The sequence below is a fragment of the Rutilus rutilus genome, assembly GCF_951802725.1.
Source record: "Rutilus rutilus genome assembly, chromosome: 21".
NCBI classification, from domain to species: Eukaryota; Metazoa; Chordata; class Actinopteri; order Cypriniformes; family Leuciscidae; genus Rutilus; species Rutilus rutilus.
In genome coordinates this window covers 25,724,977-25,998,850 of record NC_140226.1, presented here as the reverse complement: position 1 = coordinate 25,998,850, position 273,874 = coordinate 25,724,977, and the positions used below count along the sequence as shown (strand labels likewise).

General features: G+C 38.2%; 4 protein-coding genes across 18 annotated transcripts in view; all 4 read right to left on the bottom strand.

Moving 5' to 3' along the window:
• Positions 1-54,066: 54,066 nt before the first annotated feature.
• Positions 54,067-58,381, bottom strand: eif2s1a (eukaryotic translation initiation factor 2, subunit 1 alpha a). Its single transcript, XM_084393793.1, has 7 exons — positions 58,205-58,381; positions 57,704-57,951; positions 57,532-57,611; positions 55,494-55,645; positions 55,174-55,378; positions 54,771-54,914; positions 54,067-54,645 (listed from the first exon to the last, which is right to left on the bottom strand). The coding sequence occupies exons 2-7, from the start codon at positions 57,942-57,944 to the stop codon at positions 54,520-54,522; spliced, it is 948 nt and encodes a 315-aa protein (XP_084249919.1). The 5' UTR covers positions 57,945-57,951; positions 58,205-58,381; the 3' UTR covers positions 54,067-54,519.
• A 1,416-nt stretch (positions 58,382-59,797) lies between these two features.
• Positions 59,798-91,302, bottom strand: pals1a (protein associated with LIN7 1, MAGUK p55 family member a). Of its 2 annotated transcripts, XM_084393523.1 has the most exons (15): positions 91,040-91,302; positions 74,093-74,217; positions 70,400-70,889; positions 67,657-67,865; positions 65,385-65,462; positions 64,799-64,948; positions 64,542-64,703; positions 64,254-64,331; positions 63,975-64,158; positions 63,792-63,863; positions 63,645-63,716; positions 63,081-63,248; positions 62,781-62,983; positions 62,377-62,487; positions 59,798-61,960 (listed from the first exon to the last, which is right to left on the bottom strand). In XM_084393523.1, exons 3-15 carry the CDS (start codon positions 70,824-70,826, stop codon positions 61,784-61,786), a joined length of 2,091 nt encoding a protein of 696 aa, XP_084249649.1. In that variant the 5' UTR covers positions 70,827-70,889; positions 74,093-74,217; positions 91,040-91,302; the 3' UTR covers positions 59,798-61,783. The 2 variants fall into 2 exon arrangements, with proteins under 2 accessions (XP_084249649.1, XP_084249650.1); XM_084393524.1 differs by lacking the exon at positions 74,093-74,217 and having other exon boundaries at positions 91,040-91,191.
• Positions 91,303-91,766: 464 nt separating this feature from the next.
• On the bottom strand, positions 91,767-173,700 carry gphna (gephyrin a). 14 transcript variants are annotated; one of them, XM_084394338.1, is made up of 27 exons: positions 173,585-173,700; positions 147,858-147,936; positions 141,562-141,619; positions 140,849-140,941; positions 137,827-137,921; positions 137,629-137,695; positions 134,056-134,328; positions 133,488-133,604; positions 130,409-130,540; positions 119,090-119,131; positions 117,818-117,892; positions 112,899-112,961; positions 111,045-111,087; positions 110,825-110,962; positions 104,655-104,747; positions 103,938-103,993; positions 103,287-103,406; positions 102,978-103,036; positions 100,263-100,416; positions 100,059-100,180; positions 98,124-98,211; positions 96,757-96,830; positions 95,594-95,658; positions 95,080-95,181; positions 93,456-93,559; positions 93,273-93,369; positions 91,767-93,180 (listed from the first exon to the last, which is right to left on the bottom strand). In XM_084394338.1, exons 1-27 carry the CDS (start codon positions 173,646-173,648, stop codon positions 93,047-93,049), a joined length of 2,607 nt encoding a protein of 868 aa, XP_084250464.1. In that variant the 5' UTR covers positions 173,649-173,700; the 3' UTR covers positions 91,767-93,046. The 14 variants fall into 14 exon arrangements, with proteins under 14 accessions (XP_084250464.1, XP_084250473.1, XP_084250472.1 ...); XM_084394347.1 differs by lacking the exon at positions 95,080-95,181; XM_084394346.1 differs by lacking the exon at positions 112,899-112,961.
• Positions 173,701-207,769: 34,069 nt separating this feature from the next.
• The window catches only part of fut8a (fucosyltransferase 8a (alpha (1,6) fucosyltransferase)), a 92,278-nt gene continuing 26,173 nt past the window's right edge, over positions 207,770-273,874 (bottom strand). The window contains exons 2-11 of the mRNA XM_084393522.1: positions 272,895-272,951; positions 249,610-250,116; positions 232,044-232,162; positions 228,543-228,705; positions 226,215-226,329; positions 218,756-218,993; positions 214,143-214,389; positions 213,223-213,399; positions 211,661-211,811; positions 207,770-209,502 (exon numbers count right to left, since the gene is read on the bottom strand). Coding sequence (XP_084249648.1) covers positions 209,170-209,502; positions 211,661-211,811; positions 213,223-213,399; positions 214,143-214,389; positions 218,756-218,993; positions 226,215-226,329; positions 228,543-228,705; positions 232,044-232,162; positions 249,610-249,812 — 1,746 coding nt within the window. The 5' untranslated portion in view covers positions 249,813-250,116; positions 272,895-272,951 and the 3' untranslated portion in view covers positions 207,770-209,169. The remainder of the gene's footprint in view (positions 209,503-211,660; positions 211,812-213,222; positions 213,400-214,142; positions 214,390-218,755; positions 218,994-226,214; positions 226,330-228,542; positions 228,706-232,043; positions 232,163-249,609; positions 250,117-272,894; positions 272,952-273,874) is intronic.

The window sequence follows — 273,874 nt, the reverse complement described above, 5'->3', positions numbered from 1 at the left end:
TCCCCCTCGCGGCTGACCACCGCAGAGGAGTCGAGCGCGGGCAATCTGCCCGCTGTTATCAGCGCGCCCCATGCCTCAAATGTCACGAGCGCGATGCTTGTGTTGCAGCACGCCGAAGCCTCTCCATCGCTGAGCGAGCGGAGCGCGCTTCGTATTCAACCCCTAGCTATCCATGCAGACGCATGGGCAAAGCTGCCCGGGGTTTCGAAGTGGGTGCTGAACATTATAAAAAGAGGCTATTCGCTGCAGTTTCGCCGACGCCCTCGCCGCTATGTGGCGCGCGTCGAGACCACGGTAAAAACAGAAGTAGCACATTTACTTCGAGCCGAAGTGACGAAACTATTGAGCAAAGGGGCCATAGAGCCTCTCTCTCAAGTTCAGAGCGAAGGAGGGCTATACAGCAGATACTTCCTGGTACCGAAAAAAGACGGGGGTCTCAGACCCATACTAGATCTAAGGCAACTGAACAAAGTGCTTGTGAAGCGACAGTTCAGGATGCTCACGACCAGACAAATCCTTGTGCAGATTCGCCAAGGAGATTGGTTTATGTCAATAGATCTGAAAGACGCGTATTTTCAAATACAGATAGCGTCACGTCACAGGCGATATTTGAGATTCGCCTTCGAGGGCCAGGCATATCAGTACACAGTCCTGCCATTCGGTTTGTCCCTGGCACCCCGTACATTTACGAAGTGCATGGACGCGGCGCTCGCACCCCTCAGAATGAGAGGCATACGAGTGCTGAACTATTTGGACGATTGGCTGATTCTAGCGCAATCTCGCGCAGTGCTCATGGAACACACGACCATTTTACTCGATCACCTCGAGGATTTGGGTCTCAGTGTCAATTGGGCGAAGAGCTCTCTGTTACCCAGTCAGAAGATATCTTTCCTGGGCACAGAATTGGACTCGCTGTCCATGATAGCGCGACTATCACCACAGCGCGCGGTAGACATTCAGCGCACAGCGAACGCGTTTCGCTGCGGCGCGTCTGTCCCGCTCAAGAAATTTCAGAAGATGCTAGGTCTCATGGCCTCAGCATCGTCAGTGCTCCAGCTGGGCCTGCTCCGCATGCGCCCGCTGCAGTTTTGGCTGAAAGCGCGAGTCCCACGCAGAGCGTGGGCATCCGGTTCGCTTCGCCTCAGGGTCAATCAGAAGTGCGTCACAGCTCTGAAACCTTGGAGAGCGAACGACTGGTACAAATTAGGTGTAAGCCTGGGGACTTCCTCGAGGGTGAAAGTGGTGTCCACGGACGCGTCCACCTCGGGATGGGGAGCGCTGCTCGAGGGCAGACCGTTCTTCGGCCAGTGGTCGGAACGGGAGAAGCTCCTGCACATAAACTGCCTCGAAATGCTGGCAGTAGACAACGCGCTGACGCGTTTTTGTCCCCAGATAAAAGGACGCCACGTCTTGGTCCGTTCGGACAACATGTCTGTGGTGTCCTACATAAATCGCCAGGGCGGCCTCAGGTCCAAGAACCTGTACAGGCTGGCAGAACGCCTCCTGGTATGGGCTCAGTGCAACCTGCGCTCGCTCAGAGCAGCGCACGTGCCAGGGCTCCTGAACATAGGACCGGACAGACTGTCCAGGAACAATGTTCCGGCAGGCGAGTGGTCCCTACACCCACAGACAGTCCAACTGCTGTGGAAGAAATTCGGCAGAGCGGAAGTAGACCTGTTTGCGTCTCAAGAAATCGCTCACTGTCAGGAATTTTTCTCAAAGAGCAGGAGCGCGCTGGCCCATGTGTGGCCCCGCCGCCCGCTCTATGCTTTTCCCCCCGTCTCTCTCCTGCCTCAGGTGATAGAACGGATCAGGGAAGAAGGATGCTCAGTACTGCTGGTGGCACCGTTCTGGAAAAACCAACCTTGGTTCCCAGTCGTGATGCAGTTAGCAAGTACTGCCCCGTGGCCAGTACCAGTGAGGAGAGACCTCCTCTCACAGGCCCACGGTTCGATCTGGCATCCTCACCCGGAACTGTGGTCCCTTCATGTCTGGGCCATCAACGGGTACATGTTGGACTCCCTGAAGGAGTATTAAACACGATCACGCAGGCTAGAGCTCCGTCTACGAGACGATTCTATTCCTCAAAATGGTCAGTGTTTTCGGGCTGGTGCACAGCCCGTGGTGTGTCACCCACAGACTATGGTGTGGCGGAGGTGCTTTCCTTCCTACAAGAGCTGTTGGATGGGGGCAGGGCCCCCTCCACGCTCAAAGTTTATGTGGCGGCTATAGCAGCGTTCTCAGAAACAACGCTTGGTCAGTCAATAGGAAGGAACGATTTAGTCATCCGCTTCCTTAGAGGGGCTAAGAGACTGAATCCTCCCAGACCTCCCTCAGTCCCCGTATGGGACCTTTCTACGGTTCTGGAAGCCATGAAAGGTGCGCCATTTGAGCCTTTACAGTCAATCGATTTGAAACACCTGTCTTTCAAGACGGTGTTTTTGCTGGCTCTCGCTTCGGTGAAGCGCATAGGGGATCTGCACGCGCTCTCTGTGAGCGCGGCGTGCATGGAGTTTGGGCCTAATGACTCAAAAGTTATACTCAAACCTAAGCACGGTTATGTTCCGAAATCCCTCAACACACCGTTTAGGGCGCAGGTTATTTCCCTGTCAGCCCTACCGGTCCCTGATGAGGAAAGAGACGCGAGCCTCCTCTGCCCAGTCAGGGCATTACGAGCTTATGTGTCTCGCTCGTCTGGTTTCAGACAGACGGAGCAGCTCTTTGTTTCGTTTAGCGGACGTTCTAAGGGACTAGCCGCGTCGAAACAGAGCCTATCCAGATGGATAGTTGATGCTATAGCGCTGGCATACGCCTCCAAGGGCATGCAGTGCCCGTTGGGTGTCAGAGCGCACTCCACGAGAGGCATGGCCTCTTCGTGGGCCTGGTCAAGTGGGATTGCCTTGCAAGATATTTGTATGGCGGCAGGCTGGGCCTCCCCGTCTACATTTATAAGGTTTTATAACCTAGAGGTTCCCGCCCTGCAGGCCAGGCTGCTGTCGGTCTAAGTTTACCAGTATTATCTGACCTGATGCGTCAGCTCAGAATGCTGCGTCTACTGAGCACAGCTCAATGTTCGACAGTAAAAAAGTAGCAGCACGAGATGTGCCTGGGCAAACTGTGTAAGACCCACATTCCCCCATCAGTTCAGGCCGTACCCCGCCCTGTCTGTATGATGAAATTCGCGTCTCAGCGACGCTACCATATGTGGAAGAGTGCGGCTTCGCCCCTCCCTCTTCCTGGACTCCCTGTGAGTTCCCTGAGTGATTGTGCACTATATGTACCCCGGGCTTTCGCCCTTGGGTCTTTGGTGTCAGATCTCAGCATGCACGGCGTTTTGCATTGGGTCCCCTAGCGTAAGATATCTTACGCAGTACGAGAGACCTCTCGTAAGAGAACGTACTCGGTTACTAACGTAACCTCGGTTCTCTCTAGAAGAGGGAACGAGTACTGCGTATCTTGCCGTGCATGCACACGCTCTGGTTGCTTCGATGATGAAAAACCAGATAATAGCTGCCTGCGAGCGGTATTTATAGGCCTAGACCACGCCCATTTCGGCGGGACGTGACGCAGCGGGCACGAAGTGCCCTGATTGGGTCTGGCGTCACGCCAGGCCTCGCTCGATAGGCTGCTGCAGTTGCCGCAGAGCAGCCAATAGGCGCGCTAGCTGTCTCGCCTATGTCTGCATGCTGCCGCAACGCGTTTTGCATTATTACAAAATTAAGGATAATTTTTGGCTTCAATATCTCGCGGAAAAAGGATTTTCCCCTAGCGTAAGATATCTTACGCAGTACTCGTTCCCTCTTCTAGAGAGAACCGAGGTTACGTTAGTAACCGAGTACGTTTTCAACAGTTTATTTTTTACACAAACTGGGTTTTAACACAAAGTGTGTGTGTGTGTGTGTGTGTGTGTCAGCCTTTTGAAAATTGAAAAATGCAGTGTAGGGGGATAGAAATATACAGTTTGTACATTATAAAAACCATTACGTCTATGGAAAGTCCCCATAAAACATTAAAACCTGTGTGTGTCAATAAAAAGAACACAGAAATACAAAATTTAAAACATCATCTTGATTTTATGTTTTTTTTTTTTTTTTTTTTTTTTTACCATTTTAATTTAGATTATAGTTAGATTATTTTAAAATATTAATAATAATTTATTTAAATATTTTAAGTCATTCTGTGGCCTCCTTGGAACTTTTTTATTATTTGTACCCTTTTTAATTAAATTGTATCCTTTTGAAGTTCACTTAGTCCTGTGGTGATTTTGAAACTTACAAATATTAATGTAGTCTTTTAATTAATATGATGCATGTATAATAATAATAATAAAAAAACCTCCCTTAAAATACCTGGATGAACACAACATGTTACACTGCAGTCTGCTTCTGAACCAGCAATCAATTCTCAACTTCCATTTTTACTCTGAATGAATTCACAAAAAATCCTACAAGTTATTGTGTTAAAGCTATACTGTGTAGGATTTTCTCCCATCTAGCGGTGAAATTGTTTACGACTACCAAATGAGTATTACTTTCTAGCCCCTCCCATTCTGAGGGCGTTTTAACTCCTACGGAGGCCGTAATCTCCCCCTCGCATTCGTCACGGTGCCACTGAGTGTAAAAACGCGAAAGGCGAAGCTTGAATTTCCAGGTATGTCCCTCTTTTGGCTAATGTATTTTCAAGATGGAGGCGCAACATGGCTGCCGCCATTCGAGCGACTCGCTCGTATGTATTCTAAATGGCAGATTATATGCTTACGAGAATACTTGATTAGTTGGTGGAAGTAATTACACATTAATGAGCACATATCATTTTGAAAGAACAAAGTGTTTTTTGCTAAGAATCAACTTAAAAAAATTACACAGTGTAGCTTTAAGCAGTAGTGGCTCTGTAGCAACTGTCACACTGCCTAAGCCTGCATTTCTACATCAATTCAGCACTCGAGAATTAGTTAGGCTTATCTACTTGAACTTTCAAACACTATAAACATTTTCACACAAATACTTACACTGGCAAGACAAATAACGACGCAAACCCTGAAGTCTTGTTCTCAGCTAAGGTAGATTATGTGCTGCTGCTGTGTGGAGTGTCTCCTGGGATACTTTGGATGCAGAGTAATAAAACTCTTAGCGTGCCTGTGCCAAGTTGGGACATCTGCTCACCTTATCACAGATAAGTGGGGGTTTGTCCCAGCATCTGTTAGAATTAATCCATTTTGCAAACACAGTTATCCTAATCTCCTAAATATGCCCCTTGCACATCAGCGATGCACAAATATTGCTCTTTTTTGGTGTTTTTTTGTCCTATTTCATGTTAGGCTAAAAGGCTAAAAACGACCGAAACGGTAAGCCTCAAAATGTCCAAAATGGCTCAAGTGCGCGGAGGCCTCTCAGCGTACCTACAATCTCTGTATACATATTTATGAGGCGCCCTCTTCCTTTTGTTGCCTGCCTAGTCAGCAGTCACAAAACACATGGTGAGGGTTGGCAGTGCCTTGCCTAGGTAGAGAGGGGCGGTGGACGGAGGCAATGGCAGGAACCAAGACCTGTGAGGGCTGACTGACGTTTCCATCTGTGGCGAAGGCTGGTAATTATCAGGAAGAGGAGCGCCCGCAGCAGCGCGCCATCTGCTAAGGGGGAAACGGCTCAATGAGGTATGATCGGGCTCCGCAGCGCCGCCGTGCCATTGCCTGATTCTGACATGAGGGCCTCGCATCTGCTGCAGACGGGCCGCGGCCATGCCACACACACACACACACGTCTGGGTGCGAGCATCTGAGGAGAGCAGCCAAATGCCCTCTGTGACCCAAATCTCTATCTCCTTTTCACCTCTCAATGCCTACCCAGCCTGTGCACCACACCACTTAAACACACTGAAGTTTCCACACAGCTGTGGGATTTTGTTTGTGTGGTTGGTTCGTCTCCAAGTGCTGTTAGCAAGTGCATCAAAAAGTACCCAAAAAATCTAAACAAATCTTGTTCATTTCAACCTGGTGTGTTCATAATGCACTTTCAATTGCATGCAAACAAAGAAGTTTACTTTTAGGCATTTGGCAGACTCTTTTACCTTAAACAACTATCATTGCATGCAATGCATATATTCTATCAGTTAATGCATTCCCTGGGAATCACACTCATGACATTGGCATTCAAACGCACATACCTATAGACAGAACACATAATATGAATGTGCACGCAATCAGCGTTTTTTAAGTTTACGCTGAGATGAAATTTTCACCGCTTGCACCATGCAACCTATTTCAAGGTTTGCGTTCTTGAGCAACCAGGCACTGTTGTTGTGCAAATGAGCGGGCCGTAGCGCATTAAGGGTTTTCTGTTAGAACGGTGTAATGTAAGCGGCCCCAAAATAACTAATGATCTTTGCAACGGAAGTGAATCAATCAAAAACTTACTTTAGCTGGATAATAACTTTATTCTAGAGCTGCTGTAAAGCCAAAACAATCTATGTTACTTTAATTTCCTATTATCACTGTAAAGCTGCTTTGAAACAATCTATATTGTGAAAAGCGTTATATAAATGAAGGGACTTGACTTGGGTTTGTACATTCTACTTTTTTAGCTACAGAAAATGAATACAACCAGGTCAGTTAATGCAATAACAGTCAGTATGTAAGTTCTTATTTTGTGGGATATTCCTCACCAAAAAATTCTGAATGGCTTTAGACACTGTGTCAAAAGTCTACATATTGCCACAGGTGTAACAGAGGCTAGCTAGTAAGAACTGTACAGGTAAACCTCACTCCCCTGACTTCAAGATGTGGGTTGGCGCTGGTTCAAATCCAGTACGAGTAGGTCCAGTCACATTGGTGCCATGACCAGAATTGAAGTGAGGTTAAGGGGGGTGAGTGTAATGGAAGCCAGCCAGTAAGGGTTGTGCAGGTAAACATCAAGAGGAATGCACACTTGCCACTAACACTAGAGGTTGCGGTCATTAGTGTTCTTATTAGATTACTTCTCATGCAGGTTGATGCTGGTTTCAATCTCTCTCAGACCAGTGCAAGTAGGACCAGAGACATTGTTGTCGTGACCCGGATGGGGTGAAGTTTAGGGGGTGAGTGTGACAGTGGCCAGTTTGCAAGAGTTGTGCAGGTAAACCTCACTACCTTGGCCTCAAGAGCACTATTAATTGATGCAAGAGGTTGTGGTCTTTAGCGTCCTTGTAAGCATGCCCACTTCCCATACGGGTTGACGCTGATTTGATTCCCGCACAGAGTGGTGTGAGTAGGGCCAGTTACACAGCCAAAGAATGCATAGTGCCTGTAATGAGGGCACTTGTGAACACCTTAAAATGACATGGGCAACTCTGTGGTCTTCAGGACTACACTAATGCACCAAAACAACACATGCATTGTTCCTGGAACAGTGCACATTTTGTATTCATTATCTGACCCTTCCATTTCAGGAATTGGATTCTCTACTAAAGAGTTGAATCAGGTGTGTTTGATAAAGAAGACTTCAAAAATGTGTACTGTTGACATTCTTCCAGGAACAGGGTTGGGGAAAACTGCCATAGACTTCTTTTATGGTATTTTCTTGCACTTTTTGTCCATTTTACAGCTTGACGCCCCAGTCCCTATTCACTTTCATTGCATGGAAATTAGCAGCCTGGATATTTTTCTAGCTAACTCTTTTTTTTTTGTTCAACAGAAAAAGAAGGTTAAATGATTTTCAAATCACACGAGGGTGAGAAAACAGTCCCTTTATAGTCTGAAACATGCATGAAATTGGTTATGAATAAGTAGAAGAGCAGAGATGAAGATGTGGATGTATGTCTGATCCTTCAGTAATACAATGCAGATTGCTAGAAGCACAGCATTGTGGGGCTCATGGATCCTGGTGATGGAGCTTTACAACACTTCTCCACCTGGCAGGTGCAAACTCCCCCCTTCTCTGTCCAACTCTGATCGCTTTCCCCACACTGCCTGCAGACACACTAACATCCCCATTAACAATGAGCATGCTGTACCGGCCTCCTCAGGGGGCCGCAAACCCATGATGAGGATCCATGATGTCCCAATGCTATTATCTATAAAAACAGCTGCATGTGTGCGTAAAACCCAGCATTTTCTATGATTTTATAGAACTTGCATAACACAGTAAAGGTTTTCAGTGTTAAAATACAATTTAATAAGCAGAGAAATTGTAAGTTATTTGTATGTTAATTTCGCCACAAAAGTATAAACACTGTGTTACTATTAAAACATTGCTCTGTTTGTTTGGATAGCCAAATACAATATTATTGGCTCAACCAATGGTGTGATTTTGGGGGGGTGGCTATCTGTTTGACTGACCAATAGTAAAGATTCCTGGCGAATCCTGTTTGATAATATTTTACAATTCAAATGTGTTGCCACTAATGGTTCATAAATAACACACTTCAGCTTGAAATTTTTTATATCCTTGTCGCTTAGATTATATTGTACGTTTCGATGTCTTTCCTGGGGACGGGGACGGATGTTTGTGTTAAGTTCAAGAAAATATTTTTCTTAATACATACTTTTGTCTTGGTTTCCAGTCAAAATATCTAAACATCTTTTCTAAATATTTTAAACTTAAAACTTATGAGTTAAATTTATGATTAAAATTATGATTTTTCAATGTGGTAACAACAATAAACTCTTATTTTAAGGATGACTACAAGACTAAAATCCTAATTTTTTATGGAAAATACTAAAGCTAACTTCAAAATGACACTATGCATATTTCTTTAAAACATTATTCGTGTCAAATGCACACCGGTCTCATGTCTCTCTTTTTCAGAAATCTCTTTTATTGTGTCTTGTTAAAGTATAACTTTTCTAAACTTACACCATATTTTCTCTCTTTCTTCCAAGCTGCTACTTCCCTCTGAAATCTCTCAATATTGCAGGAGCTCTTTTCACCTTTGTGGGTCTGTGTTTTCACGCTGCACTTTAGTACTTCTGGTCCCATCTGTGGCTGAATAAAAGAGGAGGAAATAACCTAACTCTCTATCACAGGAATTTGTCAGACTGTTTGGACAGATTGGTAGAATACAAAATGCAGTGGGGAGCTCTGATGTGGTGATAAAGCGCTCCCCTTTGATCGTGCTTTGCCTCCCCCCTCCGCAACGCACATGTGCATGTCAAAGTCAGTTACATCATATACCGAGAGACAGGAAGCTAACCACCAAATTGACAGGATTTTTGTCCTGGTGTAGCTTTGAAATCGTTTCCCCTCTTTTTTTGTCATTGTGAGAAAAGACAAGTTTTGCTTCTGATCAATGCAGAGAGTTATTTTTTTGTGTGCCTGCCTGTACGTCAAAGTGGAGAGAGAGAGAGAGACAACACATGTAGTGCGGTGAGCAATACAAAACTACCGTTGAAAAACTATTTCCACATGTAACATTATTTCATAATTAACGTCTAAAACATTTGCTTACGAGAAAAAATTGGAAATGTGACTTTTCTCTTTTTGTTGGAGTGGCTTTTTAGATGTTGCCAGCACTTAGGAGAAATTCACGACAGCATCAACAACGGCCGTCTCCCCATTCAAAAGCATTAACTCTGTGCCATGTGTCTAACAAACAGAGGCCATTCTACAGCCCTTAATGACAAGGCAGGCGCTCCTCTTGCCTCCCTCTCCGCTGTTCAAATTGCTCTCCAAATGAAGTACAGCTGTGCCGACCAGGTGCTGCCATGCCTTTCAGAGAACAGGAAATTATCAAATCCCCAAATTCCTCAAACACAGCAAATGCCGGCTGCCTCTTCGTATCTGTGGGCTCTTATTTGAGGCGGGTTGCACGCCTCGTGTTGCCATGCGTGCACTATGCATAGATTACTGCAGCTCTTGTTGTGAGTGCTTTTGGTTCAGATTAGGAAGACTTTCCTTGGAAACCGTAGAGCGGGGGGTTGGCAACCTTTTTCAACATGAAATACCATTGTTTTAGTTTTCTTGTTTATTGATCTCGTTAATTAGGGGCCAAGTACTGAAGGTGCGTAGGCACCTGTTGTATCTGTTAGTGTTCTTATTAGGGGCCAAGCACCAAAGTTGCGTAGGCACCTATTGTAATCATTAGTGTTCTTCTTCTTCTTCTTTTTCCACTCTTGGATGCCCATAGAAACAAAAGAAACAAAATTCAGTTTTCCTCTAATTTCTTGGCTCAAAACAATTGGCTCAGAAATTTTTCCAATTTTCCCCCAAAAAACTACTTTTTCGAACTCCTCCTAGACCGTTTCTCAGATTTCCATGAAAATTGAAGCAGATCTTTTTCAGACCAGACAAAAAACAAACAAAAACAAACAAACATGGAATTCAAGTTGATTAGCCAAACCATTTTCAAATTACTCACAAACAAATTCTACTCTACGAATTCTAGAGCACACCAAAATGGAAATGAGGCCATATCTCTGAACTAACTGTATTCAGACCAAACTTGGTGTGTGTTATGACAACCATGACCTGAGGATATGTGCACAGTTTCGGCACAGTGCCACCTAATGGTCAGGAGAAATGAAAAATTCATCAATTATTTTTGCTTATAACTTATGATCGTTTTGGCCAAAAATCACAAAACGGGTCTCTTTAGATTCGGTGTGGCAAAGCCAATTTTCCCATGTCGGCCATTTTGGGTGACTGCCATTTAGAATTTGTCGTAAAATGCTATATTTTATGAATGCATTGGCATAACATTACTAAACTCGTTTCCAAAGTGTCATCGCTACCATGCCCTGAAGGTACTCAAAAAGCTTCGAGACAGTGCCACCTTGTCAAAATTGGTCAAAAATAATAATGAAAGTTGATTTAATTTGCCTATTTTAATAAACTGGTCTTAATAGATTTCTTGGGTTATACTGAGAACATAGATGGCCAGCAGCCATATCACCCTCTAGCCCAAGACTGGTTGCCCACTGAAGCTAAGCAGGGTTGAGCCTGGTTAGTGCCTGGATGGGAGACCTCCTGGGAAAACTTGTTTGCTGCTGGAAGAGGTGTTAGTGAGACAAGCAGGGGGTGCTCACCCTGTGGTCTGTGTGGGTCCTAACGCGATGTTGACACTATACTGTAACAAGCCCCGTCTCTCGGATGAGACTTTAAACCGAGACCCTGACTCTCTGTGGTCATTAAAAATCCCTGGATGTCCTTCAAAAAAAAGAGTAGGGGTTTAACCCGGCATCCTGGCCAAATTTGCCCATTGGCCTCTGTCTATCATCATGGCCTCCTAATCATCCCAATATACTGACTGGCTTCATCGCTTTGTCTCCTCTCCACCAATAAGCTGGTGTGTGGTGGGCGTTCTGGCGCAATATGGCTGCCGTCGCATTGTCCAGGTGGGTGCTGTACATTGGTGGTGGTTGAGGAGATTACCCCTTCCATGTAAAGCACTTTGAGAGAAAAGCGCTATATAAATGTAACAAATTATTATTATTATTATTATTATTATTATTAGATAGCAGTTTTGCCATAGTCGGCCAAACTTTCTTTCCGCCATTTTGTTTTTCTTTCATTTCGAACTCCTCCTAGACTGTTTGTCCGATTTTCACCAAATTCGAGTCAGATCATCGTCAGACCATTTTTTGGACTGTTTTCGTATTCCGCATCACCGAATCTGATGGCATAATGCCAAACTGCTTGAGGCTTTATCTCTGAAAAGATTTGACATATTGACACCAAACTTTATTTGTGTAATTGACTTTTCCCTCGACAGACGCACATCGGTAAATTAGGGAATGAACTTGCGCTCCCGGGGGCGGTTCAGCGAGAAGAGGAGGCGTGTTCCGGCGCAAACGTTCCCTGGTGCTATTTTGCAGTTCCAGAAAACAATTCCGCCACAGACCAGGAAAAACCTAGTCTAAAGTCAGTGGCACGTTTTCAGTGGCGCGTTCAAATGCTATTTTAATTGCCATTTTTGCAAACCACACATAATTACAAGGAAAAATATTCCACAAGAGGGAAATCATTGTGGTGTCCATGGAGATGTGAAAAAATAGGCATAAATCTAGCTTACACATTTACCAAAATTGTTATACGCCTGTTTAACCTAAGCTTATTTTGGTGGGTTTCTCCCATCCCCATACAATGTCACTTCTCTGTCTTTTACGGCCCTGACGAGAACGTTGGTCTTCTCGGCTGTGAACCGCTCCTGGCGTGCGCCTGGCAAATCCGCCATTATAATAGCAATCCGCCATGGAACAAGCACGCCTGCTCTTAAAGGAAATGTGAGATGACGTTCTGGGGTGCGTTTCCCGAAAGCATCGTTGGCCAACTATGGTCGCAAGTTCATCGCAATGTCCATTGAACTCTATTGGTAACGACGGAACTTGCGACCATAGTTGGCCAACGATGCTTTCGGGAAACGCACCCCTGATTGGTTTATTTCACGTTACGCCCAAACCACACCTATGAGTAACGTAGCTATACTTCAGATCAACCCATTTTAGATTTGCGGGATCCACCCACAAAGTTACTTGCGTTTCGTGTTTGATAGTTGCGTTTCAGATCGTTAATATAGGGCCCCAGATCAGTTTGGTGTCAGTGCCACCTATTGGTCAAAAGTAATAAGCAATTATGTCACGTTGCAAGTGATTGGCTGTCCGAAATCGCATACTCTCTTGAGTAGGTAATTATTTTGAATAAGTAATTACTGAACGACCACTAAAAAAAAGTATATCCAGACGTACAACATTCGCCATGTTGTCATTATTATGTGACCTACCAGCATCAGTTACGTAGCTTCAGTGCCATTAATAAAAACTCTCCCGTGGCCCCAAGGGAAAGTAAAGTATCCAATGTATGCTCACTTCAGCATCTCGCCAGTAAAAGTAGGTCATCCATGTACCTTTTGCCTACTCTTTTACGAGTACTGTGAATTCAGACAAATTTATTTTGTCACATACTGTTTTTTGCCTACCATATAGTATGCGATTTCGGATGCAGCCATTGTACTTATGGGCTTTCAACTATTTTGCTTAAAATTGTCTCCAAATGCAGTTGGTCCGATGCTCGCTGCCTTGATTTTTAGCTCCTCATTCTGCCTATGTGGTGCTTATCCCCTTAATTGCTGCTTTCAGATATATTTAATATTTGGTTCATTATTTGTATTTGCTATTTCTTAAATTTTTTCGTTCTGTGGTAATAACTTTAAGTGCATGTCTTCCCTAAATTATGCAATTTTGATCATCATTGTATTTTGCATGTAGAAATATTCTTTATTATATTCATCATATTTATTCTGCATTTTGAAACACCGTTCATGGTAATATCTCACTTATAAAAAGTATTATTTTGAGAGCACAAAGCACCAAAAATGCAGACTAAGCTACAACACTGGCGTGTGACCATCCTGCAGTTTACTTTTCCATTGTGTTGTGCAGATAGTTTATCTGTGCTGCACAGTTCAGTAGAAGCATTTAAGCTCATAACTGTATAAAACAGACTGTGTTACTGAGGGAGGACCAATTAATCTAATATTAACTTTTAGTGCTTATTTGCCAGTGATGACCCTAAGGTTGCTGACCCCTTTCCTTCAACAGAGGTTTACAAACTAGGGTCAGGGGACATCCAGGGGTGCCACAAGGGGGTGCTAGGGTATTCACAGTCAAAAAAAAAAATATTTTACACATGTATAGGCTTTTCAAAGTTAATGTGTGCACTTAATATTATTAGTGAAATGGCTCTATTTATATCTGATTATGAACAAATAATTTTGATGTCTTTATAATATCACAATTAATATTTTTCTCACATAGTATAAATGGGTTTACATGAAAACAGCAAGGGGGTTTTGACATCAAAAAGTTTGAATAGCCTACTCCTGTTCTTAGAATACAGAATCTCAGATTCTACAGTGACTGAATATGAATAAAAAAAAAGCTAAATAAAGTTCATTAGCTATCAAATCTACACAATAACCAAAGTGGCATTGACAAGTTTCATACACACTGCAACAGATTATCTATTATAAACTGTATTTTTGATTATCACATCACTCAAAAACACATCTGCATATGTGTTAAAAGTTTTTATCCCATTATCTTGTGGTTTACTGGTTGGACCAGCTTTTTCAAGTGCGCACTGCACTTTTCACTACGCCTGTGCTTGAAATGTCGAGAGCAAACATCACTTCCCCCTTTTCATCCATCCGATGTGTATGCTCAGCTGTTCCAAAGGTAGAAAAAGTGCATGGCCTTGTGCGCAGGAGAAGTACAGCTGTCAGTGTCTCCATTAAAGTCCTTATTCATAATACACAAAGCATTTCCACAGCCTGGCTTCATATGTGCACCCCCAGCTGGTCTCCCACCTCAGGCAAATCCCATTCAGGCATTGTTCCAGCCAGATGTGCACTGCACATCATGGCTTCTGGGTCAACAGATGTTAAAGGTATACAGGGAGACTATCATATGCAATAGAAAGATGGAAAGCAGGGTGTTACAACTGTCCTGATATCATAAAGCAGAAAATAAACTCATAAACTCTTTCCATGCCATTGACACAATTTTCCATCATTTTTTCCCCCCGACATTGACGGAATTGCATGGTAATCAATGTAGGGGGCACTATTACGATTCATCTGAAAGAGTACAGAATCTCCGTCCGGATCAAACCACAGGAGGAGAAGCAGAAACAAAAATAACACCATCACCAAACATTAAACAGAATATAAATCAAAACTGCGTAGTGTTACTTAATCATATGTCGAACCAGGAAGAGGTATAGGGCTGTGCAAGCTTGATGGTGTTGAGGGACATGATCTACTCGGTCTGTTTTGATTAGAGTTTTGAATACAATCCAGACATAGTCTTTGACAAAAATGCGATTCTCTCAGCTTATAGTTCAAAATGTAGTTTTATTTTTAATTTTATGAAACTTTATGAAGGCATAATGCTATTATTATTATTATTATTAATTTTTTTTAAGCAGATGCTCTTCTTTTGATTTATACTAATAACAGCATTACCACTTCGGAAAATGTCAGCTAATATGACCTTTTTAGGATACGCCAAGGTTAGTTCAGGATGCTAAATGTCACGAGGTGTGACTGGCAAAAATAATTCTGAATTAATAATTAATTACATTTGTAAAAAATACTTTTTACTTTGGTAATATTTAAAAATATATTTCATGTTTTTAATAATGAAGATGTGTAGATTAACATTCAAGTATACACCGCATGAGATTTCACATGACGAGTCATTAATTAAATTAAATAATCACAATGTTATAATTTTTTTTCCAAAACCATCATGTTCTCCGAGTACATTTCTAGGAGCTTGGCACATGTGTTTTAAAATATATATTTAAAATATTCTTCCTTAACTGTACCATAGACAGACATTTTGTCAGATCTTGCGCTTTTTCTGCTCTCAAGTGCTGAGCTCATGCACATGTTTTCTACTCATGTTTCCTTCTCTGGCATTTATATGCCTCTCTGGCACTCGTGCCAGGGTCAGACAATCCAGGTGGATGCCCGACTGATCAAGCTTTTTAACAGCCAGGCTTACTGGGATCACAAGATGCGCCCATGCTGGCTTTTATGTCCCCTTGTGCAGTTGAGGACGACCTGAATTGGAGATGAGCAAACCCCTGCTGAAACCAGATAACCTCAGATGGGCAGTCTCATTCGAAGACTTGGCCTGCGCTGTGCCTCTGAAAAAGAACGCAAACTCTTTGAAATGCAGAGCTCCATAAAGAATTGAGAAGTAGGAGAAGAATCAAAGGATTGCGATTGGAAAGCAGGGAGCGAAAGTGATTCCTGAATTAAAGATGAGGAGGAAATGTGTCAGGTTTTAAATGCCAGATGAGAAAGAGGAAATCAATATGTTTTCACACAAACAGAGACCATAATTTCTCTGGACGTAATATTAGATTTATGAGCAGGAGTGTATGATGCATGTAGAATCTGATATGGAGAATCTCGTATTCAAAATCGTTCGGCTGTTTCGCGAGTAATCAAACTTTCAGAAACGCGTCTTGCTTATCGGAAGTCTTTCTCTCTTCTCTTTCATCCCAGCCAGAAAAGGACAGACAATGGCAGCAGTCCTTGTGAGATAAATAAAGGGGGGGAATATTGTAATGCAGTGCCGACAAAGCGTTCTGGTGATGGTGGCAGCTGATGGCTATTATGTCCAGGTGGCCAGGGTTGCGCCAAGGCTCACAGAAAAAGCCTCCCAGCTGCTGGGATTCTTCGCATGTCAATTAGGGGAAAAGGGAATGTGTGTTTGCAGGTTTCACAAGGACACGCGGCACTCCATGTGTCATATTTGGCGAAAATGCAGAAAATCGCCATTGTGATCCTCAAACTACGGAAGGGGTTTTAAAGTAATGCAGGTGCTGCAAGATATTTTTTTAATGGAATGCACTCAGAAAATATCGCTATTACCTGACGGATCATTGGATTAGTGATTTAGAGGGCTGTGGTCAGATGTTTGTTGAGCTAGTCAGATGACTTTGACGTACTTTCAGCCTGTCAATTATTTAGCTTGTTGGCAGGAAAGCCTATATGGGAAGCAGGAAATTTAAGGCCATAAGTAACTTCATAAGCAGGTGTCTATAATAAGTTGGTCATTTGAACACCGTTTTGACAACTTTGAACATACTGAGAAGACGTGCTGTAGCTCTCGCTCCATCTTCGGTATCTTTGTTGGGTGGGATTTTGGAAAGAGGGTCGAATTCAGTGGTTAGATCTGGTGGAAACTATTTTATGTTCTATAGCTCTTTTATGTTCATCAAGGACATTATGAGCATTATGAGTATGAGTTTGTATGTCATAGCAAAATATTGCAACTTGCATTAATAAGTTGAACAATTCAATCTCAACTGACCTTCAATAAGCTTTGCCCCCCTTGGTTACTGCTGCTAATATTTACAGATCATCCTATATCAATCTGAAATGTTCATGAATAGCATTATTTTCAGTAAGATATGCTCATAAAAATTGGATAGTATTCTTTTTGTTCCTTAAATTAATTGAAAGATTTTTTTTTTTTTAAGAAATCAGTCAATTATGCAGTGACCTGATTAAAAACCTACTAGAGAAAGAGACAATGACTGTTCATGTTTGTGTCCACCCTTAGTAGTTGTATAAAAAAAAGAAAAAAGGAATGTATACATTTATTAATATTGCTGTACCCTTTGTATATTCCAAAAAAAAAAAAATATATATATATATACAAGAAAACTGCAGAGACTATAAATCAGGCAACTGAAAAGTAAGAAGCATTATTTTAAAGCAAACGTAAGTCAACAGAACTGTTCCTAATGTTCTTAATGAGTAAAGGCTCAATTACAGTAAGCTACTGTTCTATAGATCAAACTTATCTTTGTTGAGGAAGGAAAGCGGTCAATCCAGTGTTTCTTACAGAATCCTCTTTACGCAGCAAGGGAGCAAGATTCATTTGACTGCTTCAAATTAATCACTATGAGCGATTCATTAAGTGATCTGGCTCACAAAAGTGTGATTTATAAAGACACAATTACAAGAAACAAAGTCACAGTTTGGAGATATAAATTCTGTGAAATAAAGGGGCAATCATCATCAGTAAAGTCACAGTAATTATTTTTTCTCACATACAGACTACATACAGTACAAACCAAGCCATGAAATGAGTTTAATGCAGTAAGAATGTGAGCAGGAATTTGCTATGCATTTGTTTTTGCATGCGGATAAAATAAAATGTCTTTCCTTATGGCACTGTAGATTCAGCTGTAGGAAATGATGGGAAAATCACAGAATCCTGCGCACTATCTTACAACATCAAACTCATTTCAATGGCTTGCTTTCCCAAAGACCGTACAATGCAAGTTCTCTTTCACCCTTGGATATCTGGTAAAGGTCGAAGTGTGCGTGGATGTTAGCCGTTACCCTGCTATGCCTGCCATTTTAATAGCATGCGATGGGGTCAGAGGGCAGCGAGCGTGATTCAGTTTTCATACTCCGTATCGCACAGCCGGGTCTGTCGGTGTCTGTACGCGAGCTGCTCTTCGCATTCAGCCCTGACAGGCCTGGTGTAATTGGCTCAGGGAGGTGAATCCATAATCTCGTGAGTGGCACGTTCCTCGCTACATTTTGACATCAAAGGTGAGGGAGAGGGTGTGTGTCACAAGTTGCCATAAGGAGTAACCTTGCTAGAGGCCAGAAGCTCACATGCGAGGTGTTTCTATTTTTGCCTTCAAATTGCGTTGCACTATAAAACAAGAATATTTGGGGGACTTAAATTTCTGGCTGCATCTGTTAATTTGTTGTATGAAAACACAAGCCGTTGACATGGGAAGTGAGCGGGTAGTTTTGCATATAGAAAAGCCCACACAGAAAGCGTATAGTTCCATATGGCAAAGCTGGACTTGTCTTTCTTCTGGCCAAGACATTTGAAAAGAAACGCGTCATTCCTCGGAAATTCAGACTCCACTGCAGCACACAGATGGTTATTATGGAGCTCCACATAAATTGATTATGTTGGAAATTAACTGTTGCTGTCAAAGTCAGCCGCCAAACCTGTCCCAGTGTGTCCCTCTGCCCGCTGATGCATAGGATCCAGCTGATGAACCAGATGTTGCGTCGAGCTCTTCATTTTAAGGTCAGCGCAGACGTGCTATGGCGGTCCTTACTCCTCATCTTGCTTTGTTTGGTAGGCTTGTTAGCCTTGTGTATTTGTCAGAAATAGCTATATGTTTCACTGTCAAGATTGAAGAGCAATCTGATGTCTATTCTAGCAGATGTGAATCTATAGTGCATATTAAGAGTATGCAAACATATCATCCCATCACTACTGTCTGTCATTAATTGCTCTTTATACCATAAATGATTGTCATGCACATTTGAAATGGATTTACACCAATCACTCAGAGGCTTCTTTAAGTTGAGTAGGCATGCTGTTTTTAGTCTAGCTTGTGGACCAACTAACTATGCGGTTTACAAGCAAAGAATTCTGGTCAACCTGCATCATTTTTGTGGAAGGTAGTTGACCAAATATCTCTTGCTGTTTAAGCTAGTTGAGAAGTTTGTTGGGGGACATCAGCACACTAGGGTCACTGTGATTTTGTCTAAGACATGTTCTTGGATCAACATATTTTGTTGATATACACACACACACACACACACACGATTGTACCATGTCATAGAATCTGTGCTAACTTATAATTTTAACTACAAATATTTTTTACATTTCAGTCAAAGCTTCATTTCTGTAAGTTTATATTTGCCAGAACAAAAATTGAGTGCTGCTTGGTTCAGTTAGAACAGGGATTCCCAAACTTTTTTGTCAGGTGACAAAAAAGTACCCTCTAAGATTTCAAGTTAATATTTCAATTATATATGAACGTTGACATTACTGCCATAAAAAATAAAAATAAAAAAAGTATAACAAGTGTGGGATTTGACGTTAACGGTCACTGCTGAGAATGCAGATAAAAATCACTGAATAAAGGTTTGAATTTGGGTGTGTTCCTTGCAGTCGAATGGATTCTGTAGATTTAGATCACAGTGCACAAATAAAATTGATTACTTTTGTGAATTTATGTTGCATTTTTTGGTGTATTTCATGGTTCTATTGTCAGTCATAGCATCGGACTATACTGAGAAAACGCCATTTGTGTCCCACAGCAAACAAAATAAATATTACATGATAAATAATGATTTAATTAATTTTAAAGTGTATCTTATTCAACATTATGTAATCCTTCAAAACGAGTCTGCAGCAGAAGTCACACAGAACAGAGCGAAATGTTGTAGTTTCATATTAAGTAGACGAGTATACTGCGTTTTTAACAAATGCGACTGAAAACAATGTCATTGATATGACACTTGAATACAATAGAATCAAGATATTAATGTCACAATTTTAATATTCACAAAAAAGGATTCATACATATTGAACACATTTGTACATCTGTAAAGTTTTACGTTTTAGTGCTGTCAATACGTCAATTTTGTTTGTTTCCATGTGTATGAAAACGTAAGTAAATGTATGTGTGATAGAACCACACTTTACATAAAAATACATACGAATACTCATGAGATCACGTAGGGTTTGGACACACTGGCAGTCCTACCCTAACCTCATGGAATTGGTTTAGCTAATAATGACATGTTGGACCACTCAAAGAAACAAGTTAATGTTTGAAAGCGCCACAGTGTTTAACTTATGAATTAGAAAGGAGAAAGTATTTAACATTGAAAACATTACACACAGCAGCTGTAAAATGCAAGATCTCTGCAGTCCACCCATCTATTCATACATCAGTGGAGGAAAATACCTTTAAAACACTGAGTCTGTCATGAAAAGAAAACGTTTCTTGTCAGTGTTTCTCCTCCAAACACCTAAAATATCATAGCAAAGCAGCCATCTGCAGAACGCATTCCAGCCTTTTAGTGAGCATGCCTTTATCTCTGATTGGGGAGCGCAGGCTACACTCGCCACGTCTGGCAAAAGATGGAGTTTGGGCGCATGAATATGGATGCTGTCAGGTGTAAAAGAGTGGGGCTCTGTGATGCAGTGCTGTCTGTGACACATCCTCTGCTCAGCTCCCTGCTCCAATCACACCCCAGATGTACCAGGACTGCTGCTGCTGTCACTCAATCTGCGGCCCACAGAGTCTGCCAGCAGCAGGAACCTCGGTCCATACAGCACAGCTCTGATAGAAGAAGACACAAAAGAGCCGTCCTCAGTTTGGGCTTCCAAGAGCTACAGGGGTCCCCTTTTAAATTAATTAGAGGGAGATGTTGATAAAATTAAGCTTTAGTCATCATGGAAAATCATACCGTGTTTGTTGTCGCAATACATTTAATATAAAAGATCTTTTTTCTGTAGTTTGTAGTTAGGAAATGATTGGGAGTAATTTCATTAGTATTTACTCAGTGTTAGCTTCATAAATAAGAATGATGTACAGATGAAATGAATACAGTATAAGCCTGTTTCTCCCTCAAAGTAAAGAAAACAAGAATGTAATTGCAACATTATTTATTGTAATGGCAGCGGATTCTGACCTATTTTGCTCGATCTGAGTGCAGCCTTTGATACAATCTCACATAACATCCTTCTAGGCAGACTGGCCTCCCTAAGAGTTATGGGTAGGTTTAGGCCTGTCTTGGTTTAGATCCAGATATCTTTCTGGTCACACTCAGTTTTTTACAACTCAAAAACTTCAGATCTAAGCCATTGCAAGTTACCACTGGTGTTCACCAAGGCTCAGTGTTGGGCCCTATTTTATTTATTATTTATTTACTGCCCCTTGGACACATTTTCATAAAGGACGGTATTCATTTCCACTGCTATGCTGACAACACCCAGCTTTACCTACGTGCTATACAGTCTTCCATGCCTACTTTTGTTTTTCCTCCAATTTCTCTGTCCAGCTGCTTAGCTGAAATTAAAAACTGGTTTTCATCAAATTTCCTTAAACTCAATAGTGGTAAAACTGAAATTCTCCTAGGTACAAAATCTACTCTGTAAATCTGATAGCTTCTCTGTGACTATTGACCAGTCTATAGTTTTTCCATCCATGCAGGTTAAAAGCCTGAGTGTTGTCCTTGATAGCACCCTATGTTTTGAAGCCCACGTTAATAATATATTCTTTCTGCATATTTTCATTTATGAAACCGTCTTCATCCTTCTTTGACAATGAACAGCACTGCTGTACATGCCTTAGTTACATCACATATAGATTATTGCAATTCTCTTCTCTTTGGTCTTCCTTCTAAATTTCTACATAAACTGCTGCTGGTCCAGAATTCAGCTCCACAAATTATTTCTAGTACCCCACTCATAGAGCACATTTCGCCTGTTCTTCAAGCAGAACCTGATTTTGCCAAGTGCAACGTGTTCCTGGATCAACATCTTCGTTGATCCTGGAACAACATTCCAATTAACCAATCAGATTTGAGGGATAAGTTTACCGTTTATGTCAAGTTTAGGCTTTCAACCAGGGTTAGGTGCTTCTACATCGGTGTTATTCACCTGAAATTTCCCTCTGATTTTTAGGGATAACTTATGGGTAGGGATATGGTTAGGATAACATTTTCGGACAGGAATGTTGTTCCAGGATCAACAAAATATGTTGACCCAGGAACACGTCTCTGCAAAATCAGGACGTGCGTTCTTCAATGCTTGCATTGGCTTCCAGTAAAATATCAAATGAATTTCAAAATTTTGAAACAATCTATCTCCTTCATATCTTCTTCAAATTTATATTACTGCCCGTACCCTCAGATCTTCTTCATCAATCTTTTAGTCTAACCATGCATTCGCCTTAACAGTATGGGGTCTAGGGCTTTTGGTTATGCTGCCCCTCATTTGTGGAATTCCCTTCCCCTGGACGTCGTAACAGCGACAGTTTTAAATCTTGTCTTAAAACGTATTTATTTAAACAGGCTTGTTTATAATTGCACATGTATTGAGCAATATATTATTCTTAAGTGTCTAATGTATATTATAATATGCTTTGTCTATTGTTGTTATACTGATGTTTTTAAAAAGATTTTTGAGGTGACCTTGAGTGTTGTGAAAGGCGCCTTTAAATAAAATGTATTATTATTATTAATTAAACTTATTATTAAACCTTTGTTTCTTTTAATTGCGACTTTATACTTTATATTTTGCAAGACTCTGTTTCCTTATAACATGACAATTGTCAAAATTTAGATTTTATACTTGCAACTGTGATTTTATACCTCTTAGTGTGACTTTATCAAACTTTTTTCACATAACTGCGACTTTATTTCTTATTTTAAACTTTATCTCATAACCTTTTTTTATTTTACCCTGAGGTGGAAATGGGCTTTGATACCAACAGTCACCAAGCATATTGAAAGAACACTTTTCTTTTACTGCTAACCCTACTCCTCTGCTGTGACTTTTCACATAAAAAAAAAAAGAATTTATGAACTCAAGTTTCTTTCACTTTTGCCCGCAGAGATCTCAAAATATGCCTTTCTTCTTAGTGTGCAAGTAATATAATTTTCACTCAACATCTACTGAAGTCACCTTGTTTTGATATTGTCATTATTATTTCTTTGTCTTAGCGTGTATCCCATATTTGTACAGGGTCCGCTTGTTCGCATGCTTTTCGCCACCTGGCTCGATCCAGGGCATCATCAGTGGTGATATTGTCTGCGCGCATGTCCTCCACCAGACGATCGAGCCACCGCTTCTTTGGCCGGCCGCGCGGTCATCATCCAGGTGGTGATAGACTTCTGATGACGTGGCCTTACCAACGGAGTTGGGCTTCACGCATCTTATCAACTATGGGCGCCACGCCCATGCACCTTCGGACATTTTCGCTCATGACGCGGTCGAATCGCGTGAGGCCGAGGGACCAGCGGAGCATCTTCATCTCCATAACGTGGAGGGCCTGCTCAGGTTTGGTGGTGGCTGGCCAACACTCGGAACCATTCAACGCGACAGGGCGTACAACGGTTTTATAAATCTTCCCCTTGAGTGGTATGGGCATTCGGCGGTCGCAGAGGATGCCCGTGACTTGTCGCCATTTGAGCCATGCCGTGTTGACTCGGGCTCGTGCATCAGGGTGAATGAGCGAACCGACATATTTGAATTCGGTGACTTTGTTTAATGGCTTCCCTCTAACTCTGATTGTCCCATCGGTCTGGGGTCCGCACTCCATATACTCAGTCTTTATGATGTTGAGGCGCAATCCGTGCGCGTCCAACTGCTCATTCCAGTCTTGCACTTGACGTTCAAGCCCACGATGGGCTTCATCAGCTTGGAAGATGTCGTCGGCGAATAGAAGAGACCAGGGCTGAGACGCCTGAATATCCCCCATGGCAGTGTCCATGCAAAGGATGAAAAGGAGAGGGGAGAGGGCGGATCCCTGGTGCATGCCGACGGTGGTCGGAAACGGTTTGGACAGGCCTGCGGGGCATCAAACGACGCTAGTGGTGTTGGTGTAGAGGAGCTGGATCCACCGTATGTACTCTTCGGGGGCACTGTGAGAGCGGAGGAAATGCCAGATGAGATCCCGGGGCACACGGTCAAATGGCTTCTCGAGGTTGAGAAAGGCCATGTGTACTTGCTGGTTCTTCTCCCGGTGCCTCTCCAGCAGCAGCCTAACGGCGTGGATTGCATCAGGAGTGCCGCTTCCTCTAACAAATTTGCACTGATTGGGACTGATGGAGATGATCTTTCGGAGACGAGCATCAATTACGCACTCAAATATCTTCATGGCATGGCAGAGCAGGCGAATCGGGTGGTAGGTGTTGCATTCGCGATGGTGGGCGTTCGCGAGTTTGTAGATTCGGTTGGCTCCTTCAGGCATGTCGAGCTGGGCATAAAGGCCGGCGTGGTGCCGGGCCTTCGCGGTAGCCATTGTCATTATTTAGTCTTATGAAAACTTCTCTGTTTGCAGTTTTTGTCCATTTTTGCAACATCCTTAATCATGTAAGTGTATTTCTTATTTTAAACGTTGCCATAATAATGTTTTTAATTTTTTACTCTGAGGTGAAAATACCCTTCAATAACATCAGCCACCAAGACACATATTAAAAGTACACTTTTCACTTACCACCAACACATTAACATTTAAATACCTCTGCTGTGAATCTTCACATCAAAACCAATTTATGAACTCAAGTTATTTTACTTTTGATTGCAGAGATCTCAAAAGATGCCCTTCTTCTTTGAGCGCAAGTAATATAATTTTAACTTGACAGAGAACTTATCTTGACCCTGATTAAGACTTATGAAAGCAACTTCTCTTCTTACAGTTTTTCTTCTTTTTTTTTTTTTTTGCCTAACATCCTTGACAACAATTCTGGAATAAGTTAAGTCTAATTTGTGGCTTTCTCAAAAGTTTGAAAAGCCATTTTAACACAGTTTACAGAAGTTGATCTCACCCATAATCCCTTTGGGTTTTTTTTCTTCACATTGCTTTGTGAATCACCGCCGAGGATACGGACGTCTATTTATTGTGTGAATAAAAAGATTAGAAAAAGAAGCTTTCTTTTCTTTTTTTAATGCGATGTTAATGGGATGCGACACAAAATATGAAACATAAGTAGATGATGCTCTGCAAACCCAGATGGGGCCATTTAGCCTCTTTAAAATATATGAGAAATTAAACATGCTTGTAGGGGAAAGAAATGTGCTTATCTCATTTTACAAAGCACTCCTGTAGAATATCTGCTAGTATCCAGACGAAAGGAAACAGAAGTGAAACAATGTCGAGATTTTGGAGCAATGTGCACTCATTGTTGCCTGAGTTAGATTAAAAATGAGAGGGGGATGAGGGCCGTGGGGGGAGGGGGGCGTGTGCTTTTTTTCCGTGATTCATACCCCGCTGTAAAAGGCAAAACTCTCAATTCCAGTATATCAGAACCAAACACCTTGGCTGATAGACGCTGTGAGGTGGAAAATAACGAAATGAAATTTTCTGTGCTTAAACGGCGAGAAAAGAGGAAAAAATAGAAGAGGGGATATTCTCCAATCACTGCACCGCCATCCCTCTTTGTCCTGAGAGGCCTGTTTGCCATTCTGCACGATTAACAATATTATCTGTACCTGCCCGCGTCTGCCGGCAGGCTGCATGCCATTGTGTTCTCGTCAGGGGTGAGCGACTCGGGCCTGGCGTGACACTGACGCTGGCCCGTCAGGTGCCACAGGGTTGGCTTCTCCCAGGTGGGACCGAGCTGGCATTTTAACCGACTCCTCGCAGGGAGGGGGTGTAGAGACCCCCGGCAGGACAGACTACAGGGGCAGCAACTCCTTCACCACCTGCCCAAAAAAAGGTGTATGTGTTTGGGCAGTGGTCCCAAAGGGTGTAGCATTTGTACAGTGTGTACAGAGCTCCATCTGGCTCTTCTGTCTGGAACAGAAAAGTGTGCAATGAGCCACTCCTTTTGTGTTTGATAAGCATTCGGATTCATTTATAGGTATTTCTGTTGAACATAGTTTCAGCCTTGGATGCCTGACAGTCCGTTCACTGATGGTCAGATGCATATCACACACAAACACATCGCAAGTTCCAAGCTTGGCTGCCAGCTATGCATTTTCCGCCAGTCAGGTAGATTTATATCAATGTGCCAGGAAAAAAACTAAAAGTACTGAGCTGATGTAATCAGCGCTTCTGATGAGGAACATCTGCTTCAAATTTCAACGTCAAATTTCTTAACATTTAACATTTTAAGTGTATAGTAGCCAGAATATGTGACATGCTCCATCAGATTGTCGCTTTGAGTGATTTTGTGTTTTATGCAATGATATCTTTATTCTGTATTGCTTAGATATCAATATTGGCTCTCATAAACCATTGTTCACAAAGATCGTTCTAAAGATTCTCAGATAATCATTCAAAATGATGTGACAGAAATAGGAGATTTAAGATATCACTTACAGGTTAAGTAATGTACTACCATTCAAAAGTTTGAAATTGGTAAGACTTTTTAAGGTTTTGAAAGTCTCTTATTCTCATAAACTGCATTTAATTGATAAAAAAAATGTTAATATTGTGAAATATTACTATTTTAAAATGTAATTTATTTCTTCAATGGCAAAGCTGAATTTTCAGTATCATTACTCCAGTCTTCTGTGTCACATGATCCTTCAGAAATCATTCTAATATGCTGATTTAATGCTTAAGAAACATTTCTTATATATATATATAAAACAATTTAATATAAAAAAAGAATTGTGTGTGGCCTATGATACTTTTTTCAGGATTCTGCAGCTCCAATGCAACACTGCGAGATAAAATGTGCTGTTAAAACAAATCTCAAGCTCTCTCTTTTAAAACTTGGGCAACACGGATCCCTCTAAAAGTACTTTGATCAATTTAAAAAACAATACTCTTTCTCTGTTTCTACCTTTCCACTCTCTTTCTTTGCCCACTCTTCTATTCACACAGAATAATTGACTCAGCTGCAGTCTTTGTGATATAATAACCAGTTCACCTCACTGAATAACATTTCAGAAGCTCAGCCCCAGCATAAAGCTAATTGTTCCTGAAAGAAAAAGAGAGAGCCGTGTGTGTGCGTGTGTGTGTGTGTAAGCAGTGATAAGAGTAGACGCGACACACTCTCACTGCAGGCCTGTGTGTGTGCTGAAAATGACATTTATCTTCACAGTGAGGCCTGGCCCTCCCTGTATGCCCATATAAAAGGAATAGACTCCAAGCCACACTGTGTTTTTTCTTTTTATTATTACTTTTCAATAACTACAAGGTTTCTTTTTCTCTCCCTGCAGGCCCAGTCTGGGATCCTGCTGAGCTCAGATAGGCAGTGTAATATTCACAAAACCTCCATTTTCTTTCTTCCCCATGAGCACTAGGGTTATTTCACCAGACAACTTTTCATTGTCTTTCTGAACTGGATTTAATTTTTTCAAAGCATGCTTGATGGATATACAGTTAAAAGGCCTTTATAAGCCCTTGATCATTAAACCATTCTGGAACATATATGTTGTGCCTACATGGTCTTCAATAACCCATATTTTTAAACTACATTTATTTTTCATGGGTTTAAATGGTCTTAAAACAGTTGAGTTACTGACTATAAATGAAAGAGTAGATGCATGATAAAGGACGTTTTACAGCAACCATATTTAGGACATATTATTATATTATATTATATTATATTATATTATATTATATTATATTATATTATATTATATTATATTATATTATATTATATTATATTATAAAAAATGTATGCATTGGGAAATGTCCTTCCCTATTTTCAATTAATGACAAAGACAGGAAGTGTATTGTGCTTTTGGAACTTTATACAGCAAAATGAAGGTCAAAGAATATACATTCAATCTGTAACTGATGCTATCTATTCAAAAATGAATCTTATTTATTGTTATTGTCAATTACTGCTTAATATGGGAACACTGATCATTTTTTTCAGAATTCTTTGATGAATAGGATGTCTAAAAATAGCATAATTTATTTGAAACAGAACTTTTTATATATATTTATATATATAAACACATAAATGTTTTACTGTCTTTTTTTAAATGAGTTTAACGCATCCTTGCTTAATAAAAGTACTGTATATATTTCTTTCTTTTTTACTTTCTGACCCCAAACTTTTGAACAGTAGGTATTTTAGACTGATTTCCATTCTCAGACAGTGATTGGAAATGTGCTTTTGGCTTACAAATATGTAGCCTCATAAACCTGCTTAATGAGAAGCATTTTATGGCACGTTTAACAGTACCCAAAGATGAGTACAGACTCAATTTTAGTCAACTTTAACAATTAAAACTTAATTATGGCCCATGCCAATTGGCTTCTGCAATTATTTTTTTTATTGGCACGCCCCCAACTCAAATAAAATCGTATAATTTGATAATTACGACATTGTGATGGCGTTCATATTTGCTCATCTCGTAAATACTGTCCTTCCAATATTATTGTGTCACAAGTTACATGAGTCCTTTATTGGGCATACGTCCAAAAATAAATAAATAAATTACATTCACAGCTTTATCACAGAATAAGTTACCTAAGAATATTTAACAAGATGTAGACTTCAATAACTCTGAGTGATTCTTTTTAACCTGTCTTTTAATCTGACAAATAAGAGGATAATTAATGTAAAGTCTCTACTTTTGTTTTCCCAGTATAATACCATCCACATGGACAAGAACAAATGGTTAGTGTTGCACTTTATTAATGTTGCCTGAATTAAAGTATTTGTTTGAACATTTGATAATACTACAGTTGGCTCATCCAGTTTTTTTCTTCTTCTTCTTTTGATGGGAAATATCTCTGGACTACTTCATTTCAGATATTGGAAGCTCTATTCAAGCCTATGGGGGATTTGGGAAGATGTCCCTGGAGGTGTCATGCTTCAGTTGATTTCCTAATTTTTTTTATTTTTTTATTTTATTTTATTGCTTATCTACTGTATCACACAACAAAACATGTCCAGTTGGAAGGGGCCGTAAGTGTTTTCTTCTTCGGCAGTAGGTCTCTTTTGGCTCAACGATATGCATTTCTTACTGTTCTTAGTTATTAGAGAAAAATCCTTCGCTCCATTTCTTTTGCCCTCTTGTCTTTGTATCTCGCATCCGTTTCAGTCTTCGGATTTTACCTTGTGGGATGTTCCCAGTTTCAGAATGGATGAAAAAAAAAATCCTCTGGGAAAGTTTTTTTTTTTTCTTATCCCACATTTTGAAGTTTAAGATGTTATAGTTAGCTGTAAAGTAGGCTATCATTGCCTGGAGGAAGATCTGATATTGGAAAAAGATGTAATGTACTAAATTAACTCTAACTAAAGGGGGCAAGATTTCTGGTCTCAAGTCTAAAAACTGTGCAAATACGTCCGTCATTTTGTGATGATGATTATTATTATTATTATTATATTCTACAGATAATTCCCATTCATAGACGCTAAATGTGTACATTTAATTGTTATTAAAAATGACAAATTATTTTAAAGTCAAAAACGCAGCCCTAGTTAGTAGGTGTGGTTTCTGCAGCATATAAGTAATGAATCCATTTTATATGACCAGGTACACCCCATGATATAAAAACATTTGCCATATTCCAGAATCTTATTACTCCCATTATCGTCCTTACATAGCCTCTTCACACATGCATCTACAGGAGAATATTATGCAGTCGCCTTGCAGTCTGTGCTGAGATTACAGGTTTATTACATTTGCAAGAACATCAGTCTCTGTCTGTCTTTGAATATTTGAGGTGTGAGTTGAGCACCTGTGTGTGTGTGTGTGTGTGTGTGTGTGTGTGTGTGTGTGTGTGTGTGTGTGTGTGTGTGTGTGTGTGTGTGTGTGTGTGTGTGTGTGTGTGTGTGTGTGTGTGTGTGTGTGTGTGTGTGTGTGCGTGTGGTGTGTGTGTGTGTGTGTGTGTGTGTGTGTGTGTGTGTGTGTGTAGACAGCTGTGAGTGGGGGAGGGGGTGCTGACACTCCTGAGCTCGCTCACAGCAGAGTGGGAGGTGTGAACAGGAAGTACCGCCCAACCTGCTCTCCGCCCAGCAGTCCAACCCCCTCACGTCCCAAACTGGATACCATTGGGGAGAGAGTTTCACCGGCGGCAAGGTACCAGTTTTGTCTAAACTTCAGGTTCAAGTGAGGACTGCTTATAGGATAAGCTTCAAAGATAATATAATTGGCAAAACCTCCCTTGTTGACATTTTTAATTTTTAATATCTTTGGCGGAGATGGCATTTGTTAGACTTTAAACCTCACAACTGCAACTTTATTTTAAGCAATTGTGACTTTATATCTCACAATGTAACTATTTAATAATTGCGACGGTGTTTCTCATAAATGTGACTTCTCATAACTTTATATCTTACAATTGCATCTTAGAACTTTACATCTTACAATTACAACTTTGCATCTCACAATATGATTGTATTCAATAGTTGAATCCTATTTCTCAATGACATCTCAATGTGATGTTCTAATGCACAATTGCAATTTTAATTCTCGTAACTGCGACTTTACAATTTCGACTTCAGTTCAATAATTGTGACTTTGTATCCAACAATTTTGACTTTATAACACACAATTAGGTATTTATAACTCAATGTTACTATATATAAGGGTGAAGTATGTACAGTTTTTTATGTTCAAATACATTGTTTATTGTTCATTGACTACTATTAGTATGCCACTCATGCGTCTATCTCCCCCAAAAGCGTAAACATTGAACCTCCCAGGCACCGTCAGAACATTAGCCGCGTTTCCACTGTCGGGCCAGGGCCGGGCCAAGGCTTTAAACGGGCCGTGCCGGGCTAATAGCCTCGGGCCAATAGCACCGGGCCTGCGTTTCCACTGTCGGGCCAGAAGCTCCACAGCGCTTCACTAAAACACGCCCGTAACACGCCTCTCTGGAACAACGTCACACTAACCCATCATCTCACCAACAAATGGAAGTTTTATCAGAAAACTATTCAGAAATCACTGGAAACAGTGTTGAAAACAAACACGATAAAAGCGGCCGTTTGCTAGAATTTTTTTTGTTTGTTTACTTGAATTTAAAACCCAAGCATCTATGTTTTACCACAGATTTACAATAAAAAGTGATACATTGATCATAATGAATTAATTGATGTCAAAATTGCACATTAGTCACTCAGAAATAAATTACCGTTAGGTCTATTTCACAAAAGAAAGAGGACACACTTACTTTTTCAGTCGCGTCTGTTTCTTTATCATATTTACATCACATTTAGAAAAAAATGATGCCACGACCTGAGGAGCTTTAGCAATCTCTCCACTCCCATACAGATATTTTCAGTCAGAGAAACAGAGGAAGCTCCCGAAAAAAAAGTTACTTTATTTTATGATAGTCCGGTTTAAAGAGACGAGACGTAGGCTATAAAATAAAAACATGACTGATAGCCTTTAAGATTGGTCTGATTTCTTCAAGCGTTCGCTATGTTTTTTTTTTGTACTATGCGTATCTTCAAGCGTTTACTATGTTTACTATGGTAAGGGTTAGCGCGCATCGGTCGCATCGGTGCGCAACGGTTGCATCACAAACAGAAGGCATTCAAACATGAACGCGAGTTAAATTATTTTATTTTTAAGTCTTTAATGCTGACAGAATCATCCGGCGCTGCCGTCTCCCAACTGTAAACTCCTCCTCTGTTGGTAACCACTCCTCAAGCCCGAGCTGGCCCGCTTTGGCCCAAGGTATTCGATGGGCCAGAAATCCTGGCCGTTGGCCCCGAGTAAGCCCCGATCCAGCCCCGGAAGTGACAGTGGAAACGCGACTGGCCCTGGCACGCACTAGCACGGCCCGGCCCTGGCCCGACAGTGGAAACGCGGCTATTGACAGCGGTCCGATCACATCCGCCAATCACTTTCCAAGCTATAGCAATAGTTTGGGGCGTGGCTTCTGTAGCAGGTTAAACCAGAGGGTGTTTAGCTGGTGTGGGACCAACATTTGCTGCATTTAAACCTTTAAGGATTAAACCGGTCATTAACACGTCAAAACGAATGGGGCATTGAGATGTTACAAAGACTAATGTACCAGTTTATAATGTTCGCTTAGCCTCAAACAGTTGAGGCACGTCATTTAAAAAAAATGCACCCGGTGCAGATACCGTTAGATGGGTTTAATATAAGCGAGATGGTCGTGATCAGTGTTAGCCTACTCAGTTGCTTACTCATGACACACAGAAACATAGCTAAAAGTATTCCTAATATGTTGTACTTTTATTGAAAGTAGCCTACTTTTACCAGTTTAAACATGGGGGGAGGAGCGACGCGCGAAATGAGCATTTGCAAGGTTGTTTGAAAATACACTTTTTGTAATTCCGCTGGCTGCCTCTAGTGTCGCAGAAACTACATACTGCACCTTTAATAACTGCGACAGTGTTTCTCATAACTGACTTTATATCTCACAATTACGACTATTTCTCGGAAAATGCGATTTGAAATATCACAATTGCAGCACTATTTAACAATTGCGGTTCTTTTTCCAGTTAAATCCACTTAATGTCATTCCAAAGAACACTGTGGTGATATTGGATATTTTATTTATTGGATGGGCCTAGTATGACTGCTATGTGTAAAATAGCATCACATTTTTTCATAGCATTGTATAATATCTAACTTTTATGAGCAGGTTTATGGGGTTCTTGGCCTTTACCGATGTGGCATTTTTTGACCATGGAGGTCTGGTGACAGTTCAGAGCAGCGATCTTCCCCTCTGTTTTCCTCTCTTCTTTCTCCTTATCTTTCCACACGCCAGAGCTTTCAGGGGCTGCTGGATCTACATGGCAGATGGGTGCCTTGCTTTTACATCTCACTTGAGGGATGGAAAAAACAGCGCAATCTGCGACCCACAATGCAGCATCAGCGGAGCCACGCAAACGAAACAGGGAATCGATGCAAGGGCACAGCCCAGATTCTTAACAATCCCTTTGAATCCCCATTTCCCCTTGCCCGGCCCTTCAAAGTGTGCCCAATGTTTTATTTATCCGATGGAGGGAGGAAATAAAGAGCCCGGCACAACAGAGTACCCCTTCTGTTTCCTGAAAAAGTCGGCCGTTATCGAGAACGAGGGGAGGGACAGTGGGGATTCGCACATGTCTTTGAGAAAGAACTACAAATCCCAACAGGCTCAGTGGTGGAAACGGACCAGCTGTCCACAGTTTTGCAGATCAGATCCCGTTGTCTTGATTATGAAATCACAAAATAATGAGGAGTAAAGTGCAGGCATGAGTGTTTTCTCCTTTGTTCTTGCTTTTGACAGAAGTTATTTTTCTCCCGTTGCCTCCAAGCTGTGGTCTGCGGTTGCCAATGTTTGGTGCAGGACTGCATTTGTTCCCGCAGACAGAAGAGAAGACTCGTGGCCTGCCCTGTTTAAAGCTGTCATCCAACTCCCGCCTTGTGTTTTATTCAATTTTGACTGCGGCCCATACGCCTCCCATACCAACTGTCATCATCAAAATTGCAAAAGTCCAAAGCAATTAGACTTTTAGGAGACTCTCGGTTAACTTCTGTTGTGTTCTCGCATAATATGAGATAGATAGATGGGTTACTTTATGAAAACAAAGACAAAACTTCTTAAAAAAAAAAAAAGGAATTTGAGTATTGTTCTTGCAAAGATTCATAGTTGACACTTCCAATTCTGTCTAGTCTTAATATGGTATGTTAGTCATACTTTGCAAAACTGAACTGGTACAATTTCAGTCTGGCTAAAGCTAATTATTGCTTCAGTCTGACAGAAGTCGAACTTTTACAGTCGGTTTAAACACACTTACTGATGCTCTCACAAGCAGCAACCATGACTTCCAAAAAGCATTCCGAGTTGACTTCCATAATGACTGGCTAATTTTCTAGTTTCTAGACAAATTTTAACTTTTTACGACACAGCAAATGAGCAAATCACAGCAGGCACCGAAAGCAGGCAGCATTGTCAAAAAAGATTTAGATATGAACAAAAAAGCTGACAGTGTTAATATGGAACCAAAAAGAGGAGCGCAACCTGGCATTCACTCAAATTTTGCACCTGCACCTTAACAAATGGAGCTCTCCTGTGTGCCTCTCTGGCTTTCTCTGACTCCATCTCTCATTTCTATTCAGCAAAAACTCTCATTCTGCCCTACACCCAGGCTCTGGGCGACATTTTTGGGGTGTTTCTTCTGCTCGGTGTACTGAGTGTGCGTTAATTTGGGCCCATCCCTGAGGAAGCGCAACAATGAAGTGGACCTGTTTGGGAACGTGGTGCCAAGATTGGGGGATGACACAGCGAGGAGTTAGAGACACCTGGTCTGCCTGAAGGGCAAGCGGAAAACTTCTTCCCCTTTCCCTCGCTCTGAGAAAACAGCTGCTGATCAGCATCTCGCAGCCATCTTACCATACTGGCTCAACCTAGGCCATCAATCAGCCAACACCTCCTGGGTGAAAGAGAGAGAGAGAGAGAGAGAGTGAGAAATGAGCAATACCTCATTTACTTTGGCATAGGTGTTCAGTATTCTTTCACACAAGTCTCACATCAGTTTTGATGGTCTGAGTTTGTTGACAGCTATTCAAGAACTCTTGAAATCGTTTGATAAGTACAGTTCCATCCTGTGTTGACGCAGGATCAGTTATATATATATATATATATATATATATATATATATATATACAGCATATAAAGTGCTGGTCAGATGAAAAAAAAAAAAAACGAGCTTTTTTGCAGCTAACACTTAATATGGGTTTGGTTCATACAGGGATAAAAAGTACCCCACGTGTAAAATGAAATACTCTGCTGTATCTTTAATGCTGTGGGCCTAATTTTGTGCCAGAGGTCCTGAACATCTTGTTCAGATGGCGTCATGGATTCGATCAAATACCAACAGATAAAAAATCAAAACCGCCTGTGCTAGAAATCTTATAATGGGCCATTTTTGGATCTTCCAACAAGATAGTGATCCAAAAACAACATCAAAATCAAAACAAAAATGGGTGACTGAGCACAAAACCAAGCATCTGCAATGGCCATCCCAGTCCCCAGACCTGAACCCTACAGAAAATGAGTGGGCTGAACTGAAGAGAAGAAGCGCCAACATGGATCTGGGAATCTAAAGGATCTGGAGAGATTCTGTATGGAGGAATGGTCTCTGGATGGTCTCTCAAACTCATCAGGCATTGTTGGAGAAGACTCAGAGCTGTTATCTTGGAAAAAGGAGGTTGCAAAAAGTATTTAATAAAAGGGGGCAAATAATTGTTCCCAATGTGTTTTGGAGAAAAACATTTATTTCATAATGTGAAGTAGGCTACCACTTTGAATTATTTTACTTCAATAAAAATTTAGATTTTTGCATTTTGTTTAATAAAATATCAAAAGGATAAACAATGCAGATTTATTTTTTATAGCCATATTTGATCATATTTACCAAGGGGGCAAATAATATATAAAATATATACCTTTACATTTTTATAGTTTTAGTTTCAGTTTTAATAATTTTGTTATACTTTTGACATTTTTATTCATTTTCTTTTTATATTACTATTTGGGTTTAATTACGTTTTTATTTGTTTTTAATTTTAGCACTTTAACTTAAACTTATTCCGGTTAAACATTTCAAGTTTAGGTTTTTCATTTAATATTAATATTTTATTTTATTTCAGCTTTATTTAAATTAAGAAAAATGAGGGACTTGGGTTTCAGTTTAGTTTTAGTTAATTATATTAATAATAAATAAGTAATAAATAATAATAATAAAAAAAAGATTTGTTATCAACTTGATTAATAAGCACAAAAACACAGCAAACTAAAATATTGGGTGAAACATCTTAGGGTTACGCATGTAACCCTCGGTCCCTGTGAAAGGAACGAGACACTGTGTCGTGTTGCCAAATTCCAGGCATACCTGCGTGTCTTCCTACAAATCAAAGTTGATGACGTCTAATGCAGGCACACTTTCATAGTCACTGCCTCGGCCAATAGAATTGCCTTGTTTTTACACGTGCTTCAGACACCGGCGCACACTAAAATATTTCCCATAGCATCAGCAACTGGTTGAGTTCCCTCGAAAGGGAACAGTTAATTGTTAATTACATTAACAATAACTAACTTTTTTTTTTTTTTTTTTAAACACTCAATGCTTAAAAGTGTGATGAACAACAAAACTCCTCTGTCCTACTAACACAGCAACTCAAACATACACAGCAGACACAGTGCGAAACCACTTTCTGTACACTTATTGACACTTGTGCGAATATCTCAATTCACATTCTATCCATACTGCAAAGTATCTTAAATCACATTATGTCAAAAATATTATGCCAAAAGTCCCAGGATGGTGGATTATTTCTGGTGGATTTTCAAAGTAAGCATGCTATTGGGCTATTTTCAGGCTAAATGAGCTAATGCATGGCACACAACCCCAAATGCGAGGCCAAAGTTGGCACAGGAGTTCAAATCATGAAATTTTAGGTAATGAAATTAGCACGGAAAGACTTAAAGGGGTGGTAAAACACCTTTTTTCGAAGGCTTGATTGTGTTTGTGGGGTGCACTGTAACATGTGTTCATGCTTCGTTTTTAAAAATTCTCATTATATTTCACATATTTAACCATTATTCTACACTGCTCTGTCCCTCCTTGTAAAAATGGTCGGATAATTTCCGGGTTCCACTCTACTACCACAACAACTCTTCTCCAAAGCAACATAAAATGGCCTCGCCCCCTTTATTGTGTTTCCAGAGGAGAGTTTTATGTAAATGTTGGGGTTAGTGATGTCACTAACCCTGGAGGAATGTCTTGTAGTCCCTACTGGCCGTTTGCTGTAGTCCTTAGAAATTGATTTCTTTAAAAGCAAATATCTCCCTTTGTATTGAACTTTGAGCGTTGTAACTTTGCAGATGTTGTTTATGCTCAAACAGCAACATTACACACTAGCTAAAGTTAAAAAAGTGAAATCACATTCAACCACCCCTTTAACATGCAAATGCAAACAGTACGTGATAAAAGTGGTTGATACTTTCAGTGTGTGGTAGGTATGTGAATTGCAATCACAGTCCGACTCCTCAACTTCTTTTCATCTGTATGTGCTTTAGAACTTTCAGTCCTCGATGCAAGTGTGCTAAAAGAGGGAATCCTCTAAACGTCTGTCCGTCTTTCTTCTCCTCTGACGTGTTGAATAATGGAAAGTTGCAGGAGGAGCGCTTCTAGGCAGAGCCGGTGACATACGGACCCAGACACGTACTCCGGCACACAACTTGGTCAGCACAGATGAGTTGTGGGAAAACAAGCAGCTGCGGGAGGAAGAATGGACCATAAGGCTCGACCGCTTGCCAAATTTCATCATCTATTATGGATTGCCTGAGAAGCATTCTCCACTGCGACCGGGGGCATGTCTGAATCACATGCAATCGCAAATCCGCACCGAGCACAGAGATATTGGTGATGTGCTCTGAGCCTGCCTAGGTTTATGGAATTTAACATGTTACTACAGAATTAAAAGATTTAGATGGTTGAAATGTCTTGTATTGAAATACCCCTGCAATTTCAAATCAGATATAACACAGATTTACTGACTTACTGAGAGATTTATTGCCTGTTTGCTCAGAATGATAAGTAGAGGATAAATCTGATCAATTTATTAAACCATAATAAAAAGCATCAGAGCAAATCCAAATTGATCTGAGCTCTTCGAAAAGATACAATGCTACACGATTTGGCGCTGTCCTTTTTTGTTGTATAATCCTGAAAGAAATATGTTTGTCTTTGTCTTTTCCCCCCTAATAAAAACAAATAGGCTAATGCATCCGTACCATGGTACAATGATAATATCAGACAGTTATCAGTCATGGTACTTTCATATACATGACTAATATATAATACTGATATATATATAGTTGTTGCACCATTTGACTTTGATTTGGCAAATGTTATTTATATTATTATATTAAACGGTTTTGTTCTCAAGAAATAATAGAACATTATGCCAAACTATTTAATAAGGTTTCCTTTTCAAGATTTTCAATCTTTTAATGAGCTTTTTTCATTCATTCAGGAAAGTTATATCATGACACTTTACTCCCCCCAAGAAATCAAGTCAATAAATGTAAGAATTTACAATATACCATGGTGCCAAATGAACACAATCATATTCATGTGGAACCCTAATTAACTTCAAAGAATCAGTTCAAAGAATGATGATATAACCATAGTACACGTTCAAAAAAATACCATACCACTTTTTTTTTTGTTAGTGCCATTCCAAAGAATCATTACATGAAAAGTCTATATCTCTAAAATAAAATGCCACTCCATCAAGGCAGATATATCCCTACCGTTCATTATCTACAGCACGCGAGCTCTCTCATAAGAAGCTGAACTAAAGCAGTGTCGAGAGTTTCTATATCTTTTCTGAGGGACCACTTTGGCAGGCACCATCTCCGCACAGCAGTCAATTGCCTTGTAAATTACGGGGCTGGGGTAATAAAAACTGATTTGTATATCATCAGGAGTGGAGAGTGTGTCTGTCTTGTAAATTTAATTAAACAGCAGGTGCAAAATCAGGTCATATGGCTTTGATGTGCCCCATGTGAGAATGACAACCAGACAAAGATTCTAATATGGGCAGCATTTACATATTTTTGCATGGGCGCTTCTACATTGGAACAGCCATCACCTTGTAGTGCATCGAATCCCCCCACCCAAAAAAAATCAAACAGGATTCAAATGAACCGTCACCTCCAATTTTAATAGATCTGCACCGACGTTTAAGCTCTTCTCAACAGCTTTAATGTTGCATAAATGCCCCTATTATAGTCAGCTCACCCGTACTGAGACGCTTTAGCTGATACAAGGCAAATGATCAGCTCATCGAATACACAAAATATGTAAATAAACTCGAAAATATTTAGGTACCTGCTATCTGCGCACATAGGCTTCCTCTCAGGCTTGCAAAGCAGTGAAGCTAGAAATCATCCTCTTATTGGACGGTGTGACCTGCGACTTCAGTCCCGCCTCTGTCCCCACAGGACTCCGTTGATTTGATTTGACTTGCAAGAGGTGTCAGAGTCTGACCTGATGGCAACACCCATCTTGTGCTTTTACTTTCTACTTTCTTTTCTTTTTTTCTAGAGGAGGTGCTGGATAATTACCACCTAGGATGTTGCCATCTGTGCCGCCTTTTCACGGTCTGTTAACTTGCCTCTCAAAAACTTTTCTGGTGGCAAGGGCCACACATGTAAGAGAGTGCGCATTCAAGCATCATTAAATCCTATGCTAAAGAGGATAGACTCTACTTATAGATCAGAGCAGTATGTCACGCCGCCACAAAATAGGCCGTTGGAAAATCATATCCCAAAAATGTAATGAATTCAATGTGTTTTTGAACATCGAGGTCATGTTAGCGCGATCCGGTCCAGATCGTGCTGGCATGCGCTGTCTTTCCAAAGTCAGTCTGACCTTATCCACCTTATGTCCAGTTAGCCACAAATGTGTGGAATAAATGTTGATATCCGAGAGCCGTAACTTTATTGTTCTGTCTTCTAGACCGGCGGAGATCAAGTCTGACCCGACCGCCAACAAAAGCAGCGTTTTGTTGTGGTGGAAATCTGTTATTAACAAGCTGTCGGGTATTTGTACTGACAGATTCTTTGTGAAAGCCTCACTTAGGAAACCACGGTGTCAAGCTGAGCAAGTTTTTAATGAGAAATGCCAAGCAAAACACGGCACGCTGCTGCAGGAGCGAGGATGGGTACAGGTGCATGGCTGGAAGCGGTAGATGGCTCAATAGCCAAGAGAGAACATATCTGTGTTCAGGATCTCCTCTGATTATTGCCACACATCATCAGAGAAATGAAGCAACATCAACACAGGTGCGTGGCAGAGGGTTATGGGAGCCGGTTTGACACGTTTTGTGAAAGCTCGTGCTGTTTTATTGCTCGGGATGCTTGCTGCGCCACGCAAAAAAATCCAGCAGCGGTACATTATTTGATATGAAGCAGTTCATCAAAGAAAATATTACACCAGAGAAATAATGATTGTTTTTCTGCTTTGAAGGAAGTATTTAGTTTTCTTTTAGATCACGTGATGTAGTTGATAAAAGCAAACAATCACAATTAACCCTTCGCTAAGCTCCACCCCCTCTGGTTACTCTTACAATTGCAGACTTGCGAGTTTATAAAACATCCCATTGGAATGAACTGGAAATTAAAATCGATTGTATATTATTATTTCATGGGCTGGAGTGATTTATGGCATTGCAAAGCATTTTTATCTGCTGCTGCTTTTCTTAAAGTGAAAGTTGCAATGAAATGAAAGTAGCGGCAGATCGTTTATTCTGTATTGTGACTTACATCCGAAGTGAAATGGATTACAAAACATCTTAGGATGTCCTGTTACTTTATCCTAGTCTACAGTAAAAGACCTGGGTGTTATACTCGATTGCAACCTGTCTTTCGAAAATCATATTTCGTATGTTACAAAAACAGCCTTTTTCCACCTTAGAAACATTGCTAAGCTACGTAATATGCTATCAGTTTCTGATGCAGAAAAGTTAGTTCATGCATTCATGACCTCGAGACTAGATTACTGTAATGCTTTATTAGCTGGTTGTCCTGCATTCTCAATAAACAAGCTACAGTTAGTCCAAAATGCAGCTGCTAGAGTTCTTACTAGATCAAGAAAATATGATCATATAACACCGATTTTATCATCACTGCATTGGTTACCTATAAAGTTCCGTATTAATTACAAGGTATTGCTACTGACTTATAAAGCCCTAAACGGCCTAGCTCCAGTCTATTTAACGGATCTTCTATCGCCTTCTATTGCTACAATCTGTATTGTGAAAAGCGCTATACAAATATACTTGACTTGACTTGACAAAAATAAAATAAAATGCAGGGCAGGGACTTGGTTTTATGCATCTGTTGTTGATTGAATGTTGAGATGTGGGCGTGGCACTCAAAAGTAGAGGCAGATGAATGCAAATTAAGGCGGGGTTTAAGCAGACTAAATGATTGGAGAAGTTGTCACCAGAAAGAAGTTTATTGTTTCACTGGAAGATCCAGTTATGACATTTTGATAAAGATTCAAATTTTTTTTAAATAAAAATGAACCATGAATCATTCATTTTTTTCATGACGACTTAGTAATTGTACGCAATATTTATAATTATTACGCAATAATACGATGAAAAACTGTGGATACTTCAAAACAGAATCAAGTCAGTCACCTGGCAAGAGAAAAGAATTGTGAACAGTGAACAGAACTGTTCCAACCATTCCTATGACACATTCACTATGGTACTGCAAACTCTTTAGTTACTAACTCACTACAATGACCTGAATCAACACATACAATTCAATTATGTTAAATATGTCCCATTAATTGACCTTGGAGCAATTTTAAAGTTCTTGCATGTTCATTTAGGAATGACGAGTGACACATATAACAAACACAAACTTCTCAAGACTTGTTTAAAGAGAAAAGAGAAAATCACTTATATTCTCTCTGGTTACATTTTCTAAGCAATTTTGCAATATTTTTTAGATAATTCCATAAAACTGTGTACAAAACTATCAAAAAGAGCAAACCCTGCTAAATAACCTGATTACATCAGCTTGAACTGTTTTACTGGTCTTTGCTGGTTTAAGCTGGTCTTTCAGCATGGTTAAGCAAGATGTTTAGCTGGAAAATTACCCAAACCCCTTTAAAACCAATTGCCAATCAGCTAAGAGCTTGAAAATGGCGAAACGGCAATAGTTGTTAACTCTTATGATTGGTCTGTAACGTTTGAATGTGTGGCTTTGTGAAGGCTCAGTTCACAAGTGTGAAGGCTCGAAAATAAAGATGAGCTCACATTGATTACTTTTTGTCCTTTAAAAAAGATCCAGCTCTAGCATATGCAATAAATTCCTCACCTACGCTCCAGTCCCAGGGTGTGTCCACTGATTTATATGGATACGCCTAAACAGTTCTAACCCAAAACACCTACGAGTCCAATAGAAATGTCATGAGCGCAGCTGAAAAATCTCATAAACTCAGGTGAAACACTCCAGGCATCAGCCGTGCAGAGCACCAGAGTCCTGGATGCAGACCTTTACTATTGACAAACATGACAGTTCCTCTTCATAATGAATATTTTCTTGCTGCAGCTGTTGTAGATAACATACAAGAGGGCTTGATGTGTTGGCAGATTTGTACAAACAAGTGAGTGAAAGCTACATTTGGAATGCCAGACTATAAGCAACATGAGGACAACGACTCAAACCTGGATTGTGGTTTAGCAGCGTTGAATCGGGCCAACAGCATTAGTGCTGGCAGCACGTTTGCTTGCGTAAGCTGAAGGCTGGAGGGGCAGGTCAGGGGAATGTGTTGTGTCATCTGTAGGCCTGAACGCGTCTACACTGCACTACAGACCTCAATCCATCATCGACCTCATCATCTTCCTAATTAACTTTACTCCCCTGTGGAGAGAACCCAGCAGCAACATGCCCTCATCCAATCAATCCCGTCATAGACAAACCCACAGCAATCTATGCACAGGTATGAATGAACAAATCAAAGGCTTACTGAACTTATTATGTTTAACACATTCCCAAAAGTGGTTTTGTGAAGCAGCCAACATGGTTCTACAAAGGTTCTTGCTTTAAAAGATGATCAGAATTGACTTTGTGGTGTTTATGTTACTGTGTCGTTCAATGAGTAATTCTAGCGAATGTATTAAATTATTGTAACTATTTTGTGGTGACAAAAAACTGAGGGATTATTTTATTTATTTCACTTTCCATACAAGAAAATATTTACAAATATTTAAACATGGTAACAAAATCTTCCAAACGTTTCATGAGTCTCAGGATTATTCAGCCCCTTCATGGCAAGCATCTTTAAAACTTAATAGAACACCCTTTTACTGTTGCAAATGAGACGTATAACCAGACACCAGCTTCTGGCACCGTTTCTGAGGAATCTTTGCCCATTCCTCATGTGCAATGGCCTCCAGTTCAGTAATATTCTTGGGCTTGCGTGCTGCAACCGCCACCTTCAAATCCCACCAGAGATTTTCTGTGGGGTTCAAGTCAGGTGACTGTGATGGCCACTGCAGAATCTTCCAGAACTTCATCTGCAACCAAACCTTGGTTGAATTTGAGGTATATTGGGATCATTGTTCTGTAGGAAGGTCCAATGATGCCCAAGTTTCAGCTTCCTCACTGACGGCATGACGTTTTCTCCTAGGATTTCCTGATACTTCAATGAATCCATCTTGCCTTCCACATGCTGCAGGTTTCCAGTGCCACACGATGCAAAGCAGCCCGAAAGCATCACCGAGCACCACCATGCTTAACTGTAGGCAGAGTGTTTTTTTTCAGAATATGCTACATTCTTCTTCCTCCAGACATACCACTGATCCATAAGGCCCAAAAGCTCCACAGAACGGAATCCCAAAACTTCTGTGGCTTATTTATATGATTTTGAGCACTTTTGGGTCAGTAGTGGTGTACGTCTTGGAGTTCTGGCATGGAAACCACGTGCGTTTAGTACTCGCCTTACTCTGCAAGCTGAAACCTCAGTGCTTGTTGCCACCAAGTCTTGCTGCAGGTCTTTTGCAGTCACTCTAGGGTTTTTCTGAACCTGCCTTCTCAGTAATCTGGTTGCAGCCGTTGATAGCTTCTTTATTCTGCCCCTTCCAGGTAATGTTTCCACTGTTCTTTTAACTTTGATCTTGCAAACTATGCTTCCAACGGTGTCTCTAGGAAGATTTAGTGCCTTTGCTATCTTTTTGTATCCTGTTCCTTGTTTGTGAAGGGCGATGTTATCTTCTCTTAACTTTTTGGACCATTCTTTTGACCTAGCCATATTTCTAACATGCAGTCAAACATAAGACTCAACAAACCTAGCCAGTTCAGATATTTCATGTGTTCTAGCTCAAGCACACCTGGTGCAACTAATGAAGCCCTTGATTAGTTGCATCAGGTGTGCTTGAGATAACACCTGTTTTGCAGATTTATGCTGTTGTGAGGGATTCTATTCAGAGGGTTGAATAATTTTGAGACTGCAGAAGTCATTAAAAGTTGCATTTTCAATTGAATTTGGGAAAACCACTTGAAATATTTATTGTGTTGAGCTATTTCAATTACTTTTGTTTGATTTGTTAATTGCAAACAGCTGAAAGTCTGTAAATTTTGCCAATTAACTTTGCAGTGGGGTTTGAATAATTTTGATTACAACTGTATTTCTTTACCACAGAGCCCAGCACATGATATGCAGAAGAAGAAAAAAATAGATTTTCCTTTGCCACAATTTAAATAAAATGAGGGAGTGAATTAGTATCACAGTTAGGGTCACAGTGGTGTAAAGTATTTGAGTAAATGTAATTAGTTACTTACCTTAAGCATTTTTTGACTACTTTGTAGTATCATATTAGCAACCTTTTCTCTCTATTTGAATACATTTTTAAATAAGCTTATGTACTCTTAACTCCAATACATTTGTGATGAGTAATGCAATTACTTGTTACATTTTGCATGGCACATAACTTTTTCTGCAGCAGTTTATTTCTGTTATAAACAAACAATATCACAATGTACAGGGCATTGAAGGTACTGTATCTTGTGTGTTTTGTCCTTAACCAAATAGTTAAGGTCCTGCCAACAAAGCTACTTTACATGAATGTGAGTACATTAGCAGGTAGTTGCTGAATCACAGGTGTTTGGTTTATAAGATGAGGTCATGACTGTAGCCGGTGCTGAGGCAGAAACCAGCAAATCCAGTGCAAGTAGACTTTGACTAGTTAATTTTACTTAACATTATTTAATTTTTTCCATTATACTGAAGATAACTTTTTGAAGGATATTGGTTTACTTATGGCCTTTTTGAGCACTAGAGCTTAACTGAGACTTCAGTGTTTGTAGACTTTTAAGAGGCTGCTGTGTCGACCTTGATTTATTGCAACTTGATTTATTAACTGTTTCTTATTTTCACTGGCATTTCTCTTAGGTGTTGAGGAGTATTGCATCTATGAGCCTACATTCAGTACAAGTAAAATATAAGTACTCTTAAAATCAGATACTCTATGACTTTTACTCAAGTGGTAATTCAGAAATTCAGAAGTGGTAAATCATTGTTTTTCAGTAAATAATTACCATAGAAAAAATAGTTTAGCTCTACTTTCAATTCATCATACAGTGGTATACTTAAAACAGCATGAGCTTATCAGATGATTATTACACTATATTAAACAGATTAGGCTCTTGTTACAAACAGAAAGTCAGACACTGCAAAAGCAAAAGAGTGGAATTGATCTGTTGATTCTGGGAACATGACAAGCGATATTTATTATGAATTGAAATAATTTAGTTGTTTATTTACAATGTCAAATATTAAGATAATAAATATAAAATAAAATATTACAGTACTATAAAATATTAATAAAAAAACAGAAATATTAGGAAGATTTGGTCTTTTTCTTAGAAATCATCTGACAGGGAAGGCTAGAATCTTTCTTATAATGTTATTTATTTCATATTTTTTTAGCCCATTTTGCAGCCAAAGGCCATCTGAAACTGCTTGAAGACACGTCTTAGAGCTTCTTTTTTAAACTTTTATCTCAGCAAGTATATTAATTTGTGCAATGTATAGCTGTTACATTGTTTTGTTGAGTTTCAGGTGTAGAGGCAATAACAGTATAAATAGGTTAAGCAAATCCCATGGTTTTCCGTGGTCACTGATACTTTGGTTCCCTCACTTGGTAGACTCGTGCACTGCAAACATCCCATAAACAGGGAACATTACTTAGTGTTGTGGGTGACATATTTACGCTTTATGTTTTTCTAATCCATCAAAAAAAAAAAAAAAAAAATTATAAAAATCAATGAACCCTGAATGAGACAGAATCCACATTTAAAAAAATGTGATGACCTAAAACAATCTTTTATCATAAGAAGTGATAATCTTACAGAAGGGAGCAAACCCAATGGCTAATTAATATTAAAGGTGATAATGGAGGGATTATTTTTCCAAGACTATAAGCAATTGGCTCTTAATTACAGGTGCTCTTTTTCTCTCACACACACTTTACGCAGCCTTTGACGCAGCAGTGACAGAAATAACCCCTCATTAGCAGTTAATCATGTTAACCTGACTGAGTGTGCAGTGATGGGGAGCTAACTCGATTTTGCAACAAGAGATTGATTTCTTAGAATTAAATGAACAGGTGCGACGCATGTAGAGTTTCAAAATTAAGAGTTCGGAACAATCTCTCAAGTTTATTTCAAACAGACATCGCTAAATAGCCATATTTTCCTTCTTTACAAAGAAGATGTGAAATCTCAGTGACTGCACATTTTTTTAATTCAAGTGCGTGAGAACTTTGAGTATAAACTTTAGGAGTTCAGCATCCAAATAAAGTTTCTTTTTAATGTCCTATTAGAGCGTAGCACATGACACACAAAATATGAGATCATAAAAGGCTCTGCTACACTCCTCAAATATACTACCGTTCAAAAAAAGAAAATTTAAAACTACAATAATATAGTGAAATATTATTACAATTTAAAATGTTTTCTATTTCTAGATTCATTCCTGTGATAGCAAAGCTGATCCAGTCTTCAATGTCACACAATCCTTCAGAAATCCTTCTGATATGCTGATTTGGTTCTCAAGAAACATTTCTTTTTTTAACCACATCATGATACCACTCCATAGATGATAGAAATTCATAGGTGTTAGTTTAGAGACCATTAGCATTAGCAGTTAGTCATTAGGCCAAATGAAAACCACCTAAGGGTTAGGTGAATCACCATAAATCACAATCATCAGTCCAGATTCCTAATGACCCTAACATCAGATGAAATATGCAGAAGTTTGGATACATTTGACTGAATTTAGGTTTCTAATGATCTTAAAAACCTTAACATCCCCTTTATACTTAAATGTAAATAAAAACACAATACAAAATGATATAATAAAATACATAATTCATTAAAATGATTCAACATGCTTCCAAAAGAGCAAAGAAAAATACTAAGCACGCTACCACATAAAGCAGGTAAAAATATACAGCACACTTTTACGAAAAGGTCGGAGCACATTAAATTAATGACTACACTAAAATAATCATAAAATACATTTAGCTTAGAGCTCTGATGGTAGCTGAGTGATTGGAGTGCAGGTTCCAATAAGTATTCTCATGTGGGCACAAAACAAGCTCCTCTCATGGTCTCATTTAGCCAGACAAACTTGTGTACACCCGCACCAATACAATGTACAGAGTCAGGGCTCTCGGGTGGAAATTATGGCAAAGGTAGGCTACTAAAACAGCTTTATATATAAACATAAAACTACAACTACACAGATCTGTAATTTTGCCTTACAAATGCTCAGAGGTTTATATGTGCATCTTAAAATAAAAATAAAACATTCAGGCTGACCTGAGTTTATGAAATACATGTTGGATCATCTAAGCTACATGTGCAGCTGCTCTTTCCTTCAGAAACAGACATGTTTGATGGTGGCACCTTGTCTAACGACATCCACACTTTTTTTGTCATTTAAAAACACAAGCCAAATGTCTGTTTAATATCGTTGAAGAAGAATTAAAACGCCCTTATTCTGACTGTATAACTATACAGGTAAGCTTTCTTACTACCCAGGTTTAGCCTTCTTACAGACTAAAATGTGATACAACAGCGCCATCTTTCGGCTGGAGCTACACATCGTGAGTCTGAGCGTGACATTTACTGTGATGACCCTCAACATCACAGGTGTAAAAGAAAAAAGCTGTTTCCACTGAGTTTTTGTTGCAACTTGCCGCTTTTCTCTGCAGTGGGGTATTAAACAGTAAAATAAACCAGTATGACAGTGACACATCAGGCATAATGCAAACTGGTCCTTCCTGCAAACTGTAGGCTATATCAACCTTGTAGCCTAAAACACAAAAATTGCCAAAGGAAATATGATTGTGATTTTTAACAGCGTTATTTAATGTTAAAAATAAATTAGATAAAGTATGCCCCATCCATGATGTTTCACCATTTTCACTATTTGATAGAAAATTAAAGAAATTAAAATAACTTTCTGGATAAAAAAAAAAAAAAAAGTATGCTACATTTTCTATTATTGCCTGCACGAAATCCCATATTACCCATGGGTACAAATTATGCCTTATTACCATGGTTACATCAATGTTACTGGCTTCTTCAAAAGCACACTGTGTAATATTTGGCCCTATAGTGGTAAAAAAAAAAAAAACTATGCATTCTGCGGAAGAACATTGGTTGTGCTTCGGCTCTGCGTGACTGCGGACGAACATGGTTATCCTTACATTTACATTTAATCATTTAGCAGAAGCTTCTATCAAAAGCGACTTCCAAATAAGGAGAGCAATAGAAGCAGTTGAACTGATGCATCTTTCTTGAAAATGGCTACTGACTCAGCAGCTCGGGTTGAGTTAGGCAGGTATTCCACCAGCAGGGAAAAGTCAAGGTAAAGCACATAAACCACTCACTTGGCTTAATAGATATAACCAGTTTAGATGGAAAGGATTTTAAACTGACTAGAAGTGGTTACAGGGGCACGGGAAGTGGATGTGCTATAGCACCTCGAAGAAAAGTAAAAAAAAAATGTTCTACATTTATTTATTTTTTCATTCACTGCAAAAAAAAATCAGTCAAATTTACAGTAAAATACCGGCAGCTGTGGTTGCCAGAAATTTACCGTAAAAAATACGGTAGCAACATTTTAGATTTTACAGACTTTACTTAAATTTACAGTAATAAACCGTATTTAATTATCTGATATAATGTTAATTTACTGACCTATTGAAGTATTTATATCTGTTTTGTACCATAGTAATACACTGACAACCACCAATCACAGTGGAGATGAAAATCACATGATGAATTAAAGATCATCACAAGCAGCTTTTCCACAAGAAAGTTAATTCTAATATATAGAAGCTACACAGTGTCATTCATACAAACACTAAACACCATCATGGTAACACACGTGAAATTTTAAAAATGCAATAAACATTAATTTATACATAAAACCCTAATTTCATAACTGATTAGAAAAAATAAGAAAACTATGAAGAAACATAGTTATTTCAACAAAAATACATCAAATGTGAAGCGTCACGCATGGAATTGTGGGAATGTCAATTTACGTTTTTTCACTTTAAATTATACAATGACTTCCAAAAACTGTAAATTTAACGGTATTTTACAGTAAAATGACATTAAATGTACCGTTAGATCTATCACAGTTGTTTACCGTATATAGTAAGGAAACTTTCTCTTAACCAATTAACAGTTTTTCACCGTAGCATTTTTACAGTCTTTGACCGTTAAAATCACAATAATTTTTTACAGTGTTTATTTATTTATGCATTTATTTATTTCCAATTTCATTTATTTTCACATTTATTTATATGTATTTATTTCTACATTTATTTATTTCTACATTTCTTCCTCTGTATGCTAATGAGGGAGGCGTGTTTTACCTCGAACATAGCATTTTGAGCTCAATGTCTGAAAATTTAGCTTATTACAAGCATCATCAGATTTGCTACTTTTTCAAAAATGAATCGAAAAATGAATCGCTACTTTTTCAAAAAGAATAGCTACATTTTCCAAAATGAATCGCTACTTTTTCAAAAAGAATCGCTACTTTTTCAAAAAGAATAGCTACATTTTCCAAAATGAATCACTACTTTTTCAAAAAGAATAGCTACATTTTCAAAAATGAATCACTACTTTTTCAAAAAGAATAGCTACATTTTCCAAAATGAATCGCTACTTTTTCCAAAATGAATCGCTACTTTTTCAAAAAGAATCGCTACTTTTCGTAAAAAGAATCGCTACTTTTTCCAAAAATCGCTACTTTTTCAAAAAGAATCGCTACTTTTTCCAAAATGAATCGCTACTTTTTCAAAATGAATCGATACTTTCAAAATGAATTGCTACTTTTTTCCAAAAAGAATAGTTACCTTTTTAAAAGTGAATCGCTACTTTTTCAAAAAGAATAGCTACATTTTCCAAAATGAATCACTACTTTTCCAAAAAGAATCGCTACTTTTTCCAAAATGAATCGCTACTTTTTCCAAAAAGAATCGATACTTTTTCAAAAGTGAATCGCTACTTTTTTCAAAAGTGAATCGATACTTTTCGTAAAAAGAATCGCTACTTTTTCCAAAAGTGAATCGCTACTTTTTCAAAAAGAATCGCTACTTTTTCCAAAATTAATCGCTACTTTTTCAAAAAGAATCGCTACTTTTTCAAAAGTGAATCGCTACTTTTTCAAAAAGAATCGCTACTTTTTCAAAAAGAATCGCTACTTTTTCCAATATGAATCGCTACTATTTCAAAAAGAATAGTTACCTTTTTAAAAGTGAATCGCTACTTTTTCAAAAAGAATAGCTACATTTTCCAAAAGAATCGCTACTTTTTCCAATATGAATCGCTACTTTTTCAAAAAGAATCGCTACTTTTTTCCAAAATGAATCGCTACTTTTTCCAATATGAATCGCTACTTTTTCAAAAAGAATCGCTACTTTTTCCAAAATGAATCGCTACTTTTTCAAAAAGAATCGCTACTTTTCCCAAAAAGAATCGATACTTTTTTCAAAAGTGAATCGATACTTTTCGTAAATAGAATTGCTACCTTTTCAAAAAGAATCGCTACTTTTTCCAATATGAATCGCTACTATTTCAAAAAGAATAGTTACCTTTTTAAAAGTGAATCGCTACTTTTTCAAAAAGAATAGCTACATTTTCCAAAATGAATCACTACTTTTTCAAAAAGAATCGCTACTTTTTCCAAAATGAATCGCTACTTTTTCCAAAAAGAATCGATACTTTTTTCCAAAAAGAATCGCTACTTTTTCCAAAATGAATCGCTACTTTTTTCAAAAGTGAATCGATACTTTTCGTAAAAAGAATCGCTACTTTTTCAAAATGAATCGATACTTTCAAAATGAATCGATACTTTTTTCAAAAGTGAATCGATACTTTTCGTAAAAAGAATCGCTACTTTTTCCAAAATGAATCGCTACTTTTTTCAAAAGTGAATCGATACTTTTCGTAAAAAGAATCACTACTTTTTCCAAAAAAAAGAATTAAAAAAAGATTTTAAAAAACAGTCGCGACTTTTTCAAAAGTGAATCGATAGTTTTTGTAAGAAGAATCGCTACTTTTTAAAAAAGAATCACCACTTTTTCCTCAAAAAAGAATTTAAAAAAAATGTGCTACTTTTCCCTGGTCACTTTGAACAGATCTAGGGTCTAGGGTGGTATTACGGGTCATGGTAGATCCAAGATAAGTGAACTTTCCCACATCATCAAGTGCTATATTATTTAACTGAAAGCAAAGCATTTTGGCAGCTTGTGAGCTCACATGATCTTGAGAAACAGTCAATCAGAGTTTGCAGCTGCTCTGGTGAAGATGTCCATAATGCAGCATCATCTGCCTGGGACCCAGGGAGGAATAGACTTTTGTCCACTGTAGTGGACATTATATTTTAGTGAATTTCTCTGACACCATACATGTCACATGTCACAACCTGGGTGTCCTGTAAAGAGCACATTCAGGACTTTTCAGAGATACCACATTTTTGGAGGTTTCACCATGAAAACAACTTATCCTTGGTCTTTAAAAATGTCTGACATTAATTTAGTGATCAAATCTAGCACTCTTATGGAAATATGATACTATATTGTAATTATAATTTAAATCGGACTACTTTTCAAATTGTATTTCATAAACCAACATCTCAGGAAAACGTTATGGGGTTTCAAATCAAAAAATTACTTTATGTTACAGAAAAGGACATTGATTTCATACATGTCCACTGTAGAGGACATCAGGACTTAAATCATGTTTATCAGGCATTTTGGGAGACACAACAAGTGAATATGGAAATAAGTTATACATCAATATTCCTATGAAATATTAGATATTATTATTAAAATGTTGCTAATTATTACTCCAATTATTACACTTCTTTTTTCATTAAATGTTGCTCCAAGAACACATTATTGTGCACATTAGATACAGTGTATAGATACATTGCAATGAATGGGAATATTAATTTATGGTCATTTTACCCACATATTGCATAAAGTAAAATGCTGCATCAATTCATTCCGTTATATATCTTTCATAACATAGTTGAGAATCATCTTTATACAAATTTTTGTTAAAATAAATCCCGAAACCCCAACATTTATTCGTGATTGAAAAAAAAATCCCATTGTTTTTGCCTGTACGTATAATTTCATGTCATTTTATTTTTTAAACAACTGAGTCCTGGTGTCCACTACAGAGGACATAGTCAGAGGACATATGAATAAAATATCATTTTTCAAAAATGTTTTTTTTACCATTTGTTTCTTATGCTCTAAACAATGTGATGACATGAAAAGAAACTAAATTAAAAAAATATTTTCTCTCTGGGTCTCAGGAGGGTATAGCAGTTCTCTGATGACAAACCCTTGTGTTTTAGTTCTTGCTCTGAAACGGGATAGACTGATGGATTTCCATCATCCCTAGTCAAAAGAGTGACTCTGGTGTGATTATCCAATTTTTCAAAGGCAGTCTTTAAAGGAACACGCCGACTTTAGCTTACAGTGCTTCGCCTTCTGAGAATATAGTTCCCAGTATGTATATGGTTAGAAGATGGCTGTGTCTCATGTGACCTTGTTATTCGTACACGCTGTGACTATACAAATCACAACATGTAAATAGGAAAATGTTGGTGTTATTTTGTCACTAATTGGGAGCAGTATGCTAGCTGGAGCCGTTTACCTCCAGTCTTTGTGCTAAGCTAGGCTAGCGGTGGGTGCGTCAGACAGAGTTACAGCACGCACGGAGATGAAAAGGGTATGTATGGACTTATCTAACTCTGGGGGATACGGTGAATAAGCTAAAGTCCCAAGAAGTTGGCGTGTTCCTTTAATACATGTGTGAAATAAATGCAGAAGGGGGTTGGAGCAAGGGCACAGCCTTGTTTCACACCTCGATTTATAGAGAATTCATCTGATAGGTCACCATTAAATTTAATTCGGGCTATGAGTGATAGAAGGGTGGGAGGACAGCCAGCCTTTTGCAGAACCATAAAAAGAGCTTCTCTGTTGACTAAGTCAAAAGCTTTGGTCAGATCTACAAAAGCAAGGTAGAGCGGTTGATTCTGTTCTCTTGATTTTTCTTATATTTGCCTCACAGCAAATATCATGTCTGTTGTGGAGCGGTTGAGCCGAAAGCCACATTGAGACTCAGGATATATGACTTCAGCTAGCTGTTGAAGGCGAGTCAAAAAGATGCGGGCCAGGGCTTTCCCTTTCACACACAACAGTGAAATGCCACGGTAATTATCACAATCTCCACGGTCCCCTTTGTTCTTGTAGAGTGTGGTGATCTTTGCATCCTTGAAATCTTGGGGAACATGCTTAGAGCTCCAGCACTTTAAAATGAGTTGATGATGGAGATGGTGGGCTAGGGGTTCAATTCCAGCTTGGAGAAGCTCACCTGGTATTGCATCAGCCCCAGCAGTTTTACCTCAGCCCAGTCCTTATACTATGGTAATTACCTCAACTAGATCTGGTTCTGCATCTAAGCAATTTTGAAGTGTAAGTGGACAGCCTTGAAGGTTAGCTAAAGTTTTGACAGCACGATATGAGACTGTTGCTTGTCCTGTGGGTCTTGATTTGAGCTTGCCGCTTTTCCTCAAGGCATTGCACAAATCAGGGTCCTCTTTTCTTTCCAAAAGTTTGTAGAGTGGTGTCATAGATCACATTTCTGATGGTTTCCCAGTTAGTATCAGGGTTTGGGGTGTCAGGAATGAGATTTGGAAGCTTTGTTTTGAATGCCTATCATTTGGGACTGTTTCACATGACAGTGGAAATGCTTTGGTTCAATGTAAATGGATGACACAACTAGACTGTGATCAGTGTCACAGTTAGCACTGTGGGACGTATGAGTGTTCATGACTTCTTTTCTATGTTTCTGCTTCACAATGACAAAGTCCCCATAGAAATAAATGTAGAAACAAATAAATGTTGGAATAAATAAATGTAGACACACACAAGCAAGTGACGTATATATGCAATTTCCCTCAAAAAACATTCTGACAGGTCTAAAACAAATTTAGTCAGGACAGTTATCCTTTGTAAGATATCTAATGTTCATATTACATACAGCAAAATAACAGGACAAACGCTTTGGGAAAAAGAAAATGCTTGTTTTTATTAGTTCTGCATCCACAACAGAGGGCTCTGATAAAGAGAAGTAAACTGGTTGGTTGTCTATATTTTGTCAAGAATTACAGAGATCACAAACAGCATCTTTCTTGAATAAGGCTGGCGACAGAAAGGTCACTTAAAACAACCACAATGTTGAAATAGTATCTATATTAATACATCCAAAGCAAACTCTAGTGTTCATGGAAGGAATTCCTGCAACAACTCATAAGATAAGCAAATGTCCATGAAAATAATCCACTTCCACTGCCTGCTACAAGTGGAACATAAAATTCACCCTTAATCTGCTAGTTATCATGGAAGCAGTGCTTTCCATCAATGCCTTTTCAGTCCTTTTGGTGCGATAAACAATTCACTGTAACTCAAGTCTCCTGAATGATATTGGAAATGCTCGTTTATTGTCTATCTTCAAGCTAGTCATCGGTCTTGGCCTCCATCTCCTCTGCATCATCGTCTCCGTCCACCTCGGCATTCTCTCTCTCCAGCCGCTCTAACTGTCGAGCCAGTTCCGTCTCATCTGTGTCCGTTACGACTTTTGGCTGTGGGGATATTGAAACGGGTCAAATGCTACATTCAAGACGGCAAGATATCTTGCTCTATATCTTCAGTTAGCAAAGTCTCTGTGTCAGAATAATGAGAAATCATGACCCGTAGAATTTCTCACCTCCATCTGAATGTTGAAGACGCCTCTCTTCTCTTCGATCTTCTCTTTAATGACAGCCATGGCTTGATTGAGCACAGAAAGGCCCTCTGTGCGCTCCAGTGTGGTTGTGGTCATAACGTAACGCGGAGGGGCAATCAAGTTGATCTGTGATCAATAGTGAGCAAGTCTGGATTACTAGGTGTTCACTTGGTTTAATATGTACTTTTTACCTGATTTTTAAAGACCTGTGTCTTCAATAATAAAATATTTTGCTAAACTACTTTTTATTCTTTTAATGAGCCATTTTTCCTAAAAATATCTAAATAAATGTAGAAATTAAAAACATGTTCATCAATAACATGGTGTACTCAAGTCTCTGTATGTATGAATTGCATTTTTAATAAATGAATATCTCAGTTTTTACCTTGATTGGCATGCATTCTGTTGAACACGTCAGTCCAGCCCTCAAAGCTTCTTTCACTGCATCTATGCCCTCATAGCCATAGCAGGCCACCTCAATGTCCGCTCTTATTTTGACAGCCTGCGGAGTGAGTCGTCTGTTGATGTTGTCAATCAGGACGGCCCTTTCCTCCTCCGTCAATTCCAGGCAATCTAAAATGGATGGGTCCCTATACACAGAACAATAAACCACATCTTTATACAGACGTTGTGAAGTTAAAAAAACATCTTTACAGAAACAAGGTCGTTTCATAGCCAGTGGCTGATAGACGAATGCATACTTACGACACAGCCTGCTTAAAGATGTCATAGGCTCCGTATCCAGGCCGCTTGTACTTCTCATCGAACACCCAAGCAGTTCGCTGGTACAGACTCTCGAGCTGCTCATCTTTGGTGTACTCTAGGACTTCAGCTACGTGCCTCAAAATGCTGTAAACCTATAACAAACATACACACAGCATCTATGAAACCACTTTCTCAAGTGAGCAGCTGGACAAGGTAAGCCGCCTTTGATTACGTAGCGCTTTATACAATATAGATTGTTTCAAAACAGGATAATAATGATGCAAACTTCAAATATAAGACAAATATAAAACTGCTGCAAGATAGAATTACAGAAGACAATAGTGTTATTATTCAGTTCAAGCCAGTGTTGATTCAATTCAGTTCAATATTTATGTAAAGTTAATCAATAATGAAACTAGTTCAGTTCAGATATAAAGCAGCTCTACAGTAGGGTGGTCCTTATTTTTAAAGTCTCCAATTGTCATGCTCTTAACCCTTCAAATTGTTCCTTTATATAAGAAAATACAGCATGCCAATTTGTATGGCAGTAACATAATAATTACTGGTAGCTCAATAGCTTTAAACTTTCTGAGATTTTGATGATTTTCGTAAAAACAGATCATTTGAATTGATATTATACCTGGCTAGTAAATTTCCAAAAGAATCTCCATAAAAAACATCTAATGCACCATATATTCCTAAATATGTATTTTAGATGCATATCTCAGTTTACTTATTGTAGAAACTAAATCCAAATGAATCCATCCATGACCCGTTTTAGCAGATTTACCTTTCCTGGTGGAATCAATACATATTTCTATTGATGATCACCTTGGTTATTGTTTGGGTTTAGAGCACATTTTTTGGTCAAAAAAATTACATTACGTTCCTTGAAATTGACCCGGAACTTTGGCCGAATCAAGCAGATTATCAGGAGGCACAGGCAATTATACATGCAATGAAAGTAGTCGAGAGAGGAGTGGCTCTGACTCAAGAATACAATGGCTATCTCACACACTCTGAAGAACAATTGCAGTTTCTCCTTCATGTGGTGGAAGATCACCGACGGATCTATCCAGACTGCAAAAAGTCAACACTGGCTGCTGAGCATCAGAAATGAGGGATTGTTGAAAACTTTGTGTTTTTTTGAGATTGTTGTCATGTCAGTGTTGCTCTGATTTCAATCAAATGTAGTTCATTTGCAGCAACTTTTAATATTACTTGCATATCACAATAACGCCGCACAGCTTAACATAGGCAATCTTCCACAAGATTGAGCTACCTCTAAATATAATTTTTTTGTCTACATTTTTGCATATTTCTAATTTTGAAGTTAAAAGGAACAGTTTAAGAGGTTAAGACACTAAAATTTTGCAAACAAAAATAAAATAAATTGGACTTGATAAGGACCACTCTACTCTACAGAAGACAAGAATCATTATGCTGCTCAAGTCAATTCAGTGTGGATTCAATTCAGTTCAATAACATTGCCAATGTAGCAAAATTAGTCAGTTATGAAACAAAGTTATAATGCAGCTCTGCAGAAAACAGCTCAAACAGTCATTATTAGGGGTGTAACAATATATCGTGTCACAATATATCACAATAAAAAAAAAAAAAAAAAAAAGTATTGTATATAGTTAACCCAAAATAAAAATTGCTGTGTGAGTATATAATGTATAGCCTAATAATGCAATGGGGGAATATTTGTGGGTCCTGATAATGCCAAATGTCTCATGTTACCAGTGAAAAGTGGCCTATATTATTTGAAATATATCTAGTCAGTGACCGAGTGCAAGCATATTCGTCTGAAATATTTCTGTAGATTTACAGCTTCAGAATCATATATTATTATTGTATGATGAGTTCAGTATCGTGATATGTATCGAATCGTGACATGAGGGTATCATTACACCCCTAGTCATTATCCATCTCAATTCAGTTCAAGATCGACAATATTACTAAATATTAAGAATCTTTTAAACCTGGTCAAGGTGATCAAAGCATATTCACCATTAAACAGGCAAGGCATACTCACGGTTTTAGATTTTGTGAACTTGTCTTCGCATTTAATGGCCTCTTCAGGTGACACTCTTCTTTTGGATAAATCAATGTAGCCTGTGGAAATGTGGATATCACAGGTTAAAAATGAAAGAATGGATGGGGGGAGAAAAAAAAGCAAGAAACTTACATTTCAAACACAGTCCCACCTTTCTCCTTATCCACACGAATGACCACCACGCATTCATTGCGTCCGATCCGGATGAGTTTGTTGATGGATCTGATTCGTCTTCTGGAGAGCTCGCTGAGCAGGATCATGCCCTCGATGTTGTTGTACTCCAGCAGGCTCACATAAGCGCCCATCTCTGCTATTGACCTGACATTGACCATCACCACATCTTCCACCTCTGGAAACCTGTGCTGGTAGAATCTACAGCTGAGTCCTGGCATCTTGAACCTGGAGGAGCGAAAAGGTCTCATGTGAGAATGCTGTCTATGTAGAAATCTCACTAGGTTTTGAGACTTCTAGAATGAGAAAAGCTTCTCAGTTAAACGGCTTTTTATATGGAAGTGAAGTGTGAAGACTGGAGGCACAAAAATCCACCATTATTTTAAACATACGGTAAACTATAACATATAACTGACAGACTAACTGATATGAGAACAATTTAGCACAAACCACACTACTTTCTGCCACAACAACCACTTACCGATATACAGGAGAAATGAGTACAGGAATTTAGTCAACGTCCTTTATTTGATGATGGAAATCCAAGTGCATAAATACAAAATAAGAAGTAAGAGAAACGGAAAAGCGGTGTCTCTGCTCCCTATTTCATCAGCATGTTGAAAAGCAGGCGGAAGAGGAAGTCATTATTTTTGTTCGCGGCTTGTTAAGTTGCTCTGTACCGCCATCCAGTGATTCGGAGGCGCACTTGCAGACCGGAAGATTCGGTGAAAACGCTTCAGAAAATATATTTCTTTTATAAAATTCCATTACATTTCCCACAGTAAATATTTACATTATGTAAACACCTGTTATTCATAACGAAACTATTCATGACATCACACAATGGTACTTACTTAATATCTTGGTACTTACTGAGAGTGGTTTATGGGTGATTTCCAGGTCACATTGTTTTGATTTGGCTACTTATCAAAGCCAGATTTTTTATCAAAATAGCAAAACAGTTTTGAAACATTATTACAATTTAAAATAACAGTAATATGGAGGCTTCTTTATTTCTGTGATGACTGAGCTGAATGACTCCAGTCTTTAGTGTCACATGATCGTTCAGAAATTATTATAATATGCTGATTTGGTGCTTAAGAAACATTTCTGATTATCAATGTTGAAAACAGTTGTGGAACCTGTGATTGCCTATTCAGGATTCTTCGGTGAATATAAAGTACTAAAGAACAGCATTGGTTTGAAATAGATCTTTTTTTGTAAATATGTAAACATCTTTATTGTCACTTTTGATTGATTTAATGTTTCCTTTCTGAACAAATGTATTAATTCTCTTTCAAGAACACTTTATTTTAAAATGTCCTTGTTACAGTGTAATTGTACGCCCAGTGCTGAGTAATATTTATTTTATTAACATGCACAATTTCCTCACCAGTCTCATAACCTGTAATGCATGTGGATGTTTTACTATTGAGTTTATAATTCTCATTACTGTAGCCTAATAAGCACATAACCCATGACAATCATCTTCCCAGAACAGTACAAAAATGTGAAATACAGTATAGAACCTTGGAAAACTCACAATTGATTTCCCCCCAGGATAAGGAGAACGGGTCCAAAACATTTAGATTAGGGTACAATTCTCACTATTAACTATGACATTTGCCTCAATAAAAGAATTACTGCTTATTATTAATAGTAAGTAAGGTAGTTGTTAAGTTTATGTATTGGGTAGGATTAGGGATGTAGAATATGGTCATGCAGAATAAGGCATTAATATGTGCTTTGTGTACTAATAAACAGCTCATATCCTAATAAAATGCATGCTAATAAGCAACTAGTTAATAGTGAGGATTGGACCATAAACTAAAGTGTTACTGTACTTTTATTTAACTCCAAATCAGGTCCTATATTTTACGTGGTATTTTAATTCATAGTTTGTTTTCCAACACTGTCCTCCTCTAGGAATGAACAGGTTGAGGCATAACACCTTCTAATTTTTTTTTTTACTTAACTGGAAAGCTGATGTTCTGAATTTAAATAAAATGTTTGCACTGAATCTCCATGCACTAATACAGCTACCATCACACATCCATAAACAACAAGAGACCAACACTATTAATCTGGGCTTTAATTCACTTGTATAATTCATACAAAAACAGTTGAGAAGGAAAGGTGATTCTTCTTTTACATTCATTAATTCTACTTCCAGTTGACTGGCATGTAACTAGATCACATGAGACACAGCGGGTTACCGGCTTCGTCCACACTCAGAACACAAACCAAACTGTAGTGCACAAGAGTAAAAACCTCAACGGTGTGTTTTCCTAGTGTCTGAGCTATTCTGTACATTAAAAAAATATTTAGGTTGTTTTCTAAATACACATTGATTATCTCAAGAAAAACAAACAGTAAAAACAGTTCTGCAGAACAAATCTCAGTAAAGCTGCTTCCAGTGTGTGCTTGAATCAGCTATGGAGATAATACTTGCCTGCAATAACTGACAGTTGTTACCAATCATACACACACACAAACAGCTTTCTGTCCATCAAGATCAAGAGTTCTCTACTTCCAGCATTTGCACTCACACACCCCAAAACCATGCATTCACAAGCATTCCATCAACACACACACACACCTCACCTCAACACAGAGCTGATGTTTCATACTTTTGATCAAGTCTAATGGGAGAATCTCATGAAACTCATCCAGGTGAGATTACACCCCAAAAAAAAAAAAAAAAAGAGCCTATTTTTTAACCATATTATTGTCACAAAAATTAAGCAATGTTTATTACTGTAAAATCTGATCATTTTATTCATTATTCTTTGACCATTACAATACACACCATACGATTTTATAAGCGCAAACTAAGGGCAGTACAAGAAATATTTCATGAGAATTTGGAGGAAAAAGCTTAATTGTTAATATCACAACCTAAAAAGATTTTAATGATTTTCTTAAAAAGAATGAAGCCTGTTTTTCTTTCTTTCTTTCTGATTTAGGGTGAAATATGACCAGGACGTGTTCTTCACAAGTTTCATGAGACCCTAATAATGTAGAGCATCACCACAAGTTAAAACACAAGCCCTTTGCTCATGTTGAAATGGGTAAAACACAACACAGAACCTTCAAATCCAATCAAAAACAAATCACAAAGGAAACATTTTAAATTGTGCAGAAGCATTGACTAAGACTAGGCCGTGCTGACGCTCAGATGGTGAACCTCACTGTATTGCTGTCAAATACTGTTTACAATACTGGTTACACTTCTGAGTGCTGGAAGTGCATGTGAATACTGAGACAGAGAGCATAGACTTAAATGTAGCCGCTTACATATTGCAGCTATGTTCAGATGTGGCCTGGCAAACTCTCGAAAAACCTGAAGTTTACTATTAAACTCTGTCATAATCACAGTGTTGCTTGCCATAGGAACATTGAGGCAGCACCACAGGGACAGAAGGCATGAGTCGCTTCAAGAGTTATCCCTTTTGGTGTCTTGTAAGCTTGGAAAGAGTTGTTCAGACACAATGGGCACTGAACTCACTGCTGGAAGTTCTGGTCACATCGAACATCAAAGGTTAAAAGAGGAGAAAACAGAGTGCACAAATGTCATTGTCCACTAATAATGTTCTGGAGTCTGAATATCTCACTGGACTTTTTAAAATGGTGACTTTTAGTACAGTTGCTTTCCCACAACGCAAACCCATCTCCACATTTGTCCAAAAACTTCTTTAAAAATACATATAGAATATTTACAATCATAAATAGTTATCAAAAGCAGTATAGAAGCCCTAATTCTACTGCTGCACCAAGTGCTGGTAACTCTCTCACTGGAATGTGGCTAAACGGACTCAAAAACACACCATGATCAAACAAATTATGACATAAAAACTCATTCCCCCAGCCTGCCGACAGCGCAGTGCAGACAGACACTTCTGTCCAGGTCTGAGGGGGCGTGGTGTCCTTATCTAGTGTCCAATCCTGGGGTGTAAAAACAGCGGTATTCAGTCAACTCTATGAAACCCGAGAGTGTGTGATTCTATCTGCTCTTCATTTACATCCGTCGGTGGAGGGGTCGCTGTGAGTGGGGTTCATCTCAGCGCAGCCAGGATGAGGGGACCCACTGAGGTTCAGTGTCTAGTTTATTGATGAGACGCAGCAGCTCCTGGTAGGCCTTGTCCAGGTCAGTGTTAACAATGGCGGCGTCAAACAGGTGGCCGTAGTTCTGCTCCATCTCCCGGGCCTTCTCGATAATGTCTCTCAGCTCCTCAGGCTAAAACGAGAGAGAACAACAACAAAAGTGTGAAACCAAGAGTATGTGGGTGGATTTGTGGTCTAAAGGTGGGTTCACATAGAACACGTTTTTGTGTTTAAGCTTTGGGGCGAATATTTAATCACTACAATACTAATTTCTTTATTTTTCAAGCTCAACCGTCATCAAATGGATGAATCGATCAGATGAAGGTATCTCGGTTGACAGAATGTGACGTGATCATTGGATTCAGACATGCCTTGTTGCCTTCCTACCTTTGTATGCAGCATTTTGCTCAGCCAAGGTCTCAAGATGACGTGAGCACAATGGTCAAAAGCATTTGACTAGCGCATGTTTACATTGAAGCACGGTGGAATGCTATAACACATTCTGTGTGAATGGCCTCTAAGAGCTGATCCTTCTGTGTCGATGTTTACCTTTGGGTTTTTGTTGTCTTTAGCTAGGAGGGCTCTCAATCGCTCCTGGGATGGAGGAGCAATGAAGATGATGTAGGGCTTGAGGTCCGAGCTGCGCAACACTTTTAAAGACTAAAAAGAGAGAAGAAAATAGTGAGTAACAAGATTTCTAAAGGAAATTCATGTGGTACTTGCTTTGCAAAAATGGCTAAATACGGAAAGGGTGCTCCTGGAGGGCCATCTCCCAGCAGAGTTTACCTCCAATCTTAATTAAACACAACCTGAGCCAGCTAATCAAGGTCTTCAAGATCACTAGAAACATCCAGGCAGTTGTGCTGTAGCTAAACTCTGCAGGATTGAACGTTTTAGGAGATCACCAGGCATTGTTGCACTGTTTCTAAAGTGTTCTGAGTGGTCCATCTCACCTGAGTGTGTACACACAGTAGGCAGATTTTGCCCGTGTTGATGACTTGTCGGACCGAGTCTGTGCTGGTACCGTAGAGGTTCTTTTCAAACTCTCCAGACTCTATGAACTTCCCTGCTGCAGAGTCCATCTCAAAAACCTGACGGGACACAAAGTGGTAGTCGCGACCATTCACCTCAATATCACGGCGGCTTCGTGTAGTGTCTGTGGCAAAGAGAGTTTCTTGTTCAGGACATTAAAATAAAATAGGCTGATAAACAACAATGAAGAAAAAAACAATAAAATGTTTTCAGACACTTACGAGGAACAGCGCCAGCAAACCTGTCCGGCTCACTGGAGAGGAGTCTTTGTCTGAGCTCATTTTGCCCACAGTTCGGTGGGCCGATTAGAGCGATGGGCCGTTTGCGATTGGCTGGCTGATGGTATAGTGCCATCTCTTCATATGTGAGAATCTCCTCATTATCAAAATCTGCAAAGCGAGAGGAAACACATTAAGCCCAAAGTATACTTTGGTTTTTATGTGTATGCTAGGGGATGCATGAAGTGTGCAACGTAAATTTCCCCATCAGCACAATAGACGCATACTGTACGTGCACATCGCACTTCCACAAACTCTGTACACTCAGCTCGCACATACACCATGGTTTTTTGCACTAATTGTATATGTCAACACGGACAGTTGTTACACAGTCAAAAAAGAAAAGGATGCGACAGAACAGCAACAACAAACTACTGGAGAGGGTACCAACAACATACTGAATTATGTAGGAGCACCTGATAAAAAAAATACCTTTTCATACTTTTCATGTCTAGAGACCCCTCAGCACGTACACTTTCATTCCAATATTTGTCTGAAAAGACTCACCATCATTTTTGTTAGCATTGTATTGCATCTTCTTTCGCTTCTTCTTGTTCTTTTTAGCACACCAAAGTTTTCCTGACAACAGAAGATGAGTGTTAATGAGAATTAAGAGCTGTGCACGTATGCGTTTAGGAGTGTTACGACCCTAACCTGATTTCTCAGGCTCTTTATCCTCCTCTATGGTTTGCTTCATTGCCTCTCTCTGCTGCTGGAAACTTTTGCCTGGACGATCAAATGAGAAGACATGCAAATATTAAAGTTAATGTAAAAAAACTAGGTCAAAATATTTAAACACAGATTTGGATCCACAGAATAGTATGTGATATAGGGTACCAGGGACCAGGCCAGCAAGAGGCTGGTTGTCTTCGTCCCCGTCTCTGTAGGCCTGCCACCAGTTGGGGTCGTCTTGGCTGATTATGTGGAGGATGTCTCCCTTCTGAAAGCACAGGCCGAGCTCTCGGCACGGCACATAGGGGTCATCTGAGGGGTCGTAGTCAAAATGCGCCTTCACATGCGTCTGGGTGAATATGGAGATATGGGTTTAATCATTGATTCGTTTTTGCACTGCTTCATTTAAGCAGCAATTCATTTAGTTCTGACCGAAGGCCTCACCACAGTCTCTTTAATGGGAGGTGGTTTGATCTGCGCGCTGGGGATGAGAACGAAACTGAGAACGCCATGCATGTCCGCCTGTGAACACAGCAAAAACAACCTAAAACATTCAGAAAACCTTTATTTTGTAAGCAAGGGTATAACAAAAATGTTCCGTAGCCAAAAAAATTTATTTGGATACTCAAGTAATATTTAAAAAATGATTTTAGAACTTGTTTTATAATAAAAAACCTAACAGACTTTTATGTATTTTTGTTCATCCTGCCATCTTTCTTTAAAATTAATTACCAGGATATCGAAGACCTCGTTGACGTCTTTGCCACGGATTTCCACACCGTTGATCTCCAGGACCTCGTCTCCTTCGTGCAGGAGGCCACTGCGTTCTGCAGCCCCTCCTTTTACAATGCGGCTGATGACCACGCTGTCCATATCGTTTCTAACTGTCGCTCCCTGTATAAATACGCATGTGCACATTAAGTCAAAATGTGTCAAGAGTCAAGAAGTGCATAATATGGTGAGAAGAGGCAGTGAAAGAACGTCCTCACCAATGGGACGTCCTTAGCTTTCTCAATCCGCACGATTTTGACAGTCTCCCCGCCCCACTGGGTGAGAGTCTCACTTGCATTGACAGAAGGAACAAGAGGTTCCAGCTGCATCTCTTGTTCAGCCACACTGTCATGGGCCACCATAAGCGCCTGTAGGATATAGACAGAGCCAGAGATGATGGGTTATATTCAGGATGAAAGCCACTGAGTTCTGCAGAGTAGACATGAGCTTGACCTTAATGTCATGTTATAGTTCAAAGAGCTCAGGCTCTCAGACAGGGATTGTGATTACAGCTGTGAGCATCTGGACAGCAGCATAAAGCAGTGGTTCTCAAACCTGTCCTGGAGTACCACCAGCCCTGCACATTATGTATGTCTCCCTTCTCTATCACACCCGATTCAACTCATGAGCACATTAGTAGAGACTGCACGACCTGAAATGGGTGTGTCAGAAATAGGGAGACATACAAAATGGGCTGGTGGTACTCAAAGGGCTGGTGGTACTCCAGGACAGGTTTGAGAACCACTGGCATAGAGGATGCATGGGGGAATGTGAGGGATGTGAGTACATGTGATGGTGACAGACCTGCATGTGAGGAGTCGTGAGCAGGGTGCTCAGCTCAAGTCCATCCTTCTGTGAGCTGTTGTGCATCATGACCTCGACCTGTGAGGACAGATTCATTAGATCATCAAATAAATATAACACAACTACTACATTAATCATGCTTTAAAGTACCCTTTACAGTGATGTTGTTAACAGCAAAGTACCAGATATTAGGGCTCCTGATTTCAGAAGGTTTTCTTTAGGTTTTTGTAAACACAGTACAGCTTTGTATCATGGGTTCAGAGAAACCGGGGTCTCTGAGAGGTTTTTGAAATGATCCCAGATACAAGTCATTGTAGTCTACCATGTTCAAATTTTCAGATGTAGAACATACAAGTATTAAGGGATATTTTAGGAGAACTTCGAGAAACACAGTATTTATGAGAAGACGAGATGAAAATGAGCTCTGGATGAGATGTGCCCACATTTGAATAGACAGTCCACACTGCCTCTGTCCCATGAGAGAGAGTATTACTGTGAGAGAAGAGCACAGGTCAGTGGATCTGGGTCTTAATGACCATGAAGGACAGAGCAGCTCTGTCCTTGTTATTGTCCCGAGAGAACCAAAAACAACAACCATGAGTTTTTCAGGCTCTCATTAGCACTTTCCACAACAGTGATTCCAACTAAAGAGCCTTTTTACCAAACATCAGCTTCATTTGTGCACATCCTCAATCATTTGGGTAACAATTAATGTCAGATCTTCTGAACAGTCCTTTAATCAGGGTTATGAATTATGCGTGGTGCCATCAGGAAATCATACTGTCATCACGTTATTTTCCTATGCTTAATCAATGCCATTGACACAACTTGATTATACCTTTATTATACCAATGAACAGACAAAACAAAAGTTGCCAATGTGCAAGTTTTAATTTTTGTACACTGGTTACAGGTATTTTGGTAATATGGCATAGGGGCGGTTAACCAGGAGCCTGAGAATGGTGTAATCATTTTATTTTTTAGAGAAAAGAGATGGGTGCGGTGTGTTAAGTAATCACTTTAGTAAAGTTCCATCCGCTTTACTAACCACTTGTTGACACCAACAACATACATGCATACAGAAATGCACTGACAGCTTGTGACTGTATGATTATAATACTGAGATGAATCTGACCGTGTTGATCCTTCAATACAACAGGAAAAAATTATCCGAAATTGTTCTTTGATGCTAACTGATTTCCAGGCTGTGTTCAATCAATGTAACAGAAGCATCAACAAATGAATAGTTAACAATAGAACACACATTTTGCAATGTGTCATTTCACCTCTCTCTTTGTAAAAGTGCTTGTAAAAAGTTCTGAAGCTGTTGTGCTTCACAGATACAGAGAGTTTCTGTGGGTCAAAATACACTATAGTTCAAAAGTTTGGGGTCGGTAAAAGTTTTGTGCAAAGTGGAATTATCAATTTAATGCATCCTTGCTGAATAAAAGTATTACTTTCTGTATGTGAAATATTTGTCCAGTGAAAATATTCTGGATTTGTATGTTTTATGATGGAACTTTGAACCTTTTATGGACTTGAAAAGACCATTACAAATATTCTCCTGATAATTTTTTTCTTCTTCTCTCTTCTCCTCTCTGTAACCCCTGATATGACATTAACAGTATATGAATATAATTGTATGTGATACCCCTAGTGACCTGTTTGTTCTGTTCTTTTGAATGTGTTCAACTAAAAGCATATATAAAACAATAATAATAATACAAAAAAAAGTATTACTTTCTTTAAAAAAAATCTTGCTGACCCCAAATTTTTGAATGGTAATGTAATTCTCCATCTACATCCTGTTCATCTCAGTCAAAACACAAGACCTACATTAGAGTTATAGGTTTGGTTTTCATGGGGTCCCTAATTGCAATAATGAATCGACTAATCCACAAACCCTTTTTCAAAAGCTCCTTCACCAGGTGGAGGGTGGTCACAATCATGTGGCTCTCTGCACAAATTATGACATTATGTCCACAGACTAAAGGATTTAACCAAGAGTAACTTGACGAAGCAGATGCAGGCCTTGTCTTTTACGTTTTCAAGCATCTATCCTTCTTGGCCTTCAGAAAGGAAAAACCCTCAATTTTTTTGTTTGTCTGGGTGCTTTTTATAAGTAGTAGGCAAATTCTAAAGCCATAAGTGTCAGAGCACTTCTTATGATTGCAGCATCCGTATTTACAATTCATGCATGTTTCCTGCTCATCCTAACACTTGGACTTTGCAAGGCACTCCTCGATCCATGCATGTAACAAAGTGGCGCTCACCTCTTGTGCGAGGCTTTGTGCGTGATCCGTCAGGGGGTAGGGAGGGCTGGGCCGGTTCATATTGTGGGCCACGGCGTTGTGAATGTTGAAGGCTTTCTGGAAGTCAGGCTTCTGGACCAGCTGTAGAACCAGCTCCACGTCCTCTTGACTCTGAGAGTCATTTAAACTATGCTGCACCTGCTTGAGGGACATCAACAGGTCCTCCAGCTCTGAAAGTATAAAACCAACCATAGATTCAGTCTCAGGTATGCTTACAGATCACTCTTGTACTTGAAAACACCCTGCCATTAAAAACAGAAGAAACAGTGACTTGACCCAGGAACAACAATACATACCTCTGAATCATTCACCCGGAAAAATGGTGACATGGCCTCTCACAAAGACTCCCCCATTGAGCATTTTTACTGTTCGTCACCCACACTGCACAACGTTTGAGTAAATCACAGATGTAATTCAGCTATTCTAGTGTTGTCCTTGACGAACCGAGTTGCAGCTATGCTGTAATTCTCCTTTATAGTGTCTAATGCCATAATGAGAGAATGGCAAGACACAATAGGAGTGAGAAGTGGGTGTGTTTTCTTTGTGTGGTGTGTAATGTCTAAGTGGGTGGCTAATAGAGGTGTTAGTGGACAAATCAAATATTTTAAGTGATGACTTTGCTTTGTCCTCGACGGGATGTATTTTACGGACAATTTAGTGCCACAAAGAGTTTTGGAAAGTCCCAAAAACGCATAGAGAGAGCGTGACAAACAATGCAGAGAGATGAACTGGAACACAAACAAAAAGGAAAACTGAAGAAAAGCAGTACAGCAAGAGCGGTCTGGGTCAGAATGTTTCATAAAAGGCTTTTTAATTAACCTCCCCCTCTGAGGGTCCTCTTCTCCCTCCCTGAGGAATTCCACTCACACACATCCCTCGGCCATGACTTTCAGCAGCAGCTCCAAGTGCCCCTCTCATTTGCACAGTAACTCATTTCATTCTTCCTTGCCATGCATGCTGGACTTCCCCTAATGGAGATCTATTCAAAACCAAGAATTCACTGGAGGAGCTGAACATGTGTGTCTGTCCAATCTAAAGAATGAAACTCCAGTGAGAGGCTTCATGCAGAGAGGAGCTAAAGAGAAGGAATATGAGCTTGTCTTGTGAGGAAAGCAAAGAATGGTGAAAAACGGATTTAGAAAAATCATCTAAAAAGGATATTAAAATAATGGGGCATATAAATGGTCTTTTGTCTTCATTTAGTTTCAAGTCCAGTGGCTCTTTGGCTCTTGAACACTCTTAGTCATCAGAAACACGGCTCTTTGCCTCCTCTGAGAATGACTTCACTCATGCATGCTGATTTTAGCAGTCAAGGGCCCTTCAGTAACTCAGATTCAGATTCAACCTCACATTACCATAAATGTTACTTGCTTTTTGTCACTTTTTTTGATGAGATTGTGGAGGGCAATGGATGACTGTTATCTTTCCTGGACACTGTTTGACTTTTATAAAAAGAGTTTTTTTAGTATTATTTACAGACTATTATAGTATTTAATAATATTTTGAATGAACTTTTATTATTACACCTTCAATTTTGATTTTAGTTTAAATTTTAGTAATTTAATTTTTTTAGTAATACTTTTTTATTTTTTTTGCTTTGTTTTGGTTTTAGCATTTCTAATCTAATATCGATATTTTATTTTATTTTATTTCAATTAATGAAAATGACTGGTGATTTTGAATTGGTTTAGTTAACATTAACAACAATGATATTGTCTGATTTGTCAGTCTGATCACTAATGGACGGTAGGGATGTGATGGTGAGAAAATTTTCCCACTGGTTAATTGATGTGTGACAACACCGGTAATACCAGTCTCACCGGAGGGTGGGGGATGGGGGCGGACATTGAAGTTCTTCCCTCTTCCCCAGTTTGCTTTTAAAACACTTATGGTGCATGTCCACTGGCGCGGAGCAGAGCGAGTGTTTTCAGTTAATTTCTATGGAAGTTGAGCTTCACACTCACGCACGAGCGTGAACTTCAACTTCCATGTGAATGAACTGAAAACACTCGCTCTGCTCCACGCCAGAGGACATGCACCATTATGAATGGCGGCAATTATGAAATCGAATTAGCGGCAATTCGGGGGCGGCAATTACTTGAATGGTAGGTTCTTTATTATTCATAATAATGAAAAACACAACAACAAAACAGTACAATGACAAACTCGCTTATATTAAACTTAGAACGTTTATTAACAAAACGAATAAGCACAGTATAAAACATGCTGATAATGAAATCTGACTCCTGCTGCTTATCTGTGCTGCGACTCTTGTTCGGGTCACGCTGCATTGAGCAGACGCGTTCAGTTTTTAATTGTAGTGTCCGTTCTCTAACTGAACTAATTTATTTTTATTACTATAAAAGAATTTAAACAATGGTAGGGAAGGTGCCACGGTGGACAAGTGATGTAACAGGTATTGCAGCTGAAAACCGGTAACACCAACTATCGCAGCAAGCCAAATGGACAGATGACAGAAACAATGAGGAGAACAAAGGGGATTGAAAACTGGAAATGTTGCAAGCCAGATTCGAACTTGTATCACCCACATAGGCACCATGACTCAGTATGTAGACTTAGTACACTTAACGTTAGGCCACGGCTCAACCCACAAACAATACCGCTGCTTGCTCTCCATGTCATGGGTGGGTTTATAGTAGCAATCTTTGGAAACAAATGCTTATTAGCAGTTTATTACACCCACCTAGTAAAGCTGGTGGTGCGGTGAGGCTCTGCAGACCACCTATGGAGCCACCGGGACCTTCCATTTGCTCAAAGGTGGGGTTATCGATGCCCACCTTGGGATTCTGGGAAAGTTTCTTGAGGCGCATGGACGAGTTAAGGTCGAGTTCCTGCCGGTTGCGGCCCTCTTCCTCTCGTCTCCTGCGGTCCTCCTGCTGCTGGCGAATCCTTTCCAGCTGGGCGCTGCGTCTGACGGGCAGTGTGCGAGCACCCAGCTCACTGGGACAGTCCACCGCCATCTCCCTGTGCATGTCAGTGCCTCCCCCGCCGTCTGACTCTGTCACATATCCGTTCATGTGGGAGGTGGTCATCATGGCTGTGCGTGTGTGTGGTGAAGTGTGGTGTGAGTGTGTTTGAGGAATGAGGGTTAGGAGGGGTGCTTTCTGCATGGTGTGAGGGCTGATGCCATGACAGCAGGGCTGAGGTCAGTAGCTCCAGACAGAGAGCCACACCTGGAAGAAAGGGAACTGCGGTTAGAGGAGTCTTCCACAACCAAGGATATTTTATGTATATTTAAAAATATTTGTATTCACAACATGTATTTATATGCATCATCTATTCATTTAAAATACCAGCCAACATTTCTATGGACAAACTAAGTATTAAACCTAATTCATAATTTCTTTCAGAACTGTTTGTGCTACAGACATGAATGATTCATCAAATCATGTGGCTTGAGGAGAGAGCTTCTATTACTAAGGGATCAGAATTATGATTTTCTTTTGGCATACAATGAAACAAAACAAAACAAAAAAAATCCCATACACTTGCATAGATGTAGGGACTGATGTAATATCTAGAGATTAGACACATATCTGATGATTAATTGAAATAAAATCAAAATGGCAATATGGATTAGTGCAATTATCAAATGACAAAGTCAGTGATTTAATTAGATAAATATATGTGCAGTATATTTTAAAGCGAAGCACGGCACTGCTCATTTACCCGCGAACAGCTCGTAATACAGTGTTTTTAGTATCTTAGAGCAGGTTGCAGTTAATGTGGCTTCACACAAACTCCATCTCTATATCTGCTCTTAGTTTGGGTCACTTATAGCATGCATTTTGGAATGTAATGTGCACCACCCATTTCTCTAGATTTGTAATGAGAAGCATTTAAACCTGTTAACAGAAGAAGTAGGAGAAGCTTTAAGGGCTCCCAACAGTTTTATGCCAAAAAAGCTCAATGGATCAACGTTATGAAATTAAGGAAATATTTGTTCAAATATTGATTCATTGTTTTTGCCTCTTCATGATGACTCGCTTTATTTAGTCCTAATTTGTAAGTCGCTTTGGATAAAAGCGTCTGCTAAATGACTAAATGTAAATGTAAATTTGTATTGTAATTTTAGAGCTGTACTATAACATAACATTTATATTTTTCTTAAATACTTTTTACAGTGAAATAGTATTTTTTATAATGGCAATATTTCTTATTTAATAATAATAATAATTTATAATAAAACAACAAAAGTTTTAAAATAATATTGATATGCAATCTTTTTTTTTTTGCCAAATTGTGCATTCCTACAAAACTGCACAACAAACTAGGAGCTCTCATAAAAATTGCAAACACAACTTTTTGTGCAGCTAGATTCTTTCCCGCAAATCATGTAGCCATAGTTGCACTCTTTACACCAGTGACCACCCAAAAAAGCACTTAAAAACCTCATAACATCATGCTATAGAACAACCTTAGCAACAGCGTAACAATGCTCTGCTAAATACCAATAATGCATTAGCATCATGGTGACAAGTTTAGCCCAGACACCACTTTTCTTTTTTTTTTCTTTTTTCAGAAATTGTAAAAATCAATCAATGAATCTATCAATGGATCTATCAATCAATCAATCTATCAATCTATCAATCTATCTATCTATCTATCTATCTATCTATCTATCTATCTATCTATCTAGTTGTTTTGTCATTTAATTTAGTTTTTTCTGGACAGTGGAGATTTGACAGGAAGTGGAGGAAGAGAAAGGGGGAATGGGTTTGGGACAAGACACAAACACGGGTCCCATGAGCAAAACAGCCATGATGAGCAAAACAATTATGATTAGGAGTACTTGATTATCCAATAAAACACAAAAACCTCTATGCGGTCACAACAGAAAGTTGTCTTATTACTGTACCCTCATTCAACACAGCTGATTAATTACAGTGCTATTTATGGCATTCAGTCGAGTATGAGTGTACAGTTATTTAAAGAGATGTGTCAAAAACTGCACAATACGATGACGAAACAAACAAGCTGTCCTCACGTTAAAGGCTCAGAGCGATAAACAAACCGCCACACGGTCCTCTTCTCCACTGTGGTGGCCTTGTGGTTGTGAGTGCTGTGTCAGCTGTCTGAGACAGGCCAGATCACTGTGTTATCTGCCCCTTTATCATCCCCATTTCTGACAGCTGACACTTTTCAGAAAACCCCAACTCGCTTTTTCACCCCCCAACAAGACCTTGCAGATGTGAGCGGCCCTGACCCTTGACCCCTCAAGCCTTTCCTTCCATCTTCTCAGACAGTTTTCAGTAACAAACAGCCCTGAGTCACGGCTCAGTCACTCAGTGAGTCAGGTGATGAGGCGTGCATTTGAGAGAGATGCTAGGAGAAGCTCTTGCAACGAGAGTATTCATGGAAGAAGGATTCTGAAGTGTTTGCAATTGACTAGATACCAATGTTCTACCGCTGAATTATGCATGAGACAGTGATACCACGTAAAATGGGAGTCTTCTTCCAGGAAAACCCATCCCATAGGATAAAGAAAAGACTGCACAGTGAGGATAATGGATAACCTTTGTCCCTTCATCTACCCCTCCTCCATTCCACTTTCCTCATTCCTCACTTCTCTATCTACTCCCACTATGGGCACACAATATGAGAACCAGCCCATGCTGTGATGAAATATCATAAACATAATATGTATCTGACCTCCTGACAGGTAAGGGTCTTATATGGGTAAGAATATCTGGATACTAGTGACCCACATGAATATTGTATGTTTTGTTAATGAATAACAGTTTTGACCAGCATTTCCACGACTTATTCTAAAATGATTTTTTTTTTTTTTACAACAGTGTTCTTGAAGGTTAGTTTTTAATATTCTTGAAGGCCCACACACCTCACATGAGCCTGAAAAGCTGCAAGCTAATTTTGGGAGTGCTAAGGGCAATTTAATAACTTTTCAAAGTCCAGCCTGCCCAAACGTATTATCTTAGCTCCCATCTTGTTGGAGTCAGTAAATAAAGCAGTGCTGATTACAGAAGTTGTTACAGCATAAGTGATGATAGCTGAGATGAAATCACTGGAGTTTCTGGGAAACTCTTGATTCACTCTGCCTCTCAGTCTGACCTCAGCGGAGCCTTCTGTCTGATACAGAACCTCTGTTATCTTTAACACCATCCCTCATTTAGTCTAGCTTCACTCCTCACTAATGGACTGCTCCCCTCACTTCTGCCATGCCCTACCTCAGTTTCCCCTCCTCCCGTTAAGACTGCTCTGAGATTTCTGTGCCGCACGACTGACTAACGCATTGCCATGACAACAGCTTTGTCTGTGGGCGGGAGGGTCCCAAGGCCTGAGAACCAAAGGAGGAAAACACAAAGAGGACACACACACACACACACAGGGGGAGAAGCTACACGGGGGTCCTCACCCGTGTTTGCCAGTCAGCCCAGGATAAGCCCTCCAGATTGCACAGGGTCTTCTCTCTCGTCAGTTCTGACCCGTCTGCCTCCTCTCTTGCCCTGAATGCTAAAAGTCTGTTTCTGTTGACCCCTCCTGAAATAGAGAAAAATTGTGAGTGCAGGTGACAGCATGACCTCATTTACACAAGGCACTGAGATCCGTATCTGTGATCCGATCACAAGCTGATGACACTTAAAAGCAGGTGACCACAGTGCATTTGTAGAGTAAATGCTAATCTGTCCTGATTTGTCACGGACACGGACAAGAGTAAACGACAGCATAATCTACAATAAATGCTAATAATAAATATAAACATGCACAGACTACCAGTCAAAAGTTTGAAATGTCTTATGCTCAGCAAGGCTACATTTATTTGATCAAAAATAGTAAAAAAAAAAACAACAACAAAAAAAAAACAGTAATATTGTGAAATATTACATTTTAACAAACTGTTTTCTATCTTAATATATTTTAAAATGTAATTTATTACCCTGATTGCAAAGCTTAATTTTCAGCATCATTACTCCAGTCTTCAGTATCACGATACTTCAGAAATCATTCTAATATGCTGATTTAAAGCTCAAGAAATATTCCTTATTTAGTTGAAAATAAATATTTTGTACCATTATAAATGTCTTTACTGTAACGTTATCAATTTAACGTGTCATTGCCGAATAAATGCATTCATTTATTTTTTCCCCAGTTTCAATTTCCCAAAAAATACAGTTGATAATAAGAAATGTTTCTTGAGCACTAAATCAGCATATTCACATGATGTCTGAAGGATCGTGTGACACTAAAGAGTGGAGTAATGACTGCTGAAAAAGCAGCTTTGCCAATATAGATATTTTTGTTTATAGTTCCTGCGTGCCTCCATTATAATTCACACAGCCATCTCTGAGGTCATCGTTGTGCAGTGATGGAGCAACAATCCCATAATGCACACGGAAGGAATGCAAAACAGCCTGGGAATGACATTCCTCCGCAGACCAGACCAATATAAGGGCTTGTGAACGTCTGCATGCAAACGCTTTCACATGCAATCTTAATACCTGATTACTAGTGTAAACCGAAGTAAAGGTTACATTAAGACAAAAGAACAAGAGCTGAAAAACAGGCCTGTTATGAACAGATTTATTTCATTAAGAACTCTAAGCCACTGTTGTTTGTTTGGATGCAGGTGTGCAGATATCGACAGGAGAAAATCCAATTAATCTTTCCTATAAAAAGATAAGAGGATTGTAGCCTTACACCTACACACAGATGTAGCTTGAATGTAGCAAACATCCACGTGAGCACCACACACACTCCCTACATTCAGGTACTCATGCTGACGTCATTATGGTGGCTCTCCACCCTGCTGGCCACAGATAAGAACGATCTTAAGGCCGCCTACTACACCGCACCAGAGACAATAAGCAATACTGAGCCAAACCAAACAATCCCCCTGACGATGCCAAAAAGCCCCGTATATTTACATAACAGACATCTACCTTTCATGAGAGTGGCTCAGATGGATGACTGAGGTATAGGCAGTGCTGTACAGGGTCCAAAATGAACACTCAACAACAGCCAACTGAAAGGAAAAATTGCCTTTGGCAAGTAAACGGAGTTACTGGAAAGTTGGCCACAATTATTGTTTAGGAAATGCAACATGGTTTTAAAGGGGTGGTAAAATGCCCTTTTCACAAGATGTAAAATATATCTCTGATGTCCCCAGAGTGTGTGTGTGTGTGAAGTTTTAGCACAAAATACCCCACAGATATTTTTATATAGCATGTTAAAGTTGTCACTTTTTGAGGGTTTGCAAAAACACACCGTTTTGTGCCTTGCCCTTTAAATGCAAATGAGCTGCTGCAGAGGGCGGGGTTTCAAGAGCTCCTGTGTGTTAGCAGCTCACGCAGACACACTAAAATGACAGAAACTGTTCTGCCTTTAAAGTTAAAACGGAGTCAGACAAAGATGGAGAGACTCAAGAAGAAGTGACAACGTGACGTCTCTGAATGGTTAGTTGATGAACTTATGTTGCTGATGTGGCGTTAACTATCTTCAATTAGCATATTCTGTCATGGTAATCTATAAATCGCTCGTATAGGAACTGTTGTGAGATGCACACAGAGTGACTTTCTATTGCATGTGAAAAGATGGATGCTAAAGTTTGAGCTGACTCACAAATGTATTCTTATACAACAACTTTTCCTCTTCTCAACATGGACTGTGTGTTCTGGGGGGTGGGGTTTATGTACATTTTAGGGTTAGTGATGTCACTAACCCGGGAGGAATGTCGTGTAGTCCCTACCAGCCGTTTGTTGTAGTCCTTTTCTTTAAAAGCAAATATCTTCCTTTGCTTTGAACTTTGAGCGTTGTAACTTTGCAGATGTTGTTTATGACAGCAACATTACACATTAACTGAAGTTAGAAAAGTGAAATCATACTCAACCACCCCTTTAAATGGAAATACAAAAATGATTGTCTGACCTTTGCCATTTTTTTAATCTGCCATCAGTGAAGTGAGCAAATCAGGTCTGATCATATCAGAGAGATAATTAACATGCATAACTATGTTATCGTAGACACACAGTTGTCCTATTAGCCAATTTTTTTAGAATCTCTGTTTTTTCTACGTTTCTTTTCATATGGCACACAATGGGTAAATGAAGCTTGCAAGGTACTGTGTTTCAGGGCAAAAGACTTTTGAGTCAAAATCTGCTAAAAATATCATGTATAAATGTATCATCTTTTATTGGAATTTTTTTTTTAAATCACCTGCCAAGTTTATAATATATATAACATCAGCATTTGAGAGTCAAATTGGACAACTATACAGGGACTCATTTATTTAAAAGTTCATCTATTTCCAAAATTATGAAAAAAAGATCACAAATTGGTGAAAATATTCAAATCAGGAATATCAGAATCAGAATGCATAATTTGTGCATAAAACGTCCGTCAAAATCAAGGTTTATTCTTTTTAGCATGCAGTGTGAAGTATTTCACTCGGTGCCCTGATCATTTAGATTCAATTTCAGCGAGTGAAGAAATTTATACTCACGTGGCAAATTTTATTTTATATTATGCAAGTTATTGTCTCTGACAGATAGCATGTAGAAGCCGCTCCATAAGCGGCGACACATTCAAAACATCCGGTAATGTGGGTTTTCCAGGAAACGCATGTACTCGCTGGACCTCTGCTTCTCGTAAATACTACTGTGAATTGTGCACATTATTTTTTGACAGACATCGATGTCATGATATTCAAATGATGATAATTTGAAAACAGATGGATCGTAAAGTAATAATTATTTATTTCTTAGCCGCCAAGTATTCAGTGAAGTGATTGAGTATTAAAGCTGCAGTCGACAAGTCTGGCTGATTGAGGGGACTTAGCCAAAATTTTGAATGTTTACAACTCTCATGTCCCTCCCCCACTACCACCAAGCACCCTCCCATCGGGTTTGTGCTCGTCAGTGCGTGTGCACCAGATTTTCTGTGAACGCAACCGTCTCTTCAGCATCGAAGCATCATATTCTTTTCCTTGGTTGTTTTGGACCTCCTTGCTCTAGTTGTTAACCGAGGAATTGGAAGCTTGTAAGTAGATTTTCTCTCCGCCATCACGCTTCGTACAATCCAACACCTTCGAACTTCAGGCGTGTGCATGTGATGTTGTAACCTGCGCGAGAGGGGAGGGGGGATCTGTGCCGTGTGCACGAACTGTGATTGACAGTCAGATCTCACACAGCCCTGCGCTGATTGGACCAGAAGAACCGGGAGCGGCGGATTTTTGCAAAACAAATAACAGGCTCCAGGCTCGGGTTTTTTTCTAAAACCGGCTGATTTATGTTGTTCTGTCAGATCATAGTGTCGATTTCAGCGAATATGATAAAAAAAAAAATCTTGCCGACGGCAGCTTTAAGTCGATGTTTTAATTCTAATATTCAAAAAGACAGCCAGCCTAAGTTTTTCACATATGTGATAACATGCATAAGGGGTGAACTATGTTTGATTTTGTGGTAATTATAAAATGTGCTACTTTTTGCATAGGTCTTTATGCTTATTTTACGGAATGTTTATTTTTACATTAAACGTTTATTTCGTGGCTTAAATAAATGACATGTTACACACAAACGGACATGTTTGGCTTTTTACAGTTACATATTTCACACTCAGCTGTCGCAAATTCATTTGGTATTCCATTATTACCCCTTAACAGATTTGGACTTTTCTCAAACACCACAGTATCGGTTTACATAGTCAATGCACCACCCAGCCCTAACAGGTTCTTTATACTGTAAGGAGAAGGGCAGCACTTATTCATTGTTGTCCCAGCCTTGCAGCAAACCACTCTTCTTACAAGCACATAATTATTTATGGTTTTAATTATTTAATTTTTTTATTGTATTTTTTTGTCTATATTTATTTAAATGTTCAAGGTTCATTTCAAAGTGACTTAATTTGAAATATTTTTTAATTAAAAGGCAAAACTTTTTCTTTTTTTTTTATTGAACCAACAGACGCTGACCAACGGCAACAAACACTTTGTCCGGTTTTGTTAGATCTGTGGTCGGCGCTTGTTTTCGCCCATTGAACATGTTCGATCGACGTTTGCTGGGTCGTGGAGTGTCTGAGAATCGACATGCTGTAATTTGGTGATTGTCTGCATTGGTCACCACCTGTGTGTGAATTCACCTTAAAAAGTAACTTGCAGACTAAAACTAATAAAACAACAATAATGTTTGTTTATCGCTAAACATCTTTTGCAGTGTTTTGATAATACCAGGTTAATAATTTTCACAATTATCAGGATATAAAAATTCAATACTTGTATCAGGCATTTGCAGGTGAGCCAATACGAGGTCATTCTGTACACTGGGGTTGTGTAAGGCGGCTTAATTAATGCTGTTTTACAGATCGTGCACACGTATGTACACAAACACACTCACACCAATACCGACTGTCTTAACGATGTTTTCCCTTCCCCCCTACTTTATGACACAACACACAGTGGAGAGCCTTAAGACTGAAAAACATATAAATAAAGCCTCAAACCATCTGCTGTTCAAGAGCTTAAGTAGCCTACTTCAAACCCTCCTGCTCCATTCAGCTACTGGCTGGCCACGACTCAACTGCAGCTCGGCCAAGCACACTAAGCCTCTGGCCTCTTACACAGGGAATAGGGACATCTGGGCTCTAACTAATAGAATCTGCCCTTTACACTGATGTAGTAAACCAACCCAAATCCAAACATTAGCCTTTATCGGCTAAATAATCAGGCTGATCTTTGATAAATGCCAAAGGGAAGGCTAATATTTCCCAGTGTGGAAGACCAGGGATGAGGCGAGGTAGATTAGGAAGAGCACTTTGTGGTGAATGCAGGTGTTTCTAGCCAGAGCAGGTGCAGCACGGCTGGCCCAAAGGCAGCCAATGAGACGTGAGCATTAGTGGGCGCTGTGTCAACAACCCTGTTGTTTTTCATTCCACCTGGGAAACAGTCCTCACAGATACTGCGACTGTGAACACACTACGCAATACACATTAAGGCCTCTCACCGGTCACATTCCTGGCAAGATTTTGTGATAGAGTAGTTTCGCTGATGTAAACGAAAAGAAAACGTAAACAAGAATTGTTAAAGTAATCAGATGATACTGATCAAAAACAAACAAATTCCTTTTCCACTTTACAGATGAGCAGTTTATGCGACTAGTTCTAATGGCTATCATTTGAGATAATCAGCCACTAATTATAAAAGATTAAAAGATGTCCAATGCCTTATGATTTCCGCAATGCAAAAAACCCAAACAAAAATGACCGAATGCGGTCATAAAAATGGCTATTAAGACATAGTACACTCAAAAATTTGAATTGTCATTATTTAGCTTCATGTCATTTGAAACCCACAATACTTTTTATTTATTTATTCTAAACACAAATAAAGATATTTTTAATGAAACCTGATACATTTTTGTTTCTCCATTTAAAGTCCATTCAACCAAAACCAAAACTTTGATGCTTCAAGAACTCCATATGAATCGAGGGGTTTAATCCAAGCTAAACACAAGTTAAACAAAAATAGTCGATCTCCGAATGCAACGTAACAGGGAGGAGAGTAAAGATGGAAAGCTAGTTAGTTCTATATAAATTCACGGATAATTTGTTGTTTTGTCGTTAGTGAAAATCAATATTGACCTTGTATTTGAAAAAGGATCCTCATATAAGAAACAATACTAAAATTCAGAGTCAGTTCATTCGCATTCGGAGATCGACTATTTTTGACTGACAAAATGCCAGCGGACACAGCTACAGTGAGTTGTTCAAAACCTTTCTTTTTAGTAAACTCTGTGTACACAAACAATGTTCTCAAAGCTCGAGTTCATGTGTAGAGCCCCTGGTGATACTTCGAGGAAGTTTCATGTTGTGTCGAGCCTTCTTAGTGTTTTAAAAATAGTGATTTTGATGCTATCATAGAAATAGCACTCCCATTCAAACGGCAATTTGACCGAAACCGAAAATACGGTCAAACTTAAATGTGGCGCTTCCATTCTAATTATGCTTTTAAACAAAAGTTTGCCTCGGGTAGATTCACAAATAGACCCTAGGTTGCATTTTGGCGAGAGTTACGCTTTAATGTCGAGCCCTGCATTTAGAAAGCAACAGAGGGCACTCTCAGCCAAGCAACGGTGTGTAAAGCTCAGCACAGCAGGCAATGATATTATATCTGCGCTAAACTTTTTTTGGGCTCTAGTCTAATTCAATAACATGCGAGTGAAATTGTACAATTTACTAGCCATTGGCTAATTAAAGACATTTTTAGTCACCTAGTATGAAATATAGGGATGCACCGAATATTCGGCCACCGAAAATTTTCGGCCGAAAATGGCCCAAAAGTGCATTTTCGGTTTTCGGCCGACTTTTATCACCGAAACAATACGGCCGAAATGTTGTGATGACGCAAACAGCAGACACCGCGACCTGCACGTGCTTGTCTGAAGCAACATTACATATCTGCGGTGTGGACGTATTTAAATATATCTAAGAGTGACCCACGGACAACGATTTTCAAAACACAGACATCCCAAGTCTTCCGGAAGTTCCGGGAGTCTCCCGCGTATTGATACCGGCTCCCTAATGCCCGCAAATTAGTTTAAATCTCCCGGAATCGCGAGCGAGCATGAGCGCGCATACGTAGCGCGCGCGGCAGAGAGGGAGCGAGAGACCTTTGCGTGTGTGTGCAGAGCAGCCGTCATTTCTCAGAGGTTTACCTGAGCTGTTTATGGTTTTTGCAACTCACGTCCATGAGCATATAACTGCAGATATTATTTTGGGCTATGGCAGTATTGACCTAAATGCACTGTTTTTATGAGAGAACATTTCATTTTTAAACCTTTCTCCAGGCCAGTAGGCTTTTACATTATTATTTTATGTACACATGAGTGGGGTCAAGTTAAACATTTAATTTTATACTTTGCAAATGCTAAATAAATATTTGCATAAAATTTTAATGGATTTATTCTTTGAAACTTTAATATTAATTTATGCAATTGCAATGCCTTGATTTTAGTAAACTTAGTACACAGTCATAGCCATAAATGCAATGGTACTAACAATAATTGGCATAATTTCTTTCGGTGTTTCGGTTTTCGGCCTTGGTTTCCTCTTTTTCGGTTTTCGGTTTCGGCCAAGAATTTTCATTTCGGTGCATCCCTAATGAAATATGCGAGTGATTTACTTGCATTGTAGAGGGCTGAAGATGGATGAAAGTGTTATGGGTTTGGAACAGCATGAAGGCGAGTAAACAATGACAGAATTTTCATTTTTGGGTGAACTATCCCTTTGATCAAATTCAAATTTCAATACTGTCTATTGTGACTATACTGTGTAATTTTTAAATATATAATCTGCACATGCTGCTTTCTTCAAAGATGATGAGTGGCAATTCAATCTGTCTGTAAGAGTATGATGGCTTACTAAATGAGTTAGGCTATATAAAGCTCTTATGGCCTGTTAGCTTAAACAAACAGCTCATTTAACGCACTAAATAACATGCATTATTCACATGAAGGAAGTTTTCTTCCTTGGCCTGGCAGACTCTGCCCTGCACAGGATGAACCTGTTACTCTGACAGACATGAAACAGCTCGTCCTGAGGAGTGGCAAGTATGGAAAACAGTCCCTGAATTCTGTGACAGGGAGGGACCGGAGCTCCTTTCCCTACTTCATCACCCTTCAATAGGTTTTATAACTATCTGACAATATAACAAAGCTCTGGGGTCCACCACACCTTTACACTGAAATAAAAATAATAAACTAACTGACAACTCACAGATATGAATCTTTCTCATCAGAGAACTGGAAAATGCACAAGAGAAAAGCTGATGTCTGCAAAGACATGCAGGAGATAGGGAAGCTGGACAGGCCGACACTTCCATGGCTGTCACCGTAGAAGAGAAACAGACCAGGATCGTTATCTTCTCCAAAGCTCCAGCTCAACATTCCAACACCCAGTGTTTGCGTACAAAAAAAATTCCAGATTCCAGGCTCCTAAGAATCGAACACGTACCACTTAGTACCAGGAGGGAGAGCAATGCTGGAGAGAAAGTGGAAAAGAGAGGGAAAGAGACAAACAGAGGGAAAATATGTGGATACAGCATGGTATGTAAAGGACAACACCAGCATGCAGGGATGAATCACTTTTGGCCTTTTTAGTGCAGGAACAGAAAATAAAACCGGCACATGACCTTAATAAGTAAACCATTCAACTCGCCTTCAGTCGACAACTTCCATGTTGTGCATGGAAATGTTTGGAGAATACATTACCCAATAGACCGACAGGTGGAAACAAGACTGCAAGGCTCCACCTCTCAAACCATGAGAAAAATCAACAACATACACCACATTCTGAATACTAGGGATAGGTACCGAAACCTGCTATTAAATGGGCCCCGGGGCTAAATTATGAAAGACCACAGTACCGATAAGCACCGGCCTTACAGGTTCTGCTGTCGGTGGAGAAATTAAGAAAACACACATACTATTTATTATTGCTATATAGATGTTATATTACAAGATAATATTAAACCATTTGTCTGTGATGCATTTTTTCGCAGTCTAGAAGAGAGAGATCTCTCTCACCCAGAGCTACAGCGCGCACAATTCAAAAGTCCCTGCTTAATTAGCGACGATGGCCGAGAGAACTAAACATTCTGGTTACACTTTAGGCCTGTGATATTAATTTTATTTTTCGATTTTGGCTTCCAAGGATTATAAAAAGAAGATATTTGACGTAAAACCATTAAGAACTAGAAGAGTTCTGTCTCTGGCTTTCTGTGTGCGCTCCGATACGGACCACAACTACACAAGCAAATTATACTTTAGGCTTTATGTGCGTGTCTAAACTATCAAATACACACAAAATATAACCAAAAAAAAATAAAAATGACCTGCTTGGAGAGTATTCACTTTTATTACCAGTTTGTGTCTTAAATGGGCATAAATAGTTGGGAGAATATATGATGTGTATTAGGGATGCAACGGTACACGGTAAAATCCCGGACCGTTCGGTCAGTCCTGCACGGGACAATCTACCCTCGTGTCCCGCGGGACTTCGGTTTTGCCATTGAGTTCGCGCTGATTCTTTTAGTTTTTGCTTTAGGCGCCGTTCACATATCGCGCCTAAAAACGCGTAGAAAACGCTAGGCGCGCCGCGTTCTCCTTTTTCCAAAGCGCTAGGGCGGTTGCGCTCCGGAGGCGTCTGTCGTTGCTAAAGCAACCATCAGCTGCGCTCTGGTTGGTTCTTGTCACGTGACCTACGGTGCGCATTCTGAAAAGTTGAGAATTTTCTCCACTGCTGGGGACATCGTTAGTGCCAACCGGTCTCGCCTTGCACCAGACAGTGTTGATAGACTCATCTTTTTGCACAAGAATCTCTCAATAGTGGATGAGTAAATAACATTGCACTTTGTATCCTGAATGCAGTATTTTTTATTATATTATTTTGCTTTGCTTTTTTTTATTCAAAGCACAAGCTAATTTATGTTTGTTAAAGGTAAAAGTGCACTTTTTCTTTCACATTGATCACTTCATATACCAGTTATCAAGGTTTGGAATTGGGTTCCACTTGAATATTTTGAAGTGTGTTTGTTTACATTTTGTATTTCATATAAGTGATAGTTGAAGAGGTTGTATTACTTAGTGTTGTTCAGTACAGACTAGAGTGTTAATTTATTCCATACATTGATGTTCTTCCTACTGTGACATTCTGTTTATGCTCATAAGAAAAATAAAACATATTTTTGGGATGAAATAGCAGTCTCTTTCTGCACAAAACATGTACCGAAACCGAACCGAGACCCAAAAACCGAGGTACGGACCGTACCGTGGGCTATCTGTACCGTTGCACCCCTAATGTGTATTATTAGATCTGCATTCTATCTTAAAGTGGCAGCAGTCTAAACATGCTGACGACTGCGACATTAATGTGAATCAAACAACAAAAGGCAAAGAGAACATTACTCACAGCTCTTGAATAACTTAAGCTTTAATAAGCATTAATCTAACAATTCTTGTTCTTATTGTGTTATCTTGTGTATTTAAAACACAAAAAATGCCTGCACACCGGTCCATTTAAAAATTGTCCATTGTTGTTTCTTTTGCTATAGATATTTATTTTACATTTCAGAATATAAAGCGATGTTAATTATGTTCTTAATTTGTTTCTTTTTTCTTTATTTTAATAAAAAAATACATAAAAATAAATAACCGATAAGAATACCTTTAAAGTACCGGATCGATAACCATTATCAGTAAGAATAGTAATACTGTTAAAACCTTAAAGATACCCATCCCTACTGACTCCTGTGCTCAACTGTCTATACCGGCATGAATGTCCACATGTGAAGCGAATGTTTGTGTTATTCTGAACAAATGTATTAGGTAGAGATGCACCGGTCGACTGGCCATAAATCTGAACCGCACAAACTCTGCAATGCAATCATTTCCCAAAATGCAATTTGTGTGGAAAATTACAAAGAGAAGCGCAAAGAGAAGAAGCTCCCTGTTAACAATGCCCGAAATAGTGGAAGAAGAAAATAAATATTGAATTGGGGGTGGGAGTTTATATGAATGTATCTCTAAAGGGAACTGACAGTCTTCAGAAAAGTGTCATTAGCAATTTATTTTCCTTTTACCTCTGTATAATGCCTGTCTATAAGCGCAGCACTGCTTTGTGTACAGTGGTAACAAAGGAAACACCATTTTGCTGCCGTTCCATAAGCGCCACTGTCAATTTGCATTGTCTGTCAATTTCCTTGTAAAACAAAATCGGCAATGAAAGATGGTGATTAGAGCATTCCAAGTATTAGGAGTCATATATTTTTAATCACAACACATTTTTGCACCAAACATTTGTGCAGACCTTAAGGCTGGATTCATGCAACTTTTAACAGGATTTTTGATTGTTTGTAGGGTCATGGCATTGCAACTTTAAAAGATATGAAAGAATTCTGTTTAAGGTGGTCTTACATAGCCAGACCTTCAGCTTACAGCAGAAGTGGACAGTCCATTGATGTTCTGATGGTGACAGAGTACCCGCCCCTAAACTAGCCTGGGTTTCCCCATGCTGCCTTGCGCTCAGCGCGATTTTATTCACGCTGCTAAGCAGCCTGGACACCATGGACCAGATTTTCCCCTCAAAAAAGGAACCAATCACAGAACGGGGAGGGAGCAGCAAGACGATGACGACGTCTATGCGACACACCGACGCAGTTTGTTTATATCTATGGATCCAACATGGCATCAGACGCGAAGTTACCTTTCGATGCAGCCTTAGATAGTGTTCTAAGTAGTTTAGAACGCAAGTTTATTTCGTCTTCTTCCTCGTTGGAATTTCTGTCGCTCTACATACGTCATCTGTTATAATTGAAACGATTGGCTATGAGCTTCGTACAGGCGCATTTGATAGACATTCGTAGCACCCAATAAACGGCTCTGGGCATTCGTAAACCACGCCTCAAATACGAGAACACATTTCCACAACATCGGGGTGTGGAATTCCTTACCTACAAACATTCGAAGCCTCAATAGCGTCTCATTTTTTAAAAATAAGCTTAAGTACTGGCTCCTATCACAACAGATCTGCAACCACTAATGACTGTGTTGTACATTATCTGATTTATATTCTGGTTTTAAATGTTATATTCCTGGACCTGTATGTATTGTGATGTTTTATGTGGTGTATATGTAATGTATGTTATTTTATTTGTTTACCTGCCCAGCGACAGCAGATGTAAACTAGCTATTAGCTAATTCTGGTGCAATTACTTTTAATTGTGCATTGTCCCTGTAAAAATAAACAATAAAATGAAATGAAATGAATGAGAAAATGAACATGTGGTTCCCAGACCACGTCTCAATGAGACGAGGTCTGACGTTAGCCAGGCTACCCCTAAACTACACTTTAAGTGAAATAATGTAGAAATAAGTGTATTGTGTATAGGTCATTTTACTTGTCAACCAGATGGTGTCTTCCTGTCCAAGTAGGCAGTTCTTGACAAGAATAAGCTGTGAAGAGGTCCAGACATTCTGCCGAGAGTCTGGCTACACAATACTAACATGATCCTATACAGCCTAATAATACAAAGCTTCATTAAGTTCACCAGTCAATCAGACAGCCAACTGACTTGGCGGTATTTAGCCTAAATTATATGTTATTTTGGAATCCGTAGTGAGAAAATATCTGCATGCTTTAAAGTGTGCTGATGTGTTGCAATTTATAACATTGAAAGCCTATTAGACACAGTGCTGGTGATCTGTGGCTCATCCACTCTTGACTGGTTGCTGCACCTGGACCAGCCTGCAATAACTGAGATCTGACAGATCCCAAACGGAATCAAGAGATTAATGAGGATTCCTCACAGCTATAGCACAAGCCAGGTGACAAACAGTCAAAACAAACATTTCACACAACTGATGAGTTTTCAAGTCAATAATTTGAGAGCCATATGCTTTCTTTTCAGGGGTCATTCGTTAAAACACTCAGGGACCAACATGTTGTTATTGTTCTTCACAGGCCCCCTGAAAAGTAGTGGGAAAATCCAGGTCTAGACAGAACAGTAGCCCCGCGGCATTTTGTATGGGCTCTCTAGGAGAATTTGTGGTTTGTTTATTCTTAACCGTGGCAGTCCATCAGGACAGCAGAGTCGGTGCATATTGAGAATTCCTCAGGGGACACAGACGGGTTACAGCAGTTCTGTACACTGCTGCCACAGGTACCAGCCTCTTCCCATACCACAGTCCGTCAGATACAAAAAGTCCTGTCTAAAGCGACTCAAACTCGCAGTGCTTTCAGATGGAGCAGCATTTACTACTGATCACAGAGACGCTCTTCACTAAGACGCTGTGTATATATTTACTAAATCGTGATTTCAGTTTAATTTTGATTAATCGTGCAGCCCTTCTGTCTACACCTTTATACGTCTCTCTTCCCACATCAATGCATCACACATATCTGAGGCCCTGTTTACACCTGGTATTAAGATGCATTTTGGTCGATGGGATCACAAGTAGACGGGGGAGACAAGTACCTGTCTCTTTTGTCCACTTTCAACCACTTCTGTCCTGATTTCTTTGAGAGGAGAGTCTATGTGCGGTTAAATGTATGGGCTTTTTCAGATCTTTTGATCTAATGGATGAAATAAGCTCATGCAATTTACATATGGAGAGCAGCAGCTTTCGTTTCTGCTCTGATATCCATTAGGGATGTGCGAGACTATTCGACTATTAAACGATACTGCTGCTGCTAGTCAACTTGGAAACACTAGTCGTTTACATTTTTTTTCCTTTGCACATTTAATGTTTTGCTTTATATTGTGGACAAGTGGACAAGCTCAAAACGTTTTAGACCCTGTTTACACCTGTAGCGTTGTCCACTTAGCACATTAATACCAGGGGCCAGTTGCACAAACTTAGCCACTATGTTAAGACGGTATCTTAAGAACTAGTTTAACCAACTAGAAGTTGAATAAGAGTTAATCAGTCTTACTTTTCCAGGTCAAATTAGACCGACCGAAAAAGTTAAACCAGTCTTGAAGGAAAAAGCAGTTTATGTAACCAGGCCACAGATGTAACAGAACCTGAGAATGAGGCTGAAACACTTGAGACTATCAGCCTACTTGCTAGTTCCACACATAACTTTAAAACATTTGCTGATAACATTTGATGCTGGTGTTTGTCACTAGCGTGGATATGAACTAAATGCTTGACCAGCACAGGTATTTCAATGGTTAATGCAATGCAACAAAATAATATCTAGAGCAGGGAGGCTGAACACATACAATACCATTCAAAGGTTTGAGGTCAGTAAGCTTATTTTACTTTTATTCTGCAGGATGCATTAAATTAAATAAAAATTGAGAGTAAAAACATTTATAATATTACAAGTTTCACATTTTAAAAAAATGCTGTTCTTTTGAACATTCTATCCAAAGAAAAAGAAATCCTGGGAAAAAAAAAAGTATCACAGTTTCCACAAACATATTAAGCAGCACAACTGTTTTCAATATTGATAATTATACTTTTTTTTAAAGCACCAAATCAGCATATTAGAATGATTTCTGAAGGATCTTGTGACACTGAAGACTGGAGTTGGCTGCTGAAAGTTCACCGTTGCCATTACAGGAATAAATTATAGAAAAATAATTTAAAAAATGTAAAAATTAAAAAAAGTTATTTTTAAATTGTACAACAAACAAATGCAACAACAACAAATGAAAAAGTTATTTTACACTATAATAATAAGAACAGAAATGATTACATTTAATAATTATTTGGATATTCTGTCATTATTCTGGATAATAAATATTTAAATCCACTGATAATATCAAACCGTCTCTGAAGAGTCGCACTGTTCTCTCTATATTCTATTCTATATATCCAACAGGCCATCAGATTTCATCAGTCTGACAGGCCAGACTCACTGAAGGAACGTGGCAGTGAGGTAATATGATTCTAGAGCGTGCTGGCATTAACACCTCTCGCTCTACTCTGAAAACAGATACCGTCTCCTTGAAAGAAAGCCCATCTGATCCAGAGCCAAAATCCTCCATCATCCGTTATAACATCATTTATTTGTGCAGTAACTCCACACCTGTACCAAGACTGCCATAATAACCTACTATTATTTATTGCCATCAACAGCACTGAATAATGTTATGGAACAATTGATCTTCGACTTAAGCACGCACATCAAGTGCAGGGAAGGTTATCTCTGTGACTGTGCTGCTGATACAGGTTACCTACGGCCACCTCTGAGCTGAATTATATCACAGCATGCAGTGAACACTTATCTTTAAACAACACAGAGCAGCCAGCTGACTCGCAGCTTGTGATCTGAGGAAATGATAAGATTGTCAATTGTGCTCCTAATAATGGAATGAAGACATGGATCACATCCAGCCCCGGGAGGGATTGTACTTTTGGTGACTTGGCAACATAAAAAGGTAGGCTACATCTAAACAAACAAAGCCAAGCCAAAATGTGTTGACACAGTGAAGCACTTACAAAGTCTATGGGTCAACTGTCACACCCCCATAGACTTTCACATTATGTAGCCTATATTTATCAATACTGTAGTAGGGTTCTCAAATTTTCTGGCCAATGATTTGATATGACTTTTCCAGTTAAAAAAAAGAAGAAAAAAAATTATATATCTCTCTACAATGACAATATATATTTGTCACAAATACTGTCAAGAGCGTATTTAATCCAGATTATTCATTGAAACTCACTCCATAAGCAAGTAATTAAGGTGATATGATGCTCTAAAAGTGAGGTAAAATGATTTTGGAGTCTATAATAAAAAATAAACATCTAAAGTGTAGCCTACTACAAGACTTACACATACTAGTCACTTTGTGTAAACTTTTGTAGCTAGGAACACAAGAATAGATCAATAATGGATAACTCGCGCTTTATTTCATCTCCTTTACTAGCTCATTAAACTGTCAGAGTCCATTGAATATTCAAAAAGGAGGTTGATAAAATAAACCAGAACACTTAACAGTCAATTTTACTAGCACATAAACACTTTTAATATGCCTAGTAAACAGCTCAGTGTGTCTAGAGTCCGAGACCATTTTCATGAATGACACAGATTCACAAATTATCAACATAAACTATAGATGTCTGTAATATGACTGGTGAAATACATCATTCCCCTTCACCTCCCTTAGGGCAATTCACTCATAAAATAAAACGATAACGCCCTTTCCATGTCAGCTTTGATCCATGGTATCCCAGTAATCACACCAGAGAGAATATGACGGGTTCGCGCTATCAGATTTCTGAACCTTCCCGAAGGAACAATGCGACATTTGTGCCCTTAATGGCTGTAATGAAGGTAGATGAACAATGGCAGTCCGTGTATATCGATCGAAGAAACTTCCAGGCAGTTTCAACAACAAGTTGTTTAAATCCCTAGTTTTGCCTTTTTAAACATGTAGCTTCATAATCACCATTAAGTTACTTAATCCAAACAACAGGGCATCTATCTCAAGACCTAGTGAACTGCCACTTTTTGGGCGTAGAAAGCGCTTATGATGCCTACAAATGCTGTCTAGGTAGGCAGCTCATTAGGTTTTGAGAGACAGCCGTTGTATGAGCTTGGCGTGCCCTCAGAACTAAACAAACAGTGAAACATATAACTTTTAAATCTTCTAAACTGTCTCTTGAATGTCTATAGAGCTTTATTTGATACAAATGAGAGTGTGTTTTAGGGTTATGCTGAATATTTGCATAGCTAACACAGCTAGCTGGCCACTTCCCGAAGTGCAGCGCTGCTTTCTTTCCCAGGCAACCTGTTGCAAACAACACTTAACTTACGCCGCGTTTTAACGGCCAAAACAACTTGAAAGTGTCGCTTAGCTTACCTCTTCAGTAAGATGTGCCGTTCTTTTAGTCCAATTAATGTAAAAATACTCCAAGAAAAGCGGTTTTGTTCACAGAATATCACATTAGATTGTTGTCATGTTGTGTGACGGGTCGCTGTGGCTAGAGACTCGAGTCTCGGTATTGTGTGTCTGTCTGCGAGACTGACGGAGAGAGGCTCAACAGCGCCTCCGGCAACTGCATGAGACGACGCTTCTGATTGGACAGATCCACCATGCTTAAACTCCACCGTCCAATCAGGTGTGGTTTTCCTTGAGCACGTAGAGTCGATTACAAACCGGTCGGTTTCAATTGAACCGAGTTAAAGGATTGGAATTTTTTAAGGCTTGTTCAGTTTTTAGATTGTAACCACGTTTAATATTGTAGATCCAAACGTTAAGTAAAAAAAAAAAAAGCATAGGCTTATGGTATAGCAAATTGTCCACTGTGAATAGTATACATTCAGGTATTCACCAATTTTTATTTATTTATTTTTTACAGTCTATGGTATTCACCTAACTTCACAAACAGCTTTTTGCCTGCTATATAGCCTAGTATGTCGATCTTTAATAATGCTAAATGTAAAAAGCTTATATTTCAAGAGAGTATCAAAAAATATATTCTTGAATATTTATTAAGTAAAAAAAAAGATGTTAAAACAAATATTCAGTAAATAATAAACATACATCACACATGCATGAAAATAAATGACAGATATGGAGAACTCAATCAGCTTTCAGAGTTTATTTAAAAAAAGAAACTGAACCACGTCTTTACATAATGATCAAGAATTTTAATTCTCGCATTAGATCAGTATTACAGAAAATGATATTATAGTACAGAGTTTTTCAATATCTTTTCAATACCATAGTATGTTCCTTAGGAGTGCTGGTCACTTGTCTGTACAATATCACTCTTGCATTTTTTTGACTGTACATTTTATGCAATTTGTTTAAAAAGGCTGTCAGCACTTAAATAAGCTGTCTTCATCTTCGAAGTTAACAAATAAAAGTTTCCAGGGAGCTCAGCCTCTAGGATTGGGCCGGGCGAGTTTAAATGTAAGGGTAGTGGGTAAAATAGAGAGTAATAAGGGCAGAGCTATGAGGGCCAGTTTATTATGAAGTATGTTTCAGACTGAGGTAGCCTGTAGCACAGGACATGCCTCTGTGTGCGCTGAAGTAGCACAGACTTTACACAGACCCTCACCCGTCATCGTTTTGCGAAAACAATCCGTACAAAGTCTGTGATACCGGCGACACTCGCTGCTTTTCGGCGTCATGACCACAAGACCTCCCCCCCCCCACAGCCCTGGCTTTTGGCACTGCGCACATAAACACGACTCACAAGATAAACAACAAGCAAAGCGGTTTTGTAAACCCTTTATGAAGCATAATGAAGTCTTTATGGAGCATATAATACTAAAGGGAAAGAAGCTGGGTCACCTTGGTGCACTTTGAGGAGAGATGAAAAGAACCAGCTCCCGTTGGGGATCCAAAGGGGTCCCCGCTGTCATTTTGAAGAGCTTTTCATTCCTCAGTGACACATTTTCTACCGATGAGAAAATAAGCTTTCTGATGTATGTGTGACAGGCGCCAACAGCTGTCTATTAAAATGCTACGGCTATCTATAAGTTCTAGCATTGAACACACAAAGCAATTGCAATGAAAGAGAACAGAGTTGCTTAATATGATAATATTCATCATTATATTAATAATCATAATAATTATAACAATATATTACAGAATAAATCTCTTATATTTCATATATATATATATATATTATCAATTTAAAAGGTATAATATTTTCTGTCTTTGAAATACTATGATGTCTTCGAAGTCATATTTTCATAAATTTCACATATTCGTCTGTTCGAAATGTTGATTATACTGGATCAACTTCTCCCAAATCAATAAAAACTAGCTGTGCCGTTGCATATTACAGAATAGTAATGATATGTGGACATGCACCACTTTCTTGCTCTATACTTGGTCTGTCCCCTTAAGATGACATCATAGCCGTCCTATGACCATGACGTCCACGACTTCACCCTTGTGCAACTCCACGTATTGCTCTGTTTTCGGAGGCAACATCAGAAGGCCGTTGGCACTTCGCATGCTCATTAGCCGACTACTCATTTGGTTTCCTGAGAAACAGAGCAGGAAATTGCTATTTAGCATACAGATAAGTTACTTATAGCATGTGTCTGTGAATATACGCATAACTAATTATGTATACCTGTGCTCTGTGCCCAGGGAAGTGGTTCCTGGTGGTGCCATGTCAGTATACAGCGATGATATTCTGGACGTGGATCCAACTTTACATCACATGAAAGCTGCAAAGAAAAGGACACACACTGATGACATCGCAGAAGTACAGAAACACAATGCAAGTCACAAAAGCTTTTGTGGCTGCGCTCACCCTGGCTTTGATGATGGTGGGCCGTGGGTCCAGTATCCCCTGCATCTTTCTTAATGCAGGAATGACAAAGAGGTTACAGGTTACAACAGCTGACACTGGGTTACCTGAGAGAGAAAGGAGAGATGACTGTTGAGGTGAAGACTATGGCTGTGACTGTGGGGTGCAGAATCTAAACTGTGGATCAGTATTAGATAGGAAATCAGTTCTGTCTCCTGATAAAGCACCACTGATGTCTATAAAGCAACAGTTCACCCCCAAAATTTTAATTCTGTCATTTATTTACCCTCATTGTCGTTCCAAACTAGCAGAATGTTTGTGCTGCTCTTTTCCATTCATTTCATGTATACAATGATCAGTGGCTGTCAAGCTCCACAAACAACAAAACAGCATAAAAGTAGCACAAAAAGTTGTCAAGTCAAGCAATAGTTTTGCAATTTGAATCATTATTTGTATATATATATAGCGATTTTTGATCATATTTACCAGGGGTGCCATTAATTCTGACCACAACTGTATATTAATAATATTATATTAATATATTATTATTAATAATATATAATATATGAATATATTTCTTTTTCAGGATTCTTTGATTATTAGAAAGTTCAAAATAACAGCATTTATTTGAAATAGAAATCTTTTGTAACACTTAATATATCCTTGCTGAATAAAAGGATGATTATTTTTTCATTCTGTATGTACATTAATTCAAATTAAAAAGAAGAATAAAGATTTTACTAAGCTTCTTTTGTGTTCTTTGGACAAACTGGAAAGTCATACGAGTTTGTAACGAGACGAGGGTGAGTAGATGATAACAAAATCTTCATTTCTGGGTCAACTGCCCATTTAAAGAGTCTTTTTGATGTCAGAGTTCAGTTTGTCAGGTTGGTGTGAAAGCTACACTCATGTTGATGATGCAAATGTACATTTGTGTTCATGTAGATTTCGGAGCCCAATAATACTGGGGCTGGGGGAATGAATTGTACTCTGGTTCGGACCAAACCAATCAAATAAAGTTTGAAAACAACCCAAGACTCTCTGATAAGACAAATGTGTAGCACACTACTGAAATCAGTCAAGGAAGAAGAGTGTGTCGAGTGCAGAGGTGCTGCACCACATCGACAGCAAGGGAAGAGGGGCATTGAAAGCAAAAGGAGGACAGGACTATTTCAGACAAATAGCAATTTCAAGACACTAAGCCACATCACGGTACACAAACGGAAGGGCTTTGAGAGGTTGCAACAGAACTAATAACTACAAGGAGTGCCATGGACGCAAAAAGAAAAAGCAAAAACACAAAGCTTCTCTCAGAAAACAGAACAGAAAGCGTCACATTGGAAAATCAGAACAAAAATATTGTTTCCTATGTTTCATTTCATTGTGTTTTGGAGGTTGTTCGATTAGACAAGGCTTTTTCATGTTTTATTAATATCTTGTGTCCGTAATAATTATATCATACTGGTCCCAAATGAGCCCAAGTGCACTAAAAAGAGATTTCGGGTTAAATCCTGGTCTGATTTCGAAAACCAGTTCATTAGGATTTTGTGTCAAAATTTCAAGTCCATTTCCGTTTTCTGAGCGCGGGCTGAAGACAGGGCTTATTTCCTGAATTAAGAGCACCTACTTCCTCGTGGGGGAGGAGGCACAGGCAGTCTGCTGGCCTCGCTGTCACTCAGGGGCACAGTCTCCAGAAGAGTCGCCCCTGTGTCTCTGTAGGTGAAATTACCTTTAAAGGGGAATATAGAAATCGCCACTGTCACCACTGCCTCGACCACCTGGTTTCTGAAGGCACAAGGTGGGAGCACAGTGGGCTCGGGATGGGGGCAAGCCTGGGGAAGCTGATCGGGCCAGTGGGCAAGAAGGGAAATGTAGGTTTGCAGAAGGGTACATAAGTGGGTAACCGTGGGCTGATTATATTGAATGGAGAAGGGACCATTCAGTTTGGAGATGGTACTATATAGAGATGTAGGTTTATGTATATACTTAGAATAAGGGAAATGGTTCTAATTGGTACAATACATACATGGGGAAAACAGGAAACTCAGTCACCTGGGTTTGTGTATGTACGTGTTCTCATTGAGAACATTTTTCCTGTCAATACTTCTCTGTTCGCATGTCAAATAGATGGCGTATTGTACCTGGAAGGGCGAAGATCAGTTTTCGTGTACCGTCAATGTCTAAGGTGGCAAACGTAGTAGGCAAACTGAAACAGAAATAGAATAAAGCGTTAATATTCTGAATTCCAGGAAAAACCAAAATCATAAAAAATAAATAAAAAAATTACAGTATATATAGATTCCCTAATCAGACTTCATGAGAAAATGTACAGTCAGTGGGTTATTATCGCAAATTATTACACGGCTCTCTAAAACACTTAATTCTGATTGGTCAATCAGTGCATTCGCCGATCAGATGTTTCCTAATATTTTCTGTTGTCTTCTCATGTGGTTCTCTATATCACACTATAGACTCAAGCTCTTTTGTTTTTTACTAACGCCACTGGCATCATCTTGTATCAAACTCAAATGAGCTGAATGCCACAAATGACCAATCAGAATCAAGTATTCTAGAGAGCCATGTAATCAAAACTGGTGTTATTTTAAGTACACAAGTCAACAAAATATACAACATTGTTCAAGTGGTTTTGGGATATTTGAATCCAAAAATCTTAAATATTGTGCCTTTATGCTGAAATAAAATAAAATATAACTGTAACAATAAAATATAAATATGAGATGAAAAACAAACAAAAATTAGAAACGTTGACTATTTTATTTAACTGAAATAAAAATACATTACTATAAATAAATTACTAAATAAATGTATTACTAAAAATACAACTGAAATAAAAATATATTTTTTAAAACTAATAAAATGACAAAAGCACATTTACAAATTACTAAAACAAACTAAAATAAAAACTGAAAAAACAAACAAAAATAAAAGCAAATGTAACATAAATAAAAACTATAGAACTATATAAATAATACTAAAAGAACACTGATATAAACAACATGTAGCTCTTTTTCTGTTTACTTTGTCTTTGAATCAGATTACATGCCAATGTTCAAAAACCATATGATACATATTGCACACAAAAATAGCAAGAGCTGAAGAAAAATGATTGGCAGGGTACTTTGCAACTTTTGGGAGTCAGGGTGTAGTGGTTCTTATCAATATTTTAGCTTTGCCAAAATTTTGGAGGTCATGGGCAGTTAGTTTTGTCCCAGGCTCAGTGCCGCCCCATCAAGACTTTACGCAAGTCTAGCTCTGTATGACTAACCCTGCTTCTCTTACTCACCCTGGCTTCATAAACACTCGACCGAAATGGATCTGGGCATGGAGGTCTATATCCAGCACTTGCTTCAGGTAGTCCTGAGAAAAAAAAGAAAACAGATGTTAGTGGTGTGTGTGTGTGTGTGTGTGTGTTTGCGTTTCTCCTCTTATGTAGTACAACACATCTATCCCTGCCTGGTGAAGTGAAACATTGGGTAATTAAAGAGCTCTAATTAATAGGGCGGAAAATCAAGAGCAAGAGGCGGTCAGTGCACTGCTGCCTGGGCAAAGACCCAAAATAAAAGGTCAGATTAACAAGTGTTGCCTTGTGACAAAAAACAAGCAGTAACACTAGATGGCAGTAAAACACACGTTGACCTGTGGCATAAGCTCTTTAAGTGTTTTGATCTGAGATCTCATGGCCTTTGGGTAAACCAATGGAGTCCTCTCCTTGACATTAAAGGGATACTCCACTTTTTTCGGAAATATGCTCATTTTACATCTCCCCCAGAGTTAAACAGTTGAGTTTTACCGTTTTAGAATCCATTCAGCCGAACTCCGGGTCTGACGGTACCACTTTTAGCATAGCTTAGCACAGATCATTGATTCTGATGAGTCCAGTAGCATTTCTTTCAAAATGACCAAAGAGTTTCAATATTTTTCCTATTTAAAACTTGACTCTTCTGTAGTTAAACCGTGTACTAAGATCGACGGAAAATGAAAAGTTGCGATTTTCTAAGCCTATATGGCTAGGAACTACTCTCATTCCGGCGTAATAATCAAGGAACTGTGCGGCTGTACCATGAGTGCAGCAGGCGTAATGATATGACGCAGCGCCTGAAAATAGGTCTAATAGGTTATACAAACTTAGTCCCGGTCACGTTGGAAGAAGTTACCGAGCTGGGGACTATTTTCAGGCGCTGCGTCATATCATTACGCCTGCTGCACCCATGGTACAGCCGCACAGTTCCTTGATTATTACGCCGGAATGAGAGTAGTTCCTAGCCATATAGGCTTAGAAAATCGCAACTTTTCATTTTCCCTCGATCTTAGTACACGGTTTAACTACAGAAGAGTCAAGTTTTAAATAGGAAAAATATTGAAACTCTTTGGTCATTTTGAAAGAAATGCTACTGGACTCATCAGAATCAATGATCTGTGCTAAGCTATGCTAAAAGTGGTACCGTCAGACCCGGAGTTCGGCTGAATGGATTCTAAAACGGTAAAACTCAACTGTTTAACTCTGGGGGAGATGTAAAATGAGCTTATTTCCGAAAAAAGTGGAGTATCCCTTTAAGCAGATTGTGAGGCCGCATTCCTTTATTGAAAAGCTCAGACATTTAAAGCATATGTGACCTTGCATACACTTCCAGACAACTCCAATCAACTGACCTTTTCACCCATGGACACGCCCCCGGAGGTGATGATGACATCAGCACGACTAATGCCCTCGTTTAGGGCGTTCAGCAGGTCGTCCGGGCTGCAGGGAGAGTTAGAAAACATGTTCATGCCAAATGACTTCCATTTTCTCTTTGCCACATCCATTACTGGCATATTGGTTAAAAGTGTCAAATGTTTGCTTACGCCAGGTTCACACATACTTTATTTCCCGTGCCCTTGTTAACAGATTATAGCATTCACACCGCACACGGATGCGGTCCGGCAATGTGTTCCAGGAGTAGAGCGTATTGTTTCCGCACTGTCTATTAAAGTGACAGTGTATTGTTCGCATAAAAAAATAAACACATGGCTTTTTGCCCAGAGTAAAGCAAGGGAAACTACACCTTACCTCATATTTAGATAAACAAGGCGACATAATGGATGACAGTCGTCTCTTCGTGGAGGTGGAAAAACAAAGTTCTTTATGACCCGCATTTCTTGTATGTAGATTTAAATCCAAAAATAAAAAAGGCATGAGAGTCGGCTGTTTTGTCAATGTGTAAGTTTTACTTTAAAATGTTACCTTAAAAGAAAAGTATGTTTAAATGTTATCCCACTTTCTTGAGCAACCTAATATATAAAACTAGAAGTAATGAATTGAATAATACATTGTTTAAATTGAGTGTACTTAAACGTGAAACATTGCATAACTGTTGTGTACAAAGAGATTTTCAGGAACAACTTCTTGATTTGAAATAAAAATGACTAATAAATGTTGTGTTTGTGGTATACAGCATCAGTTGCACACTGCAAACGGGTCATATGTGAAAGCACACGAAGCCGTGCTGCTTCTGCACTGCGTACTGCAAACGGAGTATGTGTGAACCCGGCGTTACACTGTTGCTAGTGCAAATTGAATGCAAGAAATAACCTGAATTTAATATTTTTATTCATCAAGGACACATTTAATTGATCAAAAGTGACAGTAAAGACTTTTACATAGTTGCAAAAGATTTATTTGAATCTTTTTTACATCGTTACAAAAGATTCAAATAAATGTTGTTCTTTTCAAATGTATATTCATATAAGAATCCTGAAAAAAAGCATGTATTACAGTTTCCACAAAGCAGCACAACTGTTTTTAGTATTGATGATAAGAAATGTTTCTTAAAAACAAATCAGCATAATAAAATGATTTCTGAAGGATCATGTGACACTGAAAATAGGAGCAATGGCTGCTTTGTCATCACAGGAATAAATTACTTTTTAAATTATATCAAAAGAGTAAAGTTATTTTTAAATTGCAATAACATTTCACAATATTACAGTTTTTACTGTATTTTTGATCAAATAAATGCAGCCTTGGTGAGCATAAATCTTACTGACCCCAAACCTTTGAACTTTTTTTTTTTTTTTCAATATTTAACCTGCGATACTTCAACTGAAAAAATAAAAATAAAACACCTGTTCTTTTACTGTCCTTACTTTTCGTGATTTTTTTTTTTTTTTTGATAGATTTCATTGGATATGTCAGCAGAATTACATAAAGCAATAAATAATACATTTCAAAATACACAATATCTTGTTATATTTTATATTTATACTAAATGCATTAAATACTTCAGTCAAACTCGTTTTTCATCACTGATACGTTCAATGTAAACCTATTTGTAGTTGCTCCTTATACATGTTTTTGTAAACATCCTTACAGTATATGTATGTGAAGACAAATAATGGTGGAAAAATACTTCAGAGGACTGCAGGAAGTGCTGTCGTCCGGTAAATTCTGCTGAGACGTTGTATGATCCTGTATCGATTCTAATATATGAGCTGGAGTTTCAGAGGAGTGCTGAGGTTGGAAAGATTTAGATATGTGCAAAGCTGACTGTGTGAGTGTGTGTGCGTGTGCGTATGCTTGTGTGTGGGCGGTAAAGGAGGGATGCTGACTTGTCTCCGACGATGCCGAGGTTGATGGTGGGGTAGCCGTGCTCCTGAATGGTGGCCAACAGTGTGGATCGGTTACTGTCCCTGATCTTGCCTGGGTGGAGGTCATCCTCAGGGTTCAACAACTGCACACATAAGCATATATAAACACGTTCAAACTCGTTTTAAATGACCATGAGCAAAAGAGAGTAACAAAGCAAGCCCTACCTCATTGCCAGTGGACATGACTGCTACAACTGGGAATTTCTGCACCTCCACCTCTGTGACTCCTACAGTGGCCAAGAGGCCGATCTCAGATGGACCCATGTGAGTGCCCTTAGCCAACACACACTCTCCACGCTTGATATCATGACCTATAGGCCTGTGTGTGACACAAGCAAGTGACTAGACTTTAACATCAGCATTTAAAATACCAGTTTATATTATTCTAAACAAATGAGCCTGATTAAGAATTTTCACATCAAGCATCAAACATGATATATATTATGTACACATACATTACCGTTTTTTTTTTTAAAGAAAATAAATGAATACTTTTATTCAGCATGGATGCATTAAATTGAATAGAAGTAATAGTAAAGACATTTATAATGTTAAAAAAATTCTTATTTAAATAAATGCTGATTTTAAAATGTATCCAAATAGAAAACAGTTATTAGTGGCCAAGCACCGAAGGTTAAAAGGTTAAAATTACCAATAAAAGGTAAAACCTTTTATTGGTAATTTTAAACCCAATAAAAACCCCACAGTTCTCAAACGAATTCGGCAAAATAAAAATGGATGTGAGGCTATATCTCCGCAACACTTGAGCATATAGAGACTTGAGACTTGGCACATGTCATCACAAGCATGAACTGAGGCTATATGCAGCGTTTTGGCACAGCGCCTCTAACTGGTCAAGAGATATAAAAAAAATAGCTATTTTTGCTTATAACTTCCGAATGGTTTGCCAAAAATCAACAACGTTTGATTCAGTTGAGTAAACAGAGTCAAACAATACCCAATTTTCCCATATTGCCTATTTTGGCATATTTTTCAATTTTGACGTAAAATGCTCTATTTTATAAACGCATTGTCGTATCGATACTAAAGGCTTATTCATACTTTTGCGTCGGACCTATGCCGGAGCCTCTATGCTATAGACTACGCGCTGGTTTTCATTTATACTTCTGCGTCGTTGTCCGCGTTGATGAGCAATTACACATGCAGAGGGAGCATGTGAAACCCGAGGGAGGGGTTCTAGGTCCGCGCAGAACGTCCGCGTAGAATTGACGCGTTGTTACATTTTTGGAGAGGTGCACGTCAGCGTACACCGAAGGGCCGTTACATAGTCAACGCATCAGTACGCATACGCGTCCGCAAGGCCACGCATCGGCCGCCATTATGCGTCCATGCGTAGCCAAATGTGTCGTCGTAGTTTTTGATACGGGACGCGCCGATGCACGCAATACTATGCGTTGTCGGTGGGGGCGACAGCGCAAGTATTGTACATTAATTCAAGTATATTATGTTTACAGAAGAAGGTTTGAATACAATGGCGGGCGAAGAGGAAAAATTATGCGAGCTTATACGTATACATCTCCTCTACAATGTGTGTGTGTGTGTGATTTTGGTTGGGTTGTAGGTTACAATTTGACAAGAGTTTACAGTTTGACAAAAGCACAATGTTGTGTTTTACACAAATATAAGTAGGCTAAACACTTTGCAGTTGTAATGATGTCCTGTATGAACAAAATGACGGAGTATGTTTTTATGTTTCCACTGTTCGATCGCGCCCGTGCCTCTCTCTCTCTGACACACACACACACACACATTCCAGAATTGCAATCTTGACATCGCAGCCTGTTATTATGCTGCGTTCACACCAAACGCGAATAGAGCGTCAAATTCGCGTCTATCGCATCTAGTTCGACGCTTGAACATTTTGAATCCATTCGCACGTCCAAAGCGAATAGGACGCGCGTATAAAGCGAGTGTTTGAAGCGAAATAGACGGGCGTTCAGAGCTATGAGTCTACTATGACTCTACTACCCCCTATTGCGTGAGTGGTGTATTGCATATCACGCATCGCCCGTGACGCTTGCATCTACTGTTTAGACTATGAAAGGGAGCGCGTCGCTCACGTCGTTTGCATTGCTCGCGTTGACTATGTAACGGCCCGAAGGGTACACCGAAGGGTACGTGCGCTACACACAGCCTACGATGTAGCTACGACGCGAGTTCGACGCAGAAGTATAAATTTGGCTTAACATGGCAAGTATCATCGCCACTGTGCCTTGAAGGTACTCAAAAAGTTGAGACAGAGCCACCTTGTGGTCAAAAGTAAAAAAAAAAAAAAAAAAAGCTAATAGCTTTTGATTAATTTTAATGCATTTAATGCGTTTTGATTCATTTTATTGCGTTTTGAAGATTTTTTTATCAATTTTGACTTGATAGATTGATTCCTTGAGTCATTGCGAGAACAAAGATACCAGTTATGCCAAAAAGTTATTAAATGCTTTTTGATAGACAAAACCTTTATCAAATAACGCATCAATGAAATTGTTGGCATGCATGAGGCTGTAACTGCGCAATACGTAGACACCAAACTTTGTATGTGTCATTGTCACCTCACACTGACCACACAATATTAATTTGGTGACAGCACCACCTATTGGTCAAAAATGAAAAGCAATTCAATCCATTTTTCATGTTGTTGTTGTTTAAATGTTCAAATATTCATACAACAAAATGTTCTGGGGGCATGACATTTTTTTTGATGAAAATGATCAAAAACTCTGGAGGTGGCTGGCAACTTTAAAAAAAATGCTGGCGGGGAAAGAGCTAAGATGGGAAAATACAGTAAAAATCTAATTAAAAAGTAATTATGAGGTTTTTAAAAAAGTCTCTTTTTCTTGAGGAGCAAACTACAGTCCAACTCACCTGATATCCTGTCCTGGACGGGCCTGAACCAGGATCCTCACTTCAAGCTCCTCTGTACCCTGTAATTCATAACCAACCATGGGTTGGTAATTCATAACCAACCCATAACCAGACACCTGTACACTAATGAACGACACTGGACTTTCATTTATATGCAAAGTTCCTACACACTTTTTAGAAGGTTTTATGTGTTTCTTGTTTTATCCTTATTAAAACCATAACACAAAACATTTTTCCTTAAAAAATCCTTCTGTATAATTTATTGTAATTAAATAGTTGTCGATTAACTATTTAATGTGATATACTTACGTCTTCAGACTCTCGTAGCAGTTCTGTGTCTTCTACTTGCACTACAGCGTCTGCACCACATGGGATAGGAGCACCTGTCGTCACCCTCATCACTTGGCCTGGCATAACTGTGAGAGTGGGCTACACAGAGAAAAAGACCCTTCACCACTGTACCAAAAAAAAAACATACATGTGTACGCCTTTGGTATAGAAGCAATACACTGATGTTTTGTCCTTCTGATACTGGGTTAAATTGCGTTTATTCACATAAAATAACATATACATACATATAGTACATTGTTATCTGTATGGCATCAGCTGAGAAAGCAACAGTACAACAGAATGACCCAAGACACAAATGCAAACACACACTTTGCATGTTCATTTTAATGTGGACGTCAGCCATGAGCACTGGAGTGCTGGCCTGTACTCTGCTGCACACAGCCCACAGGGATCTCCCCCTCTCTCTCTCTCTCTGTTTAATGCACTCATTAAACACGCTCACTGATTCTGAGTTTTCTTGCCATCTGAGCACACAAGTCTCCTGCAGATGCAAGGTGCCAGTGCAAAAGCAGGCATTTCCATGTGTAAGGAAGAGAAACTCAGCATGTTCACATCAGGTTTTCATGGCATAACAGCGTAAGAAGACTAGTGAGTGTTAGCTTAACTCACCTGCTCCCCAGCCTGAGACTCCCCGATGATGAAGCGATCACCAGGGCCATCAGCAGCTGAAAAACAGTAAAAAGTATAACTCATAGAGTTATTTTCAGCAGGTTTACAGGTTTGGTGAATGAGATTCTAATGGTAATAAGGTTAAGAATCAGGTTGTTATATCTTATTAAGCTCATTATGATAAAGTATTATGGGTAAAAGGGAAATAATCATAAGTTCTAATGAAGATATCAATTACTCCTTTTTTATCGGCACAGTGCAGGTGCCAATTTGGCCCTGTTCCAAAAGGTGGCGGACCACAAAATCTGCCCTTTAAACTTGGGTCAACTTGCAAACATAATATGTGTGAAATGATGTATATAGATTTGATTTGTTGATGTATCTACCTCCTACATATATACATTTAATGGTGGCATAAAATGACCTTGGATGTTAAAACTTTCTCAAAATGTTTGTTTGTGTTTGCAGGCATTTGTTTGGACAATGTGAAATACCCTGAACACTAAATGTACAAATGTATGTTTATGGGCAGGTTACATAATCAGTTATGTGATCGCTCTGCTCTTAAGTCAATATAAATGCGGTACAGACTGAGAGAGGTTGGAAAATCTCCAGACCGAGCACGGTTCCAGCAAGTAAAAAGCATAATTTGGGTGGAAAAGGGGTAAACGAGACTTATTGTGTGTTTGTGTGAATTTGGCAGAAACGAGTAATCACCTCGAACAGCATAGCCATCTTTAACTGACGCAGGGAAAGGAGGCAGGTTGTCTTTGGCGTAGACGTCCTGAGCCAGAACTCGACCCATTCCATCTACAAACAAAAAAAAATTCTGATGAACTCATACAATCATGAATACAACAACAAAGAAAGATAACTTCCTTGTAAAAGTCAGAGAGGGAAAATGTGCCTAGATCAGAGGCCAGCAAAAGAATGCAAATGCATGAGAAAGCAAATGCACACATGCAGCCAAGACAACAGACATGAACAGAGGGACGTAAAAACAAGGACAGTGCATTTTATGGTGTACACCTCTCTTAACTATTTTAATAAAACAAAGAATGTATGTTATTAATTACCAGTTAAACATTTCATGTTCTATGTTTATTCTGGTAGCCTGCAAGCTAACAGGTTAGCATATTAGCTTAGCATACTGCTAATTGACAAACATGCTGCTAATTGACAAGCCTGCTAGTCTTGCACACAAACTCGCATAAATTATACACCATTATTTGTAGTAGCTAGCACTGCTACAAAACGATAACCCATAATAGTGAAATTGAACACTCTTAAATAGTGAAATAACATCCCTAACCCTTGAAAATGTAAGGAAAAGAATTTTAATCTATCTTTTATAAAGTAGAATTGTTATTTTTTTCCTCTTCAAATCATCTTAAATGACTGAAAAGTTCCTCTAATTGACGAATCAGCCATCATTTCAGTGAATCAAGCTATCCAGTTAGCATACTAGCATAGCATACCGCCAGTCAGAAGGTGAGGAACTTTGTATTCAGCTAGTCAATAAGCTAGCTAGCTTAGCGTACTGCTAACTCATAAAACTGATAACCTTGCACATTTGTAGCTAGCATAACCCACAAAAGTTATTTTGAGTATTTAAAATAATATCTTTAATTTGAAAAAGTTATTTTCATTATCTAGAAGAATTTTTTTTTTATAACGGGCATTACAAGAGGGGTGCATCTCAATCAGCTCCCTAGTTCTATAGTCAGGGCACTGATAAGGAAGCCAGCCATTTTAAGCACTGTGTAATAGTAGCTGTAATATGTGCAATTATGTATTTATACTATTTATAAAGAACTTTGGCAGTGGTCGAATTTCACACATTTCATACTCTCACGTAAAAGCACAAATATTCACACATAGCCAAAATGAAGTTGTAGGAAAGGTGGATGAGCGTGTGCCCTGAAACACAGATGTGCCATTTCCTCTGAACACCAAACATACACACTTACACTCACACACAAATCCTGAGATCTCTTGGGGGAGCAACAAGCGCCCTCCCACACATGAAAAGAAGAAGAGAAAGGAGAGATGACAGACAGAGAGGAAGAAAAAGGGGAAGGAATAAAGAATCGGGGAGAGCCAGAAGGAAAGAGAGAGAGAGAGAGAGAGAGAGAGAGAGAGAGAGAGAGAGAGAGAATAAAGAGAGTGCAAAGGTGCTCTTGTAGAGATAAAGCAGGAGAATGAGAGAGGGAGAGCGAGCTGATGCTAATGAGGCCTCTCCTCGGTTGGAGGCTGATTAGAAAAGACTTATTTCTCTAAAACAGCACATCTGACGAGGCTCTAAATATAGCGCGTGTCTGGATTGGGAGATCAAACAGATGGGGTCGGTGTTATCTACACACAGAGATGAGTACTCAAGCGCACATCACAGAGCCCTGACAACCCAGTCACCGTGAAACTGCAATGATTCCCCGCAGCTACAATACAACAAGCCCAGATCAACTCAACACAGCCGAGCACAGGCCCATAAACAGACCACATGTAAGCCTGGAGTCCGTACCAAATGCTGTCGTCTTGAAATGAACACTAAAACAGTGCTCCTAAAACTGAGCTAAAGTTATCTTTGACTCAATTAACTTTAAACTTATGAAAAAAAAAAAGGTGTATAATACTAATAAGCTTGGTAAAGACACTTAATAAACTTCTAACCAAATGAAAAATTTGGGGGAAAAACTTGTTTGTTCTCTAAAGAGCAGTATTGAGGATATTTATAATAAATTGTACACATAAATTCCATATATTATAAATAGAATTGAAAACATTATTGTGAAAAATATGATACAAGAATTTGACTATATATATATATATATATATATATATATATATATATATATATATATATATATATATATATATATATATATATATATATATATATATATATATATATATATATAGAGAGAGAGAGAGAGAGAGAAAGAAAGACAGAGAGAGAGTTAAAGAAGTTAAAAAGAGAGAGAAAGAGAGAAAAAGTATTTTAATCTATCCTTTAAAACTAGAATGATTAGTTGCTTTTTCTAATTATTATTATTTTTTCCTCTTTAAAATCATCCTATGGGATAAAAAAAGAATCAGCCATAATATCAGCCAATTATACACTACAGTTCAAAGATTTGGGGTCAGTGAGATTTATTTTTATTTATTTTTTAAAGAAATTAATACATTTATTCAGCAATTTATTTATAAATGTTGCTCTTTTGAACTTTCTATTTATCAAAGAATTCTGAAAACATGCGTCACAGTTTCCACAAAAAATATATATTAAGGAACACAACTGTTTCCAATTGATAACTACAAGAAATGTTTCTTGAGCACCAAATCACTGAAAACTGGAATAATTCAGCTTTGCCATCACAGGAATGAATTACTTTGAAAAAAATATTAAAAAAGACATTTTAAATTGTAATAATATTTCGCAATATTAATGTTTTTTCTGTATCTTGATCAAATCAATTTAGCCTTGTTGAGTTTCAATATTTTTCAAATCTTAACAACATCAAACTTTTAAACAGTGGTGTATGTAGACATAGATGTATACAGCAATATCTGCAAACCTATTGGTTATTGGTAATTTATATCGGTGCATCAGAAACTCTTATACATCAAAATCCATCAGAACAGGCTCTCACCTCAGCATACTCTAAATGGCCAATCTTCTCCAAGGCTGAGACCATTTATACATTTTAAATTCATTTTATTAACCAAGGTGACAGAAAGAGGTTTTAAAACAGACAGCCGCTCATAACTTACACCCATCTTGTTGTATGAACAACGCATTTCAAAAATTTATGAGTGACATTACTTGGCTGGGTGAGGATATTTCCTCTATTTACGCTGATCTGGACCTGCCCTCCTTGTGCTCGCACTGAGCTGAAAATCAATCACTTTTATCTGTCAGGAAACAGTGAAGCTCTACACACAGTTACTGATAGATTGAAGGCACAATGTTTGAGGTGCTGGTGGGGTTTTGTGAAAAGAGGTGATGTCGGAAAAGCTTGTGTATTGAATGTTTGCTTTAAAATGTTATTTTTACTGTTGGATTTGTACGCAAGCACATTGACATATCTAAGCGTTCACTGGCTTCAATAGCAGCAGTCATGGACAAATGATTTAGAACGCAAAATGACAACAAAGCTCTTTAAAACTAGGCCATTCTTCATGGATAAAACAAACAGATACAGCCAAACATGGAACATGATTCCGTTGACTATGTATGACAACCATGCCATGTCCAAATCAGTGGAACAAGCTAAAGGAAAGCCAGTGAATCACTAGCCTCTTACGAGTTGAATCCCAATTCGATATACTATCCGTAATAGTGTCACATTAAAGTAGTATGTCAAAAGGTACTCAAATGGCATACTATTTCTGATTGGATGGATCATTCCATGCAATGCAAGTGGATTTGTTTGCAATGATTCACTGATGTAACATCAAGACACGATTTTTGTCACAATTTTGTACTGGCTTACTTCATACTTAAAAGTATACAATCAATGGCTAAAATGTTTGTATTATACTTTGCATACAAGTACACAAAATTATGCAAATAGTGATTCAGCGACACTCAACTCAGTCCTTGACATGACTTTCTTTTTCCACCCTCTCATCAATGGCAGCAAACAACTCTCAACCGCCCCCTGCTGGTCTGGAGGTGAAATGGCACTGAGGCATGGATGACTATTCCACATACTGGGGCCGGATGAGCATCAAGCATGCTCGAAGGTGTGCGCCGGACATGAAGGTGCTGGGTAAGGTGCTCACTGACCTGTGTCAAACTTTTGGGCTTGGGCGGAACTGGCCAGGGCTATACTCTCTGCCTCTGCTTCGGCGCCAGTGCAGAGAGGAATTTTCCGCCAACTTGAGCCACTCTGGCGCCAGATGCCTTTTCGTGCTGGAGGGGCCAAGTCATCTGCATTGGGCCCTGCCAGACGCATTGGGCACATTACACTACCACATGGGCAATCCCACTATCCCCCACCACATGGACCGACATTAACGCCCAGCACACAGACCTGTGTCTTGGTGGCACAATTCACATCCACATGCAAGGGTGGCTGCTCTGTGTTAGTGATGGCCATGAAAAATCAAAAAAGAGCCATAAAAAAAAGAATAGCATGGGCTAAACTAAACAGCTTTTGGTGCACTGGCCATAAAGTACATCCCATAGTTTTTTGTTTTGTTTTGTTTAATCTAACCATTGGGACTGGACCGCTCCGGATGTTCATGTGAATTGAGTCACTTTGATTTGAGAGATTGAAAATCTTCCATAGTTTTCCTGAAATTCAGAAAGAAGGCCTTTACGGTTGGATTTGTGTGTAAACTGATCACAGGATCTGTCTTCAGATGAACACAATGGCATCAAAGCTTCAGAGAAGGTCAGCGAGTTAAAAAACAACAGAGGACGGCGGATGGAACGAGCGACAAGATTAAAGCTGGAAAGATGGAGAGATGATGGGGTGAAAGAAAGAACGAACAGATGTGTGACAGATGAGGAGCTACAGGCAGGAAAGATGAAAAAGCTAAAGCTGAAAGCCTGCAAAGCAAAAAGCTTGGTGACTATATGCCTTCAGCACTTACTGGCCTATATACACCACAGTCCAACAGCCAATGAGAACACAGTTTGGTATCATAAGAGGGACAGTACTACATGTTAAAAGGATAGCCCACAAACAATGAAAATTCTTTCATCGTTCATTCATCCTTGCGTCTTTCAAAATCCATTTGACTTTCCTTCTTCCGTGGAGAAGAAAATAACTTATTCATGACAGCATGTCTCTATAACAAAATGCTCTTCACAATAATGAAAGTAGTCATATGGAGTATTTTTAAGATGTTTTATGGCTCTTCAAATTACATTGTATGAAAAAGAGTAGCAAGAACATTCTTCAAAACTTACTGTGTGTTCCATGGAAGAAAGAAAGTCATATGGATTTGTAACAACATAAGGGTGAATAAATGATGACAATAATGCTGGTTTTTGGGTGAACTATCCCTTTAAGGCTTATTCACAACATTTTTTTTTTTGAATGAGTCTGAATTTTAAATACTAAAATATGCATGACAACATTTTTTTAAATGAAACGATTCAACCTTGTGAACTCCATGCAGAGTCTAAAACACCATACTGCAATGATCCATTGTTGTTTTTTAATTCTGTTCTGTTCATTTTTACTGGTTGTTGAACAAATTATAAGACAATCAACAACAAAAAAAATCAGAGAATGACGTAAAGTTTGTAAAATGCCAGTAGGTTATAATAATACTAGTAAAATATCATGTTTCTCAATACCAATTTCAATGCAACACCATCCCTTTATTTTAAGGTAAACACATATATATATATATATATATATATATACACACACACACACACACACACACACACACACACACACACACACACACACACACACACACACACACACACACACTCATAACAGCTACTAAAGTTATTCAGCCAAGAGCAGACTCTTTATTGTTAATATTGTTGTTTGATTAATATTAATGACAGTTGCGGGTTTAAAAGGCTGAATTTACACTGCAAATCCTAAAGCACAGATTTCATATTTGATTTGATCACATTTTTGTCCCACATCTTCGCGTTCACCAAAATCTCACCAAGATTGATCAATGACAGTTGCGGGTCTAATATGTTGAATTTACACTGCAAGTCCTAATGCACAGATTTCATATTTGATTTGATCACATTTTTATCCCACTTGTTCGCGTTCACCAATATCTCACCAAGATTGATCATTTTGAAATACTTATGACATCCCTAGTTTGCGAATATATTCTCTCATCTGGTTTAACTTTGTGCGATCAGGCATTTTAGGGTTGGTATGCGCAAACAAAGAGCTTACCTCTGTAGTTGATGATTTCAGTACCCAGGACAGGAGTCATCTCTAGCACAGTGATGAAGGCCTTGTCCATAGAAGTGAGGGGAAACGGGGACATGCGGTGTCTCCGAGCTACCTTGGTGATGTCCACTGCACTGTGACCTGATACAAAGAGTGAAAATTTACACATGCTCTCAAACGCACTTGCACAAACATCACTGATAATGCACAATCGGTCACCCACTTGCTCTCAGGATGTTCTCCTTGCTGCTGCATCGTGACTGCACCTACAGATATAGAGAGAGAGACGGAATGAGAGGGAATGAAGAAGAGAGAGAGAGAGGAATTGGGAAAAGAAAGACAGAAAGACATGAAGAGAGTTAGCGCACAAAAGGAGCCCCATCCTCCGTCCAGGAGAGTTAGCATTCCACTGACAGGGTTCATATAGATCAGAATGATCATCTACACATTCAGACAAAACAACCAAAAGAAACTAGCTTGAAAACAAACAAACAAACTGAAAATAACATTTTCAGTCCTACTGCCATTATTATCATTATCATCATGGACTTAATGCTGTAGCAAGGCTGAACATTTAAGTGTTATGTCATGTTAGCACTCTAGTGCCCAAACCAACCCGGCTCCAGAATCGTATCTGATATAACAGACAATTAAAGTCAACATGAAACTTTTTAATCCTGTAATCTGATGTATTTTAGAGATGCAGTTGTAGGCATTTCCTATCAAAACACTGAAGTGGAAATTTTGATTGGATCCACACAAAACACTATTGTACAGCTTCGGAAGACATAAAATACTACTTTTATGGTACCTTTATAGTGTTTATTGAGTCATTTTACAGCTCAAGTAACGCCACATGAACAAAAAAAAAAGTAGAACTTGCTTTTATCCATCACAAATTGATTGGATCGTGAAAATTGTGTGTAAAAAAAACAAAATGGGGTTTCTGTCTGCTTTTTGACTGGAACTTGAGGTTGAAGGTCAAGTTTAGCCTTAAAAGCATTTTGACTTATCCCATTGATAATTCTCCTTTTTTTTTTTAATCCAATGCTATTTGATATTGTTAATGTAATATTTTTGAAAAGTTTAGTTTCCTACAACAGTAGCCTAGATGTGGCCTACTTGATGTCAGATAAGAACAGTCAGTTCAGAGGCCATTCATTATTATTATTTACATATCTATTAAAATATACATTTATTTAAAAAATACGCTCAATTTCAAGTTGACTTTAACAGCTAGGAAGCTCCATAAAACAGAACACTTCAAACACTCCCTCCTCCCATTCAGTTTAATTTTAGACCCCTTTTAAGCTGAATTTCTCTCAAAATTAGCCATGAATGTTTTAAGATAATAATAATAATAGCAAATTTGATTATACATTCAGCTGTAACTGTGGAATCTACCAATACAAAGTATCATAAAGTATGGAGTTCCCTTAGGCCAAGAGTAATGGTATGAGAGGGCAATCAAATTCCATGCAAAAATACACATTGACTTGAGGCTATAGTGGCTGAAGTCTATAGATATTACGTTTTTGATTTACTGCATGAAAGCGTTAAAACAGCCCTTTATGTGTCCTTCGTGCTGAGACGCAATGCCCCTGGCCTATAGGGGGAGACACACAAGCAAGTCCCAAATCCTTTCTACTCACGATCCAGTTACAACAGACTAGCACCAACACGACAAATCAATGATCGACACAGAGCAGAGAGAGAGAGTTAAAGAAAGACAGGAAGAGGAAGAAAACAATGAGGCGCAGCTCACATACAGCAAACAGCAATAAAACACTGCATCTAAATGGAGATAAAACTTAAAAGGAACAGAAAAACAGGAGAAAAAAGATCTAAGAAACAGAACTCAATGTCCACAAGAGACTCCAACACACCAAACGGCTAATAAAACAAAGAGAGCATTAGAAAGAGCAACGTCTATAGACAAGATAATGAGAGAGAGAGGAAAGAAACAAGACAAGGAGAGAGAAGAAGAGTGTAAAGCAAGGAGTTTGGACTCCTGACGCAAAGCAGAGTTTGCGGATGGAAACAGCTCCTTTTTTTTGCGTGGGTTGGGAATAGTTACTCGCGAGTCGAAGGTCCTATGGTTCCTGCGATCATCTTTGAGCCCCTCCAGCCTAGAGTGGAGCTTTGGCAATGAACAGAAACAAAAGGGTTTACAACAGACAGAGCAAAGGAGAAGCTTTGGGAGACCAAAAAAGAAAACCGAATGAGTTTTAAAGGCTCTCTGAGACAGCGCTCGCTCAGTTTACACACAACAAGCTGAGATGACAACGAATGAGCACTGAGAGGTGAAGAGAGATCTGACTGGACGTCATTCGCTCCTGTTGCTAATGTTTAGGTGGGCATTATGCCGGCCAGCCAGGCGGTTTTTGAGGTGAGGCACAATGTCACTCGGCACGCACAGTTAGCGAAATCACACGGCACATACTGCACTTTTGTTCCAGTGAGATTTCAGAGGACACCAGAAAAAGACAGTGGTGTTGATTATCAGTGTGCTAATGGCCACCAGAACAGGTCAGAGTTTGTATAATACATTGGATGGATGGATGGATGGATGGATCTTTAGTTTCACTTGAGTTTGTATAATACATTGGATGGATGGATGGATGGATGGATGGATGGATGGATGGATGGATGGATGGATGGATGGATGGATGGATGGATGGATGGATGGATGGATGGATGGATGGATGGATGGATGGATGGATGGATGGATGGATGGATGGATGGATGGATGGATGGATGGATGGATGGATGGATGGATGGATCTTTAGTTTCACTTGTTTTCTTTCTTTTCGTGAAGTACTGAATGCACTAAAACAAAATTTGTCAACTAAAATACATGCAAGTTTAAGATAATTTGTCATAATTCAAGATACATTTAATTTACTGATAGCTCTGTTTAAACTTTGTGTAATAATACATTATGATGATAATTTCATAGATCCTAGAAAACCATACACCTAGAGTTACTGCAAATGAATGAATGAAATTTAATGCACAAACTGTTTCAATTTCTTTTCTTTTTTTTCTTTCTGTAATTCTGTAATCCCATTACTTGATGAATATATTATAATTGAATGCAATACACAACAAAAAAAAGCAGTTCAAACTTAAGTTTGAGGTTAATCATGGTAACTAAATAAAAAAAAATTATTAATTTGAATCAACTAATAGTCCTGTTTATACTTTAGGTATAATAATACATTATGATTATTATTTATTAGATTACAAATTATTGTTTAGGTTATTTAGATTCTAGAGAGTCTAGATTTAGTTTTACCATACTAAGTACAAGGATCATAATGAAAACACAAAAACTGCTTCTAAAATGCAGATTAAAATATCAGGCCATAACTCAATGAATTATAAGATTAATAAAATAAAATAATTATTTAAAACAGTTAATGCACTAAAATAACATTAAAATGGTTCAATCAATTATTTTCTTAAATAAAAATAAAATAAATAAATAAAATAAACATTGTCTTCCTTTAAAAACCCAGTAGTATTAGTTGTATTAAAAAAAATGGGCCAGTTTAACTACAGTATATCAAACACAACAACACAAACATGCAGATCTAAGACTGGTAACATCCCGTTAACCAGCAATCTTTAATCAAGTCCTGTACAGGAAAGGAATACTGTACATCCGTGGCACTTTTTATTCTTCACCTCCTTCTATTGGTTAGATTTGTACATCTAACATCCTTTCATCAAAAAACAGACAGCATGAGTGAAGATGCTCATAGTGACTCATAGTGAAGATGAGAGGTAACCAATGATCACAGGATGGTTGAAGGAATGGATGGAGGCAATGAAAGCAATGCAGCAATGTCAGGTCTCTTTAAATCAGAGTGGGACCAAAGGACTCAGTGGACTGAAAACACACGCTCACAAACAGACACGTCCTCACACACATAGGGTGGGGAACGATGTGTCAGCATATGGGCAGATGAGAGTTAATCCCTGACCGGTGAAATGAAGATGGAGTAATTGGGAAACAGCAATGGGGAATGAATTACTAACAAGAGAGTGTCAGGCCCAATAAGAGGAACTCCGCTCTGTGATTAACCAATCAGAAATGATTGATAAGACAGTATGGAAACTAACAGCTGTAATGCTGGTGAGCCATTTTATTAGCTCGGAAAGAGGGATGGAGAAAGAGAGAGAGAGAGAGAGAGAGAGAGAGAGGTAAAAAGAGAGATGCTGTATTCCAAAACTTAGTGAACTGCCTAACTAAACAGTATTTTAAGGCATCATAGTCACACTCCTGACATGAAAGTTGCTCCAAAAGGTAGGCAGAATAATTATATAGGGCAATTAATTGATTAAAAATAATAGTCAACCTGATTAATCTCAAACAAAAAATCTTATTTTATTTTAAAGTATATTGTATTGTATTGTATAAATATAGTGTATCCAGTTTTTTTGGTATCAGTGTTTTTTTTTTAAAGAGAACCTATTATGCCGTTTTCTAAAATCTTACATTTGTTTTTGGGGTCTACTAGAACAGGTTTTCACGCTTGAATATTAAACACCACATTTATTTTTCAGATATATTTACATTGTTGCAGCACCTCTCTTCCCAGTCTGTCAGTAACGCTCTGTTTAGTTCTGTTTAGTTCCTGTAAAACGCAATGTGTTCGGATTAATCGGCTGGACCAGTGTGTAGGGTTGGGTATTGGTTGGGTTTTATCCGATACCAGTACCTACTCTGTATTTTTTAAACGGTTCAGGTGCTTAAGCGGTTCTTGAACCGATACTTAAGAAAACGAAACCGCACACACTTTATCAAAAAAATAATACGTGTGTGTGTGTGTGTGTCCAAACTGGACACAATATTAACTTAAATCTTTAAAGATTTTCTGATTTCTGATTAAATGAAAAATTGCGCCGTTTAATAGGCTACTGATGTAGCCTAAAACACTTAAAGTTAAGATAATTTTTTTGTCTTCTCATATTATGACTTTTACTTTAAAACAGAGAAATATCTGACACTGAGCAGAAATATTTAACACACACAGTATAGCCTCATATAAATATACTTCATATACTTCATACTTGATATGCAAGATTTGCAGTTGGCATTAAAATACTAGACTTACCATGTCCACCACGACACTGGCAGCTGAACTTGAACTTTCGTCAAGCGTGTCAGAGGTTTTGGGTTCTAATCCGCATTCGTACAGTTTTTTTTTTTTTTTTAAACCGATTATGCTCATCAGTGGTTGTATATCAAGCAGGGACACGTTTGTGTGCATTATATTTTGTGATTTCACCGGAACAAATAGAGAGTCTCCGCAACGTATTGAAGCGCATGTCCGAGTGAAGACAGTGCGGTGTGCGCGAGCCAAAAAAGAAAACATTGTATCAGCGCCACTGATCGCAGCGGCAACAAGCACTTTGATCACTTAATTTAAAAAACACATTTCAGTGTTAGATCGTCTCTTATTTAACAAACGAATGAAATGAATGCTCTGCTGGTTAACTGGAGATGTTTTATATTGGAACATTCGTGCCGCGAGATGTTTTATAGGGGGCGGTAAAAAAAGTCAGGCACCGAAAGTTTCGTTCTTATTCGGTCTCGTTACTACCGTTTGCGTCGGAACTGGTTCCCTATTGGAACCGGGTTTCGGTACCCAACCCTACCAGTGTGTTGTGATTGTTCAACCGCTTCGAGCTTGTTTCGGAAATGTCACGTCCCTCAACATAACCGAATTTCAACTATAGACTGTAAAAAAATATGGACATAGTGTCCGTGACGTCACCCATAGGTGTCTGAAGAACATTTATGAAGCCCAAAGTGGGTGGAGCCGGCCTTCGCCATCTTGGTAGCGAGTCACTCCCGGATAAACGAAAATGGGCAAAAAGGCGGGAGTAGCAGAGGTGACGTGACGGCATGGCTAACAGACAGCAGACAAATGGCTAGTAGTGACAGCAGCCGCAATCCACCTGTCACTCAAGTGGTCACGCCCTCACTTATGCAAAACTTTAAGGCTTAATATTATTTAAAACGGATGAGTTATACAAAAATTCACCCTCCTCACAGTTGTCATGAAGGGCAAAATTAGCTATATAGACCAAAACCACTTTTTGCACCAGGCTGTAAACACTTTTTTTTCGGCTGTAAAGTTGGCCATTTTAACATGGGGGGGTCTATGGGATTGACTCTCTATTGCAGCCTGTCTCTAGCGGCCAGTCGATGTATTGCAGTTTAAGGTTGAATTGCAGAGACAGGAAGGTTGCCGCTTGGTTTCAACACACTACTAACTTAACCAGGCCTCACCCCTTTATTTTGCATGCGTCTTGGGCGGGAATTATTTAAATGAGGAATATTGTGACGTTCTTTCCCGGAAGAAAACTCAAGACTACAAACAAGGCTTTTCAGGGAGTTCAGAAACAGTGCTTACTAAAATAGAGAATAACTCCCTTTTTAGGTTGTGCTTTCTAACTTTGCAGACTTGTAACTTTGTGAAGCTCAATTTGCTAAAAGTGTCAACTGCATTAAATTAGGAATATTTAATAATTACACTACTTTCTAAAATAACTAATTTGGCCAAATTGTTAGAAGCGAGAATGCAGAAATACCAAAATGCATTGCAACAAACTCTGTGAAAAACATCCATCAAAAATAGCATACAAGTCAAGAAAGATGTTAATGATAAATATATTTAATTAAATAGCAAAAAAATTATGAATCGATTCTCCTGTGCACTTCATGTGAGGAGCGCTAAGATAGCCATCTTTGCAGTCGGCAATGCAAGGTAGTTCACTAGGTTTTGGAACAAAGCTAGAGAGAAAGAGAGATTTTTTTAAGACAAGAAGTCAAAGCTATAACAAAAAGTGTCTTGATGCTACATCAGAAGGCTGTGGGCCACGTGCAACACTCTGAGGGAAGACTCTGGTGCATGTTTGTATGTGTGATTGACTGAGTGCTGACTTATGTGAAGATTAGGGGAGAAAGGGATATCTGTTTACCTGGTCCAAGGTAGAGTACCTTGACTTGAGCGTGATGACCTCATCCAGGTGAGCCCTGAACTCTCTCCGTGAGGCCTGGAGGAAGCCACAGGACAGTAACTCACCTGATACAGCCTTGCCCGTTAACAAACACACACACACTTCACAATATACACTGTCACAAACACACACTCTAAGGATCATCTAACACTGATATGAAAAATATGAGGGGGAATCAAGCGAAAAGTCATAACAGCAAAATAATCCTACTACTACTACTACTACTACGCAACCAAAGAGGAGCAAAGCAGCTGCAGCGTGTCTCTGTGTGTTACGCCGATTTTTCATCTGATCTCTAAGAACAAACGAGGCTTCCGTGGATAATGAGCACTCATGATTGTATTAAAGCTCATTTCTATAACTCCTCCAACTTTGTGAAGCTGGAAGTGTTGCAGAAAAGTACAATATTATGAGAGATAAAAGTCTTTAGTCTGGAAGGACAAGCGTGTATTTGGTGGTTTTTAAAGCTGCTGTTAGCAATTCAGAAATCATGTTAACTTCCGCCACCATTCCCCATCCTTTTATACACTCTCGACAAAAAGCCGCCCTCCAAGGGTGAATCTCAGATCTTTCAAGAACATGTCTTAATCATATCATATCAAAAAAAGATCAATTATATTATATTAAATTTTATTTGTGAAAAATTACTACAATGCAAAAAAAACTTTCACATTACTGTAATGTGAAAAAACGATATATTATTTGTATTGTATTATATTATCTCTATATGTTGTACAATTAACAGTATTAATGTATCACGACAACACTTGTCTTTAATATATGAAATAAATAAAACACTACCTATTAAAGTAATAAGAATCACTATTGAGAATAATAGAAAATACAAAAAAACACTAAAATAATGCTATAATAATTTGATGATTGGTGGTATTTCATAAAAATTGCTTACAGCAGCTTTAAATGTTTTTTTTTTTTTTATCAATCACATATTATGCTATACATTTTTCTTATTACTGATCACTTTATCCTTATTTAAAGACAGAAAAGTTCACAATTCACGAGAAATTGAAGCACACACACAAACACACTCTCAAACACACAAAACAAACTATGAGGCATTTTGGGGGTAAATAAATGAACCGATGAGACAGACTTGCATCACAGGGATGAGTTGTGCACGCGTGAGGTGTGTGAGCAATGATTGGCCGAGTCTCTGAGAGGGGCGTGGTTAGTCGCAGGGTGATGGGCGGCGCAGTGTAAAACATGCTGTACCTCTGTGACACTATAAGTGGATGAGCAGGAGGTGAGCCGGGCCTGGTGTAGGAAGAGAGGGAACAGGGAAGAGGAGGGTTAACACTGCAGCCACAAGCAGGGGGAACACATAGAAACAGCATTCCCATCATTACAGCGGCTCACAGGCAAGTGCTCTACAGGGAGAGGCACATTCAAGACACAGGTGGCAGCAACCCCACTGCCAGTTTGACAGGACACAACTGCACACGTTTGCCAAGACCTCCAGAGAGAGATTATCTTCAAACACAAAACGAAACATGCAACAAACTAGTTACAATGATAGCTCGCTGACAAAAAAGAAAAAAAAGAAAAAAAAGTAAATTCTGTCATAAATTACTCAAATTTCAAACCTCAATGACTTTCTTCCTTTGAACACAAAAAGTGAAATGTTGAAGAATGTGTTGGCTACTCCATATTATATTCTGCTTTTCCATTTTATGAAAGTAAATGAGATTCTGGGTTGTGGAGTTTCAAAATGAACAAATAAAATTATAAAAAAATAAAAATAAAAAAGGAACACAAAACTATGACAAGAAGAAGAAGAAAAAAAGAAAAAAAAAGATATTATAACCACAAATTAAGAATTTGTTCCCACAACTTGGCCACATTAAATCTCTGCATGTCAAATTCTGGTCTGTTCATCACATAAAACTATTGCATAACTTTAGAAGGTTTGGAATGTACAGTGCATGAGTAATATGGACAACTTGACTAATACTTTTATGGTGCTTTTGGTCACTTTGATCCCAACTCGGATCCCAATTTACTTACTATCGTTTACTATTATGGCAAATGGCCAGTATTTGTCTTGCAGCATTTCTGCTGTTGTGTCGCATCAGAAGAAGAAAGTCATGTGGGTTGAAAGATATGAGAGTGAATGATGATGGCAGAATTTTTGGATGAAACTATCCCTTTAACGCCTGTTTATATTTTGAAAGAGGATAAACGATGGACAACAGAATCCTTGCTCTTTTAAAATAAAAAAAGTTTAAACATACTCTAAAACTCACAACACAAAGCTTCATCTCTCCATTTAAGAAAACTAAACTGCTTAAAAAAAAAAAGAAGGTAATTCTGAAATTGTCATGGTTATAACATCACAACATGACCGCCAACATTTACATATCAACGCCCATTCAGTATTCAGCAACTCAGCCCACTCTGATGAACGACAGTGTGAATTAGGCTAGTATTTCTAACATGCAATTAGCCATTCATAACACAAGTCAATTAAATACAGAACTCTTACAGTAGCAGGTACAGTAAAAAAAACAGCCTGTTTAATCTCACTGTTTTTGGTACAGTGTAAGATTCTGTAGAAATGAAGAACATGGTCGCTTTAACAGACTGCCAATGTAGCTGTATGTGTCAGAAGATATGTACGTGTATAAACAACAGAACCTAAAGAATGAGATAAGGGATGGATTGACGTGTGAATATGAAGAACTGAAACTATGCTAAAGGGCACACAACTGGACAAACGCATAATTCGAATTAAACAGAACCAATCAAGTCTATAATGTACCACTACGTGTCCTTGAAAACTTGTACCAGCCTTTAACCCCATAGGCACGCACACACACACACACGCACGCACACACACACACACATTACTAAAAAAATTAAATGCAGAGGCACTGCCAGATACAATATGCATCTCTTCCACAACTGCCACATTCAATGACAGGGATGTGTAATCGCCACGGCAAGCGTAAGGGCCTGTTCTCCCCTTCAGCTGACCTTCAGTCTCCTCTCCATTCATCAATGGAAGAGAGAGAGAGGAGGTGGGGGTGGGGTGGGCTCAGGAGCAAAGGGTCATTGGCCTGTCAATGTCCATTTATTACACTTCCAGAGAGGTTAAGCCAGATACGCTGTCTCTCAAACTAACACACGCAACCTAAACATGTTATTAGTGTTTATGTGACTTAAAGTGCCTTATTTCGGTTATCCCAGTATCCTATATTTAACAATTGAAATTTCTTCTTTTTGACTATTCATAATGAAGGTCCGCCCTGTTTACACCTAATATGATACAAGTAACAAAAGCATAGAATAGTGGTTTTTCCAGCACTTTTGAGAGCTACGCTAATAGATTTTTAAACTGAAACGGGCATTGCAGAACACCTGTCCCACATACTGACGGGCGAGGTTTGCTTCTGTCTTGCTCCCTTTTAAAAGTAAACCCATTTCAAGAGAACAAATGCAAATCACTATACTGACAGCAAACATGCCCAGCGACGCAGCCAGTAACGTATTGCTTTCGATGAAAAACCTTTCATGTCAAACCTCCACTTAAGCAAAAGGACATGGGAATTTTGTCTTCATGAAAATTATATATTGGGGTATTATTTAGTCATCATGACTTGAGGTATGATTTTCAATTTGAACAGCTCCATAGTTACATAGGCCTATATAGCTAGCGTATAACCCGACTCCAACTACACTTAAAGGAGCCGTATGTAAGATTGTGGCCAAAACTGGTACTGCAATCAATTTCAAATTACTGTAGAGCGGTGTATCTCGAGGTTGCCAGATAGGCTGCAGGATCCAGCAGGAACGTAGGCTGCTACGTAGCTGTGGTAACCAGAGCTGGCAACCCCGATGCCGAAACACTACTGACTTTGTGATTGGTAGATAGGTGGAGGGTGGCGCTTCAGGCCAAAACACAACATGACAACATCAACATCAGTTGAGGGCTACAACTTCACTTTTAAATGACAATATCCTGGCTGGACTACTGTTGTCAGTGATAAGTATTTGAAATGAACATGATTTCTTAATGTCTAGTGATATATCAGGGCCATTTTATGATTAATTGAAATACATTTCTTACATACAGCTCCTTTAACATAAAACACCTAACAGCCAGAAAAAGTGTAGTCACAATAATGTAATATCATTTTATAATTATATATAATATATATATATATATATATATATATAAAAAATTTAATAAATTAGAATTAAATATGTAATCAATGTTTAAATAAATAAATGTTTTTAAGACATGCAAATTTCTAAAGATATTTTGAGAAACTATATTCATGATAATAGAAATATTGATATTGAATAGATATATTGATGATTATTTACACCAAAGCAATGGGTTTATTGCTCACATCTGTAAAAAAGGCACTACAGACTTTCAGCATTGGCATTGACGCAAAAGCACTAGAAATTAAATGAAGCACTTTTATAGACAAAAAACAAAAAAACAAATTGTATATCATTTATATAATTTTTTTAATTAAACCAAGAATCTTGTATATGGAAAATTGGTTTGTATCTGCTTATTCTTTTTAGTAGTGTTAGTATCAATAAAGAAGTCAGAAACCCGTGACGTTATACTCGGAGTGGTTCGTGACGTTAATCCGAGCGGTTCTTTTTTCGAATTTATGCGTTTCAATGGCAACATTATAAACGGCGAAATTAACCTGCAGCAGTCAGGCGGGGTACAGGTCAGGGCTCTTTAAGTTGTTTACGTTCATTATTATTGTAATGTTATGTGCTTTGAGACATGCGCTAGTTTAACGCCGTCTTGTGACGCTTTTATTTGCTCCCTGCTGTACGCGTTCATATGTTTTAAAGGAGGCGTGGCTTTGGAGACGCTCTAAAGGGAGGGTGGGACCTTATACTTTCAAAGCTAGCTCGCTATTGCTAACCTCTCAGAAAATTGCCTACCACTCCTTTAATTACAGTCTCTTTTTTCTGTCTGTTGCTGAAAGCCCCTCCAGGTGGTATCCTTAGTCAACCCTATCCCGCAAGCACACACCAGTGAACACACCAGGGCGAGCTTCAGTCTAAATCTCTCTGTCTATATCTCACATTGCTGTCATCTCGACTTATTATACATCACACACATGATGGGAATCACCAGTGATTAAGAGGTATGACACCATCATTACGTGTTCACTTAGTGTTTCTTTACAAAGATCGCCAACTACTATAAAAATACAAATACATACAACTATATAAATATGTGGGAATGGGGATCGTTTTGACAATGTTGTTTGTCTGTATGCGAAAAACGCAAAGGAAACACTTTCTTCGTTTTTTTTTATTACATCATTGTCATGTAAATGTAGCCTAAATATTCTATCAGAGAGATAGCCTGTTTTTTTTCTTAATATTACATTACGTTACATTATATTATATTGAATTACATTACATTATACATGTTTTACAATAACATTGTGTTGGAACTTATTCATGAAATGTCTGTTATAAAACTTCTGAGAAAATTGTGTCTTTATAACGGAAAATCCAAAGTGTGTAAAATAACAGATTCCCCCTCCCACAAACAAACACACACTATGAACATGAATGCGCAAGCACACACAACAAAAACAAGCATACGTACACTTGCACAACAGGCAAACACGCATAGTTAGCGACGGAAAGAAACAAAAATGCACAAGTCATCAAAGAAACAACACGATTCTCCCTGTAAGCACTTCCAAACAGTGGCACCTAATGGAGCCTCCATTCAGAAAGCCACAGTAATGTATCCAGTACGACCACATCAGACCACTGCAGCTGTTACAAAACCAAGTGGCTGCTCCTTACGCTGTAGATCATGCTGCACCCTGAAATCCCCCTGTCCCACGATCCCCCTCGGAGTCTATCTGAAGCCCTACTAACTTACACCCCACACGCACACACATCCAAAACAGACACGTGTATAACAAAACAGAGTGACGCATCAGAGAGGAGAAAGACGGCGCTTACCATGCTTTATCCTGGTACACAGAAGAATGCCGCAAGTCTCCCGTGCACACACTGACACACGCACACACACGCACACACACTACACGCATGAAGCCAGAGAGAGTGTAGGAGGGGAGAAAGAGGTGGAGTGAGACAGCATGCAAAAGCAGAGGATGAGTAAAAAACCACTGGGATCTAAATTTGGAGGAAGTGCAACCACAGATTTGAGGGATGTACGGCATAACGGGGTTGACGACTGTGTGTGCGGTTACGGAGAGCGTTTTCTGAAATCAGATCGGCTCAGACGAAGCATGTGAGTGGGTTAAGAGAGGGAGAGAGAGTGTAAAAACGTATTATGCATTATTACCTCTGTGTTTAGTGCGCATGGAGAGCTCACAGCCAAACAGGGTCTTATGTAACAGCTGGACGATGTGCTGAGGGAATGCAGTGAGCATATGTGTGTGTGTGTGTGTGTGTTTGAGTGTCTGTGTTGCCTCTGGCCGTACTGGATGATGTATGCTCGGAAAAGGTTTTTAATCACACGCTGCTTTCACACCGCACACAAATCCAATTTGGCTTCACATCCGATCTTTAGGCCTGATTGTTATTTTGATGAAATAGGAATTGTTTGTTCAGAATGTTAAGTTTCAGTGAATCCTCATTGTAACGATTTTAGTGTCAGCATGGTTCTAAAAGTCTCTCTCATACAACAAGCTGTCAGCTTGGAAAGAGACGACTGGAAAACTGGAATTCAGCCTCTGCTGATGTCTACTACACCGTTCTGCTGACCAGAACATAAGCTACATTTTATGCATTCATGCATATATTGTGTGCAAAACTGCTGATTTGTTCACTACACAGTGAATGTCACACAGTTCACTATATAACTAAGGAAGGAGTCAAACAAAAAATGAACATATTCAGACACAGCTCCAGACAATATTGAGCGCACTATGTATTTTTACACACATTATCATTCAAAGTCTCATAAAAAAGTAAAAAAAAAACAGTAAAAAAAACAAAAAAAAAACAGCATACTGACCCTGAAGTTTTAAAATGCAGAGAACCTGCTTGAAATCTGACTGATCAGAATGCAGACTTTGGATTTAATGTTTTGGTTCCCATTTGGAACTGAAACTGTTTGGTTACCAACATTCTAAAAGAAAAACAATTCTATTATGTTCCACAGAAGAAACAAAGGTTTGGAACGGCATGATGATGGATTTTTTTTTTGGGATGTACTATCTATTTAAGTGCCTCTGTCTAAGTCAAACAATCCAGTATATATAATGTACAGTATAAGCAGTAGAGCTGCATGATTCTGGATAAATTGAGAAATAATTTTTTTTTTTTTTTTTAAATAGAGATCAAGATTCTCCCACGATTCTGAATAGACAACTAAACAAAATACCATGTCATTTTCTAGAGGTTCTGACAAAATGTTAACTGCTGTGGTCCATTTAAAAATATTTAATTAATTTAATTTAATTTTGTGAAGCTGTTTTATACCTACACGACAACTGCTCTCTCTGGGTCAGCGAGACGCAGTAAACGCAGATTTTAATGTTTGCTGTGATCGTGCTTGTCAAAGGTTTAATAGACGCAGGAAAATCGTTGTCAATTAAGAATAAGATCATGTGGGTGTTTGAATCAAAATTGCAATCTTTTGACGATTAATCTTTTAACGATTACTTTTAGCCTAAAAAATTTTATATTCCAAAGTGATTTACAATGATTAAAAGCCTCATTATCCTAAAAATGTTAGGATGATTTTATGATAATGAGGCGTTTAATCAATGTAAATGACTGTTCATGGGCTTATTACATGTTAAATGTATTTTTGTTTTCCTATTTTCATAAAACGTAAGTCTTTCATCTTGTCTTAATTTACTTGATAAAATAATAAAAATGCTGTATCTTAAATCTAGGTAATGGTATATTAAGTCCAAAGAAAGTATTTTTTACACAAACGCTAGGGTCCACCCTGTACATGTGCAGCTCGATTTTTCTAAACGGTTGAGTTATGACAGTTTGATTAAAAATTATGAGGTCAAACTTAAATTAAATGCTCAAAATAATATCAATGCCATGCATTTAGAAAACAGATTTTTATTTGATTACAAATTTAATTTGGCCCCTCTATGAATGTGAGCCCCACCACAGTCTCTCTTTCTCACACACACACACACACACACACACACTATCCGCATATAAATTCTCCACACATTTGTGAACCTGCCATAACTCTATTTTTTCAAATCTGGGAATTCCCCAAATGCTCAAGCTGGTAGGTACACTGCTAAACAGCGCATGTAACAGAGTACACACACACACTTCTCTGCACGTTCTTTACTCTGTAGCCTCTAACTGTTAAGTGCCACCTGACACCCTTGTTCAGCAACTAAAGCCAAACTGCCAGACACTTGTCATAAAAAACAACAGTCAGCAGAATTAAAACCCAGCCTGAGGTCAACGCTGAAGCTTAGAGCACTTCATTGGAATTCTGCTTACAACAGGCATTTCACATACATCCTAAAAAAAATATGATATAAAGAGGCCAAAACACTTCCATTATATACTTCAAGCATTTTGCAACCAACTTTACATAGTCTGTTACTAAGACAAATACTTGCATCTATTAAAGGAAAACACAGTTGTAATACACACTGTGTTCACTAGAGGGAGACAGGGAAACTAGTGCAGAACCACTAATTACTTATTCTTATTATGTTGACAGATTTCACACACACATATGACTTATGTGACCCATTGTCTCATGAGCTAAATTGACACACATACAGTGGTCCTTACCCATGATGTCCACGTCATCAGGGCCAAAATAGGAAACACACACTAATACTATGACAGTAAAAAACAATTGAGAAAGAGCTGAAATCAAAGTAACTTATTGTCACGCACTCCACAACAAAATGTAACTTGAAATGAATAAACACAAAGAAATGACTACATTCAGTAAACAACTCGATTGTCTACACCAATAGCACTTTTCATTCAAAAGTTGAGATGCGAGTGCATGTTTGATAATGATGTATAAAGTGACCAAATACAGACACAATAGGGTAGATCTCGGATGCTTTCGCACCGGGTAGATCTAGGAACTAACCACCAGGGTGATTCCCTGAGAACATGATTATGTATTTCTGCTCAGCTAGCAACACTGGACATCAAGCACACGGCATACGCCAATAACTTTTCATTACTATCTACTCTCTATGTATAAAAGTTCTATCTAATAAAGTATTAGACAGGACTGTTAGACAGACCGTAAACTACTGAACACGGAGAATGCGAGCACTGTGTACTCAGGCTCTGGCTGGCGTTCTCAGCGACGTCAAAATAAAGGTCCGCCGCGTTGTCAAAATAAAAGTCACAACAACAATTACGGTTTACGTCACTTCAGAGTTCCTACCGGTTCCTACTGGCGGTGCGAATGCAACCAGTAAAACGTTCCATGGGGAACAAGTAGTTTCACTTGCTCCCCTCAAAGTTTCGTTGGGTTTTCTCCTGTAAAGGTTAAGAGGTCCATCGATCACTGTTTTCCATGTTCGTAGAGTTAGTTTGTTGACTAAATATATAGGCTAAAATCTGTGTTTACACAGCCTTTTTAAAAATGGCGAGTGCTGGCGTTCTGCGTGCGTTCGGCCAATCAGCGTACTCTAATGTCACGGATAGTTCCTGTAGTGCTGGTTTAGACCCTACTCTGATGTAGGAGCTAAATTAGTTCCTCCCAAAAAGTTCCTAGAACTGAAATCGTTCCTAGTTCCTGCAGTGCGAACACGCCAAAATCCGGGAACTTCCGCCAATAGTTCTAGGAACTATGAAAAGGTTCCTCAGGTGTGAAAGCACCTAATGCGAGTCAGGCCGTTTACACCTGGTATTAAGATACGTTTTGGTCGATCGGATAACAAGTAGACGAGGGAGGCACATTCCCGTTTACACCTGGTGTTTTAATCCGTCTCTTTTGTCCACTTTCAACCACTTATGTCCCGATTTCTTCGAGGGGACGGTCTTTGGTCGGGTAAATGTATGTGTTTTTTTTGGGTTTTTTTCAGATCTTTCGATCTAATGGGCAAACGCGCATGGAGACAACGGAAAAACATACTGAGAGCAGCAGCTTTCGTTTCTGCTCTGATAGCAGCAAGACCACGCCGAATTCTGTGAGAGTTTGTTAGAAATCAGGAATGGTGAGAGAACATTGTGATTGGTAAATTTTTCGTCTTCAAACCAAATTTGGGTCTTCATCCGACAAAGTTTAAATCCAGTCTGGCTAGTGTGCTTCCCATAATTTTTCCACATTAGGTCAGTAGGTGGAGAGCAGGTGGTCCTTTGTAGCCTAGAAATCTAGACGCACCCTAGCGGCAGCAAAATTGATTTTGCAGCCTGTGTAGTCTAGCAACTCTCCGTTGACTTTCGAGCTGGAAAAACTCTAGTCTGGCCAATCAAATCGTGTATAGAGTCGGTGGATGACGGCAGAGTTGTGACGGTTCTGTGTGAATTCTCTGCTACTTGAAAACAAAGAATGGCTGATGACGAACAGCGGTCTTTCGAATCGGCTTTGGCTGCGACTCTGGAGGACTTGGAGCTTTTCTTTGAGAAAAGAACAAAGAACGGCACTTAAGTCATTCTTAAAAAATGAAGATGTGTTTGTAGTTTTGCCGACCAGATACGGCAAAAGTTTAATCTATCAACTAGCTCCGCTGGTGGGCAAACGCTCTGGTTGGTTGTAGCGCTATCCTATTGCGTGCAGAGGGAATTTGAAAGACAACCGTTTATCCCACCCCTCAATTTGAGCCGTGCCAATGGTGAGTTGCCAGACCTAACATCTTGATGTAGGTCTGGCTTGCCAGCAGGGATGGAAATTAACTTTTTTGTTCACCGGCCACTGTGGCTGGTGGATTTCAAAATCTACCAGCCACTCAATGTTTTTACCAGCCACTTTCTTGTTTTTAACCGACAATGTGTAACTGCATGTGAAAATTAATACTACAAGATCTACAATAGCAGTTTATTTAATCTCAAGTCTCAATGAAATAATGACATTTTCTCTTTCTCTCTTATATATATTTCTCTTTTTTACCTGGATGTGGCATTTGAATGATTCGTGGTCTTTTATGGCTTCCAGTTTTAGGTTTTTAGTCCCAACAATGAAACTAGGGCTGGGCGATATGGACCACAAGTCATATCCCGATTATTTAGGCTGAATATCGATATACGATATATATCACAATATTTTTAGTCATGTCACAAGTAGTTTTATTGAAACCAGCTATTTCCACACACACAAGTACTGTCCTCCTTTACTTAACATAAATTGTAAGAATATGACTAGTACTAATAAATAAACATTAGGCCTATGCTAAAGCTATTAAATAGCAGTCCCAAACTAGTTTTTGTTAATACAATGATGGTATGAGCCACTAGAGTCATTTAAAAATATAAAAAATAACACAAAGAAAAATAAAGTGGCATTTTGGGGTTAATATGGAAACGACAGTTACCATGGTGAATACACAATATTAACAATAACTGTTAATGAACCATGGAAGCTGCTCCTGGTGAATAGTATGAAAATCATCCCTGCATTACTTTTATTTTGTGTAATTTACAACGTAACGGCGTTGCATGCTCGTAGTTTATTTTGCACTTTATATACAATGAGGCGATACACAGCGCGCGCCGCCGCATGCGCGTGCAATTGAAGAGTGTGCACTACGAGAACAGGATAACGGCTGACGTGACAGGACAAGAAAGTCCGTTTTTCTGAGGTGAAAGACTTTATTTCAGCGTACACTTATGTCCTCTAAAAGTGTCCGCCATCTGTGTGAAACAGTATATTTTTATTTACCCGCCACGGTGGCCGGTAGGTGAAGCGAGTTTACCCGCCACAACACAAAATCACCCGCATTTGGCTGGTGGCGGGTGCTAATTTCCATCCCTGCTTGCCAGGCTAGGTCCTTTGTGGCTATCTGAACGCATTCGACCACATGTGCGTTTACACAACTAAAGCAATCCAGTCGAATGCGTTTTCGGCTACCTCTGGAAGTGGTCGAAAGTGGACAAGCTCAAAACGTTTCAGACCTTGTTTACACCTGTACACAAGCGTCGTCCACTTGTGATCCGATCGACCATCTTAAACGCATCTTAATACCAGGCGTAAACAGGTCCTTAGAGACACTTTAAATAACTGTTAATATGCTGCAAAAAAACAAAACAACACCCAAAACAGCTCCTGAATATCTTAAATAAAATAATAACAAATGTATTAATAGCCCCTTATAGAATTCATCTAATCATACCGTTGGATCTAAAACAACAAACTGTCAACCGCTACAGGAAGAAAATCAAATTGGCCAAACTTAAAATTCAGCCAGTGAAGAAGCCCCGCGTCTCCTCTCACACGGCCCAATGAGCAAAGTCACTGCTGTCTGGAATGCAAAGCAGTGTGTCAAGCAGCCAATGAGGTGGCAGCAGATGAGGATCCAGCCATGGAGGATACTGAGTGCATGACGAAACAGAAAGCTGAGGGGAGAAGGAATGGTGTGAATAAAGGGAGAAGGGGCGGAGTCTTACTTTAGGGGTGGGGCAGGAGGCAGTGGAGAGGCGGGACTGCTGAGCACAAGGAGACTCTGAGGGTGTGGTGCTGAGAGAGGCGGTGTCCCGCGGCAACACCTGCACGCCTCGTGAAATGATGGACTCTGGGATCTGGAAATAGAAGACCGTGACAGTCAAATTCAGTAAAGAATTGTCAAAATTAAGCATTTATACTTAAATATTATTGTTTACACTACCATTCAAGGGTTTAGAGTCTTAATACTTTTATTCAGCAAGGACACAGTAAATTGCTCAAAAGTGACAGTAAAGAAATGTATAATGTTACAAAAGATTTCTATTTCAAATAAATGCTTTTCTTTTGAACTTTCTATTTACCAAAGAATCATAAAAAAAAAAAAAAAGGTTTCCTAAAAAATGTTAAGCGGCACAACTGTTTTCAACCTGATAATAATAAGAAATGCTTCTTGAGCACTAAATCATCATATCAAAATCATGTGAGACTGAAGACCAGAGTAATGGCTGCTGAAAAATTCAGCTTTGCCATTATAGGAACAAATTGCATTTTAAAACATATTCAAATAGAAATTGGTTCACTGAAATCGTAATAATTTTTCACACTATTTCGGTATTTTTTATCAAATAAAAGCAATCTTGTTGAGCATAAGAAACCTTAAAAAATTAATTATTCCAAACTTTCGAATGGTAGTGTATGATGAAGTAAAATGGTTGAGAAGGACTAAGGTATTTTAGCTAAACTGAAATTAAGTAATTAAATCTAAATTAAATTTAAGTCAAAAATAAAATAAAAAACAACTAAATAATTGTGTGTACGCACATATATAGATATATAATTATTTAAAATATATATAAAAATAAATGACATACACATATACATATACATATTTAATTGTAAATGTAAAAAAAAAAATTGTATTTATTTATTTAAAGAAATTAAACCCCTGATCTTTGACAACAATCACATTTTTAGTCGTTAACATATGACCTCCATATGTGTTGGCTGGCACATTGCAAAGCATTAGCCAATCATAACACTGCTTATTTGCATATAGAACTCTCAAAGGTGCAATAGCATCAGAGAGGGGTGGTAAATAATGTAACACAACATTAAACCTTGATTAACATGGATTTTCAAATGCTACAGAAGCGCATAATATGGCCCATTAAATGTCTGCAGAAAGCATCAATGAACATCCACAACGAAGACAAATATATGAAACGCCAGTGATATTTGTTACTGTATTCAGACTGAGACTCTGCCTTTGATCCAGCAGGCGAGTCTTCGTGCAGTAACAAACTGCAGCTATGCTGTCTGGGAGAACCGTGGTGGGATTAAGCAGGAGTCTGATGGGCAGAAGGGCGAAGAGCGCAGGGATCTTCCATAGGAACGCTGGGGCTTAACGGAGCACTAATTAACACTGGGGCTAAATCAAGGCCTCGCAGGAAAGAGCAGCTCCACAAGCGCTTTAATTACCCAGCGCAGAAGCTAACCCTGCGCTAATAATAGCATTCGACTCAACCTCTGCCTTCCCAGGAGACTCGTGCTGCGAGCGCTCCCTGTGGAGAACACAGTAATGCCAACCTGCATGACCCCATTATAATTACTATATAAAGACAGCTAATACAGGATATACACTCAATCCTCTGCTATCAGGGAAAAAGCTTTACAAGACCAGGCAAAGCTGAACAACAAGACAAATATTGCTTACTAGATAATAAACTGATACAAGGCATTACAGAAAGAAAGTGAGACGTGCTTGCCAGTGCAACACTAAGGTGTTGTGGGTGGTTGCCAAGGTGTTACTTGCTGGCAAATTCAAAAAAGCAAGACCTCAAAGTGCCAAGTCTATGATATTTTGGTCTCTAGATATGGCTTTATGTCTAAATAAATAAACAAATCAATAGCAGTATATATATATATATATATATATATATATTAATAATTTACATTTACAATTAGCATTAAAAAGGTTAACTTTGTTGTTATTGTATTGTGATGCAAAATCATTTTGTGTAACATTCAGATTAATGAAAATTAATTTAAAAAAAATAACATTTAAATTATGAATGAAATTATATCAATGTTAAATGCCTGGTTTGCTTAAATTTTTATTATTAAATAATATTAAAAGAGATGGTACAGGTTTATACATATGTTGATGTTACACAATCTACACAAGAGTTAAAGTGCCCCTATTATGCTTTTTCTGATATTTCCTTTCATGTAGCGTTTAATATAGCTGTTTGAGAATGTAAAACGTCTGCAAAGTTTCAAAGTTTAAAGTGCATGATAATTGGAGTTATGGTCTACCAAAAGAAAGAACCAATTCAGAACGGCCTGAAAAGAGTCGCCAGTAATTCCAGCCTTACTTCCTCCTCAAACCTATGTAGATTTGTAACATATTTGCATAATGCCAGGCTAATGTCTTCATTAGCAACATCTACTTTAACCCCGTCCTTAAACACCGTACAGTAGTTGTAGCTGAGGTCTGGAAGAGTTTGGTTCATGATGTTGCGGGAGTAAATCCACTTTGCATGCACTTTCAAAGGATGAGTACTTGAATTGATACGGTAAAAACTGACACCATTGTTACTGTTCATTTCACTGTGTATAAAAGTGCTGAGGAAGCCTTTGGAGCTGAAATTCAGATATGGTAATGGATGTTTGGTTTCTGTAAGACGTAGGCCAATCAGAGAAGAGTGGGCTCTTGGAAAGTAGGGGTTTAGAGAGACGAACTGTTTATTGAACTGCTTTAGACACGGTGAGGAAATAGGTGATGCTGCAATGGAGACCTCCAAAACAAATTTAGGAACCTTTAAAATAGCATAATAGGGACACTTTACATTAATTCAAGACTGCAGTAGATAAGTAGTAAAAAATATATATATAGACAAGGAGGTGTCAATTATTTAATATTTTGGTCTTTAAATATGGTTTTCCTGTTTTATCATCAACCAATAGTAATAGTGACAAATCATGACATTTCATTTCTATGATTGGTTGTGAAACTAGATGATCAAAAGGGCCAATGGAATATCAGGAGAGGTGAATATGGATGGAAAGGTGGGTGTGCCTTACCGTGTCGCTGCAGGAGCAGGTGAAATGGGAGGGAATGGAAGTGGGCGGGATGAAGCCACTCAAGGGCTGCCCACCTTTCGCCATGAAAACGGCATGGCTGGGATGAGACTTCATGTTCTGATGATGAATATGAGACATATAAACATGACAAAAGACTTCACACATGTACACACAAAACATGTATTAATGGAACATCAAGGGCAAGAGATGGTGAAAGAAGGGGTAGAGCGTCATTTTTTCAATGTCAAAATTTCAGTTTTCTTTCTCCTACTCCACTTTTAGGAAAACCTGTTTGAAAGCAGTTGCTGCCAATCCACTAGTGGCACAGAAATTACACACTTTACCATTGAATACAATACGAAATTACTTTATTAGCCTATTTAATGCAAGTTTATCTTCATAAAGTGATTAAGAATGATTTATTTTGGTAATTTGTAATAATTTAAAGAAGAGAAAAAAACAATCTGATACAAAAACATATCAGTGAAATAAGCCAGTCTTAGATATTAAAAGAACAGCTTGAGCCAGTATGAGTGTTTGAGACTAAATAACCATTAATGGTGCTCACCTTAGCAGCAATAGCAGCTGCTGTGATGTGAGAGGAGCCGCTGTCCTCTGTGGACGCAATGCCACTGTCCTTCTTCTCCTCGTCCTCTTCCTCACACTGCACACCCTTGTCTTCTGTCTGCTTGTGTGGGCTGGTGGTGGGTGGAGGGGAGAGGGGAGGCGGAGGGGATGGCAGGTCCTCTAGAGCGTCGTGTACCTCCTTCACCTTCACTATGGCGTCCCGTAGCAGGTCTATGGCGTGGGGCAGAGCAGGCAGGATGAACTGGAAGCACTCCTGTGAAAAGGGAGAGAAGAAACATGTGAAACTATGAAACAGCAAGAAGATCTTTTAAACCCAAAACATGTTTCTTTCATATCAATGAGCTCATGAGCAGCGCCGTGATGCCGTGGTACTAATTGCACGTTGCAATAATGTGACAAGACAGTGGACAAGCAATAGAAATATTAATTATAAATGCACTTATAATTCATTCAATACTGAAAATAACTTATATACTTAAATATATAAATATCTTTAAACAAAAAATGAAATTTAATAAGTAATATAACTTGGCCAGTATTTGAGTGTGTAATGTATATTTATTATGAGTATCACATTGGTAAATGTTGTGGAAAAGAGCCATTAATTTAATTTAATTTAATTTAATTTAATTTTTTGTTCCAAAACAAATCAAACATAACATAAGTAAACAGTACATAATACATATCTTTATTAATTATTTAATTTACATAAATACAGAATATTAAACTTAGATAAATAGAATCAAGTTTAAAAAGGTTAAAATAAATGATTTCATTCTCTTATTATACTGTTTGATGGAAAATCTTACTGTCTGACATTCGGGGGAATAATAAGAAATTATGATTTTTACAATAAAAAATGACATTCTGGGATTATTATTATTATGGTTTGCTTTTCAAAATTTACATAATTTGTTTAATATTATTACAAGAGATCAAGCTATGGTATAGCATTATACATGTTAATCAAGAATCAACACACAAGCTAAAATAAATGCCTGACTGAAGTAGATTTTTTTTTTCTTATAGTGTATTTGACATTAATATTTGTATCATACAACATTTAACGTGCTTAAAAGAGCTTAAATAATATTTAACCTGAGCTACTCCTTTAAGATTTGAACAGTGGAATTATAAAAAACAAATTAATCTGTTGTATCTCCTCAGAGTTCAACTTTCTCCAGCTCCTAAGCGTCAAGTGTACTGTTTAGCAGTAATGCGAGGTCTTTACGGCGTAAATCCCTCTTGTTCTCCTCCAACGTAATGGGCCACTATCTATCCGGATCCCCTAATAGGATGACATACAGGCCAACCTATTGACACTAACTTAATGGAATTTCTAATACAGTTGGACATCCTCCATTTTGAGGGGATGAAGTCCGATAAGGACACAGCATGTGAACTTAACACAGGTGGCCAAACTCGATTGCTCTTAAACCACATTTCTTAAGTACTTCTGACAAGAGACATTAATAATAATGAAGGAAAGGACGGCAGCAGGGATGGAGACCGGTCCAGGGAGGGTTGATGCAGTGGAGTGTTTCCCCCCGCAGGTCTGATGTGGTTGCATCTCTCCGTTTTGGTGACTCAGAGTTAAAACGAAGATTAATGTGTGGAGACATTAGAAGTCCATAGGCTACTTCATGTCCTCTTGGTGCATGTAGGAATGGTCTATTTTTGTCTTCCTGGTGCAAGGTGAGGCACATGTGTGTGCGCTGACACTCCAGATCAGAGCGCGCTGCTCTGTAGGAATAATGGCACCTGAGCTCAAAGAAAGAGTGATTGGCAACTCAGACACGCTGACCAGACAGGAACATGCCAATATGGATGTGTGATGTGAAGCCACATCACTGTAAAAGCAGATGGACACATTTCACGTCCAGTTTCCTCGAAACTCCTACAACGTAGCCCTTATTCAGAGCGGAGGCATTATAAGACATTTTGTCAGTCACTTCACTTGGTTTCTATTTTGTTGTGTTCAACAGATCAACCGTTTTCTTGTCAAAAAGCAATGCATGTAATGCATACAATTTAAGACGTAGCATTGACGTATGTGTTCAAATCCAATGCAATAATCTAAAACATATGGGTTTCAACTTCTGCCAACTTTTAAACCCTTGGAACTCTTGGAAACTTTACATTTTTACCATTAAACTATGAAAATCCATCATAAAAAAATGTGATAATTACGATAATCTAAACAGAGCAAAATAATTGTACAATTTTATGCGAAATTTAGTTCTGATAGAGTTTTTAAAAAATTCTATTGCCTCACAGTTTTTTTTTAACACACCCAAAAATGTTGCACCTGATACAGTGAAGCTGTGCGTGGACCTTTTTCTAGCAGCCTTGGTTCCCACACAGAGAACGATTACACATTGTTCATTTACATATACTACTGACATTGTAACAATACAAAGCTGGTTGAAAATCTATGAATTTATACTTTAATTGTGTGTATTTAGGATACATAAAATGCTAGCTATCTTAATTAGCAAGGAGTTAGCTATTTTATTAATTTATTTATTCATCACATAATGAAACTTAACACTTTATATGAGATGTAGCGGAAACATTCAGGAATTTGAGAAAGTGCCCAAGGTTGAAGAAACACCAATTATGTTTATTTTAGCACTTCATGGCCCTTTGAAGTTTGTTTGTGTTTCCCATTCTAGTGCACACTGGGAACACGCATTCCCATTTTCTCAGATGTGCTGAGGTCTGTGGCCCTTCCCCGTTTCAAATTCACTCAGTTTACTTAAACGGTAACAATTTTCCTGCATCAGAGCTCTTGCTGAGAACATTAGCGATCTAAAGGCGTTGCGGAGTTTCTCTGTGGACCGGTGTCTCTCTCTCTCTAAACCTTTAGCGTTGTGGCCTGGGTCTGTCTCCATTTTAAAAGCAAGAAGGGCAAACTCAGTCCAGAAGCAGAGTCGCTGTCATAGAGGAGGAGCTGGGGATGTGAGGAGGCTGCTTTTATGGGTCGTGGACGTGGGATGGAGGGTGCTTTTATTTAGGAAGGGAGAGGGGGTGTGTAGTCGCTGAGCTGGACTGAGCATAAAGGGGTTCTTCAAAGTTTAATCCCCTTATCGGCTCGGCTTCTGGACTTCAAAGCAGCAGTGACAGCAGAGTTCTCCGTGGCTGGGGCTGATGGGTAATGGAGATTAATACCACGGCCCTATCAGCAGAGCTGCACGGGAAGTAGCTCTAATAGGATTGGCCACAATGTTAACACGGTAAGCGAGGGTGAACGTATATGTGAGAGGTGAAGGAAGGGGAGTGGCGAATACTCATTCTATATATATATATATAATTTAAAGAGCTTTTTACATGGTGATTTTTTATTTAATTTATAATTTTCATTTATGTAATGTATCATATGTATAGTCTGATATAGATTACTCTTACATAAATAAATACAATTTATAAACAATATAAGCAATCGCTTATATATTTTATAGATATTTCAGAATAGTTGAAGACAAGGAAGTGATCAGAATACTTATGTACCAAAAGAGAGACACACACACACACACACACACAAATAGCTTACCTGTGAGCCCTTCTTGCTCCCAGGTAAATTAATGATGAGGGTTTTGCCTCTGATTCCACATACGGGTCTACAGGAAGGAGATGATTAGTATTTAATCCAATTAGTATTCAAAACACATCCTTTACACTTGTGTGTTTGAGAGTGAAAGGCAGAAAGGAGGAGTGAGATGAGAGGACATGTCTGTGCATGTGCATTCACCTGGATAGCATGCCGAGTGGCGTGACATTTAGGGAGCCCATGAGCATTGCTAGAGCCATCCCTGGAGCTTCACGCTCAATCACCTCTCTGGTGGCCTGCGGACGACAGAACACACACATATATAAGCAACAAGTAGTTCATAATCCAATGTCAAAAGCACCAGTACTTTGGAGTCAAGTCTTTCTACAGTACCAAATTTTCTTGGTTCCTGAATAATTACTTGGTTACTTGAATAAAAGCCTAAATTCAACCCGTTCATCATATAAAGTGATCGTGTCTCTTCAGAAAATTTTGGATTTCATATGGATTAGTTTTACGATGTTTTCATGTACTTTTTGAAGCGTCAAGTGTGGATCTGTCAAAGGCGGGACAGAAAGCTCTCAGATTTCATCAAGAAGATCTTATTTTGTGTTCTGAAGATAAACGAAAGTCGTACGGGTTTGGAACGACATGAGGGTGAGTAATTAATGACAGAATTTTCATATTTAGGTGAACTATCCCTTTAAGAAAAGTGCTACGCTGCATTTTTGTGCCATCTAGTGGTTTAAAAGAGAATAAAGACAAATGCGCCTTTTACCCCGGTAAACATTTTAAATGCACAGGTTTATTTTCTCAACTTATAGTAATACACCCAATGACATCAAGTAGTACACTAGACATGAAAGGCCGGAAAGGAAGAGTTCACCAAAACCTAAAAATTCTGTCATCATGAGATATAAAAAAAAAAAAAAAAGTTTCAGTGTCTCAGTGTTTTTTTGTTCATTCAATGAAAGTAAAAGGGGTCCAATGTTGTCCAAAACTCAAGTTCAAAATATCTTCTTGTGTGTTCCTCATGAAAAACAAAGTCATACAGGTTTGATATGACATGAGGATGAGTGAATGATGACAATTTTTGTTCCCAGGTTCAAATAAATAGCCTATATAGGGGGTCTTCAAATATTGTGTCGGACAGTGGCCTTCGAGTCAAAAATGATCATGTCGTGACTGCATGTTTTGTCAGTGTAAGTGCCACCAATTTTGTTCAGTAAATGTAAAAATGTAAAAAATGTATAACATACATGCTAACAGGCTAAGCTAATTCATCATTTAGAGCCAATAGGGGTTATGCGCAACATACTTCCGGGTTCTACAAAACAGATATAACTACTTCCGGTCGTCAGCTACTGCGGTAAACAGCGTAGGAATGGCGACCTTTTATAGCCGGTGTTTACAGGAGCTACCCATTCTATCCATTTCAGATGTACATCGTATTGCCAAACGGACTTCCAGAGCCTCGAGTACTCCGTTAGATAAAGGATTTAAGTTTTTACGCCTCCTCATTTATTCATGATTATGAAGGTATGTAAGTTAGTATATGTAGCTTTTGATAATGGCACCCGATGTAGAGTTAGCTAACTATCAGTAAGTTAGTTTAGACTTGTATGCTATCATAGTAGTTTAACCTTTTATATTTGCTTGCAGACTGCATTTTATTTTTTTTATAAAAATTTTTTTTCTGATACTTAAGCATTCGTGACATTTTAATTAAAACAGAAATAAGAATTGTATTCTAAAAAAAGCGCAAAATAAGTTACCTCAGAGATCATCTACCGCTTCAGATGCGTACGGTAATGCAAACCGGAAATGTTTATACCTGTTTTCCGGTTCGAACGTTGGGCGTTCCGCATAACCCCTATTGTTCTTCACAGTACAGTTGCTGAGAATTATCACTACGAACACAATTCCAGTGGGCCTTTTATGTCTCTACTCTTCCATCTGAAATCCCCGTTCACTGAACCCTTCTCAGCCACCCAAGGGACACATATCCCTCCATCTCCACTGTCCCATCCCGATGGAACACACACACACACACACACACACCCTGCACACAGTCTACTCAAACAAACACATTCAAGAACACACGCAAAGTCAGAAGAAAAGTGCACAGCAGGGAAGGAAGGAGAAGAAAACGAAAGGGATCTCAGGCTAAAGGAAGGAGAGAATTTCTCACCGATGTGACGCACTGTGCCCTTGGAATTGAATGACACTTCAAACACTCACATTAGTAAAAAGGAGAAGGAGTGCAGGGTACATCAAAAAAAATATCTACACAGCATCGTTCCACCAGGCACAATCCCCACCAGACAGACTCCCATATGGATATACACCGTTTCACTCGCACACATCAATTACAGCACCTTTGTGTGGAGATCTGCAGGAACACACACGCATATTTTCTCCTTATGGATCAACTAACTTTTATGAGTCAGTTCACTTTAGTAAATCAAAAACATACTGCGCAACCACAGTGGTTCATCTGCCAAACAAATTACTCTTTTGTATATATAATTGGTGTTTTGAACAAAGTCACTTACGCTCACCAAGACTGCATTTGTTTGATTTAAAAATGTATTCTTCTGAAAAAAAAAGCTGTATGTACAGCTATTACTACAGTCCTCACACGATGCTGATTCAGTGCTAAAAAAAAACATTTCTTATTATCAATGTTGAAAAAAAAGTTGTGCTGCTTAATATTTTTGTGGAAATAATGATACTTTTAGGATTATTTGATGAATTGAACATTAAAAACAGCATTTATCACATAGACATCCTTTGTATAATCTCTTGACTGCAACTTTTGATTAATTTAATGCACCCTTGCTGAATAAAAGTATTATTCTCTTCTTTCTTTTTTTAGACTTACTGACCCCAAAATTTTGAATGGCAGTGTTTATAATTGTCAATTATACATAACATGATAAGACCGTATTTATGCCACTTCTAAAAAGACTAGTAAAGCTATTAAAAAGTAGTTACAAATACACATAATCGCAAGGACTGTTTTTCATAAGAAAGCATCAACCAAGCAGCATGCATGTGAATGTGAAAATAAATTGTGCACAAAAATACACAATGCCCAAATATACAGAAGTGACAATTTCTCTCATTCTCATTCGAACTCAGAAAACAAGGACACATGGGGGTGGGGACAAAAACACACACTCACATGGACACAAACACAAACAGGTGGGCTCCCATGTACCTCAGGCGTGACATCACGGGGTGCAAAACCCGTTCCACCGGTGGTCAGAATCAAGTTGAGCTCCTTCTCATCGCACCAGTCCACCAGTGTCTCCTTTAAAGCGCGCGCACACACAGAATATCAACACAAAACATTCAACAGTAATTCTATATAGTGCAAAAAGATACATTCGTATCCCTCAAACTACTGGTGCAACATCATTTCAGCTATTTCGGGCATATGGTCTGGCCTAATAAATAAAACATCCATTTTTATTCTGCTGTTACCAGCAAAAAATATCATATACAGTGGCGCCGAAAAGTAGTTGAACATTTAAGCCATTGCATCATTGCAGCAATAGACTTTTAACCAACTAGTCCTCCATGGTGATTTTTAGTGGATGTCTATCACAGTAACCACATGTGAAGTTCACCACATTGCTTTATCATTTAAAAACTGCACAAAATTCCTTGATGAAATGTTTTGCTTAAAATGGGTTTAATACTTGTTTTTGTAATGCAATGATATGTATACTTGTTAAATGTGGCTTGAGTGTCCAAATACATTTTAGACGCTTCATTACATTTTTCCATATCTGAGCTCAGATAAAATCCATGTTGTGGATAAGAGTGCAGCACTAATACTGGCCTCTAGGGGGCAGTAGTGTGCAAAGGTGTGTATGGATGTGCATGTTTGCCTCATGGTCTCACTGAAGGGGTGAGAGGAAGCATTACCTTGATCTCGTCAATCTCATCAGGGACTATTTTGTATGCAGAGATTATGCCTCCGAGCCTGTGGGTGAAACACACAAACAACAGCAACCGTTAGTGTATGTTCAGTCCCAACAGCAGGGGAGAAACAGGGAGCGAGAGAGGGGAAAAAAACACAATGTGACAGAGTGCAGGAAAAAGAAAGAGCAACACAATGCCAGAGGTACCAGAAAGCTGTCAAAATACATCCCCACACACTCCACCCACAACCAGAATGACAGTTAAAGAAGAAATTTCTTTCTTTCACAGGGCTCTTGCTGTTTTATTCACTTCTGCATTCACAGGGGTGACGGCTCACTAAGGATCAAATTTTGACAGTGCTGTTTTAGGCCACAAAACAGGTGGATTAACACAATAGCTAGGTTTCAAGTACAAGCCTCCTATATAAACGTAAATTTGCACTCAAAACTTTTGAGCAAACCATGTTCAAATACTGAAGTGCAGCACACACTAGTGGCTGCTTCTAGTACTGCAGCTCGCAATACAGAGACAGACAGATGCAAGCACACTTACCATTTTTGATTTCGACAAACAAACTTGTACATTATCCAGCTAGGGACTGATTATATATAAATAATTGATTATATAAATAAACAAATTAATGTTTCATGTTCATTTAAGTTTAAATTATGTTATTACGTGAGAAGAAAGGTGATACAAGACGCAGACTACCACAGCTAAGTTGGAAATCAGTTGCCGGATACAATGACCAATTAAACAGTTTAAAGCTCTTTAAATATTAAACAGGAAGCTATTAAGGAAACAGCGCGGGAGATGATGCAAGTCAGACTCAAACTTGTATGGTCTGCGTGAGCACCACGTCTTGACATGGACCGCAGAGCTACGTGTCCAACTAAAGAGGCTAAAACCAGGACAAACGGAAAAGATTTTTCAGACATTCCTTTTTCCGAATGGCTCAGGACTGGTTTTCTGGAGCTTATTTGTATATTTGGGGCTCTCTCACGTTGTTGTTTTGCATTTACATTCTCTCTTGAATCACCTCTATCAGTCCATCTAACTACTATGGTGTAATGCCCATAAAAGAGCAAGAAATAGAGAAAAAGAAAGAAAGAGAGAGGGAGAGGAAGGAGAGACAGAGAGAGAGCAGAGACTAAAAGAAGAATATGCTGAACACAAAGATGCAGAGCTCTTTAATCCGGTTGCCAGGGAAACCGCTGGTGTGTGAAGATTGGGGGTTTGGAAAGAGGTGCTTTAAGACGGAGATGAGTTTGGGATTTCAACCTGGGTATTTTGTTTGTGTAAGTGAGTACACACATGCACATACGCGAACAAAGGAAGGCGAAGAATGCTGAATTTAACTGAAGCGTCTACTGAATCTGGACGAAACTGTTCGATTGTGGCTTTATAAATGAATGTGTACGTGGGTTGGGCAGCACAGTCCGTCAAACCCAAATCAGTGTGTTAACGTGTGTCTTTGTGTGCTAATTTAGTTGAGGTTTCAACCTGAATGAACCCTGAATAAAGCCATCACACACTGTTTTCAACTTTAAAATCTCTGTGGTGCAGTACATGGATGCCACGAATAGCCACCCATGCTCAACTAAGCAGACAAGGATTTGGAATATATAGGGATGAATTTACTAACTACTTTTACACAGTATTTCAGAGCATAAAACACCATGTTATTCAATTACCATCTGCAATTAAAGGCACAGTATGTGGTTGCTTATCTAAAACAATAACAAGGACATAGCTTGAAGAAGCGTGGAATCATGGGAGTTGTCGTCTTCACCTCCACAGCCGATGGAAAGCAATCCTACGGGACTCTGAATTATGTTCATGGATAACCTAATGTATTAAAAGTTTCATTAACGTTACTGTGGTATGAAGCAGGGCGGGACCAATAGCAGAACGAGGACGGTGGAGCGAATGCTTATGAGAGACACCTGCATGACACACCTCCTTCTTTCCTGAACTTGTTTGTTTCTTTGTTACAGTTACGTTTGATCACTTACATTTCACATTATTTTATTTTATTTAATTCTAATGAAATAGCCACAAGTGCTGAATTACTACTCCTACGGGCCACTTTTTTTTTGACAAAATAAAATTGTGGGGTAATGCAGCACTGTTTTACTTCAATTCAATTTGACTAAAAATACATTTAAGTGTGTTGAAAGTTATGTTAATGTTACTCTGTGTGTTCGCTTGGTGGCTGGTATGAGACACTTGTTGCACACTGCAGTAAGCTAGATCAATATTACAATGAGCACTTAATGTATTAAATGTGTGGTGAAAATCAAGTTTTTAATGTTGTTTATATGTCCATGTTTTAATATTCTTTAATACAAACCATGTGCAAAAGTCAGCACCATTGCTGAGTATTTTCTCCTTAAAACTGCAGCGAACCAAAGACAGTCTTTAAAAATGCGATTTGAAATCGCTGGTGTTTCTGTCGTCAAAAACTACCTTGTAACCAACGAGTGGATCTCTGATACCCCTTTTCCACCAACAAGAACCGGGTGCTGGTTCAGAGCTAGAGCTATTGCCAGTTCGGAGTTGGTTCGACTGACGAGCTTATTAAGAACCCGTTTGCGTTTCCACCGGCCAGAGAGCCACAACAGAGCTATATCTTACGTCACTGCATACGTATCATGTTGCCCAGCAACGCTAGTGCGGCAGCGCCAAACACTAACACACCAGACTTGTTCGAGATGCATCGGCTTCTCGCAGAACGATCAGCACATGAAATCAAAGCACTGCGAAAGCGATCAAAAAGCACAAGGAGTCGTATGATCTCCAAACACTCCCGAATCTCTGATCGGTCCACGCTGCTCCGATGCATCTCGAACAAGGCATCAACAATAATAGACGTTGCGTTACTATGGATGCTCATGGGTTTGCGAAAATAAATCGGCATCCAAACACGGCGAATCCAACGCGTTCGTGCAGCTCGCCGTAACTTACATAGACGGATATTATAATCGAGCTGCTATTAGCTCGACTAGCTGCTATTTAAAAATGGCGGTCACAAGTTTCTCTTCAGTCTTGTTGGCCACGGTAACCCCGCCCCCAGCCTCTGACGCAAGCGGTTCTTTCTTGGCTCCGTTCTAGACCCTGCAATGATTTGGTGCTACTTAAGAACCAGTTTTACTGGTTCGGAGCTGGTGCTTTGGCGGTGGAAAAACAAAGAACCGATTTGAAACTAGGCTCTGGCTCCGAACCAGCACCAGCTCTGCCTTGGTGGAAAAGGGGTATGAGCTGTTGTGAGTGAGTGGAGGTGGGGCTAATTTGCATATTCATAGAACCGTGTATACTAAATGAGGCAAGGGTGTAGAGTTACATTCAAACTATTTTAAGGCATGGAGAATTTTTTTCAAGGAAATACCATTTAAATATGTCATTTTGGTGATCATAGAGGAGTTTTCTTTTACTGTTCAGTACTTTCCTAGTACAGTTAGCATTGCGCTAAACACGTCTGCGGTAAACGGGAAGTAAAAAAAAAAGTTTTAGTGAGAAGAGACCCAGTAAAGTAGTCTACAACTTGCAACTTGCGTTAGGCACAGATATTCTAGACTTGTTTGCGCAGTTACCTGATTTGGATACAGTACGTCATGTAGTGAATTGGATGTCCTACTTGAACCCACCGAAAAATACAGAACAGGCAGACATAGGTGCTTTTGCAGGTGATGCAGGTTCAAATATGGTCCCATCCCAATCCCATCCCTCCCAATTTCCAGTCTCCTCTCTACTGTCATTGATTTAACAAAAACGTATAAACAGACCACTCTGGCGAGTTAATAAATAACTGTCTGCAGGCCCGTTGCAAATAAAAGCCGGTTTCATAAGGAACTATAACCTTGGTGACCCTTTTCTGCTCTCAGGTGAAGACACGTCCATTTCTGTTTCTCAGGTGAGTGCTCAGCTATCCCTTCTCTCAAACGTCTGCATGTTCACCTCTCTGTAGGTGAAGACGTCAGAATCATCTCTATCCAGAGGACGATGAGCCACGCGTGTCCCCCACTATGATTAATTCAGCTCTATTTTTACCACACCTCGTTAGTAAAACTGACAGCTCTTCCAATGAATCAATTCACCTGAGCTGACAGAGCACTGGAGATGGAGCTCACCAGTCAACAGACAACACACACATTCATTATCCATCAATACTCTCTGAAGTATCTCTACCTTCTGGCGGCACCCCATGCTTCTCTTCCTCTCTGACACCTTTCAGAGACCTACATCCTGCTGTCTCTGTCGCTCCACTGACCTTGTCGGGGTACAAAGATTTGCTCGGTACAAAGCTTTGGTTTTTGATGCTAAAGTAGAAACAGAGGTGGACAGGCATTGCAGATTCTGGTACAATGTAGTCTTCGAACAACTGGAGTTCCTTTAATTCCTGATCCATCTATGATGACCCTACTGCTCAATCCTCTTTACCCATAACAGCACAATACCAATAACCACAGATATATCAATTATTCAAATGGGGCATTGTACACTTGCTGTCTGAAACCAAAAGCAGCTTCTTTTAATGACATAACAGGTAGCGTTTTCTGAAAAAATTACCTCCCAAGGAAACTAGTCTTTCAAAGGCACTCCAGAAATCCACAGATTGGTGCATCTTTTTAGACAGGTTGTTAGTGAACATTGGATTTGGATGTGCCTTGAGGCCTTCCAACATTCGAATTATGCCTAGAGAAAGCAGCATTTCTACAGAGGTGGAAGGACAATGAGCTCTTCTTAAAGAACGAGAAGGTTTCTCAAAGCTCGAGAGGTCTCCGCTGAAGTATACAAGAAGTAACTGACATTCAAGAGGCCGAATTAAATGAAGAGTCCTCACTACACCTACTATGCATGTGGTCATTTTTTCATGGCCTTTGACACATGACTGAAGAAAGTAAATATGCTACTTTAGCATCTCATATGCACATAGTAAAAAGCAGAAACACCTCTGATGTAATCGGCACTATAATAGACAATTTCACTAACTGCTTACGGTCTACACAAATTACAGGAAATAAGATAAGTCCTGTTCATATATTAGTTCATCTTATGGACCCAGATTTTTGACCACCGACAAAGTCTGGTCCACTTTGATGCGTATTCTGACCAAAAACTTCCTACCTAGGCCATTTAGAAAGGACAAGTTCTTACTTATTTAGAAACCTCTGCATTCGATTTCATTCAGACAAGGGACAAGGGCCAAATAAGAGTTAAGGATGCTCAAGAATCTTACTTACTTGCTAGTCTCAAACAAAAATCTTAAATATCTTTCAAAGATCTGATGCCATAAAACTAACAAACTTAGGCAAACCCAGCAATAAGCTGTTACTCAGAAGCATTTATTATATCAGCTTGAAACCCTGTCAAGAAAATCTTGCTTCCTGGAAAACTGATAAAAGTCTGTGCACCTCAATTCCTAGAAATTGTATAGAAGCTTTGCTTCAAATTTGGTCGATTTACAGAATCAATGAAGTTTGCAACAATGCATGAAAGGTATCGCAGACAGACTAAGTAAGAAATTGCAGCTGCTGTCCTCCTTTGTCAGGGATGGATTGCACCAAATACTGTAAACACTCGCAGTCTTCTAAGTACAAACATTGGTCTGGCTCGTTGGGTAGAAGTCCTTATCAGTGTGGGCTCGACATAAGGCCACATTCAAGGGCACAAAGGGACTGTAAAGTAGAGGTCTTCACGGGTCCACTTGAATCCGAAAACCCGAGGTCCGACCCTAGCGGGTTCGGGTCCAAGACTTCGACGAGTGCCTCGGACACGAGTCGAATTCGATATTAGTGGCCTCAGGTCACGGGTAATTTGAAATAAATGTGCTTTTTTCTAATGGACCGGAGAAGACCCGAATTCTTTTAAACTATGTTGGCTATTTAACAAAATGTTATTATTAAAAATTATTCTATAGAAGAACAATTCTTCTATGGTCTTGTGGACATCACAAACACTTGCAGTCTTCCTCCAAGTCCACACATTGGTCTGGACCATTGCGTAGTAGTCCGCATCAGTGTGGGCTCAGCATAAGGCCGCATTCAAGGGCACATAAAGACTGTAAAGAGGGCTACACTTTGGTCTCGTGGACATCACAAACATGCTCAAGTGACAGCAATCACAAGACCGCAAATACATATCAAGTGCAGAATTTGGGACAAGGCCTTTATCTTTAAGAAGGACATCCATCCATTCAGCACAGAAAGACAAGAAATGGGAAACCTGTCCTGAACGAGACTTCATGCATGGACAGTAGTATTGTACAAAGCCAATGTGTTTGTGAGTGAATCACTTACAAGGATGGGTCATGGACAAGATCTTTGAGGTTGATTCCACTGCGGTCCTCAGCAAGGTTTCTGAAGCAGCTGTCACTCACTGCAGACAGGAGAGAGATGGAGGAAGGACATGAGACATAGGAAAAGGGAAGAGAAAAGAGGAAAAAAGCTCATTATTGCATGGGAATAATATAATGCCCTTTTGCATACCACAAATGTCTGATTCCTTAAACGTCACGTTAGTCCTGAGGTTTGAGAGAATATGAGTTATGTCAAAACACATTACTCAACAAAAGCACGCAACTACAAGCGTGGAGATTCATACTCTCAGGCCTTCGTGTATTCTATGTAATGGAGGCCACACTGTTACACACCAGACAGTATTAACATTACATTACTGTCCTCCTCCTGAAGTTGTGTCAACTTCCCCTGGGATTTTACAACCTGTATGATGGTGAGCAGATTCAGCACCACTGATAACCATCAGCTCAGCACACATCCTCAAGCACCAGCACAAAGCTCCTAGTAGATACAATTACAACAAAGGGTATGTTTCATTAAAAACAGGCTTTTTCTTGCTCTTTCCCTGTTCTTTTTGAACCATGTACACATTCATCATGAACCACTTACTGAAACTGCTGCAAAAAAATCTGACATTCAGAAATTTTCATGGTATTGATGCCTTAACCGTAAGCTTATTAGCATATGACCAACCACGCCGCTTACATATCAATGCCTATTTAGAATTCAGTAACATGACAAACCTTGATGAACAACAGTGAGAGCTTTGTTATTAAAAGGTTAGCCAATTATAACAGAGGTCACTTATGGAAATAAAAATTCAATGTTCCATGTCCTATGTTGTTTTGGACTCCACTGACTTTCACTGTATGGGCAAAAACAGTTGAAGCATTCTTAAACAATATGTTCCACAGAAGAAAGTCATACCGGTTTTAGAATGAAAGGAGGCAAATGAAGCCTAGTTTCGCGTCAGTGTCACGCAAACCTCTGCAATGCACACACAGTGTGCTCTGGTCACACAATACCACAGAGTGGAGTCGGCACAGAGACCACAAAACAAGTCAAGACCGAATGCTCCAAAAGCTCAAGGGTCCATGACAAGACCAAGACCATGAAAATATGGTCAAGATTAAGTCCAGACTCGAGGACTACAACACTGGACACTGTTCAAGACAACATTGAAACCCCATTTAAACCAGGTTTTACTGTGCATGTTATGCCAAAGAAAAATATCTTTAATGTTTCATCAAAATATATGGGAATCAAAATATAACTTGCTCTGCCTCTAAAATGACTTTTTAGGGTCGCTCTTATTTTTCAACCACCAGCTATATATAAATGACTATTTATGATCAAGTCCCATTTAAAAAAAAAATTCCACTGAATATCATGCTTTACCTAGAAATATGCGCATTATCGGATTAAAAAGGTTGCAAATAATAGTAACAGAAATAATAGTAATTTCACCAGCATTATTATGATATAAAAGGGTCCAGTCTTGCTCAAACCAGGTCAAAATCTGTGACGAGGGAAGAGAATGACCCGTGTTGTGTAAATAAATGATAAAGTGCTGCCATTCACCGTCACATTCTCCATCACGCACAAGGGCTCGGTGCAACACTTGCTTCATAATTGCAGCATTTTCTCACCCTTCTCTCTTTTCTCCACATCTCTTGCTCTCTCTGTTCTCTCTCTCTCTCTCCACCCTGCTAACCCTTGATCTATAAATAGGCTGGTGTTCCCTGCAGGAGGCAGGAGAAGTGAGCTCTCCTCAGAAAGGCGGCAAAAAACTTCTTGTCACAGGCACGGAAATGCAATGTCTGTGTGAGCATGAATGAGGGTGAAGGAGGATTGTTCTGCCGATGCATCGTATACAAGTGACCGTTTGTGTGTGTGTGTGTGTGTGTGTGTGTGTGTGTGTGTGCGTGTGTGTGTGAGAGAGAGAGAGAGAGAGAGATAGAGATTGAGAGGGGGGGGGGGGGGGGGAGAAAGAGAGAGAGAGAGACGCAGCAGTTGGAACATTCATCAGAGATGTTAAGGCATCAGAATGTTAATGTCACCAGAGCTCTGCCCAGCATGAGAGAAGAGGAGAGTTGTCTATTTTCTCAGAACTGCTAAAGAGCTACACTCCTCAAGTAAAGCATTAAGTATATCAATTCATTGTTAAAGTCATTGTTCCTTTAAAATATTTTTTAAAAGCTGGCAGTAACCAATGGTAATACCATGGTGCTTATATATATATATATATATATATATATATATATATATATATACACACACACCAATACACAGATTTAAACATTCACATGGTATTCAAAGGAATTAAAAAAAATACTACATGACAACATATGACTGTTCTATATATGAGAATAGGAATGATAATTAGTTGACTTAACATTCGCCCAGAAGCTGTAACTGATTTGCTGAAAAGCAAGTAAGTGAAGGTGGACATAACAGGAGAACCAGTCACTGATTCATTAATTACATCGACTGTCAGTTTACAACCAGTTGTCAAAGGCTTCTGCTTGGTTTTAAATGGCTTCGTTTTATGTAGCCGGTAGCAATTTTTTTATTTGTGCTATAAAAAGAATCTCTGAAAATATATTATGTAAATATAAAAAATATATAATTAAATTATAAATATTTAATGATTATATAATGACACCTTACAAAAAGTACTGTAGTGACTGATGGTTATACCATGGTATTTACATAAATTTCCAAAGGTAGCGAAAAATACCATAATTTCACTATGAGTAACATATGTGACCCTGGATATGAGTCGCACGGGTATATTTGTGGCAATAACCAACAATACATTGTATGGGTCAAAATTATAAATTTTTCTTTTATGCCAAAAATCATTAGGATATTAAGTAAAGATCATGTTCCATGAAGATATTTTGTAAATTTCATACCGTAAATATATAAAACATTTATTTTTGTGAGTGAATGCAGCACAATCGCGAACATAAATGGACAACTTTAAAGGCGATTTTCTCAATGTTTTGATTTCAGATTTCAGATTCTCAAATAGTTGTATCTCGGCCAAATACTGTCCTATCATAACAAACCATACGTCAATGCAAAGCTTATTTCAGCTTATTCAGCTTTCAGATTATGTATAAAATTTCATAAAATGTACCCATGTGACTGGTTTTGTCATCCAGGGTCACATATGCTAATGCCAAAACATCGTTCTGAATGAATACACTATTCAAATAGAGTACAATAGTATTTACATGGTACTCCAAGTAACTTAAAATAATTATTTAGTATAGTATTACTATAATATTTTGAGATATGAACTCAATATGTACAATAGATAGATAGATAGATAGATAGATAGATAGATAGATAGATAGATAGATAGATAGATAGATAGATAGATATATATATACACACCATGGTACTTACATACAGTAGTACTCTAAATGTACTTCAGAGAAATTCCAGATCCTATCATACAGTGATGTAACAATTGTTAATACCACAGCAAATCTGCTGCATTCCACTGTACGCAGTGATAAAAAAAAAAAAATACAATAAAACATGCTAATACCATGCTACATGTACAAAAATCAAGAAATTAAAGGGGTGGTTGATTATGATTTAACTTTTTAACTTTAGTAAGTGTGTAATGTTGCTGTTTGAGCATAAACAAAATCTGCAAAGTTACGATGCTCAAAGTTCAAAGCAAAGGGAGATAGTTGCTTTTAAAGAAATCGTTTTTTAAGGACTACAACAAACGGCTGGTAGGGACTACACAAGCTTCCTATCAGGTTAGTGACATCACTAACCCTAAAATTTACATAAACCTGCCTCCGGTTAGCCTCTAAATCCAGACCTAAATCTAAAAGATTAATGGTCTGGCGTCGACTAATGAAAATCGCCCAGCTCGAGGGGCGGCACCAAGCATGCATTTGAAAATCTCACTGCACGCAATTGGATAACACTACGACTAATCACAACAATAAACCCCATACGCTACCAGCGGAGCTAACTGGTAGATTAGACTCCGTATCCGGTCGGCAAAACAGCAAAAACGTCCTTCTTGCAAAGGAACGATTCGAGCGCCGTCTTCTGTTCCTGTTTTAGAGAAAAAGCCAAGTCTAACTCATTCATTGTAGCGGCCAAAGCCGTTTCAAACAACTGGTATTCATCCATAGGCATCTTGCAATGTTTACTAATGACTTCGACGTCACAGCGCTGTCGTCATCTGTTTAGCTCGCCTCTGGCCCGCCTATATCAGATAACCCGATTTGATTGGTGCAGCTCAGATCGAGGGGCATATTTAATGAGCTCCATTGCTCGACACCAGAGAAACAAATTCAACTTGTGCTCTCGCGAGAACTCTGGATTACCAGGGTAGCCTCCGGTGAGTCCATGTTGAGAAGAGGTAATAGGATTTGCTAATGCTGGGTACACACCAAAAGATAATCGGGCTGATTTTGGGCCGATTTCCCCCCTTCCGACAATCCTAGCTATGTCCCGATTATCTTGATGGTTTAACAGATTATTTTATCAGATTTTCCCTTGGTGTGAGGTGTGTTAAGAGTGTCCGAACCTGCTCGGAAGAACGTCGGAGCCGCTCCGATCGCGAATCGTAAATATTAAACATGTTTAATATTTACGATCAGAAATCCTGATGTGTGGGGGGAACTCCGAGGACAAACACGCGCACGCTCTGGAGATTATCACGTGAAACGAAACAATATCCAATCAGAAAGCGAGATGATGGAAGACACGGTCATTCTCTCACACACACACACACACACACACACACACACACACACACACACACACACACACACACACACTTGCAGGAAGCTTAATGTTAAGATTTAGTATTCATAAGTGTAAATTTCGAGGAAACAAGCCTTTGTTTTTCATTTTAAGAGCAGAAATTTTACAATACCTAAACACAATATTGGGTTTGAAAAATAAGAAAGCTGCAAAGTGCGTTTCAATCTGTAAACATTTTCAAATTTTTGTTTAACTTTTAAGTTTGTCACTGTTTATGTATATGTCTTTTTATGTTTGTTTATCAGCTTTACTCTTTGTACCCCCCTGACTGTAATTGTATAATTCTTAAAATCAATAAAAAAAAAAGATTAAAAAAAAAAAAGCTGAGTGTTAAGGGTTCAGTGAGGTTCTATAGACTAGAGGGATTAAATAACTTTTTCTAAAGAGACAATAAATCCAATAAAGAATGAATATATTTCTGTATAAAAGGTTATAATGGTAGGTACAATGGTTTTTTCACGTGAATTTTCTGTGAAAATCATTCCAAACACTATCGCAATTTCTTCCTGCATATCGTCCGTCATGCTTATTCTGAAGTCTCACGATATTTTGCGAGATTTCCTGTGTTCATAGTCGAGACTCTGGTTGAAAATCTGTTTGTGTGTGGTGTGCTGTCTTTGTCACATCATGGCATACCACACACTATAGGAGCAAAACGCTTAAATCTAGGATTTTTTGTCCTCATGTTTGTGGTCTGTCACATTTTGAAAATCTTATAAGATGTAAAAAATCTTTTGGTGTGTACCCAGCATGACACACAAGCTCTTGAAGCTCCGCCCTCTGTGCGGGGAGCAGCAGCCCATTTGCATTTAAAGGGACACACACAAAACGACACGTTTTTGCTCACCCTCAAAAAGGGACAATTTTAACATGCTATAAAAAATATATCTGTGGGGTATTTAGAGCTAAAACTTCACATACACACTCTGGGGACATCAGAGTCTTATTTTACATCTTGCAAAAAGGGGCATTATACCACCAATTTTATGTTACATTGAATTCCTTTTTAGTTAGTAAAAAGGAAATAAAGTATTATATCAAATAATCTAAATCTAAAGTAATTACTGAACACCACCAATTCTAAAGTCACACAGAAACGGCATCTTTCAAGCTCTGTTTGTAGGAAGGCGCGCACACACATACACACTAGCTCTTTCTTTCTACCTCATGTCTGTGACTCACAGCTCTGCAGACGGAAAAGTCTGTCTGCATGGACACTTTGGTGAGGTGAGAGTTTCCCTCTCAGCGTGAGACTGTGTGTGTGTGTGTGTGTGTGTGTGTGTGTGTGTGTGTGTGTGTGTGTGTGTGTGTGTGTTGCCTATGGCTGTGCGTAGGAGTTAGACTTGCATGAGCTGAGCTGGTGTAAAACCCTGTCTCGTTAACCCCTGCCTACATCCAGAGAAGACCTGTGGACCTCAAACACCACAGGTCCAACACCTGGGAGCAGATAAGCCCAGCTTTGAGCAGCAAACCTCAGTAGAGCAGCATTCCCTTTGAAAAACACTCCTGCTATAATAGACTACATATAGAAACATCCGATACTAAAGCTTACAGTACAAGGACAAGTCTGTCTCCGATTGGATGATCAGCTAATCCATTTGGTTCATTTACTTCCTGGCTTGTTTCATCCCACTTCTAGTTTTTCAAGGTTTATTCTGATACCAAGTAGCAAATAAGGTTGAAACTTCCATTCAATAACTCTTACACAACTAAAATATTCTTACATTTTCTGAGGCATATAGGAGTGGTGCAAAGTTGCTGTATGTAGTTTCCGGGGCGTTCCTACGCATTTGCTAAGGTCTCCTGGGTGGTTACTAGGTGTCCTGAGTGTAAAGGCCCTATTCACACCAAGAACAACAACTATAAAAAAATTACTATAATGATAACTATGAGTCCACATCAGCGGACAATAACATTGTTTAAAAGCCTGCTGCAGTTATACATGTCATTTAAAATCACCATGAAATCGAAATGGACAAACAATTCTTGTTTAAAAAAAATAAAAAAATAATAATTGATGTGTCGTCCTAATGTTTAATCAAAATTACTTCCCCTCCCTCTTGCATCTCGACATCTTTTCTCTGATGACGTGTTTACGGGCGCGAGGGCGGGACATCCTGTCACTCACATGAGATCACAGCAATAGCAAACCACAACCATCCAACGATCCAATCCACAACGATCCAAAAAAGTGATTCAGATGATTTTGCTTCTGTGTCCTTCTCATTATATCTGTGGTGTGGACTTCGCTATTCTCATAGAATCAGAGACATTATTAAAACTTTGTAGTTGCAGTTTTCATCATTGGTGTGAACGGGCCTTTTAAGTCACGATGAAATGGAAATAGCAACAGATCTTTTCTTCAGTATTGTGACATATATAGTGTGAATGTAGGACACGGACTTAGTGATAGACATTAACTGTTTAATAAATGGAGGCAGATCGACAGAATATGAGCTTGCAGTCGATTGTTAAAATGGGTAGGGGGGGGGCTTAAGGGGACTAAATGATTGGGAATATCAAGTAATGATATTCTGAGTAAACATTTAAAAAACAAAATATCAATAAAATAATAGATTAGGGTGAACTTTTAATTCATGACATTTTTTATTTCTTTTTTTTAAATCATGTCTCACTTTGGAGAGTGTGTGATTTTATCCAACTGTCTAAGTAGAAAAATGGTCCTTGGAGGCTCAACTCTCCACAAAAAAATAAAATAAAATAATAATAATAATTCACACAATACAAGATCATTCATGTTCTTAGCATAAAATGTTCCAGGACCAGGGTTCAGAGTTCAATATCTAGTGTTAGTGGGTACTCTTTTCAAATATGAGCAATAGTAGCTTTCTCAAGCACCACTAGCAACATGATTTAGAGGCGTTTGCTGTCTTCAGATGTGTGTCCAATCAGACTGAAGAATGTGTAACATCCTGCTGACCAATCAGAGAAGCCCCCTAGACCAACTCCCCAAGAGCAATGTTATACATTACTCACTCCTAGCTCTAGATTTAATCAATGACTATCTCTACTGCCCCCTGCCTCCACCTTCATGACTATGCAAAACTGCTCTGGATACATGGAAGGTATGGAAAAAAGATGGGAAAAGAGCAGAAAGGAAAAGGGCTTTCAAGAAAAGAGAGAGTCTGTGTTGGTTTCAGGTGAACTCCATTAGATCAGTGACAGGAACACGCTGATCCCCAGGCACATAGTTAAACATGCTGGACAGGACAAGTTGTGTGTGTGTGTGTGAGTGTGTGTGATGATGTTCAGGAGAGAAGAGAGAAAAGCACAATGGAACTCAAATCTGTGAGCTGCATTTCAAAGCACCTTTATACAAAATGTATCGTATAGAGTCTACAAAAGCTGTTTCTAGATAAGCATTTCACAAAGGCAAAGGAGGGAATAGAGAAAATGAAAAATGATTTAGGGGGGAGGGTGCAGAAGGGAATGTGGACGTGTTCTAGAGAGGAATGAGGAGCATCTAATTAAATCATTGAGAAAACACCAACATCATGCGTCACGATATAGCCTATATACACACATATATATATACATTTTTAATGTTACAAGTTTTTAAAGCTGTCATATTATGTGGCCAGGGCTGCACGTTGAATCAAAATAAAACCTAAATCGCAATTTAGCTTACTGCGATTATGAAATTGCAAAGGATGTGAATTTTTATTTTATTTTTTATTATTAAATAAATATATGCAAAGCCTGTTAGTGAAGAGCGGCTCTGTGATCAGTAGTAAATGCTGCTCAAACTCTGAAAGCACTGCGAGCTTGAATTTCTTATAACGTGCATTTGAAAGAGCAACAGGCGTCAAACATCTTCCTAAACTTGTAATGCAAAGCGTTTATTAACCTGTTGTCCAACAAAAGACATATAATAACATGTTTTTACTCCAAACTCACTTCATAACGTCAGTTGAGTGTTTGAAATAACTTCTTTTTGTAAGCTGATGTGGCTTCTTATAGAATAAGGCAGACAATATATTATTGTATAGTATTCTATAGAGTGATAAAGTCTATGTCGATTAGCATTGAATTATAAATATACTTCATTATGATTAAAATACCAGAGGCTTGAAGAACAATAGTAAAACACTTTTGTATTGTAACGTTTACTGCCTTGACCTCTGTGTTTCCACTGTAAGTGCCTTATTGTACGTCCCACGCTGCTACAAAAATGTACACTACAATTTAGACAACAGCTCAAATAACACAAATATAGGTGTGGAAAAAAGCTTTAACAAAATGACAAGCAGACTGTTCTGGTTTCCCCATAGTAAGCACATTAATGTAAATAAGTCAAGCATTTTCTGTATTTGTATTTAAAAAAATGTTCCCTAAACATCAGGCACTTCAACCAGATCATCTGACCTCACTGGACTTCTGCACCAACAGAATGCGCTTTAAACATTCCATCATGACATTCTGCGAAGTCAGACTTTATAAGAACACCACCCTGATCTAAGTCTGAGTGGAAAAAAAGAAGAAAAAAAAACGAGTTAAAAGTTGCCCTCGTCGTCTCTCTCTTTCCAGAGCAGATTAATAAAACATCATACACAGCAGCTCCACTGCTAACTTACTTAGTCAGCAAAATGTAGCCCATCTCTCAATACTGAACACACACACACACACGCATGCAAACAACGGCAAGATCACACAATAACAAAGCAAGCACACACAAAAATAAAAGAAATCATACTGTGAAGAAGCGAGTGCTTTCAGTCCGCCTTTTAAAAATGTTCAAGTTCACAGGGACGATCAAAGTAAAAAAAAAAATTCACAGTATAGGCAAGACCACACTCGCATCTTAATAAATGATTATGTGAATTATGATATGGGTGAATCCACTAAAATAGCTGGAAATTTTCATTTGTTTAAACATACCAACAAACAAAAATCATTTCATGTTGTTTTCTTTCATCAATTTGACCAACTTCTCCTTGTTAAAGTTAACTGTCATGAAAAAAGATTTTTTTTCCCAATTTGTCTTGTTATATGACTGTCAGTAGGGGATGATCTTTTTAAAAAAATCAACACTGTTACCATGATATTCTATATTTAAAAAGGGTATAGATATATCAGCATCAGATTGTCTTTATAAGCAGCACCTTTTAGTTTCATGACCTTGAGAGGTTTATAACGTCAACTTAAACTAAAACTTACCACCCTGTTACATTTCTGAAGGGGTAATTATTCATCAACGTATATTAAAACTAATCAGCTTAGCAATGCAATTTGGTAAATGCATTATTTGTCTGATAGAATGTTTAAAATCTTACAAAAAAAAAAACCTCCACTTTAATCAAACTGCAAAACTACACATTTTATAAATTAATATATTTTCATTTTCTAGTTGGTCATGATTTCTGGTTTTCTAAAACATTTAGGAGGGGCAATATTTAGCCGAGTAAATATTTTATTACTTTTCGTGACTTTTCTGGATCTGGAAATCACAACTATAAAAATTCTGATAAATTCCCTTATAACGAGATGAATTAGTCTTTACCGTGAGTTTTTCCATTTTAATTACTGTGAAATAATTCCAAATTTTTTCCCCCCAATGGCCTTTTTTTTTTTATATCTGTGAGATGGGATTGTCCACCATTATTAATATTTCATTTCCAAGTTAATAAATATTGAGGAGAGACTCATTCAGGAAGCCGCTGCACACATAGAGAGGAATCTCAGCACTCGTCTCTTTATATCCCTCCATCCTGCCACTCCTGTCATCTTCAGCTCTTACACTCGCCTACATTTCATAAAAATCAAAAGACACAGATAGTTCATATTGTAGGCTACATAAGGGGGGGAAAACTAAAAACCAACATAAAGACAGAGAGAGAGAGAGAGAGAGAGAGAGAGAGAGAGAGAGAGAGAGAGAGAGAGAGAGAGAGAGAGAGAGAGAGAGAGAATGACAAACAGAGATGGATAGAGACAGATGGTCAGTCAGGAAGAACAATGGAGAATGATGAAGGGATCTGAAGACTGGAGAAGAGAATGGGGGAGGTGTAGAAGGAGCGACTGAGGAAAAGTTGGATTAGGGAGGAGAGCGAGAGACTGTGGATGAGAAGAAAAGGCATCAGAGTAGATAAATGATGAACAAGATGAAGCATACATCCTGAGAGAGCGAGAAAGAAAGATAGAGAAAAAACATCAAAGAATGAGAGATTTAGATTTACAGAGGTATGACGCAAACCCTTACATCCAAAACACACAAACACACACACGGCTATTCCCCTTGTGAACACTGGTAATTATCTTAAAGCCCACTGCTGATGACCCCTGTGCTTTCATTAGCACTTTTGCCTCATTTCTGCACATACAAGCACGCACACACACACACACACACACACATAGAAACTAAACTGTTTACTCTCCTGCAAGACATTCATTAAGAGCAGAGCTGTCACTGTAACACATGTGAAAACAATATTTTGGAGTTTCTCTTAAAGGGATATCATGGCTTTAATATGAGTTAAGGTCTATGGGCAGCATCTGTTATCAATTATGAAAAAACAAAAACATTTCAACCCTTCCCTCTTTTTGTGAAAGCAAAGAATAAAACGCACAGAAAGGACTTGCAATGGAAGTCTATGGGACAAATACACCAACTGACCCATATAACTCCATTGTAAGAGCATTTCTGTCTCACTTTTTTTGTTTGTAGAAAAAAAAGGTTACCAAAGAGACTGCTTTTTGCACCAATACTGCTGAAACTTGCATTAAAACGCACAAAGAAAGATTAAAACTTAACATAAATGACCCAATGAAAATCAAACAAATGTTTGCTTTAAAGCTAAATGTTAGCATACTCATAAAAGTCAATCACACTTTTCAAATGAACAGTTTTGGTCTGGTAACCAAACAGTTTGGGTGACCACTGCATTCTGTTATATGGACAAATAACATTTCTCAACAAAAAAAAGAAAAAAACTTATTGTGTGTTCCACAGAAAAACGGAACCACATGAGGGAGGAGTAACTGACAGAATATTTTAGGTGAACTCTCACCTCTAACTCATGGCCATGTCAAACTTTTTGTCCAATCACATGGTCTCTAGAATGAACATGTTCCTCCTCCTATTACCATCTACCTTATAGCAATAGCAAGTAGAAAATCATGGTTTAAGAGTCTGACCATCTAAATGTTAGTGGCTACTCAGAAAAAAAAACACGACTTCTTTAACATCTTTCAACACAACTTCCTTTTTTAATAGGAAACGAGGGCCTTTGAAACAGAGAAATGTGTTGGAGAAGTGGCCTAGCCAGACGTGCTAATTCAGGATATTGCATGGCTTCCTATGCACTCTCGACTACTTCTAAAAATAAAAGTGGCAAAATCCCAAAAATATAAAAGGCACCAGCCTTGAATCACCCTCAGAGTGACGGGGTGCAAAGCTTCTCATTAATTCTCATAAAAAACATCATACTCCGATCTTTTCTCGATTAAAGGGATAGTTCACCCAAAAATTTCAATTCTGTCATCATTTACTCACACTCATGTCGTTTCAAAGTCATACGACTTCTGTTCATCTTCAAAATAAAAATTAAGATATTTTTAATGAAACCTGAGAGATTTCTGTCCTGAGAGATTGGAAAAATTTGACACCTCAAGTTTATAAAGATATTGTAAAAGCAATCCATATTAACGGAGCGGTTTGATGTGCTCTATGTATGCGTGTTGATTAAAAGCCTAAATTAAATTGGTTTATCATATAAAGCATTCATATCTCTTCAGAAGACTTGGAAATAACTTGATTTGCTTAATTCATTTCATAAGGATTACTTTTACTATATATTTATGAACTTTTTGAATTGTTGAACATTTTGGGTGAATAGACTTTTGACAGAAATCATTAAATATACCTACATTTCTGTTTCAAAGATGAATGGAAGACTTATAAGTTTGGCACAACATGAGGGTGAGTAAATGGGCTGAACCAACCCTTCAAACTAAATAAAATGCAAAAGAAATTAGTTATGTTGTCAATTATTAAGTCATGGAATTACCAAAAAGTACCAATAAATTACATAACTGGTTGCATGCAGGTATGTAGGCTATGTTTATTCAATTCATCAGGAGCAGTTGCCATATGTTTCATTAACAGTTCATGTTAGTATTATGTATTTACCATGGTAACTGTAGTTTCGTTAACCCAACTAAACCCAAAATTCCAACTAGTTTGCTAACTGCGGTGCATTATGGGATTAAATGAGTACACTCGATAACGTCAACTATGGTTTCGGACACCAAATGTCTGTCCCTTCAAATAGTGCCCTATTAAAGGTTTAGGGGCTGATTTCAAACACAGCCCAAGACAAAAATAACTTCCTGTAGGCCTCATGTTGCAGACCAATTTGTAAAAAATAATTTTTGGGGACTGTGACAGCAGGACTGTCCTTCACTACACTGACACTGCAGATGAAGACAGTCTGCTCCAAAATGTGAGAGCTGTAATCCCACAATCCAGCTCTGCATCCGAATCGGAAGCTTAATCTGCTGCAGAACGACTCGCTGGGACTCGCACACCACACTGACTTAAAGGTGCTCTTTTCATTCACTTTGTGGATTGGTGTGTTTTGTGAATCAATGAAAGTGTGATTGCATCTGATATGTCCAGGTAGTTGGGATCACCCATGATGAACAGGAAGATCTCAAGCATGACTAATGATCCAAAGCTGCCCGTCTACAATCACAAGACACAAAATTAAGCAAAGCAGAGAGATGGAGAGATAGCATGAATTAAGAAGACAGAGTTGACAGAAGTTGAGTTCTCCACTCCTGCAGGAGTTTGTGAATCCCTCTCACCAAAACGCATCAGTGCTAAGATCATATCAGAGATCTCATTATGTTATACTACCAAGTTGTTATTTTTTTTTTTTTTTTTTTAAAGTAGGTTCACTTCAACCAATAGACACTTTAGACTTGTTTCATTATTAGAGAAAGAATTCAATATATTATTATTATTATTATTATCATCTTACTCTAATTTTTCATTATAATACAGAATCGCCACTCTGAAGCAAACCAAGCATCAATGCTTTAATTAGCATTTGTTGTTAAATCAAAAGAAATTGCACTGCTTTCGGTTATTTGAGAGCGGTCTGAAGTTATTGTAGTACGGTTGCGCAAACTAAAGACGTCTCATTCTACATACGCACCGAGAGCCTGGATTCATTTCACCTTTAACGGCATTAAAGAGAAACAAAAGCCTGATATGAAAAATGCAATTTTTAAGAGATGCCATATGAAAGCCTTATTGCAGTTTAATAAGTCTTGATGTTCTGTAATACTTTCCGTATTTCTGCATATTAAAGAGGCTGCAACTGTACTGCAATATGACCCGAGAAATATGAAGATTATGACGGTATTGCGGGATCCTTGGGATTCACACCCCAATAATTAATAATAATGTTGGTAGCAAAATGTTTGCAGTTCCAAGTAGGTGTGTGACCTACTCTTTATTCACACTGAACGGTTTTTGGAAAGATCTGAGCTTTCTACTCATCAAAGAACGCAGAAAGAAACTTCCCACCTTGCCTTTCTCAGGACAGGCACTGCACTCACAGAACTCTGAAGTAATGCCGACACAGAAACGCATCACGTATGCTCTGAAACACACACTCCAACAGTTTACAAAACCGTAAAGGAGCAGCGTGTCCATTTGATCAGCGGTGCGTTCCGGGGGTTCCTTTAGCCGTAGGTGAAGGGGGTCTGTGATTAATGTCTGCATTCTATTATCTAAGACGCTGCAGTCACACTGTGTCCAGATAAGGCTCGACTTAAATTATTCATCCAGACACGAGCCAACAGAACACAGGCACATTCAGATGGGAAGGCATGTTTAAGAGAAGAGATCATTACTGAGACACTTTGGCAGATTCTCTCTCTCACACAGTCTGTTTCCACCATATGGGCCTCTTGTACTGTTACTGATACAGTTTCTACCTCACTGTGAGAAGTGTTCCCGGAATATAACCAAGCTGTTCAGGCATCAACAACAAGGATTTTTTTTTCTGCTGGCCCAATCGATTTGTCACTAAGCGTTCAAAAATTTTTTTTTTTTTTTTTTTTTTATAATTTACATTTAAAAGTAAATAAAAAAAATAGTAAAAAAAAAAAAAAAATTATTTTTGTTATATTTTTATTTTTTATTTAGTTTAATATTATTGCATTCACTTTTTAAATATAGCCTATAAATAATAATAATAATAACACTTAATTTTTTATTTTTTTATTTTAAAATGAGTTTTATATGAACTTTGAATTTTTTTATAAATAATAATAATAAATTGCAAATGCATTCATGTCATGTTATACTATTCGATACTTTTAAAAAAAAAAATAGTACTTTTTTTTTACTTGCCACGTGTCCTGTGCTAGACTAACAAGGACTAGTCATATTGTTGCCCTATTGTTGGTTTGATTGCTTCTATTGCTCTCCTCACTTGTAAGTCGCTTTGGATTAAGTCTTAATTTTACAGGATCTTAAAGGGGTCCTATTATGCTTTTTCCCTTTTTCAACTTTAGTTAGTGTGTAATGTTGCTGTTAGAGCATAAAAAATATCTGCAAGGTTACAAAGCTCAAAGTCCATTTCAAAGGGAGATATTCACAGAAAACACTTTTCAGAACTACTACAACACACTTCTTCCGGATCTTGTGAAGTCACAATGTCACTCATTTAAATAATCCCCGCCCACAGAATATGGAAAAAAGGGGGCCCCTTTAAATAAAGTAAAAAAAAAAAGACCAAGCATTCGATCTACGTCAGAGCATCCACAAATCTTTCTACGGCGTTGATGGCAGGGCGGCGAGAGCGAATTTTGACGCTCTCGCCGGCAGCGGTGTGAACGCGCAGTAAGAGAGTACGATGTCGGCTACGCTTCTCCTGAAAGACGGAGCGATTCCCATTTTGTCGGTACAATTTTTTACATTTTTTTTGTTGTTGTTGTTTTCTATTAACAGTTCCAATTATACGTTTTATGTTGTTGATGTAAACAAAGGGCAAACTGTTTGGCTCCACTAGCCTGCTAGCTAACATTACAGTTGATGATGTGTTTAAGGGCTTCATAAGGAGGGAGGGGCTTCATCGAAACAGGAACTAAACTGGATGTTTGATACAGAGAAGCATGTCTCAACAGGTAAAATTAGGCAACTTTCACTTTTAGCTGTGTTGCTATGTGTCATGAGTAAGCAATTGAGTAGGCTAAAACTAGAGCGAACACGAGCTGGTCTCTTATAATAAACCCATCCAACATATCTGCACCGGGCCAAATTTTGCCAAAGCTGTTTGATGCACACTGGACAGGACATGTGGACAGGACACATCCGAGTAAACATTATAAACTGGAATATTTGTCTCTCTGAATGAGTGCATGATGATGATGTTGTATCAAACTATTTATTGTACCACAGTTGCATCGCAATGCCTCGTTCACTTTGGCATGTTCATGACCTGTTGAACTGTTTCATCATGACAGATGTAATCGGACAACTCTCAGTGTTTTGATGGTGCCTGGGAGGCTTCATTTTAACACTTTAATGGGAGAAAAATCCTTACTAATAGTAGTAAATAAACAATAAACTGAAGAGAATTATTTTAACTTGAAAAATCTTACATTCTTCACCTTTAAGAAAGGCTAAACAAGAAAGAGTTATCTGTACCTCTTGACTAATGAAACCAGTTTTGTGCTTCCTGAGACTAAAACTCAGCCCATGGCAGGGGGGCCAGTTGCATAATAGCCACTATGTTAAGACCGTGTCTAAGAAATAAGTTAGGGTTAAATTAGGCCAATCTACCTTTTTCATGCAACTGACTGATTTCAAAAAAAGTTATGACCAGTCTTGAAGAAAACAAATGAGATGACTAACTTGTAAGACTAGTCTTAAGGCACCCACACACTACAAGATAACCAAGCCGATTTTGGACCCAATCAACAATCCTAGGTATCTTGATGATCTTTGATTATCTTATCAGATTTTCCTGTAGTGTGATGTGTGTTAAGAGTGATTGAATCTGCTCGGAAAAACGTCGGGCCGCACCGATCTCAAGTCGTAAATATCCAACATGTTGAATTTTTACGATAAGAAATCCTGTTGTGTGAGGGGAACCCCGAAGATTGTCTCTGTAGATTGTCACGTGGAATGAAATTATACCAAATCAGAAAGTGAGCTGGCAGAAGACGGAAGCGTAACACGACATCACCCAAACCTTTTACTTTTTTCCGTGAATTTTCTATATAAAGCACAGAAACACTATTATTTCTTCTTGCGTGTTGTCCATGTTTGTGTACTCCAAAGTCACATTTGACCATGAGATATTTTGCGAGATTTCCCGTGTTCACAGTTGGGAATCTTGTTGTTTGTGAATGGAATCTGTTAGTGTGTGGTGTGCTGTCTTGGCACTCCACATGCTATAGGAATAAAACTGTTAAATCTATGATTTTTTTATTGTCATGTTTGCTGTCTCTCACATTTTGAAAATCTGATAAAATTTAAAAAATCTTTTAGTTTGTGAAAGCCTTAAGCAGTTTATACAACCGGCCACAGGTTCTAAACAAGCTGATAAACGGATAGCCTTTTTCAGTCTAACAAATAATATGGGCATGTATGGCTGTGATATAAGATATGCAAATAGAATGGCATAATAAACAGCTTAGAGAGCTGGAGCTAAAAATTTTGATGCGCTTTTTATGGCGATTAAACGGAAAACAATACGAACCGTGTCAGGCATTGCTCCATGGGGCTGGTGCGGTGAGAATAGCTCCCTGAATACAAACACGTGTACACGTTCACACATCACCAACATGCTCACAAACATGAAAATACCCCCCCCCCCCCAATTTTTTTTTAAAAATCACCTAGCATTATTAAGGAACGATAAAAACTACACAATTAAACCACGTTTGCTCACACAATCACAAAGCCATAACAAAGCCATGTTCTCAATCAATTCCACAAACACACAGGCTTTCTCTTATGTATTCAGAGTTGTATGTGTCTAGCGTTGGACAGAAGTGTGTTTGGAGTGCCGTTGACAGTGGAGGGGTGTAATGAGAGTAATGATTAAAGGCCGATTAAAACTGCATGAGGATTATCATGCTCATTTTCAGCCTCTGCTGTGCTAACTATCAAACAGTGCTGTATTTCAGCTACTGCGCTAGAATATCCTGCAGCATGCATTCGTTTTATACATATTCCTATACGTGGTATTTAAATCATTGATTTTTAATTGGTGCGCAACACTGCTTTGTGTTTGTGTGTGTGTGTGTGTGTGTGTGTGTGTGTCGTGATCTGGGCTGGTCTCTGAACTCTAATGGTGGAGCATGATAAATATATGACCAGCCATGAACCCCTTCAGAGGACCATTTAATCAGCAGTCAGGAGGCCAGCGTGAAAAATCCACCATTTCAAGGCCAGCACTCAGGGCATCATGGGACAGAGGAGGGCAAAGGTCATTTCTTGATCATTAAGAGCTGAAAGAGGCATGAGTTTGCTGAAGTAAAAGTCATAATCGGAAGTGAATTATATCTTGTTAGGCACTTAGGCTGATATATTGTCATACTGAAATGGATCTCTGGAGCATTTGAGCATATAAATATCTTATGAATAAGCAAAATCCGTTTCTCATTTACATAGATGTTTATAGAAGACAAACTATTTTTAGCAGATGCGCTCATATTGAAACAACTTTACAGTGTTTTCTTAAACGTGTAATTGGACCACTCAATATTTCACTATAGCAAATACAAAAAAATATATATGAATAATGAATTATCATCAGGGCTGAGCATTATCAAAAAAAAAAAAAAAAAAACACATATTGTGTGTATATTTCAGACCTTTGGTATTAAAAGAGAAAAGCCCTTATAATTCAATAATACAGTAAAAAAAAAATATTTGAAAGAAATTAATTAGTCAAATTCTAAATGACAACATTCTTCACTTACAATTATATTTAATTTAAACACACACACAAATAAGTTTATCTTTACTCTGAAAAATGCCACAACAAAACTTTATGGATCATGGACATAAATCAAGGTCTATTAGCACTTCTGCTAATGGACATTAGACATCCTTTAAATAATAATATAAGAAAGAGAATTAAAAGATTTCAGATTTTACTTAAAAGAAATGAAACTTGGGTGCCTGACGTCAGCAAACAGGCTATGAGGGTCATATACACTGTGTGTGTAAAACACACAATATACCATCTGCAATGAGTTCACACACTCTCCACACACTCTGAGTGTAAGTGGGAAGTGAAGCATAGGCTAGACGGCATGGTATAAATGTCCTGCTGGATCATATTTCCCACTGCTCCAAATCCCCAGCAGGACACAGACACAGAGCCAACACGTTCATGAGCCATTACACATTTATGAATGAAGCTTGTGGTGTGGTAATAGAGGCAGGCCTCTGAGCCAACCATGCTGGAACACACTGCGAGAGGACAGGAGAGCTGTCAGTCACTATAGATCAACCAATAGCAGAGCGGGAAATTGCGAGATCTCAGACAGGTGACCTTCTTGAGAAAAAAAGTCTTCAATAAATGTGTAATGAAACAATGTTAAACCCATTTTGGAAATTATAGGCTACACTGTTCATTTTGTATGTAATTAGGTGCAAAAAAACTATAAAACTAAAACTAAATAAATAAATGAATAATTATTATGCACAATTATTCTTTATTTTGGCTCTTAACATTAAACACAGTCAAATAAAGAATAATTTGGCATGCAAGTATGTTTTATGCAAAATAAGAGCCAAAATAAACTATTTTCATGTTAGAATGTTTATGTTTAAGTATGTTGATGCAAAATTATTCAAATTATTATTAATAACGAAATGCTTGCATGCAAGATTATTCTTTATTTTAGCGCTTACTTGACATACAAACACGCATGAATGCAAAATTATGTAAAATAAGAGCCAAATAATTTGAAATAAAATAAAAAAGACATGTTTTTTATGCAAAATAACTTTTTGCTTTTTATTTGTCAAAAATTTGCTTGTTTGCATAATCATGTGAAATAAAAACAAAGATTAATTGTATATGCACGCATGTCTTTGTAATATAAGAGCCAAAATAAAAATATGTTTTCATGTCAGAATGTCTTTACTCTTTATGTAAAACATTTGCAAAAATAATGAATATTTGTAATCATATTGTAATACCCAAGAAAGCAAGCATATATGTAAAAATAAAACTTTGCATGAAAGAGTGCCTTAATGTAAAATAAAAGCCATAAAGAATAACTTATCTTAAAAATGAGCATTCTAACGTTTAACTGTAAATCTGTGAGTAGTACTTGCATAGAGAACCTTCCATTTCAATTCTGTCTGTTCTAGTTGGACTAAGTGGGCCCCTTAGGCGTTTCAAAGAATACATCATTGCCATGGGGTTACACTATAGCCGAGACTTACATTAAGTATATCTCACTACAAGCTATGGCTCTCTAAACGGCAGAGAGATGCTTCAAAGATAATCCGCTTCAAAAAGAAATTCTTGTGCCCATGCTGAGAGATCTGAGCTCTAAACATATGCAGATAACAACTGCAGTGGATTTATCATGAGCATGCAATTTCATCTCGCCCACATCTGGACAGAAATCCCTCGATGGAATAGATTAATAATCCGCTAAACTGAAGATACCTTCAGCATAATGCAGTTACCAGAAAGAGAACTGCTTTCGATGGGTCTCTCTGGTTGCGCCGTATGACAGCTTCGTCACCAGATACACGTAAAACGTTGTCCGTGAGCATGCAGCTTAGTGCTTTTTATGGCAAAATGCCTCAGGAATGATATAGTATTAAGTCACTGTAGGTCCAAAGTCTTTCAACATCCTAATTAACTTTGAAAAAACGACAGTGATCTTTAAAAATACGCACCCATATGCTTCTATAGTGACGACAAACCTAGAATACCATAAATGTATATACACATGTATACATCCTTCTGAAGTCATTTGTCCTCTACATCCCCAAAGGGCAACTACAGTCAGAAAACGAGAAGCATAAATCCACAAAAATGTCATCCATGTCGCCATGGAAAGGAGTATTCGCATAAACCACTGCATAAAAGCCGCACATTTGCCTTTAGCTTTGATTTGATATCTAGCGTACGTGCCGTTTTGAGAACACTGACCAGAATGCTTTGTTATCTGTCTTCTCCCGGGCTGATCTTGTCTGAATTTTTAACACCTGTGAAATGATGCCCCTGTAATTCAATACTGATAGCTTCGAAACGATACCTGGGGACTGACATCTGAACTATCTTTCATTAAGGCTTATTAATGGCAACTGTTGACGTAGAACTGAGATTAGATCTTGGCAGAGGCCCATGTCTTTCAAATACAAGGTCCTCTATTGCCTTTAAGTCTGGCACATGAGTTCCCAATTGCTATTCAAGTGTCTGCTCCCTCACCACTGGAGGGTTTCTGGAGGTGTTAAAGGGACTTGAAGTGTAAACTTTTGGAGAGCTGTTTGAGTGTTAGCACAAAGATACCCTTCACAAGGGTGCTAACATGCTCTGACACCACAATGGCCTTGAGGAACTACATCTGAAGGTGGATCTCAAGACAGGAGCAGCTTAGAGATGACTAGAGATGTAAAAAATGCAACAATTTGATAATAAAAAATTCAATACAACGATTACGGTACTTAAATGATTGCTATAACAGAGTGTTATGACTATAATAGAGTGCTGCAGGGACAACATTTTCATAGGCCAACCTGGAAGTTAGCATCACCCTGGACTGGTTCCCTCGACATAAAGCCAGATTTTTTCCATTGGCTTTTGGACAACTACAGAAAATAAGCTCTGTGCTGCCAACAAAAGTTTATGATACTTGCATTGTCTTCTTGATCTTCACAAATGAATACAACTTTTAGGAATTTTGAAGCCTTAATGCAATCGCCAGAGGTAAAAATCTAAAGTTAGGCTACTCCACGATCGCATGACTTCAACTCCCCCAATGAGCTTCTGACAACTTTTTGTCTTTATTTAAAATCTACAAGTTAGAAAGTATGAGTTAGAATGGTTTGCAAGAGTACGAAGGCTGTAAAAGCCGACTAGTGAGTAGATGAGTTTATCTGTTTGGCATGATGATGTCCTCAATGGCCTCTGTAGTCCCATTTCGCCACTTGTTGGCAACCACCTTTTTCAAGACATCTAAAAGCTTAAATGGGGGTAATCCTGATGTATTTTATTGTCATAGAATAAAACGTGAAAATATCTTAAGCTTGTGTTAACCACAGATCTTATTTCAAAACATAAAAGTTATGCTAACTAATTTCTGGGTTTTAGGATTCATTTCTGTGGCACACTATAAAACCCAATGTGTTGTATCAATATAACGCCAAGGTGGCGCTCTCTAAATCGAAATGGTAAAATATCTGGCCAAGTAAACCAAAGTTACGTAGCCCCACACACACAACACAAGGGGGAAAATCTTATTAATTCGTTCTCTCGGTTTAGGTAAATCGTGGCCACTTGTACTAATTCGTTCCTTCGTTTTAGTCCAATCGTGGCTACGATTTAGCTTAGTTAAAATCAGATAATGAATTAAGTCATGGTTACGAATTCTAAATTCTTGGCCATGATATCTTGTATTTCTTCCCAGCATGTCATGTGTGGGGCCGGCATACTTGGCCATATATTTAACGACTAAGCTGATGGTTTGGTTTAGAGAGTGCCACCTTGTGGTTATATTGCTGTAACACTTTAGGTATTATTATAGTAATTTTAAGAATTCTTAATTTGTGGCAAAAATATCTATTTTTGTATCTATACAATGACAGGCATACCTGACTTCAGTTTATTCGCTGAAGTACGACAGCTGTTCAGAAGGAGGAGCCCTGCCCACACGGGAGGATCACTCTGAACACCTCAGAGACAAGTCCTGACAGCATCCACAGCCGTGAATGTAACTCTGATGCTGGCACCTTTGAATTGAAAGATGAGAGCTGGAGAGGAAATGATCTAAAAGCTTGGGCTTTTTCTCTATGTGTTATTTCATGTATCCGATATCAAAAAGCAACCAACGACTTACCGATAGATGTGTCTAACCCTCCATAGCATGCACAACTACAGCTCAAGCAATCAGAATGAAAAACGCTTGGTTGAGCAAACCTGATGAATGCAGTAAATATATGGCATTTACAACACGTTAAATTTGGTCCAAAAATCACAATCCCCTTCAGGAGGCGGTTTGTAAGATACACAAATATTTTACCATTCTATAAAAACCAAAAGCAACAGCCTCCCAAAAATTCAAGCCTTTGAGCTCAGCATTCAACCAAAACCTTGAGACTCTGCATTTGTCCTTTATATGCATTCATTATTTCCCTTTCTCCCCCAAAATGTTCCAGGCTATGAATGTTATATGTAAAACATTCATAATACCAGACAGCATTCGGAACAATGATAAAGTTCTGGAAACCACTCGGATATCTGCAAAGCATGTCTCGACTGCCACCCCAAAAATAAACACCAAAACAAATCAACTTTGAATAGCACAAAATCAATGGTTTCTTTTTTAATGCCATTTTAATGCATCAGTTTGGAGACCTATTAATTTGGAAGCCCCTGTTATATTTCTATTATACCAATTTAAAACATCTAAAACAAGGGGTCAAAAGGTTTTTGCCCTGTCAATGCACAACTCTCTAGAAATGGCGATGTGTCACTCGCTCACTATTAAGTATGCACGTTTCATATTTCTTTGTGTTTGGTCATTTTCGTCTCACTCTAAGGCATTCATACTCGCTCTTGCTCCCTTCCTACCTCCTTTACACACACACACACAGAGCTCCTCATCAATAAGCGTGCGCTTCCACGAAATGCCCCTACACAGTGCAGGCATGCTAACCAATCTCCTAGAAGGGTTTGCCGTGACTGCGACTAATGATGGACTAGATCAGCTGATGTTAGTATAAGAGAAAGGGGAAAAGGGGGGTGCTTATAATGTCCTCAGGAAAATCCCTCTCACCTTTTCAAATATATTTCTGTTACGGCTCCACATAGCTGAGAAAAACGTTGCGACAAGCACAAATATGAGGCTGACAGCACTTCAGCACCAAAAAAACAGTGGACAGCATCCTCAGCCAGCAGTCATGCTTATACAGGGGTGCATGTGTGTGTGTGTGTGTGTGTGTGTGTGTGTGTGTGTGTGTGGTGGGGGGAGGGGGATTCCCACACTGTTTTATGCCATTCCCCCTCGCAACAAGCTCAGAGACTCGTGCTCACGGAAATAGGCTTGCGGAAGCACGCCGAAAAGAATGTCATGAACATGTGACACACTGCAAAGTCATTGACATTTGCATTCAGTCAGTGTGTGCATTTCATCACTTGTGATCCAAGTCCAATTCATTTCCATGAATCGGTTCCTTTAAGCAGTTTGTTACAAAGAACCAGTTAAAAAAATGATTCAGCGATTCTTTTACATCATCATGTGATCCGTGACATAACTGTGTGGTATTACATGCTCTAAAATGTTCCAATAGAACCATGCAGCCACATAGTTTGATAAAACTGCCATTAAGTTAGTGTTATTAATAAGGGTGATTTTAATAACTCTAACTTAATGCGATCACATTTATTGTTGTTCGCCAAATTTTCAGGACTAAATACAATTATTTTAATTGGAATCAGTGCAAACAGGAACACGAGGGCAAAAGATTTCCTCACACAGATTTCACAATGGGTTCAAGTTGGTCACACAAGTTTGCAGTGTGGACCAATAGTGAGCTGCTTATTGCTACACTATTGACAATAGATCACACCTGCAAAATTTCGCAGAAATGTCGCTAATGGGACTGCATAATCATGCATGTTGACATAAAAGTTCATTTAATTAAGTTTTAATTTATTTATTTACGGAACTCTGCACATTATTTACGAGTGGGAAAAACTGTTCTCGAATCAATGAGTCAGAGTCGCTAATACAATCGATCAATTCGACTCGTTAATGAACGAGTTCTATACGACTAATTGTGAACAAGTTAATTATAAAGATCTCTGACTCAAAAAAAAAAAAAAAAAAAAACATTCGTTCACGAATCGGACATCGCTATTCATCACTCATCACTTATTCCCTCCTGCTCCCGAGGGGAAGCGACGGCAGCGAGATTTAAGAGGAAGGCGGCTGCTTCGTTCCCCTGTTTTTAGCCAAAATTGGGGTGGCGATCAATGCAAACGATTCACATGCATACACGAGAATAGGCTACTACTTAATCGCGCGCATAGTAAAAGCCATTATCGTTAACCCTGAAAGTCGTGTTTCAGGTGCATTTCTAAGTGGATCTATCTATTGCACGAGACGCTGTATATATTTAGATATCACCGTGCATGTGTACAAATAAAGACTCGAAGCAAACCCGAAGCTGAGATGCTGCTGTGCAGAAATCCATGAGGAAGGAAAAAAAACACACTGCGTGACCAACTCCAAATACCAACTCGTATCTACATAACAGCACTATTCAGCAGCCGCACACGTTAATATGACCATAAACAGACATATGGCATCGATCGGAAGGTTCATTCACAGATATAGGAGGGTTTTCCAGCTTGTATGTTATTTGGATGTCTTGCGTACAAGCTATGAATAATTCATCACACAAACTGTTGTCTTGACACTGAGCTGTGCTGCATGACAGACCAAAGGCAGATCTCACAGAGCCGGATACATTATAGCATATGTGTATAAATGAATACGATAATATATAGATAAATAAACGCACAGCTTTTTACAAATGAGTCGAGGAACGCGAGCGATAGATGGGCAGAACTCGCTGATAGGAATCACCACCAGCACGACTATCAACAGCGGGCAACAGCGTGAACGGACACACCAGCACGAGCGACGAGGCGTAAAAGGAGCTAGTGTCATTTCGTATTTACCTGTCAATATTCCAACTCGGATTTGGTGGTCGTGGTTGGTTAAAATCATCCCGTCCGACGCCATGTTTAGCAGCGCTCTCGCCCGCACTGACAAGCCTGAGCAGAGCCGAGAGACGAGCGCATCGAACTCGGGGGGAGGAGTCAGGTGAGAGCAACCGAACCCTGAGCACAACACTGTAGATTTGGCAAAGTTGCTGGTGTTGGTGTACAATAATATAAGCTACATTTTACTCTCAAGTCGCTTTTTTTCCCGAATGTAAGAGAAATGACTGGTTATTGATGCCCTATATAGGCTAACTGGTGTTTAAAGCCTACTCCTCCATGAATATGAGATGAAGACCGGAGTAGCCTAATCGATTTTGTATAATGTAACGCTATTATTTTAAAAGTCTGCAAGAAACAGAATATGCTATAGTCTTTTCTTCCCTATTGTTACTTATATATCCGAGTGAAACGGAGAAATGGCTTATTGAAGTAAATGTAGTTAACCAAACTTATTGACTTTCTCATGTGATTGACAGGTTGCCCTGCCCTCCCGCCAGTAAACACGTCATCAGAGAAAATATGTCAATTACTCTGTGTGTGTGTGTGTGTGTGTGTGTGTGTGTGTGTGTGTGTGTGTACAATAAATAACATTTTGGCATACTTTTAAATTCTAAATAATTGTATTACATCCTCTAGCACCCCATTAATTTCATTTTATATTCAAAATGGTAAACGGGAAATAAAATGGAATCGTAAATGTACATATCAATGAATATAGCTCAATCTACTTTAGTTTAAAAATTGTTCAAATGTTCATTGTTTTTGTCCTGAAAATGTTTGTACCCAGCAAAAAATACAGCATTTGGCAAAAAGCCTAATAGCTTGACATGTTTCAAATATGTGTTTCATAGTTCGTTAAAAATTATTTAAATGTATGATTTGTATATACAATGATTTATTAGTGTGTATTCTTTGGATGCTTTTTGTATGAGTTCACAGTGTGTGGAAAAAGCACATTTGTGCCTTTTTATCTAAATTTTATTTGTTTGAGCTTGAAGGGGCAAGATAAGGAGTAGGCCTATCTCAGCAATATGTCAGTTGCAAAGATTTACAACTCCATTGTTCTGTGGCCTTTGGCATTTGAAAGTTTCAGTAATACTTCACATATTTAGTTTAGTTTAGTTTAGAAACCTTTTATTATTTTTACCCCTTAGCGATAATTTGTTCTGCATCGTGTAAGTTTACCACCACAAGACAAACACATTCACAATAATACTTTAAAATACAGGGGGAAAAATAACTAACCTTTCCTATTTAAATTGAGCAAATTGAAAATTTGAATGCGCCTCCTGTTTAGGCCTCCAATTAATGTATAATTTAAATTTAATTAATTAATTAATAGGCCTATATCATAGACGAATAATGTAATTACTGCAAATGATTAAATAAAAAGACCCAATGGAACTCCACAGAAAGATAAGTAGATTTGCATGGAACTGATAAACTTGAGTCATACATGAGTATTTGGTTAGTACATATTTTGGCTAATTTGATTATGCTTTCTGCTACTAATGGGACTGTATTAGTGAACTAGTGTGTGGAAATGCTGAAAATTGTATGCAAAAACTGAGAATCTGATCAGTGCTACAGACGTTTAGAGTAGGACTAAGGGATCATTACCATGACATGGATTTTGTTAAAAACTATTTTAATATGTTCCTTCAGGTTCACTTATAATGTTAATAAAGTTTTTTATGTGGGAAAAACGATTATCGATTAGATCATTCTGACTCTCTGTCTGAAAAGATTAGTTTTTAAGGGGCGGCTCCTTTAAAGGGATAGTTCACCCAAAAGTTATTCCAAACCTGTATGAATTTCTTCTGCTGAACACAAATATAGATATTTAGAATAAGAATATGGGTAACCAGTTGATGGGCCCCATTGACTTCCATAGTATTTTTTTTCCCCCACTATATGGAAGTCAAGAGGGCCTATCAACCGTTTGCAACCGACGTTCAGCAGAAGAAAGAACTGCATACAGATTTAGAACAACTTAAGGGTGAGTAAATGATGACAGAATTTAATTTTTTGGGTGAACCATCCCTTTAAGTCTTGTCAGTAAATGGCCACTGTTATGATTGGCTAACATCATTGCATAGGAAACAGTATCACTATTGCACATGAGTAAGTGTTTTGAAAACATTTTCCTTATAAAACTGTAATTTTAAGACAAAGCATTATGAAATAATTTACTTACGGCTTGTGAGCTGCTGTCAATAGAGCTGACTGCTTCATCTTTCAACAAAAGTTTCATTGCGAACTCTCCATTTTAAAGGGTTGGTATAATGCCCCTTTTTACAAGATGTAAAATAAGTCTTTGATGTCCCCAGAGTGTGTATGTGAAGTTTTAGCACAAAATACCCCACAGATAATTTTTATAGCATGTTACAATTGTCCCTTTTTGAGGGTGAACAAAAACCCGTCATTTTGTGTGTGTCCCTTTAAATGCAAATGAGCTGCTGCTCACCGCACAGAGCAGAGGGCGGAGCTTCAAAAGCTTGTGTGTTAGCAAATTCTATTACCTCTTCTCAACATGGACTCACCCCCTTTGTTACGTGTTCCCGGAGGCAGGGTTTATGTCAATTTTACGGTTAGTGATGTCACTAACCCGATAGGAAGCTTGTAGTAGTCCTTAAAAAAATATTTCTTTAAAAGCAAAAATCTCCCTTTGCTTTGAACTTTGAGCATCATAACTTTGCAGATTTTGTTTATGCTCAAACAGCAACATTACACACTAACTAAAGTTAAAAAAGTGAAATCATAATCAACCACCCCTTTAAGTTTGATTAAATAAATGTTTTGTTTATAATGAGGACAACGTTTTAAGCTATGAAACTTACAGGATGTTTTAATGGTACAAAAATCTTATGTGTCAAAAGATCAAGGCAAGTTAGATCAAAAGGCAAATTAGATTTTTCATGTCATGACCCCTTTAAATCTAAAACTTCTCTGGTTAAATGTTACTCTGGTACATTATGCATTATGAATCCCACTCAAAAATCTCCAAATATTTTACTGTTTGTATGTCATTCCCCTTTCTTCCTTCCAGCACATAATGACATGATGGTCAATGACCTTTAGCATCCCTCTAGAGATCATTTATTAAAAAAAAAAAAATCGGGTTCAGTAGAAGTTAAGCACAATCGACAACATTTGTAGTATAATGTTGATTCCCACAAAAACTTTTTTCAAATGGTCCCTTTTAGATTTAAAACACAGACACACTTTCAATGGAAGTGAATGAGGCCTCACTGATCACGATATGCGTGATTTTCATGTGAAAAAAATCACTTACTAACCTGTCCTGTGTGAAGTTCCTTCGTTGTCATGACAATGAAGCTCCATAAACCCTAAATTATTATACAAATTATGATTTAAACAGCTTTACAGCTTAGATAATACACAAGTTTTAAGAAAATAATTAATGGAAGTGCTTTTATAATATTATAAGCTTCACATTTCTGCTTTTAAATCCTTGAAAAATTGACCCCATTCACTTTCATTGTAAGTGCCTCACAGTAGCTTCAATATTTGCTTCTCTCTTTTTTTAGAAAAGAAGGGAGTCTAAATTAATTTAGTATTAGTTCACAAATGCTGTTGATTTTGCTTACCTTGAACTGAGCCTGGAATATTCCTTTAAGGGTTGATGTTTAGTGATGATATTATTGGAGTGTCAGAGCGGGATGGATCCAAGGGAGTTGGTACCTGTATCAGAAATTAATTACACACTTTATTGCATCACAGAATCACAAGCTTAGATCTGGCACTAAGGTGCAAACCTCCAGAAGAAGCACTCCAGCTTTATTAACATGTGCACAAGAGCATTGTGGGGGAAAAAATAGGGAAGGCTGTGGGGAAGCTTGGGTCTTGTCCATTAATAGACATGAATGTTTGCAATGGTGTTATTAGAAGAAACCATTTTCTGCTGTTGCAAGGATCATATGGAGATTTTCAGGCAAGCACAGCTAAATCTAGATCAGCGCTCACCATGTAAGCCCAGGATGTCAGACTTTACTGGAGTTGAGTGAAAAGTCAGCACGTCAGCACAGGCCTCCTAGGAGGACAACGGCTCTCTGCAGGTCATTATTTAAGCATTCTTATTAGGCAACAAGCTCAAGCCAACAAAATGAGTCGCTGTTTTCTGCTGGCAGAGCACAAAAAAACACAGCATAGAAATCACAATCTATCCTCACATCTCAAAAATATATGCAAACACCTTTGACGGCATTCAACATGGGGTTGCGCACTCCCAAACGAATTGTGCTCTATAGAATTCTACACTCTCAGAATTTTTTTTTACAAAAGCTGTCACTGTGGCGATACCTTTTCAAAAGGTACATTCTAAAGAGTGCATTTAAGTCCCTCAAAGGTACATATTGGTACCAAACGTGTACATATTGGTACCAGACACGTACATATTAGTACCTAAATGGTACTTATTAGAACCCTTTTGAAGGGTACTGTCCCAGTGACAGCTTTTGTACCTTTTTTTCCGAGAGTGTATGGTGCAAATGACACTGATGTAAATTACAGTTTGAACTTTTTTTTTCAGTAAAAAAAAATATTTTGTCTTCATAGGGGCAATTTCACACTGTTTGAATAATTTGAAAAAGTTACAGCTTGGTTAAATTAGATATTTTATACATTGATAATTACCTTGAAATTGATATTTACCTTGATTAAGGTCATCAATTTAATCTCAAGCTCTTCACTGACTTGTTAAACAAGTACAGTTAGATAAAAGAAAAAAAAAATGTATTAGGGACAAAATTGACAAATATTGTATATATTTCACGTTTGGAAGTCTGAATAAACAATATAAAAAACTATTTATACATGAGGCATTTCAAAAGTAGCAAGAGATTCAATTTAGATAAAAAAAAATTGGAAAAAAAAGATGAAACCTGCTAATTGAGAATAATTTAAAATAAATAGCAACTCCTTGGATGTAAAACAAGTGTCAAAAGTTGAAGAAACACCCATGTAAATGTTTTATGGCTCTGACATCACTTTCAGGATCTTTCAGTGTCCTCATGTATGACCCTCCTCTGCTTTACAGAACGTGTGTGCATTACTATAGTAACACAGGAAGGCCTTTCACTAGAGCTGACATGAACATTTCCAGCTGTTGGCACTCTGTGAGGAAAGCCTTAGCACTCTTAGATGAGACGGCTCTCCAGTTCACACATACTGTATGCAGGCAGAATTTTAACCAACCTGAATTCCAAGTAGGCACTAGCCTGTGAACCCTCTTCCCAAGACCGCTCCACTCGCCCATTCTCTCACCTCCCCCATCCTCTCAATCTCACCAATGTCTTTTCAGACATTGAAAAAAGAATTAAAATTAATTCATTAAAACAGACTGCTACCGGTCTGAGTATTTCACAATCTGCTCAGTTACTGGGATTTTCACGCACAACCATTTCTAGGGTTTACAAAGAATGGTGTGAAAAGGGAAAAACATTCAGTATGCGGCAGTCCTGTGGGCGAAAATGCCTTGTTGATGCTAGAGGTCAGAGGAGAATGGGCCGACTGATTCAAGCTGATAGAAGAGCAACTTTGACTGAAATAACCACTCGTTACAACCGAGGTATGCAGCAAAGCATTTGTGAAGCCACAACACGCACAACCTTGAGGCGGATGGGCTACAACAGCAGAAGACCCCACCGGGTACCACTCATCTCCACTACAAATAGGAAAAAGAGGCTACAATTTGCACGAGCTCACCAAAATTGGACAGTTGAAGACTGGAAAAATGTTGCCTGGTCTGATGAGTCTCGATTTCTGTTGAGACATTCAGATGGTAGAGTAAGAATTTGGCGTAAACAGAATGAGAACATGGATCCATCATGCCTTGTTACCACTGTGCAGGCTGGTGGTGGTGGTGTAATGGTGTGGGGGATGTTTTCTTGGCACACTTTAGGCCCCTTAGTGCCAATTGGGCATCGTTTAAATGCCACGGCCTACCTGAGCATTGTTTCTGACCATGTCCATCCCTTTATGACCACCATGTACACATCCTCTGATGGCTACTTCCAGCAGGATAATGCACCATGTCACAAAGCTTGAATCATTTCAAATTGGTTTCCTGAACATGACAATGAGTTCACTGTACTAAAATGGCCCCCACAGTCACCAGATCTCAACCCAATAGAGCATCTTTGGGATGTGGTGGAATGGGAGCTTCGTGCCCTGGATGTGCATCCCACAAATCTCCATCAACTGCAAGATGCTATCCTATCAATATGGGCCAACATTTCTAAAGAATGCTTTCAGCACCTTGTTGAATCAATGCCATGTAGAATTAAGGCAGTTCTGAAGGCGAAAGGGGGTCAAACACAGTATTAGTATGGTGTTCCTAATAATCCTTTAGGTGAGTGTATATATACACTAACAGTCAAAATTTGTAATAATTACATTTTTTAAATGTCATTTAAATGTGTTTAAATTAGTCCCGAAAATAAAGTCACCATGCCAAAAAAAAAACAAAAAAAAAAACGTAAGGGTGATAATGTAAAATGATATTTTCATTTGGTTTTAACCTGGATATTTCTTGACGGCTTTCATTCTAAAAAGCTGCAGTAGTATCATGATCATTTTAATGTGATGTTAATATAGAGTCAAACTCAAACGAAATCCCTCTGCATAACCAGAGATGATGGACTGGATAAGGGATTGTGAAGGCTGGTTTAAGTGGGCTGTTGGAGAACACGTACCAGAGTCCCAATTTCTAGCAGCACTGCTCATATATTCCAGGAGGTAAATGAGGATGGCTGTGTGGTTACAGAGATTGAAATATATTCATTAACTTTTCCCTTTTTGCTAATATAAGCCTTTTAACGCCACGCATCCCTGAAATTTACATTTAAATTAAATTGACTGGGGGCCAGATGAGGAGGCACCCTAGATCAGGCCCCTGGGGTGACTGTTATTTACTGATCTCCTCTTCTCGTTGGTCAGTCTCCACTGCATGTCCCCCTCCCAAACCCATCCCTCGCTTTTCCCCCCTCTCCCATCGCCCCGTGATGGAGAGGACACAGGCCTTTAAGCAAAAAATTCCTGTCAAGAACTTGCGAAGACCCGAGCTTAGAGATGTGTTCGCTGACAGCTCGTGAAAGAAGACTACATGTCTGGAAACGGAGCGGATGACATTGTGACACGCGTGTAGAGGTGAGCGGCGCGTTGAAGGGTCAGGAGGGGTCGACCTGAAAGGTCACATCTTCATTACTGTCACGCGCACGCATGCACACACACACCTACACAAGCTCTTCGGTCCACCCCAGATAATTCCACAGGACAGAACTGAAGGTTAACTTCAATGAGAATCGATAACCCATTTATGCTAATGTCAGCGTAATGTGCGTTTCCAGCGAGTATGACCTAACCGAGTTTGTGCTCGAGTATCGGCCTGCCACGCGAAAACAGCTCTAGCGAGCAAAACGCTCTCCAGATTCATTTTTCATCTTAGCGTGTTTCGGCTTAGCGTCGGTTTCTTTGTAATTGGATTTCAGGCGAATTACAGCCAGCGAGACAAACATCCATCGCTGGACATCGCTCTGACTGCAAAAAAAAAAAGAAAAAAAGTGAGCTTTAGGTTGATCAGAATTCATTCCCAATTGATTTGTTTGAGCAGGGGAACATAAAAGAGGGGAAGGGGTTTAGATGGAACCAGTGGCTGTCATCATCACACATCTTGGAGTACCAACATATCATTTTCATATTGTACACGCTTTGCCACAATGAGTGTAATTTTATTCAAGCCACAAGGATAATGCAATTCAATAACTACATCACCAGATCCCAGTGAAAATGCAATGTCTCACCACGCAATTCAATAGCATCCATCTATCCAAACCACTTATCCTCTATAGTCTACAGGGTCGTGGGAATTCAATAGTATTTAACTTTGAATTTCCTTTTGAATTGCACAGAATCTATGTTTTATATTTTTTTGTTGCTTGAATAGGCCTGTTCAAGGTTTGAGTGGCTCTGAGACTTTGTTATGAATTTTGATTTAGTTTTTTTATTTCTATTTCATTTCCAATGTATCTTTTCAGTTTAGGTTTTGTTAGTTTATTAGTAATTGTTAGTTTTGGCTTCAGCTTATTTAATTTGTAGTTTCGTATTTTTAGGGCTGCCAAAGTTAATGTGTTATCTGACGCTACATTTCTCAACACAGTCTGGTGTTATTTAGTGGCATTTTCATTTTCAATTTGGTTAATTTGTGGTTTACACACCATATATCAAAAACTAAAATTAATTTGTGGCCATTTATTTTTTGGAGTCATAAAAATATATCTCAGTTTAGATTTTTTTTTTATGTTTATTTAATTTAGTTTTCATTATGCTCATAAAACTGCCTCGCAATGCAATTCAATGGCATTTAATTTCAAAATTCCCTTTGAATTGCACTGAATCTATGTTGTATGCTTTGAAGCATGTTTTGCTCGTGATCTGATAGAAACCAAGGGCGATAATAACACTGAGTGGGACAGATCCTCACAAATATTTAGATTAATGGTAGATCAATATGGCCATTTCTGATTCTCAAATGTTGCCACCACAATACTGTATTTCATATCACAACCATAACTTATCCTTGGGTTATTATATATATATATATTTAAGAATTCATCCTTTTTTTATTTCTATTTTATTATTGTCAATTTAATGTACCACCAGTTGTTTCATTTCAGTTTATTTAATAATTTATGACTATTTCTATTTTATATTACTTAGTTTTAGAGCTGTGAAAATGTATTCCAGCTTTGCTAAATGAATTCATTATATGTATACATTTTTATTTGATTTCGTTTTCATTAACAATAACACTAATCCTCATAGAGATCACCATTTCCAGCTAGCAAACTGGTGAGTCTATATATGACAGATCATACGGTTACAGCGGCAGGCTGATCAATGAAGACATCCAGCTCATTAATATTCCACGTCTCCATGTGACCTGCTCACCTCCGACGCCTCCTAACCTGACAATACTGTGTGACCTGAGCGCCCTTTGAAACGATCAGCAGGGGACAGCTAAAAGGCTCCGTAATCCAATAAATAGAATAAAGGCTCATTATTCAATTCTCAACAATTAAGTGTGTCTATTCTTTGTAATCAAGCGCTGAGTAAATGTTTCTCATATGAGGCCCACCTCTCACCTCCACCCAGAGCGCACTCATGCAAATGCACGATTAAAACGAGCCATTACCCTTCCAGAATGCAAAACTGTCATCCCATTATCATGACTAATTGAGGCTTTATAACATGGTGTTGAGGTCTGTTTAGACAGTGACTCTTGTCACAACAGAGAAAAATAAAACGGTGCAACTGTGGAACATGGCGGCAGGGTGTTATTTAAGTAAGCGCAGAGAGAGGATTAATTTTTAAATAGGATACATCTTATTATTTGGATAAGAAGCTGTGTGTTGAAGGCTTAACTCATGAATATTAATTATGATAAAAAAAATGTTTTCACACAAATAAAATGTCAAGATTTGTTTACTGGAATGCTGTTTACACAGAAGGTTCACACATCACTGAATTGTGCTGTGCTCTCCATCAGTCCTGCAGGCTCATTTTGCAGTGCCACACTGAAATGAACAATATAATTAGCCAGTAGATGGCAGCAGCGTGTTGATAAAAGGTGTTGGGCCTGGAAGGTTACGACTCCAGCATACCTGTTCATGCCAGCCATTTATATCTACACTTATTTGTGTAGCTTCAGCCACCATTTTGGCATAAACGGTGCCACAATCATAAAATGAAACCTGCGTGAAAAAAAGGACTGGAAAATACAAAAAAGCCACTCATAAAGGCAAATGGGGCATTAGTTATTTCACAGACTGTGGTGATAAAAAGCAGTGCCAAATAGCCTATAAGTGAGATAATCAACCATCCTTGATTAACTCAAGTACATTAAGATCAATTCAGATCTCTGATGGTTTTATGTCGAAATAGTACCATCTACATTTAAGGTCAGGCAAATCTTTATGGCTCAGATCTCAAGTGCTTCATTCCAGATGTCCATAAACCTGTTGAGCTCAAGATGGGCTACATCTGCAGGGTCGCCAGGTTTCATGTAACAAAACCAGTCCAATTGCTATTCAAAACCCCGCCCAAACACGACCAAAACTAGCCCAATAGCGTTCCGTGGCGACAAATCAGGTCCTCTTCGAAATCGGATCTCTGTTAGGACCCCAAGTTACTTTTAATAGGTACTCTCTTTAGCATCTGATTACAATTCCTACTGAATCATGTTATGATAAATGCTGTATAAACTACCTTATAATAACAATAATGTCTGTATTAGTTAGCTTATGTACTAGCATAGCATACAGATACCCAGTTAGCCTGATAGCTTAGTTTATTTTTTGCACTTACCCTATGTATTCACAATCATCTTTAATGATTACTGATAACTGATAGCAACCTGATATTGAGGGAGTACTGGATTTGTCGTGACACCGGGGAGTAAAAATCGACTTCAACCCGCTGACTAAAAAAAACTATGTGGCAACAGTGTAAAAGTAGCCCAATGCCGTGGGAAAACCGTGGATGGCAACACTGACATTAGCAGGAAAATGAATTTTGAGAGGAAAAAGAGGGGGAGGTTTGCACCGTTTTAGCTGGGAACAGTGCTTGTGAGGTAAAGGATATGCTTGAGGAGGGAGAAAACGAAAGTCTAGTGAAGTGAACAGGATGACAGATAAGAGTAAGAGCCATGCTGTGCTCTGTGAACTGTGAAAAGCCTAACCTCACTAGTCTGAGTGCTCGCTCTTATGTCCAGATTTATAGCTGCGCCCCAACTTAAAGCGCAATATTCCTGTGCCGGTCATAAGATATAGTTGGGTTACAAGTGCAGGTCTCATAACGCACGATGAGCCTCGGCCTGTGAAAACACCCCTCTGATCTTTATTGCTGTACTGAGGTAAGCACTGTAATTATGAACACTATCTCTGTGTGACTCCAATTATGTAATCTCTCTTTCTTCCCCTCCCTTTCACTCACTCTTTAAAGTTATAAGAGTCACAGACTTATAAGAAGGATGAACAGCGGGAATGGGAGAGTAGATGAAGAAAATATGCTGCTTGCCCATGCAACTCGCCACAGTGTGTTGCTAAGCTGTTTTGAATGTTTTTAGCACATAAACACTCAAATATAGCATGTGGTTGCCAAGGCGTTGCTAAGATGTTTTCTATGTGGTTGCCAATGTCAGTTTTTTTGGGGGGGATTTTGCAATGTGGTAGCTAGTGTGGTCTTGGTGGCTGCTGGGAATTTCTAAGGTGTTCTTCGCGATTACTAGGGTGTTCTGGGTGGTTGCCTGGGCATTACTAAGAGGAGTTGAGTATAAGTAGTTGCTAGAGGGCTCAGGGTGTTAAAATCTACATAGTAAAACACTGTGTGTTGGCAACAGCATGCATGATGAAAGCTCTTAGCGGCTCTTAGTGGCTTGACTTAACAGTCTGTAATTTTTTGTCTCCTCTTTTTTTCCCAACAAAAACAAAAAGTGATTTACTACATTTTAGTCTCGTCTTTTTATGTCAACGATATTGCATGTTTATATAGTCACAGTTGTCGCTTAATGGCGTTGGTGTCGTCGCGTCACCGTCTCATCTTAGTCATGGAAAAAAAGGTCGTCAACGAACATTTTTCATCATAGATTTCGTTTAACGAAATTAACACTATTGCCATTATTATTAAGGATTTCGGATGTTGCTAGCATTTTGCCAAGGCATCACTACAGTGTTTTAGTTTTAGTGCATTGTTATGCAGTTGCTAGGCTGTTCCTGGTGGCTGTTGGGCATTGCTAAGGTGTAAGGAGAGTTTTAGCATGTTGTTTTGCAGTTGCTAGGCGTTACTACCGTAGGTGATCAATTAGGGGTGGATCATCAACAATGAGCCATGACACTCATTTGGGTTGCAAGCGTTTGAACTTGTGACATTTCCTGATTTTGGTCCCACCTGTTCCCCAAATAATGTAGCTACTGTCATCTCTTCCCTGTCCAACAATCAATTAAAAAAGTAAAACATTTTAATTAACCAAATGTGTCTATAATAGGAGTAAATGATTTAGCATGTGTTCAAATCATATCCATTTATGATTTAGAAGTAAAGTTCTCTGATCTGTAGATTAGCACACAAGCACTTTCATATTTCACAGATGGTGATACTGTATATTACCATGCAACACACACACACACACACACACACACACACACATCTCCATGGGGAGGATGTCCATCACATCTTCTTTGATCTTCAGTCTTCTGCAGGCTTACAGAACAGCAAAGGGACCCTCAGTTTTTGCATCTGTAGCGAAGTGGCCAATTACACTTCAAAGTAAAACCAAGTTTTCTTTTTTTTTTAAACGCACCCCATAAGGCGTCCCCCTGGCTCTTTTCCCTCTGCTCCCTGTTTTATCACATTCCCACTCTCTCGTTCTCCCACTCAGGTACATGGAATGTAGACACACAACTACTTGGCATGCAGCGGTCTTTTAATACCATCAAACATTAACAAGAACGCTTGACAGCCCAGGTGTTTGAGTATTCTAGACAAGCCCACTGAAGCCTCTTTCCAACTTACTTTCAGGTAACGCATTTCCTGGCAAACTCATTTAACCGACCCAGCTCTGACACTCTGTGGTCAAGTTGCATGGAATTTTTCCATGCAAGTCGATATGCAAACATGAGAAAGCCAGGAAGCATTCAAATGGAGATGGTAGAGGCCAAACCATATTTATCAGTTCATCAGAGGAGACAAATGAAAAAAGACATGCTTTATTTTGCTCCCATATTATTTGATACTTGCAAATGGAGCGCTTCCCTCCCATTCTGCCCCCGTCACAGTGAAACAAAAAAGCTTTTTAGTTGGGAGGAATTATTTGAGATAATGTGTGTTCTCCCAGTGAGACTCACAACTGATTTAACCTGGCTGCGAGTTGCCGTGGAGATACGCGAGGAGGGCGTGCGTGAGCGTGTGGCGTCTCTCTTGGTTGCTGATGGGAATAAAGTCGAGAAATAAAGAACATTGAGTTTCTAATGAATCTGTGCTGCACCTCCTCACAGTGTGTGCAAATGGAAATAATGTCTCCAAACAGCCCAGGTGAAATTCGGCCTTGTTTGACATTGTTGCAATCATATAACATTACTTGGAAATTGGCTGTGGGTTTGTAGGGATGTGTAGGTTTATACTCTTACTCTTATTTGAAGGGGAAAAGTATCTAGTTCACTTTAAATTCATACTGTTTCGGGGCTCAAAAGTGGAGTTGGATCTCTTTTTGGTCCATTATAGTTGTGAAGGCCTCATTGTTTTTTTGTTTTTTGAAGCGTTCACATTTAAACTAATCCTGCAAACCACTTTCAGACACAAAAATTAGGTAAGTGTTAAAGCACTTTCATTTTGTGTAATCAGCATCTTTAGTTAGTAGAAATACAGCAACATTTTTCATATTTCCATAAAATTCACAATTTCTTTCAAACCAAAACTGTCACAGATTATTAGAAAGAATCCTAGATTATTACCAACCCTGTCACAATATGTTTGGCATTCATATACTTTTCAATATTATTTGAATAGAGAAGTAAATGAACCCTTAAATGCATACCTCGGGTCTTTAGTGACGTTATTCACTACCCTCCTCCTTAATCAAATTTTTAAAGTTATACATCAATCTTCTTAGTTTTCCTCAATCAATTCATTCTAAACAATATAACAAGAAAAAAAAAAGATAAAAGATTGCCTGTTTTCCATTTTATTTCTTGTAAAAAGTGTATATAGGGTCGCTACCGACCCGAGGTGTGTATCAGTGTAAGTATATTTTTTTCTACATAACAATAATTGAATCTTTGATGACTGAATAAGTGCAATTCACCTTTATTTATCAGACTTTAATGTCTGAAACGTCTGATTAATCAAGTGATGCTTCACTCATAGTTGCCGCAGGCAGAAAACAAAAGAATAGGAAGTATCATCAGCTAAACCTGAAATGGCTCAGTGATTTACTGCAGATCAAGTACTGAACACAATCAGATATTAGTGTCTCTGTCACTTGATGGTGGATCTGGTGAATAAGATGTCAGCGATCAAAGTAGGCTATTGATTTTGAAGATGTTGAAAATGATAGTTATGAGAATGTTTGAGATCACGAATATGAGCCAGATGTTGAATGGACTGGGAAATGAGCTCTGATGAGGACAGTTAATGATGGTATAAAACATCTGCTGAAACTGAACCTTTCCAAGCTTTAAAAGGAAACAAAATATGCTTTATTTCATTCATCTGTAATTGTTACTCTAATATCAGGAGAGTTTTATATGATCACGACAGGTAGAGATCCATCCATGTTAGATATAGATCCGGGCCGCTAAAGACCCGAATATGTAATCATGATTGGCGAAACATTAATGTATTTAAGGATTAATATTGAATGTATGAATCATTTTTGACACATTTTTAAATTACACATTTTTGGTGTGTCTTCTAAAAATAATAACATTTATCATAATTATAATTTATAAAGGTTTAAAACTAGCTATACTACATTAGTATAAATCATTACACATATTATTTACAATTAATATTGCTGCAAAGGATCTTTTCTATAAAAAAAGATCATTACATGGATTTATTCCCATCTAAGTAAATGAAAATGGGTAGATGTCACAAGGACACACATTACACCCAAATGCCATTGTATCCTGAGAGTAACCCTAAACTGTTCTCAACACCACGAATCACGTATTTAAATCCGGAAAAGCTTATTACTACCATATATTGTTACTATATGGATTTTCTTTCTTTCTTATTCCCTCATTTATCCATCCACCCATTCATTCAGCCATTGAATTTCCCAAGGCTATTTTCCGCTGCATTGTTGCAGCATTGCTGCTCTTTTGCCATCTAGTCGTAATAAGACGGGATCTGATTTGTTTCTTTTAAGCAGCATTGTATTCGTCTGTCCTCCCTAACCTATTATTCCCTTTTGCATTCTCATGTCCCACTTTTTCTTTTCTTCCCTACAAACAGACCCACCCAAACACACTCACAATGTCCTTTTATATCTATCTGTGGACTCCGCCCCAGTTTTGTTACATTTGTAGCTCTCTGGTTTCTTTTTAACTTCTCTGCATCTCTATATTTCATCATCCTAACACCTTATTTCCTCCCTCCCACGCGCTCAATTCTCCTATCCCTTTCCTTGTCCTTTATCTTTTCTTTGCTTTGCTTTCATCCCTACTCTCTACTTTTCTCACTCTCATTCCACATCAATCCCTCTTAACTAATCACCGATGATGTGGAGTTAAATATGGAAATGAGGTACATGCAACAGGAGGGGAACCTTACTCCATTTAAAGCTCGCCCGGCCGTCCCATCCATCAGTCTCCCAGGCACGGCCTCTCATCTCTGCCCCGTCTGATTAATCATCACGGTCACATTACAGAGGCAGCGTTATGTGAAATGGGCCTGAGGAATTTTTAAAAGATTCAATTTAGAGTATCACTCCTCATCCGTTCCCAATAAATGCCAATGTGAGCATCATTATGGTGGCCTTGTTAATCAAGATATAGAGAGAGGAAGGATGAATCAGAAAGGTGCTGCTTAATTTAATACTGGAAAGACTTTATGGCCAATCCACCAGATTACCCTGTGTCCACCTGAAGGAGTATACACTCACCTAAAGGATTATTAGGAACACCATACTAATACTGTGTTTGACCCCCTTTCGCCTTCAGAACTGCCTTAATTCTACGTGGCATTGATTCAACAAGGTGCTGAAAGCATTCTTTAGAAATGTTGGCCCATATTGATAGGATAGCATCTTGCAGTTGATGGAGATTTGTGGGATGCACATCCAGGGCACGAAGCTCCCGTTCCACCACATCCCAAAGATGCTCTATTGGGTTGAGATCTGGTGACTGTGGGGGCCATTTTAGTACAGTGAACTCATTGTCATGTTCAAGAAACCAATTTGAAATGATTCGAGCTTTGTGACATGGTGCATTATCCTGCTGGAAGTAGCCATCAGAGGATGGGTACATGGTGGTCATAAAGGGATGGACATGGTCAGAAACAATGCTCAGGTAGGCCGTGGCATTTAAACGATGCCCAATTGGCACTAAGGGGCCTAAAGTGTGCCACGAAAACATCCCCCACACCATTACACCACCACCACCAGCCTGCACAGTGGTAACAAGGCATGATGGATCCATGTTCTCATTCTGTTTATGCCAAATTCTGACTCTACCATCTGAATGTCTCAACAGAAATCGAGACTCATCAGACCAGGCAACATTTTTCCAGTCTTCAACTGTCCAATTTTGGTGAGCTTGTGCAAATTGTAGCCTCTTTTTCCTATTTGTAGTGGAGATGAGTGGTACCCGGTGGGGTCTTCTGCTGTTGTAGCCCATCCGCCTCAAGGTTGTGCGTGTTGTGGCTTCACAAATGCTTTGCTGCATACCTCGGTTGTAACGAGTGGTTATTTCAGTCAAAGTTGCTCTTCTATCACCTTGAATCAGTCGGCCCATTCTCCTCTGACCTCTAGCATCAACAAGGCATTTTCGCCCACAGGACTGCCGCATACTGAATGTTTTTCCCTTTTCACACCATTCTTTGTAAACCCTAGTAATGGTTGTGCGTGAAAATCCCAGTAACTGAGCAGATTGTGAAATACTCAGTGAAATGTGAAATAATTGTGGCACCAACAACCATGCCACGCTCCAAATTGCTTAAATCACCTTTCTTTCCCATTCTGACATTCAGTTTGGAGTTCAGGAGATTGTCTTGACCAGGACCACACCCCTAAATGCATTGAAGCAACTGCCATGTGATTGGTTGATTAGATAATTGCATTAATGAGAAATTGAACAGGTGTTCCTAATAATCCTTTAGGTGAGTGTATATGTTGGATTTTGGGTAAGATATAAATACAACGATTCAGTTATAAGCTAAGGTGTTTTTTTTTCCCTACTCTGGCTGTATTTAGCATAAAATAGCTCTGATTTGATGCTCTCATTCTAGTGTCCTGACAGTATTTGTGACATATCAGTCACTTTGTTTTGAAGGACTGTGTCTGTCTTTGTGACAGACGGATAGATGGATGAGAGGACTGCATTCTACACTAGTTTCTATACTGTGCACAGTATGCAAATGTTCTTGGAATATACATTAGTCTGTATGTGTGACTTACTATATTAGTCAAAATGTCCACTATAAAACAGAGCACACTGCATAAAATACTGTCCCACAATGCAGTGCACTCTATTTGAAACTTCAATTTCCAGTGTGACGAATGAACCGGAAGCAATATCAATGTTAAATTATAATATTTCCTTCTTGGCCCGTGTATTTCATCAGACATGTAACTCAAAACTTGATTAAAATGCAAACGATATTTATTACTCTCTGGAATAATTTGCTTCATGTCTGGCTTCTGAACACTGTCTGGATTTAGTTCAAATGTTCACCTGATCATCCAGTTGTGTCAGAAAAAAATACTATATTTTTGGTTTGGTACTAGGCTATATATTTATTTATTTATATATATATATATATATATATATATATATATATATATATCAAATATAAATATATAGCCTAGTACCAAACCAAAAATATAGTATTTTTTTCTGACACAACTGAATTATGTGTATATATATATACTACTAGTGTTCAAAAGTGATGTCCAGGGGGATATTTGTTTTTTAATGACCCTACAAGTTCGATTAAACAATCAAAATATGTGGAAAATATTTTATATTTTGAAAATATTTTAAATATGAAGGATGAAAAAAACACTGAACTTAGTTAAGGTGTTTATCTGACTAAATGATTTGGCTACAGCTTTATTTTACTATACAAAAACAAAAAGGCATAGAAAAATAAAAAGCTCACAGGAAAAAGCACATAAGGTTTTATTTCAATTGCTAAGATGCTGTGAACACACAGTACAAAACAGGGACATCCGAGAACAGGACACCACAAACGGGACGTCTGGCGACGCTAGTATTCCAATTGGAGATTTAGCTAGCGGAAACACTCCGTCTGTGCGTGTGTTTTTTGTGTGGTGTAATGGAGACAGAGGGAGATAGACAGCTTCATCATCTCCTCACAGTGTCTCTCTGTCCATATGTTCACCAGAACTAACTCAGTTCACTACATCGGGAATGAGACGCTTGGAACAGCTGCTGAAATTGAGTATGTGTGTGTGTGTCCTCATACATATGTCAACTCGGAGGAATTATTCATCAAAGTGAGAGCTTCTGCACACTGAGTGTCAGCATTGGTTTGGTGATTGGATTCCGTCTCAACTTGGCGAAGAAGTTCCTCCCACGGAGGCGAGAGAGACTTTGTTTGTCCTTTCTCTCTAACGGTTGGGGATGCCATGGATCGTGGTGTTTGTGTCAGCTGAGTAAACAAGTCCATTTAAGCTGCTTCATCAACATAGAACAAACCAAATCGAGGCCAGGCGACAACAGAAACCACACAGACAAAGAGACACTGTATTGACTTAAAGGGTTAGTTCACTTTGATGAATTTTGTACTCTCACTTTGATGAATAAAAACACTTTAAGGTCAATAAGTCAAAAATATCAGATCATTTCACCTTTTATGACAAGGCAAGGTTAGTTCAGGTTGTAAAATGTCATGTGGTGTATATACTGTAAAGTTTACCTACAAATATTTTGAAACATTCTCTTAAAAATAGTAGATCTTTATCATTAACATGTTCATCCAAATTGACTTCCAGTACACTTATTACATGGACAGTCCCAATCAATCATCCTGGAGTTAAGTGCCTCACTCATTGACACAACAGCTCATATCTTGCTTCTTGCAAGTCTTGAACCAGCGACCTTCTGATTATCAGCCATAAGCTGTAGCCACTGCACCACATAACTAAACCAATAAATCATCTTTAGCAGATGACTCCGTGTCAGTCTTCCACCCTTAAGCCTGCAAATGATCAGCCCAAGCTGAACACTGAACATTATCCGAGGGAAGTTTCAGAAAAGACACGTAGAATGTCTCTGTATATAAATATGGCTAATATGCGACCCTATTTGTGTTCTGTTAGAGTGGATGTACTCTACTAGATCCATTCTAATCAAATGAAAGTCTGTAATCTGGAAAAGGAGCGTATAGCTCCGTTAATTAGAGTTATAACCCCATTTTCTCTGGCCGTTTGCCCCAGCAGAAATGAACAGACTCAAATCGAATGATTTTATCATGGGAAATGAAGCTTTTGTGCTTGTTGAACAGCTTTGTCTAACATCAGAGTTTAATTGGAAGACACCGCACTGCATTACACAGTCTGCCACTGTGTACTGAGATTTTTTTTTACAAATTATTTCTTTTTTCTACGACTTTTTAACATTAGTCAAGGTTATTTGAACCATAAGATTTTAAATTATATATAAAATTAGTTTTGACATGACCAGTTTTTACCCTCTAAGCTTTCAGACCCAACTGGCTGTTTTGCATAAGCTCTGTTTTTGCATGCTTTTTGCATCATATGTCATCGATTTCCAGCAAAGGTGTTACATTAGCTGTATAATTTCCAAATGTACTTTTTGTAAACAGGTGTCGGTCAAAAATGACAATTTTTTTTTATTATTTAAACTAAATGAATTTACTATATTTTAGTTTGATAATTATTTTTATGTAATATTTAATATTTTTAGGGGATTTTATGGTACTAAATTATATTTATGCTGTGTTTTTTAAATAATTTATTAAATTTGAAAACGGAAAATACATTTCCAACTTAAACTGTCGTTAATCTCGAATGCTTTAGAGCACAGACTTAAGTTTGATCTCTTTTCAAAGATGATACTTGGCAGATTATTGCTGAAGTGAAACATTTTGAAAAAAGTGAATTTGGAAAAAGTTCAGAATTTTACATTTATTGTTATGAAAAATGCTCAAAAAAAAAAATGTATATGAAATATCTACTTTCAAAAACACATTTTATTCTAAACCTGCAAGAAAATCAAAGCCATAAATCTAAACAAGCTTGATATATATATAAAAAATAGCTTTCAGTAAGATTTTGTTTGGCCGTAGTACCAAAAGTTTTCACTAGATCAAATTCGTCTCCCATTAATTTCCAGTGGGGTGAAAAAGGAGCACAAGTGTGACAATTTTTTTCAGGACCATTAACCTTTTTGAATCATGTCCATGATTTAGTGAACAAAAAATGGTAACATCTTACAATAAGGTCCCATTAGTTAACATTAGTTGCATTTATTAGAATTAACTAACAAAAAGCAATAGTCAAGTCAAGTCACCTTTATTAATACAGTGATAACAGGAAAATTATGCATGTCGGCTGTTGTTCAGCTGAAGTAAATTGCTTCAGTTCTGTTGTAAAGATCATCAATTATTAAATTAGTTCATTTCATCTATAAAGAAGATCTGCAAAAAATGATGTCATCGTCCAGCTCAGTTTAGTTCTCATACAACAGTGTCAGTATAGTCAGATCAATAATATTGTTGTATATTAAGTGTCCCGAACTTAGCAAGCCAGAGGAGACGATGACAAGGAGCCCAAACTCCATCAAGGTGACAGAATGGAGAAAAAAACCTTGGGAGAAACTAGGCTCAGTCGGACAGCCAGTTCTCCTCTGGCCAACAAACGAACACGATGTGTTTATGATTCAGGCTGCATCATAAGTCAGAATTCAGATCGGGATCAGTAGCATTCAAATATTCATCCAGTTCCTTTTGCTTGAAGATCGGATTCATCCCGCTGGTATGGAGCTGAAGCTGGTCACGCTTGACCAGGGTCAAGGGAAGCACGACATTACTCGACCAGGGTCAAATACCGCCTTGCTTTAGTAGGAAATACTTCTTAGCAAACTTTTATTCATAACGGTGTCGACTTGTATTGTTCCCAGATGCAATAATTCAAAGACTAAACGTTTAGCGGGAGTGAGTTACTTTCGGTCTCCAGTGAAGGATCCAGTGCGTTGTAGTCAGTGACTAAAGGCAAATAATCGGAAATACAAAGAGAATGGCGCAACGGAAAAACCTCCATGTTTGCCAACAGTTAAAACAGGATGACCACATACACACAGTGTTTTCTATCAAACGGAGGGGAAAAACATGAAAAAAACTGCCAATCCATCAGTTCCGGCCAAAGCAAAATGATTTTGCGTGCAGTTAAGAAAGCTTGCCATAGTGTTCCATTTTTTATCATATTGCTGTTGTAGACAAAGTACTACACAATATTTAGTGATAAACCTACTCTTACAATTACTGTTTTGTTTATAACCCTTTTCCGATCCGACTGTCCGTGGGCGGAAGTATAAGCTGTTAGCCTGGTTAAAACCAGACCATTCTCAGTAGAAGGCTAACTGAGTTACGGTCTGGCAAAGCTTCATTAATAACTCATTTCCAAAGGAGCGTCACCACCGAACATCGCTCAAATGCCTCTGGGCCCAATTGGATAGACCTAAAACCAATCAGAGCGATCGTCATCGTGTAAAGCCATATGCTGCGTCCCAATTCGCCTAAGTTACACTACGCCATAAAAGTATGTAGTCTTTTTGTGAAGAAAAGGTATTTACTTTTGAATGTGTAGCAAAAAAGTAGGCAAGCTTTCGGACATATACTACCAGAGCCCGTCTACGGAGAGCCTTGGCACTTCCTATTAGCCCCATTGTATCGATCTTGGTTGCAGTTCCATTAGAATTCCACTGGAGGTGATCGCGGGCGAGTGCAGACTGAATGGGAGTCTATGGGGCTAGACGGCTAAATGTGTCTCTTTCACCCGATTGCCGTTGAGAAATCTCAGATTTTATTGTAGGTTTTGCAAGTTCAACATGGGTTATAGGTCGAAAGTTGAATGAACGAGTACTTATTTCTTTTCGATTTCTTACAGGTTGAGTTGTTGTTGCCCATAACACGCTAGCATTCTGCTAATGACGTCAGCATTCTGACGTCATTGACATTTTAAAAGACTTTTTAAACCAAATAAGTGACTCTAAAAAATCTAACACCCAGCAATGTGTAATTTCTTTGCATCTCCTTTCGAATACAACATTCAAATTACTAGACAAAAAATTATATCCTGAGAAAAGTGGATTTTGAGGGTTTTTCGCCATAGACCTCCATTCATTCTGCACTCGCCTGCGAGCGCCCCCGCATGGACAGAGACGTGTTACTGCAGCCAGTCCAGAAACCGGAAGTAAGCAGAGAGTGCCAATTCTCTTCCTATTAGACATTCTCTGATACTACTTCGTCATCTTTATCGGACGGATCTGTCACGTGCATCCTGTCACTTAAACTGCCCTGTCAATCATCTGTCTCAGTTAAAATCCTCTATTAAATCAAATTTAATTTCCTACCGTTTCGGAGAGAATGTAGTAGCACGTTCATCTGCCAGTGGGTCTTTCATGGAGACTGTCCTCATGTGTTTGCAATTTGAATATAATAATGCATTTAAAAGTTGGTGCGCTTCACCAACGGACGTCGCTCAAATGCCTCTGGGCGCAATTGGATAGACCTAAAACCAATCAGAGCGATCGTCATCGTGTAAAGCCCGCCTCAACGTTTCTGATTGGTGCCGCGATTTCGACGGATTAGAAATGGGCTTGAATGAGCTCTTTGCCAGACTACTTGCAGAGCAAATCTAAATTTGCCGGAAGTTGTCTGGATTTTCCCAGGCTAATAAGCTGTAGTTTTCATGAAAGACTTTTGCTGACAAATAAACGTGCTTTTTTATATATATACTGCCGGCGAAGTTGCACTTTAACTGAGATTAATAAATGTTTTAGAACATTTATAGAATGTTTTTTTTTTCATTGTTAGTGCATGATATAAACTAATACAGTTTATAGTGTTTGTAAAGTGTTACCAAACAACTAAACTAAAGAAAAAAAAAAAAAAAACTTTATTGTTAAGTATACCAAGCCATTTCTGCAGCTAAGTTTAAAAAAAAAAAAAGGAGTCTTTTTGGATCGAGGGGTTCTGGAACATACAGTACAGACATACTGTCTGTAGACATACAGTATGTTTCCAAGTGCAAACTCATTTGTTTTAAAAGATCAATAAAACACACAGAAAGCACAGGGGGTCTGCAGAGACTTCCCTCATGCAGTAAAAGGGTCTTCCGGTGGATCCCGCGGGGTCTCGGCACTGCAGAGTCAGCACAGCCCATCTCATAGCCTTCACCACAAGGGCAGACCGCTTCTCCTTTATCACTATTTCAAAAAGCCCATCAAACAGGACCGCAGACGCTGACAGCTCTGCAACAGCAGCTCTCCATCCTGTCAGTCAGGAGCTATTACGGCTCCATGTTTGGCTGGGTAGATCTGGGCACTGTCCCAAAGAACATCTTTAGGAGTCGAGCCCAAAGAGCGAGTTTCAGTGTCCATAGTGGGCCAGCAGATTGTCAGAACACGAGCCTCATCAAATATTCATCAGAATGAGGCCCTCTGGTCTCAGATCAGCAGGAGAAGAACAAGATGTCTTTCATTCCACACATGATAGCAGAAATGAAACATATCGTTTCAAGCTCTTCAAGGACATCTCCCATCCAGAAACACTAGAATCTGACCTGGTTTAACGGTCTGAAAAGGAGGAATGCACTGAACGTCCTCTGTCTACACATGAGCACTTTGAAACAGTATTGCTAGCAAGCTAATATTCATTTAAAGTAAAGTTCAACTACAGTTGATATCTTCTTTTGGAACTACATTAAAGCAAAGTAAAGGGGCAAAATATGTTTATGTAATCATCCTATTATATAATTTAATTTAATAAGAGCCAAAATAAACAATTCATATTTCATATACAATTAAATGTATAAAAATATATATAAAATAGAAAACAATCATGTTAAATTGTAAAACATATTTCATGATATTACTCTTTTGGAAGGAAAAATAACACCAGTGAATATACTGTAATGCATCATATTGCTAGATATGCACACATCCATTCGGCAACAGTTGCTATTGTTCAAGTCGTCGGAAGTCACCAGCTTTCATTCAAAATGAATCACGTCAAGGTGTTTTTGTTGCTGCAAAACTCGCTTGTTAGAAAAGGTGGCATGCTATTGTTGAAGCTGCAGTATTATACAGCTGAACTACTGTCACACTACTGATGAATGTAGTTAAGTTAGTAGTGTCTCTACTTTTACTTAGTTACACCCCAACACTGCTACACACACAGAAGCTCACACATAACCCCTTACACACTGTGCACTTCATCAAAGTCAGCAAACCTTTTGGAGTGAGCCTCTCTGTTCCTCTAAAATATTCTAAATCAAAGATTCCTTCAGCTTAGCTAAACTCTGCCTTGTGCTGAAAGAGACTCCGAAAAATAAGGCTGTTCATCAAATAAAATATTGAATTGTGCTGGTCAGTTTTTGTGAATTTGTGAACACATTGATACATTATGTCCCTTTTTAAATAATACAATAATTTGTGTAATCATCAATTTTGGCAGAAATATAAATACCAAACTACCAGCTACTTCTGCTTGTGTTATTTTTTGAGTAGCTTTAGATAAACATTTAGTAAAAAATAAATAAATGTACACATTTCTATATATATATAAAAAAAGTTCTCCTCAAAGGATTTCCGAAACAAAGTATCACGTTGTATAGCAGCACAACTGATTTCAACAATAATTATGTTTAAATATAAATAAAATAAAATGTTTAAAATATGATATAAAACATGATATAAAATGTTTCCTGAGCACCAAATCAGCATATTAAAATGATTTCGGAAGGACACCAAAGACTGGAATATATTTAAAATATATGAAAACGGTTATTGTAATTGTAACAGTGCTTGATTTTTTATCAAATAAATGCAGCCAAAAAGAAAAGACAAAACGTGAAAAAAACTGTCATATCCCAAACTTTTCTACTTTAATATTAAAAAATAAACATAAACATATTCATCATTATATTCCTAAAGATTCTCTATTTGCTCTCCATATTATCTCATTGCTGTCTAGGAGAAACAGTTTATATTTTCTTCTTTTTCTATTGCATGTTTACTGATTTATTCATTAACCTTACTATAGACATTATGTAGCTCCGCCCCTTTTCAGCGCTGCGCTCATTGTCTTTTGACTTCCGGTCTGTATTTTCACAGCGTTTTGCGTGTTTATTAATGAACGGCTCGTTTTAAAATCTTCCCGGTCGATTTAGATTTGTTAAGTCATCTGCTTTAAACATTACAGTCCTCATGATAACTTTCGTTAACTTTACATTAAGTAAATCCACTTAAAAAGCTAATTACTCCTGGACAGAAATGCCATATAAATATACAGAGCGACCGCAAAACGGAAGTTAAAAGACAATTTTCCAAAGATGGCGGCGCCCTTGTTTCTCTGGTGCATAAGGTCTATAGACCTGCACAAACATGCACACACAGCAAAGACAGAATATACATTGCTTATCAACCAAAAAACCTGAGAAAAACACTAGATTTACAGTTTAAAAACTTCATTGGGAGCCCATGGTGACAGTCCTGAGATACCAGCTGTGGTCACCAGTGACTGAGTTCAACAGTACTACACTGTTTAATGGCTCTTAAAGTCACAGCGCACTGAATAGACCACTCTTCAAAAACTAGCATCATACACCTGTTGCACGATACCACTTGAACCCTTGCCATATTTTTGACCATAATATCCCTCACTGGTTTAGATTAAGATTGACTGTATTGTGACTCTTGGATCAATATTTAATAAAGGATGCAAATACAATTCAAATGCAGTATATTTCTCCTCCATTATTTCCTTGTATTTTAAGGAGAGGATATAAAAGGAGGAACGGGATGTTCTTTCAGGGGAGGAGAGTAAAAATGAGTTATACACTACTGAAGGATTCTTCAAAAAGAGATGGGAAATGGAATGATAATAAAACCCTCTCGTTTAGCACACCTAACACCCAGCTGCCCACCGAGCCATTCACACACCATCACACAGGATCTCTCGTTTTAACAGACTCATTATTCAGCTCTAACCAGGCGGCAGTTCCAGCAGCTGAACCAGAGAGGACCCTGGGAAATCAAGCTTTCAGAGGACTATTCCCTCTCCGCTGCTGCATCACTCTCTGTCACACACAACTCATTCTCACTTTTCATCCAAAGACAAAGCTTTCTCGCAGTTCTGGGGCATTTATTACTGTATACACACACGCACACACAGATGTGAATGATTTCAAGTATGGCAGATAATTGTTCAAAATGAATATAAACTAGGGAGAGGTAAAAAGGGAGAAAGAGAGAATACAGACAAGTGGACAATACAGAAAGTTTTTTTGTTTTGCCACTTTAATTGAGGAGAGGTGACAAAATGCGGAAAAGGAAAACATTGTGCAACATGTCAGATATTCTCTCAGACACAAGCGGACTTCCCTCAGTCTGTTCACTGGCCGTCTGCATATTGCAGTGTATTTTCGAAATCAGGGTACAGGTTTTTTTTTTTTTTTATCAGTCCACCAGGAAACAAATCACTGGTGAACCTGGACTTGTGGAATCAAATCAGTTTTAAGGCTAAATCTCAACAAGCAAAACTGTACATTCCACTGTGTTTTCTTTCTAATGAACAATAAACAATCAGCAAATCAATAAATACTTATTAATGGGTATACAGATAATCTGATAAAATCCCAGACACATTTCATTTTCCAATAATTTTCCATTTTAGTGCTTCCTGTACAACCTTTCGCCTGTTTTTATTTATAAAATCTGTATTTTCATATATGTTAAATGTGATGGTAGTTTATCTAACATATCTGATAGTTCTCAGTTCATAAACATGGGCTATTGTGCTTCAAGTGCTTTAAAAAGTAACACTAAAGTAGAGTAAGCAATATATATATATATATATACACACACACACACACACACACACACGCAATGACCAGAACTGAGGTAAAACTTAAACAGTTAGGTTTATTTGCAGACATGGAAGGAACACAATAAGTGATAATACTTCAGATTGTTACTTGAGATTGTTAGCAGATGAGATTATTATTAGTATAGACTAGTATTAGTATTAGTATATAGTATTGTTAACTTTGAGTTTTTGTCTCTGAGCACACACACACACATGAACAACATTGAGATGAGGGATGACTGGAAGATAACTTGGATGACATGATGACTGGAGATAGTGGTATAGCTAGCAAGTTTATCAGGAACATCAAGCAGGGAAGTAGCAATAGCATCAGATGAGATCAGACCAGGGCTGTGTTTAAGTCCATTTTTTTACGCCCTTCCCCACTAACTTCCCTCCATCTCGTTTACTTGGATGTACATCATGCTTACGTTGCATGTCCACTACTGGTGGAACCTTGCAATGTTTTTAAATGAAACGCATTAAGGCCTTGATTAGTTGGAAACCGCAATGGAGCTGGTCTATTAGTTACAGTTTTTTTTCCCTTATAAATTTGTTTACGCACCATTCTATACGAATTCGTACAATTTGTCTAAACTCCAGTAGGTTTAGGGGCGGGGTAAGGGGTAGGTCATTCGTATGAATTCATAGGAATAGGGCAACTCGTAAAATATGTACGATTTTGCAAAAATCGTATGAATTCGTACAAATTTGCCACCTCGGAAAATACGTACGAATTGCCATGAGATCGGGTTGGGGAACACCAAATGGAGTAAGCGTTAGTATTATACTTTTGTCCAAAGCGCCTAACAGATGTAATACGGGGACAGGTCTACTGGTGTAACATGAGGATAAGTACTTTGTTCAAGGCACAAGGGTAAAAGCTCAGAGATAAATGGATTTTACCCACACCTTTTCACTTACCAGCCCAGATCATTACCCACTACAACACGCAACCAGTCAAATAAGCCTTTGTTCTTTTGCTGTGCTAAAAGAGTTGACACCATATGAGCTCACCTGAAAAAGTACAGCTGGACCATTACTGACAAATAAACCAGCAGAATGCCTGTTCCAGTAGGACTGTGGAATAAATCCCCTCAGGATCCAATAAAAACCGTCTCGCATCACCTACAGAGGGCTTTTCTTTCACTCATCATCCTTTTCAGCTTTGTTTACATCTTTATCCTCATTCTTTGTCTGCTGTCAAAAGCAGCACAGTTCCTTCATACACCTTTTCGTCCTTTGCTTTCACCACATATTTATTCAAGTGTCAGAGAGTGACACCTTAATTACAGCAGATGACCTGCAGTCCCAGAGAGAGTAGCGATTCTTTCACTCTCCTCTTCTCTCGCTCACCAACTGCTGGACAAGGTTATGGCCAGTGTTCAGCATTTTATAGGGTTTATTTTTATGTTCAGCCTAAAGCTAAAATAAAAAATAAAAAAATCATTATATCATTAAACACGTCAATTTAATTGCTTAATATTCCAATTAAATTGGAAACAACTAATTTAGAAATGATTAAAGACCCATTTAGGTTTAAGTGTATATTTTTGTAAAGATTTTTTGAGTTTGCAATTAAATAACTGCCACCACTGCATTAAATTCAACATTATATATATAAAAAAAAAAATCATCCCAAAAATATTTATTTTATATTAAGCTGACAGGGTATTTGTTTTTATAAACCTGAAATGAAACAGTAATAATGTAAAATAAAAAAAGTTAACTTTTTTTTGTCCTTGATTTTCTATAAAAAATGTTGTGACTCCAAAGTGCCCACTTGAAAACTCCTGAATTAATGTGTCTCATGCTTAGATGACTAAAGCAGTATTGCTATGATGGTAAAAGACCTTATAAAGATTGAATATTGGTTGAACACTTGAATGAATGAAAAAAAACAACAACATAGATCTGTGTCTCCCCTCATATTGTCTCGCACACACAAGCGTACACAGTCCATTTAATGACAGCACAAATGACAGACAATTACTTCTTTTCAATGCAGAATTCTGCAAAAAGCTTTTAAAGTAACGGATTCCATCTGCTGTCTGATGTGGTTCAGTGATTTCTCATTTACGAAGCTGACGAAGTCATTTGTCATTTCAAAGCATCCATATACGACTCGCCGCCAGTTGGCTGAAAGAAAGCGCAAGGGGAAGTTTCACCGTTTAAAAGCTGCTGGGGTCACTGACATCATTTCGAGAAACGTCAGAGAATCTCTAAACTGCTTTATATTTGTAATGAAGGTCAGTTTAGGACTGCTTTAGAAGGGTTTGTGTCTGAAAAATGCATGAAAACCTCTTATCAGCGGGCCTATGAAGCAAGAAGCCATTGCTGTATTGTTTTGAAGACTGACTGAATTACATTTACTCAATACATGCAATTATCGCAAATGTAGTGGGGGTTCGACTTAAGATCCCCAGTAGTCAATAATTGTATCCCTTAAAACTCATCTTTGATAACCAACTGTGCACTCTTGCTTCATTTAATATAGACCTTGTGTAGCCCCGCCCCTTTCTATCTATCTATCTATCTACACCAAACCAAGGTTGTTGTGTTTAGTTAGTGTACTTGTTTAGCAAGAAGATAGTAAGTAAAGAGCGACGAATAAAATAGTGAATTCTGCGACAAATCGAAATTAATGTCAGCGGTAACCGACAGCATGTTACAGATGAATGACAGAGCTTACCTTGTATTTAACCCCGGGCGTTCCTTTAATCTTATTAGATCAAGCCGACACGACAAGAGTGAAGGTCGTCGTCCAGCAAATGTTACAAACTCACAGTTTCTTGTTTCCCGACTGGTTACGATCCTGAAATTCATTTCTCACACAAACTCACACATTTACAGTCATGCTCATAAGTTTACATACACCTTGGAGAATCTGCAAAATGTGAATTATTTTAACAAAATAAGAGGGATCATACAAAATGCATGTTATTTTTTATTTAGAACTGTCCTGAACCAGAAAGTTTACATTAAAGATGTTTACATGTCCACAAGACAAAATAATAACTGAATTTATACAAATGACCTCGTTCAAAAGTTTACATACCCTTGATTCTTAATACTGTGTGTTGTTACCTGGAGAATCCACGACTGTTTTTTTGTCCCTTGTTTGTCCCGAGCAGTTAAACTGCCCGATGTTCTTGAGAAAAATCCTTCAGGTCTGGCAAATTCTTCAGTTTTCCAGCATATTTTGCATATGAACCCTTTCCAGCAGTGACTGTCTGGTTTTTAGATCCATCTTTTCACACTGAGGACAACTGAGGGACTCAAACACAACTATTAAAAAAGGTACAAACACTCACTGATGCTCTAGAAGGAAACACGATGCATTAAAGGTTCACCCAAAAATGAATATTAGCCCATGATTTACTCACCCTGAAGTCATCCTAGGTGTATATGACATTCTTCTTTTAGACGAATACAATCAAAGTTATATTAAAAAAAATGTCCTGGCTCTTCCAAGCAATGGGAGTGAATGAGTGTATGTCTTTGGAAGTCCATCCCCATCCATCATAAAAGTGCTCTGCGCGTCTCCGGGACTTAATAAAGGCCTTCTGAAGCGAAGCAATGCGTTTGTGTAAGAAAAATATCCATATTTAAAACTTTATAGACTAAAACAACTAGGTTCCTACGCAAGTGGACTTGCACCAAAAGAGTAACCCTTAACGATGTATGACGTAGGAGTGGCGTAAGTTTTGACACCTCTCGGAGTTCCAACAAACAGGGCTGGTCAACCGCGTTCATCATTACGTTGTGCATCAAGTTCAAGGGCGACTATTTTGGGGTAAATCGATGTGTGCGGCCGTCTGCCGGAAGCTAGTTATTTTAGTCGATAAAGTTTTAAATATGGATATTTTTCTTACACGTACGCATTGCATGGCTTCAGAAGGCCTTTATTAACCCCCGGAGACACGTGGAGCACTTTAATCATGAATGGATGCGCTGTGATGGACTTCCAAAGACATGCACCCATTCACTCCCATTATAAAGCTTAGAAGAGCCAGGATATTTTTAAATATAACTCAGATTGTCTTCGTCTGAAAGAAGAATGTCATATACACCTAGGATGGATTCAGGGTGAGTAAATCATGGGCTAAGTTTCATTTTTGGGTGAACAATCCCTTTCAGAGCTGGGGGTGAAAACTTTTGAACAGGATGAAGATGTCAAAAATTTTCTCATTTTGTTTAAATATATATATTTTGTATTTAGTACTGCCATTCGAAGCAACAGAAGATACTTACATGTTTCCCGGAAGACAAATTAAGTACAATTTACCTTGATCTTCAAATTCAAAAAGTTTTCACCCCCCTCAATTGTTCTCAGTGTGAAAAGATGGATCTCAAAATACAGTCACTGCTGGAAAGGGTTCAAATAAGCAAAAGATTCTGGAAACCTAAAGTTTTAGACAGGAAATTATTACATAAATAACAAGTACACTTTTTAGTCTTAAGTCTTCGGGCCTAGAAAGGCTTACCTTAAGCACACATTGACATTCAGTAACTGAGTCGTGATTGATTTAGGAAGGAATTATACTGTACCCTCATACCTTCAAATCTCTATTCTATAGTCCTGCATCTAGAGCGGAAAAAAGACAGATGGAGAGGGAGAGGCGAGGAGCGGCTGTAAAAGTAAAGACGTTTAACGTGTGAAGAGATAAGAGCCGTGCTGCAATTTCTCTGCGTGTCGAGGCAGAGACGCAACCTCTTAATCACCCAAGCTATCAGATCAGCCCAGCTGCTAACAGCGCTAAAAGCCCAGATGCTAGAAGACCAGAAACACGCTGTTTCAGCCAACATGCAAACTAATGCCAACGAGAGAGAGATAGAGGGTGATGTGGGGGTCTTTGGCAGTTAATTGAGGCTGCAGGCAGACAGGACGCTAATCATTCTAGAAAACCTATTCTAGGGGCAATGCTTCAATTCCTGCTTCTACAAATTGTTGCCCTTGATTAGAGCACTTCATCTCCTGCCTCCTAAAGAATTACAGCTGCTGTTTTGTAAATATTCAGTTCAGTTAAAGGGATAGTTCACGCAAAATTGAAATTCTGCCATTTTAATGTATCATTACAAACCTGCTGTTCTTTCTAAGGCACAAAGGGAGTTAATTAGCATTTTAGCTCTTAAAGTCTAATCTATTTTCTAAATGCATGCTATAAATCTTATTGTGAATGATTCATCCGTGTACGTTTAAATTTTTTTTTTTTGACATCGTAATACTCAAACTAAATGTCCATCCAAATCTCTATCTTTTAACGAACTGACTCGTCTCTGGTGAGGTATAAAAATCAGTCCTCAACTACAATCTACAGCATTTCACATTCAGATGTGCCTCCATCCATTCAACAACCGATGGATAGAACCAAGTCACTGCTCCACATTTTTTTCTTTTCGATAATCTGTTTCACCCGGATGTTCATTTCAATACAGAAAAAAAAAACTTATGAGGGAAGATTGTCTGTTCCTCAATCAAAGTTATCAAATGGTTTAGTAATATGGGTCACTTTTATGATACTTTTCTGGTATTTTCTGTCAAGTCTGTTTCAATATATAAAAAACAACATCATAAACATTCTGTTAATCATCTTCTTTTGGCTTCCACAGAAGAAAGAAAGCACGGACTAGCATGAAGGTAAGAAAACGCGGACAAAATTGTAGTTACTGGGTAAACTTTGGTGATTGGTGTACCTTTAAGACATGTCGTCTACAGTGTTTATAGCAAGTCCCAAATTTATCTGAACTTGGAATCAGGTCATAAAACTGAGGAATCCGAGAGGCACCAGAAAAACAGATCCAGTCTCCTTCTGAGAGCCTCCAAGAACAACATGACATCCTGCTGGGAGAGAGAGCTTATTTTCCTATTTGTTATATTTTCATAAGCATATGGGGTTCATTGGTCAGTTCAATAAATAATTGTAAATAGCAATTTCATTGAAATACCTGCTCAAGAGTGTGCTGTGGTTTAATTAATGAGAGCAGTGTGTGACCTGCGTGTTCAGGAACACCTTGGAGAAACGTTCATTCTGTTTAGCCCACCGCTGGGAACTGAACTTGGTTTCAGAGCTGTAATTTGGGCTATGACGCACACACTCACACGCATGCATCAGGTTTGTAATTAATTATTGACACGACTGAAAATCTCACCTCTCTATGGTACTAAAATTGCATAAGCAGGTGGCACATGAACACACACGTTTGATTTGAGACTTGTACTGTATTTATTTGCCGCTAATATCCCTTAAAGGGACTGTTCACCCCAAAATTAAAAGTCTGTCATCATTCGAAATTGAAACCTGAAGCCTTTCTTTGCTCTACTGAACCCAAAAGAAGATATTTTGAAGAATGTTCATAACCAAACAATTTTGGTTAACATCGACTTCCTTTCTGGATGGATGGAAAATTAGATAGACAGTCAGACAGAGAGACAGAAAAACATGCGGATGCATGAATGGATAGAAAATCAGATAGACAAGACACTGATAGACAAAAAAAACATAGGGATGGATGAAAATTAGATAGACAGTCAGACAAAGATACAAAAAATCATACGGATGTATGGATGGATAGAAAATCAGATAGACAGACAGACGATAGATGCATGTTTGAGTTGTTTTAACAGAAAGCAACTTGCACTGAAAAAATATGTCAGTCCCATTGTTTTGTCTCAAGATGCACACCAGTAATGTTTTTTTTTTCTAGGGCACGCTTATAAAAGCTACTGAAACGTCATCCTTATGTCATGGCCACATGATGTGAAGTTGTGGCCTCGAGATTAAGGGAACGACATCTTATTCTCGTGGCCACGACTAACCTGTGTGACCATAGCAACCTGGGATTATCAGAAATTTGTTAATAAATGAATAGCTTATTTTGAACTAAAAATGACAAAAAAGTGCAGAATTAATATATAGATATATATCGATATAGACAGGTAAGATACAATAAAAAAAAATAACTGAATATTTTTACACATTTATCACATATTTATAATATTTCAGATTTTTAGGTCTTCATATTTTAGAATTCTTCCCAATGGGGTTTGTCAAAGCAAAAAGTTTGAAAACACCTGTTGTATGTACATTCACACAGTCAGTGTCAGTGATCGACAACCATATTTTTCCACACTGTCCTGCTCATACAACAGCCTTCAAACAGTTCTCGCTATATCGCCTGACATTGTAAATATAAAAAATGCCGACGTCTAGAACATCAGAAAGCTTTATATCACAGATCATATGACACAAGCAGTTAAATAAGGTTCGGTTCACACAGATTTATTGACATAGCGATTTTGAGTCTTGAAAGTGTCAGGAAGCTAGTTCGGTTAAAATACTCTTGTTTATAATCAAACTGTGTGTGAATACAGTGGAATTTAGTGCACTAAAATAGCACTGAAAACATATTATGCTACTGTGTGAATATAGGCTAAATATAAAATATAAAACTGGGACAAAAAACGTACAATGTCGTGTTGTGCCAGCACAATAATAAAACAAAAAATGTAGTTTGTCAGCTTTAAGTCAATTGTCCCTAAAGAATAGCCAAACATACACACGCACACGCACGCACACACACACACCACACAATATTAAAATACAGACATACACACACAATAGTAAAATACAGACATAGACCAAATTTGGCTGATCAATTTATTTGATCTGCTTACCAAAGAGACAATGCCCGCAAACATAAAACAATGAACAACTCCTTCATGATTAACTAAAATTTATAATGACAGCAAGTGTCATTCTTACCATAATTATTCTTTCTCTTCTCATCATATCATTAATAATATTAGTATCCTTATCTTCATATTAAGTGTCATTTTCTTATCTGTTTTGTATTTTAAAATGCAATAAAATGAAATGATCTCTTAAAAAACATGATGGACACACGGCTGTGGATAAGACACTACATGGAAAGGAGGGGAGGAGTGTAATTCTGCGTGGAAAGGCTGGTCCGTAAGGCTCCAGAGTCAAAACTCTTTCCGTTAAAGTCAATCGCCCTCATAGGCACCGTTTCCGCACACTTCACACACAAACGCACATACACACTCACACAAACACATGATAAACCTTACAGTGAAAATAAAAACAGCATAAGTCACATTTAAAAGCACAGTATGGCAGTGGAAATTAATAGCTCATGGGTGTGAAGAGGAGTGTCAGTTGGCAAAGCGATGGCATGAGAGAAACAAGTAGACTGAGGCTAGAGTAAAGGATGCCATCATTGTGCACAAGGAGGTATAAGAGCATAGGAGGACGAGAGTAACCCGGGTTTATGATTCCTTTGACATGATCGGTTTGTCGCAATGTTTCTTCTTCCAGTTGTGTTCTTAAATAAACGTATTTAGTCCCCTTCATTACCCGGAGATTAATTAGAAAGTACCTACAGTACAGTGCCTTCCGTTTTTCTGTTGTCTTGAGTTCATGCTCTTTGTTTTTTGTCTTCCACGACCCTGATTCCTATTTCAGGGGGACTCAAGGTCCAAGCACCAGAGTTAGGAAGATGTCCCAAAACCCTTTGGAGAACCCCTAGACAACACACACACACATGTACACGAACACATTCATACACACTCACACACAAAGTGCATCCCATTTGGGTGGTCCAGGGTTTCCTCATTTCATAAACAAGAGTATTTGTACTGTCTTTCTCTACGGCTTCTTGAGAAGTTTGTCCGCCTCTGGGTACGTGGGATACTTCACTGTCTCGATCTTCTCTTTGACTTTATAGGAGGGGTAGAGGCCAGTACGGCCCATTTTGCGGTTGATTCCCTTAGAGTATCCGTCCCAATGATTGCCCGCGACGCCGATCAAGTCTCCGGGCTCTAGTGGGATGTCTTCGCTGTTGCGTGGTTGGTGCGGGTAGATGGCGATCTGGTTGTGGGCGTTCTGCCCACCGAAGTAGTAGATGTCGTCGAGGGAGTAGAAGAAAGAGGAAGCGTCTGGGTGGAGAGTCTGCATGATCTCATAGGCCACTCGACACACCTGTGCACAGTGGAAAGGAAAACAAAGACACATGTTCACAAGCTCCTTTCAAGCAGAATCCTCTGAGCGGAGTTGAAAGGGATATGTAGTTGCACCTGACAAAGATGAATGGATTTTACAATGGTTAAGTGCTCCTCATGAAGAGATGAAGTGAAGCTTAAGGAATATTAGAACAAAGTACCCACAGTCTGGAGCATACTGCACACAAAAATGTCAAGATTTCGGATTTCAAAATCAGAAACTTGGATCTGACTAGCTGGCCTCGGCAGGGGTTTTTAATCAGTTTGTCGGGAAACAAAGTCTTGTTTAAAATGTATCAGACTGCTATAATGATGGATTAAGAAAAGTCACTGGACCAAAAGTTTTCTTTCTAATTCTCGACATGCTGTGGCCATTTTTATGGATCTTTACCATTGTTGATTGGTAAAGTCTTGCTCTTGGAAGGCTACCATACTGTAGAGTAGGGCTGGGCGATATGGCCAAAAAAATGATCACGTTAATATTTTTCATATCAGTTAATAATGATAAATATCACAATAAATGTACAAGTTTAAAGGCAGATCTTTGCTCCTTGTGGTTTTTTCATCAGATAACTTGACAAAAACTTGTCAAACAAGTGAACATTTTACTGTAGCTTGAGTTGGGATGCAGATGTAAATGTATGTTTATTAACAAAAAAACAACCACATTTTTACAGGGTAAAATTTGTTCTTCCATTGCACTGTGGTTTGGATTTGGATCTAGTGTTTAGAGCATTTTAACCACAGGTAAAACCACGCATTGCACCTCACTACCAGGGTAAAAATATTAACTATATTGCTTCTATGGTATTTGTTATGAAAAACAGTAGCCTAAAGACATTTACAGTAGTATAATACAAATGCAAACTGCTATAGCTTAATAACAAAAAAGACTCCACAATATTCTGCCACAATCCCATGGCTTCATTAGTGTTTCTACAGTAAATCATGGTAAATGTTGGCAACTTGTGGATCGAAAAGCCTTCTGACTGTATTGTGGTGGCTCAGTGTTTCTGTTTCTTCTGTTTTCTGCATCAGTGTTGTTGAGAATGTCAGCGCTGCTTCATCTGGCTTTTAAGTACTTGAAATCACAAGGCATTTGATTTGTGGTTTGTATGTGAGAACTCTGCACCGAACTCGAACGCTTTTCACAGGGTCTCACAGCGCTGTTTAGTGGTGGCGTGATTGAGACAGTCAGCAAGTAAATGCATTCACTCTAAGCTCAGTGTGTTTTGAGCCGAACTGATAAATGTTCTGTGTGGTGCGTGGTTCAAACAAGCAGCTCTGTATCGTTCCGCTTTTGGCACATTCACCGTTTATGTTTCTCATACGCAACAGAAATGGCAGGCCTTATCAGTTATTGCCACAAGCTGCGACGGTCACAGGCGCAGGCAACACGCAGGCGCAGAATTTTTTGCAGTGCATAAAAATTATATCGAACACTTATTGAAGTTGAGTAGTTTAGGGTTACTTAAAAATAACAGACAGGTGTGTTGAAACTGAAGTCTACAGAAGCAGGGTTGGCTACCCCTATTACTATGGTCTTTTTTATGTGAGAGTGCACAATTGTGACTTCATCAGAAGTCATAATGTCATAATGGGAATTAATCAACTGCCAATAAATATGTCACGCTAGCAATTTGTAATATACAAATATTAGTTAATATCATTGATTTTGGCAGCCAAAATCGGCAGTTGTCTTAAGTGGGCGATTCCTGGCCAGAATAAATGGACCAGACTTTCTGTTGATAGTAATTCTAGACTATTTTTTGCCAGACACCATTTCTGGCATGAAATCAAAAATCACAAACCAAACATAAAGTCAGAGCTAACCACAAAGTCTGGATTGTACCAGAGAGGACTTGAATTTATCCATAAAAAAGCTGAAGCTCAAAAAAGAAAAAGAAAAAAAAAAACTAAAGAAAATGGGAAGAAGAACAAGAGGAAATGGAGAGTTATAAAATGGTCAAGTCTTAACCCCATAGAAATGCTGTGGGAGGTTTGGGCAGTACATGCAGGAAAACACATGCACAATGAAGTCATCACACAGCTAAAGGTGTTTGGCGAGCAGAAAGGGACATGACCATGTAGGAGACAAACAGAACAAAAACTTCTATAAGAAGTGGGTCAGACTGTACCTGTGAGGAGAAGGTGCACACTAAGAAGTTTGTCCTGGAAAGGAAGTGGATATCCAAGATGACTCCTCTCAGAGAGTTTTCAGTGTAGCGGTTGTGTAGCCCAGCAGACCATGAAATAGAATTATCACTAATAAATTCATAATCAGGGTACCTGCACACAAACACAAAACAAATGTTGATTAAAAGGCCCTCCTGATGGCCCACCTCTTGCTATGTTCCAAACCCTGGTCAGCTGCCTACCTACAGTGTACAGCAATTTTAGGCATCATTTCAAGCATGCTTATGACGTCAAGGCTGTTCCAAACAGAGAACAGCAAATATTATTAAACACCTAGATTTGGCCAAATTCTAATGCAGCACTGCATGTATCCTTTGCTAATAAAAGAATCCCAGAATGCACTCTGTGCACAAAAGGACTTATCTTTTCACATTATTAATGATTATTCAATCTTTCTAGTTATAGTTATCATTACAGTTATCATCCATGGTGTGAAAGAGCCTTTAGGCCGTGTGTCCACCAAAGCATTTTTAGCCAGCTGAAAATGCCAGGTGGTCTTCTGAAAATGCCTAGATGCGGGCGCTTGAGAGCGTTTCGGTAACACAGCACTTTTTTCAGAGACATTGTTTTAAATGATTTTGTTTCACTATTGTGCTTGTTGTTGTCATCTGCTGTCGTTGTACAAGCAGTATGTGACAGTTGGTCAATGTCGTATTTGTCTCGTCCCTCCTCCACTGTGATTGGATGACTGGGTAAAAAGTGATAGTAATGAGAACAGCGTTTTACCCAAAGCTGAACATTTTTCAACTCTTGGCGTCTGGAAAAATAGACGCTCAGCACCTCGTCTCGTTGCTGCCGTTTTTAAATTCGTGGCACTCCCATTGAAAACAACTGGAAAAATAGCCTGGCCTTGGGAAAAAAACGCTCTGTGGACACGGCCTTAGTCAAATTGATAGTCAAGTCACATTTATTTACATAGCGCTTTTTTTAAAATACAGATTGTTTCAAAGCAGCTTTACAGAGATAACAGAAAAATAATGCAAACAAGTTTGTTTCCAGAAGAAAACAGTTGAGTGATGTTTCATTTTTGTTTTAAAAAAGTTATTAATTTAGTTAATTTATATATATATAGACGCTCTGGAGTAAACCATGATGTCATCGTCCAGCTCAGTTCAGTTCTTGTCTAATAGTGTCAATGCAGGCAGATCAACATTATTGTTGAATATTAAATCAAATGTTAAATTTAATGTCCCCAACTAAGCAAGCCAAGCTAATGGCAACAAAGGTGGAAAAAGGCGACCGTGGCAAGGAACCAAAACTCCATCAGGTGGCAGAATGGAGAAAAAGACCTTGGGAGAACCCAGGCTATACCCTTACAGTGTTTTATTTCAGTCACTTAATGATGATGTTCCATGTTGGTTAGAATGGTTACAACTTAGTGTATTCTTAATGATTCTAAGCTGTTCTCTTGATGATTATTTTTGTCTTCTTTATTTCAATTTAGATCAATTTAATTGAGAAGAAACACTGCATGGGATACTAAGACTGTATAAATTGTACTCACTTAGACTTGGCCTCTTGCAGTAGAGAGGGGTCGTCGGTGGCGAGGTAAACCCGTTTCTTGTCCACATGCATGCGCTGGGCCAGGCTCTGGTAGTGGTCCTCCACATGCGCCATGTACTCTTCTATGGGGTGGAATGCCGCCTCCGTCCCTACCTTATCTGTCCGGCGCACATGTACCCTGGAGAGAGGAGCAATTCCTGGGTCAGGCTGATTGTGTGTGTCCGTTTGAGAAAGGGATTCAAGGTCGCCAACGAACAGGAAAAAATATAGACCAGCAGAATAAAATTGTGTTATTTTTTTAAACGGATGTTTAAAGGTTTTACGCTTTGGGGTGCCGGTTTTCTGAAAATGCCAACCATTATGTGTGTATGTGTAAGTGTAAGGATGGGTGCCTGAATAAAAAGATGACAGAGAAAGTACGAATAGTGTGTGCGAGAGAGATAGAGACAGAAAGATGGCTGTGAGTGGTTGCGCTCCCAGCAGAGAGCAAAGTGGGTGTAAGTGGAGATTGATTGTTGGAGTAGTGATGGTTTGTGTGAAAGGGTCTCTCTCCTCCTTTTCTCCCCCTCCTTCCCTCTCTCACACATAAATACATTCAAAACCTTACAGTGCCTGTGTTTCCTAAGCTTGAGGAAGATTTAAACACATAGCTTTAAACAGTGGGACTATTATTGATAATAATAATAATTATATAAAAAAATATAAATTATACATATTTTTATTGAAAATCTATTATTTTGGACAAAAAATTATTTAGAAAAAAGCTTATGTTTTAGCTGATTGCTTAATTTCCCAAGAAACAATGAGTCACAATTATTTTAATAAGTATAGTAAGCATAGTACGTTCTGGCTTCACTAATAAAAAACATTGAAATATGTAGCGTCTGAGTGGATTTGATGATATAATGTGTAATGTCTCACCCTATAATGGGGTGCTTGAAGCCCAGCTTGTTGGTGGCCTCTTCCATCTCCTTCATCAGCCAGGCCTGAGGGCGGATCAGGTACTTGACAAACTGAGACACCCACCACACGGCTGGGTCTCCGTGAAGCCTCTGAAGTCGGTCCGCAAGGTCTTCAGGGATGGCCAGGGGCAGGTATGGGGGACGAGGGTGCAGGCTGTCCACGATGGGCAACTCTATGACCTGAACATCCCGATCGTTTGCTTCACCTACAGACAAAGGCACAAGACAATGAGCGGAAAAGATAAAGGAATGCACTGGAGAAATGAAATATTGCAGAATGGACTGTAAATTGGCCCAACATGCTTTTCCAATATGAGATTAATTTACAATTAGCAAGTCAATAAAGCTTGACGGAGAAGCTGCTCACAAGGAATAAAGTGTGTGGGCTGAGAACACAGGAGCAGGAGAGGAAAAAAAGACACCCTTAGGCCACAAACATAATACAAGTAGGTATAAAAACAGATTCAAATGCCAGCTGAACATCCTTTAGATTACATTAACGCCTTTGGCAGCCGGTTTTATCCAAAGTGACTTACAGTGCATTCAAGGTGCACAATTTGTCAGTGTGTATATGCCACATACATCACATGCCTTCTTGCATTAGTGTGGCGGTAACAAACCTCAAGGGGTGAGGTGATGGAGATCCCTTCAAATGTCTGTGCCATTACACTGGATGTGTTATTATGTGCTTACACACATGCCAAGAGTATGTTTCAGACCATGGGGATGTAGAATATATTGGAAGCCATATCGGTATATATATAATGCGCATATGTACAGTACTGTGCAAATGTCTTAGGCACGTTAGTATTTTCACACACACAAAAAATGGTTTTAAGTCAGTTATTTATCTTTTGCTGTAGGACATATCAGTTTACATTTCCAAACATTCCTTTTGCCATTAATTATAATAATTCTCACCAGAAAAAAATGGTTTTAAGACAGTTATTTATATATTTTGCTCTAGTGTGTCAGTAGGAAATATCAGTTTACATTTCCAAACAATCCTTTTGCCATTAATTGTAATAATCCAGTGAGATTTTTGTATGCACAAGGAGTCTGACAACAGCCGGTATGCTCCAAGCGGAGATCTGATCTCACCATCATTGAGTCTGTCTGTGATTACATGAAGAAACAGAAAAAACTGAGACAGATTAAATCCAGAAGAACTGTGGCAACATCTCTAAAACGCTTGAAGAAACCTTCCTGCAAACAGCATACAAATATTGTCAGATTCTTTGTGCATACAAAAATCTCGCTGGATTATTACAATTAAAGGAACACTCCACCGTTTTTTCATATTAAACTATGTTATTCCCTTAACTAAGACGAGTTGATACATACCTCTCTCGTCTCAGTGCGTGCACTCAATCGCTCTGGCGCGCGGCGACACTTTGATAGCACTTAGCTTAGCCCAGTTCATTCATTAGGGACCAAACAGAGATGAAGTTAGAAGCGACCAAACACCTCCACGTTTTCCCTATTTAAATACATTTACACGACCAAGTATGGTGACACAAAATAAAACGTGGCGCTTTTCTAAGTGGGTAAAAAGGATAAAAGTGATCGAAGTACTCCCGAGTCCCAAGTGCTATTCCGCCATAGATTATAGTTATCCTTTTTACCCGCTTAGAAAAGCGCCACGTTTTATTTTGTGTCACCATACTTGGTCGTGTAACTGTATTTAAATAGGGAAAACGTGGAGGTGTTTGGTCGCTTCTAACTTCATCTCTGTTTGGTCCCTAATGAATGAACTGGGCTAAGCTAAGTGCTATCAAAGTGTCGCCGCGCGCCAGAGCGATTGAGTGCACGCACTGAGACGAGAGAGATATGTATCAACTCGTCTTAGTTAAGGGAATAACATAGTTTAATATGAAAAAACGGTGGAGTGTTCCTTTAATGGCAAAAGGAATGTTTCGAAATGTAAACTGATATTTCCTACTGGTCTTAAAACCATTTTTTTTCTGGTGAAAATACTAACGTGCCTAAGACTTTTGCACAGTACTGTATATATATGCACATTACATGGTGGCTGAAACACTCTAAAGATATCTGGAACAAAAGGCAATAACTATTGAAAAATCCATATTGTTCAACCACTGGCATGTAGTAACAGTGAGAAAAAAACTTTATCAGGGAAAAACATCTTCAAAGAGACTGTGTGCCAGGTTTAAATTATGCCTTATGCAGCATTAAATGTTAAAAAGTATTTTTACACAAAGAAGTGTTTGAGAAACTCCCCAGCCGTTCTTATATAACCTTGCTGTTAGGCTCTTTGCATGAGGATGAGGTTTTTCCAGCCCAGCACCCCTCATTGCACTGATAAACAAAATAACTCTCTCTCTCTCATCCTCATTAGAGCAGCAAGAGAATCTAAATTACATCTTGTCCTTGCATCCCGATGAATAAATTGAAGGGGGGGGCTTCAGGGGAGGAGGCTTCTTTATTATTTTTAATTCATGCTGTCTATGCGTATATGTACCGCTGAAGCGACACTGATTCATTTTAAATGCTGCATGTGTTTGGGTGTGCATGTTGCTGGGGGTATTTTCTCTAAACGCCAGCAGGATTATCCTTAAGGATTTTGTCTGCCCTTCGACCCCGTGCGTGTTATAACTAGAGGCATTAACAGGGTTATGTTATGCACATTATTGAGAACCATCGAAAGCTCCACTAGAATTAGCCTGAATTCATTTGGGTATTGTCAGTATGGGCGTTTATTATGAGAAGCTGAAATGTTAATGTTAATGTGTGAAAACTGATGGCATGGCACTAGCAACACCAAGGTCATGGGTTCACTTCCCAGGGAATGTAAAAAACAGTGAGTAACGGACCACTTCGAGCTCCATCTTGAATACATTGTAAGTCGCTTTGGATAAAAATGCCTACCAAATGCATAAATGTATGTAACGTAATGAGTTGGAATGGCATGTTTAATTTCACTCGCTCCATCTCTGTCAATCTCACTGGTCCGTGGAGTGCAGAAACTCAGACTTTAGGGCACACTAAGAGAGACTGTGTCCTCAGGGAGGAAAGAGTGATGGGAAAGCGCTGCTTTGTTTTGAGGTCATTTCTTTCATGTTTTAAAGGCAGTCTCTCCTTCCCCTCTGCTTTCCTTTTAAGAGCACAGCAGGTTCACTCCAGCTGTAGAGAGTTTTCCCCGAACACTGGATTCAGCCTATTAGACAGACTCTTACGCAGGACCAGTGTAAATAAAAATGACCGTTAGTGTGTTTCCCGACTGGACACTTCAAAAAAATCCATTATTGAATACATTTTCTTGCATTTATGAAAGACAATCAGCTAACCAGCACTTGACAATTGACAATTTAAAACAGCGAGATAACAAAAAAACATGTGTACTGAGAAAAATAATTTAAAAAATGATTGCAGTATATAAAATAAACAAAATGCACATCCCCAATCTTAACATAAGAAACAAGCAGATGAAGTGTATTATCAAGGTCCCTGATCACTTCTAAATTTCACCTAACCATCTGGCACATTTTTAGCATGGACTGAATTTAAATAGGGATGCGCTAATATCAAAATTCTGCCAATACTAATAAGCTTATAATTTGTTTTGTGTTATGATAGCCTATTTTAGATAGCAGATATCTGATAAATGGCAGATATTACAATTATATACTATTTTGCTTGAATAAAAAAAAAAAAATTACTATAAAAACTCAAATTAATCATTTCAAATGCTAAAAAAATTAGGCATCACAATATCATAATGTATAGATTAAAGATGTTGATGAAGGTAATCTGAATGTGCAAATATGGGAAATAAGCATGAACAATAACATATCCAGTATTGACTGATTATATCCAATGTAAACAGACAAATTAAAACAAAACGAAATTATCTGCCGATAACCGAAATGCTGTGCATCCCCTTTGTACTACAGTCTGCACAAACTTCTAATGAATAAGTAAGTATTACTCATTTAACATTCGAAGAGATCAGCCAATCATAGCTGAGGTGATTTGAAAAGTTTGGGTTCAGTACGATTGTTTTTACGATGAATACTTTAATTCAACAAGTATTCATTAAATTGAGCAAAAGTGAAATTAAAGACATTTATAAGAAACACCCTCTAAAAATTCCTTTTTAAATAAATGCTATTCTTTTGAAATTTCTATTCATCAGTCGGGGAAAAAAACAAGCATCATGATTTCTACAAAAATATTAAGCAGTAAAACTGCTTTCAACATTGGAAATAATAAGAAATGGTTCTTGAGCAGCATATTAGTATGATTTCTGAAGGATCATGTGACACTAAATACTGGAGTAATGATGCTGAAAATTCAGCTTTACCATCACAGGAATAAATTACATTTTTAAATATATTTAAAATAAAAAACAGTACATTTATAATGAATAAAATGTATTTTGAACAAATAAATGCAGCCTTGCATTCAGCATCAACAAATCTTACCAACCCCAATTTTTGAAAGTGATCATTATAATAATACTTGAAGTGTGATTTAGTTATTGCACTTTTTAGCCTTGTATGTGTGTGTTATGTGTCCTGTCTTGTTTGAGTGTGCGTGTGTGTTACTGACCAGACCAGTGTCCAGTGGAGGCCCCCGTGCGGTCAGTGCAAGAGTCGCTGACGGGTTTAAAGACGGTCTCCCAGCCGCCGGTGGCGTAGCGCCAGTTCTGCGACTCCAGTATGAGCGTGCGCTGCGTGCCATAGGCGATCATGAAGCAGTAGACCACATGATGCAGCTGGCAGCCGTACCCACAACCCTTATTGATGTTACACACCAGCTTGCGTGCCTTGCTGCAGTCCGGAGGGTTCTACAGATCAGTGAAGAGAAAGAGAGGTTTGAAGGTTTCTACACATACAGGACAGTTGTTGATACTGAAATCGTACCTTAAAATGTCTGAATTGCATTTCATTACAGTAGAAAGACAGTTTGAGGCTGCTGTATTTTTACAGTCCAACAGGTTCCTTGATCTGCTAGATGTCAAAAACACCACATGATTTTGCATTTGGCAAGACCGACAGCTCAAGTGTGTCTTCTGTACCGTGCTGTTCACTGAGCAGTTCAAGACATTTGTATTATACATCTTTCAAGACCACCAGTAAGAAAAAAACATGATAGAATACAGAGAGAACCAGATTTGTCAAGTTCTCCAATCATCTCTGGCATGAAAATATTTTTAGAATGTGCTGGAGGAAATGATAAATTTGGCCCTGATGGCTGAAGAAAATAATGTCTGAATGATATTGGCTGGATGAAAGAAAACGAAACAAACAGGACGAAAAATGGTCCCTCCATCTATTGCTGTTTCTCTCATACTGGGACAATAGAGAGTAGAATGACTGGAGTAAAGAGAAAGGAAGGAGCAAGAGAGAGATAAGAGATGGATGACAGCAGTGTAGTGAGACAGACAGAGGACCGTCATTCTTCATAAGAGACACGGCTTCTTTGTTATCAACCTGTCTTACTCTCACACACAAAGTAAAATACACTCCATCACTTTAATCACACTCCAGCTCTCATTACCGTTTCAACCCGTCTCTCTGATGGAGAGCATTGAAACAAAGTTATTAGCCAAAGTTAATGTAGTACAAGCAGCACAAAAGTTTTCCCCTGGGCCCAATGAGTAGGTTATAATACAAAGCAGTGTTTCTCTTTGCCTGACCCATCAGAAAGACCCAATGCCTACCCCATCATCATCATCAATCCAGGAATGTGTTACTTTTAACTCATATCAATACTGAATTTTATTTAGCATTATCATTAAATAGGTATTATAACAATGCTTCACATTTAATGGGATAAAAATGTGAGTAATGTTTTGCTGTATTCAGCCTCAATATTTTAATATGATACAAATTATAAATAGATACAAAATATTTCATTGATGGATTGTATAAAAAAAATCATTATATATAATGTATTGTGACAATTATTATTCAAAATTTTGCTATTTGAATATGTTTTAAAACGTTTTTTTTTTTTTTTTTCTATGATGGCAAAGCTGAATTTTCAGCAGCCATTACTCCAGGCTTCATTGTAACAGAAATCAATCTGATAGGCTGATTTGGTACTCTGGTTCTGGTATTATTTGATAAATAGAAAGTTAAAAAAACAGCATTTATTTGAAATGTGTAAATGCATACATGTTCTGTATGTATATAAAAAAAAGAGATATTGATCATTTCATAATAATTGTGGTTGGCAAAATCCATATGTATTCTAATTGCACATAAACCCATTTTAATGTGATTTGTCATATTTTATGTCAACTTGCAGAGTTTGCTTGCTTTTATGACTTGAATACCACACTCTTAGCCTGACAACGTCAGACTTCGTACTTCCGCTCAATTTCAGTTCGCTTCTGTACTCAGTCTGAGATAGCGACCTATCTCTCCGTTTTCCTCCGGCCTCAAAACAAACGGCCAATCAACGAACAGAGAGCGGGCTGAGAGCCGTGATGTAGACGCTGATTGTACCGTGGATGCGTAGATTTACTTCACATAATCTGCAAAAGTCGTTCACAGCCATGTTCACTCCGGTATTTCGCTCGATGGTTTTGTTTTCGCATCATACATGTGTTTACAGTGGAAGTTAGATGCGGCTGAGCCTGCGCATAACACACGTCATAACCAAACGTTATGTGATTGGCTTACGGGTAACCAATGATTTTAAACTTCAGACAAGCGCCCCCCCGCGAGAAAGAAAACGCTTTTCAATTATGCCCTTCCAGACTCTGTCTACGAAGCAAAGCGAAGTAGCAGAGTGTGGTATTACCAGGCTACCACACTCTATGGTATGCACTTAAATAACAGAGTTTGATTGAACGCATGGCCTTGAGATTTAAAGCGAATGAAAGTCTAAAAATAAAATAACTAAGCCTATTTATTTTTAGCCTCTATATGCACTTAGTATTGCAGACCAAAGACCCATTTTTAGTTTATACCACTGCTGACTGTACAGGGTTCCTGCAGGTTTCAGTTAGTCAAATTTAAGACCTTTTTAAGACATTTTAAGACCATAAAGATTGAAATTTAAGACCTACACATCTGGTCTTAAAGATATTATAATATTCAAATCAAAGAATTCATTTTATTTCAATGAATTCAGTAATTGAAAAAGCATTAACTTCATTTACAGATAAAGCAATCACATTAGTAACCTTCCAGACCCAACGTGTGTCAGAGAAAAGAACAGAATCAGATATAATTTTTTTATAGAAAATTGTACTTTGCATATTATAGGCCTACTGTAAAAAACACAATTAGTTGATTTTAGTTGATCATAGTTGATCATAACTAGAGATGAAATGGCATGAACGTTTCATTTAATTATTATAGTGCCAAAAATTACCACTGTTATCACAGAATCCTGTTCAAAAAGTACTAATTCTACACAATGAAATCAATTCACCCAGTTTTATGTAGAAAAACAGCAAATAACAAATAAAATTAGCATCAATACACACTAACATAAACATTAAAATAATACGATTAAAAATGATAGCCAGATTTTATAAGTGTCTAGTCTTGCAACATGTTATATACTAACATGTAGAAGTTCAAATGAAGTTGACAAAAAAGGTTTTTATAAAAAGATAAACCTCACATATTTCAGACTTTAATTTATCTTTTTTGACTCATTCTTTTTATAAAAAATGATTTACTGACATTTACAATACAGTTTAGCTTATCTTTTATTATTAATAGTAAAATTCGGACCGATTTTCCCGTGGCGTCTGTCGTTGCTATGCAACCATGCACAATGACAAAAAAGTTTTAGTGGCTAATGGATTTCCACCGCCGAAAAACACTTGCTGTAGCTCTGTTACAAGATTTATTTACGGAGAAGAGAAAAACACCCGTAGTGTTTGGGTGCACCCGCATCCTTCATGTCTTTTTTCATGTCGCTGCGCCTGGAAAAAAACAAGCGCGTCGCTACTATTATAAGCACGCTTACCGCGCGCCTACATTTGAATGAACTTGAGCGCGAAAAAGACGCGATATGTGAACTGCCTCTTGGCGAGCGACTTCAATACTTTTTTGCTACTTTGTAATAACTTTCTGCGGCCAGCGTTTCTGGAAATGAACGAGGGTAAAATCTTTTTTAAGACCTGACTAAATGAAATTTAAGACCGCGGATGAAAATCTGGCTGTTTTTAAGACGTTTTAAGGCCTTAAATTTAAAGTTCAGAATTTAAGACTTTTTAAGACCCCGCGGGAACCCTGCTGTATAAAACTTAAAGATAAATCTATCACAAATATGCAGTTACAAATATGATTATCAGGTAAAAGCCACAATGTGCTGTTGACATTCCATCTTTAACTTCACCGTGTGACAGCGGTTTAAAGTCTTTCTGCAAGAGAATCAACCCAGAATCAGAATCAAGCTGAGCTCTGCTGATTATAGCCTATGTGCTTGTGCGTGGCACTGCATTGTGTTGCATCTGAATGTCAGTTTAGTCTCCAGTGTGGAGTCAGTGCAAAACAACCGCCCCATTCCATCTCAGAGAGAGGGACAAAATACTGCTGTCCCGCCAAATGAAATATAAATCACTCCTCTCACTGATAAATGGGGAGAGGGAAGGAGGAGAGTGAGTGAGTGTATGTGATCTTGTTCAGCTAATAGACTTTATTCGAAACAGACGCCATGTTTAATTTGAAAAAACAAACAAAACATACAGACAAAATAGAGGCTGTGAGGAATGGAAGCAGTGCCAATTACTATAGACATGAAGGGGGACCCCAATATTCATATGAGCCAAGCAATATGGGTTGTTCAATGAAAAGTATTTAAATGTTACATTTTTCAATCATACAAGACCTTGAAAGTTTGTTTATATTTTTGAACAGATGTAAAGTCCATTGAGTACATCGTACTGTTCATGGGTGCTGATCAATTAATTAAATGAGAACTTATTGAATGAAACGGTTCACAAATCGCACTGAACAATTAATTTGTGAATAGGACCGATCCGACTGCATCTGTTTTTGAGTCAACAACTCACTGATTCACATGATCCAGTTAACAATTTACTGAATTCAAAAGTCTGACTCAAAATGAGCCGAGAACGGGAGATCCTCTGAGCTTGAGTGCGTACACGAAAAGTAAGTTACTAATGCCCAATTTATTATTGTAAATGAAAATCATATTTAGGACACGACTATCAGTTGTTTGTGAACTAAATCTGCTGTAAAAGGGTGAGCTGTTTAAGCCCACTGTATGAAATGCTTGAATGTTGACATGTTCTTATTTGTGTATTACCTAAGTTTTAGGTAAAAACTAAACAACGTTAAAATAACGCAAATGAATGTCCATGCATCTTCCCTGCTGCCGTAGCGGTTTCAAATGATATAAAACTAGTTTGTTTATATAGCGTTATTCTTAAAATGTTAACACATTTTGCCCTATGTGACGTCTTTTTTTATATTGCATGTTTACATTTGTCAACACATTTTGTTTTTCCTCATTTTTATATACTATCCCCTGGTTTAACTGACAAGTTTTAAGCCTAGTCCCCGACTAAAATGCAAGTTTGAGCTGTTATAACTGAATGCAACTTGTCTCGCACTGACATATCTTAAAATATGTCAGTGCCATTGCTTTTTCTCAAGATGCAGATCAGTACGTTTATAAAAGCTACTTAAATGTCCTAATTAAACTAAAGCCTAATCCTGGCTTAATCTAAGCCCTGTCTGTGAAACCAGGCCTAAATGTTATATTTTATTGTTATTTTAACTTCCTTACAAACTGCACTTTTACTCAAGTACTTGTTTGTGCACTTCAGCCACCACTGATACTAACTCACATTTTGGTTCACTGAAGTGTCTTCCTTTTAAAGCATTTTTTTTCTGCCTTCTAAGTCGTGAGCAAATCACATAAGGAGTCTCTAAGTAGCACTATACCTGCATAAGCCGCTTTCCGACCGGAGGAACCTTTTCACAGTTCCTAGAACTATTGGCTAAAGTACCCGTATGTTCCTGCGGTGCGAACACGCCGACTAGGAACGACTTTAGTTCTAGGAACTCCATTTGGAGGAACTAATTTAGCTCCTACTTCAGAGTAGGGTTTAAACCAGCACTATAGGAACTACCCGTGACGTTAGTGTACGCTGATGACCGAACGCACGCAAAACACCAGCACCTGCCATTTTTAAAACAGCTATATGTAAACACACAGATTATAGCCTATATATTTACTCCAGAAACTAGATACAAACATGGAAAACAGTGATAGATGGGCCTCTAAACCTTTATGCTGAAGAGAAAATCCAACGCAACTTTGAGGGGACCAAGTCAAACATGATTATGTATTTCTGCTCAGCTAGCAACACTGGACATCAACCACACGGCATAGGCTAATAACTTTTTTTTCATATACTGTGTACTTTCTATAACAATTCTATCTAATAACATGTTAAACAGTACTGTTAGGCAGATCGCTAACTAATGAACACAGAGAATGCAAGCATGGTTTGCTCTGGCGTTCTCAGCGCCGTCAAAATAAAGGTCCGTCACTCCGTCAAAATAAAAGTCGCCGTGCTTGCGTCACTCCCTTACCCCTCCTACCAGTTCCTATGGCCACTTGGCCAGTGCGAACGCAAACAGCAAAACCGAGTTTGGGGGAGAGTAGTTCATAGAACTGTTTAGAAGTGGACAGTTCCTATAACTAAGTTCCTGTAACTACTTGGTCGGAAAGCGGCTATAGACACCATTATATGAGAACTGAACTGAGCTGGACGATGATATCACGGTTTTCTCCAGAGCGACTATATATATATATATATAAATGAACTAAAATAATAACTTTTTTACAAGAAAAATGAACAATCACTGATGTTGGGTGACGTCAATTCTTGTTGACGTTCGAAGTATTGTCAAACAAAACGGAGGCTAGCTCGACCCTCCCTCCTTCTCATCCCGTCCCCTCCCCCTCCCTTCCGTCCTTCCTGAAACAGTCATGAACCATTTAGAAAAACCAAACTGGATTTACCCACCTGTCCAGCAAAAACAGAGCCACCTGAATGTCGGATTAGAAGCCCTTCTGCCAGAGTTCTCGCCACCTTTTGAACGCTTTTCCGATGTAAATTCGGGACTTCGCGTTCCTTGTTCTTTTCCCTGTCCTTTGTTATTTGTTAATCGGAACGTTGTCTCTTTGGTCATGTGTCGGACATATCAAAATTCTCAAGAATATACAATTTTAACGTTAGTCGTTGTTAGGACATCTCTCCTCAAGCTAAACTTCCCTCTTCATGCTTCTCTCTCCTCCACTCCCCAAAGTTTGGATGACAATCAAGGTAAGCAGATAATAAAATGGTGTGCCTTGCACTACAGACGTAGCCTTGCCTAATCAGTCTGTGTGCCGAGAGTACAGACTTCAACTATAGTTACGAACGTTGTCTGACGTGCGTTATGTGGGCTAGCTCCCCAAATGATCAAAGGTTGCCCAGAATGTGTTGAGTCTCACTCCAGCCAAAGTCCCAAAGTTGGCAACCCTGTGTGCACACGCACTAACCCCCAACACCCACACCCAAATCATTCTTTTCGGTTATTGGCTGGAACACTGTTTGTTATGTTTCGTGGCCAAGGCTGGGCCAGTTTGTTTTTGTTGTCGTTTGTGGAGCCTGGGCTGTCTACAGAGACCGCGTTTTTTTTACAGTGTGTTCAGGGGACAGGCAGCTAGCGGATAGTGAGGAGATGTTTGCTGGATGTGACAAAAAATGTTTTGGCCTAAAAAACACGTGACATTGCTTAGAGCACCTTTAAGTAAATGATTCAGTGATCCATTAATAATATCAAAATACTCACTTGTGGCCACCTACTGACAAAAGGCACACTAAGCAAATTGGTTTGCAAATCTGAACAAATCTTTTTGATGAACAGGATTCAAAAGATTTTGTACAGAACTGAATCAAAATCTTAGCCACAAATGCCATCTACTCAAACTCAAGGGACAAATGTAATCATAAATATAATAAAGCCTTTCTAAAAAATTTAAAAAGGAAAAGGAAAACAATAATGAGTATGTGATGTACCTGTAGATACATGATTCTGTTCTGTACTAGGTCGGACACGTCTTTAGCTTCCTTCTCTCTCCAATCTCCAGCACCATCTGCCTGGCTCAGATGATACAGGTCTGTCATGATGGACCTAAAGATCACATAAACACCACTGTAAAACACAGCTCAAAACTACAAACAGCCACATCACAGCTTTTCTGCTAATTAAACCAATTGATTATGGCTAATTACATTTTGTAAAGAAATAATATTAAATTAGTTTTACAGCCACAAACTAAAGTCAGCCTGACCTTTCTAATCATCCACAATACAATTAAGACTGTTCTAGTAATGATTAAAAAAAAATTTTTTGCGTCTGTTTCGCATTACATGGTCGCTTTTTTCTCAAGTGTGAGAAAACGCACTGATCTAAACATACACACCCATTAAACCTCAGTAATGGTATTACTGCCACATGAGATTACAGCTGTTTAGAAAGAGATTAGAGATGGAGAGAGTTATTCATTTTTTCTATTGTAAAATAAAATGTTTTGATGCCTGTACATCAGATATTTAAAATGTAGTGGAAAAAAGCTTATGTAGTGAATTTGTATTTTTTTTTGTATGTCATTATATTGTATTGTAGGCTTATCAAGTTAATTGTGTAATGCAGATTTAATGAGAGTATAGGGACTGGCCAATCGTTTCAAATGTATCCTTGCAGAGTGTTTATGTTATGATATCTTAATATATTTTTTAAAGCTACTGTTGCGTTTGAAGTTGATTTGGTTGTTCAGAGTTCAGACTATTATTTAAATTAAACTAAAAAACTAAAAAAAATATGACCTCAAACAGGAAAAAAAAATCCTAAAAATTGATTTCAGGGGTCAAATATATATATACATACACACAGACCCTTTACAAAAATTCCATTCAAACCGTTAAACTTTCATAGATTATAGATTCAGGGCCCACAACTTAAACGATTTCAAGTATTTAGTTGTTTATTTGTACATAATTTGGGCTTCCAGCTCATAAAACCGACGAAAACAGGATTTCAAAAAATTTGAATATTACATGAAATCACACAGTAATTACACAGTGATACCATGGTCATTGAACCAGGTTTTGGTTATTTTGTGCAGTGTGGGCAGGTGCAAATCCTGCTGGAAAATGAAGTCAGCATCTCCATAAAGCTTGTCTGCTGAAGGAAGCATGAAGTGCTCTGAAAATGTCCTGGTAGACGGCTGCGTTGAGTGGACAGCACAGTGGACCAACACCAGCCGATGACATGGCTCCCCAAACCAACACAGACTGTGGAAACTTCACACTGGACCTCAAGCATCTTGGATTGTGTGCCTCTCCATTCTTCCTCCAGACTCTGGGACCTTGGTTTCCAAATGAGATGCAAAATTTGCTCTCATCAGAAAAGAGGACTTTGGTCCACTGTGCTTTATTAAATCCAGAGTCAACGCAGCCGTCTACCAGGACATTTTCAGAGCACTTCATGCTTCCTTCATTTTCCAGCAGGATTTGCACCTGCCCACACTGCCAAAATAACCAAAACCTGGTTCAATGACCATGGTATCACTGTGTAATTACTGTGTGATTTCATGTAATATTCAAATTTTTTGAAATCCTGTTTTCGTGGGTTTTATGAGCTGGAAGCCCAAATGATGTACAAATAAACAACTAAATACTTGAAATCGTTTAAGTTGTGGGCCCTGAATCTATAATCTATGGAAGTGTAACGTTTTGAAAGGAATTATGGAAATAAATAAACTTTTCCATGATATTCAAATTTTTTGGAAAGGGTCTGTATATATAGGCTATATATATGTATATATTTTTTTCTTCTCATATTTTGTTTACTACCGTTCAAAAGTTAGGGGCACGTAAGACTTAAAAAAAATACTTGTATTCAGAAAGATGCTGCAAAATGATCAAAAGTGACAGTAAAGACATGTATAATGTTACAAAATATTTCTATTTCAAACAAATGCTGTTCTTTTGAACGCTATATTCATCAAAAAATCCAGAAAAAGTGTCACAGTTTCTACAAAAATATTAATCGGCACAGCTGTTTTCAACATTGATAAAAAGAAATGTTTCTTGAGCAGCAAATCAGCATATTAGAATGATTTCTGAAGGATCATGTTACACTGAAGACTGGAATAATGATGCTGAAAATTCAGCTTTGATCATAGGGATAAAATACATTTAAAAAAAAGAACTTGAAATAGAAAACTTACCACCCCAAATATTTGAAAGGTAGTGTAGATTTATAATACAGGCATATCTGCCTTACTGGTCAAAATGCATATGCGAGTGTATTCATGATGTATGCATATTTGTGTGTATAACCTTTGCTGGTGTCCCAGGTCCTGCAGGAGTGTGTCAACATGTTTCTGTAGTGCTCCAGTCTCCACCAGTGGCAGTTTCTTCACCTCACTGCGTACGAAATACCACAGTTCCCTAACACCGTTCTCCACCTTCCTCCTTAGCTCCTCCTGGTCCTTTCCTGGGCCTGCACACATGCAAAAAGAGCATTTGTTTATAATGGTTTCTTGAGCACCAAATCAGCATATTCTAATGATTTCTGAAGGATCAGGTGACACTGAATACTTAAATAATGGAGTGATCACATGAATAAATTACATTGTAAAATATATTAAAACAGTTAATATATATGTAATCTGCTCATTGTTATTAAACCAAAAATAATAACATTATGCATTATATACTACACTCTCTAGATATCTACATTGACTGACGTCATCCATTAAAAAACTCATTAAAGAAGTTGTCATGATTCTGCCTTCTTGTCCTTGATTTTCGCTAGTCTTGAGGCAGGATCATGACAGACCCATGTTTTGTGTGCAAGCACATGCCTTTTGCTTGTGTTGTCTCGTCACTTAACCCCGCCCCCTTGTTCTCCTCGTTAGTCATTATTGTTTCATCTGTGTCACCTGCTGTCATTATCAGTTTCTCCCTATTTAATCCCCTTGTGTTTGCTGTCCTGTGCTAGTTCATTATCATACTTGGTGAAACCTTGTGAGTATCCTGTCAAGAGTAGTGTCTAGAGAAAGTTCTGATTCTGTATTTGCTGTTTGTTTATCGTCTTGTTATCTGTCAAGTCATAGTTTAGTTTTGTCACTCGTTGTCCTGTCTATGTTTTGCCCCCTTGTGGGTTTTGTTTTCCCTTTTTGTCTACAATAAACGTTGTTCTATTGCATTTGGGTTCATCTCCTCCACACCTCATAACAGAAGTTACAGCAAATAGCATTCAGGGATTTTTGTTCATAAGTGGATGGAGGTGTAGAGTGTTTGTTTCGTGCTGTTGGCCATATGTGCAAGAATGTGTGTACTGTGTGTCCTGTGTACATGTGTGGATGCTATAGGCAGCGCAAAGTTGTGTGTGGGATTAAAAAGCGGTGTCATTCAATAAGAGTATCAGTGGCCGTAAAACAATCCGGAACACGGCTGTGATCCTCAGTGTATAGTGTTTCTCTAGTGCTTCCTCTCAAAAGATCATTCACTGCAATACTATAAGAGCTGATGACCCAGAAACCAGCCACAGAGGATGTGTGTGTGTGTGTGTGTGTGTGTGTGTGTGTGTGTGTGTGTAGGGTTATTATACAGGACTGAGGACAGGTTCAAAGCTTAACACCGTGTCTACATCAGACGCGAGCGGACCAACGTGACAAAAGCAAATAGAACCCATTATAATCAATGATGCTGTCTACACTGAATGTGGCGTGACACAACCAATTGTAAACTGATGCCCCATTCTATTTCTGAAGTACTTCACAACTAGGGTTGGGTTTTATCTGATACCAGTACCTACTCGGTATTTTTTAAACAGTTCCGGTGCTTAAACTGTTCTTGAACCGGTACTTAAGAAAACGAAACCGCACACACTTTATAAAAAAAATAATACCTGTGTGTGTCCAAACTGGACACAATATTAACTTAAATCTTTCTGATTTCTGATTAAATGAAAATTTGCGCTGTTTAATAGGCTACTGATGTAGCCTAAAACACTTAAGTTAAGATAAAAATGTTGTCTTCTCATATTATGACTTTTACTTTAAAACAGAGAAATATCTGACACTGAGCAGAAATATTTAACACACACAGTATAGCCTCATATAAATATACTTCATATACTTTATACTTGATATGCAAGATTTGCAGTTGGCATTAAAATACTAGACTTACCATGTCTACCACGACACTGGCAGCTGAACTTGAACTTTCGTCAAGCATGTCAGAGGTTTTGGGTTCTAATCCGCATTCGTAAAGTTTTTTTTTTTTTTTTTTTTTAACCGATTATGCTCATCAGTGGTTGTATATCAAGCAGGGACACGTTTGTGTGCATTATATTTTGTGATTACACATTTCAGCGCTAGATCGTCTCTTATTTAACAAACGAACGAAATGAATGCTCTGCTGGTTAACTGGAGATGTTTTATTAGACCCTATTGGAACATTCGTGCCGCGAGATGTTTTATAGGGGGCGGTAAAAAAAAGTCAGGCACCGAAAGTTTCGTTCTTATTTGGTCTCGTTACTACTATTTACGTTCACGTATTCACAACTCGCATTACTTCTACTAGCATGATAAGTGAACCAGCATCCCTGGATCTCTGCTGGTCCACATAAAGTCTTAAATATAAGTTAAATATATACACTATATAAAATATTTAGAATTACATTTATTTTTAAATGTGTCTGGAGACTCTAATTACTTTTTGAGGCCACAGTATATATGCATGTGTCTGTAGACAGAAGGCAAAGGGTGGCTAGAGGACGATTTACACAGACCGCCTGTAGTGATATGACCGTCCTTCACTGCAAATACTCACTCTCATACACACTCACACTTTTCATCCATATTAAAAGGTTCCTATTAATTTGACGTTTCATCTTTCCTTCACTCAGTATTAACAGCAAGCTATTACTGCACATCTGAAAAAGAGCCGTCTCACACACACGCACACACACACACACACACGCACACACACGCACACACACGCACGCGCATGCACACGCACACGCACACGCACACACACGCACACGCACACGTGTGTTTACTCAACACTTTTTTTAGGATGCCCAGAAGCTTACTAAATCTGACAAAACCTCCCTTTAGGAATGTCTAGAGACAGCCTTAAAAGGTAAAAAGCAAAAACTGCAAAACGTTATGGTTTGGATTAGTTACTGTCCTTTATATTTATATTAAATTAAAATGCATTTCCTGATATTTTAAAAAATATATACTTTTAAGAATCTTTGTGTTTCGACCAATATTTTCACTCTTTTGACAGGAAAGTAAAAAAATAAATAATATAAATAAATTTGCTTTATATATTCAGAGATTAAATAAAAAATTCAAAAAAACATGAAAAATGTTTTCTTTTAGAGTTATGGTTTGGTTTGTATTAAGTTAATTTGCTTCAGATATTGAGACATTAAATTAAAAGGTACTTTCTGACATTTAAACAAATAATAATTTTACGAATACTTCTCTGACATTTTTATGATTTTTTTTTTTTGTGTGGTTTGGCCAGCATTTTAAATAATGGCAGGCAAGTAAAAAATATATAATTTAAAATAAAATAATGTATATATAATGACATAAATGTATATATATAATGACATATTATATATAAATAATTCTTAACATAAAGAGAGAGATTTTTTTTCACTGGTTCAGCCAGTGAAAATGTAGGTAAGCAAGTATACATGTAAACTACTGGCCTGACCAGCAGAAAAGAAATCCTATTGTTCTGTTAGCTTTACATAAAAACTATAAAATTCTGTGGTGTGCATTTATTTAGATAAACGTGTGTGTATTTACACACCATCAGCAGGGAGACTTCGGTAAGAGTTGATCTTCTCCTTCGCCCTGATCAGTTGCTCTTCAAGTTTACGTAATTTACCCACGGCTCCAGGACCACCATCGGCCTGTCCGTCAGGTAACCTGGAAGACAGAGAGAGAGAAACATATTAGCATGGACCTTGCCTGGGGAACTGGCATGTTCATGCGCTGTGCGTTAACTTATGATCTTTTGAACCGGTGTGAGCAAGAGTGAACGTGTGGCCTACTAGGTCAAGGTGAATTGTGGTTGGCTAATTTCCCTGGGGCCTTCGCTCCTTGCTTCCAGTTCCAATTTAATGCAATGATCAGTTGCGGCAGCCACTGCGGGCAATTCATTTGGTGGCAGGGGCTATTCATCACACACAGACTCACAAACAGTTGACCGAAGCCTGCCCAGCGTGGGCTCCTCAAGTCCAACACACACACATTTCCATCTTATAAATTTCATTACCGACGAACATCCCAAGACCTGAACCTCCATCATTCCCTGACACTCCTTCAGCCAAATGTTGTTCATTTATGAGATGACTACCTTTACTAGACTAAAGATCCTGTATATTCTCTCTCTCTCTCTCTTTCTATCACACATTAGTTCTCCTAAATCTAAATTGGTACATACCATTTTTATTGCTTTTCTATAAAGCCAATTATAATTTCCATACACCAGGAGTCTCAGACTCATATTACCTAAGGGCCACTTCATTCTGCTTTTATCGGCCGGTACCGATAAAATATATGCACCAATGTATTGGCCAACAGTCGGTATCGGCCGATAAAAGCAATGATTTTCACAACTTTAAAAACAGCCAATGATCAGGTCCGGTTATATCCTGTCAATCAAAAGGGGGTGGAAAAACTTGTTCAGACTATAACTCATACTGTGTAAAGAAAACACAAGTTATAGCCAGAAAAAACATGCAAGAATATCAAAAGGTATGTTGAAAGATACAGTACAACTTACTGAAATGAATCATGTCTCATGTAATCGCTTAATTCTGTTTCTTCACAGAAAGACTTAAAAAAAAAAACAGCTTGTGAAAAATGTCACTAAACATTGCATTTACCTCAGAAAAGTTATTAGTTAACTATAAATAAACACATATATGTACTGTATATTTGAATAAATTTACCATGAAGACAAGTGTATATGAAAACTATCTTATGTGCAACTGAGTGGCACACAAACATTTCAGCTTTTATTTGAGTGTAATTATTATATCTGAAAATAAATAGCAGTTGAAAACAATAGCTCTGTTAATTTTAACCTCTAATATTATAGTAATTTTGGTACATTCTAAGATCTTCTAAGAAATAAAAAATGAATTGGAGATATTTTATTGCATTGCACAGAAACCCTGGATTGTACATAAACTAATTTTATTTCAGCTACAAAATGACGGGCAAAACAAAAAGGTCATGAAAATTAGAAATAAAAAGTTAGATATAAAATAGAATAAAAATAGTACAATTAAAAAGTAACCTTACCCCTAAAGAAATCTCTCATTTATTAATTATTTATAATAATAATAACAATAATAATAATAATAATAATAATAATAATAATAATAAAATACATATTTGTGTTACAGGCCTATATAAGCCATGTAAAAAAAATTATATATATATATATATATATATATAAACCCTAAAAGAAAACTTTTTTGCATTTTTATAATAATAATCAAAATAATAATATTGATTTATTTTCACAAATATTATTCCACACAAGGATGTTTTCAAATACCCCTATGAAAGGTTTCATCAGATTTTGTGGCCAAAATGCAAACACACACATCTCAGAGCTCGGTCCGCCTTTTTCTCATGCACAGCTCTGTGCCCTTGCAGTGGGTTTGTAGTGGAAATCTGAGCTGTATTTGAAATGTGTTTGGCGTGAATGGAAAGCATTGTGAAAACTCGCCTCACTTGAAAGAGAGAGAGACAGCAATAGAGAGAAAGAGGGGGAGGAAAAATGAGAATAGGGCTGCAGAAGTCTTATCTGAGGAGAGAGGGATGGAAATGCATTCGTGGGAAGGCGTGCATAGGGTTTTGAAATGGTAAACAACACATTGCCATTACACCTGGATGCAATTGGTCATATGGATGTCTGTCAACAGAAGGAATGACACAGAAAAAGAGAAAGAAAGATGGGTGAAACTGAGAATGAGTGGAGGAATCTGCCATCAGAAAAATTGCTATGTCAAAAATTTATGTCATTCTTGGCTGGTCAAGGACAAAACGAGGAGAGAGAGAAAGGAAATGAGCGAAATGGCGTTTATGTGTGATGTGTGTGTGTAGATTTGGTTCTACTTGTGAGGGCCACATTTTCTCACTTATATAGTGAAATATTATCACAACCGACTGAAAATGACCTAGAAAAGCCTTGTAAATCGGCCAAAACAAAAAGAAGGCATTATCAGAAAACATTTGGTCCCCAAGAGGAAAACAGCTTTTTTAAATTGTGTTTTTAAAAATGTAAAAAATTCTGAAAGTTTTCTGTGATGGGTAGGTTTAGGGGTAGAGTTATAAGGATGTTTAGGTATTTTACCTGAAAAAAAAGGCACAAATACTGAAATGTGTGCTGCAAAATTTTCATTAAACTTCTGTGCTGCATTCCACTTCACAATGTTATGCCCTTCCCTCGCTACGCTATCTTCCCCCTCTCTCATGGATTCAGATGCACATCATTGCTTACAGTACATGGCTTGAGTTGCCCATTTCTTGGGGGACCCGTGTCCAAAGTGGAACGGACTTCCAAATCGGCTGTTGGGATTCTCATGAGGGGAGGTACTTTAGAGAAGTTTGCGAGTATATGTCTAAAGCAAAGTGGAACACAGCCCTGATTTGCCATGACAAAACAGAGAAAACTGACCATAGAAGAAGGAAGTTTAAGCAAATGCTCACTGTAGCACCTCTTGTGGCAACACTATGAATTGCAACATGCACTTGCATTACATTTTGAAACACTTCGGAACATATCGATGTTTGAAATCAACCTTGTATAGCTAGAAGTATTGGTGTTCACGTACACTATGATTCAATGTTTGGGGTTGGTAAGAATGTTTATAAAAATTAGTCTCTTATGATCACCAAGGCTGCATTTTTTTAATTAAATATACAGTAAAAACAGTAATATTATGAAAAATTATTCAAATTTAAAATAACTGTTTTCTATTTTAATATATTTTAAAATGTAATTTATTTCTGTGATGATAAAGCTGAATTTTCAGCATCATTTCTCCAGTCTTCAGTGTAACATGATCCTTCAGAAATCATTCTAATACGCTGATTTGCTGCTCAAGAAACATTTCTTATTATATCAACGTTGAAAATAGTATTTGCTGATTAGTATTTTTGAGGAATATGTGATGCATTTTTTTCCCAGGATTCTTTGATGAATAGAAAGTTCAAAAGAACAGCATTTATTTGAAATAGTAATCTTTTGTAAATTACAAATGTATTTTTTATTAATTAAAGTAAGCATTAATCTCTTTAAGAAAAATCTTACTGACTCCATACTTTTAAAGAATATAGTGTAATTGAGTAAAAGCCTAAATGTCTCTGACAGTGCAAGACCCCCCCCCCCCCCCCCCCCCATCTAAAACAACATTTAATGTAATCAATACATCAATAATCAATCAATGAGACTTTACCTCACTCTAAATTATTGTTCACTAAATGTGCAGTATCACACATAAATAGGTCACATTCAAAATTACAGTAAATGTTGCGGATGCAATTTAATGTTGTCTTTTAGACTGGCACAGCTAACACAGTCCTGACACACACTTTAAAAACATAAACCTCTCAAACTGTCCCCCACAAGAGGACATTAGTGCATGTGTGAGAAACAGTAGATGGTCTTCTCTCTAATCTAGTAACAATTTCTAAGCCAGTAACAATAGAGGCAACACTATTCACTTGACCACCCTCCTCTCTCTTTCTCTTTCTGTTCTCCTCATACATCACCTCTCCTCAGAAACCTGAGCTTCATCATGTGGCATTACATAACCAGCAATCACCAGCTAATGAGGCCACATCACTCACAGCAGGGGCAGGGAGAAACATTTAGAAACACACCAGAGTTTGGGAACGGCTGTCAGAGAGGTGTGATGGAAATCCCACGAGGCTTCGTGTTTTCTGCTGACGCTGAACTCTTGCGAGATGTTGTGGCAGCCCACAGAGACACTTGTACCAAAGTAGGACACATACACTTACACAAAAAGCAGACAGGATGAAAATAAGTGTGAAAACCGTAAGTGAAAGATGCCTAAAACTGTCACGCTCAGGCGAAAGTACCAACGGCTTGCTGTGGGCTATGGTTTTGACCCTCTATGAGAACATTTCAGAGTGACAAGAGCTGCCAGTGAGGTAGCAAACAGACACTCAGTCAACCTCTTCAGTCATTACTGACGAATTGGAGGACATTTTGTATGACACCTGGTGTGTAGGTGTGCGTGTGACAGAAATATAGATGTGCTGAACAAGAACTTGATGATGCCACAACATGACTACAGTTACACTATGACTGACCGTGTCAAGTGTAATGCAAGCTCAGGATTTGTATCCGGAAGGTTGCTGGTTTAAACCCTGCAAGAAGTGAGCCAAGAGCCATCACTATTGTGCCACTAAGCAAAGCACTTAACCCCAGGTGACTGCAGAGGGATTGTCCCTCTAATAAGTTCATGGTGCTGTTCGACAGTTGCTGAAACAAATTTGTGTGGTCCTACTTGTGTGGTGATAGATTACAAACAATATCGTAAGTATTGAAAACTATAACTGATTGGCTTATCTCAAATGTTGTCATTGTGAATATTACTACAGGCTGGAATGCACTTTTGCCAAGGTTAATGCTGCAATTTGTAATCTGGACGAGTCGACACTAATTGCTGAAAGTCAATTCTGCAGATTTTGGGTAGTTGTTTTGTTTTTGTTTTTACAGAAAATTGCGCAAAGTATATGATGGGCACAGACTCTATATTCATTAGACTATGATTCCATCACAGAGTGATTCCATTCCATCCATTTGGAGGATAACAAACATGTTTGATATTTTGAGCTGATTATATATATCTTTTTTTTATTTGTCTACTAGCAAAGTTTGTTGTGTTTAGAATGAATTTGATTGTCTGGTTATGTGTGATCCTCAGTCATTTAGTGTAATAGGTGCCCAGTTGTTCTTTGTAAAAAGTCGGCAAGTGTATAATGCCTAGTGTTTTGAAAATCTGCTTCATATTTTAGTTGTGTAGTGTATTTCAGGCTTAAGTGTACCCCTTATTCTTAGCATACAGGCAGAGGTTAAAAGGGACTGAATATTCCTTAATGGCATTTAGGCAACTTTAATAATAATAATAATAATAATAATAATAATAAAAACTTACACATTTGAATTCAACAACGAATTGCCTGTGAAAAACCCTTTGACTCAATGCTTACAGGAATAGTTCACCAAAAATGAAAATACGGTCTTCTTTTACTCCCCCTCTTGACAGTCTGTCGAACATAAAAGAAAATATTCTGAAGAATGTTTTTCTCTATATAATGGACCCTATTGATTTTCATTGTCTGGACAAAAAAAAACAACACTGCAACACATTCCTTCCTTTGTGTTTATACAAGAAGACGTACAGGTTGAGACTGACACGAGCAATTAAAAAAAAAAAAGGTTTAACAATTAAACATATTAAAACAAACCGTAGTACATTTGATACAATTTGATAGCAGTAGAACTAAATGTGTTAAGCATTATTTTCATAACAAATACACATTTTCAATTATAGAAACCAAACGGATGATTTGACCTAGTCGTATTACCAACAGCCCAGTTAGACTATGGATACTACACAAGAACTGTGTTAATTTTTCATAAGGACAAGTACAAAGTGAAATAAAGAGCTTTAAAAGCTGGACCTCAATGAATTATGGAGGAAGCTGTCAGTTTTCCTCTTGAGTAAAATCTGTTCTGTTCTAATGATCTTTGATTGCAGGAAAAAAGAAAATCACTTTCTTTGTGTGCCTTCAGAAATTTCAACAGGTGAATGTACATCAATAATTAAAAGCCAGATGAAAGGAAAACAATATCTGTTAAAGAGTCCCAACTCACTGTCAGAATATTTGACCTATAAATTAGGTGTTAATTCATGTTTAATTATTGAACATATTGATGTTAATAGGCCTATATTGTAAGTAAATTTAAAATTGGTGCTATACTATCAAATGTCCATTTCAATGGAATAAAATAGGCAACATTATTGGTAACTGCACGTATTGGTATAATACAATAACAATATCATTATTTTAGGTAGAATGTCCTGTTAAATCACAGCTCTGCCGCAGTGTGTGCTGTGTGTGCATGAAGTCAATGACTGCCTGTGCCTATTTGCAAATGATGAGGCTCCTAAAGTGCACATTTGTTATACAAATGTGAGTAGGATCTGAAATAAGTGTGTGTTTTCACTTTTACAGATGACTGGTGGTGGTGTGGAATAGTTTGTTTTGGAAATTTGTCAATGTGAGTTGTGTGTGGGAACCCTAAATCAAAGCTAATTACAGTTTGATGTTTTTTATTACAGCTGCACCAAATAGAGAGGCCAAATAAAAGGCCAAGTCTAAACCCAAGTGTAATTAGTCACATTTAGTAGGTACTAATGGACTGTCAGTGAATCCAGAGTTCACAGTCGCTATGGCGATGCAATGCCAGGCAAGGACCTCATGCTGTGACTGGCTCTTAGCTCACGTGGGCGCGGCCTCTCGGCAGCATCTATTGGCTGGACAGCCATTTATTAAAATCAAAGCAAAATCTGAAATTAAATCTCTCCATTGTTTCTCCAAGACTGTAATGAGATTAAATGGAGAGCGAATTGAGCAAAGATTCCAAAAGAATTCTGCAATCAAGTCAGAGATCTCAATATGAACTCAAATACCTACAGTATATAGATATATTAGATATGCCATCCAAATATATCATCACATTTGTTTCTATTTTTATTTCTCCAAAGGAATTTTATGAGAAATATCTAAGACCTGAATGTGTAAATGACTATTTCATTAAATCTCCTGAGCTATGAAAGAGCAATAAACGTTACTCTGGGCATCGTTTTGCTGCTGATAAAAAAATCAATTTCATGCTATGAATCCATCAGAAACATTTCATAATATATAAAATTGTCTTAAATGTAGATCCAGGCAAACACAGACGGCCTTGCGCATGCTGGCACATGTCTTGAGGATATCTATGTGTCATCATGCAAAATGTAAATATCAGCTCTTATCATGAAAAACATCAGCTTCATCGGCCAAAGTCCATCTCCACCCTTATCCTTTATAACTTCTCAGTTTTTCAGCACACACACAAATATATATATCTAGAGACAATATTAGAGGAAGGAGATGAACCAATCTGAGAAAAATAAATAGAGAACTCAGAATATGGCTATCAAACATGATGAACTTGGAGACAGAGGAAAGTAGTATTAAATAACAATAAAAAAGAACTCGGAAACTAGGAAGAACACAAGGAACAGAACACTAACGGAATGTCCACAAAGGAACAAGACCTGACAAAGAAAAAGTGAAATACAAGGGCTATATATACACCAAGGTAAATGGACTAACAAGAAACACCTGAAAACAATCCAGTAAAAAACTGAAAATAGAACAAAGCAAAACTACACACTAAAAGTCCTCAACACAAAAGCACACAGACATTACAATTGACCCTTCGCAGGGAGTTTGATTGACAGGCGATCTGACCAATCATAATCCGCCCTCCGCCATTTTTGTCCGACAAAGCAGTCAGGAGAGTTAGTAGATTAACGTTGGAGGATTTGAACTTGAAAAACGGAGTGTACTGACGTCTTTCCGCGGGTTAAAACATTCCTTCTTATGTTCTTTCATGTTTATTTGATGCTATAAATTAACTAGAAGGAATAGATAATCAGTTCACGAGCAGCTTTAAGAGGCTCTACAGCGATCTGTCAGACACATCAAAGAGCCACAAAACGGTATATTGTTTAAATTTCTTTAAAAAAAATGACCACATTTGGAAGTTGAGACTGTTTCATATCAAAAGTAACCTGGTCTGTCCTGTCTGTTAGCGTGTTGTCAGTGTCCTCTTTGCTCCGCAATGTACAGATGGTGGACAACCAAAATGCCTATTACCGCCGCGCCAGCTGCCGCGGCGAAATCACCGCGGCGAAAATAAACCAGCCGCATTTCAAAGTCGTTCCCGAAATGACCGCCAGGTGGCGCAAAGGGACATTGTGCAAAACAGCAGCAATTGCCGCATTTTAAAATGTAAGTGGGTTAAATATAAAACCCTAAGCCTAATAGGCATAATTTTCATATATATAAATAGGCCTATTAGGCTACAACAGAATAGAACCAAATATAGAATAAATTTTAGAACTGAAAAAATAGAATCAAAAGTTAAAAATAGAGACGATATTAGGAGCAATGACGCGGAATATTTTTACTATTCTATTGAGGAATTAGATAAATGAAGAGCTCTCGTGAGCGATACAATTGCATAGTAATTTATAGTGATTTCAAAAGCAGTCCTTAAAAAAAAAATACATGGAGTAGTGTGGCATAATTTTTGAGAGATTACTCGGAACGCGTTTTAGTTAAGATCCTGGTTTCAATGCCCTTAATATATATGGGCTTGGCTACTGCTTTAAAAAAATGTCACAACGCGTTTTGAGATTGTTTTGAATTAAACATTGAAGTTTAAAATGTAGTGTTTTGGCACACCAGGCCGAGTGGCGTTACGCATTGTTCAAAAATCAGGTTTTATTCTGGCATGTTGAACTGGCGTTATATAGAGTAGCCTTTTTCTTTTCGTTTTGAATTATTTCGTTTGAAGACATTTCAAGCTTTGTGTATTTGATGTATTTATCATGTCTGTGTGAGGCATACGCTGAGTTTCGTTAAGTTAGGAGGATGAGATGCGCTCCAGCTGACGTGCAATGCAAGTGACCGCGCGGGCGCCTCCATGATTAGTGTCTGTTATATTTGCTTCTCTTACTTATTTAAATACAGGCAATTGGTTGATGAAAAATTGATTAAAATTAAGATACAATTTATAGAAAACGAAATTCACTTTAAAGAAAGGTTTTCTACTAAACAAAACGTAATGAAGTGGTCAAAATCATGTCTGACCCACTCCATATCCATCTCTCGATATAATGCATCCTATCTTACTCGTGCTGTTCACTTTTCATATTCAACATAGATGGAAAAAAATAACATTATAATATTTTAACAAATATGATACTAAATGAGATTATTTAATGGCTACAACAGTATAGTAGGCCTATAGACTTTTTTTTTTTTAGAATAGAATTTTGCTGTGCACTTGCATATTAGTGTCAGCTGGGAAGGAAATATAGAGACCAGACCTCTTGGAACTTTAACTGAATAAATAGCGTTGGTAAAGCATACTGAAATTACATCCCTACAAATTTATTAGGCCCTACTGAAAATAAATGTATCGAATTTAAGCAAAGTAGCCTAAATGTTAAGACTGTAAGCCCTTTGCTTTTTTACGTAGCCTATAAAGGACTCTTATAGCCGACTTTGTGTTAATTTAATTTGTAGAGGATTTTTTTTAACTCAAACATTAACACTGAAATAAATGAAACTAAATTATTGTAAATTTTTTGGCACACCACGACGAGTGGCGCTATGCATTGTTCTAAAGCCAGGTTTTATTCTGGCATGTTGAATTAGTGTTCGACAAACACGGCGGCGCGTTCATTTGAATGAAGAGCGTTTGAGCGAACACACACTAGAACGTTATGCCATGTCGCAACGAGTGAATCGTGGCCGAGTGGTTGAACTTACGTTACGATCATTTAGATGACACGGGTTCGAATCCCGAACTAACTTGGACTACTGATATTTTTATATTAGCCTATTAATGCATTAATGCGTTTAAACAAACAATAAAATCAGAACCAGTATTCTGTTGCGTTCATGGTTTCAGTGGCAGTAATGCATCCACGGCTTTTCAAAATGTCACAAAGCGTTTTGAGATTGTTTTGAATGAAATATTTAAGTTTATAATTAAGTGTTTTGGCACACCACAACGAGTGGCAAACTCTTTGTTTTGTTTTGCAAACTCAGCTAGCCTGTGGGGGGTTTGGAGAAGGCAATAGTTGCTTTATCGTGGGGGTGCAGGACAGAGGTGTTAATGTTCCGTCTTTCATATGGAGAGTGTCGGAGCCAGCCTGATGAGCAGGCAAAGGCTAAATTATTTTAAGGATTAATCTCAAAATCTCCAAAAGTCCATAGCCTATGTACAGTATAGGCCCTATATCTTATTAAATTATATATTGTAGTTTTATTGATTGTATTTAAAGGTTTTCCACACACAATTTCAATTTAGCAGATACAGAGCTCTTTAATTCGCGACCCACCTCGTTTTATTGTAAGGTGAATTCAGCAAGGCATGTTGTATCTTTGAAGGAACAAAAGCTATTTGTTACTGCCACTGAAACCATGAACGCAACAGAATACTGGTTCTGATTTTATTGTTTGTCGTTTAAACGCATTAATAGGCTAATATAAAAATATCAGTAGTCCAAGTTAGTTCGGGATTCGAACCGGTGTCATCTATATGATCGTAACGTAAGTTCAACCACTCGGCCACGATTCACTCGTTGCGACATGGCATAACGTTCCAGTGTGTGTTCGCTCAAACGCTCTTCATTCAAATGAACGCGCCGCCGCGTTTGTCCAACACTAATTCAACATGCTAGAATAAAACCTGGCTTTAGAACAATGCATAGCGCCACTCGTCGTGGTGTGCCAAAAAAATTACAATAATTTAGTTTCATTTATTTCAGTGTTAATGTTTGAGTTAAAAAAAAATCCTCTACAAATTAAATTAACACATTTTTTCGATTTTTTCTTTCGTGATTTGTGTGGATGACACACATCGACATATACAGTATTATCAGCTGTATTATTAATGCTTAATTTCGAGAAAGACCCACCGCGCGCAGTGAGGGAGACCAAACTTAGTAAAAAAATATCCAGCGCGAGAGAGGCAAAGAAAAACGCCTGTTCTTAATTTATGTTGCTTTGAACTTTTTTCGTTTTGTACCGTTTTGATTTTTTAATTTAGCTGCAATTTCTTTGACAATAGAAATTTAAAATGTTGCAAGAATAAGATTCTGTGTTTCTTATTTTGCATCACAAAGGGAATAAACTCTATCGATGCAACCCTGTTTAAATAAATAAACTGTCCCGACACTTTATTCATACCTTGAAATGTGCGATGGGTTTTCAAACTTAATTTATTTTCTTTTTCTTTTACATTTTCAGTTTATTTTTTAATTGAAAGTAATACTGTATTGAAAGTATTTTTCTGATTTTTTCGATCTGTTTTGAATAATGTCTTCCGTTGCTATGGCCGGGTATCACTGTCAGTCATCTCAATCTCGTGAATGATTCACACACACAAAAAAAATAATTTAGCAGATTAAAGACGAGCTTCATCATCTTCATTTTCTGGTGCAATCGGCTGACAGTCTTCCTTCATCAGATGTGTCGTCTTTGCAGCGGCACAACTGGAATGTTGCAAATTTATGTTGTAATGTACAATTGATAATTAAACAAGACGATTGACTTTAATAAACAGATGCATTTTTACGCATCAAGAACGGAAAAACATAAACACTGTCAGCTACACTGAAATTCGATCTCAGATCGTTTGAAGCTCCGAGAGGCTATGTTAATGCATTGACCACAGAGCTATGGTCTGAATAGCCTAGGTCTACTACTGTTTGTTCGGTATTTGAACCGATTTGTATTCGGCCACGAATTTGTTTTGTTTTATTTTGTTTTAAATGTATTTTTACATATTTTGCTTTCGTTAATGTTAACCAATTCTGTTGTAGCATAATAGGCCTATATTTTTTCCCTAAAAGTTTGTTTTATTCTCTACTTTGTTTGTTTATATTTTTACATATTCAATCAGTCTCATTTTTGTTCAAATAATGATTTTTTTTTTTTTTTTTTTTTTACAAGATCTTGCGCCATGTTTAGCCTATTTATTTATTTTTTCAAAAAATTTTTTTTTAAATAAACAGATAGGAAACTTACCTTTTAAAATGCCGCAGTTGCTGCTGTTTTGCCCTGTCACTTGCGGCACCCGGTATAGCCTAGTCATTTCGCTTCGACTTTGAAATTCGACTGGTTTATTTTTGCTGCGGCAGTAATAGGCATTGTGGTTGATTATTTATTAAATAATTCAATTGATAATCATAACAACATGTAAGCCTATTTAATTCTGAATATAACAAAGAATGCTTAAACCGACTAACATCGGTTAGTAACTGCAAGTCCTGAAAATGTTTTAATTTTATGTAAGTAAATGACAAGTAACCTATTGACATAGCCTTTCTAAATTATAGAAAAACTGGGCACACACTTTTAACGTGTCTACTTTGTTTAAATTTAATGAATTTGAATTCGTTTAACCACAATATTTATCTTGAATTTATCTGTGGCCTCTCAGCTCAGATTACTGCCGCGGCAGATTACGTCATAAAGAGAATAAACTGACACTTTTCAAAGTCTGTGATTACAGCGCCACTCAGCGGTAAAAGGCAGCAAATACACATCCCAATTTTGCCGCCGCGGGAACGGCGGCGGTAAAAGTCTCATTCTGGTTGTCCACCATCTGTATTTTTCACTGTGTGAGAACATGGTGTGTGGTGTGAGAGCGGCATCGCTTGTCGGACATAGCAACAGTAACTAAAGGGGGCGGGTCTTTGCGAATGGTCAATTGTGCTGTAGGAACTTTCAGCCTTTTAGGTATCGGATCTTTATTTACTCATTGTCTACTTTATTTAACATGTATATACAGTATAGTGTAATTTGAACAAAATAAATTTATCATACCAGATATTATTGCAGATTGTAGTTATGTTATCAAAACAAAAATTAGGAGATTTCTACTTTTAAGTAGGTAGGAGATGTATTTGTATGCTTAGTACGTGAAAAACCACTGACTGCGGGCGTTACCAAGATGGCCGCTGAGTGAACCGACTTGCTTTAAGTTGCAGTCACATTAAGGAAATTTCTAAATTGTTGTCAATTGGACAATGGACGATTGTCATCGTCGCAGTGACGCTCACTTCTACTCTGTACTGTACCACAACTCATCAGTGCATCTTCATCAGCACTGCGGCGTCTGTGTGAGAGTGTCAGTGCTCGAGTCGCACACCTTCTCTTCCATCAGGCTCCTCCAATTGGATCAATCACAGCACCATCTTTGGCCTGCCGTCACTCATCCACATATCTCCTACCCTCTGTGTGTGCATTATCAGCCTTTTCATTTACGCAAGAGTCAATATAAAAGCGAGATGAAGCATCAGTGGGCTCTAATAGGGAATCGCAGTGTGTGTGTGATAATTCCCACAGGAAGTGCTTAATGAAAGACTGACAGAACTGATACTGTTCTGTGGTGGTGAGATAGGAGGAGAGCAAACCGTTTCAAATCGTTAGGACTGTACATGTTCATAAATTACAAAGAACACTTTCTTCATTCTGTCCTACTTCGAGTAGGGCACGCACACATATACACACTCTAAGGAGTCAAATACCTCTATGCAAACACTTAATCAGAAGTCAGATTCAGGAGTTTACTACATCAGAGAAATCAGAGCTTCTGAAAACATGGAGCAAACAACACATTGCTTTTAACAGAAAAGCTCTAAACAGGTTGCTAAGGAGTTCTAGGCGGTTACTAAGGCTACGTCTACATTAATCCGGATACATCATGAACTGGGTTTTCGTTTCAAAATAATCTCCGTCCACACTAGCAATTTTCCAAAAGTTTGTCATCCACACTGAACGTTCGAAAATGCTAAATTCACCTACTGCGCATGCATAAAGTCTCATATAAGCTGACTGAGATGATACAGATGGAACAGACATAAAAAAGTTATCATGCTATTCTTCTGGTAGGATCATTTTATTAAGCAAAAATATCTCACCATTTGCGCTCAGGTCGCACTCAGTCACCATTATATGTTTGGTCTAAAACGCAACTGCACTCATGTTTTGCCGCAGGACAGAAATTGCTAAAATATCGATATCGCACAACCCTAGTTCAACTAAAAATAATTTAATCTTAAGCAACTTTTAGACATTTTAGACACAGTATTGCCACAGTATCACAAACAAAGCCACAGCAAGAATCTACTGTTGCACTGCTCCCAGCATCACACATTGGCATTTTACTCCTGAGCAAATCAGTTTTTGAACAAACTGGAGTGAATGATTCAATGGCTCAATTAAAATCGAATACTGTCTGTGTAGGTACTACTTCCCGAAAAAAGTATGTTATAGTATGAATTTGTGTAATATGAATGAATTCTGAATTTTCTACTATGTCCGCCATATTGGCTTTGTCATGTGACTTACAGTTGCATCACTTCACTGCCGTTCACAACTCCTCTCCTGTTGCCTAATCGGATACTAAAGTGTCCTTTGGATACACACTTCAGAATCTTGCCAGAAGTAGTAGGTCATCCAGGTACTTTTCGACAGCTGCTTTATAAATACTATGCATACTATTCATTTCAAGTATTGTTTTTTCTCTACTATATAGTATAGGAGGCGGCATATTTGAACACAGGGTTATATGTGAATGGAGGATTGTCATCATTGCAGTATGTTACCCAACATAAGTTAGGTGCCACACTAATCCAGATTTTTTGGGGGTGTGGTTCAACATTATGCCGCAAATTGAGCTTAATTTATACTAATCCTATTCCATTTATGAATATTTCTTTCAGTCAGTCTATCGTGTGTGACGCCGGTAAAGGCAGGTCACTAAAGTCAACAGATTCTTTTCATGGTATTCATTGCCCATACAGCAGTTGTTTTCAATCATGTATAATTTTCTGTAGCATGCAATGATCTGTAGCTGAGAAATACTTCATTGAAACTGACAGCAGTTGTAACAAGCATTCTTTCAAAGCAGTTTCTTTTTGAAAACGCTTTTGAAAATTTGACCACAGAATAATCATAAGCCTTTGTCTTTGTTCTGAAAAAACGTCCCTCCCAAAAAAATCTGTTGTTCTTGGCTTGTTTACATCCAGTCAGGAAGTAGGATGTGCTGTTTCCTCTTTTTGTTTATGAGAGGATAATTTTCATAGTCTTTTTATGGTGCTGGTGCTTCCAAACACTTTCCGTGATGTTTACCAAGGTTTTAGATGTTTTGTAGCGTTCATAACTATTTCGGAGTAGTCAAATTTGATATTATAGGTCTTTAAAAACAGCACCTGACAACTCTATTACGCAGTGTGTTCAACAATAAACACTCACAGGTAACATAACTTAATATTTTAATGTCTAGCTTGCAAAAATTATCCAGCTTTTTATTATTTGACAATATTAGTCTGGTAAAGCACAATGTTCACATTCAGGGGTTGAATGAGAAATAATTAGGGTTTCAAACAGCATAAATAAAAAATTATAAAAAAAATGTTTCTGCATATCGATTATCAGACACTATTGGATCATCTAAACATAAAAAAAGAATCAGTATCAGTCAAAAAAACAACAATATTTGGCTCATATTTGGTTTGTTCAGTTCAGTGTCAGGGAAAGAGGCTGGAAAATGGCCATCCATCCATTCATTTTCCAAACCGCTTTTCCTATGTAAGATCATAGTGGCCAGTTGGAAAATGGTCATGAAAAATTACATACATTTTTGGTGCAAGGAACCTTGAATGGAAAATTGTTGCATGGAACTGTTTTTATAAGATATAGGTTGAGGAATAGAAAAAAACTTTCTGTCACGCAATGTATTATGTTTAGATATATATATATTTTATATAATCACATGTGAGCATGTGTATGTAATCACTGTCATATATCAGATGATTAAGAGGCACATTTGTGTAATAAGTCACCCGGGTCATTTTAATAATTTACAATAACACTGATAACTGAGTTTACATAATGCATAAGCAGATAGATGACGAGTCCACAGCTTAGTGAAATACACGTTACACACAAGTTTGCATACTGCAAACACACAGCTTTAAAGCACAACACACACGCATTTAGAGGAAAACTACAGCATGCAGATGAACTGTGAGGAAGTGCGTTTGCATCCGTTGATTATAGAAGGTTTCCCTAAGGGTAATGATCATTTAACTAGCAAAGCAGTTCAAATTTAGCCCAATGGCCATCTGTCAAATGCCACAGTACATGATAGGAAGTGACTAGTGCAAGCCTGACCATACAAGATCAGCTACTGGCTGACGAGGACCAATCGTAACCCAGCATCTGAAAACAGACCAATAGAGCTACACTATCATAAGTCATAAAAGAAACATTGCTAACAACGGACATTTGTCTGAAAGTAAATTGTCTTGAAATGTATTGTACATGATGAATTGTCAGTAGCAGTTAAAATATATGAATTTATAAACGCAACTACACTGCCTTTTACCATGCTGAAAGGACTGGTAAGCTATTAGCAACCTAAAGAACAGTGTGTTACAACCCTCATAATTCATCCTTTTTAAAGCTTTGCAAATTTCAACTCCTTACTGTTTATGTCATTGCAAAATGTATACTATATTATCATTCAGCTCTAATCTGCTAAAAGCAGTTACAAAGCATTGAGATATTAGAATATTATGAACATTAACATCAGGATTTTCTGTAAAGTTGCTTTAAAACAATGTGCACTGTGAAAGCGCTATACAAATAAAATTGACAAGATAAACTTGTTGACCTCACCAAATAAATACTTGGTTGATAGAGGGCTACTAGTCAGTTGCCCAATCCAAGAGAATTGTAGTGAAACAATTGTGAAAAGGAAGAACTGGGAGCCATTTTTCCAAAATGGTTGTTGTTGCTTCCTAAAAAACTAAATTAAAAAAACTAAAAAAACTAAATTAAATAATAATATATATATATATATGTTTCAGTGATTGAAATCATGCTGAAAAAAAATTAAAATCAATTATATTAAACTGTAATGTTAGTACTGTTTGATTATTAAACGTTTAATTATAAATAAAAATGTAAATATAAATAATACACATTAAACCTTAAACTTAAGATTGGCAACTAAAAGAAAAAAGTTTAAGTACTAAAATTATTCAAACTAAAAAAATGAAAGCTAAATATAAATAATTAAAAAAAATAACTAATTAAAATTACAAAACACTTAAAATCTACTAGTAAAAATATTACTAATATATATATATATATATAGCATTTCAGTATGAGTACAGAACGTGAAAGAGGGGCCTCACAATCCCTCTGGCTTTTTGGGTTTTAAGCAGGAGGAGTCAGAAAAGTCACCTATATATTTACTGCTTGTGGTTAGCTAGATACATTTTGGGATAACTTGTGGAAATGTAGGAAGATTATAATACAGCTCACATATCACATATTAGACTTCTCAAACCTGTTGGCTTAGAGCACCTGACTAACCAAGTATCTCAGGTTTGAAAATAAACAAAGAAAATGGAATAATTTTTAAAGAAATATCAGACTTGAAACATTTCACCAACCTGAGTGTCTCAGCCATGCGTCTCAGATCTTCATTCTGCTGTTTCAGCCTTTCCAGCTTGGCCAGAATCTTGGAGAGCTCTCTGCTGGACCGTTCCGGATGCTCGCTGTCCTTCACGAGGTGACCCCCAATGTAGAAAAGCAGAGTGCCCCAAGCCAGCAGCACCAGCATAATCCAGCGCCAAGAGCCCGTCCACGGACGCATGGCGCCTAATGCTGTCCAGCGCACACTCTCCTTTCACAACACAGATGTTTGAGGCATGCTCAGCTCAGCGGTACCGTACCACCTCGAGGCTCCTCCAGAGCAGAAGGGGGACTCAGGGGTCGCTGGGTCTCGTTTGCGTGTGCGCTTAGAGGCTTGGAGGTTATATCATGTCAGCGGCCCCTTGCAGAGAAGGGGAGGAGAGGTTTGAGATCCCTTGAGACTTCTCTGATGAGACTTCACTTCAGAGAACTGATGGCTCTGATGAGTTCCTCTTCCTCTAGGACCTCTGCAATGGTTTCTGGTCCTGTAAAAACACAGCAGCGTATATGATCAGTGAGATGATAGGACATGCTCGCGCTGACTGTGAGAGATAAAGGCATAAGTGAGCTCTGAGATTATCTATCAGCTCCACCTTTTCTTTCTCAAGGATATGAGACTGGATTGAGCTGACAATGCAACAGTCATACAGCTGTTACTGAGGATTAGAGTGAGCTCAAGGAGTGAGCTGTGAAAGTTAGATGTCAAGTCAGCACAAAATGAAAGCGCGCATAATGAATTCCTCAAAATTAATCAGTTACGGAAAAGTGCAGAGAAGAAACGACAAAAGAAATAAGAGTGATATGGAGAAAAAGAGAGACCCTAGATCTAAAGAATTTTGTTTTATAACACATTTTAATGTTTCCATTTTATTTATGTTTTCCATTTATTAAGTGAGGTTTAAAATCGTACAGAGGATATAAAACCATGAAAAAGTACACATCGATCGATATATCACTTCACAGGAAGTAGAGAGGAAAATTTACCCAGTAGTCATTGCAAACTAGAGATGCGCGGATGGGCTATTATTTCATCCGCAACCGCATCACAAAAATCATCATCCGTCCGCCATCCAGCCGCACCAACGTTTTTGACCAATTTTCAAAACCGCACCCGCCCGCCATCCGTTGATTTGTGTATACATATATTTTTCATTTGATTGGTTCAACCGCCCGCCACCCGCCCGAATTTAATTAAAATATTATTTTTCGTCACGTCATCCGCCCAATCCGCGGTTTATCCGCGGAGTCCGCGGCTGTAACCGCCAACCGCGCATCTCTATTGCAAACCACCTGAATATATCTTATATAGGATGGATGGATGGATGGATGGATGGATGGATGGAAAAAGCTTTTTAGTTTTTTTTTCTTTAACCTTTTTTCCAAATAATTAATTAATTTACACTAAATATAAGAGTTTGGGGTATGAAACCTAATATTAAAACTATTTCTAAAATTAATAATTACATACATTTTGTATAAATATTCCAAAACTCCATGAAGTATTGTCTGTGTTTGATGATGTCCCAAATGAACAGAAATAATATCTAAAATATAGAATATATAAAAATCTACCACAATTTTTCTTGACTCATTTTCTTGACTGCCAAGATAGAAGGCTAATTGTTTTTTCATACAAGATTAAAAATGCACATGAAATGTACGTAATGAGGTCATGTGGCAACCATGCTGCATGTTACTGGCAATATTAATTGTACACTGTACTGTAAGCAGAAGTCTTGTATTCCATGCACACTGAACACACAGGTCACGCTCTCGTTTTCGTGTGACACCAGCTAAGTCTTTTTTTTAAATCTCATTGCGTTCAATTCAGACTGCAAACTCTGGTCAAATATAATTTCTTTTTTCACTCACACACACATACCCACTCTGTGACTTTAGTTCAACTTGTGAATGCTTGTCATTCATCTATTGACTTAAATGAGCAATCACAGTCAAATTACACTTGTATCACAATCTCAAGTTAATACACGCAGCACACCCACGAGCAGCCTAGGTCGTATCTTAAAAGTGAACCATTTACAGAGCTGAAATAATGTGCCACTCACTCTGCATGTAAAAGTGGCTGATGGATGGAGACTATCTGACAGTTTGGGGAACGTAGGCACTGCTTATCCTTCATTATGAATGAGGGTGGAATATAGAAAGTCATTATGGATTTCTGCACAGAGCATATACAATGCATTATAGATTGCGGTGGTGTGTCAGACCCAGTAATCAAAGGCCGCAGTGCGGGACTGAATCAATAGAGTGACCTTCTGCTAGTGTCTCAGTACAGCAGACCGGCAGCTATTTATGCACATCACTACTGCAGTCAACGGTGTGCGCACATGAGGCACTACTACACACTAAACACTGGGATATACCCACATTCCTGCTGGCATACACTGAAATTAGCTTAAAATCTAATGCATGAACTGCTATCCTACTCATTGAAGCTTTTCCTTGCTCTTTCAAATTACCAGTACACTGTGTAGACGTACTCAAATATTAAAATCGAAAAGTTCCTTCCCCAAACTCCCCAGCTTAAATACATTTCACAAGAACAATTATAAAACAAGAAACGATTTTTTAATGTAAAAAAAAAAAAAAATTATGATCACCATGGTTGCATTTAATTAATCAAAATACAGTAAAAACAGTAATATAGTGAAATATATTTGAAACATTTATTTAAAATTTTAATATTTACAATTTTTATTCATTCCTGTGATGGCAAAGCTGAATTTTCAGCATCATTTCTCGAGTCTTCAGTGTCACATGATCCTTCAGAAATCATTCTAATATGCTGATTTGCTGCTCAAGAAATATTTCTTATCATTATCAATGTTGAAAACAGTTGTACTCTGTGGAAATCGTGATCCAATCAGGATTCTTTGACAAATAGAAAGTTATTTTGCAACATTGTAAAAGGGTTTAATATTGCTTTTGATTCATTTAATGCTAATTAAAAGCAACAAACACACACACATATGCATGGCATGTGTATTCTATACAATTACATAGATATTATACATTTATTTATTTATACAAGTATGTTATGTCATCAATCTTCTAGTTTTAAAGTTTTTAAAGATACAGTAGCAAAAATAGTTCCTCAGTAAAATGCAGTTGGTTCAAAATCCTTTTCCTCAAAACTCGATTTTAAACATCCAATATTTTTTAAATGGTTGTGATTGTGTTGCGAATGAATGACACATAATTTCTCCAGGGCAGAAGAGTGCAATGCAGGACGACATATCTCTTTACTACACAGTATTAAGTGCCTCTTCAGCATGACATTCTACTTATTTAAACTTGTAATTAACCCAGTACACTCTGGGCTGAAGCTGAGATTGCCAGTTTAATATACAAACGTATATCACAGAGTGTGAGAGTCTTAGTTTTAAATGAGAATTGGGGAGCAAATTATTAAAATACTGCAATACAGCGAACCAGACGATTTGGTGCTGAAAGAGAAATAATCTGTAAACTGCACCGTCCCGCATGAGTGCACCACCCTTTACCCCCCTTCTACAGCTCATGAATAATTGAGATCTGCATAGTGACACAGCAGCGCACAGACAAGGACAGCAATAAATCCATAATTAATGCCTGCATTTATAAAAGCGTGCAGGGCTGAACAACAGCCTGTTCAGGTTAGGGTGGATTTCTGCAGGGTTTCAAGTATCTTTCTTCCCCTTCCTGTTCCAAACCGAGGCCGGGGCAGCAAAACAAACTACCTGTTACAAATATGTTAGAACTATCACTTTTACCACTAAATACTGCTTTATAAATAATCTTCCTGATCAGTTTCTACTCCTCGGCATACCAGGTAAATCGATGTTCCAACAGAAACTATTGACTCTCTTTTCCAGCACTTCAGACACAGTTGCGCACCTTTGCGCTTAAAAAAGATTAAGGAAAATAGTCAGACGCCGTGGTATAACAAGCATATCAGGGCTCTCAAGAAAGCAGCCTGAAAAATAGAGCGCAGCTGGAAGAAAACAAAACTAGAGGTATTTCACATTTCGTGGAAGGAAAGTGTTACTGCATACAGAAAGGCCTTAAAAACGGCTAGATCTGCTTACTTTTCGACTCTCATAGATGAGAACAGACACAAACCCTAGGTATTTATTATTTTATTATTATTTGATGACTTTAGGAATTTCTTTACTTGCAAGACTGATACTATTAGAGAGAAAATGATAACCATGCAACCGTCTACTACTACTATACGTCATGCTTTACGTCACCCCTTTAGGAACAATTCCATTCATTCTTTGCAACTGGAGAGGAAATATTGTCTAAACTTGTTAAATCATCAAAATCAACAACATGTATGTAAGACCCTATACCGACTATGCTACTGAAAGAGATGCTTCCAGAAGTTATGATTGTCATTAGGATAGATTAGGATTAATATAAAAAATTAGATGACTTGTAATTTCCTAACACGTGATGGCAGCTCTGTCAAGTCTTCGTCATCAGTTAGGAACCGGGGTGTGCTCTTTGATACCAATCTTTCATTTGAAAGCCACATTTCTAATATCTGTAAAACCGCATTATGACATTATGCTCTCAATGACAAATTCAGAAAAGTTAGCTCATGCGTTCATGACCTCAAGGCTAGATTATTGTAATGCTTTACTGGGTGGTTGCCCTGCATGCTTAATAAACAAACTCAGGTCCAAAATTCAGCCACTAGAGTTCTTACTAGAACCATGAAGTATGACCATATCAGCCCGGTTTTGTTAACATTGCATTGGCTTCCTATTAAACATTTCATACATTTTAAAATCTTGCTAATTACTTACACTCACTCGTGAAGTTTGCAGTTTCAAATCACAATCAAATTGCTTTGCAATGACCTGCATCAATATATACCATATTGTGATGTTGTTGCCGAAACCCAGTCCAATTATCAGCTTGATTTAGTTGACGGTGCAAAAAACAAAGTCAGTTCATGCACTTGATATAGCTGAGCAGCCATGTATGCAGTCATGCTATGTTGACTTTCACCATTAGGTTTTTCATACCTCAGAAACTCTTCAGTGAGACACGAAAGAGTTCACTGCACTTTCTACAAAATTTAAATGCAATTTTTTTTCTTGATGGTGCTGGAAATGACAGACTCTTAAAAGATAGTTCACCCAAAAATGAACATTCTGTGATCATTTACTAACCTTTATGCCATTCCATACCTGTATGACTTTGTTCTCTTCCGTTGTGATGTCAATGGTACATTTTTCATCATTTCTCATTTTGTATTCCTCAGAAGAAAGAAAGTCATACAGGGTTGGAACAGTATGAGAGTAAACAAATGATGGCAGTGTTTTCACATGTGGGTGAACTACTCCTTTAAAATGCAAACTAACAATGATTATAAATGCTTATCGATTCAGTGTTGTGATGATAGACTATCACAATACAGTGGTGTATTGATCTTTCCTCTTTTTTCTGTTGGTTCCTTCCTAAATTTTCAGTCGATTTTTTTTAAAATTATGTTTTATTGTCATTATTGTCATTGCAGCTGTAAATGGCGATCATGTTCCGCTGTTAAAAATGTATCTTTTTTTTTTATCTCTCTCTCTCTCTCTCTCTCTCTCTCTCTCTCTCACTCACACACCACACACAAGTAAGGATAACAGACTCCATAATTTCATTTCCCATACTGATGTGCAAAATGTCAGCTCTTTTCATTCAAGTAGAGGTGCATTGTAGGAGCTCTACATTTCTATGGACCACTCCCACTGACTTCACGTAGCATTATGCAGCCTGACTCCTGTACAGATCCAGTGTCCTGTGGGAATCACTGATAACCTGTAAGCTCTCCATTCAGGTAGAAGGTGAGTACTTTAATCATGCAGAAATATGAAAAACAAGCATGTCATATTCAGGTGTGGTCTGATGCACATGCCTCACGTTTTGTACAGTATCTAGAGCAGTACAACCCATGGGGCTTAAATGTGAGCAGGTTCACTGGGCCATCACATACAAACACAAAAGGTGACAAACTGCTCTGGTTCTTTTTGTGTTCACATTGGACTACTAGTGTTACGAGTGAAATGTAAGTGGACTTGGTCTTTCATATTAGATCCTGAGATTTCAGCTCTAGAAATTTGACACAATAAATTTCAAGGTCACTCCAAGAAGGATGACGTAAGATGGAAAAATGTTCCCAACTCAAAAAGATCTCAGAGGACAGCTGTGCTTTTGCTTAGAATAACCAACAAGAAAGTGGACTACCAGTTTTCTACCGTGAACTACTTAGAGACAAAATGTACATTTATACAATTTACACTTTTAATTACATCAGTGGTTCCCAATTCTAGACTTGGAGTATAAAATACACATCTAATATATCCAAATTACGTTTATTTTCAATATTAAATATCGAAACAGAGATTTATCACACAGTTTAGCCCATTAAATATAACAATTCATCAATTAAATTAATAACTTAATATGTATATGGTAACACTTTAAAATAAGGTCTCATTAACTAACAGTGAACAAAATATTCTGTACGGCATTTATTAATCTTTGTTAATGTTAGTTAATAAAAATTCTGTTACATGTTAGTTCACAGTGCATTAACTAATGTTAAAAAATAATTTATTTATTTTTTCAAATTAACTAAGATTAATAAATGCTTTAGAAGTATTGTTAATTCTTAGTTCATGTTAACTAATGTTAAAACTGAAACGTTTGCTCCCTAAAAAGTCCCACAGTGCATTGTGAAAACCAGGGAGCATCGAAGCTCACTATGTTCCCTTAAAGGGTTAGTTCACCCAAAAATTAAAATTCTGTCAGTAATTACTCACCCTCATGTTGTTCCAACCGCGTAAGACCTTCGTTCATCTTCGGAACACAAATTAAGCTATTTTTTATGAAATCTGAGCCATGTCTCACTCCTCCATAGGCTTCTATGTGACCGAAACTTGCTGGCCCAGAAAAGTTATTAAAGAGATCGTTAATATAGTCCAAGTGACTCCAGTGGCTCAATCTTAAGTATATCAAGCGACGAGAATACTTTTTGTGCGCAAAAACAAACAAAAATAACGACTTTATTCCACTATTCATTTCCTTCTCTCTGGACCTCTAGTTGGTTCGCGTAGTGTTTTTGCGCAGCGCGTCTGTGTTACACGTCACCACGTAGGCTCACTATTGGCCGACGCCGGTCATGTGTGTGATGCGTGATGACGTGCAACACAGACGCGCAGCGCAAAAACACTACGAGGCCCAGAGAGAAGGAAATGAAAAGTGGAATAAAGTCGTTATTTTTGTTTGTTTTTGCGCACAAAAAGTATTCTCGTCGCTTGATATACTTAAGATTGACCCACTGGAGTCACTTGGACTATATTATCGATCTCTTTAATAACTTTTCTGGGCCAGCAAGTTTCGGTCACATAGAAGCCTATGGAGGAGTGAGACATGGCTCAGATTTCATCAAAAATATCTTAATTTGTGTTCCGAAGATGAACGAAGGTCTTACGCGGTTGGAACAACATGAGGGTGAGTAATTACTGACAGAACTTTCATTTTTGGGTGAACTAACCCTTTAATGGAAGTTCTGAAGTGCAAAACATAAATCACGTGAGCCACTACACATAATGACATGCGATAGATGTAAAAAAAAAAAAAAAAAACTGTTATTTAATTATTTAAATAATTAGATGCATAAATATACATCGCTAGACAGGTGCTGAACATAATCTAGCTAAAATTCATACTTAATTTACGGCTGAAATGCTGCAGGTATATGTAGCGATCAAAAAAATTACCATAATGTGCTTTAAATAACACTTTTATTTTTTTTATATATATTTATATTTTATAACATTTATAAAAAAGCATTTTTAAGCTTTTGGATGCAGCTTATCTCAGCAATCATCACTACCAGATGTTCCAACACCTCAACTGCTTGTAAAACACCAGCCCTAGCTGTTACCTTTTGCTCTTCCACATTAGTTTCTGTGGAAGTCTCATGGAGGCATTGAATAAACTTGGCCAGGTCAAAAGGAATGCTTGCCCCTTGGTAAACGCTTACCGCATTGCAGGAAGCTGCGTTTATCTTGTTTTCATAGTGAAATCCTAATCAATTATATGCAAATGTAGGCTTAAATGTAGGCGTGAGTAAACTCGCATCTTAAACTCTTAAATTCTGATCAGCGTTCGCTCTAAGCTGCAAAGCCGTGCTCTTCTGATGCTGATCCCATGCAGCCACACTAGTCTGACTCAAAAAAGTTTGGAAAGCTAAAAAAGCTATTTTTGGAAACATGGAAGACCATAGTAGCCATGCAATATTTTTCTGTCTTGCTAAATTATTTTGCATAAAACAGGTAGACGCAATGGGAAAATGAAAATGTCATTATTTACTCCCCCCTCATGTCACTCCAAAATTGTATGACTTTCTCCTGAGGAACATAAAATAAAATATTTAGAAATGTATTTTTGTCCACATAAATGGAAGTCAATGGTAACCAAAAAAGACACGAGGGTTTGTAAATGGAAGGATTTTCATTTTGGTGTGAACTATCACTTGTTATCCAACTAAAATAAAAAAATAAAATGAAACACTCAAAATATGATAAGCAAACAAAAAATTACTTTTTATTAATACATTTTTTTTTTAAGATGGTTTAAGATGCTTTGTTGAGCACTCCATTCTGCCACCTGAACTAAAACACCCCATGTACCTGACTTAAGGCCTGTTCACACTAAGGACAATACCTATAACAACAAAGATATAGTTCTAAAAATCGTTGTACACATAAAAGAATAGCAGTCCTACCACAAATATATCAATAACAGCACAGATATATATACTCGGAATCACTATCAGAACGATTTTATTCAAGCCGGTGAACGATAAAAACATTGACAGCCAATCAGAAACCTACCTCCAAAGCTACCTGAAAAACTATGTGCAAGTGTACATGGACAAAAGCTGTTTTAAACGCAAAGGGTGGTCACACCAAATATTGATTTGATTAAGTTAACCGTAGTTAATTGATAATGCTTTACATCATTTTTACACAAGTGCCTAAAACTTTTCACAGTACTGTAGCTTTGCAGGAAGGTTTCTCCAAGTGTCTTGGAGACTTTGCCAGTTCTTCTGGATTTAGTCTGTCTCAGTTTTTTTCTGTTTCTTCTGGTAATCATAGATGAAGACTCAATGATACAGGACCATACAGGCTGTTGTCAGACTCCTTATGCATACAAAAATCTCACTGGATTATTACAATTAAATGGCAAAAGAAATGTTTGAAAATGTGAACTGATGTTTCCTATCAGTTTCTATTGGCTTAAAACCATTTTTTGGGGGGTGAAAATAATATACAGTACTAAAAAGTCTCAGGCACTTTAGTATTTTCACCCCAAAGAAAATGGTTTTAAGCCAATGGAGGCACGTCATAATGTGATCAAATGGCTTTAGATAGAACATTGGCCATTCTACATCTTAAAAACTAGGTTGTGAACAATTTGTGTGAGGTTTAGAAATGATTTTAGTGTTAAACTGTGGCCGAAGTGTGAAAATTGTGCAAGAACCTTGCATGTTTGCAACAAAGTTGCACTCATTGTTTGTGTGTGTATGCTTTAGCATGCTGAGACACTATGTAAAATGTGTGGCTTGCGGCTATCACGGAACAGAGAAAAGGTCACACCTGCTCGGAAAGAACAGAAACATTCTCAGAGACCTGTGAATGTGTGTATATAAAAAAGAATTATGCAAAGGACGGGGTCTGTTCGAACAGGGGGTGGGAGGGCAATTAGGAGGGAAAAGCTTTGGTTTGTCTCTTTCATCAGTTTTATATTCAATAAGTGTCACATTAGGCAGGCAACACCTGTTAAGGCAATCTGCTCTTCCCTCTCTAGGTGTATTAGCTTGTGTGTATTTGTAGCAGTTTAAACCACACTGAAAACTTGAGCTACTGTATACTAATATAAAGACTTCTGTTTTCAACATTGATACTGTAATAATAATAAATGTTTCTTGAACAGCAAATCAGCATATTAGAATGATTTCTGAAGCATCATGTGACACTGAAGACTGGAGTAATGATGCTGAAAATTCAGCTTTTCCATCACAGAAATAATTAAATAATAAAAATTAAAAATATATTCAAATAGAAAGGTTATTTTAAATTGTAAAAATATTTCATTACAGATTACAGATCTAAAACTTTTGCACCTTACATTAAACTGTATTATATTTATAGAAACTGTACAAACAACAAATACTGTACATTTAAAATATTTGTATAATGGCATCTTTTTTTTTTACTAAGTGCTATAAATGAAGGCCAGTATCAGATGCCAATACTGATGTCTCTATTAAATGGATTTTTCTCAATTTCTAGGGATGAAATGAGTAATTATAGCCATTCAACATTACAGTATAATTGAAAGCCATAATTCTTAACATTTAAAAGGCTTTTAAAAATATAACAACTTTTAATTTAAGTGAACTTAAAACAAGTTATTGCATTGTTAACTGCGTTAAATATTTTAATGTGGTAATTTTTTTTATTTTATTTTTTTACATTTTGACAGCCCTAAAGCATGGAACTTGCATGTTTGCAATTATTGCATTTTAGATATATTAATTAAATATTAATATAAATTTAATAACTGTGTGTGTGTGTATGAGTGTACTGTATATATATATGTATGTGTGTAAAAATACATATTCAAAACAAATGCCAGGAATTACTAAACACACACACACACTCTCATTACATTTAGGTTACTGTCTCTGCATGAGTAAGGCCTTCGAACATGAAACCCCCAAATGGAAACTGAAATCAAGCCATAGCAGCTCACTCAAGTTCCATCAGATCAGATGATCAAGACAGATCTCAGACAGAGATGATGTAAAAGAATAAAAGAATAAATAAAACTAAATATTTACATTTGCTTAAAAAAATTGCAAGTGGTGCTTGCCTCTGCAAAACTTTCCACCATCTCTGCAGTCCTTCTTCAGGTCCACCCCCAGCTCCATCTCTCCACAGTTAGCACTGTCAGCTTTCGAGAAACCAAGCATTGGACAAAACATTGCCTCCTTTCATTGTGGCTCTAAGATTAGATGATTGGACGGAGGTCACCCATCTTCTTTGTTTCCTTTTAATCAGACGAAGGCCATTGCTGTGTGGTAGCTAGGGTGTTCTAGTTAGTTTCTAGGTGGTTGCTTACTGACCCAAAGTGGGGTAGGCTACCATTCACATATGTAGAACAAACAGTGCAAAACGAGGTACGTGGCAAAGTTTAAAACTCAAGCCTGGGATCTGCTTCTGTTTTTATGCACCGTGTTCAGCTAAACTAGACTTTCTGTTGACCATGATCTCGCACTTCAGGCTTAGAACTTTAGAACAAACCCGTAACCCCAAATATGAGCAATAATGGACCATAACCACTTCTGATCTTGTACTGTATGACTGCTCAGTCCTTGCCATTTAATTGTAAAATCTGCATCTGTAGGAGTCAACAGAACTCCAGCAAGAGAGCTGCCAGAAAGAGCGGAGCTGAATCCTCTCAGCACTTTAGAGTGCTGAGTCAAGAGCTATAATAGACTCTTGGTGAGCTGCAAGTGTGATTGGGGATGTGCGCCTGAGGTTGGGTATAAATTTGATTTAGCTTCTTATGAGAATGAAGAGGTTGAGTGTACATGTGGGTGTATATTTTATGGTATAGGTATAGTGGCTATCAAGAGCGAGCTAAGATAAATCGGTACGCATCATGATGGCAGTAGATGAACAGTGGATGGATGTTCAGTGAGGACATATTACAGCTTAGGTCATGAGGTAAGTCCAGAGCTATATTTTGTCTTAATGGAAAAGGCACTTGATGTCGAGCAGCAATGCGGCAGTGTCTGGAAGGTTGTCAGATGTATTTAGTGTCAGGTTAGCTGTTTGAGGCTGTAGGATAAATTAGGCCTCGATTCAGCCCTGATCTGCTCTTTTTATGAGCCCATACAATAGATGACCTTTGCTCCGGCACGTGTGCTAGGAATGCATACAAGAATATGACCGAAAGAAAAATTGGCTTGTGATTCTGGCTTTGAGCTATGAGTAAAAAAAATGGCAATATGTGCTGGTCTACATATCACAAAGTATACTCAAAATAAAAAGATTAAAATCAAATATTTAAAAGGTGAAATTTTCACCTTTCCCATGAAGATCTGTTGCACTCTTGCAATCACGCATTGCATAAATACCGTGCAAGCTGTGAAATCAATACCGTGCAAGCCATGAAATGTTACTGGGGTCACAGGTGTGAGAGGCAGGACAACGTGGGAAGTGTCAAGAGACTCGTGGCTGCTCAAAATATGAGCATGAAACCTCTGCTATCAAACTCTCCATTTGAGTTTTGAGTGAGAGAACAGTAGGCGTTTTTAGACATGGTGATTACATTCCTTTACTGTGAAGCAATCACACACAGGTCTCTCAAAAGGAAGAAAAGAAAGCATAAAACTATCAAAAGGATAGTATTTGGTGGAATGGAAATAAAAAAATTGTTAGTTTGCTTGTTTGTTTTTAACACCATGCCAGTTTCTGTAGCTGTTCCCTGGGAAAAGATAATGGGCACTTTCGACAAATAGGGTTCAAAATAAGGCAACAACTTTTAAAAACTGAATGTGGTTTTTTTTTTTCAAGAGAAAGTGAATTGGGGATGCATAACTTTTAGAGAATATTGATTGTCAACCTCAAGAAGTCAAACAAAATATAATATTTTATTTCTTTACAAAAAATATTTTTGGTATCTTTAGTCTATTTGTCTAAATACTAAATAATAGTTATATTACATATATTATATTAAACATAAAAAAAAAATATATATATATATATATATAGACTTCAAAATGTTAGGGTCAGCAAGTTTTTTAAAAATAAATTGATACTTTTATTCAGCAAGGATGCATTACACAGATCAAAGGCCATACAGTAAACACAATTATAATAATATATTTTTATAAAACATAAAAAAAAAATCTTACTATCCCCAAACTTTTGAACAGATGTGTACAAATAAATAAATAAATATGACCATAACATAAATAAATAAATCAGAGAGAGAGAATGAGAGAAGACAGATAGCCCTGAACATGAATCATTTGCCTCCACTTCAAGTATGTTCCCTTTAAACTATAAGCTATAAGCAATTAGCCAAGGTGGTTGTTACACGTTAGTAGCTGAGAGAGATGCCATTGCGTTTGCTTTACTGTAGTCTATGAGCAGCAGAAGATGCAGTGAGTTGTTAAAAATCAGGCTCAGTATCTCTTCTTAGGCTTGCGTGGAGTTTTGATCTGAGTATCGCTTGGTTAATGAGCAGCACTGATGATTCCTCGAGTTGGTCTCGCTAGAAAAGGCTAATCGGTTTGCAACTGCCTCCAAGGGATAAAAGAACATGAGTGTGTGAGCGGGCATGTCAGAACTCTGCCCGTCCTCAAACTCACCACCTCTGGCTGTATTGAGTGCACTGACGTGAAAGCAATCATGCTAATGTCTCACCCTGTTGTTTCATGGGTGGAGGATAAACCATTTCATTGGCGGAGCATATGTCTCACCTGAGTTTTCTCTCGCCTGCTATTATTCTGTCTTGCTTGTCGGTGCTTATTCTCTGCTTCAATGGAAGAAGGCACAGCCGTCATGTTTATCTAGAACAGGGCTGTCCAAGCCTTGTTTAACGGGGACTAGATTCGATGTTGTGGAGACGCCTGGGGGCCGGATACTTTTATTATATATCAGGGGTTTAACAATATATTGTGTCACAATATATCGCAATACAAAAATGCAACAAAATGTATCGTGGATAGTGACAATCTGTACTGTGTGTCTTTCACCCAAAATGTTAAAATTACTGTGTGAGAAAAAGTTTACAGCGTTTTAATACATTAAACTACTATATATAATGTTGATTATGCAATGGGGGAATATTTGTGAGTTCATTAACATGCGGTGACAATGGCAGATGCATAAAGTTCAATTTTACGCTTTTTCAAGAAATATGAGCGAGAAGGAGAAAAAGAGCCTACTTCACCTTTCCAAGAGAAGACAGCGAGTAGCACCTGAGGCCTCTCATTTCCAAGACACACATATTTCATCACTGGACTTCAACGACACAAACTGACAAAATGCCATTTCTGGTCATACAGATAAGAGTAAGACATCATTGTAAATGGTCTTCTATTTTAATATATTTTGAAATGTAATTTATACCTTCAAATCGATAGCAAAGCTGATTTTCAGCATCATTACTCCAGTCTTCAGTGCCACATGATCCTTCAGAAATCGTTCTAATATGCTGATTTGACGCTCAAGAAACATTTCTCATGTTATGTTCTTATGTCTTATGTTGAAAGCAGTTGTTAATCTTAAGTACAAATTTTCAGGATTCTTTGATGAATGGAAAGTTAAAAAAAGAACAGCATTTACTTGAAATCTTTTAATGCATCCTTTGCTAAACAAAAGTATTAATTTCTTTAAAAAGAAAAATTAATTACTGATGCAAAACTTTTGACTTGCAGTGTATAAACAACTCATTTCTTAGCATCCTTACAATTGTAACTATAAGAGATCTCTTAATTTAGTGGGTTTGTCGCAGCTGGTTTCATCCCCCTGTAACTCATGGCTGCCACTTTCAGACTTTCTGAGCCAAACATCTTTAAGTCACAATAGAGACAGAGCCATGGAGCTCTGGCTGATCCTGGCACCTCATCCTCCTTCTTTACAACCACAATGGAGCCTCTCACTGCATCCAAAGGCTCTTTTCTAAGCAGATCTGCCTCCCCTGACATCCCTAAACAATGGAGGGCAGTGATCTCTGACAGTGGCCCACAGGGCCATCGTCTGATTAAAAGGAAACAAAGAAGATGGGTGACCTCCGTCCAATCATCTAATCTTAGAGCCACAATGAAAGGAGGCAATGTTTTGTCCAATGCTTGGTTTCTCGAAAGCTGACAGTGCTAACTGTGGAGAGATGGAGCTGGGGGTGGACCTGAAGAAGGACTGCAGAGACTGGACCTACTCCAATCTCGTGATACAATAAAGCTGATCGGCCTTCATTATTCAATTAACAGATATCGACTACAAACACACGCTCAATTGCCACAAAGGTCATAGCTGCTAAATACACACATTCTAAGACGTTTATCTGTAAGCAACTGCATGTTGAACATTGCTATGATATGGACTGTGTGGCAGACAGCGTGCAAGAATGTCAACATCAGAGCATTCTTCTATTTGATGCAGGTCAACACACATCCTGTTTCTCCCATGCACCGCTGGGACAGCAGTCAGCTCATGCGGGCTCCTATGGAAAACGTTTGCTGTGGCAGCAGCTTCAAAGCAAATATGAGGCGCAGGAAAGACAGCAAAGGGATTTCAATGCAACTAAGCCTTTTTCTGGGACTTCATCAAGTTTTAACCACCGCAGCATGCATCTCTCGCTCAAATAGTAAAAAGAGTGATATGCGCTCTTATAGTTTGGCCATGCCAAAGAGCAAAGAAGTCTGGACCTCTGAAAGGAGATAGCGGATGCCTATCTTTATAGGGCGGCTATAATGCCATTTCCAAGCACTTCACAGTATCTAGAATAGCTGTATGTCGCATTCAAGACAGACTGAAGTTTGTCCATGATCATTTAAAACAAGGCTACGAGTTTTGGAAGTCTGTGCTGTAGTCTAATGAGACAAAACTGAAACTGTTCAGGAACATTTAATTAGCTTTTGTTTGGCGAAAGAAAGGAGAATCCTTCAACCCTTAAAACACAGTTCCCCAAGAGGGCTAATAACTTTGACCTTATTTATTTTCTAAATGAATCTTATTGATGAACGTGTCTTTTTTTATAAACTCCATCGTCTGGTGAAACAACAGGCTTCTCTCTGGTGATGTATGCCAGATTTGTCCAATCGTTTAGTCCGCATAAACCCCACCCCTTTCTTAGAATCAAATGCAAGTTCTAAGCCTCCATCCAATCAACAACCAATGCAACCAAGAACCAAGTCTCCGCCCTACATTTTTTTGCTTTTGTGATAATCCAGTTCACTCAGATATACTGTACAATACATTTGAAAAAATCTGTCGCTACTTCCGTTATATCACAACTTTAAGTGTTGGGCAAAAATAATAATAATAATAATAATAATAATAATACAAAATAATAAATAATATAAACAATTTAATTTTTTATTTTTTTAAATTATACATTTAAAATTAGAAATGTAAAGTGGGCCAGCCAAAAAATAAAAATAAACTTACTTTTGAATTTGAACCTTGTTGCTTGTTATGTGATCACTTAAATGGATCCACAGTATGTAGAATCAAGTAAATCTGATTTTCAATCATTGGTTAATCTCATCAACCCATTATGTAATATGTTTTTTTTTTTTTTCCATGGTGCTCTATTGAGATAAGACAGGAAATAGTGCATGCAATGACTTCAGTATTTTTTAGTAAGCTCAAAGTACACAGTTATCTCAGATTCCATGAAAAGCCCTGTCACCCTTGCCATATGAATAAGATCATGTGAGTGCTGACTTTATTGGTATTTATTTAGTGAAGAAAGATCCTATAAGCACTGTCCAGCAAACAAGCCTTTCAGCCAACATTTCCTGAATACCACTAAAAGCTGTTGCTAAGCAACTTGAGCATCTGCAGCAGGGCCAATCCTGGTATAACACACAGGCATTCAAATAAGTGTAACTTCAATGGTTCAGTAAATAACAGACATCTGAAAAATAAATTCAGCATCACTGAACTTGCATTACATCACATTAATTGAATTTGCTGTTACTGATTCAGACTGATAATTTGTGACTGATTCGTGAATCAGTTTGACTGATAAATTGGAGAAAACCCCCCCCCCAGCTCATAAAATGTATTTTGTAAATCAGGTCATGTATTAGTCGTGCACTGTAAAGACTGATAAATCTGATAAAAAAATGTATGTCAATGCAAAATAGTACCAATATTGAATTGATTTGAAATAACTAATAAGTCATAATTTTGTACTTTTCTGGTCACATTTGCGAGCCATTTAGCTGCAGTCTAAAACGCTGTAACAGTATGTTAGAGGAAGAGTGAATGCTTGTGAAAATGTGTGTATTTTCCTGAGCTAAATTTCAGATTTTCTATTTTAATACATCTGCAAAGTTGTCACAAATCAGTTTTTTGCTTTGTCATTATGGTGTATGAAATGTAGATTGATGTGACAAAATGAAGGGGTACCAATACTTTCACAAGGCACTGTATATATATACAGTGCATTTGTTTTATAGTGTGTAATTTGACACCTTTACCCTTATTTTTGTTATTCTCAGGTTAGGCAAGTCGAATCTGACCTATATTATAAGCACTTTAAAATACTTACAATCGGACAGAAGACTTCTCTGTGGTCTGTTCTGGCTCAACGTAATAAATCAATATCCCGGGAGGCAGACTTTGTTATAAAAATAGAAGTCAATTTATTGATTACAATCAGTATTTGTAGAAACCTTGTACTGCTAGAGATACTCTATATAAGTATTAAGTAAAGTTTTTCAATCAAGGCAATAAAAACAATGGTTCTGGTGCCCGTAGAAGCTCTTCAGGTGGTCACAAAGCAGCATCTGATGTCACTGTCATCGTCACAGATATTTAAAGATAAATTAGTGACCTCCTCAAATTAAGTAATCAAGACTGGGAACGCCCCCCTTAAAAAGGCCTGTCTTATGTCTTCTCCTCCGCATATATACAGTATATATATATGTGTGTGTGTGTGTGTGTGTGTGTGTGTGTGTGTGTGTGTGTGTGTGTGTGTGTGTGTGCGCATGTGTTTTGCTAACCGAATGAGCTGAGGTTAAAGGAACACCCAAGTGATTTGTTTGAGGTGTGTGCTGAGTTTTGAGTGAAAAAGTGTTTTGTTAAGCTGATCAATGTATTTGTAATCAACAGCTGGTAAGATGATGGAGATTTATGCATCACTGTAACTGATGCTGAGATTATTGTGTGTGTACAGGTTTGGCTATGCCGGCGAGGGCAAAATTGTTGAAAAAGTCTTTCACTGAAAACATCAAGAACTGACTTGTGAGGACATCTGAAGTTTTGTGTAAGGGTTATAGTTGGGATTTAATAAATATTATCACATAAAAGCCACTGCATTATGTTCTCACAAGTGGAATGAAACCAAAATGTGTATGTGCGTATGTCTGCTTATATGCCAGAGTGTTCTTTCTTTTTATAAAGTAGAGAAGTGAAACATGAAGAAAAGTTTGATTGCCGTCTCAACGTGCTCTTTATATCTATCAGAAAATGTTAAAATAAGTAAACACAATGGAGACAAATATGAAAGAAACAAATGTGAAAGGTTGTCAGATGTCAACAGAATAGTAAATGACAGCCTTATCACGTGCACATACATCTCCTGTCTGTCATCAAAGCTTTGAAAATGAATGCTCACATATCTTTTTTTATCAGGAGAAAATGTTCTGATGATATAAAAAAGTAAAGCTCAAAGAGATGACCTGCAAGATCTTGAATGCTAGTTTCAAATCGGTTTCTTGCAGGAGTATCTGATCTTACCCAACATTCTAAAAAAAGATTGTCCTGCAACTCTCTGTGATCTGATTTTTCATAAATGAAATTTCATATTAAAGGGGTCCTATTATGCTTTTTCACTTTTTCAACTTTAGTTAGTCTGTAATGTTGCTGTTTGAGCATAAAAAAAGATCTACAAGGTTACAAAGCTCAAAGTCCACTCCAAAGGGAGATAATTTATTTAACAGAATTCACTTTCCAAGGAACTACAACCAACGGCTCGTTTGGACTACAAATCGATTTTTCCGGATCTTATGAAGTCATAATTTCCTCATTTAAATAATCCGCGCCCACGGAATACCAAATCGATAACCAGTCGATTACCGTTTGAATTACCATAGTTTTCCGACAAATATCACGATTAAATGGTGTATAACACTGTCTCTAAAGTGTCTAAGAAATTACAAAAACAAAACAAAACAAAACAAACGACTCTGAAACGTCCTGTGAAGTCAGTGCTTGCATAGTCTGTGAATGAAATCCGTTCTGCACGATCCTCTTGTTTGTTAACATTATTATTATTAAGTCTAAATCAGGCTTGCATTGGTTTGAAATTGCCGCTATTTACATAGTAATGATAGAGTGAGTGGAGCTGGCTGATATGAAAGGGCGAAACATTTCCCGAAGACGTGTTAATCAAAGCACATTGGGCCAATCATAGCACACTGGGCCAGCTGACCAATCACAGCACATTTCGTATTTCAAAAGGAGGGGCTTCATCGAAAAAGCGTGTTCGCCCTGACTGTGGAGAGGGGAGCTGTAATAATGTAAAAATATGTGAAAAATAATGTGTTTTTTAAACAATCAAGCATGAAAACTTATTAAAGTTCCCCCCAAAAACAAAATCAAGACTTCATAAAAGGGCATAATTGTACCACTCATGATATGATGGCCCAAAATACTACACCTATATCACCAATATACACTACCATTTAAAAGTTTGGGGTCAGTAAAGGTTTTTTTTTTTTTTTTTTTTAGAAATTACTATTTTTACACAGCAAGAATGCATTAAATTGATCAAAAGTGAAAGTAAAGACATTCATATTGTTAAAAAGATTTCTATTTAAAATCAATCCTGAAAAAAAAACAGTTAAGCAGCACAACTTCAAACACATTCAAAATTGATAAAAATAATAAATGTGTCTCGAGCACCAAATCAGCATTTTAGAATGAGTTCTGAAGTATCATGTGAAACTGAATACAGAGAGTAATGGCTGCTGAAAATACAGCTTTGCCATCATAGAAATAAATGACATTATTTCAAAATATAGCCGCAAGGGACAATCATCAGTGTCCTACTCTAGCTTCAATGGCCCATGTGAATGATTGGAAATCCAACTGAAAATGTATCTTACAATGTGGTTTTTATAGCAAAGTCTATCTTGAATCTTCGCTGAAAGATTTGGTTTTGAAATGGTATGATCAAAAAAAGTATATGTGGTATATGTGTGGACTTTTTAATTTAGAAAAAAACACATATAAAAAGGCCCAGTAAAAATCAAATGTGGCGGGTAACGCTTTCAAATCACTAGTCAATTTGGCGGGTTACTTATTACGTTTACTCACTTTGCTGGGGAAGTTCGTGTGAGACAAATCTGCGATTTAGCCCAAATACTCAACTCGTGAGTCATCAAGATATTGCAGCGTATTGCGCAGAATCTGAGCATATCTGGCTTACTTGAACATACACGCCACTACTACTAATAACTACTTAATAACAAATAACTACTTTAAGCTGTGACGTAGGTAATCTGATTTATTTTTTTATTTTATTTATTTTTTGGCTAGAAGAAGTTCTGAATGGCCGGTAACTTAAACATTTCAAACCATGATTATTGTGAAAAAGACATAAAACGGTCTCTTCGGTTGGACAGGTTTGGCAAAAATTCTTACAGACCCCAAACTTTTGTCAGTCTCAACTAGTAATGGAAATAAATCATCACGAATTGTGATTTTGCATATTTTCTTTAATTAAATATAGTTATTGACCATTAAAATAGTAAATAAAAAAAAAAAAAACACATGTCTCAGGAATGAATATTTAAAGTACATCTGAAAAAAAGAAAAGCTGTAAATGAAAATAACCAAGATAACTTTTTTTGTATCCTGTATGGTATTGTCATTTATCACTTATAGCGTGAAAGAGGACATTCAAAGAAGTATATAACAAATTTAGACTTTAATTAAGATCCTTTAAGAGGAAGTCACCATGTTACCATGTTTAAGGATGTTAACAGCTTCATAGATATTTTATTCAACAGAATTCGGCTATGAAAGCTATATTAAGCCCAGCAGGATAGACCCTTAGACATAAAGCTTGTCAATACCTCGCCTCAAATGTCTTCTCATTAGCTCACATGGCAGGAGTCTAATGCATTTAGCAGGTTTGGCCTTTTCTAGGAAATTTGCTTTGGTCTTAATGAAGAGCCTATAAGAACGTTAGAGAGAAACCCAGGTGATTCTGGAGCTAAACCCTGGGCTTCATGCCGTCTGTCATCATTTCAAACACTGAGAAAATGGAGAGCCACATTTTGAGTGTCTATCTTTAGGAAGAGCCTAATAATGAAACTCTTGAGCTATGAGATGTGACACATTTGCCCCCCGACTGTGCCGTCTGATGGAGGGAAGAAAGAAAAAGAGAGAAAGAGCGAGGGAGGGGAGAGAAGAGAAGAGTGTTCTGAGGGGGTTTAAGGGGAGTGAGGCTGAGAGGCTGCTGTCATGCTCTAGTTGGCCAGTTGAAAGATGGTTGAGACACGTTTAAGAGGGTGAAGGAGGGGGGTTTATGCAGGGATTCTCCTTCGCTGAGCAGCAGCTCTGAGTCTGGACAGACACAGAAGTGGTAACAGGGCTGACTCACTCAGCCCACACGCAGAAGAACGCTTTTTCACCCAGAGAGGAATATTAACGATATAACAGCCTGCCCTCAAAACTGGCAGACCTGTTGTGAGCGTTCAGAAGTATGCAGAAAGAACATATGTGGAAATAATGCATCAGATTCATATTCAGATATGAATACATATGGGAAGTACACATGCATCCATCCTACTGGATCGCTGAATCTGAATGTAGACTACGGCAATACAATCGCACATCACAAGAGTTCACAGGCAAATTTTGGCCTAAATTGTAATAAATTTTAATTAAATTTAGGTCTCATTTCACACTCACTAAATAATTGAATTATCTTATACTGTATATACTATTCAAAAGTTTAGGGTCAGATTTATTTTTATTTTTTTTAAATGAATGAATACTTTTTTTCAACAACAACAAAAAAAAGTTTAATGTTACCTTTCTATTCATCAAAGAATCTTGAAAAAAAAAAATCGGTTTCCACAAAAATATTAATCGGAACAACTGTTTTCAACTTTGATAATATTAATAAGAAATGTTTCTTGAGCACCAAATCAGCATTTAGAATGATTTCTGAAGGATCATGTGACACTGAAAACTGGAATAATGATGCTGAAAATTCAGCTTTCGCATGAGTAAATGACATTTTAAATATAGTCAAATAGAAAATACTTATTCCGACTATAATAATATTTGACAATATTACTGTTTTTACTGTATTTTTGATCAAATAAATGCAGCCTTGGTGAGCATAAGAGACTTTTGAATAGTAATGTACATTTCTAATACTTTGAAAGAAATGAACATTTCCACCACACCTCATCTTCTGGCGTAGAATTGAAATTTTAATTTTTTAAAAATTTCATACTATTCATAGACTGTAAAAAATTTGGACGATGTGTCTCCACCACCATCCACTGTAGAAAACTGAAGCCAAAATATCCCAGAAACAGTCATTTTCGATTACGTCATTTGGAGCCAAAGTCTGCGCAGTAGTGATCCAAAGGTACCCACCTCCCACGCCAGAGACCCCGGTTTGAATCCCGCTCAGAGCGGTTACACATACTCCCGCAGACTCAAATCACAAGTACATCTGTCAATCATGAAGTTGACGATAGATTCGATTAGATGATAGGGTGGGATTTATAATCTATACTGCAGCCAGCCACCAGGGGGCAATCAAAATGTTTTGCCTTCACTTGTCAGGATATGTGCGGTACACTTGATACTATTAGCATTTATGTAGCCAAAATAAACAATTATCAAAAATCAACCCCTATGAATATAAAAGTGCCATAACTTGAAGAAACACCTGATAATTTCTCTCATGATATTATATCAATACAAATATTTTCAACCCTTATCCAGACTGTCAGCCAACCTTTCAGCCATTTAGTGAAAATGATTCTGTCCTAGAATCCTTATAAGGCACCTTTAGAAATTGGACATATAATATTTGTAGGTTTTGAAATAAAATAGTTTATATATCTCTCCACAGACCTCCTGTAGGATCTTCATGCAGCCCTAGGGCTTAAAAAACTTGGCTTTAGAACCCTGAATCGATATTTTACTTCTTTGAGGCACTTTAGGGGACATCAGTGAAGTGAGCCGCATGAGAGAGATTGAAACTGATCCCACAGATTCACTCAGACATGCTGAGAGTCTCTCTTCTGCTCGGCCCAGTTTCAATCTCAATCCAGTTGTTATAGAGATTCAATGCGATATACTGAATTGTGAAATGATATTGCAGATTACCTGCAACACCTAGCAGACAGTTGTTTACCACAGTTAAACAGCACATATGTAGACCAACACATGTAACAGAGACAGCTTACCAGACAGTGTGTCCTATAAAAAGCTTAGCTGGGACATGCGAGGATGAATCCCTCCTCCTGTAACACACACACAAAAAAAAATTCACATCACTGACACAAAGTAAATATTCTCCTCTTTTTTTTCTTTCTTTAAGAGTCAGCAGGAAAGAGTTCTCAGACAGGGGTAATTTGTCTTCTCCTCAAGGGTATTCATGAAAAGGACTGGAAGGCACATGCAAGTGTCAACAGCAAAACTTTTGAGGTGAAGTATTGTATGTGATGTGAGAGAGATACTGTTTTGAGAACCAGAACCATCCATTGTTCCTGACTGGTGCTGATGTGGACGCCTCAGTCCATGTGACTATCGCGGATTCGCACATTGCGATATAGATGCTAAAACGATATATTGTGCAGCCCTACATACCGCTCAGTATTAGTTGTAACTGAAAAACATTAAGTAAGGCTCAAGTCCAAGAATGATGTCAACACACACACATACATGCACTTATAAATGCTATGAAAGTCTGTTTCCTCAGACTACAAAGTAAAATGAATCAATGGTAAAAATAGAACATTTAAAATGACAGAAATGAAGCTCGCTATTTCAAGAAATAAAGTTGCAATTGTAAGGGTCCTAATTTGAATGAACAGGAATTCAAATTGCAAATGTGAGATATTAAGTCACATTAGCTATGTTTATAATGCATACTTCCAAATAATGCGTTAGTCATCGGATTGATGGTTTGAAAAGCCTTCATGTAAAACCAGTAAACCATCAGATTGAGCTCGATCCGAATGAAATGTCTATGGGATTCAAAGGGGTGGTGTAAATCTGGAACAATGCGATAAATAGGAAAAAGCATCTTCTCAATCGCATTCCAAAATCCCTTGCACACATGGACAGTGCCATGATATGCATATCTACCAGAGACCTTTCATAATAAGATCTCGGATTGTGCTTGTAAACATATCTATTGTGAGATATAAAGTTGGAATTAAGA

Excerpts from the sequence above, each read along its gene's own strand:
- eif2s1a (XM_084393793.1), bottom strand. The coding sequence starts at position 57,944 with ATGCCAGGACTCAGCTGTAGATTCTACCAGCACAGGTTTCCAGAGGTG. Across the intron at positions 55,379-55,493 it reads ATCTTTAAGCAGGCTGTGTC|GGACCCATCCATTTTAGATT; the intron begins GTAAGTATGCAT and ends TTCTGTGTATAG. Across the intron at positions 54,915-55,173 it reads CAGAATGCATGCCAATCAAG|ATCAACTTGATTGCCCCTCC; the intron begins GTAAAAACTGAG and ends TATTGATCACAG.
- pals1a (XM_084393523.1), bottom strand. The coding sequence starts at position 70,826 with ATGCAGAAAGCACCCCTCCTAACCCTCATTCCTCAAACACACTCACAC. Across the intron at positions 62,488-62,780 it reads TACTGTGTGTACACACTCAG|TCTTTAAAAGTGTTGCGCAG; the intron begins GTGAGATGGACC and ends CTCTCTTTTTAG. Across the intron at positions 61,961-62,376 it reads AAGACAACAAAAACCCAAAG|CCTGAGGAGCTGAGAGACAT; the intron begins GTAAACATCGAC and ends CTCTCGTTTTAG.
- gphna (XM_084394338.1), bottom strand. The coding sequence starts at position 173,648 with ATGGCGTCGGACGGGATGATTTTAACCAACCACGACCACCAAATCCGA. Across the intron at positions 112,962-117,817 it reads GGTACTCTACCTTGGACCAG|CTCCACTCTAGGCTGGAGGG; the intron begins GTAAACAGATAT and ends TCATTGCCAAAG. Across the intron at positions 111,088-112,898 it reads ATAGGACCTTCGACTCGCGA|GTGCAGTCACGATGCAGCAG; the intron begins GTAACTATTCCC and ends CTATATCTGTAG.